Source organism: Liolophura sinensis, chromosome 8, assembly GCF_032854445.1.
Source record: "Liolophura sinensis isolate JHLJ2023 chromosome 8, CUHK_Ljap_v2, whole genome shotgun sequence".
In the NCBI taxonomy this organism is placed as follows: domain Eukaryota; kingdom Metazoa; phylum Mollusca; class Polyplacophora; order Chitonida; family Chitonidae; genus Liolophura; species Liolophura sinensis.
In genome coordinates, this window is record NC_088302.1 from 5,544,359 (window position 1) to 5,832,716 (window position 288,358).

General features: G+C 39.5%; 7 protein-coding genes across 11 annotated transcripts; 5 read left to right on the forward strand and 2 right to left on the reverse strand.

The window, feature by feature from the left end:
- The first annotated feature begins 18,905 nt into the window (after nucleotides 1-18,905).
- On the forward strand, nucleotides 18,906-57,377 carry LOC135472458 (gamma-aminobutyric acid type B receptor subunit 2-like). Its single transcript, XM_064751975.1, has 16 exons — nucleotides 18,906-19,046; nucleotides 27,585-27,722; nucleotides 33,431-33,601; nucleotides 35,051-35,152; nucleotides 36,218-36,283; nucleotides 37,602-37,796; nucleotides 38,645-38,878; nucleotides 40,723-40,786; nucleotides 47,676-47,765; nucleotides 48,359-48,515; nucleotides 49,377-49,509; nucleotides 51,396-51,503; nucleotides 52,274-52,396; nucleotides 54,438-54,577; nucleotides 55,111-55,303; nucleotides 57,166-57,377. The coding sequence occupies exons 1-16, from the start codon at nucleotides 18,906-18,908 to the stop codon at nucleotides 57,286-57,288; spliced, it is 2,178 nt and encodes a 725-aa protein (XP_064608045.1). The 3' UTR covers nucleotides 57,289-57,377.
- A 5,739-nt stretch (nucleotides 57,378-63,116) lies between these two features.
- Nucleotides 63,117-69,943, reverse strand: LOC135473021 (uncharacterized). Its single transcript, XM_064752791.1, has 6 exons — nucleotides 69,819-69,943; nucleotides 67,915-68,029; nucleotides 66,319-66,407; nucleotides 65,832-65,948; nucleotides 64,675-64,731; nucleotides 63,117-63,757 (listed from the first exon to the last, which is right to left on the reverse strand). The coding sequence occupies exons 1-6, from the start codon at nucleotides 69,888-69,890 to the stop codon at nucleotides 63,656-63,658; spliced, it is 552 nt and encodes a 183-aa protein (XP_064608861.1). The 5' UTR covers nucleotides 69,891-69,943; the 3' UTR covers nucleotides 63,117-63,655.
- A 15,163-nt stretch (nucleotides 69,944-85,106) lies between these two features.
- On the forward strand, nucleotides 85,107-116,967 carry LOC135472772 (sodium- and chloride-dependent taurine transporter-like). Its single transcript, XM_064752440.1, is given in 16 exon segments — nucleotides 85,107-85,489; nucleotides 89,780-90,165; nucleotides 99,053-99,184; nucleotides 99,607-99,940; nucleotides 101,414-101,546; nucleotides 102,696-102,830; nucleotides 105,840-105,854; nucleotides 105,856-105,944; nucleotides 110,574-110,698; nucleotides 111,980-112,092; nucleotides 113,516-113,653; nucleotides 114,315-114,414; nucleotides 114,866-114,886; nucleotides 114,889-114,965; nucleotides 115,933-116,112; nucleotides 116,532-116,967. Coding segments are annotated over 15 exon segments (1,926 nt in total). The 5' UTR covers nucleotides 85,107-85,489; nucleotides 89,780-90,002; the 3' UTR covers nucleotides 116,703-116,967.
- Nucleotides 116,968-134,740: 17,773 nt separating this feature from the next.
- Nucleotides 134,741-142,359, forward strand: LOC135472827 (AN1-type zinc finger protein 2A-like). 2 transcript variants are annotated; one of them, XM_064752520.1, is made up of 11 exons: nucleotides 134,741-134,804; nucleotides 135,190-135,232; nucleotides 135,957-136,008; nucleotides 136,496-136,627; nucleotides 137,385-137,429; nucleotides 137,829-137,944; nucleotides 138,220-138,363; nucleotides 138,499-138,568; nucleotides 138,879-138,964; nucleotides 139,603-139,690; nucleotides 139,922-142,359. In XM_064752520.1, exons 1-11 carry the CDS (start codon nucleotides 134,750-134,752, stop codon nucleotides 139,940-139,942), a joined length of 852 nt encoding a protein of 283 aa, XP_064608590.1. In that variant the 5' UTR covers nucleotides 134,741-134,749; the 3' UTR covers nucleotides 139,943-142,359. The 2 variants fall into 2 exon arrangements, with proteins under 2 accessions (XP_064608590.1, XP_064608589.1); XM_064752519.1 differs by having other exon boundaries at nucleotides 140,010-142,359.
- A 2,484-nt stretch (nucleotides 142,360-144,843) lies between these two features.
- LOC135472171 (TBC1 domain family member 1-like) lies at nucleotides 144,844-194,857 on the reverse strand. Of its 3 annotated transcripts, XR_010444509.1 has the most exons (19): nucleotides 193,926-194,857; nucleotides 176,860-177,591; nucleotides 173,468-173,560; nucleotides 172,237-172,357; nucleotides 170,915-171,006; nucleotides 169,832-169,960; nucleotides 168,207-168,311; nucleotides 165,215-165,265; nucleotides 163,952-164,041; nucleotides 162,119-162,384; nucleotides 161,296-161,468; nucleotides 160,551-160,685; nucleotides 154,279-154,611; nucleotides 152,634-152,785; nucleotides 151,906-151,998; nucleotides 150,148-150,307; nucleotides 149,542-149,711; nucleotides 147,233-148,971; nucleotides 144,844-147,058 (listed from the first exon to the last, which is right to left on the reverse strand). XR_010444509.1 is itself a non-coding variant. In XM_064751544.1 (18 exons), exons 1-18 carry the CDS (start codon nucleotides 194,541-194,543, stop codon nucleotides 148,444-148,446), a joined length of 4,041 nt encoding a protein of 1,346 aa, XP_064607614.1. In that variant the 5' UTR covers nucleotides 194,544-194,857; the 3' UTR covers nucleotides 144,844-148,443. The 3 variants fall into 3 exon arrangements, 2 of the variants coding, with proteins under 2 accessions (XP_064607614.1, XP_064607616.1); XM_064751544.1 differs by having other exon boundaries at nucleotides 144,844-148,971; XM_064751546.1 differs by lacking the exon at nucleotides 165,215-165,265 and having other exon boundaries at nucleotides 144,844-148,971.
- A 65-nt stretch (nucleotides 194,858-194,922) lies between these two features.
- LOC135472263 (ubiquitin carboxyl-terminal hydrolase-like) lies at nucleotides 194,923-225,068 on the forward strand. 2 transcript variants are annotated; one of them, XM_064751678.1, is made up of 9 exons: nucleotides 194,923-194,973; nucleotides 195,082-195,093; nucleotides 196,362-196,490; nucleotides 198,248-198,383; nucleotides 203,491-203,573; nucleotides 205,080-205,127; nucleotides 205,650-205,725; nucleotides 207,160-207,218; nucleotides 224,408-225,068. In XM_064751678.1, exons 1-9 carry the CDS (start codon nucleotides 194,923-194,925, stop codon nucleotides 224,492-224,494), a joined length of 681 nt encoding a protein of 226 aa, XP_064607748.1. In that variant the 3' UTR covers nucleotides 224,495-225,068. The 2 variants fall into 2 exon arrangements, with proteins under 2 accessions (XP_064607748.1, XP_064607747.1); XM_064751677.1 differs by lacking the exons at nucleotides 194,923-194,973; nucleotides 195,082-195,093 and adding an exon at nucleotides 195,141-195,235.
- Nucleotides 225,069-266,523: 41,455 nt separating this feature from the next.
- Nucleotides 266,524-273,654, forward strand: LOC135472461 (Krueppel-like factor luna). The gene is made up of 5 exons (XM_064751977.1): nucleotides 266,524-266,765; nucleotides 268,791-269,078; nucleotides 269,110-269,950; nucleotides 271,144-271,203; nucleotides 272,072-273,654. Exons 1-5 carry the CDS (start codon nucleotides 266,685-266,687, stop codon nucleotides 272,260-272,262), a joined length of 1,461 nt encoding a protein of 486 aa, XP_064608047.1. The 5' UTR covers nucleotides 266,524-266,684; the 3' UTR covers nucleotides 272,263-273,654.
- Nucleotides 273,655-288,358: the final 14,704 nt, after the last annotated feature.

The following is a 288,358-nucleotide window of genomic DNA, read 5'->3' on the forward strand; positions in this document are numbered from 1 at the left end:
AGCTGTATGTTTGTTAATTTGCTTATAATATCTATTGACCATGACTGTTTTTGGCATTACGTGTGAGGAGATTTTCCTCTGTTTTTTGTTTAACAGCGTTTTAAACACTACTTCTAAGTTTGTTTAAAATATTGGGCTTCATTTAGTTAAAGACCAAACTGAAGAGAAACATACAAAATGCATATAACAAGTATAAAGACTTTTATGTTTTACATTTTTGTAACTTTTTATTATTATAAGTACAGCGACTGGAAGAATCTTGGAGCATCTGTAAGCAGCTAGGAGTAGTCGATCACGCGCTGGCTTTAGACATGTCAGAACTCAACAATTTCTCGGAGTTAAGCATTTTGTCCGTTTCATACAATTCTAAATATTCATTTGCATCCAAATCCATCGACTTTGCACCATCAGAGTTCAAAGGTCATACTGCTCACAGCGCATATGACGCTCACTGCGCTCACTTTTCTTGACCTTTCCTTACTTCACACTAGGCAAGCTTGACCTTTGTAGCCTGTGCGAGGGACATAGACCAGTTTAACGTCAGCCTCATCACTGGTGTTCTTGCGCGGAACAATTTATTCGGCATTTAGCAATACAATTTTTCCAAACGTTGTTCAAGATTTCTGTACAAAAGTACCTGCTACGGTAAGGCGGAAAATCGGTACGATAAGAAAATGCAAATTTCAAAATCCCAGCAGAATTTTGTAAAGTTCCATATCAGAAGTATAAAACTTGCTCGAAACACCCGTAAGAGCTATATGGCCATAAAAGAGATGGTCGTTTAGTAATAACCCGCCCAAAATGCCCTCCCGATCAAAGACGCCAATTTTTCGTTCAAAAGAGGCACTGTGTTTTTAATTTATATTATGAAGCTCAACGGTAACCAGACAAATATCTTTACTGAAACTTTTATGCATGTATTTTCATGTGCTGTCAAAGTTTTGTTTTGTTAACGTTTGTCTTCATATGTAAAACATAAAGTTTATAATGTGATCAGTTTTGTCATATTTTGGCAAGTTTAAATCCATATATCTGCTATAATCACTCAAACATCCTTCATAGTACAGTGGGCTAACGAAGTCATTGTGGAAAACAGATTGCGCGTTGAAGAAGAGATCGAATGTTTGTGGTGTTTCTAATGCGAAAAAGTGTGACTGAAGCAGGATACCATTTTTTGGATTTTATGACCTGTACATCGCTTCACTGCATGCATGGAGCTTTATAAGTAGTATGCCATATAACAGGGAAAAAAGCGTAAAACAGAAATTGAAAAAGAAGTAGCCATAGGGTGTGTCAGTGGCTGTCACTCACAGCTATAGTCAGTTTCGTTACTTGATGTGCACAGTTTCTTGCACTTGCAATTCCCCGCCTTACCATACCAGGTCCTTTGCTGTTTGTGGCAGTGATGTAGAGTGAACGTAGAGAGCAACGAATGCGCCGTTAAGGAGTATGTTAAAAAATACAGTGACCCGTGTGAGTGAGCAACGCGAACTTGGGTTGTTGTAGAGTCACCCGAATTACAAAAATTTCGAATTTATAAAAGGTGATCAATTGATCCGCCATCTTCTCGGTAGATGGCCCGCAAACGTTTTTTCCATGAACTGACTGAGTCCCGAATCTCCTAAAGAGTTTTTTTCCCAGCAGTCCTTGATGCGTGCTTTTAGTTCATCCTCAGTGAATTTTTCAGTGTGACCCTCATAACACCTGACAGGTGATGCAGTGTGGATCACCGGAACGTGCGTTTTTAAGGCTATGTTTTCATTTTAACCCTGTGTACAGACTACTATGACCTTGAAAATTGGTTTGAACGAAGGATAATGGAGCAATGCAGCATCAAAGTACTTCCCCTTTTTTTATGCCCACCCGATATATATTTTATAAATGCATAATATTATAATATAACTTGTGGGTATTTAGTTTACGAACAGGTGAGTAGGACTATTCACTGCTCGACTTTTACAAAATTGAATGGCTGTATTAAAAAAAACAACGATTTGAACTCCACATAAGAGGTATTGTTTTAATCAAGACTTAAACAAAGATTGCGATGGATCCGTCCGTTTCAGATCGATTGGTATAACTTCCACTATTTAACTGTGTTTAATGCATAGCATATTACGTCATATTAAAACTACACATAAATGTTGTAAAATGCGCCCTAGACTCTTATTAGCTAAGAACCGATGGGTCATTATTTTAATGCTAATTAAACCCTTGTGTTTCTAGAGTATGACGTCATTTATTTTCATGGATTGCTAAAGTTGTCGTGTGATCAGCAGGGTATATGTTTACAAGTTTAATAGCTCTACATCAGATTGACTTACGAGTGCATTCATGGAGAATATAACATTGCTAGCTACATTATATAATACTCCACTACTGTAATAAGGAAAAACTGCTATGACTGCTACAGACATTATTCAATAATTATGTAGCTTACTTTCTTGGATTTGAAATTTTCATATATACCTTTATTAATGTCCTATATTTTGGCATTTGGGGGAGTAAAAGTCATTTAAGCCCTCACAAAATGATTAGAAAATGTTGCACTTCAACATTATCTTATGGTAAATTACTACATTTAGGAGTTATATTCAGCTCTACATAAACACAATGCAACCGCCTGGGTATTTCGTACACATCCACTTCCCATAAACACAACACGCACCAGCACTTCACATAAACACAACACGCACCAGCACTTCACATATACACAACACAGTCACTTGGGTAATTCGTGCACCAGCACTTCACATAAACACAACACAGTCACCTGGGTGGTTCGTGCACCAGCACTTCACATAAACACAACACAGTCACTTGGGTAATTCGTGCACCAGCACTTCACATAAACACAACACAGTCACTTGGGTAATTCGTGCACCAGCACTTCACATAAACACAACACAGTCACTTGGGTAATTCGTGCACCAGCACTTCACATAAACACAACACTGTCACTTGGGTAATTCGTGCACCAGCACTTCACATAAACACAACACAGTCACTTGGGTAATTCGTGTACCAGCACTTCACTAAAACACAACATAGTCACTTGGGTAATTCGTGCACTAGCACTTCACATAAACACAACACAGTCACTTGGGTGGTTCGTGTACCAGCACTTCACATAAACACAACACGCACCAGCACTTCACATAAACACAACACGCACCAGCACTTCACATATACACAACACAGTCACTTGGGTAATTCGTGCACCAGCACTTCACATAAACACAACACAGTCACTTGGGTAATTCGTGCACCAGCACTTCACATAAACACAACACAGTCACTTGGGTAATTCGTGCACCAGCACTTCACATAAACACAACACAGTCACTTGGGTAATTCGTGCACCAGCACTTCACATAAACACAACACAGTCACTTGGGTAATTCGTGCACCAGCACTTCACATAAACACAACACTGTCACTTGGGTAATTCGTGCACCAGCACTTCACATAAACACAACACAGTCACTTGGGTAATTCGTGTACCAGCACTTCACTAAAACACAACATAGTCACTTGGGTAATTCGTGCACCAGCACTTCACATAAACACAACACAGTCACTTGGGTGGTTCGTGCACCAGCACTTCACATAAACACAACACAGTCACTTGGGTAATTCGTGCACCAGCACTTCACATAAACACAACACAGTCACTTGGGTAATTCGTGCACCAGCACTTCACATAAACACAACACAGTCACTTGGGTGGTTCGTGCACCAGCACTTCACATAAACACAACACAGTCACTTGGGTAATTCGTGCACCAGCACTTCACATAAACACAACACAGTCACTTGGGTAATTCGTGCACCAGCACTTCACATAAACACAACACAGTCACTTGGGTAATTCGTGCACCAGCACTTCACATAAACACAACACTGTCACTTGGGTAATTCGTGCACCAGCACTTCACATAAACACAACACAGTCACTTGGGTAATTCGTGCACCAGCACTTCACATAAACACAACACAGTCACTTGGGTAATTCGTGCACCAGCACTTCACATAAACACAACACGCACCAGCACTTCACATATACACAACACAGTCACTTAGGTAATTCGTGCACCAGCACTTCACATAAACACAACACGCACCAGCACTTCACATAAACACAACACAGTCACTTGGGTAATTCGCGCACCAGCACTTCACATAAACACAACACTGTCACTTGGGTAATTCGTGCACCAGCACTTCACATAAACACAACACAGTCAATTGGGTAATTCGCGCACCAGCACTTCACATAAACACAACACAGTCACTTGGGTAATTCGTGCACCAGCACTTCACATAAACACAACACAGTCACTTGGGTAATTCGTGCACCGGCACTTCACATAAACACAACACAGTCACTTGAGTAATTCGCGCACCAGCACATCACATAACACAACACAGTCACTTGGGTAATTCGTGAACCAGCACTTCACATAAATACAACACAGTCACTTGGGTAATTCGTGCACTAGCACTTCACATAAACACAACACAGTCACTTGGGTGGTTCGTGCACCAGCACTTCACATAAACACAACACAGTCACTTGGGTAATTCGTGCACCACCACTTCACATAAACACAACACAGTCACTTGGGTAATTCGCGCACCAGCACTTCACGTAAACAGAATTCCTAGGATTAAGTGAGGAAGTTGATAGAGAAGACCTCGTAGAAGATGATATCGCGGACGATGGATAAATGGCTAACGAGAAATAAGTGAAGTAAATATAGAAGAAACTGTTGTTGATTAACTATAAGCCCTAGAAGATTCTGTGACGACCAGTGACATTTCTGTAGTACCGCGAAATGGCAGAAAGCATTGCGATAGACCGAGGGCAATCCTGGTGAAATTTGTCTCGCGCTGAGCAAAAGCCAAAGTAATAAAGAAGCGTAAGTTACTTAGAGGCTCTCCCAACAAAAGTTATCAGTCTGTATATGTGAACGATGATTTGACACCTCTTCGTTTTAAACTTCTATATGCGGCCAAAAACTATGTAAATGTGGAAAGGGTAAGATCATTCAGTGAGAAAATTTTCTGCAATCTGAAATCAAAGGAAAGAATATTTGATCAATTATGATCAATTATTGATCACATGTTCAGTTTACAATCTATTATGGATGTAACTAAAGTACAAAAGAAAAAGTTCTTTTGCGCTTTTATCGATCTGAGCAAAGCTTTCGACACAATCCAAAGGTAATCATTATGGGCCAAATTTTTGCAACATGGCATTAATGCCAAGATCTTTAAAGCTATACAAAATCTGTATGTGGGCATTATATCTTATGTTAGAGTGGACAACTGCCTGTATGCAATGTTGGCATGCAAAATAGGTGTCCGTCATGGGGAAAATCTGCCACTCTGTTACTTTTTCTATTTACTTAAATGACCTAGACCATTGTATGGAATCAAACTTTAGGACAGGTGTAGAGATAGAGTTTGAAAAAGACGAACTATACATGTAATTGAACTTTTTTTTTATCCTTTATATGCTGACGCTACTGTGTTACTAACTTGTACCCCCGAAGAACTACAAACGTCATTGGATATTTATCAGCAGTTTTGCACTAAATGAAAACTTGTGATAAACAAGGACAAAACAAAAGTTGTAGCGTTTGGAAGTAAAAAGAATAACAAATATAAATTTAGGATTGATAATGAATACATTGAAATAGAGGATCATTTTAAATACTTGGGTCTTTATTTCAGCTTTAATAGTCATTTTAACTACTGTACTGTACTGCCTACTTAAGGACCAAAGAAACCTAGATTTAACAATGGATTATGTTATTGAACTGTTTGATCAGAGGGTGATGTCTGTATTATTATATGGATGCAAGGTTTGACGAGATGGTCATATAAAATGTATTGCTGCGGCTGAACTTAAGTTCTTAAAACAGCTGGTTAACTTACGTAAGTCTACGGCAAGCTATATGGTATATGGAGAGTTGGGAAGATATCCAGTGGACATTCCTGTATAAGAAAACGAATTATAAGTTTATATGTTTCTGTGGCAAGTTAAAACCTGGAAAACCAACCAAATTTCCGTTCTTGCCTGTAAAAACACTTAATACAAAACGACGATAAATATATATGGACGAAAAAAGTCAAATCCTTTTTAGTGAACTTAAATAATATATTATTATTATTAAAAATATATGGAATAATCGGTTCTTACCGAATAATACATGGTGTGATGTCTGTTAAACGAGGTTTCCAGAACCAGTTCCTCCAAACGTGGCGAGCAGATATAGGAAGTTAGGGTAAGCAGCGTTTTTGCCTTGAGAAATATCTGCAAGTCCTGTCCGATTACCTAATGAAGAAACTTTTACGTTTTCGAACCTCAAACCATTGCTTGACAGCATAAATTGGATGGCGGATTAATTTGCCTCTGGAACAACGTATATGGGACAAATGTAATAACTCTATCGGGCATGAATCACATTATATTTTGGATTGCCCATTCTACAACAACCAGCGTTCCAACAAAATACCAAACTATTGTTTTAGGAAATAAGTTTTCCTTTCGTGTACAGAAATTATTTACAAACAGGAGTGTCAGTGTCATTAGCCGACTCAGTCAGTTTTGTAGGTGAAATAGTATTTTGATGCATATGCTGTTATGTATTGTTATGTATTGATTAACTACTCACCGTACTCTGTGTACTGTTTATATATTATATCTCTATGCCCAGGGAAGGGCATCGAATCGGGTTCCAAAAAACTCAATGCTGCATGGTTAGTTCGTACCCCAGCACTTTACATAAACACAACACAGCCCACCGGCTCAGTTGGTAGAGCGTCTGTTTCGGGGGCGGTAGATCCAGGCTCAATACTGGGTCGAGTCATACCTAAGACCTTCGACTGGTTGACCCGTATCACTATCATGGATCGGGCAGAGCGGCTTACTTACCTTCAGTAAAGCAACACTAGATAAAAGAGTGGTGAAAATCCGTCCTGGAACAAGGAGGCACAATACACGCACTCCTTCGTCGTCATATGACTGAAAAATATGACCTTAAACTTGGGTATATCGTGCACCATCACTTCACATATATACAATTCTGCGGCTTGAACAGTTTGCATTCATTTCAAGAACTCTTTGTTTGTGTCTAGAAATTGAAGGTTTTTGCTTGTATGTACCTTCTCAAATACAAAAATTGCTGTTTGTGAGGAAAGGTTGAGAAACCTGATCGAATTTTCCAAATGTAAGCTGACGCAATAAATGGGATACTGGGATTCAGCTGACGTTCACGACACGACATCCAGCTCAATGGGCTGACTCAGATAAATATGCAGAATCCGTAACCCTTGGTAACTGCTGATGTTCTTCCGATTGATGGGGCATCGTATTTCACGGATAGGGGTCAGATAAAGGAAATTGTTTCTTTCATGGAGTAGGCTTGTAATAGCACACAAATACTGAAATCGGATGTTACTAATCATCTTATCAGTATACCGACTTGGCTGAAAAGGTGTTTTAGTTATTTATTTGATTCTCGCCTTTCTCTAAAATTTGTTCACTATACGGCTCATTGAATGAAAACATTCGTGTCTGAATATAAGACCCAGATGTGTATTTAGCAATTTCACAACTGTGTTTATGGCTTGGTGATTCGTCTGTCAGAAAACAAAATACTTGGAAGAAAATAGTGGCGCCGATACTTGTCTGTAACAGAATACACAAATGTTTATTAACTGTGTCTGTGGGACATTTTCAAATAACACGAATATTCACAAAGATAGAAAAGTGAATGGTAAATAGAAATGAAAATTTGTCCGACGTAAACAATAAAGAAGGTATCTAAAAAGACGTAATCTTCGCTGATAGCTTCTCTTGGCTGACCGATATTAATATGCTACTTCCGGTCGAACGTCAGACCTGTTTTTGATAAACGACAAGCTCCATAAACTTGGAAACATGGAGGCGATGCTGACACATGGATGGCAAAAGCTTTGACTCGATATATGATACAGACAGGTAAATACAATCACGATTTGCGCATGCCTGTTTTAAAAACGGAGCTCACCAATGATAAGTGGCCCTGCACGCGGTTCTATTGAACGACAGCCTGTCGCGTGGCTCTATATTGACTTGCTGTTGTGACTGGCGTAGCAAATTACATCAGGTAGAGGTAGTAGTTTCGTTGGCGACACACGGCACATACTGCGTGCATATACTGCGGCTGGGCAGGCCGTCTCTGCTGGCTCTTGTACTGAACCGAACTTCATCCCTATAGATGCCGAGTTAGAAAGGCTGGCCGACCTGGACAGTAATGTAGCAAAATCATACCTTGCAGATTTCCTGGCACTGGAAATAATGTACTCCTGATGAATCCCACGATAATTCGATCTGACTGAAAAGATGATGTAGTTTCACGGTTAGAATAGTTACAGCAGATAGTTTTAGCGATAGGAGATAAGCTTTTGGTTTGAAAGAAAAAGCGTTGAGATCAACAGCAGCAAGAAAGACGTCCAGAGATTATTTTTGCGGATACAAATGTTCTTCGTGATACGACCGATGAATGAGAATACACAAAATGTTCAAACTTCTTCCCATTTTCGCTGCGGCATCCGTTTTTAATGGCGTAACTGTTAGTGGGAAAGAGAAATTGTACATAGGAGGACTTTTTCCGCTGACGAATGGGTGGTTCGAGTCGCTGGGGAACCAGTGCTTACAGTCGGCCCTTTTTGCTGTGGAACATGTCAATAATAACACAGACATCCTTCCGGATTACGAAATTGTTCCGGTTTTTAATGATACCATGGTGAGTACGGACACTATTATCTTACTGCCTCCAGTGATATTTATTTAATTCTTGCAAGATTTTTTTGGTCTGATTTTATTGCGTTCTTTAGCTAACCCTTTGTTTCTTGTTCCGCAAAACCAGTATTATTTCTTCTTTTTTATTTGCTTTGTATTTTACGCCGTAGACTACAATATTTCACTTATACGATAGCGGCCAAACATATGGTGGGAGGATCAGCCAATCTACACTAAGTTAATTTTCTTGAACAAGAAACCGGTGTCAAGGTTATTCCAACAAACGCCTTCCCTCTTAGTTTCCGAAGATTTACAATGAGTATAATTCTCTTGTAAATAAATGGGGACAGAGCGTCCAGAATAGCTGGTGATCTGCTTTATGGTTGCGTCTAATTCATCTTAACCCGGGGCTAGGGACTTTATCAACACATCATGTTGTATTGGGTCGCCACGTTGGATAGATGAACAGTTGCAATCAAAGCTCAACTGAGATACATATTTTGTTATGGACAACTTATATTCTAGCTTGATACACAATTTGAATACTGACTCACTCAATCGCTTAGAACATACCCTGCGTCTTTCTAACATCATTGAAAACTGTTGAATGCTTCTCTGTGCATGATTCCGTCCTATTTTTCTTACTTCACATACTTCATTAGCTTTGGTGGTTTGTGCGTTATGTAGTTTTGGGAATTGACCTTGCGATTATTGACCTGTAACGTCCTTATTGGTTGACGACTGGTATACGAATGTTTGTTTCGACGCACAGATTGGTTAGATAATAGCATTTTACACGCCGCCTAGCACCATTGCCTAGCAGAATTAGGTAAACATGCAGTGATGTTACCTGCAATTTATTATACGTCATTAGTCTGGAATAGCTGAAATCCTATGTTCTCATCACATTTAACATATAAAATTACATTAAAACAATGTAAAAGAACCAGTTCTAGGTGTTGGTTAGTAGAATTTCATCATAGAGAGAAAACCCAGAGCAACGACGACAGTCTGATAAGTTCACCTTTGGAGAAAGAGTAATATATTTCAGTGCTTGGATGAAATATTGTACATATATTTCCCTTTCCGATAAGTTTGGTAGAAAATGAGTTACGTTGCTGGTACAGGGAGCTGTCAAATCGTGTAACTCTAGTCCTACGGAAAATACGTATGGTATTTGAAAAATGAAAGTCACCATGCATGCAGATTTACATTTAGTGGCAAAAATCCTGGTCATTCGGATGTGTCTCCTCAAGCGAGCACGGTATAATGGAAGGATTTGTTGCACGAATGTTTGGCAGTGAGCTTCCCATGTGAGCCAGTTCTTGGTCTGTTCTACGGTCTGTAGGGTACGGTCAGTAAAGCAATGCATTTGCAACTTAAATCCAGTGAAGGCAGCAAATTTATTTAATATATGTCAATGAAGGAACTGAGAAACGTAAACCGGAGAAAAAGGTATATTTCTCCGACCTTAGTTGAAACAATTCGAAAGCTGATTACAAATCTCCGATACACATTTAATCAGGGTTAATTAAAAATCATTTCATCCGAAACAACGATAAATAATCGAACAAAAAAAATTTCTTAAAGATTAACATTTATCCACGTTTTATGCTTCTAACTGTCTAATGTACAGCTTTAATCTTGGTTTTCTTTTCTTGTTCTGCCTGATGCGAATGCGCGTAGCTCTTCCATGAGTTTGCTGCATCATTTGTACGTTTATGTGTTTCCAGCTGCGTGTACTAAACACGTTTGCATTGCTATTGTTTCAGCTCCCGCATAATATGAGCAGTCTTTTTTTTACATTTCATTCGTAACCAAACTCGATAGTATTACTGTCATATGACAGCGATGAAAGGATTAATCAAGAATGCTTCACCTGGATGACGTCGATGAACTTTTTTGCGAAGAAACTGAGTCTGGGAAAAAACACACCACACAATCAATCAGTATTTTTACTTGGATAGCTAATATACCGAAGGGTTATGTAATATGATGCGTACATACCTCGCCTCGACTTTTGTTACATTCAACGTGTTGCGTGATGATTCATGCAAAGTCACGAGTCACTGCGTAAACTAGTATGTCAAAGATGTACCATCAAACGCCTCCACTCTCAGTTATAAGTTTCTTAATTTTACAACGAATGCAGTTCTGCTGTAAGTAAATATGGGTGGAGTGTCCAGCATCTTCTTCATATAATTGTGTCCAATTCTGCTTAACCCGGGGCAAGTGGACCCTATTCAAGATATATGAACAGTAGCAATCAAAGCACAACTCCTATACATATTTCGAATACCGACAACAGCATGGAACACAGTGTGAAGACTGATTTAATTTATTCACCTAGAACATTCCTTGTGTTTTCCCGTCAGAATTGAAAACTGTTGGCTGCTTTTCTTTGCATGAATCCGTCCAGATTTCTTACTGTATACATTTTCTTGGTTAATCTTGGTGGTTTGTGTTGACCGTTGTTTTTAGATAGAACTGGCTATTATTAACCAGGAACGTCCATTTTGGTTGACGGTTGGTTTACGAATGTCTAGTAGGGCGCCTAGATTTGGAAACATCACAACATAAAGCCACAGTCGAGCAGAAAAAAGCTGGATTTGAAATCGTGACCTAAGTTCATAACGTGGGAAATGGTCCAACCTGAGATAGTCCCTGGAGGGTTGCTTCATTTTTCTATTCTATAAACAAAATTCCCCTGTGTGCTATTTTCACAATGCTTTGTAAGAGCTGGTAACGGGGCTTGGGACTAGCCAGACACTTCGGATTTAGGTTTTGTATCGTACATCAAAGAAAACGATACAATCATGATGATTAGGTAATGTATATTTGATGTTAAGGCCGCTGATGACGTTAACCGCGTTAATCGAAACACGAGTTTCGTGTCGAATGCAGTGTTACGGTTTATCTGGAAAATATAGACCGAGTCTGAATTTCATGGCTGACTAGCTTCCTTACTAATCCACTCAGTGACACTCGCTTTAATATTTAAAGGTTCTGATTACGAACGAATGTGTCCGAAGTTGACTGATTCCTCAGACAAAAGTTAACGATCTACAACATCTAAAACTGTTGATCTGCCGTCATTTTTAGGACTTCCGCATTTTAACCAATTCGTTGGACAATGTCTCTATATGGGCTCTCCTAAGCCACGAATAACATGTTAGTGAATGAGCCATAATATTTGTTGTGTAATGGACTCCTTTCTTTTAGTCCATAATTTTAAATCTGTTGTAGCCACGTATCACTGGCTAAAAGTGGGGAACTCCCTATTGGTGATTACAGTAGTACACGCACACAGCGGTCAAAACACTTATTATGTGGATATCATGTTCCACGGGCTATAATAACACCAGGCCTCGACTGTTACTCTGGTACAAGTCGTTAGATTTACAATGTACATGTAGTAAAGGCCAATAGTGTAAATACTCTACATCATGATCTGTTAAGGCTATATAAAAACTAGATTCTAAGATATATATTCTAAGATGTTACCACATCTCTCTGATTTTACTGCATACGACGAATCAGTCGCTTAAAGCTTTGTGTTCACAGCAGCCGATCGGAGACAGGCTATTGACGTCGAGAGTTCGAATCCAGCTCTCATGTGTCTGATTATTCAAATAAATAAATAAATAAAGTAATAAACTAACAAAAAATAGGTAAATGAATAAATAAATAAATACAATGTGATCTACGTTATACCTAGCTTAGGGTTAGAGGCTTTCGCGCAATGAATTTTTCAACAATCGACATGGAACGACGCAACATGTTTGGATGCGGTTGAAGAAGGTCTTGAATATCTGGAGCCTGTCTTTTCTTGGCTCATCATTGATTATTTGTATGAGCCTTTACGCTATAGATACGAATGTTGAACTTATCGCCAGGTACTTGTACTTGCCTTAAAGTTACAGCTCATCTAGATGGATCGAGATTCGGACAATCGAATCTATGCGTCGACGTTCGTATGCCAGTCGTCAACCAATAAGAACATTCCTGATCAATCAGCGCAAGGCCAATTCCCAAAACGACGTATTACACAAACCATCAAACTAGTTAGAACTAATAAAGCATACAAAGTAGGAAATTAGGCCGGAATCACGCAAAGAGAAGCGGTCAACAGTTTTCAGTGATGTTTGAGTGAGTGAGTGCTTGGGGTTTAACGTCGTACTCAACAATTTTTCAGTCATATGACGACGAAGGAATCATTAAGGTGCATGTTGCAGGACGGATTTCCACCGCTCTTTTATTTAGTGCTGCTTCACTGAGACGACTTACCGAAGGAAAGTAAGCCGCCCCGCCGAGTATACCAGTATAATGTCAACCAGTCGTTGCGCTATCCCCTTCATGCTGAACGCCAAGCGAGTAAGTTACAATTTCCTCTTTTAAAGTCTTAGGTGTGACTCGATCAAGGATTGATCCTGGATCTACCCGAAGCGGACGCTCTACCAACTGTGCTATCCGGGCCGGTTACAGGGATGTTTGAAAGGCACAGTGTGTGTTCTAGGCGAATGAGTGAAATCAGAATTGAAAACGTGTACTATGCTATTGTATAAGTTGTGGATAATAAAATATATATCTCATTTGCGCTTGGATTGCAACTGTTCATACATTCAACGTGGCGACCCCAATTCAACACGATGAATGAATGAATAATTATGGCTTTACGCCACATCGGCAATTTTTCAGCCATATCGTGGCGACAACACGATGAACATACATACAACCGCTATAGCCCCATGTTAAGTCTGCAAGAGAGGAAACCGTTTTGGTGTTTGTACAAATATAAGTCCAGAAAAGATGTACCATCTGGAGAGTCTGTGGATTCCTTTACATCCAGGGAAAGTTGGTAAATATCTTTGACGGCCTTTGCTGTATATTAATTGTTTAAAGCTATCAGATCATCAATATACCGGTTAGTGAATGAGAAAGATCGGGCCTGGTGAGGATTACTCCTTAATAGTTTCTGCACACAGTCGTATTCATATGAGAACAGGTATAGATCCACCAAAAGGGGGCACAATTTGTACCCATCGGAATACATATATACTGTTGATACTTTCTATAAAAGACGTACAGCATACATGGTTTCCCCGAAATTCACTTAGATGTTGTTAATGAGAAATTCTAGAAACTAGAACATGGAAACATCCCATAAATGGTAACATTTGTATGTAGCTGAAGCGGCGATCGGTTTTATTAAACACCGATACAATTAGTGATGAAAATCTATGTATTAAAGCCGCGTGAGGAATTGTAGCACAGAGAGTAGAGAAATCCCATAATGATATGTCCTTGTACGGGACATGTATCTGAGCGTCTTGTTCTTCAGGGACACCTTTAGAGTTTTTAAGTATCCACATACAGTTGACACCTGGATTTCTTGCCTTTATACTACAGCACTTATTCCAAACTGAGCTTTGTATAGGGATTTTTGGAATCCACTAAAGTTGTGGTATGTCGATGTGAAGGGAAGGTACGGGTATACGCCTCTGTTTAAGAAAGGGCTGGTGTGTTTTAAATAGATCCTCCAGAGGATAGGTCATTATGGAATACGTTCATGTTGCCGCACTTGTTGTGATATTAGGCTCATCCACAAGATCCTAACAGCGATAATTCTTGCACACATATAGTATAATAGTTGATCTGTTGAACAGTGAGCAATTAACTCATGACTGAGTGAGAACTTTTTTATGGCTTGCAAAAGCTCTAAACGTAGAACGGATAGATCGGCGGATAGACATACTTCATCAGGTTTGTGTGACCTATGGGCAAAAACATCACACCGACGACATCACTGCTTTTGATTTAAAATATACAAACTGTGTCGGGTGCTATTTCTTTTAAGCTTTTTTTTTAGCTTTTTAAAACTTTTCGTAAGAAAGAAAACGGCTTTAACATCGTCAGTTTCTACAAAATCCAAACATTTGTATGTGGCTTTTTGGTTTTTTATACAAACTAGAAATCAGCTGTTATTAGCTATAACTTATCATTCATTAAATCCATAAAAGATTTAACCGGCCATAGAAATCTAACTAAATCATTCAATCAGTCTATCAATTAATCTGAAAATTACGTTCAGTTCTCTGGAAATTTTTGTGTCACTCTAATTCTTGAATTTTTTCTGCGAAACTCTAGTGAAACTATTTGAACCAACGACACGTGGCTGGTGCACAGGATGTTTTTACCTTGGTCAACCGAACAGTTAAAGACCTGAGCAAGGGTATCTGTAACGCTCTGAGCAAGAGCATTCGTAATATTATGGACCTGTAATGTCTTGAGAAAGTGTGCTTGTAACATCTTGAGAAAAAGAGCTTGTAATGACTTCCACAAGAAGGTTTGGAACCTCTTGGGGTTAGCCTCAGCCACACGGCTTACAATGTCTTCTGCAAAAAGGCAACCATCGGCTTGTAAAGCACTGTGTCAGAGAATTGTTAACGCTCTGGAGTCTTAATCCCAGTTAAGGAGGTAATCCTAACGCTTTGAGAAACAGAGCTTGAACTACTTCGCCAACAGAACTCATAAAGACTTGGTCCAGAGGACTAAAGCAGCTGCAGGAAACTTCGGGCATGTTAACGTCAGTGAAATACGTCTTGCGGCGCTATCTAGTTCGTGGGAAATCTACAGCAAATCTACAGGCCGTTAACGATTCGTGAAATGAGCGTGCATTAAACCGAAAATTCATTCACGTTATCGGCCGAAATGACTCGTGTAATATCTAATACACATCGTATGAAATAACACACTAATGTCCATTGATGTGCATGCAAAGGAGGTTGATGAGATGTGGTGGGTGTATTTACGGTATTCGCTATGTTCCATCAGTGGCCGGCAGAAGTATTGTCATTCAAGGTGGGCTGATTGTTTGTTCTGCTCTTTTCACCTTTCTGTCGCTACTGTAAATATTTCCCCTATAGTCTCCTACTGTAAATATTTCCCCTATATTCCCCTACTGTAAATATTTCCCCTATATTCCCCTACTGTAAATATTTCCCCTATAATCCTATGCAAACGTAAATCATGCTTAGTAGTACACATATTTGTCACTGTCGGAAAGTAATAAAACTGCATTTATCTGGAACAGTAGCACATCTATTAACATCTCGTCTTTCTAAGGTTAACTAGCGGAGTAATACTGAAATACTGAGTACAAGCTTGGGAAGCCGAAGGGTTAAAGTTTGTCGTTAGCTCTTGTATATCACGCTAATCTACCCAAACAATTACAAATATTCCTCATTAAGATATTAATCATCATCCGGGAGATCAAAAGATATTCCTCAATATTATTTCTATATACAGGAACAATTGTGGCCATCTTGTTTTCGCTTCAGGCTGAGTGTTAAACTCTCATCGGTTTTCTGTGTTGATATGAATAACGCTGTTGTTATCTTTGCTGTATGGCCTGTTCCGAAACTGAGGCAACATCTCGAGAAAATCTACGGCCAATGAAATTACCGTGTTTTAACCGGTATTGATTTACTGATCTGCCCAGGTTTTCAGAAAATTTCCACTCATGATAAACAATGGTAAAGAAAGAAAAATGCTTGTTCAACGACTAATTAAAACCATGGCAATGTGCCTGAATTTAACGTCCTATAAAAACTCACCTAGCCATACGTCACTTAACATATAGCTGGCTGCTATGCGGGAATGTCTTTGTGTCTCCTTTTGATATCGTTACAAAGTAAGATATAACTGATTATGGTATTTCCATATTATGACATCTTATGTAATTGACATGAAGCGAAGAGCCACCTTTGAGCCTGCATCCAGCTTGTCACCTCTACAGCTCATAACCACTGGGGCTCCTTTTTGTCAACAGAGGGCGGTGACATGGCCCATGCGGCCTACATCGTAGGAGTAAGACTTATGGGCAATGTGCCTACGACCTACACGTACGTTATAACTTTGCATCCCTCTAATAAGTGAGCGTGGTTGATTAACGCGCTAGCGCAGCGTGATGACCCAGGAGCCTCTCACCAATGCGATCGCCGTGAGTTCCCTCCCACCATAATGCTGGTCGTCGTCGTATAAGTGAAATATTCGGCGTAAAAAAAACAATCAAACAAATAAATAAATCTAATAAGTGACCATCTAACTAGAGATTACATTCACCATGTGTTCAACCAACACAGAACAAAACCGCCATCCCTCATCTTAATGCCGGTACTTAAGTACATTACATAATTTGAGGTAAGTTAAATTTTGAGTGGTGCATGGAAAATAAGGTTGATAAACTAAAATTTACAGTTGTTAGCGTAATCAAGATCCTGGCACTGCCCTGTATACAAGTTGATCGTCCAACTCTATTCTGTAGTAATGAATGTATGGTAAAAAGAATGCAAAACAAACCCGAATATTCAGTATAATGGGTCAGTATTAATGTCTCTAGCAAATAACTCATCCGCACGAAGAGAAAAAAAGTTAAAACCTTAAGTGCGTTTGCGCAGACCGGAACTTTCATTCTACTGTCGTATAAAGATTCCTCGGTGTGAAACACGCGGAATTGATTCAGCACAAACAGGGTTTACCTCGGGATGTGACTCTAATCACAAAGTGCTCTCTTCTCTGATGTTACAATTATACCCGCGACGTACTCATTTGCCCTAAGGAGAAAGAAAAATGCGAACAATGGAAGGACTGAGCAAAAAGCAAGTTAAGAGTGAACCACTTCGGGAGTTACTCAAAAGACACAAGGAAATTTCCCCGTAGGTACTGATCTTACTGACTAGAGTAACGGCATTCTTTATCGATCCTCATACAGCGGCAAAATGGAAGTTTCTGTAAAATACTTTTCTGTTTATCAGTCATATTTCTGAGATTCGAATAGTCAGGGAATATTACGTATTTCGGGCAACATAACCATAACAATTAAAGCATTTACTGAGAAATACGCCGTCAGGAATGAAATCACATTCTACTGATAAATACGCTTTTCAGTCATAATTCCATCTTTACGGCTATACGTGTTAATGGCACTCCCTGATACCTTAGTGATAGGCCCAATCACGCAATAAAGTGTTTCCATTGTATTCGTGGATGAGAGTAATACTGTCTTATTGACCGAATTCATTGCCAATAAAGACAAAAAACAATAAACACTCACTGAAACACATATAAGCTTAAAAAGAGAGGCAATTGTTCGGAGTGTAAATTCTTTGTGCCTTGAATTTCTTTTTCAGTGAATATGCGTCATTACACGCTTAGCTTGTACGTTTAAGTCAGATTTGTTAAATTTCACACAGCACGTAAAGTGGATGGTTATACTGGAATTGAAATGTTCAACTTAGTCGATGATTCGCTCAGACTCTGGTTGTAGTAAGGAAAAGGTTATATCAATGTTAATACAAGCCTCAAACTGCAACTATAACACAAACAAGTTTTGTGTTTTTGTCACAAACGTGATAATGAAGATGACAGAATTGCTTCAAATTCATTCAAACTTAACAGTAAAAAATTGCCAAAAAACCTTTGAATTTAATATATTTGACATGCAACAGGCTTGATTAAAGGACTCCTTAATTCATCATGTAATATTTACTGATGTTGACATTTCCATTTGGAAGTCGGTCTGAAGAGGTCTTTGGTTGTTTGAGTAGGGCCATTATAGCTATGAAAAATCATGTTGTGTAGGCTCTTCTGTTGAACGCAAACTGACACATGTGAAATGGGGTTATATCTCACTGCCAACCGGTCAGGATGCCGAAGTGCCACAGGTACATGTGGCTAGCCGAGGGTGGCGTTATCTGTTATTTACAAGATCAAAGCAAGAGGGCTGTTGAGGCGAGGAAATGATAATCAAGTGGTGTTGATGGATTGATGTCCTGTCGACAGCTTAAGGGCGACATAAATGCTCACAGAAATTTATAACTGTAATTGCACTAAGCAGACAAACAGGGAAACTAATGCTGACACGGACGAAACAGATGGACAGACAGTTGAACAGATATATGGACAGGCAGATGGACAGAAAAGATGGACAGGCAGATGGATAGATGGATGAGTGGGGAGATAGATCGGCAATATCACATAGACATGCAGATGGGCAGGCAAATGAACAAGCACGTGAACTAACAGTTGGACAGGCAGATGGATAGGAAAGATGGACAGGCAGATGGACAGAGAGGCAGGTCGACCTGAACACATGGACATGCTGATGAAAATGCGGATGGGCATGCAGATGGACAGGCAAATGATGAAAAATATGGAGAGACAGGACAGATGGTTGGACAGACAGGTAGAGGTACAGGTCGACAAGAACACATCGATGTCGATCTCAAACCCTTTTGATGATTATTATAGATTCTCTTTGGTGCTGGATTATGTTTGAGGTAGCTGGTCTTATTTCGGACGACAGGTGGCAACAAACCTAAACGGTCATAGCCATTCCTTTGTGACGTGCGTGTTAACTCCAAATATCAAGGTTTAATCTGAAAGTCTTACGAGGCCAGGAGATACCGCTTATTGAAAAACACAGAGATACGATGTCACGTGACCTACACTCAGTCAATCTATATGACGAAATGATCAAAACAGAAATCACGTGACGTCACAACGAAAATAGGTATCTTCCAGGGTTCGTACCTGTTAGTGTGAGCTGTGGTCAGCGTTGTGCTATCAACAACAATCGTATATATTTACAAATCAACATAAAAGGAATAAAACCAACTTGTAACCGACATATCGAATTGTACTATGCAGTCCAATAATCGGTTGGTATTATTTGTCAGTCATCTGTATCTGCTTAACTCACTTAACAGCAGGGATAATACTTCAACGGATAAACAGTTAGACACCACATATGTATGTACACGATTAATTTTTATTATGGCACTTAACACTCACAATGCTGAGTGGCTAACCGCCAATATTCGTGGTGATATAAGCTGACAATCTGTCACACTTCACGAAGGTTTGGTCACTAATATAATGGCAGTGTCGCTGTGAAGAGGCTCAGTGCTTGTCGCACGTAGATTTTATAAATTATATCCTCATAAACATTATAGACAACCAATCTTGAACCTTCGTGCCAACGAGCTATTTTCTGTTTTGCATTTTGCAGATAGCTTTGCTGTGACGTTTATAATGCCGGTTTACTGGACACATTTGTGTTCCCGAGTGTTTTGGATGACTGGAGTAATAAATAAAAGTAATAATAATTTTGGAGTAATAAAGCCAGTCTGTTTACTCTAATTAGGTAATTAGTCATGATTGTCTGGACACACCTGCATGTGCTTTATGAGTACATATACATATGTATAGAGGTTTGCCAAGATGGACTGCCTTGGAATTATGTGTAGGCCTACGGTAATGACGTTAATTTTCGCACCTGAGTTACTGTCGTTTACTTTCGCACGATTCAAATTTGCGGCAATATGACAGAAGAGAGTTGTTAGACCCCAGTCCCCAACCACCTCCACTCTCACCCCCATCCGCCCGGTTCATTACCCTGCGTGGCACTTAGCAGCTCGGGTTGCTAATCCCCGTCAAGTGGGGTCAAGTCACTGACAGTGAGCTGTGCAGATCTACCGACCAGTCCATGTATATCTCTAAATATACGAATGAATAAAGTCGAAGAAAGCGCCAAGACAGGCGATGTCTATTACAAACTTTTAAATTCTAAACACTGTCTCAAAGCATGACCACGCCAAAACAAGGACTGTACATGCACACTGTACACTGCAGACGAACCGATTATTCGGGTTAGACCTACGTGGATGTCACCTCACATCATTATCTGATGAACCCTCATTATGCCAGAAATATGTGCAGAAATGTATTTCAGCTAAAAACGAATTTCATTGAGAAATATCTGTCATCAGTTTCCGTTGTCCATGTAATTCCAATTTAGTATGTCAGTCTTCACGCGCGTTTTGTCTCTCTACCATGGGGACTGTCTTCCCATTGCAGAAGAGTTCCTTGTCCCGCGTTTTTATATTGGGAACCGCCCATTAAACACTGAAAACATAGTCCACACGAGTTTTTCGAAAACTGCCACGATTTACTTTTACCCGTTTTTGGCAGCACAGTGTGCTAATCCGGGGACAGGATATGTTTGAGTTGTCATCACATTAGGAGTTCGCACAACTTCGTCACTCACTTTATATCAAAATAAAATGCATGTTTTATGATTTCCTGTATACACTTTTGCCCAGACGAGATTTACCTGTCGCCAGCGACAGATAGGATTATTGTCTGGTCTTTCGCTTCGTGATCGATGGGCAGACATGTGGAAATTTCGAGCCCTATGAATGAAAGTGGCTTGTATCTGCATACAGATAAAACCGATTTGTATTACTAAAATTTCACCCCAGGGAATTCTATTAAGTACGAAGTAAATTAAGCATTTATTTTTACGAAATATGGGCGGAAGTTGACAGTCTTTCAAAATTACGCCGGAATGAAGAAGAAATGTTTAGCTGCAGCGGTACATACGTACGTGTGTAGGTGTCGCTTTAATCGCAGTTTGACATCTTCATCTCGTCTGCTGGTAGGCCCAGTTTGCAAGTATTGATTCACGCAATGCTAAATTCTGCTACGGATTTGTATACGGAGAACCCTGCAGTTTAAAAACGGATATTTTAATAGCGGGTATATATAAATAAAAATGGCGCCGATTTACAATTTTTTGCCCAGTCTGATCGCATAAGAATTCCATAGATGATGGGCGAATATGGCAGATCTGCCCACATTTTTACCACTTGGGTCCCATATGGGGCTGATCTGGGCAAACCCATGCCCAAATTCCCGCACTAATCCCATATATATGGGATCCATCTATGCGGGAAGTTACATACTCAATGAATATTTTTTTATTTCAGCGTAAGTGATTTAGTCTATGAAGGAACTTTAAAACTTCGTTAAGACGTCGCGCTCAGATGTTTTTTTAATAATCCAAATTTTGGGCGACCATGTCACTTTAGTCTTCACAGAGTTTTCTCCTAATTTCCTATTTATCACTAAATAACAATAAAAGAACAATCAACATGTTGCGAAGTGCATGCACTAAAATCATTATGATTAAGACTGAGGAAAACATGAACTGTTGTTGGTAGGGGCATAGACTAACTGCTCAGTGAAGCATGAGTTTGTTTATTGCATTCTTGAACTAAGAGTATAATCCCTTGACCATCCCTGATGCTCTCCCGCGGCGCCCAGTCAGTAAGAGCTACAATCAACGCAATGAATCCTGGGATACACTTTCCAAGTCACTGGGCGAAACTTCCATGTTATATACACGTTCGGTAATTTCCGGTGGTATTCGTGATGATTAAGGATATGCCGTTTTAGTCAGTTGTGGTATTGTTCGTATAATGTACCTTATGTAGCATTCCTTCTTATAAGTTCCAGCAGAAAATGAGAGAAGTCTAATCATCAAAATCCGACATTTATATACAGCACTTAAATTTTCCGAATTGAAGATGCGCTCAGGTTAGGTGGTTACATCATTGAAAACTGTTGACTTCTGCTCTCATACATGTTTTCAGCTTTATTTAGTAATTATGTCTTATTTCTTACATTTCGTCGCGCTCAGATGTTTTTTTTAATAATCCAAATTAATAAACCCTTTAGTGGTGTTCTGACTTGGGACACTCTTTGGTGATGTACTGTCTTGGAACACCCTTTTGTGATGCCCTGACTTAGGAGACCCTTTAGTGGTGTACTGACTTTGAACACCATTTTTTGATGCTCTTAGGACACCCTTTTGTGGTGTTCGGACTTGAGACACCCTGTGGTGGTGTACGAGTGATGTACAAATGTCGGACTTGACGCTTAGGTTCACTTTTTAAAACTTTTACGTGCAAATTTATCAATGTTTATAGGAATAAAAAAGTTTGACTGTTTTTTTTTATAACAAAACTAGAAGCACTGATTGTCACAAGAAGCATTTAATTTATGACGCAAGCTAACCCTCATTACAGTTCACGCTTTGGAGTGATGTTTTATGTAATATAGTCATTGATCAAACTATCCTACGTAATGATGGAACTAGGGCACTAGTATTAAATAACCCCTTCTAGGATGTATAGAACAGTATGAAACATAATATTCGCATTAGCAATCAACCAATTTTCTACCAAAAGAACTTCTGAGTAAAACGGACCAACAGAGATATATTGATGCTCTGTGACTGGGCAGGAACTGACTGGTGTTTCTGCAGTACAAGTCAACATGAAGTCTAGTGAATGTTGATCACAAACATTGGATACATCACAATCACAAACTGATTGGCCAGATCATGTCTGGGCTCTCAAGTGACATATTCCAGGCCCCCAGGAGCCACTCGAGGTTTAAACAGTGGGAAGCTACATTTAGTTTTTCAGGCTGCCGAGGAATGTTTGCACGGGAGGAAGAGGATAAATGATTTTATTGCATGAGTACACTCAGTCAAACTTTCATCTTAATTTCTCGATTATTATTGCTTATGAATTGCTAGAGTATCTCATTGTACAAATAAAACGCTAAATTGCAATAATTATAAGGACTACTGTTATGTTCTTTGTTCATGGGAGATGTTTATTCATACAAAGACTGCTAAATATAAGCGTCATGTCGGACATTCGTATACCATTCGTAGTCAGTAAAGGGCGTTCCAAGTCGATAATCGCAAGATCCATTTCCAAAACAACGTTTGACACTAGCTTCCAAAGACAAAACGTATGTAAGAAATTATACAGAATGGAAAATAAAGCCGGTAACACACAAGAGAGAAGCGGTCATCAGTTTTCAATGATGCCGGGCAGACAGTTGATATTCCACGCATGAATTCCATATCAAAGTTGAAATTCGTAGTCCATAAATGAGTTCCAGGTCAGATAACAATTAAACAAATATCTGAGTAGCGCTTTGATTGCAACTGTTCATAAGGGCATCAAGCAGAAGATGTAATGAGCATGGCTGCCATTAACTTACTCACCCAGACAATATGATTTTATGTTTTAGGCGATGAGAATGTTGACCCGTTCAAATAGTTATTTTTTGTGATGATCATTATAAGTATAATTTCTCGATGGGCAATATTAAAGTTGATTTGTTTGTGGCGTATGGAAGCGAATCTTTGCGCCAGAATAGACATGCGTATACCATCCGTCACCCAATATAAATGTTCCAGGTCAATAATTGCGAGGCCAATTCCAAAAACAGCTTGTAACACAAACTACCAAAGTACGAAGAAAGTATATAAAGAACTATAATAGAACGGAATCAACAGTTTTCACTGATGTTAGAAAGACGTAAAGTATGTTCTAGACGACCGAGTGAAATTCGTATTCAAATCGTGTACTATGCTAGTATATAAGCTGCCGATAATAAGATATGTATCTCAGCTGCGCTTTCATTGCGACTGTTCGTATATCCAACGTGGCGGTCTGATGCCACACGATGAATATACAGCCCCTAGCCCTGGGTTACGCAGAATTAGACACGGAATTTGCTCTTCTGCCGTTTCTGGTTCACTGTGTGAACCTCAGTCTGTTGTTCGTCCCTGTGTTGTACAGTTTCTGGTTCACCGTGTGATCTTCAGTCTGTTGTTCGTCCCTGTGTTGTACAGTTTCTGGTTCACCGTGTGATCTTCAGTCTGATGTTCGTCCCTGTGTTGTACAGTTTCGGGTTCACTGTGCGATCATCTGCCTATGGTTCATCCCTGTGTTGCTCAGTTTCTGGCTCACCGTGTGATCTTCAGTCTATGGCTCATCCCTGTGTTGTACAGTTTCTGGTTCACCGTGTGACCTTCAGTCTATGGTTCATCCCTGTGTTGTACAGTTTCTGGTTCACCGTGCGATCATCAGTACATGGTTCATCCCTGTGTTGTACAGTTTCTGGTTCACCGTGTGATCTTCAGTCTGATGTTCGTCCCTTTGTTGTACAGTTTCTGGTTTACTGTGCGATCATCTGCCTATGGTTCATCCCTGTGTTGCTCAGTTTCTGGTTCACCGTGTGATCTTCAGTCTATGGCTCATCCCTGTGTTGTACAGTTTCTGGTTCACCGTGTGACCTTCAGTCTATGGTTCATCCCTGTGTTGTACAGTTTCTGGTTCACCGTGCGATCATCAGTACATGGTTCATCCCTGTGTTGTACAGTTTCTGGGTCACCGTGTGATCATCAGTCTATGGTTCATCCCTGTGTTGTACAGTTTCTGGGTCACCGTGTGATCTTCAGTCCATGGTTCATCCCTGTGTTGTACAGTTTCTGGTTCACCGTGTGATCTTCAGTCTGATGTTCGTCCCTGTGTTGCTCAGTTTCTGGCTCACCGTGTGATCTTCAGTCCATGGTTCATCCCTGTGTTGTACAGTTTCTGGCTCACCGTGTGATCTTCAGTCTATGGTTTATCCCTGTGTTGCTCAGTTTCTGGTTCACCGTGTGATCTTCAGTCTCTTTTTCACCCCTGTGTTGTACAGTTTCTGTTTCACCGTGTGATCTTCAGTCCATGGTTCACCCCTGTGTTGTACAGTTTCTGGCTCACCGTGTGATCTTCAGTCTATGGTTCATCCCTGTGTTGTACAGTTTCTGGGTCACCGTGTGATCTTCAGTAGATGGTTCATCCCTGTGTTGTATAGTTTCTGGTTCACCGTGTGACCTTCAGTCTATGGTTCATCCCTGTGTTGTACAGTTTCTGGTTCACTGTGTGATCTTCAGTATATGGTTCACCCCTGTGTTGTACAGTTTCTGGTTCACCGTGTGATCTTCAGTCCATGGTTCACCCCTGTGTTGTACAGTTTCTGGCTCACCGTGTGACCTTCAGTCTATGGTTCATCCCTGTGTTGTACAGTTTCTGGGTCACCGTGTGATGTTCAGTATATGGTTCATCCCTGTGTTGTACAGTTTCTGGTTCACCGTGTGATCATCAGTCTATGGTTCACCCCTGTGTTGTACAGTTTCGGGTTCACCGTGTGATCTTTGACCTATGGTCCATATCTCTCTTGTTCAGTTTCTGGTTCACCGTGCGATCATCAGTATATGGTTCACCCCTGTGTTGTACAGTTTCTGGTTCACCAAGTGATCTTCAGTCCATGGTTCACCCCTGTGTTGTACAGTTTCTGGGTCACCGTGTGATCTTCAGTCTATGGTTTATCCCTGTGTTGTACAGTTTCTGGGTCACCGTGTGATGTTCAGTATATGGTTCACCCCTGTGTTGTACAGTTTCTGGTTCACCGTGTGATCATCAGTCTATGGTTCACCCCTGTGTTGTACAGTTTCTGGTTCACCGTGTGATCTTTGACCTATGGTCCATACCTGTCTTGTTCAGTTTCTGGTTCACCGTGCGATCATCAGTCCATGGTTCATCCCTGTGTTGTACAGTTTCTGGCTCACCGTGTGATCTTCAGTCCATGGTTCATCCCTGTGTTGTACAGTTTCTGGGTCATCGTGTGATCATCAGTCCATGGTTCATCCCTGTGTTGCTCAGTTTCTGGCTTACCGTGTGATTTTCAGTCCATGGTTCATCCCTGTGTTGTACAGTTTCGGGTTCACCGTGTGATCTTCAGTCCATAGTTCATTCCTCAGTTCATTCCTCAGTTTCTGTGTGACCGTGTGATCTTCAGTCTCTTTTTCATCCCTGTGTTGTACAGTTTCTGGTTCACCGTGTGGTCTTCAGTCTATGGTTCATCCCTGTGTTGTACAGTTTCTGGTTCACCGTGTGATCATCAGTCCATGGTTCATCCGTATGTTGCTCAGTTTCTGGCTCACCGTGTGATCTTCAGTCCATGGTTCATCCCTGTGTTGTACAGTTTCTGGTTCACCGTGTGATCAGTCGGGCTGTTCATCCCTCTGCTGTGCGGGCTTTGGCTCACTGTGTAATCTTCAGCCTATTGTACATGCGTGGAGATTGTTGGTATTAAAATGGATTAATGGTGGAGTTGATGGTTTATATTACGGGTCTATTGATTCAGTGACAGAGCGTTAGTGTGGTTGATTCATTTCATGATATTTTATTACACATAGCGTGATATCATGCCCACTGCAGTTAATAGGCAGTTGTAGTAATTTTAAACTGAGGGCACAAGGGCACATGGCCCTCTCACCAAAGCGATCATGGCTTCTTCTCTGGTTGTACTTGTGAAGCGTCTTCCAGCAACATACAGATGGTTGCTATATTTCCCTAAGTTATTCCTGGTTCCACCCCCCCACCATATGGCTGACCGTCGTCGTACAAATGAAATATCCCCGAGTATACGTCATAAATCGCCAATCAAATAAATAAATAAGCTCAAGCTCAAGTTCGACGTTAAACCCCAAGCATACATACGTACACAGTTACATACTTACATACATATATTCCTTGATATGATATATCAAACTAAAAATCACATCCCGGCGCATACGAGACGAACCCTTTAACCACTGAGCCACCATAGATGACCATCTCGATCTGAAACCTCCGAGCAAGACGAAGTGCGTATATACTGAGACACTGAGCTATTTGAGCCTCTCACAAATGCGGTCATTGTGAGTTCAAGTTCAGCTGACTTCCTCTTTGGCCATACCTGGGAATATCTGTCAGCAATCTCCGGATGGTCGTGGTTTCCCCCCGGCTCTGTTGCATTGTATAAGTGAAACATTCTTGAGTAGGAGGTAAAACGCCAATCAAATAAATAGATAAATATTTAACCGAGAGCAGCCGAGGTGTGTCTTGACCGTGATGATTAACAAGAACTAAAAGTTACATCGAGTTGAAAATAATAATGTCCTTTGGCATAAAAAACGAGAAATTCCTTGTGATCAGATCTGTTTTTCCAATTAGGCTTACTTTGCATTAACATTTCTGCCATTGCTGTTTTACAGGGTACATCTGGGCTGGCCCTGAAGACGGTGTTTGAATACCTGTATGGTAATCCCACCATCATAGCACTGGTCGGTGCACTTTTCTCTGGTCCCAGTGTCTCTGTGGCCGAGGTAGCCGGCTACTGGCATCTCATACAGGTACGTTACCATCATAGCACTGGTCGGTGCACTTTTCTCTAGTCCCAGTGTCTCTGTGGCCGAGGTGGCCGGGTACTGGCATCTTATACAGGTGCGTTACCATCATAGCACTGGTCGGTGCATTTTTCTCTGGTCCCAGTGTCTCTGTGGCCGAGGTAGCCGGCTGCTGGCATCTCATTCAGGTACGTTACCATCATAGCACTGGTCGGTGCACTTTTCTCTGGTCCCAGTGTCTCTGTGGCCGAGGTGGCCGGGTACTGGCATCTTATACAGGTGCGTTACCATCATAGCACTGGTCGGTGCACTTTTCTCTGGTCCCAGTGTCTCTGTGGCCGAGGTAGCCGGCTGCTGGCATCTCATTCAGGTACGTTACCATCATAGCACTCGCCGGTTCACTCTTATCTGGTTAGTGACTTTAAACTGCAAATTGCTGCCCAACTCGTAATGTGTACTTACCTGGGAGGCTGTAGTTGTAATAGTTCGCTTGCCACATGAAAATCCAAATTTGCGGAGATTTCTTTCAAATTTTCTCAATTTAAGGTCAATCGTATGGTTATGTATCGACTCTAAAAACTAAAGTGCCTAAAATGTCAAAACATTTTGGTGCGCATACTAATCAGGTATTTCTCTGCTGACCAAGTCTTTTAGCAGGGTCAAAATTTACAGTCCAAACAGCAGAACAGATCGAGTACATGCATTTTGCGTGAAACTATGTTTAAACACAACAAAATCATTTGTGCGTTGTTTATGAGCCATTCGATTGATTTTTATATGTTTTCTCTCTTTTTTAACATAATGACCAAAGTTACTGCACCTGACTAATTTTATTAAAGCTTTAAATAAAAACTATTATATAGACGTCCCAGTTACAACTGCACAACATAGTCCACATCAAAGACATTTTTCTCCTGCAACACCCTCCGCCCACATCGGGTCTTACGGTTATACTTAATCAGGAGTTGACAACTTAAGAAAATGTTGTCCAGTATATTTGCGATATGTCAGTCAGCAGGATTTTCGATTTCCAGTTGACGTTCAGTGGCATGACTCCAAAATAAAAGCGACACGTCTTGTGTGTTGAATTAGAGATACCGGAGTTAATGAAATTACTCCATACGACCTCTATTTCCTGACAAACATATCCAATTTTGCAATATCAAGACTATCATTGGTAATGGTAAGTCGTAATTTCTGGTGGATAATGACCAGAAACATCCGAAGACGTCAGAAACCTAAGGACAAACACACCAGGCTTGCCATGCTGTGTTTTTTCCTTCGCCAAAATTGATTTCAAATGCTGGTCCGCGTTTCATGGATGGGTGATGGGTGACCTTGACTTCTACATCAAGTGCTAAGTGTTCTAACAATGCTTGCGGTTTGATATGGTTGAAATAATGGTACTGGTAATTAAATCTAAATCATTTGTTTATTACTTCTATTAATTTGATGTCACAGCCGTTCTCAAGCCACTCATATTCGTGTGCCAGCTGCCGTGTGGGGATGTAGATATGTCGAGTTGTGAAGAAACGGAATATCTCGTTTGGATTTGCTGTCCCGTAGTTGAAGGAAATGGTACCGTGTAGGCTGTTATATTATACATGCTTAGCTATAGGCAAATCAGTTTGGGGTGTGCCATATCTTAGTTGGGATTTTATATCAGCGCCCTGGTCAGTCATGGCAAGTACTGTAAGAACGGTCGATAAAATCTCTTCTTGAGGACAACTTTGGTGTAAGATTCTAGGAAATGTTTTCTTATTCTAAATAATGTTTTCAACGGCCTTAGAAATAGGAGAGGGACTTTGATAACGTGTGACGTAATTGACAGCAGGATATGCCTTCCTTTTCTGTGACCTTCGACTTGCGGGATTTCTACAAGTAATTTGTGCTTCAGTCCGGCGGAGTCAACAGATGCAAATATATCTTGTTCTAATCCCTTCTTGAAAGTGCACCAACTGTATTGTTTCTTTTGTCCACGATACAGACAGGAACTTCTGAAAACACAAAATGATATACTGGTACTTCCTTTTCACATCCTTCTGACTCATCTATCGAGACGTATAATCTTTCTGACTCATCTACCGAGACGTATGATCTTTCTGACTCATTTACCGAGATGTATGATCTTTCTGAGTCATCTACCGAGATGCATGATCTTTCTGAGTCATCTACCAAAATGTATCATTTGTCTGACCCATCCACCGAGACGTATAATTTTTCTGACTCATTTACCAAGCTGCTTCATCTAGCGAGATGCATGATCTTTCTGATTCATCTACCAAAATGTATCATCTTTCTGACTCATCCACCGGGATGCATCATCTTTCCCTGTTTTACAGAGCTACGTGTACCATGTAAGCACGACCACTGAAACTAGGCTTCCTCGTCTATGACATCACCACCGCTAAAAGCCTGGACAGAAATCCTTAATGCATAATAAAAGCATATTACCTTCAATGCTGGTCCTTCTAATTTCACCATGTGTCTCTCATGCTGATCATCACATGGAGGCTTAAGAGCATCTCGAGTGGTGAACAGTAAAGTCTACATGTTCTAAAGTACTATCCATTGTTAAATGTTTCCTCTATACCACTGCCGGCATCTCATCGAACGCTCTCTGTGGATAGCTTGTAAAAGAGCGGTAATCTATGTAAGCATGTGGTTCATTTGCGGCGGGAGGAGTGGTTTGCTTGAGATTTCAGATCTTCAACAATCCTGTAAACATGACAGGTACGGAATTTTCTCCAGGCAGTTTGAGATGTCGGCGTGTATGGATCAGCAATTTCATTCACAACAGTTTAATAAAAAATACAAGTGTTTCTAAATCTAGATGGAAATTGTTATAAAGAATGAACGATTTAAGAGCTATGGATTATCCAACGGCCATCTTGGATCAGGGCAAACTGTTGTAACACACTTGTATCATATGTAAACAACCATCTTGGAGGAAAATTGCTCCTCACTTACGTGTAGTTCATTTAAGCGTCCTTTTAAGTTCCGTGCGGTCTGTATACTCTCCTGATAACTGAAGCATCTTGCTCTTGGCACAGTTTTCTCGCGCTGATGCATCCGGTCATACCGAATGCGTCTATCCAGCTCCTACTACATCTAATTACACAGTGTATTGTATTGGGGGCTGGTTAGATAGCATTTGGAACATTAACAAAAGTGCTACTACAATGAACCCGGTGAAGTTTTGTAGCATTGGTGCCCTGGATGTGCCTGGACACTCTTTTTTTTGCCATGTAAACTGTAGTAAAATATCTCGTCTAAGGAACTGTATGCATCGTTAGCTTCACCTTTTAGAAAAGTATCTGGTTGACAGGAATAAATGAAATCGATCTACTTAGTCACGTTCATCACCTAAAAGTGACCTTTTCAGCCAAAAATGCTGACCATTTTAAAAACTGAGGTAGCTAACGTTTTTTTTTTCCGTACAAGAAACCCTTAAAATCACCCATACAAAGGTTTATTGAACGATGGTTCTGAATATTGACATAATCTGCTGAACTACATCCCATGCAGGTACGCTTAAATCATTAAGGTGATATTATACAGTCATATTTAGCTATTACTGACATTATTAGTTTATTAATAACATTAACATTATTAAACACACATTCAGTGTTTAGTTACTTTTGCAACAAGATGTCCGGAATTATCACGATTTGTTACTCAGTCTCCCTACAGGGATTCGTCTAAATAACGTCTTAGGTTACTAATGTAACTATATCCTGAACTACCACGACTTGCTACTGAACATTCATGCATGTACATCCCTATAACTAATATTTTTGGTTTCTAATGTATTTACACTAAAAAAATGATCTGTTATTTTTAACAGAAAGTTTGTTACCTGAGTGCTGCTAGAATGTATTGTTATTATAACGCAATATTCTGTCATATTCAACATAATATCATCTTCGTCTAATAGAATCTCTATGTTAAATTAATAGAATGTGTGTCTAATATATAACCGAATAATCTGCTGCAATAACAGAATAGTGAGAGAGAGGATAGCTTAAATTTATCTTGCTTAAACATGAAATCGGTGTATGGTTTTGTAAATGTCTTTTTGGTTGTGGAATATTAAACAATTTAAATAATTAAAACGATCATGTTTTGTAAATAAATTAACAATACGATTTCTTCGAGTGATATCGTCTTATCTAATCAGTTTTAACCACTCTCCTATTGTTATGTTGATAAATCCATGTAAATAGTACGCCGAAGCAAAGGCTGAAAATCCTTCAAGCGTATCCACTTGGCACCATGCCAGGGAGGCTGCTCCTCACTGGCCTATAATTGGTTTTAATCTGCGATTTCCAGGCATTGTTTCCTGGACGATATCCATGACTAGTTAACACTAAGTGATCTCATGACAGACTGTAATGTGCAGACGATGATGGACGAAAGTACGGCACGAAACCGCCGGAAAAACAATCTGACGTATACAATGTTGACTTTTTATTAAAGCCAAACCGTTGTGGAGTGTGCCTTGTGTATCTTACCGACGCGATGTTGAGCACCGACAGTGATGTTCCGGCGAACCGTCATTTGAAAGCGTATTAAATTAGTTCATAATTCTGAACATAGCGAATTATGGAAATTCATTACTTATAATGCTAGTTCATTATAATAATTTGACACATCACTGTCTATAAGTGCATTTTAAAACACATATGTGTGAACACCCTTGAGGTATTCCCGCCACTTAAGTGTAAAAAGCCCCCTCTTCTGTATAAGTAGATGGTTACGCCGATGTCAGAGTCTACCCGCCGTGAACTCGGTGGAATTAAGTCTGTCACGTATGGCATCACTGGGCATGCGCAGTTGTATTCTCTAGCCACACTGAAGGGATGGGGATATAATTGATGGAACTTGACATATATACGAACGGTTTATATGATTATTAGTTTTTCTGCTCGCATGTGTTTTTACGCATGGATACCATGTTATTGATATTATTGATTTGTATCACTACAAGAGTCCTATCGGGTTACCGCACTCTCTAAGCCCGTCGCACCAGATGGCACTGGGAATTACCCTATTTCCTCTAAAATTTGGGACACCTGGTCTGCTCATTGTGGCCAATATATATGTGATTCTAGCACGAATATTGAGTTTCTTTTTTGTCACATGGTTAGACCATTTTATGAACAAAATACTAATATCTTTACTTTTCCAAAAGGCTGTTAAAGAAATGTAATATTCTACTGTCAACACTACACATATCTGTCCCAAATTTGAGAAGAATTAGGGTACGCGTGACTCACTAGAATGTCCTATTCTCTACTAGTATTTACCTAAAACATGGTCCTACTTCATGGTAGCATGCAATAATTATATCAGTAGCCTCTGTGTTTGCTTCCTTTAGTCACGAATTCCTATAAATCTGGACAATAACTGAATTTTCGTGAATTGGAGGACTAGTTCAGGGTAGGAAAGATGTAGTGATATTTATTCCGATAATTACGATAAATGAAACTTACATATTTTGATAAACTTAGTATGTTTATAAGTTGACTGTTTCTCGGTCGTTCTGTGGGAATAAAGTTCAAGTATTATTGGCGTGTTCTATCCTAAAATAGTAATAGCATTTGAAATTTGCCTGCTTCATACATCAGAGGTAAATTATTTGACGAGACATATTTGATAAACATTATTTACTGATGTTATGATTACTATAACTGTGTAACGCTGGATTTCAGATCGCCTATGGCTCCACGACACCGACTTTATCCAACAGGAAAAAGTTCCCTTACTTTTTCCGCACGATTTCTTCGGCGAACGACTTCATCCCAGCTCAGATTGAAGTTTTGAAGAAATTTGGTTGGCAAAGAGTCGCGACCCTAAACGAGAACAGCGAACCTTTCGCTAGTGTAAGTTCTGTGGTAGACAAATATCTAATGTTTCTTTTTCCATGTGCAGCCGCGTATATCTAACAAAACATATTTCACAATTTGCCTGTTGCCGTGAGAGGCAGGCGAGAATGATATGTCATTCCACAGAAAATAGTTCCGCCAGAAAACAGTCCCATTATGGCTTTATAGTGGATTCCACTATTACTTTACACTAGATCGAATGATACATCTACGTTATCATTTCGACGTGCGGTGTCATTTTATTCAAAATAACTGAAATCCTTTCCGTTGTAATGGTTTAAACAGATTCCTATTAGGAGGCACTGGTATTAGCCCATCTTTGCTAACACGGTTAACGATTACTGTTAAGACACCAGCTCGATTCTGCTGTCAGGACAACTGGATCGTGAGTTCGAATCCACCGGGGTTTGTTAAGTAACCGGGCGTTTTCATGTGCACTGTGTTTCAGTATTCTTGAGTCAAATAGAAACAAACCGAGACACGCCATCATGGAACAAACAGTGTACCAGGCATTGGGACATGGTTGTGAAGCAAAGTTCTCAAAGCCTCTTTGCACTATATCGGATAACGATGCCTCGCATACATGTAAGTGTCAAGACACTTACATGTATGAGATGGTTGCTTGGTAATAACCAACTAAAAAGGCATTAAGGACCAAATGTAATAGTTTTTGGTTGAAATAAGACGCTGTCATTTTAATTTGCGATGAAAAACGATGAATGGCAGACGATCCAGAGAAATGTTTTGTACTGAGAGTTTCACCTATATATTTCTGTGTTTTGTTAAAGTTTCGTTTTTGGTTTGTGTTTGTCGTCTTTATATTAAACATAGGTTTCTAATGTGAAAAATGTGATTTTTGGAAAATTTAAAATACGCAGAATTGTGAAGGCGTCCATCATAGTGTGGTGAGTTGATGAAGTCACTGTGGAGAATATATATCTCGTGGAGTCAGATTTAAATTTCCTAGACATTCTTATTTTTTACTAGAAGCTAAATTTAACTTTAGTATAAATATAGGCCTATGTATACGTAACATGCGACAATCTAAATCAAAACTGTATCTTGATAAAGAGAATGTCTTGTTGTCTATCTGTAATATGCAATGTGCTATACGTAACGGAATTATACGTCTACATCGCTGACACGGACATTAATCCGTGCATGTTTTTAGCTTTAAGTCTCACGCCATATGACAGAGAAAAGGAGTAAAAAAGACACTGAAAACGGAAGTGGCCTTACCAGGGTTGTCAGCTGCTGTAAGTCATGGCTATAGTCAGTTTCGTTTCTCGAGATGCACAGTTCCTTGCGACGGTCTCTCTAATCAAACATCAGGTAAACAATAAACCGACATCAGCTCCGTGGATCATCTGCTGTCTGTCTGAGGATTATCTGCTGTGTAACTGAGGATTACCTGTTGTCTGACTGAGGATTATCTGTGTTTTACAGGTGACAAACAAACTAATATCAACATTAGAGTTCTCCAACCTGACAGTTTTGGCTTCGGAAAGTTTTAATTCTGATCCAGCCGAAGTTATCATTAAACTGAAGGTAAATAATAGAATGGTCACCTTATGTACAACACACGGTCCCCTGGTCACCTTGTGTACAACACATTGTCCCCAGGTTTCTTGGTGTACAACACGGTCCCCTGGTCACCTAGTGTACAACACACAGTCCCCTGGTTGCCTAGTGTACAACACACAGTCCCCTGGTTACCTAGTGTACAACACACAGTCCCCTGGTTCCCTAGTGTACAATACCCTGCCCGCTGGTCACCTGGTGTACAACACACTGCCCCCTGGTAACCTGGTGTACAACACACTGCCCCTTGGTCACCTAGTGTACAACACACTGTCCCCTGGTCACCAAGTGTACAACATACAGTCCCCGGGTCACCTAGTGTACCACACACTGCCCCCTGATCACCTAGTGTACAACATATTGTCCCCTGTTCACCTAGTGTATAACACACTGCCCCCTGATCACCTAGTGTACAACACTCAGTCCCTCGGTTGCCTAGTGTACAACACATAGTTTCCTGATCACCTTGTGTACAACACACTGTCCCCTGGTCACCTTGATCACTGTCCCATTCTTGTCTTGTGTACTTGTGGCTCAGTTGGTTAGCGCGCTAGCGCAGCGTAATGACCCGGGAGCCTCTCACCACTGCGGTCGCTGTGAGTTCAAGTCCACCTCACGCTGATTTCCTCTCCAGCCGTACGTGGGCTTTTCGACCGGCAACCTGAGGATGGTCGTAGGTTTCCTCTGTTGGGTACAACACGTAGTCGCCCGGTCACCTTGTGTACAGCACCAAGTTGTCTGGTCACCTTGTGCACAACACACAGTCCCCTGGTCACATTGTGCACAACACATAGTCGTACATTCAGAAACTCAAACTTTAAGCAGTTCCTTTTTTGTAACAAATATAAGACATCATATATTTATATTATTGTCGTTGCAATATATTCAACAGTGATAGAATTTTATGTATGCTATGTTTGTAACATATTGGTTATTACTCACCAAATTGTAATGTGTCAGCAGATAAAATGTCTGATAAATACGTCAATATTATTCTTGTGATTTCACATAAATTAAACATCTTCCTTTCAGAAAAAGGATGCCAGGATTATTATTGGCAATTTTTTTGAGAGTCAGGCTAAGAAAGTATTCTGTGAGGTAAGATGTTACATGTGTAGTGTTTGTGGAGATGGCTCCAAGGTTTTACATGTATAGTGTTCGTGGAGATAGGTCCAAGATTTACATCTCTAGTGTTTGTGGAGATAGGTCCAAGATCTACATCTGTACTGTTTGTGAGGAGGGTTCTAAGAATTGACATCTGTGCTATTTGTTGGGATGGTTCCAAGATTTACATCTGTAGTGTTTGTGGTGATTGCTCCAAAATTTTCGTCTGTAATGTTTGTGGAGATGACTCCAAGCTTTATATCTGTATTATTTGTGGGGAGGGTTCTAAACATTTACATCTCCGCTATTTGTTGGGATGTTTCCAAGATTTACATCTGTTGAGTTTGTGAAGATGGCACTAAGATTTACATCTGTTGTGTTTGTGGAAATAGCTTCAAGATTTACATGTGTGATGTTTGTAGAGATGGCTCCAAGATTTACATGTGTGGTGTTTGTGGAGATGGCTCCAAGATTTACATCTGTTGTGTTTGTGGAGATAGGTCCAAGATCTACATCTGTGGTGTTTATGGAGATGGCTCCAAGATTTACATTTGTGGTGTTTGTGGTGGTTGCTCCAAGATTTACATGTCTAGTGTTTGTGGAGATGGCTCCAAGATTTACATGTGAGGTGTTTGTGGAAATGGCATTAGATTTACATCTGTTGTGTTTGTGCACATGGCTCCAAGATTTACATGTGTGGTGTTTGTGGACATGGCTCCTAGGGTTACATCTGTTGTGTTTGTGGAGATAGCTCCAAGATTTACAACTGTAGTGTTTGTGGAGATGGCTCCAAGATTTACATGTGTAGTGTTTGTGGAGATGGCATTAGATTTACATATGTGGGGTTTGTGGGGATGGCTCCAAGATTTACATCTATGGCGCTTACAGAGAACTGGATCCAAGATTTACATGTGTGGTGTTTGTGGAGATGGTTCGAAAGTTCACATTTGTGGTTCTTTTGTGTTCGATGATGTTATGACCTGAAGATTAAGGTGAAAGAAAAAACATAACTGAGACGTAGCAAATCTTTAATCGTATCTCCAGAGCTGTGTAATGTGTATTTTATTACTACAGCTTAATGTTCGTTTGATATAGTGTTATGCGTCTTCATGAAAGTGAGATATTATAAAATGGACTATTCTTTTCAAACTGCACTTGAGCTCTAATCTGCTTTTTCAGTCCAAAGGTGTGTCCTTGTCACTATTTTTCGTTATCAAAATGTGACCGTTGCAACTCAAGTTGCCATATTGTTTTTTTAATTCCTTTGTCTAGTCCAGTGCTACCTTGATTAACTTCACCCTTTCTGTGACAGGCTTATAAAGTGGGCTTATACGGACCGGATTACGTGTGGATCATCAATGGTTACTACACGCCAGGATGGTGGTACAACCCCTCCACGCCCGTGGGCTGTACCCGATCCGAGATGCTACTCGCCACCGAGGGCTACCTCACCGTCGTCTGGTCAATGATGAATCAAGATGACAGCCAGATCACCGTGTCCGGGATGGTCAGTTGAATTCTCTGGACAGTTCTTCACGACTTATGTAAAGTCTTTCTGCTCTTTTTCTGAGTTTATCTTAGACTGGTGTCTTGCGTTGTGATTGAGAATGCTTTTCTTACATAGTAAAACCAGGGGAAAGCATCGTTAGCTTCCTGACAAGTATAAGACCCCAATAGAAAATTGTCCAACAGACACTGGGGACAGAACAGACCTATGTTTCTTAGTTCCAGGTCAGATTGTGCTATCATTATAGGTTTGTGCTCTTTTGGCGGCCATCACTGAGAGATTTTTACGGGTGTTTTGTTAGTTTACTTGTGTCTGTCATTCTCTTAAAACATACCGGTAGATCTCTCTTTTGTTTGTAGCCCTCGAATTTGTATATACGCAAAACTTTTTTATGATATAGAACGAGACCGCAATACGATTATTAAAAAATAGACCGTTCACTTCATTGGACAAGTTGTCGGCTCCAAAACTGAGCCGTCAAATATAGAATAGTGTGATTCAAATGTCCAAGCACTGCATATACATGACGCGACTGTTCACCAAGATTCTTAGGGTGAAGAAGATGGCCACATAAAAACCTTCTGGTCGCCGTCCTGACGAAGAAGAGTCTGTGAGGTGATCAGTGCCTCTGGCAGGTGTATATTGTATGCTGACAATGACATAGGAGGACTGAAATAATGATGTAGGCAAAAATAATCATAGGGACCACTAGTTAAGAAAACAAACATTTTAACAAACTTAAAGACAAACGAAAACAAGGTCACCAAGACATGGGTACCTTCGCAGAGAAGGGTAAAAGTTAGGAGGTTTAGTTTACACAATGCTTGTCGACGTTCGCCTCTTTCCAGACTCCCGTAGAGTACAGGGACATTGTCACCCATTATTTCGGGAGGAACATCTGGGTCCCGGGTCATCAGATACCCGCCACCAACGCTTACGACGCAGTCTGGACCGTGGCTCTGGGGCTTGATGCTCTGGTGCAACACCACCCCGAGCTCAATCTGACCCTATACAAGTACGACAAGAACATCAGTGACCTACTTTTTCAGGAGATAGAAAACGTCCAGTTTGCTGGAATGTCGGTAAGTTCATACACGAGATATAAAACGTCTAGTTTGCTGGGATTTTGAAAAGTGTATACACAAGGTAGAAAACGTCCAGTTTGCGGGAATGTTAGTCCATACACGAGACCCAAAACGTTCAGTTTGCGGGAATGTCGGTAAGTGTGTACACAAGGTAGAAAACGTCCAATTTCCTGGAATGCCCGTAAGTCCATACACGAGACCCAAAACATCCTGTTTGCGGGAATGTCGCTAAGCTCATGCACAAGACAGAAAACGTCGAATTTGCTGAAATGTCGGTAAGTGTGTACATGAGATAAAAACTTCCAGTTTGCTGAAATGTCGGTAAGTCCAAACACGAGGTATAAAACGGACAAAGTCTGTACATGAGATAGACAACGTCCAGTTTGTTGGAATGTCGGTAAGTTCTTACACAAGGTATCAAACGTCAAATTTGCTGGAATATCGGTAAGATCATGCCCGAGATAAACAACGTCCAGTTTGCTGGAATGTCGGTAAGTCCAAACACGAGACACAGAATGTCCAGTTTGCTGAAATGTCGGTAAGTGTGTACACGAGATAAAAACTTTTAGTTTGCTGCAATGTCGGCAAGTCCATACACGAAACACATAACGTCCACTTTGCTGGCACGTAAGTAAGCCCATATACGAGATTTAAAACGGGCAGTGTGCTGAAATGTCGGTAAGTCCATACGTGAGATAGACAACGTCCAGTTTGTTGGAATGTCGGTAAATGTGTACACGAGATAAAAACTTTCAGTTTGCTGGAATGTCGGTAAGTCCATACACGAGACACTTTGCTGGCACGTAAGTAAGCCCATATACTAGGTATAATACGGGCAGTGTCCTGGTATGTCGGTGATAATACAAATACAAATTGCTTTATTCCGTCAGAGATCGCTATCGTATTTATCCCCGACGGTGGTTGTCTGTAGCCTAATCATAAGACCGAAATGAAGTTTAATGGAAAGAGAGATCCGTCATTAAATAATGAATGTCTACCACATACCAAGGGGTAATCAGTTGCAAAAAAAAATTTTCAAGTTCAGGATAGACTTGTCTGAGGTGGAATGAATAGTGCTGGTTAATCAGGGCATGTTAGGGGAGTTACTAGTAAATCACATCTCAACATGTAGTTTGTTTTATCTGTTATTTGCCCGGCAACAGTTCTCTATAAACTATAAATGACGTGTTGTATGAACACTAGCTGTACTACAGTAGATATGGACGCATTTAACCGGAACAGGCCAAAAGCTTGCAATTAGATTTCATATGTAAGAAAAGTGATTATAAATGGCATGAACTCGATCTTCAACAGGTTTAGGACGAATAACATAATGTAACGCCAAGGCAGTTGAAGGAGTTACCAAAATAGAAATATAGGCAATTCTTCTCTTCATTTGACAAAGCTTCCGTCTATTTCAGTATTTAAAACCTATCAACTCTACTTGCAGTTTATATATTCCTTTAAGAAAGACAAACGCATATGAGATATGATATCACAGAATGAAATCAGATATTGAGGGAAAATACACATTCATCTTAAACTGTGAAAAAGTGTAAATCTCGTTTTTTACATCAAATTTTTCAGTCACTTGGTAATAACCACTTTCGTGCTGAATGGCATCAGTTATAACTTTTGGTATTTGACAAATTTATTGACCATACAGTGTAATCCCGGTTCACATAAAACATCAAAATAGGGCACAAAAGATCAAAACAGTGTTCGCAAGGAGTTGCAAGTTGCAAGGATATGCAAATTAAGTGCGAGCTATTCGGGCGTCACCTAGCTGTTGTTATATATGCTGTGGAAAGGCTCACGATGCTGTAAAACTCTGTTTTCAGGGGCCAGTGTCCTACACTAAGACAGGTGACCGAACAGGCACTCTACTGGTGGAGATATTTCACAGTAAGAAACATTTTTCTGAACATATACAGTACATTTTTCGGAGAGCTTACAGTACATATTTACAGTAGATATGTCTTAATATTTTAATATTGACGTATTTAAGAAATGACCCGCGCTTAAGTGTATACAAAATCAGGTGATCGGGTGGAATTCACTATCACAGGCGTTGATGAATGAAGTCCCGAGTTCGAGTCCAGCTCTGTTGTGCCTGGATTTAACCTCATGTTAAGAAATGCCTAAGGTATGCTCTTTTTTAACATTTTGGGCATTGCAAGCAATTCCTGTGAGATAATCAAGGTTAGGAAGAGAGCGAGGGTGGGGAGTCTTAGATACCAAAGGATACTTTTACACATAAACAAATCTATATTTGCTTTTCTGATCTTCTACTTTTTGTGACTATAAATTCTTTTTCCAAAGTTCGTGTATACGACCCATAGTTCTGACAGAAATTGACATGCTGTGTTGTATTACGTAATACATTGATTTACAAGATGACTGTAATAATTTCATTTACTCCATGCTCAAAAGGTTTCCTCTTATACGATATATGGTAAGATTTAATAGCTCGGAGATAATTACCTAAAGACGCAATATAAAACGATTACAAAATATTCCATTAAACCAAGCAAAAGCTACACAAATTTGACAGGAAATAGCCAGAACGGATTGCTGAACATTGCACACTTAACGACCCTTCAAAGACTAGAAATAACTTTGACGTAAATGACATGCCGATGTTGCATCCGTGAAGGATGTATGAGAACTTGATTTCCGTTGTGCGCGCGGAAGAAGGTGATACGTGTTACTAAGCTCATTGCCCGCAGTCTTCACCAAACTAGAGACATCCTGGTGGCCTGATGGCCTGAAATTCTTAGGTGGATCGTTCTTCACTAAGGGGCATGTGCCCCTTAATAATCCATTTTGTGATAGACGTTAAATTACACACTTCCGTCAACATTACATACACCAAGGTTATCCAAGCGTTCTGCACGTTAGCTCCTCGGGAGCAGCACGTTAGCTCCTCGGGGGCCGGATATAGGAGACCGCTCGGGGTGACTGCTTTAAGGGAAAATGTTCAGAGGATTATCGGAAAAATAACAAAGATAACATTACCATTAAGTCGTCCTATTTTACTAAAAGTGATTGGTCTCTTGTTTTTAGGTATACCGGTAATGAATGTGTCGATATGAAGTTGACATTTCTTGAGTTGCGTGTCACCAATGAGTTAGCGTGTCGATGTCTCGTTTGATCCCTCGTTCTATTATTAAACATTAACACTGGGTTTAAAGGCCCCCTTTAACAGCTCTACTAACTCATTCGTGTTACATTTGATAGATTTCTTCGAAAAGTATTTTCAGCAAGGTATGCTTCATACTCCGTGGTATGAACAGTTCTGTGACACACTCTTGTTCGTTTTAAAATGAGCATGTAGGCCACCATCGCCAGGAAAGCAGCAGCGTCACCAAACAACACCGTTCAGCCATCGCCAGCAAAGCAGCAGCGTCACCAAACAACAGTATTCAGCCATCGACAATGAACAATATTATTCACCATTTAAATTCCCTATTTGTGAACCCATTTTGTTGATCTTTATAGATATGACGCATTATAAAGAATGTAGTTTAGTGCACGTTTTTGGCTGTTATAACATAATGCCGATTTTCAGAAAGTAAATTTCAACAGAATGTTATTTATTTATTAATGTTTAGGGATTTTTCGCAGAACTCAATCAGATTTCATTTTTATGACGAGTTTTTGAGTAGATGAAACTGAACTGTTCCATTTGAATACTATCATTGCATTCTAACATACACGTATTCTGAGCAGGTACAGAATAAAGGTAACGTATTTATTTCTTTGATTCTTGTTTAACACCCTACCTACGAAATTTTCACTTGTGCAATGGCGGTCAGTTTTATGGGTCAAAGGTAATTTATCATTCAGGACAAATCCGCATTGACTATCTATAACAGAAGGTCCATGTCCACTGCGGCTATTACGTTTTGAGATTGACCCATCTATCATTACAGGTGTATTGTCCACCGGCCAGATATATGACGTTATTCATTATTTTTTCAACCTAATTGCCGTCAGCCATACAGGTATAAAGACCAAGGTCAAAGTCCTGTTGTGTGCCAGGTTTACTTAAAGCATTTTACTGATCTTCGAATCGGATGTGATTTGTGGAAATGGTGTGAACTTGAACGTGAACTGTAGAGAATTATCGAAAGTGAAAATGGCGAGCTATTGACGAGGTGTCATTTATGAAAAGAAATGATTTATTAACTACCATACTTGATGACTATGGCCTTGACCGCCATTGGCGTTCTGTCAAAAGGTGCACTCGCCCGAAGTCACCTGTCACTAAATGATATAATGTGTCGGAATCTCTTTTGATCTGCCAGTCGATTGGCATGGCCTTGCTTTTGACTTCTCGCGAGATAACTCTGAAGTGAATTTCACGCTCCCCACCTCCTCTCTTCAACAACAAAGTGTTAGTGAGGTTGTTTATCTGTTTTTACCTCAATGGAATGTGTATAGAACCTGTTTGGATTATGAGGAGAATTTGGCCCAGGGCATCTACTTCAAACTGTCTGTAGCTTGACATATAACACAGCTCATTGTTGTGATGCGTTTTGAATAAAGTTTGCCCTTTTACTCATAAAGAAGCACTAGCAAATGTTTGATGTTAAAGACTTCAGCATGCAGACTGAAATCAGAGCGACGACAACTGATGGTAAATGACCAAGCGTTAACTGTAAATGAATAAACTTAAGTAGCAGCAACATATACCAATGAGGCATCACGCCTGGTTTTCTTCTACATGATAATTAGTTGAGGCAGCACTGTAAATATATCAGCATTGAGTTCGGCCCGCTGCAACGAGACACAGTCGTGATGTGACCAAAACTGTTGAAAGTGACGCTAAATTCCAAATGATCTAGCCTAGCAAGCATATTTATCAAACGTTAGTTGAAACAATTACTAAAGTAACCCAGTGTAAGGAATATCTCCTTGAGATATTTTCCTCAAAGGAAATGGACATAAACTTTGAAAAAATAACACAAACAGTAAGTCTAATGAGAATTTACAATCAAATCAATAATGTAATATTTTCTGGTTTTACCAAATGACTCAGATCTTCGTTTAACCCACCATTTCGTTTATCTACTTATTTTTTCATTGGATTTTAACGCTATTGTAGGACTATACAGGAAGTTGATTTACCTACGCCAGCTATGACAGATGGACTCTCTCTGGCTTAGTGAGGAGAGCGTTACTCTCGCCGCAGCAGATTCGCTCCAGACCGGCTCATGCACCCGTAGTTGCATAACTCTCGCTCTCTCGCGTGCAGCTATGTGTCAGAATATTTCTCATGTACCTGCTTTATGGTGAAGGAAACTGAGCGGACACCGGAGAAACTGAATTCCGTCCTCTTGACGAACCAGCTTTAGATAGTCACATAGTTTCCATCGCCAAGCCCCAAGGGACGATTTCGTAAATGAGTTCATTTACTTGTTTACTGTTTTAAGCAGACATCGTACGGAAAATCCACGCCACCGTTGCCATATACCTGTGGTACATTTTACCCCACCCAACAGGTGTTTGATTCGAACACTCAACCTCATTAGTCGTATAGCTTTTCTAGTTGATAAGGTGACTAAGCCGTTGTATTCAGAACACCAATGCCTGACATTAACAAAAGTATTTAGTCGGCTACTTTGACTACATTTAAAAATGAGCAGTCGACGGCACTCTTGTGGTAGTTGTGCGGTCGATCGCCGTCTACTGTAACGTTGGGCGAAGACATTAGTATGGCATGCATATATGCCACATGCATTTATCAAAGTTCGCCATGTAGTAGTTTACCTAAAATCGACGGTTCCCTCTACCCATAAAGCTGCCCGAAGTGAACTGAAATAAGAGAAATATTCTAAAGTGTAGTACCAATGGATAAATCAATGAATGAATGAATGAACAAAGCAATTAATCAACCAATCAGTCATACTGATACCGAGCAAATCAAATTACCGGTTAACGTGTTTAGCACGTTGATCAGAGTACAGAAGATGATATGCATATTTACCCTGTGTTCTTATGATAATAATCTACGTATTACCAAATAATGCATGAATGAATTAGATGTTAAATATTTGAATTATTTGCAATGAAATTTGTCGTTGTCTGCTTTTTGGTTCTGATGTTAAGGGTTATGTTATTTCGTTGTACATGTCAGTTAATAGTCAAAGCGTGCATATATCGGGTGGGCATAAAAAATAGGCCGTACTGTGATGCTGCAATACAGTGGTTTAATTAAACAGAGAAAAGAATAGTGAATTTAAAATACCTTGCAGTGTAACATGGGTCATTCATGATGTCCTTTTCCCTCTATCAGTGTTGTTAATCACTTTTCTTATGAGCTTTCTCATCTACACAAAGCCCTCGTCTGATGTACTTGACCATTTACCTATAGAGTCTCCTGCATCCATCCCCACACGCATCCACAGTGATTAGACGCTCCGTTAATCATCTGAGTTCATACCGTCTTTGTTACAAACTTTTCATCAGACGGCTTTGTTGCTTTGATCCTTTTATGTGTTCAATGGTAATTATAAATATACTGTGCAAAGAACTGTGGTGTGCGGAAGTACGAGATGGGCATTGAACGTCGCCGGGGAAGGGTATACGGGGAGTGACGAGGATATAGACATAGGCATAACAGAGTCTTTGAAGGTTTGCCCAATTAGTGTGTGGTTGTTTTGGTTAGCCTGAAGAGTGCCATTCTGAACCAGAAGAACTGTCATTTCCACAATACGCAATCTTTTGTAGAGTTTTCACAATCTGTGTCCTTATTATGAAGATATATTTTTGGTATACCCAGACTACATACTGGATGAAATCTCTTTCCCTATAGAACCTCGTATGGCATTGAACTGATTTCAATTAACTGACTCAAACGGACTGCGGGTTAAATCAGTCATTTCTAGCGAACTGAATAAAAAGACCTGGTACGGTTAGGCGGGGAATCGGCCCCAGTGCAAGAAACTGTGCACCCCAAGAAGCGAAACGTATGACCTTTTATGACCTAAGCAATGTATAAGTCAGAAAATCGAAAAATGATAGACTGCTCCAATCACACTGAAATATCTTTTTTTTTTGCATCAGATATGGTAGAGAGGGGAATATCACTGCACCACAAGCGTAACTTTCTGAAAAATTATTGAAAACGCAGTTATGCACCAATCATTTAAATACATATTTAACAAATGTTCAGCTTTATACTTCCGCTACGTAGAGCATGTTCATATTAATGATGGTTAGAGGACCACATGTGCTTTCAACCCGGATTCACGTATGATTTCGCTATAGTTGCCACACGTTATGTGATACCATATCCTATCTTATCAATTCTAATTCATGATAACACTTATTTAATGCAAGACAGCCTGTATCTTTACTCCCAAAAAAGAATGTTGCCAAAAAAAGAAAAGATTTGAATTCTTCCCCGAGATGCAACATGTCCTCCACATTGACTTCGTTAGTTCACTGTACTTTTAATGATGCCTTACATACTATGGACGAAATACCAATTTTAAAATTGCCAATACATGAAAAAACTGTTCACGTTTATGTTTTATATATTAAGACCAACGTTAACCAGAACGAAACTTTGACAGCACGTAGAAATACACACATAAAAGTTTCAGTAAAGATATTCTTCTGGTTTACGTTGATCTTCATATTGTAAATTAAAGACACAGTGACTCGTTTGAACGAAAAATTGGCGTTTTTGATCGAGAGTGAATTTTTGGCAGGTTATTACTATATTGTTACTACTACTCTATTTCTTATAGAGAGTGGCCTACATTCACCTGTGTGTAAAATCAGTCATACACGCTACCAAAATTGTCTTTAGTGAGTGTCACGTATTAACCCTAGCTCTACATATTGATACGTTGGGCGTCCATCTTATTACCAACAAAATGCAGTTAGAATAATTTTTCTAATTCATAATATTAAAGTCCATAGGTTTAGTTTCGACACCAAGAACTCGTTGCATGGGATGACGTCATAATTATTCATAAACAATTTGCATGTTGGACAATGTACATAGAAGAGTGATTTTATTTTTCAATACCTGCACCAACAAGCAGCAAACTCCATGCAATAACACAGCTTAGTCTATTGTCTCTGCGGATAACTAGATCGCTTTAATTCCCTAATATCCATATCTAAAACTATACAGCCGTAAGACCATGTGCTACAAGAGATAAAGTAAAATTCATTTATTAAGGTTACATTACATTAAAACATGCGAACGATTTCAAATAGGACAGTGTCAGAAACAGGGTTTACAGTAAAGTGAACAGCAGTTCAGGTAACTGGTGTCACCTCCTTCAAAATATGTAGAACTCCGCCCAATATCCACCACGCCCCTGTTTTTTTTTTAAACAATTATGACGTCACCCAAGGCATGCTGGTTCTTGCCGTCGAAAACGAGCTTACGGACTTCAACATTATAAATTAGAAAAAAAAAGTGTTCTAACTTCCTTTTCTTAGCAAGAATGTGAACGTCAAACATATCAATGTGTAAAGCTTGTGTTGTTACGTGTCACTGACTGAAGGCAAGTTTGGTAGCTGGTATGTGAGATTTCACACACAGCTGAATAGAGCCGACTCTCTAAAAGAAACAGACTATAAGCAACCATGTCTTTTATAGCCATAAAACTTTTATGGGTGATTCGATCAAACTTTATATGTCTGATTTGGAAATATACAGAGCTGTGCTGGAATTTTAAAATTTGCACTTTCTTATCGCACTTATCTGGGGCCGATTCTCCGTCTTATCGCAGCAGTTCCTTTTAAAGTTTAGAACATTGAATTTCAGACGGCACAGAGAGAACAATAGGTCTCTACAGTAATGCTCTGTCCTCCCTCGAGATCTTGGAGAAGAATGAAGACATCTGGTGGAGACAAGGTAAGCCCTACAGAAACAAGCCTCATGTATAGACGAAATCGATGTTCAGTGATGGGGGCCTGCGTGGCCGAGGTGATAAGCGGGCCAGCGCGGCGCAATGACTCAGGAGCCTCTCACCAATGCGGTCGCTATGAGTTCAAGTCCAGTTCATGCTAGCTTTCTTTACTACTGTACATGGGAAACTTCCAGCAATCTGTGGATGGTCGGGCGTTTCCCATGGGCTTTGGTGAGTTTCCTCCCACCGTAAGGCTGGCCGCCGTCGTATAAGTGAAATACTCTTAAGTACGGCGTAAAACACCAATCAAATCAAATCAAATCAAATCTAATCGATGATCAGTGCGTTATTAGTTCGAAACCAGTTTCCGCTTATTCGATTGTGGTTTTGTTCTAAAAGACTTGTCCGGTATCTGTAGATTTCCATCAAACTCTTTCTCGTTGCCTTTCTTTTCCCCTACAAAATAAATTTAATAAAATGAAAATAAGACAATGGGAAACACAAGCATATAAATATGAAATAGCCGTCTTTCAGATTTTCCCCAAACCTGCTGACTTTGTGTTTTATGAATCATTACGCTTTCACATTCTCCCGACAGGTGGAGTTCCGCCTTTGGACGCCGACAACACCCAGGTCGTGGAGAAGCTAATCGAAGTGTCACGTGTCATGTTTTACATCTACTCCGTCCTGGCTGTTTTCGGCATGATCCTGGCATTGGGCTTCCTCTCGTTTAACATTTATTTCCGGCACAGAAGGTATGTGTTTCCGGTGTGTAAGGCGTGCTTTATCACTTTTCTACATGGCGCTCTCTCACGAGCTGCCCTGAATAAATTCAACACACAACCGCGGGGCTTCGCAGGGACACCAACCTGCTGAGACGTCCTGAACTATTTATGTGTCTTTAGGCGACACATAAAACTCGCTAACATATATCATCGTTTACACATTTTTCTGATTCTGTACGGTTGTTCGTGTGACCAGGTTCAATAAATCGAGTTAATGTTATCCAATTGGGACGACAGGCAGGGGGTTCCTCGTGAGTTCTATACATTTTTTAAATGAAGTGAGCATGGGTAAACCCGTCCTTTGATCATGGCAGTTGTTTTGAAGATTAACGCAGGATAGTGTCGTTCAACGGTATCATATCATCTTTCCATATGTCCTTTGCTTCATCGTATTACCGCACAAATCCATCAAATTGCTTTCATCCTGTTATCACACCAGTCCATCACATCATTGCCTCGTGCTACCATCACACTGATCCATCAATTCATTGCTTCATCGTACCATCGCGTTGCTCCACGGTACCATCGCACTGCTCCACCACATCATTGCTTCATCGTACCATCGCACTGCTCCACCACATCATTGTTTCGTCGTACCATCGCACTGCTCCACCACATCATTGTTTCATCGTACCATCGCACTTCTCCACCACATCATTGTTTCATCGTACCATCGCACCGCTCCACCACATCATGCGATTCCAGCGCATCATCGCTTCATATCATTGTAGCGTATCATTGCATGTTATATGTTATTATGACACCTCCCTGTCGGACCATGACGATGACAAAGTGAGGAGATATGTTACTTTATGCACCGTTTGATTTCAGGGTGATCAAGATGTCCAGTCCTAATCTGAACAACCTGATCATCTGCGGCTGTATCGGGGCTTATACTATCGTCATCATGAAGGGGGCCGACATCTGGCTGGTCGGCTATACTGGATTCAAGACTCTCTGTCAGGTGAGAAACTGACTGATAACATGAACACATGGATTACTTGAGTAACTGATTGATATCGACCGTAAAGGGTCTGCAAACACACATACCTCATAAGCCGACCCTGTGAGCTACGTCGAACTCCACTGTGAAATTGTCCTCATGAGTCCTATAGACTTTTGGGAAAAATTCCCACAGATTATCACTAAGAAGATTATTACCAAGTATTAAATACATATTTAAAACGAGAATTACATCTTTCTACAAAGCTGATTTGAGTGTGCGTTATTAGTGTGAGTTTTAAGTCTGCATTTTTTAATTTCTGGATTTTTAAAAAAATTTCATTATGACTTCATTATGACTTCATTCTGTAAATAACAGCATTTATTCACAGCAAAGTGCAGAGGTGTTTGCTTTTCAGTCGCTAGGAATCACAAGTTGCGGGTTCAAACCCGGCTGGGGACAGATAATTTCTAGATTCAACAGGCCTTTTGTGGCAATGAACGGTCCAAGATATGGTCTGTCGTTTGTTCACCTTATACCAGTATGGTATGCATAGATGTGCGTTACACGTGGAAAAGTTTGTCAGTAACTAATCAAGAGTCTGTGCTTTACCCCCAAAAACTTCGATTTCCTCCGCGCATCGTATAAGTGAAAAATTCTTGACTATGACCTTATGCAACAATTAAATAAATACATCAATGAATTAACATCAAGTTACTGAAGTGCAGTGCATTTATTTACTTCTTGCGTCGATGTTACAACCCGCAGTTAGAAATGCTTCTCATATACCACTGTGGTTCATGGATGGAAAAAAACTGCGCTCTCACAGGAAACATCCGTATCTAGCCATCTAACTTCTAGAATCTTATAGGAAACAGTGAAAGAAGCTTTCCAGCGCGCCAGTGATGAAACTGAAACATTGCCTGATACATTATTATACACTTAAGTGATAGACTATTAAAGATGGCTATAGTGCGTTCGTGCTATAGTCAGCTGCACACAAAATTACCGGAAAGACAAGAGCCACGTTTGGAGATCAGATATCACATAACCTTAGCAAACGAGGCTAACCAGCAAAGGATAAAGCCTCACATATTCATACATAATGCAGTAAATCGCTCACGAAAAATAATGTTGTACGTCATGCAGGTTTCTTTGTGAGGACATTGTGACCATGAATACTTCTCCACTGGGTACTTGTTTGTACTCTTGCAACCCAAAACTTAAATATCGAACCAATCTACTTGGCACCCTAGTTTTCAATAAACATGATACAAGTCATAATTCCTTTTGATTCTTGACGAACACCAATACTATAAGGCCTGCTACTGCACGTGATTGTATGCAAGACGTGAGGACGCAAAAGTGTATTGTAATCGATACATTTCTAAGGACATTTCTAAAGAAACTGTAGGGCGACATCTGTTAATCAGCCAGATTCCCTTTCTTATAGTATAACAGAGGATATGTTCCTAAACCTACACAGAGAACACAAAGACGTTATATGTGGTCCCATAGGATAGAGAGATACTTATTCTTGGAAGTTTCGGATATTATGTTCAGAAAAGAAGATTATATATTTGCTGTCGTTCCTGGTTTTATGTACATATTAATTTGATGTAATGCCTGGTCATGGACAGCTTTTCAGTCTGAATCCAAATCAAATGAGTTCAGCACTTTTCTCGCTCTGAACATAAATATGACTGAATTTTAACCATATGAGTAATAAGAACATACAACACACAGTGGGATAAGACACAGTTATTACATGAACAGACTAATAGTCACTCGATCGGTATTTCGGTACTATTGTGTACAAGCCCTACACAAAATGCAGACTTGGAGCACGCCCCCGATGTCTGGAATATGTTAGAACTATTGGCGATCCGCCCTTTGTTGTTTTTCAGGCTATTACCTGGATTTTGTCGCTGTGCTTTACAATGGCTTTTGGTGCCATGTTTGCTAAGACGTGGAGAGTCTATACAATTTTCACAAACAAGACATTGAAAAGAAAGGTAAATTGCTTCGATTTTTTACACTGCTTTGTTTAGACACCGTTACACAATCAATAGAAATCCTTACTCAATCACTAGAAATCCTGAGATATATGAAAGAGATATATGAAAATTATGTTTCTCTCTGAAAAGCATAAGACACTGTGAGGGAATCATAATACTTGGTGAAACTCACCTATGCCACTATAGCTATAATCTTATGTGGAAGTCTTCAGATCCTATCAAAACTGTGACACTATTGATTTTTCCCCCTTTTCTATGTAAATCATGAATCTCTGTGAAAATTGTGACATGATCTGGAATTAGTGACAGTCTGCCGCAAGCATATTCTATTCACAAATCTGTAATCACTATGGCAACCTGGAAATCAAAGCATTCTTTGTAAAACGTCTAAATGGAAGCATAATATGGAAATAGCAAAAGTCTGCAGAAATAATGTTAGTATAAGGATATGCCTCCTTTGAGAATCACAGAATAGACGAAATTGTGGTGCTGTACATTTATTTACGTTCTGAGGAAGTCATACAACGATGAATCAGACATCTTTGGAACTAGTAAATACTTTAAAAGTAATTAGACACCTTTAAAATCATGAAACGCCTTGACATGCAATCATGAGTTACCTGGAAAATCATCAGACACTTTGAAATCATTTGATTTTAATGAAAATGTTGATTTCTGTGTAGAAATGAGGATACTTTGCAGAAATTCTGACATCCTGTCAAGATAGGAATATGCTATACTGTAAGCTATTGACGTGGTGGTTTCAGGCTATCAAGGACAGGAGTCTGTTCGGAATGGTGGCTGTGTTCCTTGGACTAGACCTCGTGACTCTTCTCACGCAGCAACTCATCGATCCCATTTATCTGAAGAAAGTGGAAATGCCAGAATACGTGAGTATACAACGCTAGTGAGACCTGAAAATGGACGTATAAAGCGTAAATATGTAATGTTGGACGTCAGAAGAAAAGCTCTTAATCACAAAGGATGTCTGGACGTTGAGTGGAACTCTTCCCTTAGGAGCTTCCAAGCAGGATTAGCATTACGATTATTTTCATTTGATGGTCAAAGAATAGTTTGACAAGATCTTTTGCGCAAAGTCAACTCTGCAGGCTTCTGCGGTGTGACAGCACTAGGTCTGTTGGTCTTTGGATACAGACAAAGTCCGACAATAATCGATGTCGATACACGCTTTTTGTTAAATCATGAAAGCCATCGCGTACATTCCGGGAAACTGTTCTCACATGTAAGGTGTGTACAGAAATCCGCCGTGTTTAAAACAGAACAACCCAGATGTATGACCCGATATATACATCGTTATGAGATTGGGACGTTCACCTTTAATCGGTTTATTCATTCAGATTTATTAAGTTATCTGCCTCAAGGCTAATTTAACTCTCTAAACCTGAAGCAATTAACCTCTGTCTCAATCTGTTACATTTGAAAAGACTAGCTGTTAATCATATTAAATGCATGCGTTGCCACATATATCGCTTTCTGTAGAAGCCCACCAGTAGGTGAAGTGTATGATGATGATTCGTCCGATGTTGACCCTCCGTCCGTCCGTCCGTATCCTTTTACATGCTATAATATACAATATATTAATATATTAATATTATAATTACAATATATAGAGTTGTTTTACATGTGCACTTTTAATTTGTGGGTTATACATAAATACATAGGTGACGAATGTCGAATGTTTCCGTTGTTACCTTGGTAACTAGGTTCCCAATATTTATATCCAGTATCTACTGTAAATAGAATACATTTGTTCCGGCGTGTATTGGACAACTCTACTGTTTCTGCTGTAACGCTTTCTAAAATGTCAAATATGAAACATTGGATTACCTGCATATGTTTGAGTCATATAATTGTTCAGAAAGGTCTTATATGACCCATATTTATCACATTAAAGGGTTTTATGACGCAACGGCTTTCCATGACTCATATTAAAAACCAGATAAAGGTCATTTAGTGACGTATCTTCAGATGAAGGGAGTTTCCTGACCCATATAACTGTCAGCATAAATTGTCGTTGGTTGGCGATTTGCCATAGATAATTTATAAGAACATAGTGTTCCTTTCATTTCTTGTACTTTAAGAAAAAAAATTTGTCAATTTTTCATATATGCCATAACGCTGTAGGTTATAAAATAATTTACATCGATCAATCCATGCCATTCCCTATCATTTTTGGTGACTTTATGTAAATTTCCTGTACACAGGAAACGCAAAATCTTGCCGACCAGTTAACAGTAACTGTCCCGTGTAGTTCGAACTCTTGAGATATTTTTGTCATTTCTTGCGGCCTTGTTTGTGAGTGGGTGAGTGAGTGCTTGGGGTTTAATGTTGTATTTAGCAATTTTTCAGTCATAGGACGACGAAGGAGTGTATGTAATGTGTCTCCTTGTTCCAGGGGGGATTTCCACCATTCTTTCATCTAGTGCTGCGCTTCACTTAGACGATTTACCGAAGGCATGTAAGCCGCCCCGCCCGAGCCACTACACTGATACGGGTCAACCAGTCGTTACACTATTCTTTTAATGCTGAAAACCAAGAGAGGAAGTTAAAACTTCCTCCGTTAACGTCTTAGGGCCTGGTGTTTTTGTGATACCCGGCTATACCTTGATGAAGCCATGGAATAATTCTTTGTGCGTTCAAACAGTAATATATCTCTTCAGCATTTTTCGGCCAGAAGCTGTTATTAATATACATGGAATAGAATAATACTGACTGTTTGGCAGCTAAGGGCATTCTATATTATAATATATCTGTATCATTAACTTCTTTTTTCGGTTGAAAAATGCTGTTATGCTCGTCTGAAGTAAAGCTTGGGCAAGGAATTGTATATGGAAACTGTTCCTTGTTATGAAAAATAAAACATTGTCCTGATGGGGAAAGCTCAGGCCAAACCTTCTATTTTTATTCCAGACGTCAGATGATGAGAAGATTGTCATTCAGCCATTATTATACGATTGCGTATCCAACAAAACCTTATACTGGACCGTGGCCACTTATGCATGGAAAGGAACTCTCCTGATATTCGGCATATTCCTAACGTGGCAAACAAAGTCAGTCCACTTGTGAAATACTTCGTATTTCGTTTCATTCCTCTTGCTGAAAATGCGATATTATTATATTTCACTGAGAAGAAAATGTATCGTACATGTAAATACACAATATCGCATAAAGCTATGATAGGTTTAAGTTTTCCCAAAACAGTTGTGAATATTTTGAAATGCTTTGCTGTTAACGTAAGGGCGAGTGTAACTTGGGCCAATATTAGTCCTTTTTCATGATGGTGTAATTCTGTTCAAACTATCGGTAGCTAGCTTACTTTTTACAAGATATTGTCTAGTTTAAATTTGTCATTTCTTCACTTTGTGGCACCGGCGTACACGTATCTCTATATGTGATGTCAAGATGTTTCCACACTGACAATATATGCTTATAGGTTATTTTTTTTATTTATATATACATTTTGCCGTAGCTTAACGTCATACTCATTTATAAGATGACGGTAAGTTTATTGGGAGGACGAATATTGCGTGAACTAAGTGTATCTGTGTCTGTAAAGTAGTAATTTTGTGTTTCCATGTTTTAGAGGCGTCCGCTTATCCGGCCTGAACGACAGCAGGTATATTGGTATCTGTATCTATAACGTGGTGATATTTAGCGCTGTCGGCGCGGCTCTGAATGAGATGCTCAGCCAGGAGGCGACGAATCGGTACGCCATTATCGGGGCCTTCCTCCTCTTCTGTACAACGTTGACGCTGTGTGTCGTATTTCTACCAAAGGTACCTGGAAAAGCTGGGTTTCTGTTCATGTTAAACACTGACCCTTTGTGTCATATCGCCATACTCCTTACAGCGCAGGTACTACTCCCTACGCTCGAGAGAGTGAGGCATGCGCTGTCAGGTGCATGTCATGCCCTCTGACATACACCATTATACCCGATCCCATACCTATTTCCCAATCTAGTACGTGCGGAAGGATGTAGAAATCAGTCATGGTTTGTTTCGTGCCACTTTGACAAGTAGTGAGGTTTTACTTTGACCCCATTGTCTTTCTCGATGACAAGCATCAATCTGAATCCCGCTCTCTTATCAAAGAGCGATATGAGCAATTAAACGGTTCTACCTCATTTCATTTTTTCCCCCACTGAATTCAGCAGAAATAATGGCTTTTGCATAATTTTGTTAAAAGCTTTCTGGTAAATATTATACCAATCACCTAAAGGAATAATTACCCTATCTCTGTCTCTTCTTTAATCTATACAGAAATTATGACAGCAGACGTCTAATTATACAGCTTCAGAGTAGGCTATGGAATCGGTGAAAAGGAAACTTGTTAGCAAGACTTCAATGGATTCGCAGTTCTTCTGCACTCATCATCTGTTCATTGTCAAGCCTCCTTTTGGAGTTGCCCTTCAGCAATTTTCTTTTGCATAGATGTGGCCATTATTTAGCACACATGCGCTAAGCTAAAACGACAGGGCGTAGCAGTCGTAATTTCGCCTTTAACCATGCAGTGCGTAGCAGTGTTCAATAGCAAAGATAGGCTTCTCAGTCCAGTCTGCAAACATTCCAGGCTAAAATCTGTAGATAGGAATTTTCTACTGGGAATTTAAATCCAAACAAAGTATTGGGATTTTTGTGTTTTTAATCCAGGCAAGTCATGGACAACAGCAGTTGTAATTTTAATTGTTTAATTTCCAAGTGATATCCGTTGTGGGAAAGGTAGTTCGCTCATTAAGTAAATATACTGGTCCCATGAGCTTGAAACTTGGATGGCACATTTACTCAGCCTTTAATCGGTATAGCAGGGGAAAAAGCTTCGTCTTGGGATGAGCCATTCTGCCAACTTTTAACCCGATCCTTATAGCTGGGAGGGAAATTTTCACGACACAGAAACTAACAGTACTGCTTCGGTGGTCTAATGGCTAGAGCGTCCGCCTCGGGATCAAACCCGGGTCGGGTCATACGAAAGAATTTAAAAATGGTACTTGTTGGTGCCTCGCTTGGCGCTCAGCACTGAGAGGTTAGAGCAAGGTTGGTTGGCTCGATGCCAGTGTAATGTGACTGAGTGAGATTTCGTGCTGGTGTCTGGGGCATGATACTTCAGTGGTTTCAGCACTTTGGCATGAACTCACACTGCCACAAGGAGACACAACATATGTACACACACCTAATGACTCCTCGGTGTTAAGTGCGCCGTTAAACCCCAAGCATTCATTCATTCATTCATTCAGAAACTAAAAAAAAGAGAGTTAACTAGTTCGGATTGGTATATCGGGACAATTCTTAATCTAAGACCGGCCCGGATAGCACAGTTGGTAGAGCGTCCGCTTCGGGACCGGTAGATCCAGGATCGAGTCACACCTAAGACTTTAAAAGAGGAAGTTGTAACTTCCTCGCTTGGCGTTCAGCATAACGTGCTCATTTAACGTTTTTTCTTCTGTTTAGTTGTTTTCCTCCATAACCTCAGGTGAGACAAGACCACGATGTTTATTTACTTTTTGGTTTTGGTTCAGTGATTTTTCTCCATAACATACCTCATGATGTTTATTTACGTTTGCTTTGATTCAGCTATTTTCCTCTATAACTCCAGGCATGACAAGCTCCCCATGAAGTTCATATACTCTGTTGTTTTGGTACAGGTGATCTCGCTGTATCGCGGGGAATCCGGTGCGGAAACTCGGTCACAGGGAACTCACGGTTCTTTGACAATCCGATCAAATCAGGTGGCACCAGTGTCCACTATAGGCGGAGGTCCAGCATGAGGGTAAGTACAGACCAGGAGGTGACCAAGGGATGTTATCATCCAAACTCAGCTCAACGTCAATCTCCAGGCAGACATGCGAAAGGCTTGTTGGGGAAAGCATGCAGCGTACTCATGCGCAAGCCCGACCATTTTCCCTAGGACTGATAGTTTTGACTGCAGGAGTCACGGAGCAAGGACGCAATTGCCACATGGGCGTGACTCACTGTAAATGGATACCATGCTCTATTGTACAAGGCTTGTTACACGGACTAATTACTGTACAGGTGCAACGTACTGGAACACAAGGGATTGTTGGGTGATGTCTCTTTGTCTTTCAGGTGAAATTGAAAAAAGACATGATAGTCAGGCCACTTGACTGAATCGTTGTCTCCCATCTAATGAAAGCCGTTCAAAGAAAATGAGTATCTTTTAATGAACAAAAGAAACTCCAGGTGGCAGTGGGGGGGAGGGGGGGCTACCATTAATATCACTGCTTCCACCCAACGTTCTCTAGGACTGAGCGTCTGCTGGCTTTCATCCATATACGACACTGGTTGTCAAAAACCCAGAGCAACACGTAGGCCTATGCAGTCACGTTGGTTGCCTTTCACTACTCCATGCATCACAGAATACTCACATGGTACAGTGGTCATTTTTTATGCCGAGTTATAGTCGGTAAGCCAAGTTAAAGGTTTAGAGTGGTCGTAAACAATATTGTCAGTCATGTTGTTTAAGGATTAGTTAAACTATTTATTTAAAAAAAAATCCATTCCAGTATCTGTTGGTATTGGATGGTAGCTCAAAAAATTTGCTCTAATTGATCTATCCGATCAGTCTTTCAACAATCATCACATACTGCTATGTACATGACGTAAAATGTAGCTGACATTACGTACAAGATACGCTGGTTAAATGACGTAAAATGCGCACGACAAAAGGTACAAGACGCGCTATGTACATGACGTACAAGACGCGTCATGTACATGACGTAAAATTCACATGACATAACGTACAGGACGCGCTATGCACGTGACGTAAAATGTACATGACATAACGTAAAAGACATGCCATGCACATGACATACAATCTACCTGCATAACGTACATGGCATTATGTACATGATGTGTAACGTACGTGACGTAAAACTTGCTTGGTCAGTAGTTTAAGTAACTATGAAATGTATGGGACATATAACATACGTGGCAGACAATTTACATGACTTATTACGTACATGACACAAAATGTACATGACGTATAAGGTAAGTGACAGACAATTTATATGACGTATTAGGTACATGATACAAAATGTACATCACATATAACGTACGTGACAGACAGTTTACATGACGTATCAGGTGCATGACACAAAATCTACATGACGTATAACGTACGTGACAGACAGTTTACATGACATATCAGGTGCATGACACAAAATGTACATGACGTATAACGTACGTGACAGACAGTTTACATGACGTATCAGGTGCATGACACAAAATCTACATGACGTATAACGTACGTGACAGACAGTTTACATGACATATCAGGTGCATGACACAAAATGTACATGACGTATAACGTATTTGACAGACAATTTACATGACGTATTAGGTGCATGACACATAATGTACATGACGCACAACTTTCATGACGTATTAGCTAGGCCTATAATGTGACATTATTACGTCACATATGACACGTTTTTTCACCTTTACAAACATAAACTAAATCATAAAAGTTTTCTGAGAGCTCTTGCTGGCCGAGTGGCCTATACTAAATTATTCCACTACCAATTATTCCCTGTGTCAGCGAGGTGGTGTGTTCGAATCCAGCCCTCGCAGGCCAGGCTTTCGCCTTTTGCGCGGAGATTTGTTAGGTTGGGCTACCTAGCTGATGCCTTCCTTTACCCCTCGCTTTGGTCGACTTTTTCCTCTCATAAACTTGATCACCGCCATGTGAGTGAAATATTTAGTTCTCTCACCTAGGTAAATAAACGTTACTATAACATTTAAGTCATGCGTAGTTCATTTAGGGTCGATTAGTGTGCACCAGTGACATTTCGCCGTTGACCAGTAATAAAGGTAGGGGTGAGCGATTTTATGTCCCGAAAGTCACTAGGTACAAGAACCTGACATAGAACATGCCTCAGTACACCATGCCAAACATCAAGCCAGTAAATAAATAAGTCGAAGAAACTAATTTGGTGACCAAAAGTTGCAGCTGAACCTTAGCGTTAAGATGCTTTACTGGTATATTTAATGATAATCACAGAAAACTCATTTTGCTGGCTGCCAGTATATGTGATCAAATTGTATACTCGTTTTTAATGCTGTTTCTTTTTAGTACCCTAGTGTGAAATTGTCTATTGTTCGAGTTCTACATAACTGCATTATCTGTCTAATTGTGGTAAATACTGTTAAATCACGATGCTCAACAGTTAGCGTCTTCTGAGCGTACAACTGTGTCTACTGCTGTCTAATTTGTTCCACACCAGGTATGATTTTGTTATGTAATTGTTATTTATAACCACGTGTTCGTGCTTCATTTTAGTTCAGCAGGCATTTCATTAGCTATGACGTAATGCAATCTTGCCTGTTATGATTTCATGTCAATTGATTCTTAAGTTAAATGAAGAGTGTTTTTCCGCCACTGATGATGTTTACAAAACAATCTATTGATTCAATTAATGGAAGATGTTGGTTGGTTCGCTGGGACAAACTGCCAAGAGCGATGATGTCGCATGCTAGAGACCAGCTTCCGCTGTGTTAGCTACGGATTTATGTCAGGGTTCCCGTCAGGTATCTGACAAAGGGCGGTGGTTTTCTATAGGAAAATATTCTTCAGGAAGTCGGCAAACCCCAACAAATAAAATAAATCGGTTGTATAGTATATTTGAAAGAAACAAACTTGCTTGCACGCTACCTCTATCTATAAATAAATGAAATAAATATTTGAATTTTCACCAACTGATAACATTTTGAATGCACCATTTTCATTTCACAGCCATTTTTTGGGGTGAAAGCGTTCTCGGTGTTTGATATTAGGGGTAGATACTTATAGAAACCATGCAAAGTGTAACGACAGTAATAATCTCCAAATCTCATGCACGTCAGTTTCCAGAGACTGGGACTAGGTCGTCATCTTAATCGGATTTTCAGATTGATATATGTGTGAAATATGTAAGGGATAAAATATGTGATGTATGGGAAATATAGGGTCATCTTCAAGAGGCCGGCTTCACACGGAACGTGTTCAACCAGGAGTAGTTTGACACCGAATACTCAACACTGTATCAGTTCAATCACACAAATAGATTCAAACCGAATACTCAGCACTGGATTCATCCATGAATATAGATACACACTGAATACTCCACACGTAGTTCAATCACGAATGAATTCACATGGAATAGTCAACCATGAATAGATTCACTCCGAATACTCAACACGGGGTTCAACCAAGAATGGTTTCACACCGAATACTCAACACTGGGTTCAACCATGAATGGATTTACTCCTAATACCCAACAAGGGGTTCAACCACTAATGGGTTCACACTGAATATTCAACACGGGGTTAAGGTGTCTGTATATTGTCACTGGGTAGTTTTTCATGCCCGATATCTTAAGTGTGATACTAAATGTTTCAGCTAAGACTTTAGTCAGGAAGTTTCCCAGGTATCTAGCTGGCAGAAGTCGTTGACATGTCGTGTATTTTACGTATAATCAAGACTGTGGAAGATATATGTCCACCTTCACCGGATTTAATGGAAACCACAGATTCTCCGGTTGGTACATCTTATCTGGACCTGTATTTGTATCAAAACGGTTTATGGTGTCGCAGGCATACGAGTGATAGTTTCAATTTTGACATGGACAGCAGGATTCCGAAGGGCCATGCATACGGCGTGTACATATCACCTTCTAGCATTTGTTAAATCCTGTGTGTTGTGTGAGGATTGCATTCAACATCAAAAGTTATGACTGAAGAACTAGTGTGCGAAGGTTATTGCATCAAATGCCTTCACTCCAACTTTCTCAAGATTTACAGTGAGTCTACTTCTCTTGAAAATAAATATGGTCTGAGCGTCCAAAATATCTGGTACTCTGCTTCATAACTGTGTCTAATTCCTTTTGGCTAAAGGGTCGGAATATTCATCGTATTGAATTAGATCACCACGTTGGGTAGTGGAACCGTTGCAATCAAAGCGTAACCGGGATACATGTTTTACTGTCGACAACTAGTAAAATAGCATGGTACACGATTTGAATACCGATTTCACTCATTCGCCTTGAACATTCCTTGCGTTGTTCCAACATCATTAAAAACTATTGGCTACGTCTCACTGCATGATTCCATCCTAATTTCGTACTTTATATACCTTCTTAGTTCTTTGGTGCTTTGTGTTAAACGTCATTTTGGGAATTGACGTTGCAATTATTGACCTGGAACTTCCAGTTTGAATGACGGCTGGTATATGAATGTCTGTTTCGACCCATACATACTCCAGGCATTCCAATTTCCCCCACCCATACATCATACCGTAGTCATACGAGTGAGAAAAGTAAGGCACTCAGCACAAGCCATACAAATCATATGTGATAAATCACAGAGGCAGCACTGTTAATATGACGGCTGAAGACACTTCCCGCGCCGCATCTTTTACTGCCTTTACTTTTTGTCTATAAATACCACAAGATCAGTGGTAGGTTTGTTTGCATGATTTGGGTTTAAGTTCATTTTCAATAGTATTCCGGTCATATCACGACTACCTGTTGGTAGAATGCCGGACAATATACCAGCATGTATATAGTGCTGCTTCACTGGAACACCACGCGGAAGATACTAAACACGACGTCCCGCCCCATTATACTGGTACACCGAGCGGGCCATGCAGACCAGTTTACCCATGCGCTTTAAAGTTTCAAGATGGACTCAAGTGGAGATTGAGCCAGGTCTGAATCTGTCCACAAATCAATGACTTGCTCGTTAATTCATGAGAACTACATTGTGCACATCTCACTATTAGTTCATGCATGACCCTAGAACCACGTGCGAGTTATCTTGGACACATTTAGCTTTTTTCACAACTATAAACAACTAAGACTACTTAAGGTCTGATTGATGTTTAACGACCTACGATCATCCGCAGGTTGATGTCAGACCTTTCCACTGCACGGCCTAAGAGAAAGCCGTCAACATCCCAAAAATATCCATTCCATTCATTTATCCACAACAGCTTTTGTAAGCGTTCGAGGGGATTTTACAGATAAATAACAAGGCGATATGCAACTGTGCAATACTGTTGTATAAAATATGATAATTTTAATTACAAAATCTGAGAGGAAAAATTTTATACATATTTCACGGTAAAAAACATACGTAATATACTTCAAAACACTTGCATTTTAACATAATCATGCTGAAATATTTGTGCTCATAATATGAACTTGACAATTAGACTAAGGATGTTATTAAAATGTAGGCACACTGTACCGGTTTATTCCCTGTGAAATGACGTAAGCCTACCATATGTACACCATGCAATTATTTCTTTATTTCACTGTTGTTTTACTCAAGCATATTTCAATTATGCAACGGCGGCCAGCATTACGGTGGAAAGAAACCAGGCAGATCCCACGGCAAACCCACCACCATCTGCATGCTGCTGGCAAACCTTCATACTGCAGTTGTATAACTTCCTCCAGGATTGTTAGGATACTGAAGACAAATTATCTCGACAAGAATCTGCACAATCTTCTAGGACATATCAAATACAAGTCGTCAATGGCTGCAGTAACTCTATACCTCTACCGACATGTTGATAATTAAGGATTTGTAAGACTTAAGGGGACATCAATCAAGTAGTGACCCGTTGTAATTTTCCCATGTTTGTCTCCTTTGTTCCCTTTCTTTCAGAAATCAAAAAACTTTCTGGTGCTGCTTAGAAACAAACAAACATGCAACGATCAAATCACTAATAGCATCTCCAATTGGGAAGAATATTTTGTGTGAAAAGAAAATACTGCATACAAACAAAAGCATAACATAACGCTTCAGAAAAGATGGCTGATTTCTAATGCACGTGCTACAATATAATGTGAAATGAGTTTTAATAAATGTTTGCCCAGAATCAAATAAGTTTGTTTGAATTAATCTCAGGTTCCATACCACATGAATGTCATAGATCTATATACAATGTAGAAAACCTGATAATGTAATATGAAACTCTCTTATGATAAATTTCTGTAAATTTACATCTACTAAAAATGATAGGCTTACTTTATGCGTATATGTAGCTACAATGTATGTATATGTAGAGATGACTGATTACACCTGGTAGAATTAAGCCTGTAGCTGATATCCAGGTGTGTGAACATTACAGATCTATATGTAGCCATTCCTCCTCTCGCCAGCAAATTTCAACTCCTTGTCCATGCTCTCGTTCATCTCCTGATACCTGGCCCACAGCACGAAGGCAAACACCGTCTGGAAGGGAAATCGCAGTTCATGTTTATACCTCAAGTTACGGCTGGACAATTGTATTTATTTATTAATCTGATTGGTGTTTTACCCCATACTCAGGAGCATTTCTCTTATATGACTGTAGTCAGCATTATGATGGGAGTAGTCCGCAAGCATCGTGTTCATATTTTATACTGACCATTAAAGCTGATAAGTTCTGGACCACAACATACGGTTACATGTATTCACTGATCACGACTAAGTCACCCTTTCTGTCCAATTTCTAGAGTTATCTTCATCTTGGAGCAAGTGCATGCTGAAAGCTTAATGTTGCACTTAACAATTTTTCAGTCATATGATGATGAAGGAGTACGTGTAGAGTGCCCCCTTGTTGCAGGACGGATTTCCACCACTCTTTCATCCGGTGCTGCTTCACTGAACGCCAAGCAAGGAAGCTATAAGGTCTTTTAAGGTCAGGTGTGACCTGACCCTGGAATTACCCTTGACCTAGCGCCCCCGAAGCAGCTGCTCTACCAACTGATCTATCAGAGCCAGTTGATCTATCAGTGCAAGAGGTTTTCGAAGACTGACTGGAACGTAGGAGGATACCTTACTGTGAAAATGTTTAAGCACCAATTACATTGGTTCATCAGGTTAAGAATCTTTTTAGGTTAATGTTCAGAGTATTTTATTCTGGTGAATTTTTGCAATACTTTTTCAGGTGAATTTTTGCAGTATTGTTTCAGGTGAATTTTTTGGTCTAACAAAGTTATCACAATGGATGTGAATCTGTGCTCAACCATTCCACAGAATACGATAATTTCAATTACACAATATGATAATTTCAAATTACACAATATGACAGAATGTTATACCATGATAAGTATGAAAACAATTTATATCATTTATGCAAAACCTGTTGGTATACAAAGCCAACTTACATTTGCCAGTGTCCTCACCAGCCAGTATAACCAAATGAACACAACAAAAGCAAGTCGCTGCAAAACAAAACAGGGGAAAATATACACCTTAAGAGCAATGAAACACATCTTCTTTCTTCTTTTTCTTCATTTTTATAGTTTATTTATTAATTATCATTAGACCTATTACTAGTTATTTTTCATTGCCTTGCGATATACAAGTGACATGGTCGCACAAAATTCTGATTGCGATGTCTTGCAGAAGTTTTAAAGTTCGTTAATAACCTATATCAGTCACATTGAAACAAAAACTATTCACTGAATATGTGGCTCGTACGAGCCAAGAGAAATCCTGTCGTTATTCAAAGTCAGCACACAGATGGCGGGCCAGTTTGCCTCATTAACATTAAACCAGAAGGGCCTGAAGCACACGCGCAGCGTTCGGAAAGTTCCCATCAAAACAAACATGTCAAGTAAGGTACGTGTTGGTGACAGAAACAGTGACAGCGTGATCTTGCTATCTTTCCCACTCAATCGATGTTGCTCCATCTAAGTATTATCCGAAGATACACGTATTGTACCATAACTGGCATGCAATAAAAAGAGGAAGCCTGGCTAAAAATGCTACTTATAATAGAGTTTTAAGGCCCAACGTGGTTGTCCATAAAGTAAGCTGCAGGTAAGTGGCAAGTTCAACACCTTTTCTTGAATTCTGATCATATCTAAGACCAGACAAGACCCTCTGTGAAAGACCAGCTAACTTTAGGCAGAGTATTTCAATAAGCGACGATTGAGGGGTACGCAGATTTGCACAATACTTAATCCATATAAAATTTCATTTAGTTCGCTTGTGTCATAAAAGACTTAATATATTTATTAATACTCTTTCCCATACTCTTTTATTCATCTCCCAGATGTAAACTCCATGACTTGACAGGCATCGTTTATATAATTAAGACACTTCAGATGCAGTTCATACAACAAACTTATTCTTATTTAAACAAGTTAATGAGTCCTCTGGGATAGGAAATTTTGTGTGTGACTTTAAGAGAGAAAAGGTAGCATTTACCCCCATTAATCTCAAAATTCATGCAGTAATATTGAAGACAAGGACAGGCTTTTGAATTTAGATAATGAAACAAATCATGATATGAACATTACAGAACAGGTGTACTTACGAAGGTGTTCACCCCATAGAAGGCAAATTCGTACAAGGAACAGGCGAGTTCACACAAGACATAGAGGATAAAATAGATCAGATAAAACTGGGACCAGGAGATTGTCATGATGAAGTGCTGAAATGTACAGTCAAAAATAAATTACACTTCATGGCAATAAAATACAAACAATTTTTACTTTTTTTTTTACTTACTTATTTATTTCTCATTTAATCGGGGTTTAACCTCGTACTCAAAAATATTTCACTGACATGATGACAGCCAGCATTATGGTTGGAGGAAACCAGGGAGTGCCCGGGGGAAACCAGGGGAAACCCACCATTGGAATTTAATCTCTACATTGTAAAACCCATAGAATCAATTCTTCGGGAAATAAAATTTCAAGAAATAAACTACCCTTCCTACCCAATATTCACAAATTGAACTTGCTACCCAAAAAACAACTTTTTAATTTTGGCCTTATTCATGAGATGCCGATGTGACTTACCCTTCTGGTTGTCAGGTAGAGCAAAAAGATGCTGAAGAGGAAGACAATGGTGTGGGTGATGACCATCAGTATGTCCGTAACCACAAACCCTGCAGAAATAAACAGGATATCACTGTACCTTCAACACAATTACCACCCAGGTCACAAGAAGACATGTGGGTCATTTTAGTGTATACAGTATCTGAAGTAATAAATTAATTTCAAGAAATTCCTAAACTTTTTAAATAAAAAGAGTTTCTAAAGATGTTTTATTTATATTACATTAATTCTGACATAAAAGGTTACAGGTATTTTACATACTGATCTGGAAAATATCAACAGGAACAGGAGAATATAGCTTGTTTATTGCTTGTCAAATCTGAAAAATAGACTTTACACTTTGGTAAATATTCTAAAATTTCATCCTTGTAAAAACTTTGCCTTGTTCTGAGAGGTCTAATTGATCAGAAAGGTGTTTTGACAGAGGTTTGTTTAGAAGGTAGGGGATATTCTAATTGAAAAGTATAGCTTTAAAAATGCACTTTTTAGAGTGCACCTAAGTCATTTAGAGTACATAGTCATATGCCACGAAGGCAGCATTCAACAAATTACCTTCAGCAGCATTCAGACATTGAAATGACAAACATGTGGGTGATAAAAATTTGAAATCTCAAGGATCTGCAGCCAATAAATCTTTTATCCTTATTGTAAAGCAATAAGCACATGTACACCATAAAGAGTCTGATATGTACATTTTTTAGCGCTTAAATTACTACATAACAAATAATGCTTGTCATTATGAAATTGATTATAGCTAATATAATGCTTTAGCCATCAGGCAGGCTATTGGACTTAAATGATAAGCTTTACATTGTCGTCAACCTTAACATAAAGCAATGCCCAATGGTTGCCCACAGAATAGATCATGCAAATTAATATTTGAGCTTTATAACAAGTTAACCAACACATTGATGCCATAAGTTCTAACTACTAACCGCATGCACTCCAATTAATTTCTAATGCTCCTATGCTTAGATGACATAAATATAATAATGCTTATCATTTAAGAGGCAACGCATAACTTTAAGGACAACACCAGAATGAAATTCTGCTATAACATCGTGCAAACTACAAAAAAAAAAATAACTCATTTGGCACCATGTACTTTTACTTTATGTACAAAGCCTGTGTACATCAGCTGAAAAACATATTGATGTCATCTAACAAAATATTTATTTATTTATTTATTTACTTACTAGATTGATGTTTTATGCCACACTCAAGAATATCGCACTTGTACAACAGTGGACAAACTTATGCTGTTAGGGAACCGGGCAGAGTCTGGGGGAAACCCAGGAGGTTGCTGACAGACCTTCCCACGTATGGAAGCAAACATTAACAATATATTTCCATCAGGCTATTCAATATATTTACATCTTCAAGCCTACATCTCACAATGATTTGTTCCCCTATCATTTATTTATTTACTTGATTGGTGTTTTAGGCCTTACTCAAGAACATTTCACTTACACCACAGTGGCCAACATTATATAAAGAGAAGAAACTGGGCAGAGCCTCCCCTCATCTAAATATTTTATACCCATATTTTATTCTTACCATCCCAGCCATGCGACCTCCAGTGTGACTGAAAGCCCTGGCTGATCTCAAAGTTCGGATCAAATATGGCTGCCACATCGATCAGTCTCAACACCAGGGCAAAGAATGATGTAAACTGAAAATTCAAATACACGAAAATTGAGAGTTACAGTAATGACAGTTGTACCTATGAATACCATAAGTAAATTATTTACTTACTGTTCAAACATGACAACAGTTCCATGTGAATGAAACCTTATATAATATATAATGTAATAGTGTGACAACAGTGTTTCAACCTGAACATCAGTTCAGATTTTATTACTTATTTCTTTTGCGGTCTCCGTGGCTCAGTTGGTTAGCGCAGCGTAATGACCCAGGAGTCTCTCACCAATGCGGTCGCTGTGAGTTCAAGTCCAGCTCATGCTGGCTTCCTCTCCGGCCGTACGTGGGAAGGTCTGCCAGCAACCTGTGGATGGCCGTGGGTTTTCCCCGGGCTCTGCCCGGTTTCCTCCCACCATAATGCTGGCCGCCGTCGTATAAGTGAAATATTCTTGAGTACGGTGTAAAACACCAATCAAATAAATAATAAATAAAATAACATTTCTTTTTATGACTTTAGACCACATAATCTTAATGTGGCTTACAAGTCCTAAGTCTTAGTCTTAACACTCACTGCCAAAATGCTTCAGCTTAGGGAAACACTTCATGTCCTCCAGAATAAGTCACTTTCTATCGGATTTAAACTGTTACAAGACAACAGGACTTTACATCTAACCCTACCTGCAAAACAACTGATCATGATGCAAATGGAGTTATTTTCTAGTTGCACAATGTAATGAAGAATGTTATGGTGACTGACTGCTTCAAATGTTTTGGATCAACGGTAAGTCACATTTACCACATCTTCACACATCTTAAATCTTCCCTAGCATGCCTAGTGTAAATCGATGTCAACTGAGTGGTCCCCATAATCCACTAATCTGTTCTGAGTCTCGCTGAACCAAAAACAATCCGTGACAGCCACGCAGATTCTCAAAATAAATACATTTTCAGACACTACACTCACTGCGGTTGCCCTCTCATTCTGATAGTCGTACCGGAACATGGAAGTCATGTGATCGTTGTGAGCGCAGAAAAAAATAAGGTCTGTAAAGGGAGGAAACCTTTCCTTCTACGCATAAATACCTATGGCAATCATTATAGTAACACTAGGCAAGTCTAGTCATCCATTTGGCTGGTTCACCTCCACTGTCACCTCCACATCAGATGGCGCTAATCGCCACAGCATCATTCGTTCTCGTAAGTGATCAAAATGGTGACAGGCCACAGTTGGTGTACTTGTCTGAAAATGTATTTATTTTGTGAATTTGTGTGGTTGTCATAGATCGTTTTTGGTTCGACGAGACTCAGAACAGATTGGTTTATTATGAAGACCCCTCGGTTGACATCGATTTATGCTAGGGAAGATTTAATGCGCGTGTGAAGATGCGGTAAATGTGGCTTACCGTCGATCCAACACATTAGAAGCAGTTATTCCCCATAACTCTCCCAACACTTCGTGTTGATCGATACAGAGAGTTACATTCCGGAACTAAGTTATTTTCCTGTCCGATACACACAAATCCTGTCAACTTTGCTACTCGTATCTTTAATACACCTGTAACACCCATAATACGAACACTTCCGGTGTGTATAGGCAAACGGTCCAGGTGCTAGTACCCGACACTGCAGGTTTTCGATTGGGTAAATTTAATCACAGAATTAATAACCCTGGTACTGTCAAAGTGAGGTAAAGGTGTTGTTGTTGTTACTCGCTCCCTGTTTCTTTTGTGTTTGGGTTTAAGCATTCCAAGGTGTTTGTGAAGTCAAATCTATCAATTGTACCCACGTGTGATGTAAGAAATTACACGTATCAAACTCACCGTGACAAAAATGTATCCCACAAACGACGCCGTTTGAAGAGGCCAGCAGAAAAAACGATTGAAAATCGCCATTTTGTCCTCTTCTTAACTGCGCCTCGACTCCAATTTACCTGTTATTACGGGGAGTGGATATTGACACGCCGTGACCCAATTAAATTGCTAACCACTTTATGAAATTGAAGGTTGTAAAGTTTTAAATAAATAACAAGTTAAGCCTCACATTGCGTTGCAATTACAGAAAATTTTGTTCTTTACATAAGAGCTGGTCATCAGAAGTTATCATTCTGACAACTTACAGACTTCTCCCTGTTTTACCTGTGTCATTGCTCAGGTATGTGCAGGTGTACACGAAAAACTCAGTCAAGGGGAGATAACCACTGTCAAACACGTGGAGCCCATGTTAAGGGGCGAGTCATCTCACTTTATACGGCCGAGAAAATTTTAGTTGTTAAACTGGAAATATAGGCCTACAGGTATTGTTCAACTTTTTAGTCTTTAATAAACTATGATAAACAATTAAACAGTTTTCATTACAGCCGAGATTATTTTAGTTGTTAGACTGGAAACATAGGCCTACAGGTATTCCTTAACTTTCTAGCCTGTCTAGCCTGAACTATGATAAACAATTAAACAAGTTTCATTAGGGGCTTACCGGAACAGTCGACTTGGAACAATCATTTAAGGGGTATTTTCGGCTTTCCGCAATTCTTTAGTCTATTCCCTCAGCTGCCTCTGTGGCCAATATTTTGAAACATTCTGGGAAGACTATACGAAGTGTAAAGAGATAATTTGCAGTTTTATGAAGTTTCCATTTTCCGTGGCACAAAGAAATCATTTTGAAGCTATACTCATAAGAATTGCATAAATTCTACTGAAAGAAGTGCTTTAGAGGTTGAAAAGGTTGAAGATTTACAGTATTATGGATCTGATACAGCATATACAGGAAATGTAGACAATACAGAGTGGCTGGTACTGGCGTATAACCCAAATGGCTGGGCTCAGCTTCCCTGAACTTGTGTTTATTACCGACTTAGTTTCATACTTGAGGTCTGCTTTGTGGAATGATTTCTTTTGATTTCAGGACCACAGAGGATGTCTTCAGACTGTAGGCTTCATGTGTCCTATATGTGTCAACAGTCCTTTAAAACAGTACATAAACATGTGAAAGTAAAAACTAATGTGTGCCCCAAATGAAAGGAAACAGAGAAATGTGCCTACGAATACTTTAAATTATCTTTTTTTTTTTCTTGGAAGAAATTCCACAAAGACAATTATTTTTCGAGGTGGGTGTTTGGGACATATTTTTGAAAGGTTTTAACCATTATTTTGAGCTCCAAAAATCCATAAATCATTAGAATGATCCCTCGCCAGTTAATTAGAGATGATTTTATAGACTATTTTCTAAATGTATCGTAGACATATAGGGAAACTTGTTTTCAAGAAAGTGATTTGAATTCACTTCACTTACAGATAAGGATCGAAAATGTCACCATATTTTGTTCATTGTTCATTGTTCAGCATTCATTGTTCCGGTCAGAAACGGACCAACCATTGAAGCAGTCCCAAATCTGAATTACAAAATATACATGTACAATGTATACAATTTATTTACTCCAGCCATGTGCATTTATTTATGTGCATGTGTTTATTTAGGGTTCGGCATATTCCGAATTCGATAGGAACTATCCACGAAAACTGTTAATTCGACAGTAAAACATTCCATATGCAACGATATGTGCTTTTTACGAGTAATTCATTTCAGCTTCATAATATTTGGAAAATCTCGCCAGAAACGCAAATCTCGCGAGGTGTGGAATGCGTTTCTAACAGTTGAATGACAGCGAGTCTGTTGGTTAAAGGACAGCCAATCAAACGTCTGGATTTGAGCGTTTGAAATGACAGAATTACAAAAGGTGGCATGGGGCGATAAGATTACCACTGGGAAAAGATGCGTATTTGCAAACGTTCCTTTCATTGAGTGCAGAAATCTTTCACATGCATTATATGCCGTGTTCATATAATTCAGGAGGCCTCCGTGGCCAAGTCGTTAGCGGGCTAGTGCAGCACAATGACCCAAGAGCCTCTTACCAGTGTGGCCGTTGTGAATTCAAGCGATCCTTGCTTCCTCTCTGGTCGTAAATTGGAATCTGTCAGCAATCTGTGAATGGATGTCCGTGGGTTTCCCCCGACTCTATCCGATTTACTTCCACCATAATGTTGGCAGCTGTCGTGTTGGTGAAATATTCTTGAGTGCTGCGTAAAAACACCAATTAAATAAATAAGTAAATGAATAAACAAATCATATCTTTTAGGACGTAATTTTATGTTAAGACTGACGTTGGAATAATAGATACTGTGGCCAGCAATTAACCGGGTATGCCACACCCTGTAACCTACTTTCTCTACGCCAGACCCGCATACCTTATGTTGCTCAGTGGTAGTCTGTAAGGCTAGGGCATCTGCCTAATGAGAGTACTGGTAATCCAGATCACGCATGGCTTCTGTCACATGTTAATTCTACTTGAAGCTACCTTCGCTCTGATATGATTTTGAAGTCATGTACTGTAGTAACTTATAGACAAGTAAGACCAGTCAAATGTCAACAATGATACCGCGCTGTGCTAACAATTCCAAAAGCATACAATAATATTTTCAATCCGAACTTTCACATGATTGATGTTTATGTCATGGTATCAGTCTGCTGTTTTCGGGGAACAAGCTATGGAAGAATCAGCCACTGCTGAAAGCCATATGGAAAATTTCGCTGAAGCGCAAAACTCGACCTGTATTGAAACTCAACAAACACATTTTTACTGATTTTAATTATATAAGCCATGCAACAGATTAATAAAGAATTGTCGTACAGTAGATTGCGTGTGAACCGCACATTCAGTATTTCGGCTATGCATAAACTACCTCTATTAATGATACCAGCTAATTTGCCTCGAAGAGTTACCGTGATTGTCGTATTTGAAAGGCATTTGTGTTTAGACGAATATTTATTTTCCGCGATAGGTGTCGGTGATCTAAAGATTAGACCGTCCACATGGCAGTCAGGAGACCCGGAATCAAACCCAGGTCAGGTTATACCGAAAAACTTTAAAAAAAATGGTACTTGTTGCTAACTCACTCACTCATTATATTGTGACTTGGTGGTGTGTCATGCATGCTGTCATCAGCATGGTGCTTCTGTGGCGACATGGATTCGCCAAGCCACAAGAAGTCTCACACACCTAATGGGTCCTCGGCGTCATATGACTGAACAATTGTTAAATACGACGTTAAACACCAAGCATTCATACATATATTTCCCACAACTACAAACATGTAAACAGACGTCCAACCAACAATACCACCAAGTTTTGCTGGATCCATCCCGCACGTGTAGAAATGGTTTGGTTTCCAGATTTTTCAAAATTTTATCAAAATGAAGGGAATTTTTATAACAAACTTAGTTCATCCGTACCAAATTTCGGGTTCTTATTTTATTAGATTTATTTATAGATATGTACCATCAGCACGAGCCAAACGTTCATTTTTAACCAATCAGTTGGCTTGGTTTTTCGAAATGCTGACGCGGTCATGTCAACCGGTCACCAAAGAGTGAGATATGAAGCTGATATCTCACTACAAATCTCTCCGAAATGATCTATGATTAACGACATCTGCTATCTGATTCATTCTGCGTTGTCTTATCGAGATCTAGCTCTTCTAGCTCAGACACCTTTTGTTTTAAGTTTTACTTTCTCACTTGCTACATGGGGTATCAATGAGAAATGTCAGTATGCTTCCCTTATTGCCCCTATGGCAAAAGCATATACTACTGGTCAGTAAGTAATGTCCACCTATATGCACAGAGTACCGTTCACCTCTTATTTCTCTCAACAAGCAAGGTATCACGTATGTCTTTTTCGCATACTAGATACTAGTATGGCGCTAGTGCATGCATTTACATCCGACTCAAATGCACATACCCTGACTATTCATCACCCAGCAGCATTCTAACAATTGACGTAATTTTGGAATTCACTCTGAATAGCTAAAGATTCATGATTAGCTGGTACAAACAGCCCGCTCTCTGTTTGCCTGTGGGACCTGTAAGTGACCATAAAAGTTTGACAACGCTTGTATGACCGTTTGCGCAGTGCGCTTCACTTCCACTTGTATGGTGTGCATGGTGTCAGCAACTAGCCAAACGTCGGGGTTTTCCGTGGTCTCTCCGGTTTCGTTCACCTATAAAACTGATAAGTCTTACTGAAAAATCCTTGAGAATGGCGTTAAACAATCCAATCAAACAGCCAGCCAGTCCTGCATCGTAACCAGGTGCCCTACATTTCCCCTGACCAAAAAATTCGCTCAGGGCATGTCACAGTCAAGTACAAAAACACATTTCTCTAAACCTTTGGACCTTGTGAGAGCAAAGGCCTTGTGAACAGCACAAGCTGTTATTGTTCTTTTATAGAAAGTGCTTCTATATACACGCACGACGATGCTTATCTCTTACGTTCAGAACTTTGCTGCTTCGTATCAGAACGCGTAATTACTTTCAGCTACTCGTTGAAAGAAAATGCGTTTTCATATGGAATTAACTAAATATATATCTTGCCATCAACTTATTTTCACTAATTTGACTAAATTGGGCTCCATTTTTTTATTCATGCTTAACGTCGTACACAAGACGTTTTCCATTATATAACGGCTGTCAGATTTATCCTTGGAGGAATCGGAGTGTCTGGAATAAACCACCGCCCTGCACCATGTGTACCCAACAAACATCCTGACTGAAGGGCGCAACCGAACGATACCGAGACCTGGATTCGAACATATGACCTCCGTAGCCAAATGTTAATCGCGGATATGCAGTTTCCAGCTATCATATGCAGACACTTCCTCAAGCACCGGCAGAGGGATTCTCTCACAAATAAAAACTATGACACCAACTGAATCACGAATTTTTGGTATTGGGAGAATCAGGACTGATTAATCATATATTGTCACTTCGTGACTACATGCCAACCAGGAAAAAAAGCATCACGATGACGTATGCCCCGTTTAATTTATTAACATTGAAAAGATCGACCTTTAAACTGAGCCTCGGCTTTTTGACAGTGGACGTCGCGGTTTGATTCTGCTGAGTTTTGCTACGTGTTCACGGCACATATGCAATGATGGTTCAGTTTCTAGATTAGAGAACCACCATTTTCCCTTCTCCACCATTTCCCAACAGACAGTCACCTTGGCATACATAGGTACTTCAAAATACATACTGCCACCCGTAAGCCAGTTGGTGTGTTTGTTTCATCTTGGTTCTTAATTCTTCGGTTGTTATCGTACCAAGATAAACGTACACGTAACTTGCAAACATGCATGCACTGGACGCAAAACACGACGTAGAGTTTCTTTAACAATGACCTCTTAACATTCAAATGTTGGAATGAATAGGTGAATTGAGTTTTGCATTGACCTTTAACCTACAAAAACTGGACGCTGAAAGCTAAGGTATTGTGAAAGTGTGCATGTAATTATACGTTAGGCAATACAAGTAACTAGGCCTAGGGCAATATCGCTGTGCAAACTTGACCACCTTTGTTATTAGCAGGCAATAGTGCGCCTAATCCGGCACAATCATGAAAAAGGATATATATTTGTGTCTGTTTGTGCGATTTTTTTGTGTGTAAACAATTTTCTTGGCAACCTTTGTTCTCCCTTTGTCTAGGTAATGCTCTGACATTTACAAACCCTCGTTCCATACATATTTCCCCTCTGGGTAGAATCGACGCAAGTGTTTGTCTATCACGAACACCTGTAACAATATAGAAATAAGGTTTACACCATCTCAAGAACCTTCCCCACGCCATTGTGGAAAGAGTGGAGACATGGGTAAGGCCTGGCCAAATGGTTGGGTTCAGGGCACTGCAACCTGAACTGTTATGAACGAGCACCACATGAAGAGCTAAGGGAGCTGTTCAGCGGACAGAGCAACGCTGGGATATGCTGCTGTATAGGCCGGGACGTGTTTTGTTCAGGTCTTGTTTCGCAGACAAGAAGCAGGCTACAACCTTTACCGCAGAGTTCTGCGATGCACACGCATATATTACCATGATTTTTTTTATTGTGAACCTGTTCCGGCCAAGTAAAAGATAGATATAGTAGCTTTCTTGTACTACATGCTTCTGTACAGGCCATTAAGTCATGGTCAGGATTCTCCACTCCTCCACCATTTAAGCCCAGACGGACCTGAGTGTAGTCTCTAACAGTACATTGGACTGATGGGTGATGTGTATGGGATAGTAACACACAGAACTGATGAGTGGCGTGTATGGGATAGTAACACATAGAACTGATGGGTGGCGTGTATGGGGTAGTAACACATAGAACTGATGGGTGGTGTGTATGGGATAGTAACACAGACCTGATGGGTGGTGTGTATGGGAAAGTAACACACAAAACTGATCGGTGGCATGTATGTGATAGTAACACATAGAACTGATGGGTGGCGTGTATGGGAAAGTAACACACAGAACTGATCGGTGGCATGTATGTGATAATAACATATAGAACTGATGGGTGATGTGTATGGAATGGTTACACACAGAACTGATGGGTGGCATGTATGGGATAGTAACACAGAACTGATGGGTGGTGTGTATAGGATAGTAACACAGAACTGATGGGTGGCGTGTATGGGATAGTAACACAGACCTGAAGGGTGTTGTGTATGGGGTAGCAACACATAGAACTGATCGGTGTTGTGTATGGGGTAGTAACACATAGAACTAATGGGTGGCGTGTATGGGATAGTAACACATAGAACTGATGGGTGGCATGTATGCGATAGTAACACATAGAACTGATGGGTGGCGTGTATGGGATAGTTACACATAGAACTGATGAGTGGCGTGTATGGGACAGTAACACATAGAACTGATGGGTGGTGTGTATGGGATAGTAACACATAGAACTGATGAGTGGAGTGTATGGGGTAGTAACACATAGAACTGATGGGTGGCATGTATGTGATAGTAACACACAGAACTGATCGGTGGCATGTATGTGATAGTAACACATAGAACTGATGGGTGGTGTGTATGGGATGGTTACACACAGAACTGATGGGTGGCATGTATGGGATAGTAACACAGAACTGATGGGTGGTGTGTATGGGATAGTAATACAGAACTGATGGGTGGCATGTATGGGATAGTAACACAGACCTGAAGGGTGTTGTGTATGGGGTAGCAACACATAGACCTGATCGGTGTTGTGTATGGGGTAGTAACACATAGAACTGATGGGTGGCGTGTATGGGATAGTTACACATAGAACTGATGAGTGGCGTGTATGGGATAGTAACACATAGAACTGATGGGTGGTGTGTATGGGATAGTAACACACAGAACTGATGAGTGGCGTGTATGGGATAGTAACACATAGAACTGAGGGGTGGTGTGTATGGGATAGTAACACATAGAACTGATGAGTGGCGTGTATGGGGTAGTAACACATAGAACTGATGAGTGGAGTGAGTGAGTGAGTGAGTGAGTGAAAGTTTTAACGTCGCTTTCAACAATATTTCAGTTTTATCGCGACAATAAAACGTCAAGTAGTCGATCTACTACGGATAATTCATTTACTATTCAGTCAAAAAGGACACCAGAAGTCACATAACAAACACAGACAGTAGTTTAAAATTACAGCTTTCCTGCCATACCAATGGCAGAGAGAAAGTTAAAAATAGTATCACTTTCTACAGAATTGAAAAGTTCTGAAAGAGAGCTCACGTGATAAAAGGAATCTCGTACAGGAGCAAAGTCGCCACAGTCAAGCAATATGTGCTTGACTGTGAACCGTTCATCACAAGCAAAGCAATAAGGAGCATCTTCTCCTTTTAACAAATACCCATGCGTAGCACGTGTGTGACCGATACGACACCTCCTCAAAATGCAAGAGCGGGGACGATGCCGTGAAAGGGAAGGCGCTGGACCAACAAACTGACGAATATCATGCAGTTTGTTGGTTGTCTGGTCATCCCATTGAGCCTGAAACAAGCGCTTGATATAAGAGCAAATAAGTGAACGCAAGTCCGAATATGGAACGTCAGTTTGGGTAGTAACGGAATGCAAAGCCGCCTTCGCGGCTTCATCTGCAGCAGTATTCCCAGGGATACCCATATGCCCGGCACCCAACAAAAGACATCGATAAAATCTTCATTAAGTCGTTTAAACATCTCCCTGATAGACACAGAACTGATGGGTGTTATGTATGTGATAGTAACACATAGAACTGATGGGTGATATGTATGGGATAGCTACACACAGACCTGATGGGTGCCGTGAATGGGGGAAGTAATGCATAGAACTGATGGGTGGCGTGTATGGGAAAGTAAGACACAAGACTGATTGGTGGCATGTATGGGATAGTAACACATAGAACTGATGAGTGGCGTGTATGGGATAGTTACACACAGAACTGATGGGTGTTATGTATTGGATAGTTACACACAAACCTGATGGGTGCCGTGAATGGGGTAGTAACGCATAGAACTGATGGGTGGCGTGTATGGGAAAGTAAGACACAGAACTGATTGGTGGCGTGTATGCGATAGTAACACAGAACTGATGGGTGTTGTGTATGGGATAGTAACACAGACCTGAAGGGTGGCATGTATGGGATAGTAACACAGAACTGATGGGTGGCGTGTATGGGATAGTTACACACAGACCTGATGGGTGGCAGGTATGGGATAGTTACACACAGAACTGATGAGTGGCGTGTATGGGATAGTTACACACAGACCTGATGGGTGTTGTGTATGGGATAGTAACACAGAACTGATGGGTGACGTGGATGGGATAGTAACACAGAACTGATGAGTGGCGTGTATGGGATAGTTACACACAGACCTGATGGGTGGTGTGTATGGGATAGTTACACACAGACCTGATGGGTGGCAGGTATGGGATAGTTACACACAGAACTGATGAGTGGCGTGTATGGGAGAGTTACACACAGACCTGATGGGTGTTGTGTATGGGATAGTAACACAGACCTGATGGGTGGTGTGTATGGGATAGTAACACAGACCTGAGGGGTGTTGTGTATGTGATAGTAACACAGAACTCATGGGTGGTGTGTATGGGATAGTTACACAGACCTGATGGGTGGTGTGTATGGGATAGTAACACAGAACTGATGGGTGGCGTGTATGGGATAGTAACACAGACCTGATGGGTGTTGTGTATGGGATAGTAACACATAGAAATAATCATGGTGTGATGTATAACAGTAAGATATGGAAACTATGGATGCTGCTTAACAGCAATATATTGAACTGAAGGTGTCTGTCAATAGTATATATAATTGAAGGTGTCTAACTGTAGCATATTTAACTGAATGTGTCTAACTGTAAAATATTGAAACTGAAACAGTCTAACAGTAAATCTGTAACCGAAGGTGTCTAACTGTAACATATTCAATTGTAGGTATCTGACAGTAACATACTGAACTGAAGGTATCTGACAGTAACATACTGAACTGATGGTTGGTGTCTATAACTGTACTTACGTATGGAAAGGATGGTACCTATCACTTGTGTATAAGGCGGTGTAAAACTTAAGTTAAATAGAAAACACTTACAACCACAATATGCTGGTTGAAGACCACGTGTAATGCTAACGTCTCGGATGTAGGCCTATCTGTTGCCAGGTGTTCACTCATCGTATTTGCACACACGTACATTGACGGTACCTCCTCCGGCTAACTCATCCCTCGTGGTTAAAACGACACCATCTCAGTTCCAGACAAGTGCTATGAAGCATCATCTGTGGTTACATCGATAAGGAGTAGTAGGATGGATACAAAATGGCGTGTCAGAAGTCGAATATACGAATATTAAGTGTGCATAACTCGTGGTATGTGGGAAGCCAAGTGCACGTATAGCCAGTAAGGCTGTAAAATTGCAGTGTGTCGGAAGTCGAGTTCACAAGTAGTGAGTAAGTGTGCATTAATCGAGGTGTGCCGGATGTTGAGTTCACGAGTAGTGAGTACGTGAGCATTAACGTGGTGTGTCGGAAGTCGAGTTCACGAGTAGCGAGTAGGTGTGCATAACTCGTGGTGTGTCGGAAGTCGACTTCACGAGTAGTGAGTAAGTGTGCATAACTCGTGGTGTGTCAGAAGCCGAATATACGAATATTAAGTGTGCATAACTCGTGGTGTGTGGAAAGCCAAGTGCACGTGTCGAAAGCTGAGTTCAGAAGTAGTGAGTAAGTGTATTTAACTCGTGGCCTGTCGGAAATCGAGTTCACGAGTAGTGAGAAGGTGTACATAACTCGTAGTGTGTCGAAAGCTGAGTTTACGAGTAGAGAGTAGATGTGTATAAATCGTTTTGTGTCGGAAGCCGAGTTCATGAATAGTGAGTAAGTGTGCAGTAAGCACTTTGCAGTGTCGGAAGCACTTTGGCTCGCCCTGCCACAATAAGACACATATAGTTGTCATGACACACATAGAGTCATGACTCCTGCAGTTGTCATTTATCATATGACCACTATAGGAGTCATTAAATGTGCGTACATATAATGTGTATTCCTACGCACGACCGTAGAGTATGTACTTATATATTACCGAGTATGTTTTTTTTATACTTTCAACCAAAAGAATATGTATGTATATATGTATGCATGTATGCTTGGGGTTTAACGTTGTTGTTTTCTGTTGCATGCATGCCACCGTTCCTGTCACACACTACCACATATCTAATATACATTTATATTTTATGACATGTTTCACCAAAATAAAAATATCAAAGCGCTATTTAGTAAAAAAGAATGTATTTATGTAAGTTATAATGACGCTATATAGACTTTATTCAGCTGAGTTCCGTAAGATCCTCACTGGCTCTGCAGTGACTGCATGGCCCTCGCTTCTTCGGCACAGTTTTTCGGAAGTTTGTGAGGTACAGGGAGCCTAATATCGTCTACTCAAATTCCATCCACCTATTGAGCCTAAAGGTAACATGCACTCTTAATTGAATATATAAACAGCAATAAACACCACTGACATATAAACAAAACCAGCCCTTGTTGTTTGCATGCAAATTCAGAGCAGACATTTTGGATTGTCTTTTCAGACGCATGGGCGTATAACTTGATGCGCCATGATATGATCCACCATACATGGCGACAATCCTGACGCCTGGCGTCGTTCATCTCATGTTTTGATAGCGCCGCCACGCATTTGGGCATTTCATGCAGATATAAATCTTTAATATAAATTAAAATGAAGATGTTTCCATCTAAAAACGTTATTTCTACAGCATGCAGTCATACATCTCACGGGTATACAGGACAGGGCATCGTGACATAGCTTTGTCTGTGAATCATCATATGTCACAAGGATATAGACAAAACCGGCAATGGCTTAATGGGATAATTGTGTTATGTGGTATGTATCGGGACCTTGTTAGTCTGGGTTAAACACGAACTAGTGTTTGACTGCACACGGAACTGCCAGACACGAATACCATTTGAATAAACACTACAATTAACAAAAGCGAACGACAAACTAGTCAAAGCTAAGCAATAACAGCATCAATGTGACATATATTTTGATCCCCCATGAGTGAGCTATAGAGGCCAATTAGTGCCAAACATAAAAATATTTTCTAAATGTAAATCTCGAGATATTTTAATCACTAACACAAAATGACTTCCGTATCTAACGCTGCCTGACTTATGTATTGCACAAGCAGATATAGGATAGAAATTCACCTTGGTTTCTTAACTCTGCTACCGTCATTCACGGGGCGATGGTAAATGGCCCAATGAGACGAAACGATACCTAATGCATACAAAGGACACACCTTTCCACTAGACCATATTTCTTATATCTAAAGAAATATATTTGTGAAAGATCAGCAATATATTTCCCATCCTATATAATCATGAGACTTTACTCAAATTATTGCACTGTTATAGCTTATATCGGTGTTGCTAAAGTCAGCATCAAAGCTCCGCCTAATGATTGCACGTGACTCGCCATTTCAGTACAGGGTAATATATCTGTATGGCGTTCACGTTAGTCACTTTGCTGCTCCCCTAAGTAAGTCGGTGCTATTTACAATGAACAATATAGTGCATATTTCTCCTGATTTTTCAGGGTGTTGTCCAGGAACCTATTTACATAAATACCCGAAAAAAATGAATCTGTTAACACAACGCCTTTTGTCCGAGTGATGCTGGAAAGTATTCTATTATTTTAACATAATCCTGTGTCTTATTTAACACAAGATTTTGTTATCCTGTTGATAATTATGTAGTTGTTTTATATATTTATATATATTATATAACAACTGTTATAGATTTAGTCAGGATAAGCTATCAATATCATTATAACCCCGTTTTACTAGGAAGTTGTAAAACACTATTTGCGTATATAAAGTCACCATAACACAGGAGCAAGGAAATTAACTCACATTACATAGGCCTACTCGGGAAGTTCCGATGATATTAGACACCTAATAAGCGGTGTATACGCTGACATGTGTCAGGAAATTAACTTAAATCACACAATCAGGAAATTCTGGTAATATTAGACACCAAATACTAGTAAGCCGTGCTTACTCTGACATGGGTTGTGTTCATACGAACGGAATGGAATAACGGATTATACTGTATATGGTAATATGAACGTAATCCGATTTATGCTTACATATATTCGTATAAAATTTAAAATCATATATATGCTTCATCAATAATTGTCCCAGGGATCACTAAGCAATCTTAGACTTAAGGCAAAATTTCACATCGCTTTAAAATTCTTATTATTTCTGATGTAATAAGGTCGAATTATTGCTTGACAACGTAAACACTGGCTAAGTTTTTGTAAAATAAGGGAAAGGAACATTCCAAATTTAGTGATTATATTCAGTGAATTAGTGATAAAGATCGCTTCGTGATCCCGGGGCCAGGAAAGTAAGGGTATTTCCACACATCATTTCCAGTAAGCACGCCTTTAGACTTATGTGCTATATCTTAAATCTGTTAAATGCGCCTAAGTAATTGCCTCGTCTAGCGCTGTAAATCCCCGCGTATCTTGTTAACACTGGAGATATAGGAGTATGTAGGTTAACATATAGGGTGACATGTGTTGTATCAGAAAACAAACTCTGTTCGTGCCAATCTCTGTTCTAACAGTGACTCCGTCTTGACTACCCCATGCGCAAATATCAATCTGACCCAGAAGACGGTGTAAGTGACAAGGATATGTTTACTGTACGATACAGGGCGCTGTCACCTTCATGGTAAACAGTTAAACCCTAACTGACTCTTTATCGGAGGTAGTCACCATTGTCGCGACATAACTATATCAGTCATTTACTGGACGACTCTGGTTAGAGGCTGTTATCATTACAGAAAGCCTTATAAAGAGGCCAGACTTATACTTAGAGAACTTTTCTTTCAAGGTAAGTTGTAGGCCTATATATAATTTGTTCAACAAAGGCAGGTAATTTTGATCTTCTTTTTATCCTTATGTTTAAATGAGGTTTAATGATTATTTTTTTAAGCGCTTTTGTATATGACATCAGTCGACAGCGGTTTAAAAGGTTTTTATTGAGAGCCCACTAGCATTTGGCCACTGAGGTCACAGGTTCCAGCAGCTGCTGTATAGCGAGATGGGTGGTGGGGGGAGACAGGCATTAAGACAATCTTCCGCCTACAAGCTTTGCGCAATGATTCCTTACTGCAGAACAATATATCAACCATAACTGGACGTTCTCTGCTGTCCTGCGTTTGACATCAGTCTGAAGCTACTAATAAATAAAGTACGAGCTGCTGCTAATAAATGAAGTACGAGCTAGGCATGACTGCGGTTGTATATAAATTGAACATTCTTGACAAAGCACACGGCTATATATTTCAGTCAAATCAATCACCGCTATACCTCTCGCTATTCATGGGGCTAGTTTGGTGACAGCATTGGTGACAGCATTGATGACAGCATTCGATGATGCTCGCGGTGCCGTTTCTCACTTTACATGAAGCTCATCTTGGTGACGGCATTGATGACAGCATTCGATGATGCTCGCGGTGCCGTTTCTCGCTTTATATGAAGCTCATCTTGGGGGAGTGATTGAGCTTATGTAAACACTTGGCTGGCTCCTATCCACGAAGCTCAAGAGTACTGAGTTCAAGCCTGGCCTCGGGCACAGAATTTGTAGATTCCCTGGCTCTCACTGTTCATAGGGGCTTTGGTAACAATAAGATAAAAACCACACTCCTGCATGGAGCCGTTTGTATAGTCTAACTCTCATGGAAAACCAGTTATCTTGTTTGTCAGTGATGGCGGTTTACTCCCGGCACTCCAATTTCGTGAACCCACTAAACTGACCGCTCCTTCGTATAAGTGAAAATGTTTTGAATATATATGGAGTTAAATAATAATCAAATAAATAAATAAATATACAGTGCGATACGTTTTCATATTTTTCATATGCGGGCGTGTATCTATTCGTAGGTCCAGTCTCATATAAACGTATAGGCATCATTGCACATGCATCCAAAGGCGAGTTAATCTTGTAAACAGATCTAGAATCTTTCAAGGCCTTCCGTTGGCAGAACTGTAGCCTTTTAATTAATCAATCGTTATAAAGCTCATCTGTGGTTATAGTTCAGAAACCTATTTGTTTTGTAAACAAACCCAAATATTTACTTTTATGCTTTTATAGTTACTTGGTATACTTAAGATTTGCTTGACAGAATGCATAAAGTTTGTAGGCCCATTAGCATGATTTCCCATTTTACAAGAGAGAGATAGTGCTATCACTAAACATGTCACTTCTCCCAATACCGGTGCCATGCATAAATCACGCTGAACCTGGATATTACAGAGCTGTGCCCGCTCCCGTCCTCCTTCCAGATTTGTGTCCCCTGGCTTGTAAAAGCTAGGGAAGACTGAGAAAATAAACATCTGACAGATAAGAAACAGCAGGATATACACGTGGAGTCGTATCGTATATAGGCCTACTGTGTAGTTATTGGGTTTGTTTTGTTCATGTAGACCTATAACATCCTTGAGGTTTTTTGTTACTGGTTTAGACTGGATGAAGTGCCAGGTTCATACTGTGACCAAACAGGAACTGACGAAAATGGTTGAAGAACGTTCACGAAGAATCAAAACAATACACCATATTTTCGGTTCACACAACTGTGACTTTTCCTTGTCCTTAAAAGGCATGGAACACGGCGCTCAGTAGTTTATTTATCTTTAAACCTTGAGTCGTTAGAGTCAAAAAGAGTCATTATAAATATACGATGTAACGCTGTTAAAAATAGGCCTATGTTAAAATATACGCTGTTCGTTTGTTTTTCTCTTCTTTAATTTCAGATCATAACATTAAGCACTGGCGCGCTGCAACGAGGATTACTCGCCGCAACTGTCGTCTGCTGAACCACACGATAATACCATGTTGGTGTTCATTTAATTTGGAAAGTAGTGTAATCGTCAGTGGAATCTGTTCATAACTTAAAGTTTCTGCATGTGGGGTGGGCTGTAAAATAGAAATTCCTGATCCTGTTACAAACTGCTTGTATTGCACGACCCCTTTCAAGGATTATACATAAGCCTAACCCTAAATTAGGGACCACACAAATTTAACCAAAACGCCCAGATTTCAGGTAAGAACAAAAATGCAATCATGAAAGTTGGAAGTTTATTTATTCATATATTTGCGTCCAAAGAAATGTCAAATTATTCGATTCCTGTGGTAATTCAGAAATGCACAAAGCTGCAGCGCAACAACAGTGTTCCTGGTGCAACAACAACAACATATATTTTGCCCTCTTTTTGCGTCACAATAACAATAACAGTGGGTGTGTGCTTACAAGCATGCGGATAATTAAGCTAGTAATGTTGCGTTGTGTTACATTTGCATGCCAACAGGCCCTACAAGTTATGTGAATGCCTTCGCCCTTGTCATATTCACTGGTAGTGCAGTTAAATTAAACGCCGATTGTGGCGATATTTGACCATCTGTAAGCTGACTGCCGTCAACTAACAGATCGCCAAATATCAACAGAATGGACGTTTGATTTAATTGAACTACGGAACCATATAATCGTAATTTCTAATTGTTTTGAGTATTCACCAATTATGTGATACATTCATTCATTCGTACAGGATATAGCAATAAGCATTTAAAGCCCTTTATATATAAGTGGTGCACGTAGGTCCACAAGTATAAATACAAGTAATGTTAATTTATTTATATATTTATTTGTTTGATTGGTGTTTTACGCCTTACTCATGAATATTTCACTTATCGGACGGCGGCCAGCATAATGGTGGGAGGAAACCGGGTAGAGCCCGGGGGAAACCACGAACATTCGCTGGTTGCTGGAAGACCTTCCCACGTACGACCGATACTAATAATGTGATAAGAAAGAAAAGCTAAATAGTAAAGCTAACAGCTATCCACAATATACACGAAGCGCTAGTCCTGTAGTTTATTTTTAAATCCGGGAAGATATGTAATAGTTGATTTTTAAGGTACCGTTATATTGCGGAAGTTTGTGTCAACCTGGAGGACCCGACGTAACAAAATTAATTTGGTGGTGTTCTCATGAAATATACGAATCGTTACTGAATTTCTGAATCACTGTGTACAGTTATAATCTTTCCTCAAGTTGCTCCAGGATGATAGACAAACGGCGCCGTGGTCACGTGTCTCTATCGACCATATATAGACAAATAACCTACCTATGACCAGCAAGCCATGCGGCCATATAGTGAGTCAGTCACACGTGTATTGAGAAGAAGGTGTAATACGCGAAGTAAAAGACATTTTAATTGCGAACTAGAGGAGGATATATTAATATCCAGTATTCCGGTAAGTGATAAGGGCGTTGCCCCGCTGCACAAGGAAGGTAGGTAGAAATATCTATACATGTCATATGATCTGCTTGCTAATGCCTTCGTCATTTTCTATAGTTACATGAGGCATGTGTTCTGTTTTCTATAAACGGTGATAGTCGTTAAGTTGAATTCCTTTAGTTTCTTCTCTCCTAAAGTTACGGTTTGCACGTATCAAAATATTTTATATGCACCATTTATTGGCTTGTGTCACATTGAATAAAGGTATTTTTCCAGAATTAGTTTTATTTGTGAATACATTTTTACAGTATAGACAGGAGGACAAATCTATTCTTTTTGTCTGGACCATACATGTAAACGGAGGGCAGAGTGCCTAGGACGGTGGTAGCGTACCAGGTGTATGCATGACTTGACGATATCCAATTTCGCAGTTGACACGTGTCTAAGCGGCATACCCTCACAATGTAGGCCACAAACTAGTACAACGATTAAAAAGTCGATTGTTTTTTAGACATCGAACGTTATTATTGAATGCATGACTGTTCAAAAACAGTTGTAACATATATGCACACCTTGGTTCGCCTGTTATTATTGACCAGTTTTTAATACGCGAAACGAATATGCAGAGGATGCGGGTCAATATACCCAATGACACAACACACTTTCTGCAACGTACTGATGTATTGAGCATGACTTGCAGATTCCTATATATACAATGAGGTACATCTCGTCAATGTGGTAGCTGCGAGTTAAGTTTGTTTGCTTCCTTTCCGGTCGTGCGTATATATCTCCATACAATTATAGTCTAGAGCGGTCATAGTTTAGACAGGTTTCAGTGTCTCCGTCCAGTCCATTCAGTCTTACGTTTCTGTATATCTCCAGCATGATATCGTGAAGAAATCGTGCAAGACATTGGTTTTTCGTCGGAGTGCGCTTGCTGGTGCCGCTGCACTTCTCTATATTTAGTCGAAGTTTGCTTTCCACAGAATAATTTTGCACGCCTATAATATTCAGACTGCTTTGAAATTTTAATATATGCCTAAGCTTGCTTAGGATTACTACTCATACCCCCCCCCCCCTCCCCCCACCGCAGATGGTGTTTCCAGGCAGCTATACTTTGTAAATTCGTTTATAATTTGCTTTCGGCGTATGTTCTTCTTTGATCATTCTTGATTGGCTTTATGTACATAAAATTGCATGTATATGGTATGTCATTTCCTGTAGGCAGGAACATCGTCGCTGAAACATAGATGCAGTTTGTCACCATTAGCTAGTATCTATTTACGTGAAGTGATGAATTTCGGAGAAATAAGAAGTCATTTCGCATTCAAGGGGAGAAAATAACCCGAAACCAGTAGTCTGTTAAGTGTTTGAAATAAATCTAAATCTGCACAGTATAGTTGTATATCCCACATAATTCTTATAAAAAAAAATAAAAAAAACACACACAAAGGAATATCACGTGTAATAATAATGACGTGACTTAACATATATCCCAGCCAGTGTGTGCATCGAATGACATGAACTATGATTAACAATAACAACATAGACATTTACCTTGTAGCTGACAGGATGCTAACAGTTTTCACGTCAAAGCGAAGGATCAGAATAATACACATGTAATTTCGGCGTAACCTTGTATAAATGCAAGGGTTAGAGTTTAAAGGTTATGTATATGTCACCACCAATCCACTAACTGAGAAGACATTTATATACACAGTAATTTGATAATCAATTTCTGCTATTAAATAATGGTTAAAAACTAGATAATGTCATTTCATATTATATTGTCAGAGCCGGTATAAATCCCTCTTCTCTCCACCCGACCAAGCCCACCTCCTCAGCCAGATAAAATTGATTCAGCATCTAAGCCCTTAATCTCGGTACAAGTTTGGAAAATTTGAGCTTTAGCACTAATGTTTATTTTTAATAGTTCATTTTAATGCCCTGCTAAAAAAAAAAACAAAAAAAAAAAAAAAACAAAAACAAAAAACATTCCACTGATATGCTGTCGATCGGTTTAATTAATGAAAGAAACAGGAATGCCCGGAATAAATTACCGGCCTCTGGCATGTAACCAACGAACATCGACACAAGTGACACATTTATCGCCAGCAAATATAAATGCACTCGTTTGTAAAGAGATTGAGAAGGGCTGCTTGTTGATGTAAACTGTGCTACTAAATGCCACATAAGGCTGTATTTGTCATGTATTTTAGTAAGATGGCATTTTGCCTCAAGATATAATAACTAACTAAAACCTTAAATGATCCGTCTCTAATCATGTCTTCATCATGATTCGGCGACAAATGTTATATTTTCTTTTTCAGATAATGTGCATTGCGTGTGGTATGTGAACGGGTCACATTTTTGCCTAAATTTCGGTTTCCTTGTCTCAGTTTCCTCTCTTATTTTGTCAGCCACTAAGCTGCTGCTAAGAAAATCAATGCTATAACATGCCGTGTAGCGTGTACGGTATCGAAGTGTAATGGCTATTTTTATCCCGAACGCTTCAAGCAAGAACCCCCCATTTGTAAGCCTCTGCATATTCAACAAAACCCTATCGATGGCGACCACTCACTCAGCCGCTGCCCTCAGTTAGCCTCTTGGAGCCAATCCAACCAGGCACCGCTCTGCATCCATCTCGCGGCGCAAACAAAGGATTTCATTTCCCGGATTTCACTGCCAGCTATACAGACGTCTTTCTTCGGCGGTCAGTATTCTCCCTGTACATCAGTCGCAGTGGCCTGATCGTGTTTTACTGTCAGCCAGTTCTGTCCATATCATTGCTTCTGTACACATGGTTTGGTCAGATCTGGTCTCGCCAGTTAGTGCAGATATATTTTAGGTGAGAATACAATGAAGTTCGCGGAAAGCTATTGCTAGCTGACGTCGGTGTGCCTCTTTATGATATAGGGTACTAGCTGTGAAAACCTATGACAACGACTCAGTAAAGATGCAACGAGGCGTAATGTTTGTATAGACAAAATATCAAATGCATGTTGTTAAGGAGTCATGCTTCTGAGAACGCTTATACACATCCGGGATTGATCACACTTTATTTTTTTTTTTTTTTTTTGTCTTTCTGCTTACAGAACCCTCAGAGTCGGACCGACAGGCCTCATAGCCGTCTCAGAATTTTGTGAGGGGTATTTTTGGCGGTGTCCACAAAGACTACAGCGTTGTCCCGACCACAATCAAGCGGTCGGAACCCGTTCCAAACTTATTTAGTTCCTCTTTTAGTAGCAGAACGGAGCGATTAAAAACAAATCGTTTTCGTTCAGCGACGAAAAATCGTTGGCAACTACCGTTGTTAAAATGGAAACACAGATGGAGAAGAATATGGGAAGCGGGCAACCCAAAATGGAACAACGCCAGACTTGGGCCCGCAAAATCGACTTTCTACTTGCCTGCGTCGGCTTCTCCGTGGGGCTGGGCAACGTCTGGAGATTCCCTTATCTCTGTTATAAAAATGGAGGAGGTAAGTTTCATTTTCCATTCATTCTGTTTTTTCTTTTCTTTTTTTCATTTATCAGGTCATTACAACCTTTTCTAGTAGACATTTGGCATTCGTTTCATTTGCGTATCGGAATACCTATTGACAAAATGTCATGGTGGCTTTCGGACTGTGATAGATATTAAATATTTTGTTGAATTTGGTTAGTACAATTTATATTCGCTCTTTCTGTTGTATATATCGTATGACATCTTTATATGATAGGAAAGTAAGCAAATTTTCACCAGTCATGCAGAATATTCAGAATAGCTGGCTCCACGAAGGCAGCATTAGTCTCTTACAAACAATCAATGTATAGTTTGTCTCAGTGGAAATTTTCCATGGGATTGGACATGCATGGACCGATCAGTGGCTGGCCTTGTGCGCATGCGCATAGGAACTTGGGTCACGGAATAATTTTACCTCTTATGTTAATCCTATGCCATTTGAGCTTCAAAAATGTCACCACACACTAAAAGGATCATTTTCTGGGTTAGCGGGAAAATCTCGCCGTAGAGCGAAATTGGAAATAAATAGGCGGTAATGGGGACGACGTTGCACTTTTGCCAAGCCCAGTAACAGTGGCTGAATCTGCTATCGATCTCAGTGATGATCGGTGTAATACCGACAGGGAAGTTCTTCATTCTGAATCACGGAATTATGCTCATCGTATTATCCAGACAAGAAAAGCTAATTTAAACACTGCGCTTGACAGAAAATTATTTTAATAACGACTAACTTATAGGCCAATCATTTTAAAATCCCAACACGTTCGACACAAATGTCCGCACCACCAGTTTCACAGGGTTATTGTACGTTCAGATGACATGGTCCGATTGATGTGAAGTATATATACATGGATGCAGCGATCTGGAGACAATCAGTGAGCATTTGTATAAGATTATACTGAGATCTAAGGCTCCTTCTTCTGTAGAGAAGGAACTTCTTTCTGTGGATGTGAAAACAGAAAGAACTACCTTCATTGGTTTTAGACATGATTGCTGTGAGTCACGATACTTCTAAATGTAAAAAAAAAAAGTCTGTATGATACACAGCTGGTATAGGTAGTGCGAAAAGACTTTTGATGAATGTAACTACAGCGCTGACTTTTTACAATTTCGGTTTGGCTGAGATCCCTCTTACTGAGAAACCATACAAGCTATGAATAAGTACGCCTTAGAATGGCCTGTCCAACTGATTTCCCAGACACTGCAAACTGGTTTTGACAGATCTCGTTTAGACAGAGATATATGGACTGGATCATTTTCCGGCATGTGGGCAGCTCCGAAAACATCAGCATTTGACATCTGGACAAAATTTTATACGGCTGCAACCTTTCTTTGTGGATCCTCTTTATAATGGATTGTCCGTGATAACTGTGGTGATTGTGTATTATAATCAGTATTAGCAGAGGCCTATGTCATTACTGAAAGACTTGGAATATGGTAAATCCTCACATACTCATTTCCCAAATGGCAAATGTTGGCTGATGATGGTGATGTGTACACGAATAGTTGATTTACACATCGACTGTAGGCCTATATAACATCGATACCGAAGGACAAGGAATATGTTAATGACTGGACAGAAAAAACAACCTGGAAATCATTCAGTGGCTACCGCAGAATTTACAACAGCCGCCAATTCATTTACCTTATTTTTATTTGGGAATAATATTCCCGCCACTGAAAATTACGTTTCCTCAAACTAAGCACAGTTCTTTTGATTTATTTATTTATTTGATTGGTGTTTTACGACGTACTCAAGAATATTTCACTTATACGACGGCGGCCAGCATTATTTTGGGTGGAAACCGGGCAGAGCCCGGGGAAACCCACGACCATCTGCAGGTTGCTGGAAGACCTTCCCACTTACGGCCGGAGAGCAGTTCTTTTGAGGCTATGTCAGAGAAAACTTAATAGATTGTGGTCATGCGTCTCATCTATTTGACAACTGTCACAGAAGCCCATAGAATGGAGAATTTACTAGAATGAAGACATGGATTTTAATTTACCTTCTATGCAGACGCATTATGAAAAACACAGGATAACTCAGTGGCCTGTTTGATATTAATCTCTTGTGCTAGTTGTGGTATACAGCACTACATTTCTATTTGCGTATAAAATTGACCGTAAGAAGTAAAATGATTTTGTGCACAGGATAATATGATGTCCTTGTCAACTAATCGAGCCAGAACTACGTCCTGTATAAACCCTGTAGTAAAGTCCCGCAACTTCTCTATTTCCTGTCCTTTGTTACCTAATACGGATACGTTAAGCGCGATAATACTACAAGTTCGCAGAAAACTCACGGTGCGAATATTTGTAGTTATTTGCCCTGTATCATGTACATGAGGAGATAATACACACGAAAACGGCACACCAGGTGATTGTAACCAAAACAGCGACCACAGTGCAATATACTAATAATATTACGTAGTTCTTGTAGTTTACATGTTCACCAATGTGACTACATTAAGTGGTATTTGCCAAAGTTCGGTTTTATGCCAACTGTTCATGGAATGATGACATTCTTTGAAATTAATACCTCTCTTGGCATTTTACTGATACTGAAATACATGTACATATAGAGAAATAGGCAAATTGCTTACATGATATAAAGTGTTCATTTTGACATAAAATTTCAGAGGAGAAGGCTTATATGTACAAGTAGTCGCCAAGCAACATAGAATAAATGCATGTTGTGTACACATATGTGGTAGAAGATATCATTCGTCCGGGAACTGTGACCTGTTCGGAGAGATTTCATATCTCGCACTGAAAAACAAAAAAAGAAAAAAGTGCGCATCGACAGCGTGGCGTGGTATTCTTGTCAGACACAACTGGTGAAATATAGCCACCTGTCATTTGCATACTTCGGTCAGGGAATTGCTGTGCATTTTCAGCACGACATGTATTGTCGAACAGTTTTATGCTCAAGGGACAATCAGTCAGATAATTTCGAGGTAGCCTGTAAGCCTGAAAAGCCCAGTGGTTGTTAGTAGGTCAAATGTATATATGTATGCATACATATTTAACTATGGTTTTGGTCGTTATAGTATAGTATTAGTATTTGTAGCATCCAAAACAGGGCTTCCTGGTCACGGATCATTTCTGGTATTAATGTGGTGGATATTTGAGACCGTCACACACTGTGTCATCAATATGATATATGGCAAGACGTTATTTTCAGAGCTGTCTTCTGTAATGGGCAAGAGAAATAAAGTTCATAGGTCACGACGGTCCACTCTCTAGAGTGTGACAAGAAAAAATACAACCTGGGTTATTTCAGTGGATGAATGTATACCTAAAGAGACACACCTATTTTGGTCTGATGTGCTTAATGATTTTATAAATCAAGTTTACTTTGATCTGCTTTGATTATCTCGGGTATGTAACGTCACAAAAATGAAAGGGTATACATAAAATTTTATGCAGGATTTATTATCGGTGCATATATATACATATTTTGTCTAGTGTTCTATTTTCTTTTAAAATTTTAGCTACGACGCGACATGGTGTTCTTGTCGTTATTGTTTTTTATTTGAGATTGCGTTCTTGGTCGTGGTGTGCATATTTTAAAACGGCGTGTCATCACATACAATCATTCTGATCATAGTTATTTAGTATCACCACATGAAATCGGTGTTTTTTTTTCTGTCAAGGTTTGCAGTGGCCTTGCAATCTTTAACACCTTATGTGAACGCTCGTGTTGTAGAAATGGGCGTAGACTTTTCAATAGACTTACTTAACTGGGTAAACCAGCCAGCGTCAAATATTATTTCCGAATTTTGTTCCGACACTCTCGCTGTATATGGCTCATCGTGTGATGATTTGATTTCATGAAAGTTTGCTTATATATTATATTGTCGCATACTTTCCACTCTTTTCATAAATAAGACGTCACAAAATGGCACCATGTTTAAACAGCATAAGAATATGTGAGTAAATCAAATATATTATTATAATGGGGCACAATTCTGTGCGCTTCCAGAAATCGATTCCGTCTGCGTGAAGTGAATGGCGTCTGATGAAGATTAAGTTGAACTAGTATTGCTGATAACAGGCTGGGATGGATTGGGAGAAGACGCAGATTCTATATTAGAAACGTGAATTACAGTCCATTCACTGATCAGCCTTGGAAATACTGGAGTGAGCGAAGCACATAAACAGTTCAAAAACATGTAGGTAGAGGAAGCTTTCCTGCAATTAGTTTCGTTTGTCTCTAAGGTGTTTGTGTCACAGGCTGTAATTGTGCGGGGTGTTTGTTTTTTTCGCTTTGATGCATTAACTAGGATGCCCCCTCCAGACATGTGTGTCACAATGTTATACACATGGCCCCTTGACACTCGAGGGGAAGGGTTGATGTGCTATAGGTTGCCAGCACACGTGGTTGATCGGTGTCGATGCCGCCATGTACTCGGTGACATTGGTGACAAAATGAGCGTGTCACTTTGAATGTAAAGCGGGCGGAACTCCGGTAATTTCCTATGTTTTGGCGCCACGTGCTCATGTGTTTGTATTGTGATGTATTTAAATTATGGTGAGTGCCTGCCTTCATGGGCAGGATGTCTTGAATATCGTAATGTGTCGTAATACCTGATTGTGCAATACAACTTTACTCATTTGCAGAAAAAAACACGCTCATCAAACAACACCAGCTCAATGGCTCAAACCACAAATGCAATGAAAACAAATAATTAATAGGCAGACTATTTTGACACATCATTTTTTTTATGCAATATAGTGGTGGAAGAGCCAAGTAATCCGAGTGATTTGCAAATGTCGTAACTGTAGTTCTGATAACGCCAACCTGTATGTATATTTGGTTTGCGATTCTTCATACAGTATAAAGCCGGGGGACACACAAGACGGATTTTTTCTCTCGTACAGGCGTATTGTGTGAATTTCTAAAAACCCGCGTGCTGCGTCCGCCCCGACTCTCTCTTGTGTCATACAACATAACACAATGCCACGATCAACGGAAAATCCGCCTAGGATGTCTGCAACTATGCTGTGAATATTGTCAGAGTATTTCGTGGGCGATTAAGTTCGTCCCATATAAGCGAAAAAATCCGCCTAGCCTGTCTCCAGCTTTAAAGAGCTCATGACATATTACATTTACCTATCCATTGAACTTAAAGTATTTGTTTTATTTTGGCAAGGCGAAAATTTTGCCGACATTGCCGGTCGATAATGAATTATCAGTAGTGGAGCGAATTACATTGTCATTAATAAAGATGTTGCCTTGGGTACCTTGCTTAATCAAGATAACAGGTATTAGACCATCCTTAATTGACCGAAAATTTTGCAGAGCAGGTCGTTCATTCGTAGATTGACGACTCATTTCCCCTGAAGCTATCGTAAATTACCTACCCGTGGTACGGCTGTTACTGATAATGGCTGCATCCTACCGGATAAGGATTGATTGGTTTTGACAAGATTGATGGGCACCATTGATTTGTCCGACAAGGGTGACGTCGACATCGTGAGCAATTTCCTATTCCGTGCATTCAGAAGTACGATAACTGATCTGTCCAAACTGTGTATAGTATAAAGCATAGCTCCGTTAATCGGTCTAAAATCGTAACTGCATCATGCAATGTGGCGTTATCACCGTTCAAAACCGACCTCAGTCTACACATTGAGAGAGATCAAGACGTGAATCCATCGTATTGTTAATGGTGCTAAATTGAAGGAGGATGCATAACATGGTGTGTACATAATATACAAACCATACGATATAAACGAGATTATGTCTTAGGCTGTTAAAATAGTTTGTCTTTCACATGCATGAAAAATGGGCTGATCGATACATGATGAAAAATCGGTCCGGACACGTGCGTTTTAGTTCTTGATTTTCCTCTACATGACCTGTATAGGCTTTGTGTAGACTTTCTAATATCATAATAGTTTGGAGTGGATTGCAAGTTGGGTCTCTTGGTATATATGTAGGGTTTAAAGAAGCTGACGTGTTTTGAGGTCATAAACCATTTCCAAACATTAATACTGGTACTCTTTGTGTATGACTATACAACGCTGGTATTCACAGGCCGTGTCTTTACCCTACAGGCTGAACAGAGAGAAGTATCTCAGTCACAATTCAGGTCGTCAATCAGTAAAATAATCTCCAAAGTCAGATTCCCAGAGATCAGTTTCATGTCTCCTCCTACTCACCTGTAGACCAGAGAACTCACGTGTGTATACGGACTATTGTGGCGTCAATGGAGCTATGATGCCTAAAGATACTGTTTCCAGATTATTGCCCCCATGCAAATGATCCATTATATAAAGGACAGTAGGACAGTTATCTTATATCAGTTTTGGGATTGCGGTCTTTCAAAAGGTTTTGAAATACTGGAGTCTGTGACCAGGCCTACACATGATCAGACATGTCGAAGAAATTCCGGATACATTAGAAGCAGCTCCCGTTATGTTGTCTGGCCCACATGTCGTCAACGACAGTTGTCTCATAACAGCTGCATAATGTCATGCAAATAAACACGCTTGCTCAGCAACTGTGTAAATATATGCTTGGGGTACATCTGACGTTCGTCGAATCCATGGCTGTTTTCAATTTGGGGAGAGGGGGATAAAAGGGGGTAAAAAGGGATTGGGAAGGTGATTTCTAACCAGCTTTGATGCTTCACAGCTTTAACCGTATTACGGTAACCTTTTAACGGTATATGGGCAACGATTAGTAAAACAATACGCATTGACGTCATCCACTGTAGGCACCATGTGTTTAATTATACATCTGTTCATCTGTGGGCTGCTGTTCTACAAACACCCTGGGGGTATGCAACCTCTGGGCTCGTATAGCAGAGAAGTTGCTTAAAGTGTTTGGTGATGAAGAAAGTTCTATACTGCTCTATATATACAGGATCATTAGACAACGGGTAGTCTTGAAGCAGTGTCTCTGAAGTCCATGGATCGTGCTACCACTGCCACATATACCCGAAGCCCTTTAAGCACCTGTGTTGTTTACCTGCGTAAACTATAGCCTTAGCTAAGAACAGAGCAAGGTTTGATTTTAACATCCAAAATCATCTGCAAGACCCAACCTTGAAATGTAGACACATTCTAGCTGCCGCAATTACATCTTCAGCGCTATTCTCGTGTTACGTGTTAGTGGCAATCAATGCAAATTTGTTAGCTTTTTAGGTTCGTTATTTGCACTGGAATTACACGCAATCTTTTGGGGTTGAGTTGTGTCTGTGTGATTAGTACTACACCAGACAAACGGGTGATACTTGTAAAAAACTTAGGCTGAACGGTTTATTCGTAACGTTCTTCGAAGAATTTTTTTGAATTTTGCAGGGATTAAATGTTAAGCAGAGAACATAGCCTACATAAAGGTTGAGACTATATATGTATACATGTATTCATGCCCAGAACAGGTCCACTTTGAGTCGATTTAAATGTTAGATGTCAAACAGATAAAAGAAACTTACACAAAATACAAAACTTATTTAGTTTACAGTTGGTAGCGGTTCGTGCCCTTGAAATGCATGGAAAAAATATGGTGCAGGTTCAAACCTGGCCTTGGGCAGACGATTTGTAGATTCCCCTGCTCTTGCTAGGTATAGCGCCTTGGTGACAATAAACGCTCGTGTGACCGCGTGCACAGGCAGTTGCCTTCCAGCAATACCTGTACGTCATATGTGGGAAAGTTTGCCATTAGTTTGCCAAAGGTTCGTGGTTTACGCCAGGCGCTTGGGATTCTTCCACCCTTAAAACCGACCGCCATCGTAAGTGAAAATGTCTCGAGTACGCACAGCGTTAAGCAACGGTCAAGTAAATAAGTAATTAATTATTCCAGGGTACGTCGCATGTCCTGTCTCATGCCTCATGGATCACACTATTACATTTAATTCGGGGCCTCCGTGGCCGAGGTGGCTAGTACGCCAGCACGGCGCATTGATTCAGGAGCCTCTCACCAGCGCGGACGGTGTGAATTCCAGCTCATGCTAGCTTCTTCTCCAGCCGTATACGTGAAAAGGTCTGCCAGTAACCTACACGTAGATGGTCGTGTGTTTCCCCCGGGTTCTTGCCGGTTCCACTCACCATAATGCTGGCCGCTGTCGTAAAAGTGAAATATTCTTGAGTACTGCATAAAGCACCAAACAAATAAATTAATAAATTACATTTAATTCTATTGCATGTTGATCAATTGTAATTGTAAGAATTGTAAGCGAACAAAATGTTAAGGATTTCTGTGATGTGTCTGTGCTGATTCTGCCATGTGCGCCGAATCGTTACTCGGTTTCTTAAAGAAAGCCGACTAAATCAAATTGAACCTGAAGATTTCATTTTTCATTGGCGTAGAGAGTTTTGCTTTCTACCATTACGATCTGAGTGAGTGAGTGAGTGCTTGGGGTTTAAAGTCGTACTCAACAATTTTTCAGTCATATGACGACGAAGGAATCATTAGGGTGCATGCACGTGTAATGTGCCTCCTTGTTGCAGGACGGATTTCCACCGCTCTTTTATTTAGTGCTGCATCACTGAGACGACTTACCGAAGGCAAGTAAGCCGCGCCGCCCGAGCCATTATACTGATACCAGTCGTTGCACTATCCCCTTCATGCTGAACGCCAAGCGAGGAAGTTACAACTTCCTCTTTTAAAGTCTTAGGTGTGACTCGACCAAGGATTGATCCGGGATCTACCGGTCCTGAAGCGGACGCTCTACCAACTGTGCTATCCGGGCCGGTCCATTTCGATCTGAACCTGTCACATGCGCTGATGCTTTTCCTCCTACTTTCTGTTTTTTTTTCATGTAAGATCGACTGCGCTGTATCGGATTTAAAGTGTTTTTGCTGTTTTTTTTCCCTTCCTTTCTGTTTTTTATTGTGTCTCTCCTTTTTGACAGGTGCCTTCTTGATACCTTACTTCGTTTCCGTTCTGCTGGGCGGAGTTCCGGTGTTTTTCCTGGAGGTGGCGTTAGGGCAGTTCATGTCGGAAGGCGGCATATCTTCCTGGAAAATCTGCCCACTGTTCCAGGGTATTATAGAAGGTCAAGACTGTCAAAATGTTTCTAGGGCCCGATCTAGGTTAAAGTTTGGGCACCCATACAATGCAAGACAAGATTGTTACATGTATAAGACACAATAAGAAAATAAACCAATTCTTTTGAATATATTAAAGATTTGTTGTTATCATGACTTATTTGGGCGCGCGTTCTAGAGACACCCAAAACTTAATATGGGGTTTAAAATCGATCTAGTTCAGACCCTTTTTCCTCTCAATGTTAACCTGGACTTTTTATAATATTTGGTAAAACTGGATTAAAATTAGAAGCGATGGATTAGTGTTTCCTTAATAAAGCGTTTGATTGTTTAAAGTATTTAACGGCATTGCTAACCACCCATGTTGGTTATGCCCGTTCAATTATTGTGTGTTCATTTTGCCTTTTTTTTTTTACAGGAATTGGCTATGCTAGCGCAGTCATTGTCTTTCTACTCAACTGTGAATACAACATCATCTTGACTTGGGCATTCTACTATTTGTTTTCCTCATTTACGAGCGTGTTGCCCTGGTCTCATTGCGATAATGAGTGGAATTCAGAGAATTGTACGACGCACCACAGATCCATCCAGACCAGCAACGCATCCGCAATCCTCTCCATGGGTTCGAACGGTTCTTCACTGTACCAGGTGGCACCCCTCGGAGACAACTCCACCTCCGTAGGACTCATCATGCAGAACATCTCGAGTAACGCTAGCAGGCCAGCCATGGACCCTGTTACAGAATTTTGGGAGTAAGTGTCCATCGACTGTTTCTGTCCTTTCTATATTTTGCTATGTTTACCTCTGATTCTTTCTGTCAATTAAATAATCAAGAAAGAAGTTCCAGTTTACTTTAATCAGATAGGGTTGATTGACAACTTTTCCTGCACATTCGGAGCACAAGCCATAAATCTTTATATCTTAATTAATTTGCATCGAACACCTAACTAAAGAAAAGTTCATATAATATATACCTATAGTTTTTATCTCTATAAATGCTGAAGTAAGTTTAGCACGGTAAGCCGACGATGAAATGGTGTACAGAAGGAGCCCTGAGAAATATAAGATTGAAGAAGAGAAGCAGAATACCGTACACTCGATATATGGATGTCTGAAAACACGATACCCAAGATGAATGTTCGAGAGGATTTGGAACTCTGAATAATATAGGCCTGCTGATGTCTACCTTTGTTTGGAGCGGAATGCCTTCTTCCATGGAATGAGACGAAGTTAGAATAACTGTGTGTCTGCTAAAGAAATTCAAATTGGGTCTGCTGGTTTGCGGTGGAGAGTGTATATGAGTGTATATGTATATGAGTCTAAACAGGGGTTATGAGAAGGCTGGTACCAAGGCATCATGCTTAGGTTTGGAGATACACAATGAGGTTTGCTTGGTATATCATTGACAAGGTACGCAAGGAAAGAAAGTTTTATATTAGATTAGTTGACTATTCTCTTTTTTCTTTTTCTTTAAATGAAACCCAATGTGATTTTTATATTCTCTTACTTGGGCCCAGACGTGCCGCCCATCCCATCCCGACGCCCGGGAAGTTGAGCCGAGATGGTAACTATGTTGGTGATAAATGTTTCCCACTGGGAGCAGGGGGAATGTATGTTTATGTTCAAGTGTCATTTACAAAGTATAAAGCTATTACATGCTCGCACACACGCACACTGAGACATGGATCTAAAATTATTCGGCTCCGGGTGACATGTTGTTTCAGGGAGAACACAGAATAATTCTAATCTATGAGAAGTGCTGACGTGTAGACTCGGAGGACCAAGGGAACCGAAAACTATTACACGCTCTTCTCACATAGCCATTTTTCTCTCTTCCTTAAGTACATGCCATCATCACACACCACATCTCTCCATCCAAATTCTGTAATATTTCTTTATCTCTAGCTAAAGTACATCGGCTCATTGCATGCTGAGCTCTAACTGTTGTTTGCATCATTTTCCGTTGACGTTTATCATTGGTTGGCTATATTTTAAAGTTTTTGATACCACAGTTTTTAACACTCTTTTTGAAGTGGGGGTTGGCATTAGGCCTTTCCTTCTCGCTGATTATAGCCATGGTTCTCCGAGTTCCGTTTTATGCTATTGAAGTAGTTTCCTAGGTAGGTTTAAACCCTCCATCACCCCCATCATCCAGTGGTCGCGTCCAGTCGGATGACGAACCCTGCTCTTGTACAGTGTCACTCTAGTGCAGAATTTTACTGCAGGCTCAAAGTCCTGCAGCTATCCTCCGGTGTGGGAATCCCCGGTGCCGTCAAGTGGGACCTGGCCCTCTGCTTGTTACTCGCTTGGATCGTCGTATACTTCTGCATATGGAAGGGCATTAAAACATCCGGCAAGGTGAAACATGCCTCTCGGGGCATCCGGGGAGTCCATGGCTCTCCGGTTTAGCTGCTGAGTTTATAATTTATTCAGTTTCTAGTACACAAGAAAGAAAACTAAAAGAAAAAAAGAACAGATTAGAGTCAATCCGGCCTTAAGACACCAAGAAAGTTGCACATGTTTGGAAAGTTTTTGTTAGAATTAAGTACTGTCTCTGTATCCTTCATGACAACTGTATGTAACTAATTTTGTAATTCAAAACGTTCAAAGTGCCACACATGGAAGACTTCGCGCATGCTCAGTGACATTTATCACTGGCTTTAGACCGTCATCTGTAACATGATATAGTTACATTCAAAGGCTTATTGGGATTTACAATACGTATTAGAGTGATCATCTTCAAATCTTAACCCGTTCCCTTTTCAGTGAGCATTTATCCTTTAAATACTCGTCTCAACATTGTCATTAATGTGTCTTAATTTTTCAGTGGTGTGAATAGATATTATCTGCCCACGTATATTCCCCGCCTCCCTCCGACTTGACCTCATTAACAGCCCCTTGTGTAATCCTCTTTGGATCCTGACAGTATGAGACAACCAAACCGACCGCAGTTCAAAACTGAGTGTTTCGATCATTCTGACATTCAACTATCCAATTATTGTCTCTGTTACAAAATGACTTTGTAATCTGCCACACGATTGGTTGTTCAGTGCTGTTAGCCATTATTATGTGCAGGGGTGTCCCAATGTGGTCAATTCCCAAGGATGTAGGGAAGTTTCCCTCGTGGTTGGGGCAAACCACTGTTAAGAATTGTTTTGGGGGTAAATCTCCGAGGTCTTGCATTGTGCCACTTTGAATACATTGCAGCTTTCGACGCCGATTTGGACTATTTATTAACTTTCAGTGACCTCTAACTGTAGTTATATTAATAATAACCAAACTGTATACATGTTTTACTTCCATAGAATGTAACTGTTTAAATGTTACTGTTAATCAACTATTGTACTAATATTGAGATTAATGTATATTAAAGCAAAAAACTAAACAACGTCAAAAGAAAAATGATACTAAGTAAAAAGAAAAAAAAAACAAGAAAACAGAATGTATATTCTGTTGCGCCATAGCAACCCTGGTGACATCCGGTGTTTTTTTTTCTTTTCTCTCTAGGTCATGTATTTCACGGCCACTTCACCTTACATTTTGATGTTTGTGTTGATGGTGCGCGGAGTGACTCTCGATGGCGCCATGGACGGTGTGAAGTATTACCTGTTTCCGGACTGGGAACGCCTAAAGGACGCTCAGGTGAGATATTGTATGCTCAAAAGTGGATGAATTGAATAAACCAATTATATTGTTACAAGGGTGAACAACCTCGTAACCATACCATTACCAGTAGATTATTAAGAAGGAGTAATTGAACACAGCCGTAAATCTCGAAATTTTTAAGAACATGTCCTAAAATATTGGTATAATTTCTGTCTTGGCGGAAGTATAATAAGAATGCGTGTGTAGTAAAATCATTAAATCCTTTGTATTATGACTGGCGGAGAAGCAGATAAGATATTCTGGAAATAGATGTTCAGGAAATTCTCTGATGCTTTTTTTTTCTTTTGTGTTCTAATGCATTTTGCATGAACAACCAAGATAAAACAGAAATAATAATTTGGACACAACAATAACACTAGTGGTTCAGGATTTGGTTTTGATTTTATTTATTGATTGGTATTTTACGCCCTACTCAAGTATATTTCACTTATACGACAGCGGCCAGCATTATGGTGGGAGGAAACCGGGCAGAACCCACTTCCCACGTATGGCCAGAGTGGAAGCCAGCGTGAGCTGGATTTGAACTCACAGCGACCGCATTGGTGAGAGGCTCCTGGGTCATTACGCTGCGCTAGCGTAATATGACCCTATATAATTGGTTATTTTGCCGAGTTTCGTGTCCATTGAAAATTAATTGAACTAAGAACGGAATTGAGACGATCTCACCCTCTGACTCTGGCGCAGGCTGCCATATTGGTTTATTAATGACAAAGAGCGCAAATTCCAATACATAACAGAAAGAGCAGAAAGAATCTTCAATCTCTTGTCCTACAGCTTGGAATGATTTAAGACAAGAGATTGTGGGGCTTGCTAAAGACCAGAGGGATATAGGACAGGGCACTGTGGGGTTTACTACAGGCCAGAAGGATATATTTATTTTATTAGATTGGTGTCTTACTCCGTACTCAAGAATATTGCACTTATATGACGGCCGCCAGCATTATGGTGGGAGGAACCCAGGCAGAGCCTGGGGGAAACCCACGACCATCTGAAGGTTGCTGGAACACCTTCCCACATACTGCCGGAGAGGAAGCCAGCATGAGCTGGACTCACAGCGACTGCCTTGGTGAGAGGCTCCTGGGTCATTACGCTGCCATGGCGCGCTAACCAACTGAGCCACAGAGGCCCCAGAGCGATATAGGACAGGAGATTGCGCTGCTTGGTACAGACCAGAGGGATATAGGACAGAATATTGTGGGGTTTACCACAGGCCAGAGGGATATAGGACAGGACATTGTGGGGTTTACCACAGGCCAGATGGATATAGGACAGGACATTGTGGGGTTTACCGCAGACCAGAGGGATATAGGACAGAATATTGTGGGGTTTACCACAGGCCAGAGGGATATAGGACAGGACATTGTGGGGTTTACCACAGGCCAGAGGGATATAGGACAGGACATTGTGGGGTTTACCGCAGGCCAGAGGGATATAGGACAGGACATTGTGGGGTATGCCCCAGACCAGAGGGATATAGGACAGGACAAAGTGGGTTGACTACAGGGCAGAGTGATGTAGGCCAGGATATTGTGGGGTTGACTACAGGCCAGAGTGATATAGGACAGGACGTAGTGGGGTTAACTACAGGCCTGGGGGATATAAGACATTGTTGGTTTTTACTACAGGCCAGGACATTATGGGGTTTACCGCAGGCCAGAGGGTTATAGGACAGGACACAGTGGGGTTTACCGCAGGCCAGAGGGATATAGGACAGACATTGTGGGCTTTACTACAGACCAAAGGGATATAGAAGAGGACATCGTTGGGTTTACGACAGGCCAGAGGGTTATAGGACAGGACATTGCGGGGTTTACTGCAGACCAGAGGGATATAGGACAGGACATTGTGGGGTTTACTACAGTCCAGAGGGATATAGGACAGGACATTGTGGGCTTTACTACAGACCAAAGGGATATAGAAGAGGACATCGTTGGGTTTACGACAGGCCAGAGGGTTATAGGACAGGACATTGCGGGGTTTACTGCAGACCAGTGGGAAATAATACAGGACATAGTGGGGTTTACTACAGTCCAGAGGGATATAGGACAGGACATTGTGGGGCTGAAGACAGGCCAGAGATATATAGGATAGGACGTAGTGGGGTTAACTACAGGCCTGGGGGATATAAGACATTGTTGGTTTTTACTACAGGCCAGGACATTGTGGGGTTTGCTGCAGGTCAAATGGGCATAGCAAAGGACATGGTGGAGTTTTGCAACAGGATTTCTACAAATGTATTCATGCCCACTTGTGTTTGTTGCCGTAGTTATCATTGTAGAACACGATCATATCAGGTTTCTATTTACACAATGTCGACACAAGGATACAAAGCCATGGAATATGAAAGTTACTTCGTTTTCACCCCAGTAGAAAAATTTGATTACCATTGTTTGAGGCAAGCATTTAAATGAAGTTTTGTGCTTAGTAAAAACACATACCAGGTATGTACGGAGCTGACCATCGATCATATATTTTCGATGACAATACATATGATTTAACTTTAAGTGTGTAACTGAAACGTTGTACACGAGTTTCGAAAGGTCCGAAAGTTTAATCCTGGGTTACAACTTGACATCTAATTTCACACTACACTGCTAAAGTCAGGGTGTTGGTGCTTTAGGTTACTTCACATTCTCTGTGACCATTAAGGTACGTGAGGATCGAATCCCACTTCTGTATACATGATAGATAGTCAGGTACGTATAACAGTCCAGGCCATCTGGCGATTTCTGTGGAACCAGATCACTGAATATAACAGAAAAGGCGAAATATTTTTGTCAGTAATCTACGGAAGTAACACCGAAAAAAAACATTAATTTGATGCAATTTCAAGAAGCTAGTTAATGGCGAAATACTGATTACCACTGATTAACTACTGATTCTCGGAGTTACTTTCCTACCCTTCCTCAAATACTAGTCGCTGGATGTCCTGAAACAGTGTGCTGAGTTCGTATGAGATTAGTTATTACACTGAATTTGTTACAGGTGTGGGTAGATGCCCGGTACCCAGATCTTCTTCTCTTACTCCATCAGCTTGGGCACTCTGACGGCTCTGGGCAGCTACAACAAGTTCCACCACAATTCTTACAGGTAAATCGTCTAGAGAAGAGAAAATATGAGTGTAAGTACGTCACTTGTAGAGTAGCTGTGATATATCACAGTATTCGCCAGGTGCAACTCGTGATAAAGTTATCTTTTTATCAGCAGTGACCATGGCCTATGAGCCATCGGGAACTCAATTTTGGAGATGAAACACGCCATCGACAGATGTTTATAGACATGAACTTAATGAAAAAGGCATAAGATCTCTACAAGGAGCTGATTTCTTGTTTAGACGATTGACGCAGGATAAAGCCCTGCAATGATTTAATATGGTTTCCTTAATGTAACATTATTCAAAGAAAACTTTACCGTCTGGTGAAAAAACTGAGAGAGATCAATAAGAGGCTTTTGAAAAGTTATTCAGGTAAAGTCAGGCTTAGTATAAGTACGTGTAAAAATTCAGTGAGCAGCGGTTGGATGAATATGAACCCATGTTGTATGAACATATAACAGCGAAATTATACATGCAAATATCATGCTGGCTTCCTCTTCGGCCGTACGTGGGAAGGTCTTCCAGCTACCTGCGGATGGTCGTGGGTTCCTCCGGGCTCTGCCGGTTTCCTCCCATCATAATGCTGGCCGCCGTCGTATAAGTAAAATATTCTTGAGTACGGCGTAAAACACCAATCAAATAAATAAATAAATAAATACATGTAAATATCGGTGAATACTACTATATTAAGCTTTTCTACATGGTCGTGGGTTCAGACACATATCTGACTACAAATGGTGTGGGTTTAGACAAATCTGATCACAAATGGCCTGGGTTCAGAGAAATCTAACTGGACCCACAGCAGTCTTGGAGATCATAATGCTTGACTGAAGCCCACATTTGCGCACGTCTGCTGCTTGTAAGTCGTTCTGTGAGAACACTTGTAAACGGACGTGACGTTAGATGAGAGTTTCAGTGTACACAAACGGGGTTCGTGATCAGTAAAAAATCCACAGGACCGTCTGAGGGGGTAGGCAACAAGTAAATAAACTTATCTCTATTGAAGAGGAAAGGTCTAATGTGTGCAGATGACTGGGTCACACAACGCTCCCTGATTTCAGATCTGCGGATATTTTGGCCTACACGTGGGGCGAGTGTTGGGGTTTAGCGTCAAAACGAGTGACCCCTGGCCAGAGCATTATAGAAACTCTAAGGGATGGAATGCCATTTCTCAATACTACCACACAACGTTTAATGGTTGCAGCCAGCCGGCTTTGACCTTCCATCCAAATTCTGTGTCATTCGGGCTTTCGCGAGATGTTGGCTTTTAGGAAAGCTGTAAATAAGGTTCTAGGTGGGTACCCATTACAAATGTCTGCCACATGTCAGCACATTCCCTCGTTCCCCCAGAGCTCTTGGGCTTGGTAAACAAACGATGTGTTGTGTGTGAGCGAGATAGTTCTGTTTTCGGCATAAGATAACCCGACCAAACTCCCAGTAGGCCTAAAGGTTTACTTCATGTACCGCTGTATAGCTAGATATATAGTAAATGACCGTTTTCTGAAAAATGTTTATCCATTTGTTGCACGGTCAGATAAATGAATATTAAAAATGCTTTGTTCAGTGTGGATAGTAGTATAATGAAACGTGCTCTATGAGGGGCCTTAGTGTTCTACTATTTTCGTTTTATTATTATAACGTTTATAACTTACATCTGAATTGAAGAAGTATGAAGTACAATTGTTTGATCATAATTACCCATTCCCGTGTATGATTCGACTAACTTCATGTCGTTGGTTGAGATTACTCATCAGCACGTGCCTTCAAAGTTCTTCACAGGTCTCATGACATACGCTTTCAACTCCACATGACACACTATTTCACCCCTGCACGACAGAAGCGCTCACCTGCAAATGACATAAGCTTTGAATTCCACATAACATAAGCTTTGAATTCCACGACAAAAGCTTTGAATTCCACATGACATAAACTTTGAATTCCACGACGTAAGCTTCGAATTCCACATGACATAAGCTTCGAATTCCACATGACATAAGCTTCGAATTCCACATGACATAAGCTTCGAATTCCACATGACATAAGCTTTGAATTACACATGACATAAGCTTTGAATTACACATGACATAAGCTTCGAATTCCGCATAGTATAAGCTTTCACTTTTACATGATATAAGCTTTCACCTCCACATGGCATAAACTTTCAAATCCTCATGGCATAGGCTTTCACCTTCACATGACATTTCACCTCCACGTGGCATAAGCTGTTATCCCTAAATAGTATGGCTTACATTTCTTTCGGTTCACCTTAAAATGTCCTTATTGTCCACATAAAAGCTTTTTCAAGACTTTTTGGCGAAGTAATTTTTCTTCTCTGGTTAGTCGAATGATGGAAGTTAAAAAGAAAGACAATGGCGATTACAAATTAATCAGTTTAACAATTCTGGCATTATTACATCAAGGATAGGCCCTTGCTCTGTCTTCCGTTTTTTTTCTTTGACGTGCGCACTTATTATAAGCTGAATAATTTGTGCTTTTTTTCGGTACAAAGCCAGAAATCCTCGAAATCTGATATCGATGTCACTTTATTAATATTATATCCTAGTTTACAGTGGACGGCTTCACATCACATTGCCATACCAAAAGTACAAGTCTCCCGTTACTCGAATGCTTGTAAAGTAGGTGACATCGAACTAAACAAACATGCCTCCTTTCCAGTTTAGCTGTAGATACACCCGTTTTAGCCTCTTAGGTGAAAAACCACATGGTGTTTTCTATACAACTGATTTTCCCCCGCACAAGACAAGTAGGCCTGGTGCGTTCCTACCCAGATCGCGATGGGGAGAAGTCAGCAGTGCCGTCACTATGTCAAGTGATCGGATATGAAGTAGGTTTTACTGCCTCCTTACGAGCGGACGACTTCCGTAAGGAAATTGATACGACAAATTAAACCTTTGTTCTGTTATTTATGGGAGTTGTTTATACCAGATATCCCAGGGAAAAGTTCATGTCTACTTTATAATGGAAGCCGTTAAATTATATGTTTTGCTTAACCGAATACTTCATTACTCTTTCGTGTGACCCGCCCACCACTCTGAAATAGCCAATGCAGTCCTAAAAAGCATCGTAAACATGACCTGACCTGGAGTTTTATGGATATTTTACTACCACTTTGGGATCCAAGCGTCTGAGGTGATACATAATCACTGCACTGATTTCCCTGTTGCAAGTTAGTTGGCTGAAAACTACCCAATTTCCTGTTCGTGTGTTAGGTTTCCATACCGTATATAGATCTTGTGAGCCAACTAGGGTTGATGATTGCCGTCATTGGAAATCTGCTGGCGTACAGATAACCGCGATACTGCTGGCTATAAAGGTGCCCTATCTGTATACATATACATTCAACAATATTTACGCAGAGGTGCCATACATAAGTCGGCGTAGACATATCGGGGCTATCGAGTATTCCCGCAGCTATGTTATAGATGATATTGTGTTTTTGCTGCCCGGTGTCCGTCATACAGCGTGACATTGACCTTGACCAAACGATTGAACTAATTGGCCAAATGTGTCCTGAAACTTCCAAACATAGGCCTTGAAAATCGGTAAACTTTTGAGGTTTGTTCGTCCGACTGCGCTTGTTCGTCCATGTGTTGTTTGTCCTGACATTATTGCAAGCACTAACCTTTTTCATGCAATATCTCCAGAACTACTTGCCGAATTAGAGGTTTTAAGAACTGATTAACATTACAGGTATTCCGCACGTTTGTCCATTCGTTATTATTTGGACAGCAGGAAATAACCTTGGGATATATCCAAAAGTGCTGGACTGATTTTTATCAAATTTGAAGCTAACAGTGATAGAGACCTTGAGCAATAGTCAACCCGACAGATCTCCTGACTTAAAGACGCAGAAGTAGCGAGACCTGGATTTGAAACAGTGGCCTCGTAGGTTAAAGGCCTGACAGTGACAGCGCGTGACCTGAAGGTATGAATAGAGTAGGCTGTATTTGCGAATAGGTGTGACTGGTATGAATATAGACCAGGCTACGTTCACATAAAGATGGAAATAGTGTACGTATATAGATCAAGCTATGTTTATATATAAAGTGGGAATGGTGTACACATAGAGATAAGATTATATTTATGTCTAGTGAAAAGGAGGCGGAACGTCCATTCAGATATTTTTTCGCCACTATTGAACTAACGAACAAAATAGCACCAAAAATTACCCTGTTGACCACCACTGCCTTTTTGAAGAAAAACGGTTCCCCATAGATGACGTCGTTTTCCATTGATCATCAGAACATAATCGTTTAGTTTCAGCAGGCTATAGGAAAATCAGTATTTCAACAGCAGTGCAAAGATGAAGTATATGTTACAGCCGTTTGGAAAGGATCGATACAACGTTGGCAATAAACATGCTAAGGGCAATTTTTTGACGGATTTGGGTGGATCTCTTGAGTAAAGTGTTTTGAGCTTTTTCTCTGTTATTTCACAGTGCTTGCAGTGGTTTTTACCAACGAACTTTTAGTTTTCAGTACGTGCTCTTATTTAATATTTCTTTCTCAAATATCACATCATACATAGTATTTGGCATGTTGTCAACACCGTGTAAGCTCTCAGTCAGCCAGTCAGTCAGTTAATCCCTGTTCTGTTTGTTTTAGGGATTGCGCCTTGTTCGCGGTGACTAACTCTTTCACAAGCTTACTCGCCGGTTTTGTTATCTTCTCCGTGCTGGGTTTCATGGCACACAAGCAGGGAGTATCGGTGGCAGACGTTGCCGAATCCGGTGAGTGTGTACACAGCGACACAGAAGCCTTCCTGACCTTCACACAACTAGTCTAGTTATGTTCGAAAGAATGTACATTATCTGTGGTCGTCTATATCTACAGCGAAAACTTATATATGCAGAAGATTTGTACAAGTTAATGTATACATCAGAGTAAAACCATGATCTTAATTTCAGCAAAAAGTAATTATTGCATAAAGTATGTAAAAAAAACTACAAATATACGTAATAAATAAAAGTATATTGGTGGACATGTTAAGGAGTTTGGCTTCTCGCAATTTGAAGTTAATTCGTGTTCTCCAGGAATGAAAAATGATTCGTAAAGAAATCATTGTAGAAGATGGATTGTTATGAATATGTACAGATGGCAGATGTTTTCAGCGCGTTTTGTCCTCTTTCCAGAGACTAGGCATCCATTGACATGACATCATGTATAATTGATCAAACCGTCTGGTATCGTTAACATGAAAACAACCTTCTTCATGGTAGAGTCCCTGGCTGAATTATTTTTTTTAGTGTCAGAATTCTTTTTGTCTTTATTAATCTATTTGTAGTTCGAAATAATCAGCGAATGGCTAGGGCATAACGTCATAGATCATTGACATGATTAAAACGTGCATATGGAACGACATAATGTAAATGTTTTGATGCGGTGAGCCGAATGGGAGGTATCTGGAGCTGTGTCTAGTTATTCTGAGACATGAACAGACAGCCGGGTCAATCCGGGGACGTTAAGTGAGACGGTGGTTTGGACAGAAAGCCCCCGGGCACTTGGTCTATGCGGGCTCTTAAGGCTTCTAACTTGGTTCCACGGACGGAATTATCGATTTCTTTGCAGACCGCGGCCGTTGCGAAGTTGTCAGCGAAACTGTCTGCACCTCATATCTTACACAGTCCGACCTGCATCCTTTCCTCACACGCCACACAGAAAATGCCTTGTTTTTAACTTCAAGGCTACGATCCCTGATGATTTACTGATTAAAAATGGAGTGCCATAAAATAGACCGCTGTTCATTACTGATAACAGGCCAGTTACAATGCTGGGGCCTAGACGTAGGATAAGTTACATTTCGCTAGCACTTTATTGCAACCAGTGCTGCGAGATCCCAGTTGCCATGGAAACTCTAGAAAATCAATAATTTTCCAGAAGCCGTGCTATTGTTATGACTTTCACGATTGTGCGATTCCTTGTAAAGCTTATCATAGATGTATTATATGGAAGAAAGAAGTAAGACTCTGTGGTTTTCTATATTCTCTACAATTTTTTCCACCTGTAAACAGGTCCTGGATTAGCATTCATTGCGTACCCCGAGGCCCTCGCCCAGATGCCCATTGCCCCACTCTGGTCAATTATGTTCTTCATGATGTTGATCCTGCTTGGGCTAGACAGTCAGGTAAGATGAACGTTGTCATGGAAACGGATTACTGGAAATGGAAGTAGGCAAAAATAAATATAACCCACTGATTAATTGTATAGGCAGAATCAATGAACACCCCATCGTCGTGTGCCGATTCCTCACGTACCCACTTGTGTTCGCTGGCTCCCGACATTCATGCAGAGTGAAACCTAAGATAAACGTGTGGTCGGGCAGATTTTATTTATTTATTTATTTATTTGATTGGTGTTTTACGCCGTACTCAAGAATATTTCACTTATATGACGGCGGTGGGTGGAAACCGGGCACAGCCCGGGGGAAACCCACGACCATCCGCAGGTTGCTGGAAGACCTTCCCACTTATGGCCGGAGAGGAAGCCAGCAAAAGCTGGACTTGAACTCACAGCGACCGCATTGGTGAGAGGCTCCTGGGTCATTACGCTGCGCTAGCGCGCTAACCGACTGAGCCACGGAGGCCCCCGGGCAGATTTTAAAGTTCGAAGATAAAAGGGAGCCACATTGACCTGAATAGAAAATGCTTAGTAATGACGTATTAGTTGCATAGATAAAACATATTATTGTGGGACGCGTCATTATTATTTTAAGTAATCAGCAGACAGTTGCAATTTTAGAAGGTGTAACGGATCTCTGATGTTAAGATTATCATTTCTTAGTACGAAAAAACTTTCATTAAATACACATTTTCATACATCTGTACACTACATGATAAGTTTCAAATCATGACTAACATTACACTAAAAGGTATGTCCTGTCAACTTGCGCACATAGTTTTATGTTTTAATAAATAACAAAATATCGATTTAAAAATATAATTATTAATGAAACAGCAAACTAGAAAACTTATCCCATAAAGTAATTCTTTCTGCTTATTATGGCTTCCTTCTACATTTTCACTTATTTTAACGTGTTTGAAATGTCTGACGTAGGCTTGCCCAGTTGTATTATGGGCTACCTTAATTCCTTGCCGATCTGTTTGATAGGCTAGGGGCCTCCGTGGCTCAGTTGGTTAGCGCGCTAGCCCAGCGTAATGACCCAGGAGCCTCTCACCAATGCGGTCGTTGTGAGTTCAAGTCCAGCTCATGCTGACTTCCTCTCCGGCCGTACGTGGGAAGGCCTGCCAGCAACCTGCGGATGGTCGTGGGTTTCCTCCGGGCTATGCCCGGTTTCCACCCACCATAATGCTGGCCGCCGTCGTATAAATATTCTTGAGTACGGCGTAAAACACCAATCAAATAAATAAATAAATAAATTGATTCCTTGCCGAGTTTTCTGATGGGATAGCTTTATTTCTTTTCCGCTTTTCTGATAGGCTAGCTTTATTCCTTGTCGAGCTGACTGATAGGCTGGCTTCATTCCTCGTCGAATTGTCTGAGCTTTATTTCTTGTCGGTGATATTAACGCACTGTGTTTGCTCTTCCAGTTTGTCGGGGTTGAAGGCTTCATCACTGCAGTGGAGGACATTTTCCCTCACCTTTTACGTCGAAGTCCGCACAAAGAGTTGTTCATCGCTGCCGTTTGTTTGGTCTGTTTTCTGATCGGCCTCTCCATGGTGACGGAGGTAAGAGTCACCCTCAGCAACAACAGTAAAATCGGCAGCTGTCGTATAGAAACAAAGAGACATTAAAATATGGTGGGCAGCTTTCCACAAACTCCCTCTGCCATATATATATATATTTTTTTTTTGGTTTTTGATGAGGTTATTTGGAAAGGCTTCATCACGGATTTAATTTCTTTTGGAAAGACGTTTTCGGAAAGACCTGTCCGCAGATGTGTGTGTGGGACAATGTAGTGAGCCCCAAAACACTCAAGTTCCTTGTAAAACAAAGAAAAAAATTCATCAATCATTACATAGACCAACGGCTGTTTTTGTGAAATTAAATTGGTTCAAACCAATATGTCCATCATCTTCACTTACGTGGCGCATTTGAGGTGAACGATCGTTGACGTCTCACTGTGTGTAAGTCCATTATATTGTGGATATTGTCCTAAAACTGTTATAGGTTATAAAGGTTGTTTGCGAGGAGTTTTTGCAAGGTTTGTGTAAAAGTATAGATCAGTGGGCCATTTAGACCTATTCTGGCCTTTGTCGAACTTGTTTCAGTCTGTTGACGCCTACCAAACCAAAAAAATTTTTTATAAGCAGAAAAATAAGGAATAAAAGGTTTTTTTCTGTTTTTTTTTTATCTGGATATTGCAGCTTGATGATATTTGTCTTGCAGGGCGGCATGTATGTGTTCCAGTTGTTTGACTACTACTCCGCCAGTCGTATTGTCCTGGTCGTAGCGTTCTTTGAATGCATCGTCGTGGGATATATTTATGGTAGGACATATCACATCTGAAAATGAACAGATATTTTGTCTGCAGTAATCTGTTCAAAATACGCCAAAGTGTCTGCCGTTAGACTGACATCAGTCTAAAAATTCCTGCCGAACCGCAAGGATTTGCAGTGAAGGATTTTAAAAACACAAGAGTGAATTTGGTAGACGTTCTCTTTAAGAGAAATCAGTATGTTGAATGTTAATTTGATACCATTGTCTTTGAATTCCTCAAACTGATACGAATTACAATTGTACGCTGACATGTGAGATGAACTAGTATAACAGCAAACGACTGGCTCAATTTGAATTCTCAGTTATTGAACTCTCAGGGTTTTTTTCTGTTTAATAAGTAGGACGTAGTTCATGGCCCTCGGCGAACTTTGTAATTCAGTAAGATGAGTTGGAAGTTATCCAGAGTGTTGTTACTCATCGTTGACATATATTTGTTTCAGGTGTGAATCGCTTCTGTGACAATCTGAGTTTATGTATGGCTTCCGTCTTGGCCCCGTGGTCAAAGCTTTCTGGCTGTTTTGTGCTCCCCTCTTCACGATTGTGAGTGTCACCTCGCCATGTTCCACTTCTTCCCTTGGCATTTTGAATTTTTTTTATTTCATGTGGTATTATACGATACTCAGTAATATTTATTGGCCACATCTAAAGTAGTGCAAAGTGGATTCGAATACTGACTTCAATGCTCAATGAATTGCTGTTAGCAAATGTTCGCCTTTTTAAACAGAACGAGCAGGAGCTGCCATACAATTCCAGAAGTTAAGGAGGATGATTATTCGAAATGCTTCCTGATTGCTCAGGTTTGGGCCATAAAAAAAGAATATGTTATCAATGAAGAAATCATCTGTGGTATATAATCAATCAATGATTGAGGAGGTTTGTGCTATACCGCGGGCTGTGACAATGAGGTCGACATGACCTTATGTCAGGAGCCTGATTAGGTACATCCCAAAGCCTTGAGGCATATATTTTTTGAGATCTGCATAAAACATCAGGCCCCCAAAATTTTGACTTTAGTCTATCATTAAATTTGGCCGTCTCTGTTATTTTAGCTGAAATTTGTTTTAACAGTAACTTAACCATAATTACGTTGTCAAGCAAGGCTTTGATCATGTTACATAAGAAATGGGAATTTTAGGAGTGATTATTTAATAAATCCACTGTACTAGAGTATTGGCCTTTCATGAGGGATGGGCTTAGGGGTGGTGGAATAAAATTGCTGGTCCTTTCTTTGGTTTGCAAAGTTTGGGTTATCTTTTTAATCCAGCATCCAAAAGTGTTTTTTGAAAAAAAAAACAAAAAACACGAACGATCATGCCCTGACTGAAGCAAACGAGTTCAAGCTTCGTAATCATGCTGTTTTTGTTATTGATGCTCTGATAAGGGTCGCATTCTAGGTGTGGTAGACATGAAGCTAGGTGTTCTCAAATGGACAGGCATTCTGGAACAGTCCCCACAGACCAGGAAAAAGACAGTCCGAGTCACTTAGCTGTGTGTTTACTCTCCTTAGGTGATATTCACGATGGGTGCAGTGAGCTATTCTGAGCTGGTGTACGACAGAAAGACGGTCAAGTACGAATATCCTTCCTGGGCTATCGGACTGGGTTGGATGATGGCCTGCTCTTCTATCGTCTTCATTCCAGGAGTCATGATCTTCAAAATAGTGACTAGCAAAGGAACGTTCACAGAGGTAAACTAGATCAAGTCATGGATCAACTGGCTCATATTATATTCCTTCATAATACCATTCAACTACAAAGTCAAGAACTTCTGTAAGTAGGTATGTGTGCCTGCCTTTAGATTTTCACCTCAATGGTTCATTCATTCGACATCACTCTTTCCCGGTGGTTTACTGGAGACCGAAGGAGTGCGATGTCTAGTATTAGTAACATTGTGTATGCAAATTAGGCTTTGATGACGAGCTTGCATAATTCCATTAACCGTGAAATGATTATTATACAAAATAGAAGCATGGCGCTTAAACTTTAAATTTTTATGAGGTAGTCCTGTTGTAGAAATCAGTAAGCAAATCTCATTTTCTAATTTCACTACCGTATTTCGTATGTGACGAACTGAAATTTTTGATTGTAATTTCTGTCTGTTTTTTAGAGAATCCGAACGCTCCTCAAACCTGACTTCACCGAAGTACAACAACGCAGGGAGAAAGGCCTGCCAGACGACGACCCAATGGATGACAACAAGAAAGCCTTGGTGGAGATGGAACCCTTGGACCTGCCTCTACCACAAAAGCCCGGCGGTGACATGGCCCTTTTGACTTAAGACCAGGCCGTCATACTTGTGGACTCTTTGCTGGCACGGTACACCACACAGAAAGAGGGTTTCTTTGAGGGTGCGATCTGATCAGAGACTGCATTTAAACATTTTTCTACATTTCCGTGTGTTAGCTATTTCCTGGCACCATGACTGTCCCATTGCGTCGATCTCTAGATAATACAAGTCACACAATAATCCTGACCCCTCTACATTTTGATCTATATCATCTCTTCGTCATCAGCGGGTGTATGTTTAAGCATCAGTTGGTTTTATATGTATGTATATATATATATATATATATATATATATATATATATATATATATATATATATATATATATCAGTGCATAACTACACATCCTATGTTGGTAGATGGACAAAGCTACTTATGTTTCTGTTTTGTTTTTTTTTTCTCATTTTTACTAGTCTATTTCAAGTGTTAATCAGATTAAGCTACGCTATCGCGTTTTTTATGTTTTTATTTTATTTTTCAGACTGATGTAAGCAAAGGTTGTGTACGTTAAAATGACGAATCTGTGTTGAAGATGTGAATTAGCTTTTTCATGGAATAAATTTACCATGTTTTGTTCTGGGCTTGAAATTCTTGACACGTTCACGTCCCACAGTAACAGTCTGATGTGTAGACCTGAATTGTAGACATTCCAGTAAGTTGTAAACATCGAACCTGCAACCAGCTATGAGTGTTCATCGTAGAAAGGGCCTAGTAGTACTACAGAATAGATACTGTTTTAGAACCTCATGAGAACACGTATCCACCGATAAAGACGTCGTAGGTATCCCATTGTTGTAAGCTCACAGATACCAAATCAGGTTAGTGTTGGTATTGGGAGTTTTCCTTAAACATAAGAAGTGTACGAGATAAATGTCACCGCTTTTGAGAAGACAGATTTCTTTCACATATCAAGTTGCCCTAACTCTACACGGCAGCAGACAAGGCCCAGGTGACATAATCGAACGTCATCCCAAGCAACGGAAAGAATCCCCATTGGTCAAGCCCTGCACCATTCATTGTTCAAAGGTTGTAAATATTCCATAGTCGTCGATCCTTGTGGAACTATTTTCATAGAAGTTTAGATAGTATAGTGTAAGATAGTATATGTGAGGTCTCGCCGAATTTCCAGATTTGCATAAAATATGACATGAAACTCTCGTGTTTTTACAGCGGCTGTGGTACACCTGGTTGATTGGAGTTGTTGGAATCTTTCTTTGTTGGACAGCACAGTGATCATAACGTCCTAGAGTTGTTCTGTATCAGCGTTTGGGTTTCCTGCTATACGCTGTGAGCGTACCGTAACGAATATAGGAGTACCAAAGATACACGTATAGTATTAGGTATGTTTGTGGACACTACGAGATCTCTTTGAGATATTGTATGTATGTCGAATGTTTTATCGAATGAAAAACGATGCCAAATTCATATATTAATTAAAACTCATACGTTAATATATTTAATTTTTTGCCACGCGGAGGAACTAAAAGCCTGTGCCAAACTTAGTGCCATCCTGATCTGATAAGCTTCATTTCATTAAAAATATAAGCAGTATGTATAGTAGAAAATGTTTCTGCTTTGGACTGAACTTTTTTTAAACGTTACTGCTAATACAGCACAATTTCTACTTGATGACAAAACTACAAACAAAACATTAGTACGTGTTCAATTACATGTCCATTACTTTTTTGGTGTGTTAAAATTAGGGCTGTATAGCACAGACATTGGACTATATTTGTATAATTAGTAACTGATGGACTTTTCAAGGCTATACAATGAGCTTAACTTCAAAATAATAATTAGTGCTATAAGTAACTGTGTCTTTATGTTTCACTATCGTCTTTTTATACCAAAAAGTAAACGTTGGTTATTATATCCAGTGCTAATTGAGTCTTGGCGTGGGGTTTTTACCTAAGTACATGTTGGGTTGCGTGTGTCTGAATGCATCACTACATAGTACTTGTGTTGTGACAATAAACGTTCAGTTTGTACGACGTACCAGTCTAGTGTGTTTTTCCTATTCTCTTTAGACTATCTCGTATCTTGTTTATGTGACTGTGTTGTTTAATGTTCCAAGGATGGAATGTAAGACTACAGCACGGAGAGTAAAATCAGGGTGGCGACGACAAGGTGATAGTTGGCAAATGGTCAAAGGTAAATCGGTGAAAAACAGCCTCTTCAATTTATAATTGTCTCAGAGTTCTGTTCTAACTGTTCGTGTAAATAGGAGCAAATTATACACACCCTAGCATCATAGCAGAATTAGGAGAAAGAAAATATGCAGTGACTTTAATTGCAATATATTAGACGTCACTGCTCTAGAATTACTAAGAATGCTGTATTGTAATCACATTTAATATTTTAAAAAAAAAAACAATGAAAAGGGGTCAAGCGTCATACATTGTCCATAAGCCGAATCTCAGTTTATGCAGAAATACAATATAAGACTACAGCACGTAAAGTAAAACCAGAGCAGGGACGACAAGGTGATCTGTGGCAAATGGTCACATTTAACCGGTGAAATATGACCACTTCTCAATTTACCTCAGTTAAGCCTTTATTCTCGACAAAATACTGATATACACTTTGAATACGGTTAATAGGCTGTATAAATATACTAATCCAAGAAAACGATGTCTGCAAGGGACGAAGTTTTCCCCAGGGTTCACCAAAATTATCCGTTGAAAGACAGAAAAAGCAGTCATTGTTTTAGGATGTAATGGAACAAAAACCCATGTGAGTAAACGTCCGAACGACTCGACCTTCTAGAAAAGGACATCTCAATAATACAATCAGTGATGCGTGGGCTTTATTTGGACCAGTGTATCATCTTTATTGAAACGTGTTCAGTGAAAGAAATACTACAAGATTTATTCATTTATTTATTTGATTGCTGTTTTACGCCGAACTCAAGAATATTTCTCTTATACGACAGCGGCCAGCATTATGGTGGGAGGAAACCGGGCAGAGCCCGGGGGAAACGAATTACTTACCTTCTGTTTTCTATGTTGCCAACTACTGTCCTAGATTTTCTTGGAACATTGACTCACAAGAGATGATGGAACTAATGTCGAACCTGACACTTAGATTATGTCCTTTGGGATGTGTTACATAACTAAGCACTGTTGTATATTTCCTTGGAAAATTGGCTCAGAAGAGACGTGGGAACTAAATCGAACTTAACGCTTAGATTATGTCCTATGGGATGTGTTACATAACTAAGCACTGTTGTATATTTCCTTGGAACATCGACTCACAAGAGACGATGGAACTAGGTCGAACTTAACGCTTACATTATGTCCTATGGGATGTTTTACATCACTAATCACTGTCCTATATTTCCTTGGAACATCGACTTACAAGAGATGTTGGAACTAGTATCTCTTTAGTAAAATCGAACTTGACGCTTTGATTATGTGCTGCGGAATGTGTTACATGACCTACCACTGTTCGTATATTTTCCTTGGAATATCGACTCACAAGAGATGGAATTAATGTCGAACTTGACGCTTTGATTATGTCTTATGTGATGTGTTATGACTAAGCACTGTCCTATATTTCCTTGGAACATCGACTCATCAGAGATTTTCTGTCTTGTGAAATATTTTACTTAACCAATACCCTGTCCTGTATTTCCTTGAAACATTGCCTAAAAATATTTTCTGCCTTATAAAATGTGTTGTGTGTATACTATCTTATATTTAAATGGAACATTGACTTAAAATGGGTCCTATGCCTTCTGAAACATTTTACATGACCAATTACTGTCTTATATATTTCTTTTGACCTTTGAATCAAAAGATTCATTGGAACGTTCCTTAAGTAACTTACGTAGGCCTTACATAGAAACTAAAAGCCTAAATCTTACACACGTATTTTACAATCCAGAATTGATCGATATACAATTGTTGCATGCTCAATGCAAACAGGAGTGGAACATCATCTGTCATTTCAAGACTGGTGATGTACATCAGCTGTCATTAGTTGGCAAGTAATGATACATGATCTACTGTGAAGATACAGATCTGCCCGGAAGCTCTGTTGAGTTTCCTATTCACAATATTGACGTTCCTTTGACGTTGCTTGCCCTCAACCCTATCCAGAATTTGGTTTGACTTTTTTTATGTACATATATGATGACGCGAGTGTGCAGCTATGAAAGTGACACTGACATTTCTATTTCCGATACGCTGTTAGGTGGAGATAAGAGCATGTACTGGTACTCAAAAAAATACTATAAAATAGATATTCGAGATGTAACAGAAAAATGCATGGGAGATCAACATTTATATACTCACAATCCCTGGTTGGAACTCATCTTGTTTGCATGCTACATCATAATTTGTTTTCGGTCCATTATAAGGTACAGAACACGCCACACCCTGTCCAACAATCACAAGACAAGAAACTTACGGTGGTAAAGATGATATAATACCGACGTTTATATCGTCCAGAAAATTTAAGACACTTTATAATTTAGCATCGACGGGTAACGAAGAGTATAGCGTATTTAGCTTTCATCAACATATTCACCAAAAACAGCTGAACTATAAATAAACTGACGGCCAAAAGAAACTCCGTGAGTTAAATTTAGCCAGCCTTTTCAGCAAATCAATACCAAACTATTGTAGGAAAACATTGTACGATGCATATTCCCATGTGCGGCAAGTGTCATATACGCCCACACGATTTTGTTTTGAGACAACGATGAAAGCTGAATAATCACGTGACCCATGGATGGCCGTATCCATGGGAGCCACCCATGCCCACATTGCAAGGACCTTCGACTGCTCTCTTGTAACTGTGTCAAACTTGATGCAACGTTATAGGCAGACAGGGTACACATCGGACAGGCCAAGACCAGACAGGCTTAGGGTAACTACGACTAGAGAAGACAGGTACCTGCGCACCTTACACCCTGAGGAACCGCTTTCTGACAGTGATGTCATCGTCATTCAATGCCTTAGGTCACCGGGTCAGTCGGCAGACCCTGTCCGGGAGACTCATGGCTCACGGAATTAGGGCAGTTGTTGACAGCCGAACAGTCGTCGCCAGAGGTTTCGATGGGCTCGAATTGTGCGCCGTTGGCAGTGACATGATTGGCAACGTGTTATTTTCACGGATGCCTGTTCCGAGCTGATTATAGACAGCGAGTTTACCGTCGAAGAGGCGAAGGAACGGCTGCATCATGCGTCCAGGAGGTGGTACCGTTTGGTGGCGGCAGCGTGATGGTGTTGGGGTGGGATTTGTGGAGAGGACGGGCTCCACTGGTCATCATCTACGGGAACCTAACAGCTCAAAGTCACGTGAATGAAATTCTACGTCCTGTAGTCCTGCCATTCCTTCAACAGCAGTCACGTGGTGTCCTGTAACAGCAAGACAACGTCAGACCCCATACAGGTCGAGTTGTGCAGAACTTTCTGGACGCCAACGACGTCAACGTCTTGCCCTGGCCTGCATGTTCCCCATATATGTCTCCCATAGAACACCTTTGAGATATCATGGGTCGTCGAGTAAGACAATGGCCACACCTTGCAGCCAACGGACAAAAGAAGTGGCATTCGCTTTCCAAGATGAATGGCAACGAATCCCACGTCATCTCATCAGACGACTGACTTTTTCTATGCGTCGGAGAGTTTTTATATGCATGGAATCAAGGGGTGGCCACACGCGATATTGATTGATTTTGATATTGACTGATTTTAAAAATAATCAACTTTTGGTATACTCTGCCAGTTGTTAACCAAGATGGAATGGCTATTTTTCTTCTCCTGCTCTGTTTGTTCACTTGCAAAATGATTTGAGGGCTGCCTTGCCCGTTCTTACTCAAGACTTTCAATATCTAAGGTCATTGGCCTATTCAATATGTTGAACTTCAGTCATCCTTTTTTTTTTTTTGCTTTGGGCATATAAATTGATTTGAACTCTTTGTAAAGTTTCTGTTGGCGGTCAGTTTACTACCCTGATGAAAAGGTTTCTAAATATTAAAGATTACATTTATTATTTATATAAAGGTGAAATGTCAGGATCTCCTTCACTGATAAAAGTGCTACCACACTGGCTAGAGTTAGATATTACTTTTATTATTATACACCTCAACGCCATGACGTCACAAAGAAGCATTTTGTTTTATGACGTTCCAATCCGAGATTAGCTGAATGACGTCATAATACAAGTTCAGTCAGCTTTAAAGTGCCACTGTGGTCAGAATACAAATTGTGTAGAAATATTACAATGCTATGAAAGAAATCCTACGGAGTAAGCCTAACACTATGTTTCAATAGGATTTTGATGAATAACACTATTTAACCCATATTACTAATGATTCCTTGAAAAACAAAATCTTCGGCTGTGTCCGTAAAGTTTTCCTGATGTGACGTGATAATATTCCCTGTATGACGTCGAATCAGGTGGATGTGACGTTGAGTAAGACATTTATGCTGAGATGACGACCAGAGCGTTTGAAAGGGCAGCGTCATGTGTGTCAGCGATTGATGATGTCATGTGTTCGTGGGTGACGTCACACCTGGCAAAGTTTCCGTATAATTTGACGAAACGTACACTATCGGTTTTAATTCACTGCAATATCGGTTTTAATTCACTGCACTATTTTCACAATTTAGGAAAGCAATTCAGACTATCCTAGTCTTTGTCAATTCACCTTGTTTTTAAGACACGGATGATTAGACACCACAGTAGCTCTTTACATTTCTTACGTAACGCAACAAGAAACAAAGTTATACAAGATATCACGTGTGACATCACGCTATATAAAACATTGCTGAAACTTGTTCAAATGAACAAAATACACGATATCGTCAAAATATAAATAATAAATAGAATATTTCCCAGTGAAAGTGAATATCATAAATATTTTTCGAGTGAGAGATGAAAATAATAAGCCACGAGACGTGAAGCTACATTCATGTTTCGGAATTATTTAAAAAACATGTAGAGAGACATAGGATTACATAAGCTTAACCTTAGTTCTTGATGGTGAAAAAAGGTCTCCTCATCGTTTGGAGAAAATAGAAAAACATGATGAATGCATCCTGCTAAGTTTCATAACAAACAATATTTTCCCCTCTCTTATGGAAGCCGGTTAAGCCCTTCATTGTACCATCGTACTATCGTTCCATCACCCGTCGATGACACGAAGCGGTGGCACGGTGATGCAAAGCGATGACACGGTGATGAAACGATGGTACGCAGCCTCGAAGCGATGACAAGATAGCACGAAGTGATGGCACGATGGCACGAAGTGATGAAACGATGGTACGCATCCTCGAAGCGATGACAAGAGAACGAAGTGATGGCGCGATGGCACGAAGTGATGACACAATGCTAGCGTCGCTTGCATCATCGTGCCATCGCTTCGAGCCTTCGCCGGGCAATGCAACGATGATACGATGGTACAATGATGCCCTTTTCCGGCTTCCATGCCCTCTCGATTGAATATAGCTATGATTCTCGCATGCAAAATACAGCAAACCGTTGACTGGTTATCCAATGTAACCCGATGCATTATTGCAGCCTTCACAGCATATACTGATGATCAATATTAACGTTGCTTGTAATATTTGACAACACATTATAACGAGCGGGTACACGTGGTAATCTATGCATGTTTACGTCCTGTTGGCTTGGTTTTAGAGTAACTGAATACCTTCAACTTAAAATCACCGGCTATGTGTATGTTGTTGACAATGGGTATACAGAGATGTGGGCTGCAGATCTGAAATGTGTGCAACAGAATGCAACAAAAATCGACCCTGACAACTCAGATCTATGAATGATACGAGGTGTCGGGTAGCGTGTGGTGTGCGACATGTAGTGACTGTTAGCCTAACTAGACTGTACAGATGTTGTTGTACAGATGGTGTGTAATATGCATGGATGTTTGGAATGAATATATTTATTTATTTATTTATTTATTTACTTGATTGTCGCCGTACTGCATAATATTTGACTGCAGCCACCAATATGTTGGAAGGAAACCGTGCAGATCCCTAGGGAAGCCCGTGACCATTTGCGGGTTGGAATGAATTGAAGTTGCTACATTTTCACTGAGATTCAAGGAAATGAAATACTTCTGTGGCTTGTATATCATAATAATATAATAATGAATACTCATGCAACCTCATTGGTGAAGTTCTATACTTGTTCTATAAATGTCCATTTACTATTACACAACCTCACTAATAAAACCCTATGTTTATCTGTCAGTCAGTCACCCTACAGTCCGTCCGACAGAAATGAAAAACAATCTCATTGGTAATGTTCTAAAGAACCCTAACTGCCCGTCAACGGGTTTGAAATTGCCAACTCATTGGTAAATTTAAATGAGAACCTAATTATCCGTCCAGCAGAAATTAAACAGAACCTCAGTGGTTGAGCGTTGTGAGAACTAAGTCCAACTGCCATCTACGGGTTTGAACGTACAATCACTTTGTACACGTAGAAACTTCCTGCAAATTGGTCAACAGGATGTCCGCTACACACTGATAACAAATGTTTACTTTTTCTCTGATATCTTGATGTTACAATTGCTTCCACAAGAAAGTAACGACAGGTAACGTTGTCAGGGAAAGGTGTGAGTGGACATAGGGCGTGGGAGATCCATCTATATACAGGGAGGTTACACGAATAACAATTACCAGATCAAAGTTTATCCGAAGGCAAAACTAATATCCCTTTGCCGTGTGTTTATCTCATGCCTGGATGATCATATGACTCATATTAATACCTGATTGTTCTCTCTACAGTATTCAAAACCATTTCCCTTGCATGGCCAATGAAAGTGAAGTACATTTACTGCTAAATGGCAGCTTAGTCCATTCTTCATAACCAACTTGTCCACATATTTAACACTGTACCATAAATAACCGCATTGCCCATGCTGTTTGTACCATACATAACCGCCTTGCCCGTATTTCCTGTATCATACATACCCTTCTTTCCAATACTTCCCGTACCATACATAACCGCCATGCCCATACATCCTGTGCCATACACTGCCGCCTTGCCCATACTTCCTGTATCATACATAACCGTCTTTCCCATACTTCCCGAACCATACTTAACCACCTTGCCCATACTTCCAGTACCATGCATTGCTGCTTTTCCCATACGTCCTGTACCATACATAGCCGCATTGTCCACGCTCTTTGTACCACATATAGCCGCCTTGCCCATAGATTCTGTAGCATATATAGCCGTCTTGCCCATACTTCTTGTATCATACATAGCCTCCTTGTACATACTTTTAGCACCATACACAGCCGTCTTGCCCACACTTCTGGTACCATATATAACCGTCTTACCCATACTTTCTGTACCATATATAGCCGTCTTGCCCATACTTGTCATACACAGCCACCTTGCCCATTCTTCCTGTACCATACATAGCCGCCTTGCCTGTACTTCCTGTACCATACATTACCACCTTGCCCATATTTCCTGTATCATACACAGCCACCTTGCCCATACTTCCTGTATCATACACAGCCGCCTTGCCCATACTTCCTGTATCATACACAGCCACCTTGCCCATACTTCCTGTACCATACATAACCACCTTGCCCATACTTTCAGTGCCATACATAACCATCTTGCCCATACTTCCAGAATCATACATAACCGACAGTACTTACAGTACTATACATTGTCGCCTTGTTCACATTTTCAGCGCCACACATATCTGCATGCATGACTTGTCCATACTTCCAGTATCATACACAGTCACCTTCCTCTACCATACATAACCATCTTGCTCATACGTCCAGTATCATACACAGTCACCTTCCTCTATCATACATAACCATCTTGCTCATACGTCCTGTACCATACACAGTCACCTTCCTCTATCATACATAACCATCTTGCTCATACGTCCTGTACCATACACAGTCACCTTCCTCTATCATACATAACCATCTTGCTCATACGTCCTGTACCATACACAGTCACCTTCCTCTATCATACATAACCATCTTGCTCATACGTCCTGTACCATACACAGTCACCTTCCTCTATCATACATAACCATCTTGCTCATACGTCCTGTATCATACATAACCATCTTGCCCATACTTCCTCCAACATACATTACCACCTTGCCTATACTTTGTGTACCATACATAACCATCTTGCCCATACTTCCTGTATCATATCCGCCTTGCCCATACTTTCAGTACCATACATAGCCGCCTTGCCTGTACTTCATGTACTATACATAAACACCTTGCCCATACTTCCTGTACCATACATAGCCTCCGTGTCCATACTTCCTGTACCATACATAGCCTCCGTGTCCATACTTCCTGTACCATACATAGCCTCCGTGTCCATACTTCCTGTACCATACATAGCCTCCGTGTCCATACTTCCTGTACCATACATAGCCTCCGTGTCCATACTTCCTGTGCCATACATTGCCTCCGTGTCCATACTTCCTGTACCATACATAGCCTCCGTGTCCATACTTCCTGTACCATACATAGCCTCCGTGTCCATACTTCCTGTGCCATACATAACCATCTTGCCCATACTTTCAGTGCCATACATAACCATCTTGCCCATACTTCCAGAATCATACATAACCGACAGTACTTACAGTACTATACATATCCGCCTTTCCCATACTATCTGTACTATACACAACCATCTTGCCAATACTTCCAGTGGTATACATAGCCGCGTTGTCCATACTTCCAGTACCATACATAACCATCTTGCCCACACTTCCTGTACCATACATAGCCGCCTTACCCATACATTTTGTACCAGACGTAACCGTCTTACCCATACTCCCTGTACCATATATAACCATCTTGGCCATACTTCCAGTGGCATGCATGACTGCTCTTCGAGCACTTTCAGTACCATACAAACTGCCTTGTCCAAACTTCCGGTACCATATATAGCCACCTTGACCCTACTTCCAGTATCACACACATAACCGCCTCGCCCATACTTCCTGCACCATACGTAACCGCCTTACCCATGCTTCCAGTACAATACAAAGCAGCCTCACTCATACTTCCTGTACCATGCACAGACGCCTTGCTTAAAGTAATCATACACAGCCGGTTTGCCCATTCTTCCTGTACCATATATAACCACCTTGCCCATACTTTCAGTGCCATACACAGTCACCTTGCCCATCCTTCCTGTACCATATATAACCACCTTGCCCATACTTTCAGTGCCATACACAGTCACCTTACCCATTCTTCCTGTACCATACATAACCACCTCGCTCAAGCTTCCAGTACCATACATTACCGCCTTGTTCATACATACAGTATCATACATAACCACCCGTCCATACTCCCTGTACCATACAAAACCGTTTTATTCATACTTCCAGTACTATACCTAGTATCATACACAGTCACATTGCCCATACATCCAGTACTATACACAGTCACCTTGCCCATACTTCCTGTATCATACACAGTCACATTGCCCATACATCCAGTACTATACACATCCACCTTGCCCATACTTCCTGTATCATACACAGTCACATTGCCCATACATCCAGTACTATACACAGTCACCTTGCCCATACTTAGTGTATCATGCACAGTCACATTGCCCATACATCCAGTACTATACACATCCACCTTGCCCATACTTAGTGTATCATGCACAGTCACATTGCCCATACATCCAGTACTATACACAGCCACCTTGCCCATACTTCCAGTACCATACACAGTCACATTGCCCATACATCCAGTACTATACACATCCACCTTGCCCATACTTCCTGTATCATACACAGTCACATTGCCCATACATCCAGTACTATACACAGCCACCTTGCCCATACTTCCTGTATCATACATAACCATCTTGCCCATACTTCCTGTATCATACACAGTCACATTGCCCATACATCCAGTACTATACACAGCCATCTTGCCCATACTTCCAGTACCATACACAGTCACATTGCCCATACATCCAGTACTATACACAGCCATCTTGCCCATACTTCCTGTATCATACATAACCATCTTGCCCATACTTCCTGTATCATACATAATCGTCTTGACAATACTGTCCATTAATAGTTGATGTTAAGATAATCGGGAATAACCTAGTAATATTTACAAGATACGGTAAATAAAGGAATCGGGCGTTTGAACATCGATGACAGCCCTTATCTGTAGTAGGCTTACGTGCTTTCTGCTAATGACTAGATGACGAAGTTCGTTTAAAACAGAATACACTAGCAGTGTTATCTCTGATGCTATACGTCCGTTTAGCTACAAGAATAAATATGGTTATTACCTGTGGACTGGGTGGCTGAATCCTTATTGATTGACTGTTGACTGTCTGCTTTCTGTGTGTGGGTGTGTGTGTGTGTGGGGGGGGGGGGGTAGGGTGGGGGGGGGGGGGGTTACAGCCGTTTTAACACTGTGCCTTTCATACATCCTGTTTCATTATTGGCTATGACCCAAGATATATGCTTACAACACGCGAACTGGTTAAAGCTATAGACTATACACAGAGATACTGAAGCTATGAACTGAATTAAAATGCATGGACTGATTTACTGATTGCTTAACTGACTGGTTGATTGGTTGAATACATTAGTGAACCTATGACTGGTTGCATGATTGGTCCACTGTTTTCTTTATAAAGCGGTTTGTGAATAGTTGGATATGAGGACTTGCATAAGCCTACATAGCCCTTCATTGTACATACGTACGTACGTGTATGTATGTACGTACGTACCCACCTACCTACCTACCTACCTACATACATACATACATACATACATACATAGCTGACCAGATGTCGCAGTATAAGGGTTCGCGTGAGATATGCACTTTTACCCAAAGCTTCGTGTCAGCTGTTGTATATGTCAGGCAATACTGGTAATGACGCCAGTCCAACTTTTAAATAATCTTAAATAATCCTCATGATAAAAGCTATACACCTATAAACACTTAAATTTCCCTTTGATAGTTGTGTTTCTTGATTCTTAGCTACCCACCTGAGTAAGGAAATACGGTGGACGAACGAAAGGCCCGCCGGAAAAAAAAAACCGCCGGACAAAAGCCCCACAGGACAAAAGACTCGCGGACAAAAGCCCCTCCGGGCAAATGCCTCGCCGAACAAAAGCTTTTCGATCAGTATTAAGTGTATATGGTGAATGACATACGCTGATTTCGGATTTCCGAATATAGTATATAATATATAAATTATATTTTACAGAATATAATTATGATATAATGGTTCTGATTTAACGTTAATATCACTGATTTCGTTTCATCTATTGCTTCTTTTACCGCTAAATATCAGAATGCCCAAGGGTACATGGAGGATGTTGTCGTATTTCATGTAACATACATCTTTGCTGGCCTTTGTCAACACATGTATAGGCAATATGAGAGTAGGATTATCAAACATTCTGTTCAACCTGATATATTTGCTTATCCACGGAAATGAAAACAAAAGCTTAATGATAACTATGATTTAATATACATTTATGTAGTAATTCCAATGATTAATGCCTTTTCTGCTCTGCACCATTTTGTCATAACAAACATTCATATCCAAAATGAAAAGCATTTGAAGTTAATTTTGAAGAGGCGTTTCATTTGGGAATCAACTGACAGCACCTGTCTGAAACACGATATGGGCCTACGTGTCTGCGAGTCGGTTGGCATTTTCTAATAACAGTCGGAAAACATTTATGCTCCGTTCGTTATGACAATAGCAATTTGAAGAGCCATGGTGGAAATAGTACAGGTACATGTAATTGCATGTTCAAACATCTATCTGCAGCTGCTCTGTACAAGCATCCGTATATGTTTGCTGTACTGTTGTTACAAGGACAAGCACGTGTATGTGTCACGGGGGACTACTCTTGCAGCATTTGTTCATAGTTCTGTTGTAAGAAAGCTTGCTCGGGCGTTCTCCCCTTTTCGTCCTGTTCGTTCTTGCTTAAAGCCGGGGACACACTAGACGGATTTTTTTCGCTCATACAGAGTATGAGTAAGTGAAATATGGTGTGCATATCTACATGTACATGTGATGTGCGGAGAAACTGCTTGTAGACCCCTTACCAATACATTATTTTGAGCAAGGACCACAAGTAAGAATATGTTTTACCGTACCAATGTTCTTAGTGAACATTTCATCACTTCAAATGAATGTACCAAAACCACAGGAGTCGACATAGATGTAAGACTTTTCTTTGTTGAGCATACACGATTTGTAACAGATGTTTTATATACATAACACATGTATTAGAATATATAAATATATTGTGGTTGTTAGTTGGATATACATACAGATTATTATTATTATTAGAGACTGTATGATCCGCGACGATGCATCAGTTGGAGTAGTCTGAAGTATGTCTGTCGTATCAGCCGAGCACGACGAGTTCATTTCAGAGGATACATATACGAACTGCATGGAAATACAGAAGATGCCTCTGTCACGTGGGTAATCTGTCTGAGGTGTATCTAGGATATATAAATTTTAATGTCAGGAGTAGTAAGTTTGTCTAAGTCCTGAACAGATTTATTAAGTATTAAATTCCCTGCCAATGGCTGATATAGGAAGGATGGAAGATCTGGTCAGCTACCTTTGCTAGGCCAGCCAGAATTACAGACCTGTCAGTGATGGAGGATAGAAGATCTGGTCAGCTACTTTTGCTAAGCCAGCCAGACTTACAGACCTGTCAGTGATGGAGGATAGAAGATCTGGTCAGCCACCTTTGCTAGGCCAGCTAGACTTACAGGCCTGTCAGTGATGGAGGATAGAAGATCTGGTCAGCTACTTTTGCTAGGCCAGCCAGACTTACAAACCTGTCAGTGGTGGAGGATAGAAGATCTGGTCAGATACTTTTGCTAGGCCAGCCAGACTTACAGGCCTGTCAGTGATGGAGGATAGAAGATCTGGTCAGCTACTTTTGCTAGGCCAGCCAGACTTACAAACCTGTCAGTGGTGGAGGATAGAAGATCTGGTCAGCTACGTTTGCTACTCCAGCCAGGCTTACAGACCTGTCAGTGATGGAGGATAGAAGATCTGGTCAGCCACCTTTGCTAGGCCAGCTAGACTTACAGGCCTGTCAGTGATGGAGGATAGAAGATCTGGTCAGCTACCTTTGCTAGGCCAGCTAGACTTACAGGCCTGTCAGTGATGGAGGATAGAAGATCTGGTCAGCTACCTTTGCTAGGCCAGCTAGACTTACAGGCCTGTCAGTGATGGAGGATAGAAGATCTGGTCAGCTACCTTTGCTAGGCCAGCTAGACTTACAGGCCTGTTAGTGATGGAGGATAGAAGATCTGGTCAGCTACCTTTGCTAGGCCAGCCAGACTTACAGGCCTGTTAGTGATGGAGGATAGAAGATCTGGTCAGCTACCTTTGCTACTCCAGCCAGGCTTACAGACCTGTCAGTGATGGAGGATAGAAGATCTGGTCAGCTACCTTTGCTAGGCCAGCCAGACTTACAGGCCTGTCAGTGATGGAGGATAGAAGATCTGGTCAGCTACCTTTGCTAGGCCAGCTAGACTTACAGGCCTGTTAGTGATGGAGGATAGAAGATCTGGTCAGCTACCTTTGCTAGGCCAGCTAGACTTACAGGCCTGTCAGTGATGGAGGATAGAAGACCTGGTCAGCCACCTTTGCTACTCCAGCCAGACTTACAGACCTGTCAGTGATGGAGGATAGAAGATCTGGTCAGCTACCTTTGCTAGGCCAGCCAGACTTACAGGCCTGTCAGTGATGGAGGATAGAAGATCTGGTCAGCTACCTTTGCTAGGCCAGCTAGACTTACAGGCCTGTTAGTGATGGAGGATAGAAGATCTGGTCAGCTACCTTTGCTAGGCCAGCCAGACTTACAGACCTGTCAGTGATGGAGGATAGAAGATCTGGTCAGATACCTTTGCTAGGCCAGCCAGACTTACAGGCCTGTCACTGATGGAGGGTAGAAGATCTGGTCAGCTACCTTTGCTACTCCAGCCAAACTTACAGGCCTGTCAGTGATCCCATATAAATCTGACCATCTGGGCTCCATATACAAATACCCATCTGGGACCCATATACAAATACCGATATCTGAATGCCCATGTGGGCCCCATATGATAATACACAATTATGCCTAATAATGCTCCCCAGCTTATATGCAAGGTTTCCTAAAGGGTCCCATATTCAGCATGTATTAGCAGTGAGCAGTTTATGGGCTCCATATATGTCCCGTATGGGACCGATATGGTATTCCCATATACTGCCCAGATGGGGCCCACATGCAGATATTCATGGGCTCATCTGGGCAGGCCGACACCCGTTGTCATGTGGAAATCATATGGGCTCTATGCCGAAATGCTATCTGGGGCAACTCAAATATTCCAGAGCATGGAGTTTTTAACAATTAATCAATCAATACATTTATTTACCAATAAATTTAACAATACAATTTAAATATTATTTACCTGGCCATTACTTAACTTTTAGAATTGTATTCCAATTACCCAAAACTTTCAAAACTCTTATTTAAAAAACTGTTTTATTTAAATTAACAAATTTATACAATTACTTTATTTCTGTACCGAGCATGGATGGGGGAAGAATATGTTAGACTTTTAATACTACTGTTCTTTTTTTATTATTATTAGGCCTATTTATTTTACAAATGTTCATCTGTTTAAAGTGATTTTATCGTTTCTCTCCAAACAGTGTTTTGTCATACCTGTATGTAACATTTATTTATATTTCTCTCTATAACTGTCATCAGTTTATTGTTTTATTCTGACTTGAACAACATTTATTCATTTCTACAATGGTGAAGATTCAATCCTGTGAGAGGGGCCTCCGTGGCTCAGTCGGTTAGCGCGCTAGCGCAGCGTAATGACCCAGGAGTCTCTCGCCAATGCGGTCGCTGTGAGTTCAAGTCCAGCTCATGCTGGTGTCCTCTCCGGCCGTAAGTGGGAAGGTCTGCCAGCAACCTGCGGATGGTCGTGGGTTTCCCCCGGGCTGTGCCCGGTTTCCACCCACCATAATGCTGGCCGCTGTCGTATAAGTGAAATATTCTTGAGTACGGCGTAAAACACCAATCAAAAAAAAAAAAAAAATCAATCCTGTGAGAGGGAATGTGTACATTTCCCCGCTCTCACTGTTTGTGAGGCCTTGATGACATTAAGCGGCCAAAAGGCGACGCTCGTGTGGACGCATGCGCAGTCTAATATTCGTCGACGATCACGTGTATGCAGGTTCTCTTTCACTAATCAAAGTGACCGTACGTGACTCCGTGGTATATACGTGAAAATTCTTGTTTATGGTGTTATACAGCAATCATGCAATCCACCAGGATAATAAATTTATGTTCTTGATGGCCTTTATATCCGCCGTATAAAGTAGCTTACTATATGCAAGGCCACCATAGCTGCCACAATACTTATACCCGCCAATGTTGAGACCAGTTGATTTTTTTAATTTCTACATTTTAAAGAAAATGGAATATGTATGTATTTAACGCTTTGTGTTTTCGTATTTGAGAATATTTGAAAAGTGTCATAAAACGTCTGCAAAGAATCGACCCAAAGGCCTATAGACAGGAATGAAATTCATACTTGAGGTCGCGGAATATATGAAGGTATGTCATTTCACGTCCGCCCGCTTGTAACTTAATTCATTTCGATTAACTAGTAAAAAAAATTTCATCATTGACATGTGTAAGCCTATTGCTATCGCTACTCTCCAGAATTTTCTAGAAAGTTCACATGAGGCCAATCAGAAATTTTCTGAGTAATGAACTTACACAGTTTCTAAGCTTCTCGCTCGCTTATTTATGCGTGTGTTTTATTGGTGATTTGAATTCAGTTCACTACAAGTTAAGCTGGACCTCGAATTAAGACACACAAATCTCAGAACGAACAAACTGTCAATGTGGCAAGGGGTTCCCTTCCAAATTTGTCCCAGTTTTCAAAACGAGGCGCTGACGTCATCTGGTTTATAAATAGCCGCTACCGATTTCCCCATTAGTCACTTACACTTAGCAAGTCAGCAGAAGAAGATGGAGTTTCCCGATCTTGGAAAACACTGCTCAGAGTCGAGATGTAAACAGCTAGGTAATTGACTTTGTATACGTATTATAAGTCTGATTACAATCGATTTAGCTGTAAGAAACATGTAGATTAACTTCTGTTTTATCTGGAAGTATTTCCCCAGAGATTCTGGCGTAACAAAAGCTTACAACAACAACAACAACTCTGACATTGCATGACTTAGCTTTTATGCTGTTTACATCCTATATGAAATTAGTTTCCTATTCGATTTATCATTATAAAAAACCTGAAATGATATTTTCCTGTTGATATTCTTTTAGACCTTGGGTTACATTTTTCTTTGAGACACATTTTTCCAATACCGAAAGCTATACAAGGCAATATTGGTTAACATTGTTAGTCATATATACATGTACATATGTCACTTGGACACATTTTTATTTTACAGATTTCCTTCCCATGAAATGTAATGCCTGTGCCAAAATATTTTGGTGAGTATATAAACATGTCGATGTATATAAACAATCAAATGTCTAGTTCTTGAGACTGAGTAATATATAAACACTTGTATGTTTACACATCAGTGGAAATATTTCTGGATGATTTCAATGCCAGAACTCAGTTATATTTTAAAACAACAGGTATCAGGAGGACATGCGACATTTCAAAATGGATTCAACAGAGGCGCTCCGTTCCGTTTGAGCAGTTAATGTGATCACTAGGCCTATAAATAATTAGTTTCATTAGTGAGGTAGTAAATTAAGACTAGATGGTATTAAAAATTCCATCTCAAAATGACATAGAAATGAGCTGATGAGGTTTAATTGTCATTAGTGGGAAAGAGGTGGGAGTTTAAAATCCGCACCTTGCCTTTTGGACAGGCAGGTCTGAACTTTATGTTACGATGAATGTCAGAATTTTTAAAACAGAACATCGAATTCATCGAGATGGACTATTGCCATACACGACTCCTGATTTGCTTATAGAGGTGGGTAAAAGCTATTCAATATGCAGCCAGTTTCATTTCGGTAGTATTCCATTTAATGTTTCAAGATGTGTTTTATTTATATTTTATATTATATTTTTATTTATTATTCCTGTTTTTTCATAACATGTGTATGTGGTGTAGATGTCAAATTATTTATGGATTGTTGATAATGAAAATGCTGTGATGTTTCTTGCCCTTGTTAATTTTATATGATCATCTATTATCAGTGGAGACCATATACAGTACAACTCACACAACTGCACAGAATCCTACAAAAAGGTCAGTATCCTTCTCCGCGGTGAGATCAGGATTGACTTATGTTACATTCCTAAAGTTGTTGTAGAAATTTGATGAAATCGATTAAAATTAAATACTGATTATTTATGGTTGATATTTGCCTAGTCATCCCATCTTAAAACCCTATAGATTTTGCCAGTAGAGTACATAGATTCGCCTGCATGTGCATTTAATTCAAGGTGGAAATTTCCAATATAGATATAGTTGATAACTATATTTCTTGTCACGTGCTTACATTTATCACCTGCTTTCTTGTTGGTACATGTTTGTTAAGTGTTTAATGTTGAATCAGCACAGTTTGTAGTTGTTGCTTTTCATCCAAAGAAAATGCTCTTTTGGCAAATGATCAATGAATGACTATTCAAATGTAAGTGGATCAAAAAACAGGAGGTATACATTTTTACATGCATATAATCATGGATACTCCTGTAACTTTTCTTTAAAGCTATATGCTGTTGACATATTGTAGGATAACCAGGTGCCTGTGTGTCCGTTATGTAACACCCCTATACCTGTGAAGGCTGGTGAACTGCCGGATGTGAGGGTGGGGCAGCATATTGACAGTGACTGTCAATCTGACCCTGCCAAGGAACGTAGAAAGGTAAGATTTGACTAAGTGTGAGTATAGCAACATGTATCTTTCATGTCACTGTGAATGAAAATGACTTCTGCTGGTTACATCTATTATATGTTCATATTATAAGCAGCAATCTCGTCATACTTTATTGGATCACCTGTTTGATTTTCCATTAAAACAGCTTCATGGCGCAGTTGCCAGACAGCCAATCAAATGGCTGAAATGCCTGGGAAAGGGAAAATCTGTATACAAAATATTATTGGATGGTTTACATAGTGTGATCTATTTAAAGCTCAAGTGAAATGACTGACTCGGTGTGAGAGCTGGACAAGAGAAATGTGAAGTAGATCAATAAAGAAATTTCAGTATTTAAATAGTGAACTGACTCTAAGGTTTTTGTAAAGCTGGTAAGTTGAATACAGTGGTCAGGCAATGTGTAGTCGCAATTTGCTTTAGAAGTTTCAAGTAGGCTTGTAATGGAGAATCAAGCTTCATTTATTGCTGAGAGATGGAGTGAAGTGTGATCAGATAGGCTGCGGATATTATGAGCCTACAGCTATTAGTCCAGTTCGTTTAGTCCAGCAGATACACATGTTAAACAGGAAAGATCTAATATTTTCTCATTACCACCTTGAGTCATGCAATATGGTAGATTCTGCTTGATAGATTCTGTGAAGGTATAGAGATTTAGAATTAAATACAATATGATCTAATAACTCTGATTCCCAAGCGTGCTATTTTTCTCAATAATTGTGTATTATTGTGAAACATTGTGTTTCAGATTTATACAAACAAGTGCTCGCACAAAGGATGTAAACAAAAAGAGGTAACTAGGAATACTAGAAATACATATATATAATTTTTTGTGTACTTTTGACACTTTTTTTATGAATAATACTTGAGTACATGTTTTATTAAGCTGGAATAAAATGAATGCAAATATGAATGAACACTTGTGTGGTACTGGACCTGCATTTCTCAGGATTGCTAATTCCTTGACCAATCCTCACTGTTTGGTGTCCAGGAAACCACTATAATTGAGGCAGATTCAGTGTCCTACATCTGGTTGTGAAAGTACATTTATCAATATTCACATGTACATGTATGGTCATATTTGATTTACATATTATGAATGTTGAAATTCTATTTTGTTTTTTCCTTTTTTCCTTAATATGGACACATCTGCTTTTATTGCTTTAATATTACTTCCATGTATATTTTTCAGTTAGTTCCAGTGCATTGTGATAAATGCCGGAAGAATTTCTGTTTAAAACATCGTCATGAGTTAGATCACAATTGTCAAGGTTTTGAGGACTCTGGAAGAGGCATGACATCTGCAGGGTGCGTATGTGGCTGTCTACTAATGTTACCTTTATAGATAAATCCACTTGTTAAAGATCTCTTTTTTGAGAAAAAAATTAATGCAAATTGGAACTAGCTGCGATATCTAGCAAAATGCTGACTGTAAATGGTTTTGTGTCACCTATCAACTGCTCCCTTGTTAAGGCCAAGACAGCAACTTCTGTAGAGTTGTGGTGTCTAAAAAATAAAAACATTGTGATATAATACAAATAGATGTACAAGTCTTTAAACATGTTTTTTTTTATCTTTTGCAGAGCTGCAGCCTTGTTCCGCTCCCTGACTAACAAAAACAAGCCCAGTGGAAGTGGAGGTGGTAGTGGAAGCAGTACCAGTGCCAAACGGTCTGACACCAGACCTCAGTCTTCTCTCTTGTCATCAATTGGTGGAGATCTCAATAGGTGAGTGCCAGACTCTCTGTCCTAGCGGCCACACAGCCCACATCCTATCGAGGCCTATGGCTTGCACTTAGGATGTACTTAAGACTCATATGGGTGAAAACTGACTTAACTCCCTTTGCCTTGTGTCTCCTGCAGATCCCGTCAGCAGAGACAAGCCAGTTCCCGGCCAGCCTCTCACACAGCTCAGACTCTGCAGAACGGAATGGTAGGTACACATCTGAGATCTTCTCAGAGTAAATGGTGTTGATACCCAATATCTTCTAATTTTTGGGACACCTGGTCTTCTCATTTTAGTCAATATATATGTAATTGTAGCAGAGATATTTTTCTTGTTGAAAAAAGCATTGGTATTTCCATAAAGATCGTGTGTATATGTATAACATATTATGTATGATATATTGAATTCTCACAGAATAATGCTTTGTGATGCTATATTTGGTAGTGACCAATCAAAACTGTAAATTATACAATTTTGTGAGCCTGCCACTAGTTGCTTACCATTTTGTTATTTTCAGTCTGAAGACGAGGCCATGGCGAGAGCTCTACAGTTGTCCATGGCTGATTCCTCACGACCAGCTCAACCCTCTCAGCCCAGCAGACCGTATGTACACTCCCGGGCTCATGTACTGCATATGTACTTTAGCAGTTGAGAATAAGAAATAAAATGTGTCAAAATACAAATTACCAAGATGATTTAGGTTACTTTGATTTTCTTTACACATAAAATTTATCACTATTGCACAAGGGAAATATTTTTGAGTATGATGTCAAAGACCAGTGAAACAAAAGTATATACAGTAAACTCTCTGCAAACTGACCGAACTCGGGACCGAACAAAAATGTAAGTTTAGACCAGATGTTGGTGTAATAAAGATGAGCAAGTAGTTTACAACAACATGTGTATTGTACATACACATATGTTTAATTAAACTTGGTGCACAGTAATGCATAGCAACAAACTATATAAAGAAGTTGGTTTACTGAAGGCAATTAACATTACTGTCAAATTGAGCAGAAAACAGACCACGGAATGTTGTCGGTATTGAGAAGATGTCGGCTAACTAAGGTGTCGGTGTTGAGTCCACTGTGATTGGTTACTTGTGCATTCTGAATTGTACACGTACTTAGGATGAGGTTTATTGACTTGGATTTTGTGAAGCAGAGTTGAGTGTGTAGATCTCTTAATTGGAGAGAATTTAGTACTCATTGCTAACGGATCATATATCTTTGTGTTGACAGATTATCTCTCCAGGAGCAGGAAGATTTACAGTTAGCTCAGGCTCTGGCTGCCAGCGAGCAGGAGGCCAGGAATGTGAGGGCGAGGAGGGTGAGTAACATCTCCAGTAGTCGTCGTTTCTTTCACATTTGTCCACAGAAAATTTTACTTTTACTTTCATTTACACAGTTTTACCCTTATAGACAAATTAACTTCAACTCACTGGAGAACATCTGTTTTCTTTATTAAAAGTGGTAATGCTATCATATTCGTACCAATCTACCTGTGAGCACCTGTTCTTATGTCATTTTTTTTCTTCTCAATTTATTCCCTTTACGATAGGCTATAAAAGGTTCTGCATGAAGATAGAAAAGCGGTGCACTCCATGTCAGAGGTGTTCTAACAGACCCCTTCACTATTTCTGTTGTAGCAACAAGCTCAACAGGACAAATCCTCCTGCCACGTGTCCTAGGAGAGTTTTCACCTACACTCCTATATTTACAATCACAAGAGCTTTGTTATTCTTAACTTCTTACACACCTTGTTATTAAACGATTTATGATGTTTATCCTGTTATTTAATTGTGAACAGTTATGTGTATTTTAATGATAAAATTTACTGTGTGTATATGGTGGAAGTGGCAATGTTATCCTCATCAGTATTGCTGGTTGGAGTTATTGAATGTTTTCAGGGGTTTTTGCATTGCTCTGAAACAAGAATTTTAAGTCTGACATGAAGAATATTAATTAAATATGTTATGTATGTGTACATTCCTAAGATCCACAGAGGGCCTTAGTTGCCGTGGGGTAACCCCCCCATGGGGGCGCCAGTGCAGTGACTCAGGAGCCTCTCACCAATGCGGTTGCTGTGAGTTCAAGTTCAGCTCATGCTGCCTTCCTCCCCGAACATATGTGGGCATGTCTGCAAGCAACCTGCAGAGGGGTGTGGGTTTCCCGCAAGCTCTGCCCGTTTTCCTCCCACCATAATTATGTCCGTCGCCATATAAGTGAAAAACTCTTGAGTGCGACGTAAAACTCCAATCGAATAAATAAATAAATATGATCTACAGTTGTAACCCAGTTTTATTTGGGTGTTGCTACCTAAATAAGTATGATTATGTTTGTCGGGGATAGTCCTCATGTGATTTGTCAACACCCTCGTTTTTGGAGGAATAAACAGAATGCTAGAACAGATGTTATGCAAGAATTTTTTTCTCGTGAGCATACTTTGTGATCAGTTCACTTCACAGTAATATTGCGCCCAACTTGTCAGATCAACAACTCTTGGAACACTGATGTGCCTTTTAATTATTTACATGGACGTCTATCTGTCCAGGTCTACTTGCCGCACAACTGTGTCATTTATCAGGGAACACATTGTCATGAACATAGAAAGGGCAGCGCACACAAGTTTTACAGCTGGCTGTAAAGGATCTGAAGTGACAGACAGCAGAGTTTAGTGGAGGCTATATTATTTGTTATTTCTGACACTTCTTAACTTTTTTGTTATACTGTTGTCACGGTGTTGGTGTTTGTCATATACAAACCGAATTTGTCATGTACATGTACAGTATGTCCTTTGTCAGGCTTTCACAAACAGTCCTTGGGTTTTACTCGCATCTAACCACTCTTGGTACCATAAAGCATAGGCAGATAAAGAAAATTATATTGGTGGCTACTGTGCATATTGTCAGCTGTCCAGCCATTATGGTCAGTATATACAAGGTACATCTTTGCTGTAGAATTTCTCAAGTAGTTTCACAGCAAAATTACACACACTAGGTAGATATTGTTTGAACAATCTCCAGGTGAATGTATACATTTAGTGTTATACATATACTTCATCCCCCAAAGTTTCTTGTCAAAATTACTTGCTAAGCTGTCTGCGTAATCATGTGTGTGTGTGCAGCAGTCTTGTGCGAGTCTTTCCTGTATGGGCTCAGTGTGACAGAGGACTTTACAAGTACTCCGACTAGGCATGTGAGGATTTGTGATTTGTCAGATAAATCAACAGGAAAACCGTCCTTCCCATTCCGAATCTGGTCCTGCTCCCATTTAAAATGCGGAGACTGTGAGGAGCATGAATTAGCACTGTGTAGGCCTACATATTTGTGACATTCTGGCCGAGCCTATGAGCTTTCAGAAAATTACTTGGCTGAAATAGTGTAATGTATGCTTGTAACCTTTTAATATGGAATTTATAGGTCATTTCTATTTTATCTGGAAATGCTGCTAAGGGAAATGAAACCTAGGTGATCTATAATCAGATTTTGCTTGTGGGTTAGGGAGCAAGATGTTCTTATGTGCTAGTAATGTCAGTGTGAGTTCAAGCTTCATTTCTTCACATGAACTACAACAGATTCTTGGATGTGCTTAAGTAATATCATCATCATGTGCTATGTTCATTTTATTTCGTTCTACTTACATGCGTTTATATTTTTGACCCCACTACAAGGGTCTCGTGTAGAACCAGTAATGAGGTGGTTTGGATATACATGTCATAAAGTGTTCAGTCTTTGTGAGCAATTTTTAATGCGGCAAATTGATGGTACGTATAGTCTACATGAGATCTGTTTCCTAAGTTCACTGCTTTTTGATCGGCTCTAAAACTGCCAAGCTGATGAATCAGTACAACAATGGAGCAAGTTAAGCAGTTGCTACTGTACAGATGACAGATGTGACCAAATGAAGAATTTGTGATGTTTTATTCTTTTTACATGTGATGATGTCAACAATACATATATTACTATATTATTTATGCTATTCTGTAGAATAAATGATGCCAGAAACATTTTTGTCATTGTTTTATTTATTATGTGATTATAATAAAATATACGGAGATTAAGAGGTTAATAATAAACATGCTGGTCATATATGCCTCCACACTGGGTGGGGCCATGGCAGAGTAATAGAGATGTTTTGAGGTTCAATTCCGGCCGTGGACCTAATTTGGGAATTCCCTCATTCTCCCAGTTCACAAAGCCTTGGGGACAGTAAGCAGCCTAAGATACTTGTGTGACCATATTTGGTTTAAGTTTTTGTGTGTTGCTAGTTGAAAAATTCTTCAAGAACTTCACAAAGACTGATGGTTCACAGCCAGGCTCTCTGCTTTCCTCCACCCAAAAAAGTGACCAGCATCGTAGAAGTTAAAAATTCCTCATTATGGCATTGAACAAGCCAATACTCTAGTCCATTTGATTTTAGGTCCTAGATTTCCAACATTGGCATAATGTTTTTAAGAGTGAACAGAAAGGGTCCTATTTGTAGCTTTCATGTTACAATGTACAATATTCTGCCAATAACCCTGAGGAGTAGATCACTGGTCTATAAGGCTTGCCTGCCCTGGCGAAGAGGAGCCTGATGAGTACTTAGCCTGCAATGGTTTGATATAAGGTACCCCAATTCTTCAACCTTTTCAACTACCTCTGAAACATTCCAAAAGAACGGTGTAGAGGAATAATTTGCACAGTTTTATGAAGCTTGCATCTTTAGTGACACAAACTTACCATTTCCTGTGTCATTTCCACAAATTTATGCATAAATTCCAACGAAAAAAGTGCTTCAGCAGTTGGAAAGGTGGAAGATTTACAGTAGATAACGAATGAATTTTAAACACCTGTGATCAGGTCTTAAAGCACAAGGAACACCATTGTATTCAACTATTAAACAATATGTTTTTATTCATGGAAAAAATCACCTCTTTGATCTAAGACAAACAAGGGGAGAAATCTCCACTCCATAAAATAATACCCACAAATACATATAAGATTGTACTAAGCACTCTGAGGGGTTAGACAAATTCAACATTAAACACTGGTTGTAGTTTGTTCACTTCTACATGTAGCTGAGTGCAGTAAAATTGTCGACCACATGAAATACTCCACCAGAGACTGTCCTGGGTGAAAATCCAGGGACAACTGTGGCGACAGCAAATGTTCATATCACATACAGGGCCTGTTAACAACTGAATGTCAAATTTCAATTACTACTTGTGGTTATCTATAAAGGTGAGAAGAAAAACCAATGACTGACATTATTGACAGTGTATACCACATCCCAGGATTATACGGTTTACAACGTACTTGAATGAGAAGATAGATTTAACAAAAGACTGTTCCAATAGCACTACTTAAACCATATACAAATAAATATTGATGGTGGTGTTACAGAGTAAAAAGGACCTCTAAGATGAGTTTGTGACCAGTTTTCATGCCATTGTGTTCATATGTAAAAACACTAACTGTGTTTTTTTGACTAAAGTAATGTATTGACTTGAAGCATATCTTTGGCCGATTCATTGTATAGGAGCACTTGTTTACACGAGTATTCACAGAACCATCAGTGGAAGGTATCTAGGAGGGGGTATGGACATTTTCCCTCCCGGACATATTCCCCCCAAAACCCCCCTCACCCCCAGACATTTTCCCCTCTGGACATTTTCCCTCCCTATATATCTACATATATGTATGATAAGTGGGAAATATAAATATGATCTTTTAAATGAGGTGTCTTGTAACGAATAGCCCAGGGGGTCAAAATAAACAATTTTTTTTTTACATATTCACAAAATTCAGGTATTTGTCTTCATGGGGTGAAGATTTTAAGGCCTCTGTAACCTATCAGGGGTCAAAACAGTCCTTTTTTTATTTTTTGTATATTCACAAAATTCAGATAGCTGTCTTCATATGGTGAAGATGTTATGTTGATAATCAAAGTGGAACATCCCATAATAATGCTGGGTGTCATCACATGAAAGGGAGATACGCACGTGTATGGTATATAAAATCATTCAATGAAACTGTATAGTGAAGAAAAAAGTGAAACAGTATTCTGATAAAAGTTTAATGAATAGACCTGGCAGACGGACAGTGGAGGAAACACTAAGAGCAGTGGGCCATTGCATCAGACTGTAACACATGAACTATGTACTATAATGTATTTCACTGAGAAACAATACTTGTTCTCAGTCTGTTGTTCCAAATAATAAAACATCTGTTTATCATGAATAAGCTTTCTGTTTATTTTGTCTACTGTCCTTCTCCCATGTAAGACCTAGTTTGTATCGATTGATTGTATTACAAAGTGTTGATTTAATTGAATTGAACGCCACACAAGTTTTTGCCAAAACTTTCCAGTTTATGAATGTTTTAATGATTAACATCCACTCTTGACTATGGGTAGATGGACCACAGAAGATTCTATTCACACACAGGGAGGGGAAAATGTCTAGGGGGGGAAACTTTTGGGGGGGGGACGTCCGGGGGGGGGGATGTCCTACATTCATCTAGGAGAGGCTGGTTTAAAATGGCTTAATGTCACTTGTAAAAGAAGAAAATGAGATCAAACAAATACAAAAAAATAATAATCAGCACACATGTAAATGCCATACATAACCAAGCATTGTTCCTTAAAATTCTTTAATCCATGACTACAAAAATTAAAAATAAAAAGAATGCATTTAAATGTGATCCGTGTGACCGAAATCTATATGGCAAGCCTATTGCCCACATTTGCATAGCTACACACACCACATTTCCGTGAACCATTCACTATAAATACAATAGCTCAAATAAAAATACTGAAAAACATTCATAGATTACAACAGAAAACCTCTGTGTACAAAACTTCGTTGCAAGAATGATGATGAGAAGAGGTGTTATGGGACGATGGCTATTCCTCAAACTCTTACTGGTGTAGATACTCCTACCACTGCATGTCGTAAGCAAAGTCCAGACATGAAAATGTTGATTAAAACAAATAATGAGAGAATGGTTTATTTTTACCCATCCTAACTATCTGCCTGAAATGGCAGCGCTGGTCCAGCACATGTAATTCTAAATATCACGTTTTATTTTAGGTAACCCACAAAGAATATCTTAAGCGTAATGTGTGTGATGACAAGAATGACAGATGACCTATTTTTACAATATTTAAACTCGCAAAAAAGTCAATATGTTAACAACACTGACAAATCTACAATTTCCTGGTCATAACAATACTAATACATAACTGTGCCAAACATGTCCTACACAGCACTGTGAAATAACTTATCAAGTCGACTGAACTGAGTCTGAACTTATGCTGGACAGATATTTAGACCAACGAATGAACAGTCCAGTCTAGTCCAGTTCTCTGAAACGGACCTCTGAAATATCTCCCTGTACCATATCCACAATTCTGTCAATAAACCTAATACGTTTTTGTAAATTAATTTCTGGATGAATCAACACTGAATCAACATCAAATTGGGAGATCTCACAAAGGCTTACTTCCTAGTAGAGTTATGGTTAGGGGGTGTGACACACTCCATCTCACTATCCACACACTAAATCTCCAATTTGTCATCACCGAATTACCTCCCTTGAGGTCACTCTCCTGCTTAAGGGTGTGTTTACAGGAGTAAAGTGTGTTGTGTACGGACCTCCCAGAAAATTGTTTTTGGCAAGTTTCTGAGTTAAAGTGACATATGATAGTTGAAGACCTAGCTGTAAGAGAGGTTTTAATTTTGAAAACCTAAAAATTCTGGTTAAAATACAATTGACACCTTCGGCGATTTTGTGAAATATATATACTTAAGTTGAAAAATATGGACTGCACTTACGATATCTTGACATTTCTATGACTCTCAAAGTCTGATATCACGTGCATTTACATTCTATTGCCTAAAAAATATCTGTTACCTTCATGACATCACCTACATACTGCATGCTTTCCCACTTCTCGTAGTTTTACACCTCAAAAACTAATCTTTCACGGTTGTTATCGTGGTACAAGTGAGGTAATTCAGAGCATGGAGGTATATATAGATATATATATATATACCTCCATGTTCAGAGCAGGCCTATTGTCAATGCACATCCCTGTAGACAGGCAATCATCTTTAACGCAATGGTGGTAATGCAGTACTGTCAGCCCCAAATTAAGCAAACAATGTAACATGGAGAGTAAATGCCCAGAGGTCAATCTAGTACTTATGAAAAAATAATTATAGCTAATTTACAGGATTCACAGAATTTAAAAGTTAAGACAGCAGTTTTGCTGAACTACATTTCTAGGATGTTTGGCCTATTATTTGGATATAAATGGCTTTTGCAGTTAAACTATGGTTACTGTTTGACTAGAGAAAAATGAGGTACATTGTATATATATATATATATGGATAGTGTATTCTGTGTGGGAATATCAAAGAGAGCAAAAACTCTCAGTACTGGTACAATATCTGATGAAATAACGAAATGAAATCTAATATGTTGATCATTATGTGCTGGAATCTTTGAGTAAAGGTATCAAGCTTGTTAACTCAAGATTATATGATATCAACATTACCTTCTAATTATGGCCAAAAATGTGTATGGAAAGTGGATGCATTAAAGTTAACTTCTTAGCTAAAAACTCTGAGGCTAAATGTGACAAGTACCAGGTTGTTATCAGTACACACAGCTTAACCCCATGTAGCACTGCACACAATAACCACAATGACCTGATATTCTCAGTTCTGGCTTCAATGGCTATCTGTTCACACGGCTTAGCTCTTATGTACATGTAGCATTGCATACAACCACCACAGGAACTGATATTCTCAGCTCTGGCTTCCATGGAGGTCCATTCACACAGTTTAACCCCCTGTAGCACTGCACACAATAACCACAATGACCTGATGTTCTCAGTTCTGGCTGCCATGGAAGTCCATTCATACAGTTTAACCCCATGTAGCACTGCACACAATAACCACAATGACCTGATGTTCTCAGTTCTGGCTGCCATGGAGGTCTGTTCACACAGTTTAACCCCATGTAGCACTGCACACAATAACCACAATGACCTGATGTTCTCAGTTCTGGCTGCCATCACAGTCAAAACTGCAAATGTAACATGTTCACTTTGTGAAACAGAAACCTGGTCACTGTTTCCCAAGTTCAAAAAAATAACCTCTCTGATTCTGAGATCTTCATACTTATCTTTTATGGAAGCTGAAGCTGTGAAACAATAAAAGACACATATAATCTTCTGTGTAGTTATTTGTTTGATTGGTGCATGTTTTACGCCATACTCAAGAGTATTTCACTTATATGACAGCCTCCAGCATTGTGGAGGGAGGAAACCGGCCATAGCCCATCCGGTGTTGTCTTGCCAAATTGTCTGCACCATATAACTCAAATGCAATAATGAAGATTAACCTGACCAAATCACTGACAACGAGTGAAAGATGTTAAAGTCCAACTATCAAAACTCCACCTTGTCATCATTAAACGATAATCATATCTGTTTCATGAATACCAGCATAAATAAGATAATGTAAACAGAAGTCTAAATGAGTATTCAATGAGTTGTGTCTTAAGAAGTATCTAGGAACACCTGGTCTGAAATGTTGCCGTCATATCCCTCAAAACTAGGGGGAAATGCCTACAGCCTATTCTCAGTATCACGGAAAGTAGGCAGTATCACTATCTGGAAATAAACCTTGTCTTGTGCTGTAAGTTTAATAGCCCATTAACTGGGTAATGAAAATGGACCATCCACTTGTAATGACAGCTATTAGCATGGAAGCACTGAGGGCACCTACTATATTAATGTACATGGAAAGGACAAATTGTGTGAAGGAATATCTGCTATTGAAACAGCCAGTACTCACAAGTCCAAGACCAAGACAAAATAACCATGCTTCATGTAGGTATTTCACACCGGAACTGTAGGGCTTGGGTTATCCATACAATAATACTGTATAAAACAGACATAAAATTCTACAGCCTACCTAGCACCATAAACCTACATGTACTGAGCAGTGCTTTGTGTGGCCAGCTAGACTGGAGTAGCAATAATGTACATTCGTTAGACATCAAATCTATCACAATTATGGGGCGGGTTTTATTTAACTGACTGGTGAGATGACCTTGGACTACTATGTGGCGAACTCCTTGATGAGTCTTTTCTCGGTGACCGCGCAGCCACAGGTGATCTGTGACTGGCTGACTTGCTGTGGGTGTGGCTAGAGGGTGAGTTATGGACAGGGGAGGTGGGCCAAGTGTCAGATATTGGGGGCAACATAAGGTTGGCCTGAGCTATGACGTCCTCTGGAATGAGATGGCGTAGCTTAGTGACAGCGTTGAGAAGGGCTGCCCGCTCTATCTCCAGCGTGCGGATGTGGGACTTAAACTTGGCTTCGTTGGTCTGACAGTTATGGACGACAATCTCCAGGCTGTGGTTCTGACTGTTAGCGTGCTGGAGCTTCTCCAGTAACTCCATGTTTTGTCGCTTCAGGTTACGGTTAGCCTGTTCCAGCTTGTGAATCATGTCATTCTCACCTTTCTGTGGAGATGACAGCATCTCTTCTTGAAGAACATGATACTCCACCTCATAGGCCTGCAGCTGTTTGGATATGTCCAGGTCAAATACCTGAAACAAAATGTATCCATGATCACTGACAATTGCCTAACGTGGGCAACATATGTGGATATAAGGCTTCTCTTGACACTTAGCCTTGGCAGCGTAGTGTTCTATAAACGGACAATATTTGCTGGTGCTACAGACCACATTAAAGCTACATGAAAGTGTTTAGGCTTATATAGTTGAGGTTTAAAGCTGCACTCATGAATATTTTCTTTATACAACAGTGGACATGGGAGGGAGACATTGGCCTACCTAAAGTAAACCACTTACCTTGGCAATTAACTTGCTGACTTTCTCAACATTGAATTTCTCACAGAATTTAGCCTGCACAAGAAGCTTAATATGCATGGGATAACTTTGGTAGTCCACTGATTTCCAGAAGACTCTGTTTAAGATTACCAACACAGCCAGACAGCCTTACAAGCGCTGTCAATCACTTAATGTCAACACCCTCAGAACAACGCAATTAAAGTATACAAGAGAAAAGAATGAAACCTACGAATTTTGATTCTGGGTAAGAAACCAAAATTTGAGCTATTCAAGCCTTCAAAGGCTGCATTGTGCGTCCTGACTTGCCTGATTGATGACCCGCTCCATCTGAATGATACCCATCTCTGGCAGAGTCGTCTTGAGAAACTCTACAATTGTCTCAAATGAATCACACTGTTTGATGAGTTCTTTGTGGTTCCCCAGCAGAACCATGGCCACTTTAAATATCACATCAATACCCTGGATAAAAATCAGATCTGTCAACAGAAACATGAAAACAACTGAACAACAAGAATTCATCTTGACATATTTGAAAGATTGGACTTCTGACGTTCTATGGCATTCTCTCTTCAGTTACCTCCCTTGGTACACAAGGCATTGGGATGATATTGGTTATACAGGCAAGTACCGGTATTGAGTTTTAAGTAATGAGCTTACCACAAAGCATAGGTCAAACTGGCATCAATTGTGCTGAACGCTTTTGATGAAAGAGGAGAAATATTAAGTTTTTAATTGTACAAGTGCCCTTGATGCACATTTTAATATTAAATCGCCTACAACAGTACAAATGTTAAACATTTTGATATAGAATCCAAACCGTCTTTGGATTACATTCATTTCAAAAACAAAATTTTTATGCTCAGACTTCTACACACCAGAGAATAGCATACAATGTTCACTTTCTATACACACCAAAGACTCTGGCCACAAATCCCAGGGGGAACTGTGAGGCAAACAGCGTGAGGAACCAGGGAGCTGCGTAGAGCGTTGGCACGATCTCATTAGCCTCAAAATGGTCGTACAGGTCCTTCTCATTGTCATGGATTAATCGGGTCAGCTGGTATAGCTTTATCTGAGAAAGAAATCAACAGATGCTATAAAATATTTAATAAAATGATACAGTAATTCTTGAAATCATTCAACTGGATGGTGACATGGTGATTCACATGCAGTACGGCCCATGGTCAGCGTACGATACGCCAACCATGCACTTCATACTTTCATCCTTCGGCCATTGTATGCGGACCCTCAGTCGACCATCAGTGGACCCTCTGCCCATGATCATCAAATGTTTTAACACTAAATGCAGACTGATAACCTCATGTCTGTTATAAACACTGTGATGGCTCACGGCATATTTACTTGCACACAAATTCGCACAGAGTTTTAATAGCTTATTGTTTGGGATTTCAACTGTTTTGGTCCGCCTCCCATACACACCATTCTCTTCATTACAGGGTATACAAGTCTGTACCGGGTGTCTCACACTGCTTTCTCTAAAGTCCGCTGCACTGTACGCGACGGCTCTATTCAACCCTGGCGGTGTTTCAGCATTTGGAAACGGACTGTAGTTCTTTGGGTTATCAGTAAATTAATCAGTTTCATGTTTGATACAAAATTATGCAGGAATATGTGACTTTACTGAGTGATGTTAGCCTGCATGCTTATATACGCTTTAAAAACCTCTACTGAAAATGTATATGTAATGAGTCATATAAGTACACAAGGCCTACAATTTATAAAATTCGAACCGCTGACATAAATAAAGTTCAGCATGTAAGACATGTGATATAGGACTCAGGCCTATATAGAAAATATGCACCCTAAATCTTGCATAAAATCAAGCTATAAAATGTATTACATATTTTGAAAATACTCCTCTACCTCTCCTTGTACAAATTATGAAAATACACTAAAGAAAGTAAAAATCAAAACTGGAGATTTCTGGTACTGGTGAAAAGAAATCTATTCGCGCAATTACAATCTAATTTTTGCTGTTACTTTAGATTAGTCCAAATAATTACGTTTCACAAAATGTCAGCCTCGTCTATCCACAGGTTGTGTTCAAAATCGATAATAAAGTTCTAAAAAGTTATGGAGAAAGCCGCACGAATAATACAAGGCCTACAGTGTAGATCTGATGTCGCTACATCAAACTCCAGCAAGTGAATGAATGTCATAAAACGATACACTGACCATGACGCCAGCATGGACGGACTGTCAGCGGACCATGGGCCAACTCTATGCCAATGGTAGGCGGAGGATAACCGCGTGTTTGATCAGGGTCCGGCCAGGGTCGGTGTATAGTGGGCGTATAATACACGGTTTATCCAACAACAATAGACGTAGGACTGATAGTTAGGATCCGGCTGTTCTGTAGTTTAAATATCAATCTACACCCAAGTCAATGGTAATACTTCAAGTGTGAATTATTACTCATTTAGTTGTTTAATTGATGTTCCCTTCTACATCCAATAATACATCTCATGAGACAGTGACTAGTCATATCACACCTTGCCACATTCACTTACCCGACAAACCTGCTGATCTCGGCTAGATTTGAACACGAAACCCCACTTTCCACAAGTTAGCATTCACTCTATATCAACCAAGACACTGATACGTATATTTGGCCCTTGCAAACTACTCTGATGCAGAGATATTTCTTACCTGGAGAGCCATCATATCAGGTCTATACTGCTTCCTCAAGCCCAGTTCAAACATTAAGTACTTCATCGTCTCAAAAGCCACAGTCTCCTCCATCTGAAAACATGCAGGAGAAAGTAGTGAACTATTTTTCTGCCCCTTAGGTGCTGCACAAATGTATTGCATCAGTGAATATATGGACTTGTGACTTGTGAAATTGTGAGGGCCACATATACATCAGCATCATTATGCATGTAAATGTACACAGTGTATGTATGCTTGGGGTTTAACACTGTACTTAACCATTTTTCCGATGAAAAAATGTCATTATTCAGCGAAGACAAACAATGGCTGTTTCAACATCTCAAAAGCCTATACTAGTTATACTGTGTAGTAAATACATAATAAAGAAAGTAAACAGAAAATAATGTGACCTAAGTTTGGTATTAAATTGGTTCTTTCCTTTTTCTAATATTCACATATTATTTAATGTCACTTCACTTCCAAGAAGCATATTGTCTGCAAAAAAAAAAAAAAAAATCACTGAGATAAACAACAGATTTACTCTGGTGTGGGCAATATTATACTGTGGCTTGTTGACAGATGAACACCTTTAACTTCCACTACCTGTTTATCAGCTGTGCATTTTCCAGTATACTTCCACAAGCACCTAATTATACATGCGCGAGTTATAGCACATCAGATGTAAGATCACATATACTTATGTACAAATAAAGACCACATGTACTTACATGCATGAGGAGGACACCAGCCACAAAGCTAAGGCCTTGACAGTAGCCAACCTCCTTGTCCAGCAAACTGTAGGCCTTGAGGAGGTTGAACAGAGCGAGCTGTCCCGGGCCTAGCTGAGGGGAGAAGTAAGGGTGGCCAGGGAAGGTGCGACCTGGCAGAATAAAACAAATCATGTAGGTACAAAATAAAATGAAACAATACACGCATGTGCTTACACTGTACGTTGTATTTACATACAGGAAGGCTTTGAGCCTGTGAGTGTCATGCTAACAAATGCACTTGCTGGATGTTGATGTACAGATTGAAGTCCAAATGTGTGGATACACCCATGTCTACACATATGAACATTTATTTATTTGATTGATGCTTAATACCATACTCAAGAATTTACCACTTACAAACTGGCAGTCAGTTTTATGGGTGCCGGAGACAAGAGGAGCCTGGGGAAACCACGGACCTATAGCACATTACTGAAGAACTTTCCCACGTCAAATACTTAAATGCACATCACATTGGTGGAAGACATATGGTCTTAAACAAACGTTAGACAGTGCAAATGAGCACACAAAATGCGTTGACCACTTGCTGTCCAGACCAGACCAACCTACGTCTATCGGCCTGTACCGACCCAGGTCTATAGGCCTGTACCTACACAGGTCTATCAGCCTGTACTTACCCAGGTCTATAGGCCTGTACCTACACAGGTCTATCGGCCTGTACCGACCCAGGTCTATTGGCCTGTACCTACCCAGGTCTACAGGCCTGTACCTACCTACGTCTACAGGCCTGTACCTACCTACGTCTACAGGCCTGCACCTACCCAGGTCTATAGGCCTGTACCTACCCAGGTCTATAGGCCTGTACCTACCCAGGTCTATCAGTCTGTACTTACCCAGGTCTATCAGCCTGTACCTACCCAGGTCTATAGGCCTGTACCTACCCAGGTCCATAGGCCTGTCTACAGGCCTGTACCTACCTACGTCTACAGGCCTGCACCTACCCAGGTCTATAGGCCTGTACCTACCCAGGTCTATAGGCCTGTACCTACCCAGGTCTATCAGTCTGTACTTACCCAGGTCTATCAGCCTGTACTTACCCAGGTCTATAGGCCTGTACCTACCCAGGTCCATAGGCCTGTCTATAGGCCTGTACCTACCTACGTCTACAGGCCTGCACCTACCCAGGTCTATAGGCCTGTACCTACCCAGGTCTATAGGCCTGTACCTACCCAGGTCTATCAGTCTGTACTTACCCAGGTCTATCAGCCTGTACCTACCTACGTCTATAGGCCTGTACCTACCCAGGTCCATAGGCCTGTACCTACCTACGTCTATAGGCCTGTACCTACCTACGTCTATAGGCCTGTACCTACCTACGTCTATAGGCCTGTACCTACCCAGGTCTATCGGCCTGTACCAACCCAGGTCTACAGGCCTGTACCTACCTACCCAGGTCTACAGGCCTGTACCTACCTACCCAGGTCTATCGGCCTGTACCTACCCAGGTCTATCGGCCTGCACCTATCCAGTTCTATAGGCCTGTACCTACCCAGGTCTATCGGCCTGTACCTACCCAGGTCTATCGTCCTGCACCTACCCAGGTCTATAGGGCTGTACCTACCCATGTCTATCAGCCTTTACCTACCCAGGTCTATGAGGATGGCGTGCTGGTGTGTGGTCAGCTGTTTGAGCAGGTCCTCATAGCCCACACCCTGGTTACGAGTAGGGTTCAGGGCAGCCAGTGAGGGGTTGTTATGCTGATGCTGCTCCACCAAGTACTGCCACACCTCCCCGCGCTTTGTGCGAGGCACCCCAATCTTGACAGAGTTCAGCAGGACGGTGGCCTCGGAGGGTCGGGAGGACGGGTCAGGACAGTTGAGGATCTCGTCCCATACCCTCAGCACCTCCGCTAGATTCCCCGGTGTGATCTCTGTGTAGTCTAACTTCAACCGCTTAATCTGCATCTCATCCTGACGAGCTGAAACAGGTGGGAAGATTGCTGAAGTTCATGCTGCATCATCTTGGCACAGCATGTTCAAGGAAATAAAGACCACCAATTTATGGACAAGCATTTAATGTTTTACTATTCCTAACTATGCCACCATTACAATAGTAAAAGTAGAGTAAATCTATGTATCTACAAATCCAGAGCCAATCAGTTCTCCCTGTTCAGGCAATCAGTCTGTGGCAACAAAGAACATCTAGTATGCTAAGATATTACTTTTCTCTCTATAGAGTACTTTCATGTCTCAATCCATGTGGCTTTCACATGCTACTATAAGTAACAAAAAAAAATCAAAAAACAAGAACACTTCAACTTAATGTTAATAACTAGGGTAAAGGCAAGTACAAAAACATGGAGAAATGTTGGATTTTCAAAATGATACTGACAAAGAGTTATTTTAACAACCAATTATTTTGATCTATGTTCTATACAATAACAAGAAACCATTTCATATCTAAAGACATATCAAACAATATATTCGAAAACTACTAAAGTGTACACTACACAAAATCACTATCTACATCTATGTTAATACAAATAAAAAAAACACACACACCAGAAAAAAATGCAAATAATAAAATAAGTCACACAACCAGATGCTAAGAAGTGCAAAATCAAGAAATACTAATGGTCTATGAAAACGGCTAGCTATCCTAATGAAGGCGTGAAAAAAGAAGACCTGAGAGTGTCAGAGATAGAGATGACTGTAGCTCACCTCTGAACATTACCACAGAGCGAGAGCCATACAATATAAAGTATCCTGTCAGCATGGTAGGTTAAACAAGGGAGAGAACCATGGGTCAGCTTCATATGTTTGTCATACATTATAGACACTAATAACAACAAATCATATTTGAGTTCAGAAAAAATCATGAGAGTCTCAGAATTATGCAAATATGGATAACATATAGTTTATAAATGATATAAATCTTAAAAATTAATCACAATGTCCATGTTATCCCAAACTCCAAAAATCTAATGGTTCTCGCGAGATTTCCAAAGAACTCGAATATCATTTATGCTGCACTGACCACTATTAAAATCACTCTCTGCTGAGAGATACAATCCACTGCAGAGTATCATTACAATGTGTAGTTAAAGCTGGATACATTTACTATATATCTATTATTTTAATACTTAAGTACAATTTGGAACAAAATAAAAGAACAAAACTGGAAATTGCCCGTCTTGAATTGACGTCACATGTACATTTACTTGGAAAAATCTGATTCTTAAAGGAAACGTTAGAGGTAGTTATCTTTCCATTTATGTTCAGGAGAATATCATGACTGTTGTTGTTTTCTTTTTGGCAAAGCAAAAATTTATTGTTTTCCTCAAGATAATTTCAAACCATTCAGATCATTCTAAAAAGACTATAATAAAATGCTTGGTGTCATTGATTACTAAATCATAACTGATGCACTGTTTGTTTTTTCTTCACACTGTTGAGCTGTTCATACTTATTAAAAGAAAAGACAGACTTGATCAAATGTACATGTACATAGGCATTACTATAGTATCTCACGTTAACATAAAAAAAGTGTACCATTTTAGTTTCTGTGATGTAACATAACTGAGATATCAAACTTCAAACTAAGCTAAAACTAGCACACTGAGAAAATCACAAGTGACACAATATTAATGTTACCAATCATAACCAATCAGCCCTGAGTTATTTCTATGACCCAACAACTGTTTTCACTGACATTATGAAAACCCAGTTTATGTGTAGCTATATGTACGTAACAGTACCGCCCCTCCCCGCCCAAAAGCATACTGAATGTGTGATTTCACGTACTCAGGGCGAACCCTGCTTCTTCCCTGGGCGTTCTCTTCACATTCTCCTCACTCGCTCCGTGCGTACAGCTACCCAAGTGTGGCGGCCTGTCGGTCAGCCTGAACACACTGACGCATTACTGCCAATGTAATATATATCCGCCAGTGACTCAGCTGTTTTCACCTTTTGTGTTGTGGCGATACAGATGATGTCGACAAATTCAGTCGGGGAAAACTTGTGAAAGTATAATACGCTCATGAAGGATCATGGGATATGTTGTTTATTAATAATATTGTAAAAACTGACCTACAAACCTGAAGAAGGTGAAAATGTATTCAGAAGTGAACGATTCACCACGAGAGAAAGTCGTAGTCTATCTCTGCCGTATCCTTTTGTTTTGGCTACATTAAAAAAGTCAAGATTTCTGTTCAACCAAAACTTTGATTTTATCCATTTGCTTTTGTTTCACAACAGCATTACATTTCTTGTAGTCAGTCGCAAACAGTGAAGACTAAGCTCAAAACAAGGCTACAGCTGGTGAATTGTGACTGATCATGGCTCTCAAGACACGCGTACATGTCTATGTCAACATATATATATGTATGCATACAACTGGTCAAAAATAATTGGTCAGACATAAATCTCTAGCATTATTTTTTTTTGGTTAAAAAAACAGGTAGACAACTGTTTATGTTCCATTTACAAAAGAGGAGGCCTATAGTGGAGTACTGACATCCACTTCAGAGAGAATTCGGACGGATTTAGGCTCAAGGTGGATATTTTTGGTAGTTAAATAGAGGCACCATGCAGCTAATCTGGGATAGTTCTTCTTTTCCCCGGGGCATAGAAGCAGAAAATAGGAGGCATTTTACTGCATTTGCATACAAAAACAGGTCTACTACATCATTAACTGTGGGGTAAGAGGCACCCCGTAAACAAACAAAATATTTGAAATGAGTAGCCTACGTCATTAAAATTTATGTGACGAAATGCGAATGGTGACTACACAGGAGATTTTGCCAAAAGTATCTGGTATTCCCTCTTTAGAATTGTTTATTAAAATTAACAGTTTTCACCGTGTTTTGACAGGAAGACATCTGAGATACCATGCTGGAAGCTTCGAAGGGGACAAGCGGACTTAATATGCGAGCTTCATTTATTACATTTATGAAGCTAAAATGTGCAAAATAAACCTGAGTTTCATTTTCTGCCTAGTTTTTTCCTTCAAATTGTACCATTGTGCACGCAAACCACACTTCATGTTGATGTTACACGATTTAACCTGCACTCAGTGCGGTGGCGAATTCTTGAAAGTTAATTTGCAAATCCTGCTGCTTGGTAAGTCTTAGGATGGAATGGAAATGCGCTCCATGCATGAGGCATTATTGTTTTCAGGACCCAAATCCTTTAATTAAGCCAAAATACATGACAGTGTAACAGGAAGGATGCCTTCTGAGTGCAGCATATATGAACACACTACCTGCCACACACCTGCATTTTTTCACGTAGACAGGGTGTACCATTTCATCAGTGCTGGCCCCCAACATATAAGTGAAGTCTTCTTGTGTACGACATAAAAAATTAATCACATAAATAAAAACACATTTCACTACTCTACCATTCCCAGGTTATATTACTGCTTACCGATTCACCTTGTGCATTTTCTCTGCTATATGTCAATAACAACCCACTTATCCTACCATTCCCAGGTTATATTACCACTGCTTACCAATTCACCTTGTGCATTTTCTCTGCTATATGTCAATAACAACCCACTTATCCTACCATTCCCAGGTTATATTACCACTGCTTACCAATTCACCTTGTGCATTTTCTCTGCTATATGTCAATAACAACCCACTTATCCTACCATTCCCAGGTTATATTACCACTGCTTACCGATTCACCTTGTGCATTTTCTCTGCTATATGTCAATAACAACCCACTTATCCTACCATTCCCAGGTTATATTACCACTGCTTACCGATTCACCTTGTGCATTTTCACTGCTATATGTTAATAACAACCCACTTATCCTACCATTCCCAGGTTATATTACCACTGCTTACCGATTCACCTTGTGCATTTTCACTGCTATATGTTAATAACAACCCACTTATCTTACCATTCCCAGGTTATATTACCACTGCTTACCGATTAACCTTGTGCATTTTCACTGCTACATATCAATAACAACCCACTTACTGGCATAAATTCTTCCAGGTCATCTGACTTGTAACATATCACACCGTACACTTACCCGACATTCACATACTTTCATGTACTCTTAGAGAATCAACCATATCTATAAAACGTACTAAAATGAAAGGTAGGTATTTATTTACGTTTACGCCTGCTTAAATGTGCATCAATGAGTGTGAGACGATTTTGATTTCATGCACTTTTTTTTTGTGAGACGATTTTGATTTCATGAACTCATTTTGTTAGAAGCAAGTGTCACCACGGAGTGAACGAGCTTTGGTTACCAGATTATGGATTGACTGAGAATATTCTGTCAGATTTCAACACCAACATAAAAGGTAAATCCATCTCACACGTGAAACAGGCTTACTCCACGGGGTGGGGGCAGTTAATCTATTAGCCTACATAACCTGCTCTAAACGTCAAAAACATTATGATTTAACAGTGATAACAGTCGAGGGATTATTTACCAAATTTGTAATAGGATTAAGGATCAATTGACAATATTCTGCCAAGCCTTAACACCGAATATGAATTCATCACATCTCACAGATGACCTTTTCTTACTCCACAGGCTGGATGGCCGGGTTTCATAAAATCAGAAAAATGAAATTGAATTTAGGCCTATTTGATTTCCAGGCCTACAGTATGGGAAAGTAATTGTTGACCTATACATGCGTGGTGCATTGATATAACAGCCAATTGTGAAGATTTCATCATTTTATGATTTATTTCACTCCGAATGTTGTTAAACAAAAAATGCATTTGGTGAAAGAAACCGTACAGGGCAGACAGTATGAGCCAGCCTATACCATTCTGTGCACCGCCTCTAAGGCGTGAATGTAGGTCTAGAATATATAACTGGCACATCTGACAAATTCTATACTGGGGTACTTCATCGCTTTAGACTGAACAGACAAGTGTCGTTTAGCGCTTTATATTCAAACGAATGTAGGCCTACTGCCGGCCGTCAAGTTGATTCCTTTACCTAATCATAGGTTTAGCATTCGATCATCGGGCAAACGAGGACAAACACCTTGGCAGGAAAAGTAAGACAAACTGCATCTGCATTTCACCATGCAGGCTGAACTATGTTCATTGAAAGCTCAGAGGGCTTTCACGTTACTTACTCTGGGCTTACTCTGCACATTCTCTGGGAGTACTCAATGCCTAGTCTTCACGTACTAACTTTGCTTTTGGGCGAGGGCAGTACTGTAAGGTATATGTCATGCCATGGGGTGTTTCCGGCTTGTCTAACAAGGCTTATCCCATGGGCTAATAAGAATTCCAAACTAAAAGTTCATAAATAGATCTACTAAGAAAATCAGATAAAAAAAAAAATGGCTGTGGCCCTTTAGGTCTGCTAACACACCTCTTCTGAAATAACTGGGTTAATATTATTACTTACTTCTTATTTAATCCTAGACTCCAAAATAAGTGATTAAAACCGGCTTACCTACACACACATGTATTAACCATGGTTTATGTGGAATTGGCAAGAAACAAGTCCAGTGCTACATCATATTTATCATATCAATACTAGGAACACAACAGTTCCTTATCTCCAAACAGTGTTCTACACAACACACGTAAGTTCCAGCCCAGAAGTCCGCCCACTGAAGAAAAGCACATAGACCATCACCACCCAAACAAATCATCACATCAGAGCCAATGTGCCAACAAGAGTTTCATGCAGCTGTTAAATATGAAGTACAGAGTACAATCTGCTTTACAACTTCTGCCTTTTATAACATCTTGAACAAGAATAAATTGCATTTCAAACACATGCAGAATTGATGGTATTCTTGAACATTTAATCTTGTGGGTATAGAACAACTTCAGATCCCATGCCCAATACATCAATAAAGCTGTGTATATACACTGATAATAATCAATGTACCATAGTTCCAGGTGAACATATTAATGGGCTTACCTCTCAAATTCTGGTTTTCCTTTTCCATGCGAATCAGCAGTAGTGTTTCTAAAATGGCTTTTTTCCACATACAGCGGATGGTTTGTGGGGAGAGTTTGCGAGGTTCTGATGGGTTCTCTGGATCCACATCTATGTCTGTACTCGGCGAAGACAATGAGGCAAATTACAAGACATGACTCAAATAAATCACGGTAAGCATAGACTCGTTAACTACAGTATTTTCACATCAACAGCGCAAGAAGCTTACATTTTCAATGCATCTGTGTATATATGAAAAATCCATCCAGAACAAAAATGAAACTTAAAGTCAAATTAATTCTAATGTTTCAAAACATGATGACTACGTTGGTAACAGTGACAAATTGAAAGAGTACACTATGCAAGCCAATTTCAAGAACTGGTAAATGCTAGCACGTTTGCTTTTCTTAAAGCAACACCTCTCCACCTTAAAGATTAGATGAAACTTGTGCTGGTCAATACTTTTAAGACACTGTCTGTTACACAAGATTAGGAGCTGCTTAAAAATTTGTAAAAACCATATTTTTGTATGATACAAAGAAGAATTGGGAGCTATCCAAAAGGTGCAAAATGTAATGCATTGTAATAGGTTGGGCTTTTAAAGGCTTGGTGTATACAAGGTTTTCTTGGATTTGTCCTTCAACAGCAGTGATTTAGTCTGGCATCTCCGCAAAGCCATCTAGACTGATGAGTCATGATAACAAATGACATCATGAATCTATCATACCTAATGACAGAGTGTCTGGGGCATGAACAGGGGAGACAACTCTGTTAAATATGGCCTGTCTCCAGGATCCCCTCCTGCCTCCTGGTGTAAGATGTACTGTGGATACATCATCGCCTGATGACTGGTTCCTGACTGATGCTGATTTACACCCTCCACTGCCAGCTATCATAAACCTGCTCGGGGAGAAGCCAATAAAACTGATACACAAGAACAACACATGGACCAAAAAGCATACACCACTGAGTCACATCTCAGCTTTGATCTACACATACCTCTAGTCACAAATTTATTTAAAATTTTACATTTAAACTTTTTATACTTAGAATTTCACATGTAATATTTAACTGCCTTGTATGTTTTTGTCTATATTACATATATACCTTTTACCCCTACCCTTCGTGAAATCCACACGTATGAAGACACACACACATAGATATGAACACTATGCTTACAATCGAACAGTTACATGTACTGCACACGTAGCCATTAAGGGCATAACAGTTCAAAGGTTGTCAGCTATCATCACTGTTCCCTTCTACCCTTCTACAGACACAGAATTTAACATTTTAAGACCATGCAGTCTACATGTATGAGGGAGCTTTGCACTAAATCATTCAATACCCTGTTTTGACTAACGGTTATTAACACAGTTGTGTGGAGACCACAGATACAGAGGAACAAACATCCTCCATGTCTTGATCACTAGAGGTGCTGTAATACCAGAATTTAACCTACAGGTACTCCATAGCCCTCATATCAGCAGGGTAAACTCACATGACATATACATATAGTCTGGCTACAGGACTTCAGGGGGTAAACTTACATATGCCTCATGGGACTTGTACTGCTGGAGGTGCTAGCTCGCCTGGTGTCATCTCCCCTGCTCTCCAGTGGTAACTTCTCAGCTGGGAGTGAGTGCTTCCTCAGAGTTCTACCTGTCTTAGGGAGAGAACCAACGGTGGAGCTCCGTGCCCTCTGAACTGGCTTGGGGGAGTGAGTAGGGCTGGGAAAACCGAACTGCTCCTTAGCGTCCTTGTTGACTGGGGAGGGGATCGGGGACTCCTCTGGGGTGCTGTGGTTGGAGGAGTCCTGTCAATCAGCAACACATCATAATATATAAAATTCAAATGGGATGCAACATCATTGAAAGAAACTTTGGCATTCCAGGGGGAAATATGAGTAAATTCTTAACTTTCATATATTCTTATATACATGTAGTAAAAATTTTTTTAATCAATAGACTCCATAAAAAGCACATTAAAATCTGGCGCCAGAGAAAACAGATTTAATGTTAAATCTATGTTGTATGACCTAATTGTAGCAAAGTTACAAGCAAATCAATGTTATTCATTTCATCCTTGCAGGTAATTAACTGTTGTAGTTCATCTAGATGTATTTACTTAAAGAAAAAAGTAATATATATATATATATATATATATATATATATATATATATATGCATATATATATGCATATATATATGTATAACTGATGCACATATAATACAAGCTTCATCTCTGTATGTATTTCTTAACAAAATTATTGTATAAATAAATACAGATGCTTCATTATCATCTTTTTTAAATCCCACTATACATGTATATGAATTAAAATTTTTATGAAAATGGTATTAATAAAGGCACTTAGAAGACAATCAGAATAGAAACAATTCAACAACATGGCACAGCCTTACCCAAAATTCCAAGAGGCAAACTTTTAAATGATTCACAACTGTTATTCAACTTGTGGGCATGCACATGTCATCAGTGCATCAATTTTGTCACATAGTTTTCTCTTGGAAAACAATGACAGTCTTCAAAATTCTGAGCACAGCTCATCACAGGAGCAGTTGATGAATGTACAATAATGTCTTAACCTCTCTGCAGCAGTCTAACAGATCAGCTCATCTCTTTGTCAAACAGTCTGGTGACAATAGATGACAGCCAGTATACAGCCAGTTCCGAGATCAATACTCAGTAACATGTGGCTCTACTGGCTAACAGACCTGACAACAACCTCGGCTGACTGGTCAAGATCTCCATCAGCTCAAGGACAATTTACAACCTAAGTCATACACATGTACAATCACAGTCATCTATGACAAGCTACCTTTTTGAAACAAGTAGAGCACTTAAGGAAAACTTTTTCTATCACTATATTTTTGTCCTAAATATGTGGCATGCTCAACAGCAGGACTCCACCATTGTTAATACGCCCCCATTCAGAAAACTACAAGTGATCTCTCACAATGACTAAATGTATGTCAGAGCACCCACTGTGTTTAAAATTGTGGTAAAGTTAACAAGTTATCCTTCACAGTGACTACATGAATGTGGCATTATGTGTGTATAATTCTGGGATCTGAGATACATGAATGTGACATTATGTGTGTATAATTCTGGGATCTGAGATTATGTGTGTATAAATTCTGGGAGAGATACAGGTTATCTCTCACAGTGACTACAGTGACTGGGATCTGAGATTCCAGGTGTATAATTCTGGGAGAGATACAAGGTATCTCTCACAATGACTAAATGATTTAATTCTGGTTCAGCAGTTGTGAATGTTTGCAGTCAATGTGAGAAAGTATATTACTGAAAAGGTATCTCTCATAAATGTTGGAGACTGGATCAAATATTTTTAGCTAATTATCTTACCCGTGAAAGGCCAACACTCCCCTCACTGTCCAGGGTAGAACTTCGATTACGGAATGTTTCCTTTGACTCATCGCGCGAGTTTTTTCTGCCCTAGAAAGCCAAATATAAGCCCATCAAATGGTTAAACTCTTGGAATAAATACCTCTTAATATTCACAAAAAATATCACAATGCATCTAACACGTCTCTAATAATATGTGTGACTTTTATGAAAATATAGTCTGTATATATTTTTCAGTTTTGTTTTTGGGTGTAAAAGTCATAAACAACCATACATGACATTGTAATCAATCCTTTTTTGAGAACATCAGTAAAGCAGAGCAATGCAGTGAGCTCATGTATTTGTTTATTACTCCAATAATGTTACATCATGTCTATTCATCAACTCACGCCACAAGAAATCATAGAAAGTGGTATATATATATATATATATATATATATATATATATACATATATATATCTGTGTGTGTGTGTGTGTGTATCCATGAGTCTACTAAATGTGATAACCACAGATGAGAATATTCTGTAATGCATTTCCATCAGACATAAAATGAACTATCATGTCATGTAGCATATGAAGTAACATTAAACATCTTAGTTTGCAGAGGCGGTTGTTTTGTGTCATGGAAATGGGCCTTGTAGCACAGCTAGTTAGTTTCTGTTCATAAACTGTGATAAGAACTTAAAGTTTATGAAAGATTAATGAATGGCATTTAAAACAATTAAGACAAATTCATCAAGTTCACATTTTATAAGAAGAAAATGACGTCACACTGGGAATAGTAAAGTAAGACATGCACTGCGAAAGTATTTTAAAATATAATGATGCACAATACTCACTTAAACAATGAACTCTTACTCTTTTGCCTCCCCTAGAATCTTTCGAAAATTTTGCATAAAATTTCTAATGTAGAAAACAAAGCTACTGATAAACCAGAACTTGTTACATAATAAATTTAAATTTACTAAAAATATTCTTACATCATCAACTACATGTATAGTGCTTTAAACAATGAACTCCATTTTGTTCTGAATTTAACAAACTTAACAGACATGTGTAGAAGGTTTTATGAAACAGAAGTAAACAACCATGCATATTCCACAAAAATGTTGAAGCATACTTTAATTCCATAAAGAAAAATGGAACTTAATATCTGAGAATGACTGGGGAAAAAAAAAAAAAACCAACAACTTAAAATGGACAAAAATGCTCACAGACGCAACATTAAAACTCTACTGTTTTACAACATTAAATCTACTGACTTTCTTGGATTTTATCTTCTCTTTCTTAAACTTTGGGTTCATCAAGCTTCCCTGGAAATGTAAAGTTTGACTAACCTAAATAGATACAGACAGATGCGTTTTTGCAAAAAAGTAAGTAAAAAACATAGTAACTAGATGAAAGTTTGTTTCCACCTCAGTCCTGTTTGACACTATAACCAGATAACCAATCATAACAAAATGTGAACTTGGCAACAGACAAAAACCTACAATGGAACACAACAAGCGATTTGTCCAACAACAAGTAGAAAAAATGGCCAGAATGAAAACAGTAAAAGTAAAGTAAAATCAACTGCAAGAGTATTATTGCACGCGTCTAGAATGAAGTGTTTAGATGCACTTATTCAAATAACATGACACAGCTGTAAAGAGCGTACATTCCAATCCACAACTAGTATTGTTGTCAGACACATTGATCATTTTTTGGCTGGACTAAAAAATCACAGGTTAGTGGCTTATTAACATGATAAAAGTCCTTAAAAAACACACAGATGTACTCTTGTTCAGCAATACTTCACAATAAGAAGGTAGAAAATCAGCTTCAATGTCATACATGTATGTACACGTAGCTGTTGGCTACACAGGCCAGCAGGAGGCCTCTTGCGTGCAGCTGAGATAATGTTTTCCACATAAAACGGTGACCTTCAACTGTAAATGGTACATGACATTTTCATTAAGCAGATAAAGCATGTGTGTCATCACAGAAATTAAAGTGACTCATGAGATTTGTCAGTTCACAAGATTCAGGAAAAACAGATACTTTCCCCTGATATAACATCATGCCAAGATGATTTCACACAAATGTGCATGAATAATCTCAGTATAAAAAAAAATGCCTGTCTGGAGCTAGGTCTTAGCTCCCAGCTAACTCACATGACTGATGAGTTGATGAGTGTGGTACAGTGTAATATATACACAGCATTAGTATTCACTGATGAGTTGATGAGTATGGTACCGTGTAATGCATACACAGCATTAGTATTCACTGATGAGTTGATGAGTATGGTACCGTGTAATGCATACACAGCATTAGCATCCACTGATGAGTTGAAGAGTGTGGTAGAGAGTAATGTATACACAGCATTAGTATTCACTGATGAGTTGATGAGTATGGTACTGTATAACGTATACACAGCATTAGCACCCACTGATGAGTTGATGAGTATGGTAGAGAGTAATGTATACACAGCATTAGTATTCACTGATGAGTTGATGAGTATGGTACCGTGTAATGTGTACACAGCATTAGTATCCACTGATGACTTCTGATGAATATGGTATTAATAAAGGCACTTAGAAGACAATCAGAACAGAAACAATTCAACAACATGGCACAGCCTTACCCAAAATTCAGTATAAAAAAAAATGCCTGTCTGGAGCTAGGTGTTAGCTCCCAGCTAACTCACATGACTGATGAGTTGATGAGTGTGGTACCGTGTAATGTATACACAGCATTAGTATTCACTGATGAGTTGATGAGTATGGTACTGTGTAATGCATACACAGCATTAGTATTCACTGATGAGTTGATGAGTATGGTACCGTGTAATGCATACACAGCATTAGTATTCACTGATGAGTTGATGAGTATGGTACCGTGTAATGCATACACAGCATAAGTATTCACTGATGAGTTGATGAGTATGGTACTGTGTAATGCATACACAGCATTAGCATCCACTGATGAGTTGAAGAGTGTGGTAGAGAGTAATGTATACACAGCATTAGTATTCACTGATGAGTTGATGAGTATGGTACTGTGTAACGTATACACAGCATTAGCACCCACTGATGAGTTGATGAGTATGGTAGAGAGTAATGTATACACAGCATTAGTATTCACTGATGAGTTGATGAGTATGGTACTGTGTAACGTATACACAGCATTAGCACCAACTGATGAGTTGAAGAGTGTGGTAGAGAGTAATGTATGCACTGCACTAGTATCCAAAGATGAGTCGATGAGTATGGTACCGTGTAATGTGTACACAGCATTAGTATCCACTGATGACTTCTGATGAATATGGTACAATACATCATGCATCTTGTGTGTTCATATTCACTGTGGAATGTGGTACAGTACATAACACATACAGTACAAGGTGTTAGTATCCGCTGATGAGTTGAGTATGGTACAGTGTGTAGCATATATGGTACAGGGTGTAAGTATCCACAGAAGAGTTAAGTATGGTAAAGTACATAGCACATACGTTACAAGCTGTTAGTATCCGCTGATGAGTTGAGTATGGTACAGTACATAACACATACGGTACAAACAGTTGGTATCCGCTAATGAGTTGAGTATGGTACAGTACATAGCATATATGGAACAAGGTATTAGTATCTGCTGATGAGTTGAGTAGGATACAATACATAACACATATGGTACAAGGTGTTAGTATCCACTGATGAGTTGAGTAGGATGCAGTACACAACATATATACAGTGCAAGGTTTTATAATCTGCTGACAAGTTGAATAGGGTACATTATGTAACATGTACAAGTTTTAGCATCCGTTCTTGAATGTGATACAGTATGTGATATATACAAGGTGTTAGTATCCACTGATGAGTTGAGTACGGCACAGAATATAACGTGTAAAGTATCTGTGTCCGCTGATGAGTTGAGTACAATACAGTATGTAACATGTATAAGGTGTTAGTATTCGCTGATGAGTTGAGTACGGCACAGTATATAACATGTATAAGGTATTTGTGTCCACTGATGAGTTGAGTACGATACAGTATGTAACATGTATAAGGTGTTGGTATCCGCTGATGAGTTGAGCACAGTACACTATGTAACACATAGAAGATGTTAGTATCCACTTATGAGTTCAGTACGATACAATATGTAACATGTGTAAGGTGTTAGTATCTGCTGATGAGTTGAGTACGATACAGTATGTAACATGTATAAGGTGCTAGTATGCATACTAAGCCCACCACCTTCACCTCAAACATAATGACCTACCCGACTGAGAAGGTTTTCAAAGGAGCTTGTTAAACTCTTTTTAGCCTTGTTTCTGAAACTGTCAAACTTAGACTTGCTGGACAACTTTATATCCATAATGTTGAACTGAAAGGAAACAAAATCACAACAATGAACACACAGAAATCACAACATCCAGTGAAGAAAATTGTCTACTCTTTAAATTATAAAGATTTAAGAGTGAAAATAAATGGGAGTTATAATGCTGAGGTTGCTGTTTCCATTGTTTAACAATGAAATAATGGAAATAATTGTGAAAAGCAGGCCCTTCAATAAAATGACATCATGCTCTCTGCTACAAGATGTACACAGCGATCTCAGTCTTACAACTTCCAGAAGAAAATTACGACCATACAGACAATCATACCATATAACCATACAAAATAATAAGTGCATTTTAAAACAAAGTGAAATTCAGTCTGCAGTATCAAGGATATGATTCAAAATGAGAAATAACACAATAAGAAACGCAGACATAAACATATGACCTTCATTATATAGTCGACATATACTCAAAGTTACAACACTTCAATGCTTCGTAAGTTCTTAGTTTCGGCTGATCAAACTAGTGCTATCAAAGAAATATACGAAATGTGCATATTCACAATAGAGGAAAATCACGTGCATACTATGGCTTCATTCCACAGCAACACCAAAAATAGTCTTTGTGACTGGAGTGAGAGTTCTCATGGCATGGTAAACAAAACACAAGTGTGGATATGTACAAGTGTATGCACTAAAATATAGGGAACATGTAATGTTTTCTTCTTAGAAGCTGGGATTGAGTTTTGAAGACAACAACACATACTGAACTTACACGTGTAAACATGTGAATGAGATTACATTTAAAAGCCTCAAAAATTAGGTACTGAGAACCAACCTTGCTCAACAATGCATCAGAAGTTGTGAACCCAGGAAAGGAATAAAACAGCACATGTGCATGTACATAGTGAAGAAATCTCCATGGCTGGATTGTCCATGTAAGGTGCAATGGACAAGACAACAAGCTGTGCATACACTTCAACACAACAATGCCATTAAAACTGCACAGATACAAACTTGGGCAAAGTTCAGGATCATGGTAGACAGAGGCAACACTAAAGCGTGAACATACATGCTAAGACCAGCACTAAAGATGAGTACATATACTCTGTGAGTTTAAAGAGGGTGTAGAGGTCAGACTCAAAATGGGTGGGGCAGGATAAGGGGGACTACTTCAGCATGAATTGTGAGCACAGCCAGCTGCCTGTTTTGAATTGTTAGAAGCTTGGGTGAGCAGAAATTCAAATATGGTTAACAATAGTGTACATGTTAACATAAAGAAACACTTCACACCCATATAGGGCGCACTGGAATTGGCTCAAGTCCAGTGGAACTGTCAGGTTGATCAAGTCAATCACGTTTGGCAGGTTTTATTGAATAATCAGTCAGTAATATGTTTTAGAGTGTGGCAAACTGAAGTAAGGCAGCTTTGGTTTCATGGTCAACACTGCAGTAGAACAGCATTAATACACATATGATTTGCCAAGTACATCTGTCTGGAGAAGGTTTTATGCTTCCAACAAGCAGATACATGTGTGCTACAGCTATGCTCTCCTTGTCCTCACCTCATGTCTCCACGGGTAGCGGTTACTGTCCGAAATATGGGTGTGCTCCTTCTGTTTCAGCTCACACAACTTCCTCAGCTGGATCATGAGAACTTCGACCATATCACTGAATGTCTGAGGGTTTTCTAACTGTAACAAGTCATAAAGGTACAGCAGAATGATGACAAAGCCAACATGTTAAACACAGACTTGTTAATGCACACAGATTCAAATTCACAATTTCTGTGACATCCTGCCAAAAGTCAATCAGGTGAGTAAAACCATCCTGCTGAAAGCAAAGATTTGACAAACAGAAGGGCTTATACAGCTGCATGTCAGAACTAAAACGGTTAAGAGAATCACAACTTGTAGGCATCAAATAAAACACAAATACTAACATTTTTGTACAACTTGAATGTAAATTGAAGAAACAACATTATAGATGCATGATACAGTTATCTTGTACTATGGTGCAGAAAAGAATATTTGCCGCAAAAAAAAAAATAATCATAAATAAACCCTTTGGGCAAAATGGTAAGACCCATACTGGGCGTATCAATCATGTAAGGGAAAATCACGTTTTACAGTGTGATTTACAGGTTGTCCGATAGAATCGTGTTCATGAGTCAGTACTATCACTTTGAATAAAGTTAACATTGAGAAGAGGGATTTCCACTGCATGAACTATATCCCACATGTTGTCTGTGTTGCATAATTCTGGACCAAGCTTACTTCACCAATTCACCAAAATGATCTTGGTTCAGATTTATATAACACTGAGAGTATGGGTTTTACCACTTTCGCCAAATGGTCATTTTAACAATGTCAGGCACCCATTTTCATACTCAAAAGGGACATCTCCACAGGGCTCTCGTTTAAACATAAGGTTGCTATTTCAGAAAAAAAATTTATTTTTAGTCACAGTAAAACATGTTACGTGTATATTACATTAGAATCGTCAGAGGCGCAATGCAAGGAATGATGATTGCTGTAAAGTCAATTGGTCAGCTATCAATGTGCTAGATGGCCAGTTAGAGGTTCCAGACTCTGAGGTCACTTTTTCAAAACACAGAAAGACCTCAGCCAACACTATTATAACAATACCTTGTATTTGGCCATGATTTCTGTTGTGTCTTTCTCTGGTAACTGTTGTATTCTCTTTATGACCAGCTCATAGGCATTTTGTGGAGAGAGTCCTATACAGAGAAACACAAAGCAACAATTTATGTAGATTCAATGTGACCAACACATTTTATAACTGGAACACTAGGAAAGTCATATTGATTCAGTAATCACAAGTATGTATGTATGCTTGAGGTTTAACGTTTTGTGTGACAAGGTAATGTAAGCTTTTGTGTGACAAGGTAGTGTAATGTAAGCCTTTGTGTGACATGGTAATAGAAGCTTTTGTGAAACAAGGTAATATCAACTTTTGTGTGACAAGGTAATGTAACCTGTAAGACATGGTAATGTAAGCTTTTATGTGACAAGGTAATGTGAGCTTTTGTGTGAAAGGGTAATCAGAGCTTTTGTATGACAAGGTAATGTAACCTGTGAGACCTGTAAGCTTGTGTGTGACAGGGTTATGTAAGTTTTTGCGTGACAAGGTAATGTGAGCTTTTGTGTGAAAGGGTTATGTAAGCTTTTGTGCGACAAGGTAATGTAAGCCTTTGTGTGACAAGGAAATGTGAGCTGTGAGACAGGGTAATGTAAGCTTGTGAGTGACAAGGTAATGTAAGTTTTTATGTGATAACGTAGTGTAATCTTTTGTGTGACAAGGTAATGTTAGCTTTTGTGTGACAAAGAAATGTAAGCTTTTGTGTGACGAGGATATGTGGGCTGTAAGACATGGTAATGTAAGCTTCTGTGTGATGGGTAATGCAAGTTTTTGTGTGACAAGGTAATGTGAGCTGTAAGATATGGTAATGTAAGCTTCTGTGTGGTGGGGTAATGTAAGTTTTTGTGTGACAAGGTAATGATAGCTTTAGTGACAAGGAAATGTGAGCTGTAAAGCATGGTAATGTAAGATTCTGTGTGACATGGTAATGTAAGCTTTTGTGTGACAAGGTAATGTAGGCTTTTGTGTGACATGGTAAGGTAAGCTTTCCTTCAGATTAACTAAATGATAATATTAATAATAGCTTTTCAACAACAGCTAAACTGGCGTAAATTGTTTCCCTTTTCTTCAGACAAGAGAGAAATAGTGTATGTGTCTATTTCAGTCAATGAAACATATACCCACACATTTATACTACAAATAGGCATGCTGTATTAAATTTGGAAACTGGTGCTCAGCACAAAAAAAAGCAAATCCAATAACAGTGAAAATGCTACTTTTTTTTTTATTTTTGAACAAATGCTCCAGTTATCCCTGTCAGATATCCCTACATTTAATAGGCCTGGGAGGCTGCCACTGTTTGGTTTACCTTCTATCTCCAGGCACAGTTTGTGGAGCTGATGTAAGGGGCACATGGTACAGATTTGTAGCTTGTTGTGTTCATAGGCTGAAGTAAAGGCCACACGGAGGGCAGTCATTACATCGTCCACCTGGAGAGGAGAGGAGAGAGATAACCTTCACACTACCAGTACTAAACTGTAGTATAAACACCCACAAACACCTAATATCCCTAATACACACTGTAATACAGGTAGTCTCCAAGAAGCAGCAGCCAACATGAAAACATCACACACAAAACTTTGGCGAAATCACTTTTCCTCACAAAACCATTTTGTAGGAACCATACTTTTTGTACATGCACATGTACATAGGAAATATTTCCTCCGTTGGCCAAACATGGCTTAACACAGGGGGGATACATGTACATGTAAGGTGAAAATATCTTTCACAAAATATGAATTAAAGCTTTCAGAAAGACTCTGAATTAAATCAAAGCCTGTTGTACTACAGCTCAAGTACATATATGATTTTGCACTAGCAGCTGCCTTTACACATGCATGCATGTTGTGAAATAAAACTTCCAATACATGCTATCCGCGTAATATGTTTTCATATGCCAACTTTGCTGTAACTTACACTGCTATAGATTACATGTTTGCATGTTGTAGCCTCATTAAAATTATTCTTTGCTCACAAGCCCAAGAACAGCCTGATTTATCTGCCTGAAGTCAAGGGAAATTACCTGCACCTCAACCCCAAACAAAAATCACAGAATGTGAGAACCACCTTTAATCAATTTATTTATTTGATTGGTGTTTTACGCCGTATCATACTCAAGAACCATCTTTAATCGTGTCTTGTACACATACATACCATTTTAAGTAAATATCTTTTACAAGGACATTTTATACCAAGTGCTGACATTAACAGACACACATATACATGTAGACATATGAGTGTCCTTTAGACCCTATAAGCGTAGGTACGCTTTCAAGGTTTAACTCTTTCTGAGATCATTTTATAACAGAGGTTTATCATTCAATTCAGATGTGCAATACATATCCTCGTTAAACACAGTCATGTCTGGTGCAGCGTACATGTAGGAATCTGGATTCGCATTCTAAACCCTAGCCTGTGGTCAGGGAGTGAATGGTGCATGCTGTGCAGCAACCAGACCACCTCCACATGAGCACCCGGCGAATTAAACATGCATGAGCTAATATTAGTCAATGCGGTTTATTTCGAGCCTATGAGTTTACCAGATCTTTGGAATGGCACTTGAGGAGGTGGCAGACAAACACATGGTGAGCCTCCCTGGTGATAAACCCAAACACATCCTTCTTCTTACTGCCCTGCAAAAATAACAAATGCACACACTAGACTAGCATCAGTCTCTCTTAATCATTCAATTAGATGTAGTTAAATCACAATTAACAAATACCAGTTGAACACATATAGACCTGTTTACACAAAAAAATCTGAAAACAGAAAGATGTTGACTTTATCTTACCAGAATAAAACAAAAATGTTGTTTACTTTACCCATGAATATAGCAATTCAAGTTGTATTTTAAAAACTGCCACTAGATTCCACTGCACAAATGAGGCAATGAGTACCTAGCATGGAGTAGATGTGTACTAATGAGTATGTAGCATAGAGTAGATGTGTACTAATGAGTATGTAGCGTAGAGTAGATGTGTACTAATGAGTACGTAGCATGGAGTAGATGTGTACTAATGAGTATGTCGCGTAGAGTAGATGTGTACTAATGAGTATGTAGTGTAGAGTAGATGTGTACTTATACATGTAAAGTCACAAAATCTAAAAATAGCAACTATAATACTGTCTACATGCATCAATAGGATAAAAATTTGGACATGTGATCATGTGACAACACTTTTTATATATACACGTACAGTATGTAATGGTTGGAGGGTTTTTATATGTGGGCCACACCAGGATTTGAACTCGGCAGCTTACATGTATGTCCAGCACTCTACCACCTGAACTAAAGAGAAATTCCCACTAACTACCATTAGCATAAGCACCGTAAAGCTGCTCCAGTTATACACTCGTTCTCACTTCAATCCCTTCTCTCTCCTAAGACACGTTCACAGGCCCAGAGCCCCATGCTTCTTAGAATCTGTTTGGTCACAGCACCAGTGTAATGGTTGAAAGACCTTACTAGGTGGGTCACGCTAAGATTTGAACTCGGGTCTCAGCAACCAAGTCCAGTCCAGTGCTCAAGTCCAGTGCTCTACCAAATGAGCTCACGCACATAACGTATATAGAATACCAGTACATGTAAGCTGAACTCAGAACTGCTGCTGAGACATGTACTGACCAGGGTATGTGTATAATATTTACAGTACGTAATATACAAATGTGAAATAGACAAAAGGATACATATATATACATACAGCGCATACTTAGCTGTGTTGGTTACATATATGCACACCTGAAGAAAAAACCTCTGTAACTTGTTTGTAATCATCTCTATTTCATGGATTTACACATACATGTAAAACTATTTTACAGAGTAAATGAAGCCAGATTAACACTGAAGAGGTACATGTATATCCTCTTTAGCGTCAGAAGCGATACTTTCCTGTACAAAATGTTTTCTTGGAACAGGATGCTGGGCATGCGCACAGTGTAAGTCTGCTAACCCTTTGTTCAACACTATTTACACACATTGGGGCACATCCTCAGGAGACAGCTGTCTATTTATTCAGTGAGTGTAAATACATTCAGGTATTTTACTGTCAGATGTAGGTAGCACTATCAGTGACAAGTACAGTACATAGAAAGTAAATAATATATTTTAAATGAACTGCTATATGTACATGTACCTTCACAACCTGTAAGAAGAGGTACAAAAATGTACACTGCCCTGTTACGTGTAGGCACATAAACAACCTGGTTTTGTAACTTTCAGAGCTATTGGTATACTGTATATGTACATTTACTTATGTTATATATGAATGCATTGATACATGCAGCAAACACCTGTTCCTGTACACATTCACAGAAAGTTTCACACAGGTACAATGTCTTTTAGGACAATGTTTGTGAGAGCGAGGTCACTGAGTCTGCTCAAAGTGAGAAACGGGTACTTGTACATGTCAGGTCTTGAAATGTTTTCACCCGGGAGCCATTGGCCCCTAGACATAAAAGTTCTAGGGGCCAAATAATTTTTTCTGAGGCCATCTATACGCAGAGATTTATTTTCAGCAATCGAGGAAAATGTTATGGTCCTTGTAGATTTCTGTTATGTAGTGAACATGTTTTGCACTGCCTTTGTTGCAGTAGTGCTTTGTGAGCAATTCACAACCAAAGTTTAATCCATTTATTTATTTATTTGATTGGTGTTTTATGCCGTACTCAAGAATATTTCACTTATTCGACGGCGGCCAGCATTATGGTGGGTGGAAACAGGGCAGCGCCCGCGGGAAGCCCACTGCCATCCCCAGGTTGCGAGCAAACCTTCCCACGTACGGCTGGAGAGGAATCCCTCATGAGCTGAACTCACAGCGACTGCACTGGTGAGAGGCTCTTGGGTCATTACGTTGCGCTAGCATGCTAACCAACTGACCCACAGAGGCCCAATCAAGGTTTGAAACTTGTAATTCACAGAGATTTTCATTGTCAGTAAACGGCCTGTTATTCTTGGCAACAAAGAAAGCAGTTCGGAATTGCTTTTCCACCATGGATATTTCTGCACTGTTCATTTTTTGTAGGCCTTGTAAAACTGGTGTATCTGAAGACTTTCCTGCTTTTTCAGCCTTGGAAGCTAACAAAGAGGCTCTGTGCGTTTCTGATGCCTCATGATCTAACTTTATACTGTTCATTCCAGCCGCAAAGCCAGAATTTTTTTTCGAGTCAAATATTTTGCGTAAATCACATGTCATGAGATCTGTGTTGTGGTCAAACTTCATCCATGGCCTATTAACGGTCCATGCTTGGTGAAAAGTTCTTTTCGTGATTTTGTTCTGGGTCCCATCCTTGGAAATGTCGGTGACTGAAGGTCGTTTAGGGCCCCGGCAAGGTGGAGATTGCGGGGAGAAGGAGAAGGATAGGTCGGCCCTTGCCCTTGGAGTTGGAGGCAGCGTTGTTGTTGCACCACTAGAGGTACCGGGTGTAGGATCAGCATAATCGTTTTCAATTTTGAAATCCAGCAGAAAACCTTTTGTTTTCCTCTTTTGCGCCCACTGTGGCAAAGTTGATGATTAGCAACAAATATGCTATACCTGTCAAAACAAAATTTACAGAATGCCGCCACATGGCCTAGCGAAAAGTGCCACCAGAACGAGGCATTACTGTAGAAACAAACAGAATGGTCTACAAGCGCATGTGCAGAAAGCCTCCTCTGCTGTATATGGGATATTTCATGTAAGTAGTGTGCATACGCTGTGACCAACACAAGACCGCATAATGGGAGATTGGAATCTGCAATTTTCATTATCAGAGTGTCATAGCGATCCACCACAAAATTTTCAATTGCCAAAACACTGTTGTACTCGCAAGTGGCGAATTAGTGCCCAGTAATTTCAAGCCCTGCATGTACATATGTGCATACACAAAATTAACATTAGAATTTCATTCACCATGATTAAAGAGACAATGCTTTTTAACAAAGCCCTGAGTTTACCTGAGAGACTGATGGGATGTCCTTGAACTTGCGCTCCAGCATGGATGACTTCAGGTCAGGGCTGATCAGCGTGATCTCGTTTTGACCCAGCCTGAATAGCATCGTCCTGTTCCTGTCTGCCTTGCTGTACACTGGCAACTGGACGTGAGTTCCATTTCCTTGCGTGGGGAGGTTGCTGACATCCGTACAGGGCTGAGAGAGGCGTGGGGTGGAGGACGGCCCGTCTATGCTATCCTGACTCGGGCAGGACGCAGAGGCATCATTGCTGTGAACACTGCCTGAACCGTCCAAAATCTCTGTGGAACTCCCTCCAATCTGACCACTGCCCAGTATGTCATCTGCACTGCTGTCCACACTCCCGTCCCCATAACCAAGCTTCTCGTGTTGTCTGCCCAAGTCATTTTCTGTCACTGTCACACTGCCTTCTAAGTTCGCAGGCAGACTTTTAACGCTTGCACCACTGGCATGCCGATTACGTTTCTCTGCTTCTTCAACCACTGTATTGTTCTGTAAGTCAGGTTCTTTGGATTCAAACTTTTCGGCTAGGTCATCAACGTAATGCGACGTTATTTTTTCACCATGGACAATGACACGTCCTATATAGAGCACCTCATAGAAGGCCTTGGCAGTACATTGGTCCTCCGCCATATCATCCCAGAGCGTACCAATCCCTGGCCTCTTACTGCTCGCCTCCTGCGTGGCATCACGGATAGCCTGGAAAAGGTCGGGCACCTGGAGAACAACAGACAAGTAGAATTATGCCAGAGTCAAGTCAAGTCAAGAAAAAACGAGGGCAAAATCATAGCCGATGCAGCAAATACATGAAAATGCCAGAGTTGAACAGATGTACAGTGCATGAATGGTCAAAAACATCATCTTCCACTCTCCTGTATGAAGGGCCCAAAACGGCTGCAATAAACACAATAATAGCCTATGATTCAACAGATGGTATCACAATAAAGTATACAAGATATAGTGGTACGCATACTTTTATCATACTTTCGGCAGACTGGAGGTTGACTATCTTTTGCTTAGACCTTGCTTTTGGCGAGGACTGTCTGCATGTAGTATTTGTATAAACACGTAATATACATATAGATGTGAAACTATCATTGTGTTATTAAAGAAGCATCTTGTCATCACACACACACAATCAAGCATCAACAATGCATGTAGATCCACTGCTATGTCAACACTCTCTGAACCAATGCAGAAGTTTTCATATATGAAATTTCTCAAAGTCTATAGATGTACATGTACGTTTAATTCACGGTCTGATTCGGGTTTTATTGTCAAGAGAAACAGATTACCTTTGTGTATTAAACAATTTGACAAACATACAAGTAATCTGGTAATAGTACTTGCACACAAACAGTTAACATGCACATGCACTGTACAGTGTACAAAGCCAGGACAGCACATGCACTGTACAGTATACACAGTCATGACCACACATGTACAGTACACACAGTCATGATCGCACATGTACAGTACACACAGTCATGATCGTACATGTACAGTACACACAGTCAAGACTGCACATGCACCGTAAAGTATACACAGTCATGACCGCACATGCACTGTACAGTGCACACAGTCATGACCGCACATGCGCTGTATAGTACACAGTCATGACCGCACATGCAATGTACTGTATAAACAGTCATGACTGCACATGCACCGTACAATGTACACTGTCATGACTGCAGTACCGCAGTACAGTACGTGTACAGTACACACAGTCATGAGTGCACATGCATTGTACAGTATACACAGCCATGACTGTACATGAACTGTACAGTACACACAGTCATGACCGTACACCAGGACTAAGCCATGTACATGTTCCACTCAATCAGGAATGTTCATTTTTAAAACTTAAATGTATTCATTAACACTTACATGTTAATCTATAGCAGAGTGTCCAAAAATATACATGTACATGTATTAAGTTAAAATGTGGTATATACATTAGTATATATAAATGATTTTTTTGCACAGTGAAGGTTGAATATCATAAATATTTTTTGAGTGAAAACTGAAAGTGATAACTCATGAGACCCATGGTTATAATCTCCACTTAATTCTCCAGAAAAATATTTATGATATCTAACCTTCATTGTGCAATATTTTATTTATTCTGACGTAGGAGTGTTAAAGTTGACTGAACTGAGCTCGGTTTAACATGTCATCAAAACACAAAATGTTTCCTTTTTGACTTCAGGGCATCTGAGTGTGTAATAACAGAAGTGATATCTAATTGTGATGAGATATCCCCTTTATCAGTGAGAGAAATCCTGACAATTCACCTTTATATAATTAATAAATAAAACTATTATGGTTTATATAATAATCCTCTTAATACACTTGATAGTAAGAGCACACCTGTACATAATAGGGTATGTACAGTATGAACTATTCTAGGATGAGGATGAGAAGCACTTTCGGCAAAACTTATTTTATGAATATCAAAATACATGCATATCAAGTATACACTGTACACATTGAGACTGCCATGCAGCATCCGGATGATTGGGCTGATCTATTTCACAGGGTAATAACATTTCTGTTAATGGAGTTTTATAAGTTATTAAAACCATATATAGAACTGGTATAGTTGGGCTTTTAAGTCAGCACACAGACAGTGTTAAATTAAACTACATATTCAGGTGAAGTAATTCTCAAACAGTACAGAGGCTTTGTTTATATGACCCGCTAGGTCAATTTGACCCCCTCAGTGGCCATTAAGGTTAGTTTCTACCTGCCCCCACCTGCATATCAATGAGATCATCTTGAGGTTCATACTGAGGTGGAGGTTGAAAGTAAACTGAAACTGACCAGCCAGCCATGAAAGCCAAGTGCATGTAACTGTACTTTCAACACTAAAATAGCAATCATGCTGGTGTTTCTCGGCTAGAAACCTCTCCAGGCTACATGTATTTAACACATTAAAGAAGGAAAAAATGCAAACACAGCACACAGTATAGTATTGTCTTCCGATCTAAATTGATCAAAGGTAATTTTACTGACCATTTCCGAAGATAGGACACGCAAAGGGCGGAAACAAACACGAGTGACTTAAGTGATCTTCGTGCAATCAAGCAATATAAAAACAAGGTTTTAGTACTGAGCAAGCATACGTGTGATGAGGAAAAGAATATAAAATCTAAATATCACATTTACTTGTGTGATTCTCACATACATGTATCAAGGCACCTGTAGCTTTGTACAGCTTGGTGATATTAGAACAGCTCAAGCCACACAAGATACATGTAAACGAAATTACCTGTACCTCAGCTGGCCTACTGATTGAACACACACTGCCTACACATACATAACAAGTACCCATGTATATGTACATTACCGTTAATGTCATAATAGTTACATAACAGTCTGATGATGTCATGTCTAAACATGAGTGTGCCTATATGTATATAAAGGTGATGTCACTTAACCGCAAATTTCTGTTTCAATACATTATGTCTTGACAATCATGCCCACTGAGAAATGATAATTTGCTTAATTTATTTAGATGTGTTTAACATCATACTCAAGACTTTTCCACGGTCAGCTGGCAGATGGCAGTCAGTTTTATGGGTGAGGGAAACTGCAGTGCCACAGGTAAACTATCACCATTTGGCCATTTGGTAAAGAACTTTCAGAATACATGTAGTCTTCATACACATAAACTTTGAACTGCCTAAACATTCACATAGACAAGTTATTATCAACAAGGACCCACAAACATTGAATGTGAGATCAGACAAATTTACAAATTCCCTGCTCAAGGCCGGATTTGAACCTGCATCTAGTGATCGAAGTTAAGCACTTTACAACCACTCTGCCGTTGTCTGCTGCCTGAAAAATTTAGGAGAATCAACAACCATAATATGTGACTGTTTGAAATTAAACAAAATCCTTAAATGTAATACAATGTATGTAAATATGTCTTCTTTTCCAATTTGTGAAATACAGCATATACATACACAAGTACAATATTAAACTCACATGATTATTTCAATCAAAACATGTACATGTAGTACGTATGTTTCAAAATTTATGTGAATATGTTTCTTGTTACTTTCACATATTCCTGTACACCATGTCATCATATGCACACACATTGATTCTGTATAAAATACATGACATTTCATAGGTTTCGCTTTATACCTGTTTATACAAAAGTACACTGAAGACAATTTCGTCTGTCATCAAACACACTGACAAATGACCAGAAGCTTTGAAATACCTTGTCATCAAAGAAGTGGACTTTTCTTGGAGTTCTCCTGTGAGCAGTAACATGTGTCCTGCCCCTGGCTGTGGGGCTGTCAACGGACAAACCACCTGGGGGCATCCTGATCCCAAACAGCAACTTAATTCCACACCACACGTGGTAAAAATTCAGTGAGAACAGTTTATCTTGCCAGATGGATACACATACTGTACGTGTACAACTAAAGATGTTTGTGCTAATTTGCCACAAGATGCACGTGAAATGGTTTAGTAACTACATATACACATACATGTGCAGACTCCAGAACAAAATTTCTCAAATGCTAATTATTACATGTACAAGTACATGCTATCATAAGCAATGCACAATCAGGTATGCATATTCCAGTATTTCCAACCTCTAACCAGATGAATGAGAGCTGTACACTGTAGGACTTCCAGACGAAGAGAACTTCAAAAACCCTGGTCACCACATGTAAACGTAGATATGTGAAAGCTGAAGACAAGCAACCTGAATAGTGACTTCAGTACTCTGAACAGCGAGCGATTTCCTTCCCATGGCCAATCAGAGTGCTAAGTTTATTAATAGCTGTGATATACGAACTGATCAGCGATATGAATACATAAGTCCACTGTGCCAAATGACAGTCTGCTTGAGTGTCATCAGCGAGTTCACCAATAAGGCCAGCATGTTCACTATCAGTATCATAAACAAGGGGGAGGGGCCTAGGCAGTTATTAGACCTTGTCAATGCATGCACAGGTAAACTGATAAGAATGGTCATAAACTAAGGTGAAAGTACAGTTGTATGTATGTATTTATCCTTAGGGTATTACGTCGTACTGAAATTTTTTGCACTCAAAGTGAAAGTACAAGGCAGCCAGTAAGATCGTATTATAACACATGTACTTGTATTACATATACATGTCATTCAATATGGCCAAGTCTTTATGAATAGAATACTGTAAATAAATAAAATTAAATTTATAACATTAAGCAGCACATGACACCAGAGAATGACACATGACCTTCAGCCAAGGATCCTCCAGTGAATTTCAGGACATCTAACTTGTACATGAGTATAGTCATATCATACATCCCATCTAATGTGTGGCTCAAATGACAAGTACAAGTACCTACATGTATAATATCTTGGGAAGTCACGTGGATCGGTATACATGTGTTGTCTCCATCCTCGGTCCACTCCCCTTTCTGATTTACACATGTAATATCGGTACAAAAGTCTTCTAACTACAGACACACCCACAAATACTAAAGAACACTTACGTTCTCCCATGAAGCTTGTGTCTGCACATCACAGGCTCTCCCTAATACATGTATATCCATCTCTCAATCTTCCTCAATAACCCTAGATGTTGGCAGATCTAAATATCAGACAGCCTCTTTAGTTTACCGACACTACATATGTATCCAATAGACCTACAATGCAGCCATCTCCGACCACTAAGTTCAGTATGGCCATTCACAAAAATGTTCTGCTTTACGTTCCTTGGATGATAGCATTAGGAAGTCATTACATGCTTACTCACACCTGTACCTCACAACCAATATAAATTGCTTGCTCAACTGCACTGTGTGATCAAAACCATCTTAACCATGTCTTCTTACCCACAAGTTAAGGTTTAAGTGACTGATATAAATATACATGTATCCATGCTTTGTAAATCTCCAACCTTTTCAAACACTAAAGCACTTCTTTCATTGGGTTTTACCCATACAGTCATTGTTAAAATGATACCAAACACGATTTGTTTGTGTCATTAAAGACGCAAACTTAAAACAAAATGTACAAATTATTTCTCTACATCCTACAGTTCTACCAGAATGTTTCAAAAATATTGGTTGATGACACAGTTGAAAAGGTTGAAGAATTAGGGTATATTTGCATGTAATTAAACACCTGTACATACATGTGGGCCAATGTTTTCACATGTTCAGCAATATTATGCATCCATTGCAACGAAGTGTTAATAAGTTCTTCCTTGGATTGGAAATTTTCGATTGTCTGCCTTGAAACTGGAAACAGAGAATTACTAAGACTGGCCTCACTGACCTGGAATCTATTCACTGGCTAAAATAAAGGTATGCTTCCTGTGCTCATTTATCAGTACAGGATATTGTCCCACATGACACGATACCAGGAAGTATGTAGATATGACTTTAAAACACAATGACATAATATTTACATTTTGCCATAGACTTTTATATCAATAGGTATCTCTGTAAAGCGTATTGAAAGTGCACGTAATGGCAAACACAATCTGTATTATTATACGGCTTGTACATGGAGACATATTTCATTACACAAGAATTTATGACGTTTCAGCAAATGGGATTTCAGCACCAATGCAGTACACAAAAGACATAACACGTTAACATAACAACAGTAAGGTGTTTCACCTTGAGGTCAGTACTTAAAAATGCGACTTTTCTGGTAAGAAATTAAACTTCATAAAAAACTCTTTCAGTGGCCTTTTTAAGGTGGATGAATTGATCCGAATCAAGCAAAATGTGTCCCTTGAAAAACGCCTAACAGTAATTTCTTAAGGGTTGTACAGTTTTTTTTTCTATTCACTATAAGATGATCGAAATAATGACAATGTCTTGTTACATCCCAAACACTCATTCATTCCCATACAGGCTGAAATCAATGAGCAGGGGCCTGGCTATAAGCAATATCTATCAAGAGCTGCTGCTGCTGCTGTTGCTGCATTCACCATGATGAACCAAGAAGATTTAAAGTATAATCTCCATGGAAACAAAACCGTGTTTATTGTTCTTTCCTTATGTTCTCAGGAGAGACTGCTGCATGATATGGCTCAGTCATTTTGCAACATTTGTCAGCTCAGTATCACAGGTGTCAAAGGTCATGACCCAGAGTGTCAACCCATTACTGAAGTGCACCTTCATCAATGGGCCACACATCATGGTGTATGTGCATGTCACTAATCATGAGATACTACACTTCATAGATACAAGTACTTACAACTCAAAGCCTTAGCAGGGTTTTAATTTAGAAAAGGAGAAGGAGGTCAAAGTTCAAACGTAGGCGGCTGAATTGAAAGTAACTATGTCACAATTTCTATTGATTTGAACTGTAAGAATATTCAAAGTAGGCGGCTACAGGGATGGCAGTAGACAGCTGTCTGCAGTCTGCTACTTGCCCTTTATGAACACCCTGCTTAACATGTGGTAATAATTTGTCATACAAAGCTATTAAAATGTACAATTGAATCATTAAAAGCATGATATAAAGGTAAAAGCATGTATACATGTACTTCTACCTGAGCTCAAAGAAAATACAATGTACATGTACAAAGGAACAATTACATACCTGTAAGGTGTATTGAATTTATTTTTTTATTTTTTATACACGTAGTTTTAAGCTGGTGAAAGAGCTGATTTTTCAGCATCATGTACAAGTATTCACATTATTACAATAGTTACAATGTTATTTATTTCTTTGATTGGTGTTTTACACTGTACTCAAAAGTATTTTTCTTATGCATTATGGAGGGAGGAAACTGGGCACAGCCCAGAGAAACCCATAACCATCTGCAGTTTAATGCAAGACCTTCTCATGCAATATCTGAATACAATTTTATTTACAGTTGGTCCCCGTCAAAATGCTATGCTTTTCTTGTCCTAAATACTTATTTCCAGTCTTGGACTTGAAGACATAAAATGGACATACATTTGCATGTAGATGTACACTTCTATAATACCTCATAACATGGACATGCTCGTGGACATCCATTATGACTTGAATGAGCGAGCAGTATACGTCAGTGCAGTGCGCTTGTGCACTCTCAACAAATGACAGGACAGCATGATGTTAATGTACAGTTTTTTAACAACTCATTCAATAAGAATCACAAAAAGTCAGGTGCCATCATGTTACTATTTTAGACTTATAAATCCCTAAGCAGAGAGAGGTGTTAATCTGCCCACACACATGTTGCCATTCATTTACATGTGCAGCACAGTGAGATACATGTATATGTCGTCAGGAGGTGGTGGAAGGCTGTACATCATAAAGTAACACAATTCATAATTTAATCTTCACCTAATATTAGCTCTTGTACACGAGGAAAACTTTACAAGAAGTGAATATGACAATCTTAATCCCATCAACAACTAAATGCATTTGCATTTTTACATTTATATGAATGGAGGTCGGAATAACGTCAGAAATGTGGTTGTACAGGTACACATATATGCAGTAGGCATGACAAGATCACAGGTTTAAATTAGGTACATGACTGTTTTTAGGATTGCATGTATAATCTTTGCTTCAAAAAATGAAATCACTGATCATAATGGTTGAAAGAGTTCTGGTATTGTCCTGTTTTTAAACTTTCACAATTTTCGAGACATTTTTCAAAACAACGGATTATTCTGAAGTCAAATTAAATATGTGGTCAAATCTAGGAGGAGGAGTGGAGGAGCGCCAGGACTTGATTATATCTGCTGTAAAACAGTAGGGATGCTGAAAACCACTTTGTCACTTGATTTCCTTACCTGGAACAATGTGCATACAAACCGTGACTTTGCCGCGAGGTACCTGCATGTATCTGCGTGAATGGAAAAGTCGTGAACGAGTCTCTGCAGTTAAAGTAGTACATAGCTAGTCTACTTCACCTTGGTCGACGCTTCAATGGTGTGCGACCGATCTGTCGTAAATCCACAACCGCTGAGGAAAGTTAGGTGTAGGGTCAGTGTTTTATATGTGTATGTACAGGATTTAATACAAAAATATACATTTGTATATGCACATAATGACTACATCAAACAGATCGTCAAACTTATTTCCCCCCCCCCCCCTGGTGAACGCAAAAGCCAAATTTGTACAGACAAAAGAGTTAGTGTTGATGTAATTTGAGATAATTCTGATTAATTGACATACATGTTTTAATGTCCTTCAGCAAAAAATGATACAATTAACCAAAAGGGAAACAGCACACCAATGAAGCCAGGTAAATGATCGCATGTCCGTTGTAGTTGTAATGCAAACTCCTGCCAGGTGCCTGTTAACAGCTGACCCATATTGGGCAGAGATTTGTATGATTAGATATACATCTACATTGTATATACAGACACTGCATACACAGTATGCAATGTGCATGTCAGAGTTCACACAAACTTCTTCAAGTTAAATATCATTAAAAACATAATCATCAAACATATATAATCCAACTGAACATGTCCCCCAAAGGAGGTCTTTCTCTTTAAAGTTTTCACTGTGCACTTGAAATTTTGTACTTATTCTCTAAATGTTACCTTCTTCAGAATCACTCTCTGTTTAAAAACAACTACCCTACTGACCTATCCCTTTTTTCCAGTTTCGGTCAGCTTATGCTCAACAAAGAAATTTTTTAAGGATGTTCTTATTGGTATGAAGAGTTTCACATATACATAGCAAAGTTTGCGTATATTATTAGCTGCATATGAACATGTATAAATTGTACAGCTCGTTTAAATAACATATATCTGTATACAGGTTTTGTGGGTTGGTTCACAGTTAAGATTGAAGCGAAGCTTTGATTAACAACAACCTACATGTCATTTAAAAATGTAGTTACCTGTTCTCTGAAATGATGCAAGAGCGAAAAATTCAATGTAGGAACTAAAAATGGTGTTAATGTACCTGTTCTCTGAAATGATGTAAGAGCGAAAAAGTTGATGAAGGAACTAAAACTGATAATACACTGTACCTGTTCTCCGAATGATGCGAGTGGAAAAGTCAATGTTGGAACGTACGTTCTTCACCGTCGTATATGCAAATGTATGTAGTAAGAAAAGGTAACGTACAATTTCACAGTACATACGTGCATATGCTATATATCAGGGGGCACACAATTACGAACTCAATATGACCATGTAGTGTGCTTTAAGTGGATAATGATATGAGCTGTCACAAGTTTCAAATTCCTATTGTAAACTGTTACTGGATATTTATGTATATGACTTGAACAAAATGGTCTGGACAAACAGAAAGAAGAAAAAGACCAATATTTACATATCCATCCTTTTAAAATGTCTAAAAATTGAAACAGTGAGGGTTGTGGGGGCTGACTTCATTATTTAGGATATGTAAAAGGTAAACGCTGTATAAAAGGTTTCAACTATTAAAGATTAGCATTTTTCATGCAACCCATTTTGCTTGATTTTGAAAGATTCATCCACCTTACAGAGCTTTCTTTAGGTTTTATTGTGAATTTTGACAAAACTTAAAACCTTAAGCACTGGTATTGTAAGGTTTTTATTTGCTTCTGAAAGTGCTTTTTTACATACCAAGCTTTAGGTGAAATACAGTATTTGATACTGTTCTTCGTCCCATTTTCTCACCTTCCTGTACACCATGTATGTCCTTATCAATAACTTAAATACTAGCAGCAGGATAAATGACATACAGGTTTTCATTATTTCAATATTTGCTCGTTAATAATAATTTACGACACTTCATATTAGACAAGCTGTTCTGGTAGCCAGCACTGAGCCATCGTGGGCAATTCATGTCCATAGAGAGACCCTCTACCCAATCTGCCTTGGGAAATCGAGCACAATGCAACATGTTTCTGCTGACCTGAGTTGAAACAATCTTATAGCGCCATGCATGTTTAAGCAACCATTTGCTGTTAAATTATTAAAGAAAGATTGTCTTATTTGAGTTGCCATGACAACACCGCTGAGCTGATCTGGTAACAAATGTGAGAAGATTAATCCCGTAGCAATCATTATTTTCTAATGACTAGCGCAATCTGGGGGCTTATACAGGCATATTGTCTTCATGGTTGATCTCCAGGAGCATAACTTGATAGCCATTTAGTGACGCTGACATTCTGATGGCTGAATCTGCACTGGTTCCATGCAGTCTATCCATCACAGCACTAGTTACCCTGGACAGCCAAGGCTTTCCATGCAGTCTGCAGTACTTAGATATGTCTAGATGGAGGTATCTACAATATGTATGGACATGATTGATGCATGTATACATATAAATTGTACCATCAGCTCTGTCCTTACATATATATCTTGATCTGCTCTAAAACATATCAAACTGGGCTGTTCGCCTGAAAATTGGTGTCATTTTCATCATTATTTAAGTCATTTTATAACATGCACATTGTACATCCCCATTAGCATGATGTGAATGTAGTTTCATGCAGGACCAGAACCACATTACACTTCAATCTAGTTTCATGAGAATCACAACAAATTAATGCTCAAGGGTTCTGTTTAATACGTCTACAGTATAAAAAAAGCTATCTTCAGATCACTTCCGACACTCAAGATGGGCTTTCAACACCAGTCTTGGAATTTATACTGGTGCTAATAAGGCAGTGCCAAATTACCTCCCTTGACAAACTCTCCCATTCAAGAGGTGCGTTAAGACAGCTTTTAATTTTGTAAACCTGCTTGTCCAGGATAAACATTATGCATTTTTCAAATCCATTTGAGGTAATTCAAAAACCCTAACTGGATACAACAGACAGCTCTGGGTGAAATCTGTTCAATGCTATGTTTGAGCTAGACAGATAACAAGGTACAATATAAGAAGAAACGAGCATGCATGTACGAAGAGCTTATCAATTATATCTGTACCTTTACATTGTATTGCAATTTATAATTCTTTTGGAAAGGGAATTTATAAATTCCTCAAAGCTGTCTCTAAGCAGTCAAAAATGTTTGTGTGTGGCCATTTCAGCAGCCTTCGTTGAAGACCACTTGCGCTCCACCAGTATTGTGCATACATGAATCTGATCATCACATCCTAAAAAGTTTTTTAGTAACTTGCCAAAGGTCAGTGGTTTACCCCAGGCACTCCAATTTCCCCCACCCATCTGCCCATAGAAACTAAGTCATCTTGTAAGGAAAAACTTTTTGAGTATGGCGTAAACACCAATCCAGGAAATCAACACAATTCTCTTAGAACACATAGGTATCTAGAGTCATTTCAGTTCTGGAAAACATTTGGGCTCCCAAACTGTTCGCTGCCAAAATAAAAATTGCTGAGTTACAACTGACAAGTAAATACAAAAATATGATGGTTTACCAATAAAAAGTTAAGTTTTCATACAAACTTTTTTCATTCACAGACTTAAACGCTCTCAGAAAGCATCATTTTGAGTTGCATTATTTAAATTTCTTTATGCACAGTCACAATGTCACCATTAAAGTTTGGGATCAGAGCCTTTAATGTTTTTCTAGATACATGTACATGTAAGACCCTGATATATACAATATCTACGCACGTATGTGGATTTGCTACAATCAACACTAAAGCTTAACAAAAAGTGGTAGGTGCACACTATATGTACTGTAATTCTTCAACCTTTTCACAAGTTTGCAAGATGTTTATTTAGGGCATTCTTTTTGTCAAGCCGTGAAACTGGCCAACCCAACCAATGTAGTTTTGTATCTAAAATCAAATTTAAAGGGTGCACAGATCACTCTATTTACTTACTTTTTCATATAGGGAAAGATTCAGCTAATAGGGTACACACACATCACATAAGGATTCATATTTTTCATTTAATTCTTTATTGCTGTAGTTATGATACGGTATTTGTACTTCTGTAGTCATGATAAACCTGTGACTTACAAACCATACTGGTGGAAGACATATGGTTTTCAACAAACACAAGACTGTTGACTGCCTATTATAACAAAGTCCATTGACATTGAACATTGAACATTGACACTAAAGTAACTACCCACAGCCAGATTTGAACCCACACCTTGTGTACCTTGCGGTTAGATCTCATGCATCTTTAATACTGATATTCCTAATACTGATGATACTAATACTTATGATTATGTGGCAACATTGATGTAATCAGCTCATATTGCATGAGGACCAATCACGAAGCAATAACAGCAAAAAACATCACACATTGGGTGGGCTAGGCTGAGGACACAACTGTTTGTGCATATAAACAAATTCAAGTGTCCATGGCCTCATTGTAAAGCTGAACCATACAACGTTGGTGAGGATCAAATAGATAGTTACACATGACTGCATTCCAAACCTTTAATCCTTATAATGAGAGTGAGTTCATACAGATACGTAAGCGTGTAGATCATGAATGTGAACTGCATTTTAATAAGTATCTATTACATGTGCATAATTTGAGCATATGATCACATGGAAGTCTTGTGAATGAAGTCCTGGGGAGTGAGTGGATACAAAGACAGCCATAATCCTCTGGCAGATGGAGCTCTGCATGCAGTCTCACAGATACCCTTGCGTATCCCCCCCGCCAACCCCCCCCCCCCACCCGCCTCAAAACACATGCTCTTCAGGTGCTCTCTAATCAGTTCGTGGTGGATTTACGTCAGAGATCACACTGTACACTAAAACTAGGCCAAATCCCTGATCATCACACTATCTAACTTTGAAGCTATCTATATTTAACTTCAGACTTTCCCTTTAAGCTTGTCATCATGCAAACCATTCATCATGTGAGAGCATGATAACTCATAACTCATGTGATTGACTCCGGTGATTTCATCGACTATAAAAAACTGTACGTGTGCACTTACGCCTGGTTGTAATACACCAGCAGTAAATGGTATTTACATGTTTCAAAATTAACTAATGGATTCTTAGTGTAAAGTAGAAGCTGTTCCAACTTCAAAGACCTCACAAAATCATGACGGTCACAATAAAAAGTACATCAGTGAGGTGTACATGTACATTATTGTGAATGAGCGGGAAACTAAATAGCTGAAGTACTGAAATAAGAACTTATTGACATAAAGTATTAGAATACACATGTTTGCTCATGTGTATCACAATTAACACACTACACTACAAGTTCACACGCTACATGTACACTGATTTTGAGTTTGAATACGTGTTAAAAATTTTGAAGTCAATTCTACATATAGCAGTTGTATTTGTCAAATGATGAGAAAGGTAGATGCAAGGTGGATGAAGATTGTGCAAACCATTAGAGTTTATCAGGAATGATTAGAAACCAAACACAGTCAGACAGTGTTCTACATGTACAACTGCGTGTTCATTTCGCAGATTGAAAACAGGTATTACAAGCTTGGTCTGAAGAGCTAAGTTAGTTTATTTATATGTAACCATTTATTCATTTGATTGTTGCTTATCTCCCATAAATGAAGAATTTTTAACATAAACTTATTGTAACTTATATGATAGTGGCAAGTTTTGAAGTTGGAGGAAACTTGTGTGTCAGGGATTTCAAACCACGAGCCTTTTTGTCAAACTGCTGATGAACTTTCCTACATATACATGTATACACATTACATATACATGTATACACATCTCTAACAAATGTTAAACTGTACAAAAGGCCACGTGAGTGCCATCAACTGCTTACTGTCACAAGGCCCCATCAACAGTGAGAAGAGAAAAATCCTACAAAGTACCTTTCCAAGGCCAGGTTTGAGCCCTCACCTTGTGTGTCCTAACAAAGGCAACGCAAGCACCTTAACCACTCAACCATGGCCAGCTGCTTAGTTTAACGGCTCAGAATAATGCTGTCTCACCAAGTGACGTCAAAAGCTGATAAGCTTCAGCATACCTGAATGGACTTTGCAGCCATCAAAATACATTCAGAAAAGACAAACAATGTTAAAAATATATTTTCATTTTAAGAATAATTATTTTTTGCACTTGTACATTGAGAACATATCAAATATCAACATATCAAACATATCTCTGGAATAAACCTTTCACCTTTCAGCACTCCTATTCACAATATAGCACAAAAATACTGTAAATGACCTAAAAAATCAACCCAAATTAGAGCTGTTTACACATGTATCTAGAGGATACTTTTTGTACTCAACCCGAAGGTTTGATGTCACTGTCTTCAGTGAACACAAGTCTGAGATGGGTGTCGGTCACTAAGATCAGCCGCCAAGACAGAGCTGACATGTTGAGAATGGCTTCACAAAATCTGCACCCCATTTATGACAACTGAATGAGTACCTCAGTTACATGTATCTGTACCATTTTGTCTCTCGCAAAGCATCATCTGACATATTTTTTGTAGTTGATGACATCTGTTTGCCCTTGTTCTGAGAGTGACCTTTGTTTGTGAAGTACAACAACAATCAATGCACATAGGCACCTGTGTTATGTACAACAAACCTTTATCAAGTAAACAACAGTTACTTATATGTATGTAATATACAATCTGAATATGTAACGTTTACAGGGTACACTAGTATCCAAATAACAATATGAAGTTGTTCAATATTTACAAAAATTTCTGACATCCTGCTGAAAGTTACTTGTTCAAGTACATATGAATTTCAGGAACACCCAATCCTAACTTTTAAATGCTAGTTATGTGTTGGCATGAAGAAAAATTAAAACCTGTTATTTCTTCAAAATAAGTATTTATTTATTTGATGTTTTACACCGTACTCGTGAACATTTCACTCATATATGGCATTATGGTGGGAGGAAATCAGGCAGTGTCCAGGGGAAAGCCACGGCCATCCTCAGATAGAAGGCCAGCGTGAGCTGGACTTGAACTCACAGCAACTGCATTTGGAAATATCTAGCGTATATAGTAAAATATCTAGGATTTTGGGAATGGAACAATTAGACATATCATTAGAATCTTGTGCAAAATAACTATGAATCTAAAATATATTTGGATTATGCATGCATGCTATACTTGCCTGCCTGATTGATGTGTTACACCATAGTCAAGAATATTTCACTCATATGGCATTATGGTGGGAGGAAATCGGGCTGTGCCCAGGGGAAAGCCTCAACCATCTGCACACAGAAAGCCAGCGCGAGCTGGACTTGAACTCACAGCGACGGCATTGGTGAGGGGCTCATAAGTCATTGCGCACTTAGGTTCCTCTTTTTCAAACTAAGTTGCTTCATTAATTGTATAATTTACAAGTACTACATTTCAAGCTGCAAACTGGATGATATCAGAAATATATAGATAATGTTGGCACAACTTTCTAGGGCTTTTGGGCAGTTGTAATGACTACATGTAGGTTGATGCTTTTGTTAGTCAATAAGCCCCTTTTCAGATGTTCATTCTGAAAAGCTGGTTCCTCAAAGAATCAATGCCACACTACCATGTGACAGTAGCCGGAGCTCAAATCTCTTACATTTCCTCAGCAATCCATGGCCAAGCATTTTTCTTGGACCATTATTGGCTCCTGTTCGAATTTATAAGGACCATTTCTTGTCAACTGGATGTATACAGCAAAATTTTAAACATGCAGCCAAGTCCACATACTCTATAAAGTGTTGTGCGCATTCGTGAGTGTGGTGCAGAACGGACTATAGGAAAACATCTAACGTTAGGTCAAATGCACCAATTAGACACATCATTAGAACACGTCTAATTCATTGGGCTAGCACAGTTAGCTCCTTCTCAATCCACTTATCAACACCTCCATCAGGAAATCGATCTCCAAAGTTTGTCTTCATGGTCATATCACCAATACTCAGGAATATTAAACATCTTGTGTTTAACTATGAATCTAAACTACATCTGGATTATGCATGCATGCTATATTTGCCTGCATAGTAGTTGTGGAGTGGGGCAATTCTCATTTTAATATGGCAACTCACAATTTTGTTGCTCAAAATGAGTTACCCCACAACACAATTACATGTATGGTAGCACTATGTGATTAGTATATTGGCTGTTTAAAGTATGGATTGGTGCTTGTATATGAAAATTAAAAATTGAGTTCATTCAGAGCTACATACATGTTTGTTAATGGTGAAGTTTCTGATCAGCTAATCAAATAATATAGCAGCTCAATTTGCATCACATATTATAACTTCTTACCATATCTTCTTCTTCAGCAATAAAAACATGGCACTGAAAATTATTGTGCAACTGTTGCCGAGTCAAGTAACCAAAGCAGCTACGATCACTAAACATCCGGGCAAATCGGGAAAGGCTGTGAAGTCTGTGGTCAAACACAATTTCAGGTTGTGTTGTGTTTTTTGTGATTCCACGTAGAGTGGTTTTAGTCACTTCGAGATTAACTTCTTGAAATTGTTTTCTTCTCTTCACCTCTGCCATTACCCAAGGCATGACAGTTTGTGTGTATCTTCTGTCCAGCTCAGCATAACCCATGTAAATCACAGAATATAATTTGCCTCCATCATTTTTTTCCTCGCCGTGGGAATTGTCCTCTTCCATTTCTGATATAATATTCAGGTGTCCTCCTCCATTATGACCGAGATTTGCATCCAGCTTCATCTTGTCGTGATCTATCAGTGACATTTCTGCAGTGACAGTCTTTAAGGGGTTGGTTGCTAATCTCTCCCGGCTGTCATATGATTCACACTCCGGCGGGCTGCTGAGACTGCTCAGCGTGTCAGTGGTCGACCCAGACATGAACACGCCGCTGTCTTCAGCACGATCAATGCTGCTCAGGTTTTGACACAAATCTTCCATCCTCTGTCACATCAACTAACCAATGTCCTAAAACATCTGTACATCTCCCATGTCATATGTTACTGTCTTTTATAAAAGAGTGCATCACGCAATCGTAGACTAATTTCAGGTTGGCCGCCACTGAGGTTCATGACGTCATAGCAAACATTTCACATTTCTGGGACCTTGGAAGAATATGTTCGCGCTAAACCAAACACGAAATGCGCTCCTAGCAAAACTCACAGGTAAAAGAAGTCTTGTTTTGTGACACTTTGCAAGTCTGCCGTTTTATAGTGCTGCAAACGGGCTCTTTGAATAAATTATGACAGCCAATGTGAAGTAATTCCATCGCCGGAAATACATCTTTTCCATTGCATTCTGGGAAAAGCAAACCGCATCAATGGAGAAAATGTCAGAACAGCGCTGGTTGCCTCTAGAATCAAATCCCGACGTATGTTGCTTTTTCTGACATCTCTCCTTTTGTCAATAATTGCTACTACTTTTCGGAAATAGACTGGCCATAGTGTTTTTTTCTTACATATTGTACTTCTCTTTCCAGGTGCTGAACAAGGTTGGTGATGCTTGAAATCGCTGAGTTAACATGGAATCAGGGACGACAACTTTGTCCGTCTAGTCACATGGCGCCAGTGTCAGCTTGAAGCAAACTTCATCTACACAAGTTCAATTACTGCCCTCTTTGTCTTTACAGAATTGTAATCTTCTATAAAAAGCAACGGTTATATGCAAAACAACACAACTAATTAAACAAATTCCTTTTTGTTTTCTTATTTGCTATCGGCAATGTTTTCTTACCTCTTGTTAATTATTATTGTGTTTTTTTTTTTTAAGAATTCTTTCTGCTTTCTTCTTTTCTTTAATATTGCATGCCTGTATTGAAAGTATGGGGTGCCATTGTACTATTAATTTTGTTTGTTTAAAGCTTTGAAATATTCTCAAAGCCTCGAAATTCATTTTTAAAGGTTTGAAAACAGTGAGCCTTAACTGTACCTAAAGGCTTAATGTTTAAAATGATGGAACATATTTGAAATCATTTTTAAAGTTTTAAAATAATTTTCAAAGCTTCAAAAATCATTTTCAAAGCCTTAAATATCATTTGCATGTTGTACACAAACTAAATCAACCAACTCGCCACTAGCACACCTGTAGCATGCCAAAGGCATTCCACTGCTATTTTACAGACACACCACTTGTAACAGACCTGTAGCATTCTACTGTTATTCTACAGACACACCACTTGTAACAGGCCTGTAGCATCCCACTGCCATTCTACGGACCCACCACTTGTAACACATGACCTATATTTTCCACACTTGTAGCAGGCCAGGAGGCCCTGCGTGGCGGGAGGGATAGTACACGAGCAGGGCACAATGACGCATTATTAATCCCCCACAAATGTGGTCGCTGTCCAGCTCTTGCTGGCTTCCTCTCCAGCCATATGTAGGAAGGTCTGTCGGCAACCTGTGGATGGTTGTGGGTTTTCCCCGGACTCTTCTCGATTTCCTCCCATCATAATTTTGGCTAGTCAAATAAACAAATGAAAAATGCTGCTGGGTTGCATGTGTTCCATCAGTGGTCTTCCCAGCAATGTGTACAGTTTTCAGCTAAGCCTGGAGACTACTGTTTCTCCACACCCATAAACATGACAGCCATCTTAATGTAACAGGTGCAAGTCTTAAGTATGCCATAACCAATCAAATAAATTAATTAGATTAAAGTAAAAATACAAAAATTTGAGATAAGCTTTTCTAACTGTACATGCTTGTTTTATTTTGAGGTATACAGGTATCAGACTTTGAAGATGTTTGTATCTGTTGACAGTATGCCTATGGACTTGGAATGCCCCAGAGCTGGGAGTTTGTAGACATCTACGGCTTGGATCCTGACCTACTTGGCATGGTGCCACAACCTGTCAAAGCTGTTGTTCTCCTTTATCCAATCAATGAAAAGGTGCTTAATTTTATCTTCCTCACACCTAAGCTTAAAGGCAAGCCCAAATTCTTGTATAGTAAGGGGATGTATCTCTGGATACTTACCGGTGTATTATTGTGTGTAACACCCTGAAGACACATCTCTGTGCCTTGACCCAACGCTTTTACTGTTAGCCACACAGACACCGGAGGGTTAATTCAGATCTAACATATTTTTTCACTCCAAGTCCTTAATATTTTGGATCCATCTCAAATTGTAACACATAGAGATCTTGATACATATCCTATCCCAGCTCAACCTGAAGTTTCATACACTGTCCACCTTCATTGCGGATCAAAACCAAAGACCTTGGTACCCGTGATACGTTTTGCTATTTTGCTTGGCGCTCTGTACTGTATTTAAAGAGGTTAGAACAAGGAAACAGGACTAGTAGGCCAGATGTCAGTATAACATGACTGGGTGTGGTGTCATGTCAGGTGTGTTCTGCAGGATACTTCAGTGGCAGCAGTGCCCTGCCGTAAGATGACTTAGTATATGCACATACACAGAATAACTCCTTGTCATATTTCAAATTTCAAAAAAATAATTCAAAGTACGACATAAAAACCCAAGAATACACATAATAATATCATTATGAAATTATGACCCAGAATGCACCTTTTCAGGTAGAAGAGGGAATACTCTGATGGCATCACCACATTAAAATTTACTGCTGACATACATATTGGAATTCATGTCTCTGTACTGTGGGCAGTCACTATAGTATGCTTCCAGCATGAAGATTTCCGAGTGGGATTTGTGGCAATTAGAGGCAAAAGAAATTTTGGACATCTCTGTGGCTGATAATGAAAACTGGAGCCATGGAGATTTGCAGGGTCTAGGCCTTACTAGGACAGGATGAGCAGGAGAGGGAGAAGTCTGTGCTTTAGTTATATGGCTGTGTGGATTTGTGCTGAAGTGGGAACTGGACTGTAGTGTTCAGACAATTATCTGCCATACTATACATGTTAGGATGTAAATGATCTGTACCCTTGACTGTGGGTCAGGTGTTTCAGGTACCTTGCAGAGGCTGCTGGATCGCTTAAATGATACTTCAGTCCCAAGATATACCAGGCAGAAATATTAAAATGATATGAAGGATACCTTATGGAACACAGCTAACACCACTGTTCAAAAAGATTTATAATGAATAACACTGATTAACTTCCATAAGTTAAAAGTCTTCAAAAACTAAATTTTCTGTCTGTTGTGCTGCAATGATAACATGCGCATTTGAAATTATGAAGTCATTTGTGGCCATTCATCAGCAGTGGGTGCTGCCAAATGCTCTTGCACATCGCCACACCAGGCAAAATTGGAAATGCGAGAAAACTTTTATATTATCCTCTAAAACTAACAGCAGTATAAATACAATACAACTTTTTTACAGTTAAGGAAATCAGTTCAGACTATCTCTAAACCTGCTTTTAAGACATACAGGTCTTGACAGTGGAGTATCTCTTTAAGTCTTGTCTGCCCATTAACCTGACACCCATCATAGGAAGGAAAATTCTTGAGTATGGTGTTAACCTCCAGTGAGAAAAATATAAATGAATAAAAATTTATATTTATATTTTCTTTTTATAATTCCAAAAAGCTAAAATTGAAAAACAGAGTGTTTATGATATCTTTCAGCCTTGTTTCTGGATATTTGTTTGTTCACGGATCAGTCTGTTTATATCCAAATTCCAAATTATAAAATTTCATTTTTAGCCTGATATAATATGTTTTTACAGTCAGAATCACAGCCAATAGGCTCGGTCAAGCCAAACGAGAAGATCTACCATATCAAACAGACGATTGGCAATGCCTGTGGGACAATAGCTATGGTGCATACACTAGCCAATAATGCTGACCAGATACAGTTTGAAGGTATGTCCCATAATCCAGATTTACACACAGGAAGGAATATATATTAAGTAAAATAAAATTTCCCTAAAAATAACTAATGTTCCTTCCATTCTCATGTATCATTCCATTTTGGTTTCATGACTAATCTCCTATACAACATGACTGTGTGATAGTTCTGACTCGACAAAGTCACATCTCCAAGTTTTTATTCATGAAACAAGGTGAAAATTACCCACCATTCAACAATAAATGCCTGCAACCAGGATATAACCCAAACCGTCATAAATTTTGTGCTAAAGTAAAGCCATATGGTTAAGGCATGAGTCACTTGAGTCATTTTTACTGTCAAGCTGAAGCATTTTAATAAGATGTTTTGAAAACTTGTTTCTGGTCACACTCTCAGCTTCTGTCACTCACAACATGACAGGGAGCATCTGTTTGCAGTACCAGTCCAGAAATTTGCACACCAAATGATACAGTTAAGTGGACTAGCGTGTTGATTTCACATTGAGACTTTGCTTCTGTCACTCACAACACGACAGGGAGCATCTATTTGCAGTACCAGTCCAGAAATTCACACGCCAAATGATAGTTAAGTGGACTAGCGTGTTGATTTCACATTGAGACTCTGCTTCTGTCACTCACAACATGACGGGGAGCATCTATTTGCAGTACCAGTCCAGAAATTCACACGCCAAATGATACAGTTAAGTGGACTAGCCCGAAGATTTCCCATTGAGACTTTGCTTCTGTCACTCACAACATGACAGGGAGCATCTATCTGCAGTACCAGTCCAGAAATTTGCACACCAAATGATACAGTTAAGTGGACTAGCCCGAAGATTTCCCATTGAGACTTTGCTTCTGTCACTCACAACACGACAGGGAGCATCTATTTGCAGTACCAGTCCAGAAATTCACACGCCAAATGATACAGTTAAGTGGACTAGCCCGAAGATTTCCCATTGAGACTTTGCTTCTGTCACTCACAACACGACAGGGAGCATCTGTTGGCAGTACCAATCCAGAAATTCACACACCAAATGATACAGTTAAGTGGACTAGCCGGATGATTTCACATTGAGACTTTGCTTCTGTCACTCACAACATGACAGGGAGCATCTATTTGCAGTACCAGTCCAGAAATTCGCACACCAAATGATACAGTTAAGTGGACTAGCCCGAAGATTTCACATTGAGACTGTGCTTCTGTCACTCACAACATGACGGGGAGCATCTGTTTGCAGTACCAGTCCAGAAATTCACACACCAAATGATACAGTTAAGTGGACTAGCCCGAAGATTTCCCATTGAGACTGTGCTTCTGTCACTCACAACATGACAGGGAGCATCTATTTGCAGTACCAGTCCAGAAATTCGCACACCAAATGATACAGTTAAGTGGACTAGCCGGGTGATTTCACATTGAGACTGTGCTTCTGTCACTCACAACACGACAGGGAGCATCTATTTGCAGTACCAGTCCAGAAATTCACACACCAAATGATACAGTTAAGTGGACTAGCCCGAAGATTTCCCATTGAGACTGTGCTTCTGTCACTCACAACATGACGAGGAGCATCTGTTTGCAGTACCAATCCAGAAATTCGCACACCAAATGATACAGTTAAGTGGACTAGCCGGGTGATTTCCCATTGAGACTCTGCTTCTGTCACTCATAACACAACAGGGAGCATCTGTTGGCAGTACCAGTCCAGAAATTCGCACACCAAATGATACAGTTAAGTGGACTAGCCTGAAGGTTTCACATTGAGACTTTGCTTCTGTCACTCATAACACAACAGGGAGCATCTGTTTGCAGTACCAGTCCAGAAATTCGCACACCAAATGATACAGTTAAGTGGACTAGCCCGAAGATTTCACATTGAGACTTTGCTTCTGTCACTCACAACATGACGGGGAGCATCTGTTGGCAGTACCAGTCCAGAAATTTGCACACCAAATGATACAGTTAAGTGGACTAGCCCGAAGATTTCACATTGAGACTTTGCTTCTGTCACTCACAACACGACAGGGAGCATCTATTTGCAGTACCAGTCCAGAAATTTGCACACCAAATGATACAGTTAAGTGGACTAGCATGTTGATTTCACATTGAGACTTTGCTTCTGTCACTCACAACACGACAGGGAGCATCTATTTGCAGTACCAGTCCAGAAATTCACACACCAAATGATACAGTTAAGTGGACTAGCCCAATGATTTCACATTGAGACTTTGCTTCTGTCACTCACAACACGACAGGGAGCATCTATTTGCAGTACCAGTCCAGAAATTTGCACACCAAATGATACAGTTAAGTGGACTAGCCGGATGATTTCACATTGAGACTCTGCTTCTGTCACTCACAACATGACGGGGAGCATCTGTTTGCAGTACCAATCCAGAAATTCGCACACCAAATGATACAGTTAAGTGGACTAGCCGGATGATTTCACATTGAGACTCTGCTTCTGTCACTCACAACATGACGGGGGGCATCTGTTTGCAGTACCAATCCAGAAATTCGCACACCAAATGATACAGTTAAGTGGACTAGCCCGAAGATTTCCCATTGAGACTTTGCTTCTGTCACTCACAACATGACAGGGGGCATCTGTTTGCAGTACCAATCCAAATATTCACACACCAAATGATACAGTTAAGTGGACTAGCCGGATGATTTCACATTGAGACTTTGCTTCTGTCACTCACAACACGACGGGGAGCATCTGTTGGCAGTACCAATCCAGAAATTCGCACACCAAATGATACAGTTAAGTGGACTAGCCCGAAGATTTCACATTGAGACTTTGCTTCTGTCACTCACAACACGACAGAGAGCATCTGTTTGCAGTACCAGTCCAGAAATTCACACGCCAAATGATACAGTTAAGTGGACTAGCCCGAAGGTTTCACATTGAGACTTTGCTTCTGTCACTCACAACACGACGGGGAGCATCTGTTTGCAGTACCAGTCCAGAAATTTGCACACCAAATGATACAGTTAAGTGGACTAGCCCGAAGATTTCACATTGAGACTCTGCTTCTGTCACTCACAACATGACGGGGAGCATCTGTTGGCAGTACCAATCCAGAAATTCACACACCAAATGATACAGTTAAGTGGATTAGCGTGTTGATTTCACATTGAGACTTTGCTTCTGTCACTCACAACACGACAGGGAGCATCTATTTGCAGTACCAGTCCAGAAATTCACACACCAAATGATACAGTTAAGTGGACTAGCCCAATGATTTCACATTGAGACTTTGCTTCTGTCACTCACAACACGACGGGGAGCATCTGTTTGCAGTACCATTCCTGAAATTCGCACACCAAATAATACAGTTAAGTGGACTAGCCCGAAGATTTCACATTGAGACTTTGCTTCTGTCACTCACAACACGACAGGGAGCATCTATTTGCAGTACCAGTCCAGAAATTCGCACACCAAATGATACAGTTAAGTGGACTAGCGTGTTGATTTCACATTGAGACTTTGCTTCTGTCACTCACAACACGACAGGGAGCATCTATTTGCAGTACCAGTCCAGAAATTCGCACACCAAATGATACAGTTAAGTGGACTAGCCAGATGATTTCACATTGAGACTTTGCTTCTGTCACTCACAACACGACGGGGAGCATCTATTTGCAGTACCAGTCCAGAAATTCGCACACCAAATGATACAGTTAAGTGGACTAGCCGGATGATTTCACATTGAGACTTTGCTTCTGTCACTCACAACACGACAGGGAGCATCTATTTGCAGTACCAATCCAGAAATTCGCACACCAAATGATACAGTTAAATGGACTAGCCGGATGATTTCACATTGAGACTCTGCTTCTGTCACTCGCAACATGACGGGGAGCATCTGTTGGCAGTACCAATCCAGAAATTCACACGCCAAATGATACAGTTAAGTGGACTAGCCCGAAGATTTCCCATTGAGACTTTGCTTCTGTCACTCACAACATGACAGGGAGCATCTGTTGGCAGTACCAATCCAGAAATTCACACACCAAATGATACAGTTAAGTGGACTAGCCAGATGATTTCACATTGAGACTCTGCTTGCTGTCACTCACAACATGACAGGGAGCATCTATTTGCAGTACCAGTCCTGAAATTCGCTCACCAAATGATACAGTTAAGTGCTCTAGCCCGAAGGTTTCACATTGAGACTCTGCTTCTGTCACTCAAAACACGACGGGGAGCATCTGTTTGCAGTACCATTCCTGAAATTCGCACACCAAATGATACAGTTAAGTGGACTAGCCCGAAGGTTTCACATTGAGACTCTGCTTCTGTCACTTACAACACGACGGGGAACATCTGTTTGCAGTACCAGTCCAGAAATTCGCACATCAAATGATACAGTTAAGTGGACTAGCCCAATGATTTCACATTGAGACTTTGCTTCTGTCACTCACAACACGACAGGGAGCATCTATTTGCAGTACCATTCCAGAAATTCACGCACCAAATGATACAGTTAAGTGGACTAGCTCAATGATTTCACATTGAGACTTTGCTGTAAGACTGTTTAATCTGAAAAGCTTTAACCTTACCTTTCCTGAGCAGATATATTTACAATTTAAAAAATAGAAATTGAATGTTGACATGCTTAAATTTATGCTCATGGAAAATGACAGAAAGGTATCCATGTTCGCATGTAGTTTGCAATGAGGTAAAAGCTTCCCAAAATTATGGTCTTTCTGGCTATATTTTGGGCAAATACAGTTGTTGATGAGAGGTAGGTATTTTTGCCATCTATAAAAACATGAAGATATGACTCGGTGGCAAGTAAGAACTATGAAACGCATCCTATTACATACATGTAGGACTAATAAATGAACTGCTTTGTAATACGGGTATTCCAAGCAATAATGTTCAGGTGATTTTCAATCTATTTGTACATACACTTGAATATTTTGCCTTCAAGTATTGATTTTAACATTTAAATTGTATGTAATATTTCTTCGATTAATAACTGTCACAATGTTTTGTGCCATTAGAGTTATCTCCCTTGGCCCAGATCGTGTTTGGATCTGTCTGTCCTACAAGTAGAGTATGTGTACATTATATGCTATGTCTTACTGTCTATTTCCTTGTTGTAGATGGAAAACCCTTCCAGAAGTTTTTGGAAGCTACTCTTGAACTTTCTCCTGCAGAGAGAGCCACCTATTTAGAAGGAGACAAGGTGGGTTAGATCATGTAGACAGCAGTAGTGGTTGTCATTTGACAAAATAGAGTGGTAGTGTGAAATTTCAGTAGTCAATTTTTATGCAGCTTTAATTCAACTGCATAACACTAAAAGAAAAGGTAAAAAAATGTCTTGGCCTTTACCTGTTTCATTGGCATTAATATGTCATCCATTTACATTGTCGGATTGGCTAGAAGGCAACACTCAAGACCATTGACTATTAATTCAATGGAGTGTGGTATTCAGAAGCCCAGACCTTATACATAAACCTAGCAGTTAGGACTTAGCAGGAATTGCAATGAATTTTCAGGGACTTCCACAGGTGTTACCAAATTTGCTTGTTTTCACTACAAAATGAATAGACATAAACTCCACCAGTATGTACTGTTGTTTGATTGATGAACCCCCCCCCGCCCACCAACAAAATGGTAACCTTTGGAACTTATAGGATAAGTGTCCAGATTTAGCTTGTGGTCCTGATTATAAAAATTATGATCTGTTTAAATACTGTATTGGCGAGAGGGCTTCTGAGAAAGGTAATAATGACTTTAAATCCACCAAAACAATAGATTTACTGGCCTCTCTGAGCTCCAGCTGGCCCTATCAGATCTGTGTCAGTTTTGACATGGATTCTAACTACACAGAAACAAATATACAGCTGAATCAATCTGAACCTGTAATGGCCGAGGCTGAAGTTCCAATTTATGACACTGGAATCCTCAGCCAGAGTTTTCAGACATCAAATTTGATCTTTGTCAAGGCATTTCCAACAGCACAGGTAATACAGACTGGTAAACTATAGCTTACAGTGTATATAGATTTGCTGTCTATCAGTCTTAAGTTCATTTAAGCTTGAGGTGTTATTTGACTGCCACCCCATAGTAGTCAAATCTTCAGGTCCAGCTAGCTGTATTCCTCTCGTAACTTTCAGATGAAAAATGGCAAAAGCAGATGTGGCTTTCTCTTGCAGGTACAAAATCCATCTATCTTGTCATGGAAATCCACTTCTTCCTGGGGATCAAAATATCTGAAAACCTGGAAAATAAAACAACTCCAAGGTTGTTCGACAACCAGTTCGTACAACTGTACGCAGATTAACAGACTGTTTCGGAAGAAATTTGATATGCTTGTTGTCACTCTCGTAGACTTTATAACACTGAACTCTGTGGCTAAGCTCTGACAGCTCGTATCGGTTGGACTGATATGACATAATTAGGTAGAGACTGCCGGGTGTTGGCGGGAAAAATGCATAAAACCAGCCTCATTATCTAGTCATTTTCAGTGTCCTATTACTGTGATTAATGTACCCTTTTTTAATAATATTTTAAACTCAATTTAACAATATATACAGGTGTAGCTAATTATGAATAAATGATTAACCTGGCCACTAATCCTGTAAGGGTGGTTTACGTATCATGTCTGTTTTTGGCTTTGTTTTTATCATATTGAAAGTTGATGTCTTATTTTGTATCTCTGTTTGATATGGCTCTCTTGCCTTCCCAGGGAATGGGATCTGCTCACGAAGATATTGCTCAGGAAGGCCAGACACAGGTAAAGGAGAATTAGTGTACATCACATTGTATCATGTAGACAGATTGAAGTCTTTTTAACTTTCTGTCAAAGGCAGGTAAGATTAAACAATGCATAACGCTAAAACTTGCCAAGTCTTGGTGATTTGTGGTTTCCTTCAGCTGATATCTGACAACTGTTTTATGAGTTCCTCATTATGAGGTTTGAAAACAGTTCATTGAATAAATAGATAACACTAAATTTGGTTGGATGCATTTTCATCATGATATATTATTGATGTTTGCTGAGTTCAGTCCAGCTTATGCTGGCTTCCTCTCCAGCCATACAGGTCTGCCTGCAACTGCAATGGCTGTGCCAGGTACCCTCCCACCACAAAGCTGGTTGCTGTCGTACAAATGAAATATTCTTGAGTATGGTGTAAAACACCAATCAAATCAATAAATAAATAATATTATTGACGTTGCAAGTGTTTAGTTCAATATCAAATGTGCATTACTGACTAGTGAATAAAACTATACATATTAATAACCCTTTTCATGGTAGGCACCCTCAAGAGATGAGAAAGTATCAACCCATTTTGTGGCATTGATTGATAAAGATGGAGAGCTGTATGAACTGGGTAAGCTGTGAGAATCTCATCTGTGTGTGTATATTCATCCCGTATGATCTTCGTCCTTTATGATCTAGGCACATGTAAGCTGTGAGAATCTCATCTGTGTGTATCCGTCCTGTGTGATCTAGGCACATGTAAGCTGAGAGAATCTCATCTGTGTGTATTCAGCCTGTATGATCTAGGCACATGTAAGCTGTGAGAATGTCATCTGTGTGTATCCATCCTGTATGATCTAGGCACATGTAAGCTGAGAGAATCTCATCTGTGTGTATTCAGCCTGTATGATCTAGGCACATGTAAGCTGTGAGAATCTCATCTGTGTGTATTCGTCCTGTGTGATCTAGGCACATGTAAGCTGTAAGAATCTCATCTGTGTGTATTTGTCCTTTATGATCTAGGCACATGTAAGCTGAGAGAATCTCATCTGTGTGTATTCATCCTGTTTGATCTAGGTACATTTAATCTGTGAAAATCTCATCTGTGTGTATTCATCCTGTATGATCTAGGCACATGTAAGCTGTGCAGATCTCATCTGTGTGTATTCATCCTGTATGATCTAGGCACATGTAAGCTGTGAGAATGTCATCTATGTGTATTCATCCTGTATGATCTAGGCACATGTAAGCTGAGAGAATCTCATCTGTGTGTATTCATCCTGTATGATCTAGGCACATGTAAGCTGAGAGAATCTCATCTGTGTGTATTCATCAGGCACATGTAAGCTGTGGGAATGTCATCTGTGTGTATTCATCCTGTATGATCTAGGCACATGTAAGCTGTGAGAATGTCATCTGTGTGTATTCATCCTGTATGATCTAGGAACATGTATGCTGTGAGAATGTCATCTGTGTGTATTCATCCTGTATGATCTAGGCACATGTAAGCTGTGAGAATCTCATCTGTGTGTATTCATCCTGTATGATCTAGGCACATGTAAGCTGAGAGAATCTCATCTGTGTGTATTCATCAGGCACATGTAAGCTGTGAGAATGTCATCTGTGTGTATTCATCCTGTATGATCTAGGCACATGTATGCTGTGAGAATGTCATCTGTGTGTATTCATCCTGTATGATCTAGGCACATGTATGCTGTGAGAATGTCATCTGTGTGTATTCATCCTGTATGATCTAGGCACATGTAAGCTGTGAGAATGTCATCTGTGTGTATTCATCCTGTATGATCTAGGCACATGTAATCTGTGAAAATCTCATCTGTGTGTATTCATCCTGTATGATCTAGGCACATGTATGCTGTGAGAATCTCATCTGTGTGTATTCATCCTGTATCATTTAGGCACATGTATGCTGTAAGAATCTCATCTGTATGTATCCATCCTGTGTGATCTAGGCACATGTAAGCTGAGAGAGTCTCATCAGAGTGTTTATTTGTTTTAATATGTATGAACTATTTAAGCTGAGAGAGTGTGTTTTCATTTGTAGATGGGCGAAAAGATGGGCCTGTGCTTCATGGGAAAACCACCCCAGATACATTACTTCAGGTAAGAATGACACACACCAATAGTTTCTACAAGAATGAGAATGTTTTTGAGTATAGTGTAATATTACACCAAAGATTAGCTCTGAGATGTTCTCTTTACCATCCCAGCAGTTGGATTCACGTATGTCAGGTCAGCTGTGTATGTGGTAATAGCAGTGATCAGGTATCAAGTGTTTTTAGCTTACTGGATGAAGTCCACACATGTATAGGTAATGGTACAAGATATCTGGTTTGATTAGGCTTTTCAGTTATGCACAGAATTTGCTTTGTTAGAGATGAGTGGGAGTAGTGTAAACAAAGGTTATATGTGGTGCAGGTGGGCTTTTCAAGGTTGACTAATGTAAACCGGATAGCAGTCGGAAGTTGTTTTTGGAAAGTTCGTCAAGTGCAGTATAGATTTGTGAGATAGAGTAATCTCCCTTGGTTTGTGGTTGATTGGGTTGGTGCAGTTAGCAGGACATCAGAAGAGTACACAATTCAGCTGGGAAATCAATGAAGTAGCCATGTCATGTCTGAGTTTTGTTTTGCTATTATGCCCTCAGAGAACCTGGTAAGGAGTTTTCTGATTGGCTCTGTGGCCATTGTATAATCGACAAATACAGAAAAGCCTTTAGTGTATGTAACACCTCTGGTTGTTTGTTTTGCTTCATCCATCAGGCAATATTAGAGCAGAATATATGAAGACGTGAGAAATTTCTCAGAGAAGCGGAGCCTTGATAATTTCATTACTGAAATGTGGAGTTCAAATCTCCGGCACTCCACTTTTTTTAAAATTTGATAATCTTTTTTTTTTACATATTTATTTATTTATATGGTTCAGGTTGTGTATTTTGTGGCATGTTACTTAATGCACACATAGTACTATGTCCACGTGCCATGGCAGCATAATGTATGGTTATGGTACTGGTTGCCATAGATGTTACTTTGTGCAACGGGGACCCTGGACTAAAACGCAGCTACATCTTGTATATATATTTGATAAACATCTTGACAGAAAAAGTTTGAGCTTTTTTGTTTTTCTTTTTTCTTTTTGATGGCTGAACGCCATATTCACCACAAGATAATATTGTCCTAACCCCACCCTGAATACTAACATAATCCTCCTCATTTTCAACACATCTTTGTGTACATGTGATAGAACTGTTTAAAAATGCTACATAAGAATTGCATATTAAGGGCCTCAGTGGCTGAGGGGATTAGCAGGCCAGCATGGTGCATTGACTGAGAAACCTCAGCATAAAACACCAATCAAATAAATCAAATAAATATAATATTAATGGTTTTAGCTAATACACTTGACAACTAGGCCAAGATGATTAAATCACGCACTGTGCTAATGTGTCAATATGAGTCAATTTGATTATTTTAATGTACACAACAAATGGCACATGGAACAATCTATGTGAAACCAAACTAAGCAACATGATGTCATGTCATTTGTCTTAAGGTTTTCTTGGTTTTCTTTATTTTTGGAAATGTTGGGTGTTGGAAGGGGGTATTTAGCTCATCTGGATTCCAGGATGTTTTTGTTTTTTTTCACCCATCAACACCTGTGTTGAATTCTTCACCTGTAATTATGATAGAGCGGGGTAAATAGAGCAGCTTTCAAGCCTCTGTCTACCTGTTCTTAAATGGTCACACACAGGCTACTGAGACATTTGTCTCAGATGTTAATATTCAAAACCATATCATATTTCCATGATAAACATCGTTGCATTGTAATAGATGTACAGCGTACACTGCCTGTTATCCACAGTACAGGTAGAGAACGGCCCTTGCCAAGAGAGTTACCTGTAACCGGTGTGACTAGGCTAAATTTAGGGACTTGATCAGTTTTCCTATGAACTCACAATGACACATTCAAATCTTGATGTTTAAAAGCAGACAAAAGTTTACTTGTTCAAAATTCTAATGCCAGGGTGTTTATGATGCTTTTGACTTGGGCCATTGTCATCCAGGTAGATGCTTAACAGGCCAGGTATTGTTATATCAGGTAACAGACCTGGTGTAGCCTGGCCTTATGTTCAGTACACCTGGACAGGTGGCGTTGTCCTAACATTTCTGATTAAAGACTAAAATACAGACCTGGTGTAGCCTGGCCTTAGGTTCAGTACAGCTGGCCAGGTGGCCTTGTCCTAATACTTCCGATTAGCTACAAAAATACAGAGACTTAACACTAATCTGCTTACCTGTGAAGTAGACCAACTGCCAGAATAAAGCAACATTTGTATTAGGGTTATATGTGTAATGTATTTTGGATTATGAAGCCTGTCAGTTGTCACAGAATGAGAAAGTTATTTGTGCTAATAAATACATGTCTATAGTATTAACCTTTTTGAAAGCTTGGTGAAGCTTGCTCCTTTTTTTATTTATTTGTTACGTGTTTGATGCCATACTTATGAATGACTAATGCAGGGGCAGTTTTATGGGTGGAGAGAAATGAAGTGCCAAGATTTCCCTTTGTGTCTTACAGTTATATGAACCATTCACATGTATGTAACTGGAAAACAAGGCCTAAGCCACACAAATGGCCACATAAGTATTCGGCTGCTTATAAATTGTCCCAAGGTCTCTCAAGCAAGGACAGAGGGGAAATCTACAAATTCTCTGTTCAGGACAAGTTTTGAACCCCCACATACTATGTCCAGGACTAGAAAGACAAGACAAACCAAGCAGGAGAAGGAGGTAACTTTGAAACATTTTGGCGGACATAAATTGACATTTTCTAAACACGAAATATTCACAACTGACAGAAATTTACTGTTAATATCATACAGATATACTTTTTGTGTTTTTTTTTAACTTGATGAATCCAGTGTCAGGCAGCCAAGAAGCCCAGGGGAAACCCACAACCATCCACAGGCTGCTGGCAGACCTTCCCACATAGTAAGCCTGAATACATGTGAGAATTTTTGTGATTATTATTCTGCCAGCCTGTAAGTACGAGTCATCAGTGGAAGTGTAAACCTTGAAGTGTAAACCTTGAAGTGTAAACCTTGAGGTGTAAACCTTGAAGTGAAATAAGGAGCGCTGATGACGGGGTGGTGTGTGGGCTGACAATTGACTATGAAGATAAACCTTATTGCTTGTTAAGTACACAAGGTGGATGTAATTAAGAGAAAATCATACTTAACTCTGCACTATTTGTGACACCCTGTAATTCAGTAGCACATCAGAATTTTCCTCACACAATAATAACATAACACCTCATACATTTCTCCAGATGCATGAAAAGGTGAAGAGAGATGCAATTTATCTGTTGTATACAATGATTTTACTATCTGGGAGTGTTATTTGCCAATTATGTACATGTACATATTGTGAAAGCTGCTTTCAAAGACAGTCTTATACCATTTTAATCTGTTTGAACATGATGGCTTTTTTTTTATGGGTGGGCTATTTTATAATCCAGTTTGAAATCAGCTTTGCAGTTTACGCATTTTATAGTCTTCCTTAAGAATGTAAAATGATTTAAAGTGTGGTTTAATGTTAAAGTTACATTATCTTAAAAAAGCTTATATTACATTTGAAGAGAATGGCGGTTAAACTGTAATGTCACTAACATGACAGGTGGGGCATGTTCAGTTTTATATTTGAATTTCTTCAATTAATTTCTGATTGGATTTCTGTACTTTTTGCTGGACAGTTTTTTACACCTACATGTACATGTAACCAGCTACTGCTACTTCTTTCATATATCGACCGCATTGTGTTTTCACTTTGCTCTTGCTACGATATGGCTGAAATATTGCCGATGTGGCGTTAAACCATAACCATTTATTCATTCATTCTTTCATTTATCCTCCATTCTTCATAGGTCCGTTTTCCAGCTCGTCTGCTTGACCCTAGAACTCTAGCATGATTTGAACTCCTACTGATTTTTACTTGGATGTCAAATATACACCAAAACCATCATAGTTATTTTTTTCCAGGGTCCGCCCACCAACACCTTAGAACCACCTCCACTCGCAGCACTCTTCCTTCAGCCCCACACCCCCCAACCACCCTTCACATTGGGTTGATATTAGAATTTGTTGCATACTATAAATCATGCATTTGTCACATGGCTTATCATTGTGCGCTTTTCTCAGAGTCCTTATATGATTTTGAAAACACATCATTTTAGTAGATACAGTTTATCACCTCATCAATCGGGGCGCACAAAATGTAGGTGTACAGTGTATGTCACATTTGTTGAACATGACATAAAAATGAAAAGATTTGTATTCTTTTTGATGTTCAATGTTAAGAAACCTAGTTCTGAGTGAAATGAAGAACACTATTTTATCCTTCATTTGGTTCTTATGTTTATTAAAATACATTACAGACATTAAGGGAATACGGACAAGATGCTACTTTATTGTCATGTGATGTTTATTGATATGTTTAGAACCACTTTTCCTTATCAAATATTAGTAATAAACAGATGAAACAGTCAGTAAAATTACTATCAGATATTCAAGTTGTAGGTTGCAGTATTACCTTTACATGCATATGTAACAGTGGGAATTGAGTGTGCGAGTTCAGTATTCATGATCTGTACATGGTTAAACATATTCTTGTTAACTGTGTAGTATTTACTCAGTTTTACACATTTAACTCAATATTTTTGAATAGGCTGTATAGCACTAATCGAATGAAACAGCTTTAATAATTCCATAGTATACTCGCATATTACAACTGTTTGACAGCTAGTGTACATGTAGCTGACGTATATTTAAAGATTAGTGAATCCTGGACCATGGGATATAGATCCTTTTCATTATTCCAAGATGGTTTTTAAGTTTTACTAAAGTTTTCATATTTTAACATCTGTGTTTTTAGGTGGTAATATTAAAACATTTATTTTTTATTTGGATGTTGCTGTTGTCACATTAAGAACCAAATTGAATCATAGTTTCATAATTGTTAGTCTGGCAATGGTATGGCTGAAATATTTCTGAAAAGGCATTGTAAATCTGTCACCATTCCTTAATTCATTCATACATGTAACATGTGGTTTGTATATTTGTTTTGATATTGCTCTGTTTAGGGTAACTGAGCCACTATACATCTACACGTCTTTATTTTTTCTGAATTCTTGAGAGTGTGCATGAAAATATACATACAATATTGAAAGTATTGCAAGATAAAGCCGGAAAGTGTCCGGATTTTGCGAAAATGGTGAAAATTTAATCATATTTTTCTATACATGTGAAAGGTGTAAGAATTACACATTGTTTTTGCAAAAAGTGTACGGAGTACATATTGTTTTTGTGAAAGGTGTTAGGTTTACATATTGTCCTGTCAAAAGTGTAAGGATTACATGTTGTTCTTGCAAGGTGTAAGGATTACATATTGTTCTTTCAAAGTGTAAGGATTACATAAATTGTTCATTCTGAAAGTGCAAAGATTACATATTATTCTCGCTAAAGGTTTAAAAATAACATTGTTTTTTCAAAAGTGTGAGGATAACCATTTGTTCATTTGGAAGACTTAAGGATAACTGTATTTTCTCTTGAGGAAGGATTACATATTGTTCTTAATAATGAAAGGCGGAAGGATAATAATGTTAAATACTTATTCAGTATGTGTATGAGTAAACGCATTCATTGGTGTGACGAGAGGTGAAAGGAAAATAATAATATACCCTGTAAAGCTGGGATATCCACTATAGTTGTACTTTAATATAAAATGTGTATAAACATACTGTTGGTAATCATAATTGCATTATTTGGGTTAAAGACTTATGGATAACATCATGTGAAAATGTTGATCATGACCATATTGTTACCATGAAGGAAGGATATACTGCTCTTTATGTAGAGTATAAAGGATAAGCGTATTGTTTTCTTATTGTGACCATCTCTCGATCAATGGAAACCAAATATTACCCTACGAGGTGTGATAAAATAATACGTATAATATGATACATACTTCTCACTTTAACTTTTCAGATAAATATCATAAATAAAACCAGCGAAAGCAATCAAACTGCTCTAACTTCATGTTTACAAGCACTTTATTACTGGCATATGAAGTTAATTACATCAATAATGTTGGTATATATATCTTGACACGCAGTATTTGTATGATGTTTATAAACGAGTGGGAGAAAAATCCTTTACCAGCATTAAAGTTGCGGGTAAAGTGTGGTTTAACAAGAGGAGAGGTTGGGACAATGGTCATTATGTCACCCCAAATCTTGCTTTTACTCTAAGATTTTTAACAGATACAATGGCAGTGAATTTTATGGGTGGAGAAAAGTGGAGTGTACTGTGGATAATAGTGGATAATAAAAAGGTTCCCTGCCCAAGGACAAGATTGAATCCACCCCTGGAATGCCAGTAGTAATTACTTACCTTAAACCAGCTTTGTCTCACCTTCTAAGCCTATAGCCTTTAAATGCAAACTTTTGGTCAGAAAGTTTGTGCAGGTAAATGTATGAAATACACTATATAATTGAGAACTGCCTTGTGTTGTTTTAACAAGGCAGTTAAAACAACACAGCTTTTACAGGAACAACATCTGCCAGTAACCTGCGGAAGGTGGTCGGTCTCCCCCAGGCTCTGCCCAGTTCACTCCCACCATAATCGTCATTGCTGGTGATCCTTCATGGTAACAATATTGTCATGATCAACTGCTATGGGTCCAAAAAATTAGAAGAATTAAATATATCAGTTTTTCATGTCAACAGTGTATTTGAAGAACTGCTTCACTTACAGAGTTTGAAACGGGGCTTCTGTGGCTAAGTGGTTAGCGTGCCAGCGCAGTTCATACCACCAATGCTGTGTGAGTTCAAGCCCAGTGTATGCTGGCTTTCTCTCTGGCTTGGGAGGGTGTGGGAGGGTCTTCCAGCAAATTTCGGATGATTGTGGGTTTCCCCCGGGCTCCACTCGGTTTCCTCACACCATAATGCTGGAATTCTTATAAGTGAAATATTCTTTTGAGTATAGCATGAAACACAAATCATCACTAGCCCTCAAAAATTTTGGAACTTCAGTTAACATACCATAATAATGTAGTGATATCCTAGTGGTGCCACCACATGTACCATAAAAAGGTGTTTTCCTTCTAACCTTGCTTGTTGGTAAATACAGTTTTACATGAACTCATTCACGAGACACCCCTGATAGCACCTTGTGAATTAAATACTTTACTGTTAACACTCCAGGTTGAAACTGTAGATTAACTATGAATGTTCACAGAAATTGGCAGTGACATTTTGTTTTGTCCTTTGTGGTGGGATCTTCTTGTGTACCCTAATTCTTCCAATATTTCGGACACCTGATCCACCCATTTTAGCTAATATACATGTAATTTTAACAGATAAAAAGTTTCTTTTGTCTCCCATGGCTAGACCATCTTGTGACAAACATAAGGCTTTTTACTTTTTCAAAACACTAGAAGATGAATGTAATATTTTGCTTTCAGCAGGACTAATATCTGTCCCAATTATTAGATAAAATAGAGTATCACAGATAAAATTTTCTCATAAACCAGAGACAAGCCACATGGTCAAGTTAATATGAAGTTTCCTTAAACGGTAATCAACACCAGGCCTGCTAAACTGATAGATGTTGTGTTTAATTACCTCATCTCATCATTTTATGAGGACCAAAATATAGATATGCATTACCATTTTACAGTGATAACTGCAAATCAACATATATAGCAAAAGTTACATGAAACAAGTTTCAGTTGAAAGCCGGGTGCTGAAGCTTTCTAAAATGTATTATACTTTATTTTTTCAATAAGATTTCACTGAAGAAAATGTAAGACAAACTGACAATACTAAGCAAATGGATGTTGTGAATCGAGGCAGCCATCTTGAGAATTTTATCCAATCAAAGTGTTGATATCAGATTGCGCGACCTAAGCTGTGATGTAGCCTTTTTCCTGTTCAGTCCATGAAGTGAATGATGACGACATACAACTACTACATAAGACATTTTGAGGCAGTTTACATCAATTAAGTTACATGTAGCCCAAGGACCATTTCTCACAGACTCTTGCACAGTGGTACATGTATACTAACCACAACAGATCTGAAACATGTTTATTAATGAGCCGTGTAATATTGAACGAATACACAAATTAATATCAGTGCACTTGTTTTTGTTCATTTTAGTAATTAGTAAACAGCTTCCAAGTAACAAATCTCATAGTCATTGGAAAATGGGGATGCTGAAGGTATACAGTTTACAGCCTAGCCTATTACACAGAAAATAAGGAGTGTGAAGAAACGTAACGTCGCACTGCTCTTGGTAATGGAGACGTGCTGAAGAGACTAAGCCTATTCGTCTACCAGAAATTCAACACATATCAAACACCTTATAACGTCTTTTTTCAGTGTCCTTTTGTAACAATGGCCTCTCATCCTCCCATGATTTTAAAAACCAACCTGCCAGGCCCTGTGCTTCATACTGATCATAACGATATGTTGTCAGTACCCCTCGACTCTTTTTTAATTTGGCAGGTCGGCCCCAGAAATAAACCACCACATAGTGAAATTCAACTTTTCGACCTAAATTCATACTTGGCAATTGGTGCTGGCCACCCACAAACAAGGAGGCAGTAGCTATGACATTGTGTTCTGCACAGTTCTTACCTAGACAGGTACCTTTCTATGATGTACTGTATATCCTAGTTTAAAGTAAGGTACGAATATTCTTGAGTAAGGCGTAAAACACCAGTCAAAAAAAAAAAAAAAAGTAAGTTACGAATGTGCGTGTTTTGTTCCAGCACAGTTGAATGGAGAACAGAATCTTTTTCCTTTAGCTCGATAAAGAATAGGATGCATTATACGTATTTCATTATAGTTTTACGAGACTTTTATCACCATAATTTTGTCTACCATAATTTTTACTAGCCAAAGTGGACTAGTGGTTTCAAAATCATACTAGCTTGACGGCTATTTTCACTCGCCTCAGGCCAGGGGACATATACTAATTTTGAGCCCTGGCCATGATGCTGGCCGCCATCGTATCAGTGAAACATTCTTGAGTGTGGCATAAAACACCAGTCAAATCAATAAATAAAATAAATACAGTGATGACATTTCATGTTGCACGATCTATATTCCCCATAATTTATGTAAGCACATATAAGTAAGCAAAATATATAGGTCAACGTTAGACAACGTGGACCAGTATACATGTATTTTGCCTACTTACTGACTATATATTTTGCTCACTGTATTTATTTTATTTATTTATTCTGTTATTCTATTTATTTTATTTACCTGTTCTAGTGAATTACAGCGTAATTCACTCAGCAAATCACTTGACTCGTCGCACAGCAAGTCATGTACGTGCACCAAATCACACAGCATGCCTCATACATGATCACACAGCATGTCACATACATTATCACACAGCATGCCACATTCGTTATCACATAGCATGTCATATACCTTATCACATAGCATTGGAGACCTTTAGTTAGAAGTTACTAGTTCACCTTGTAACTACATGTACATGTAACTTTTAGTTTCAAACTACATGTAGAATTAGTTTACCTATTCTAGTTTGAAGTTACAAATTATAACTTGTAAGTTGAACTTCTGACTTTTAAGTAAAGATCTCCATTATCATACACCGTGCGATGTAGCTTATCAGGTAACATTATCACACAGCATGTCACGAAGCTTATCACACAGCATGTTATCTGTTAATGTATTTACAACATGTCTAGTCTGAGGTGAGTAGAACCCTCTATGGGCAAGGTACTAATGGGACATTTGACGAGTGTGCTTGTTGGCTGCTTGTGTACATTGTACATACACTAACATTTTATCTTCTTAACAAACACTGTATATTTAGCCCATCATTGCAGGATGTGGTTTGAGGTCTGAATTGCTGCCAGTGACTGCAGGAACTTCCAAATTGGCCACAAAGCTATTGATGGAATTTGACTTGTAGCTAAAATTAAATTGGCAAGGAGAGGGTTAAGATTGGGGGGAGCGCGGCACAGAGGATTAGACAATTGGAAGAGAATCCATACATGGGGACCCTAAGCTCAACACCCTCATTTGACCATTCTCTCTGGAGCCTATGAAGGCTATTGGGTACAAGGTCGTTAATCATGCCTTCTACCAATCGGCAGCCAGAGATGGCCATTACTGTGAGTCTGTAAATGCAGAGGGCAGTGCGTCTACCCTGTCCCATGACTCACTCGGCTGTGAGGAATCTAACTCAATAACAGATTATTTTAAAAATCCTCGCGCCATCACTCATCATTAAGTGACACTGACCTTTTGTTGTACTCAATGATGCTTAGTTTTATACAGCTTGTTAATGAAGGTCCATCTTTCATTTTTTTGGCAGGGGAACTGTACCCGTTGAACCCTATACAATGTAAACCAGGTATTGCTGTATACAGGAAACTCTCCGTATATGTTGATTCTACAGATGCCATATCCTTACATACAGAGATAACGGAATTTTTTTCATTGTATCCAGGATATATTTATAGGCCTGTACATTTATTTTTGTTGCATGTGTTAGTGCATGTATTCTCTATCATTTGATTATCTTTATTATTTTTTATCTTTTATTTGGTTTAATTAATGATGATTTTGATGGAACAGTTGAACATGCAGTATTTTCATCTGAATTTTCATCCACATCTACCCTAATTCGTCAGCCTTTTCGCATATGAAAGAGCAACTTACAGTGCAGTTTATTTACACCTTTGATTTGATTTTGGAGACAAAACGACATTTTTAGGGTTAGCCAATTTCAGGGCTTCACAAAAAGTATAGTTTTATCAGTCTACACAGAATAATGCCTTCATGATATGCTTGAATAAACACCTTGCAAACATGTGAAAAGGTTGAAGAATTACCCTACGTGTCATGTACTTCATGTAAGAAGATTCAATGAATGAATGTGTTACTTATCCTCTTTGTGAGCTGCTAATGAAGTTATTGTTGCTGGTTCTATATTTAAATTATGACATTTTCACAAACATTTTCATGAGTCTGAAGAAGAAGAAAACATTCAAGCTAGTATTAGTTATGAAAACATGTGATACTAAATCATAGGCTATGTGATGACCGGAGTCTTCAGAATTTGATGATGATGGCTTGTCTAGATTTGATGGAAATTGCAGAACAGATGGCCAAATTAGGCGACATTTATGATTGGCAGGTTAATTGACTTTCTCCAATTACAAGCATCTTGATATTACACAATTACATCAACATCCATCATGGATTGCTCATGCTGGTTTTATAAGGTTGTTTTATGACCTACATATATGTATGTATTGTTTACAGCATTACTGTTGTATAGTAGGTGTTATGTGGCCATTCATACTGACAGTTTTCCCTCACATCTATTTCCATTCCTCTTGTGATTAGTGTCAGCATACTCCCTGGCAACAGTGGTATATGAGCGGCAGACATTGATGTTGTAAAGCAATGATGATGGCTGTTGAGAATTGACTGTTTGACATGCTAGCTTGAGAGTGTGACATTATAGCTGACATGTTTATAGTTTTACATATACATATACCCATAAGGTACTTTTGTGTACCTGAGCTTTGTTGTTCAACTGAAGCATACCTCACACCACTGACATGCTTCCATGTTAAAATCTCAGCTAAACATAATTGGGATTTTGTGTTCTGTGTTGTAAGCATCAGGTATGTTGTATGTCAGTGTTTATTAGAAATGTGTGTGACCCTCGCCGTGTACACTTTGTAGCTAGCTCATGAAGTTGCCACGATATGGCTGTGGCGGAAAATATTGCCGATGTGGCATTAAACAATAATCATTCATTCATTAAAGGTTACAAGTGTGTCTCCTCACAACCTAGCAGCCTCTGTCAAATCCAACTCTCACTGCTATGGCGATAGTTTATGTGAAAGGGCTGTGTCCCATACATGTATCTCTGCCAGGAAGGGCCAGGTGTGTCATGATGAGGACAGACCTTGTTCTTTCAGATGGTTAAAGCACTGGCTTGCTGCAACTATACGACCCTTGACCAGTGAGATCATGTGTTTGGGTCCAGCTCTTGCTGTTTTGGCTGTAGCTTCAAGTCCGGAGGTTTGTTAGGTACCAGACGATGGTGGGGTAGAGGCTAGTTGTTTTAGGCGATATCACGGAGTTGTTTGTCAAATGGATAATAGTTGGCCATGCATAATAAGTGAAATGTAGATCAAAATGTTTACTTTGACGAAAATAAACCTGCCTGCATGGATACTGGCACACTTTGAAAACTGATAATCAACCACTGGAACTGAAAGCTGTTGATTATTAAAGGAAACAGGTTTATCACTCGTCAGACCACAAGAGGATTTTGCCTTGTCTTAAATAACACTCACAAATGTTGTTACATGTTTGCTTCAGTATAGTTTTTATCTGAATTATATAAAAAAAATTTATTTATTTATTTATTTATTTGATAGGGTTTTTTTTTTTTTTGCCATACTCTAGAATATTTCACTTATACAATGGTGGGAACAAACTGGGCAAAGCCCAGGGGAAACACACGGCCATCTGCACTTAAGGCCGGAGAGGAAGCCAGCATTAGCTGGACTTGAACCCACAGTGACCGTATTGGTGAGAGGCTTGTGGGTGGTTGTGCCCCGCTGGTGTGCTAACCCCCTCGGCCACGGAGGCCTCCATATAAAGATGTCATCCACTTGTGTGTCAGGTGTTGTCAAGGTGTGTTGGTATAGTTCCACAAGTGAAATGTCCACACATTTTTTTCATTCTGGAAGACATTCTGTACATATAGCAGACATTCGGTACATATAGCAGACATGTAATAAGCATATCTTTCTCACATGTCAGTATAATGATTTTCATTTATTTGATTGTTGTTGTGCATCCTAAGCTCACTCCAGATTCCTTTTTATTTATTGCGACAGTATATTGTTTCTTTATCAAACTGTTTTCAGGTATAAATACATACTTGTTTGCCTGCATGTTTAATTTGTGGCTTTCATGTTTAATATAGAATAATTTTTTGCCTGTACTGAGTGATCTGAATTCTTTTAGGTGTGAAAACATAAACAGGTTATTGTGACATGTTGTGCGCACTAGGGTATTTTATTACTTCCAAATTATCAACATTATATCATTTGGTTTGATGCTGTCTGCTTGTTAATGTATTTAATACTGTTGTGGTTCATGCGATTAGAGCACCTGTAACCCAAGTACAGAGGCGGTTTCTGTTAGGATACTGATTATGATCCATTAATATCTGTCTTCTGGATTGTCTAACTTAGCATTTTTTGTGTTATATATTTGTGGTAAAAGTCAATGTTCTCATACCGAGACTACACCCCCGAAAAAAAAGGTAGTTGACAATTTAGGAAATCTTGTTGTACAGTGACTCTTTAAGTTATCCAGCAGTTTGGTGTACATTTAGGCTTATGTCAGTACTCCTCTTACACACATGCACCATGTTATGATGCAAGACCACAGAGGAAATCAACAGTTCAGCAGTTTGCCTTATTTTAGTCCTGAGATACATAAGTAGCCTAGGGTTTGTGTGGCATGAGGATCTCATTTCTGGTAGACTGTTGAAGAGTACAAAGTATCCCTACAGTAACAAGGCCTGACCCGATTCCCTTGAGTGGGTTGTGTACTGCGATCAGCTGAGTCTATAGGAATCTCCCCAGCATTCTGACTGGACTGTATTGACTGATTAATAGTGGTAATGTGGTAAGTCAAGCAAACAGTGCACTGAGTGACCTCGGCAGTCATCATTATCCTGCCTGCCTATTATGTAATATTAGTGCAGCTGAACCCAGCTGAGGCCAGTAAGCAGGACAGTGGGAGAAGGTGTAAAGCAATTAGTGTGGGAGGTCTTAATCATGTTATACAGGCCTTATAGGTCTCTCATCCAGCCTGTAAAACCAGGATATGGTTGCCCTTGTGGGACACTATGGCTGACTGGCCAGTTTGAACTCAATACTTCACCCTGATTCTGTAATATGCTGGATGATAGAGAGGTCACAATTACACTGGAGTCAACCAAGGACACTAACTCCAGGAATCCCCCTCAGAACAGTCATTCATCGTCAGTTAGGCTTTATTTCTCCCCTTGTCAGATTAATCCTGTACAATCTATTAAATCTGGTTGACAGCAGTGAATTATCCTCAACAGAGGTTATCCTATCTTATTCCCATGCTGGGTTTGTTGGGTTCTTTTATCCCGTTTTCATGATAGGAATATTTTGAGGGCAGAAATTATGGGTCAGTGAGTGTAGATCGAGTCTAAGACTCTCCTTAAGACTGTTGCTTCCACCTGTCCGCTGCCTGTCAGTGGAGACCCTAGCTTCTGTGTGGCCTCCAAACATGGAGAATTAACTGCACTGCTGCTCAGCATACACAGTACCCTATTATTATGTTCAAGGACATTTGTGTGCCTGCATGCTATCCAGCCATCCATATGATATACATGTATATTTATGTACATCATGGGGAGAAAATTTCTTGTACAATATTCATCATAATTTGTTTTGTACAAAGAAGGTTTGATTTTTAACAGTCAGAGAAATCATCTCCAAATATTTGCCAATTAAAACTTCTGATAAACACCAGCATTTGTATGCACATGTAATAACGAGTTGTTTAATTCATGGAGAGAGAGAGAGAAATGGTTGATACTCACTCTATCTTTATTGCAGGTTTATGTCAGACTGTTTTTTTCTGGTCTGCAGGTGGGCTTGTTTTGTCTGGTATATCAGCTTAGTTGATTGGTATATTGGTCTGGCATGTCAGGTTGTTTGAGTGGTATGTTGGCTTCTTTTTCTGGCATATCAGGTTGGTTGTCTGGTATACCTGGTGGTTGGCGTTATATGTTGACTTGTTTTTCTTGCATATCAGATTGGTTGGCTGGTAATTGACTTACTGGTCAAGTACCTGTATATTAGTTTGGTAGGTTTGTATGCTGACTTTTTGGTCTGGTATATTACTTTTGTAGGTGGTACATATATGTTGGTGATTTGGTTGAGTATGTTACTTTTGATGTGTAGGTATGTTGGCTTTTAGTTTCTGTGTCTGGTATAATACAGTTGTCTGGCTGTGGTCTTAGGTTCTGTCTGGTATATAAAGCTGTCTGACTGGTGTGCTGGGTTTCTGTGTTTGGTATATAAAGTTGTCTGGCTGCTGTGTTAGGTTCTGTGTCTGGTATATACAGTTGTCTGGCTGCTGTGTTAGGTTCTGTATCTGGTATATACAGTTGTCTGGCTGCTGTGTTAGGTTCTGTATCTGGTATATAAAGTTATCTGGCTGCTGTGTTAGGCTCAGCATCTGGTATAAAGTCGTCTGGCTGCTCTGTTAGGTTCTGTATCTGGTAAATAAAGTTGTCTGGCTGCTGTGTTAGGTTCTGTATCTGGTATATAAGGTTGTCTGGCTGCTGTATTAGGCTCTGTATCTGGTATATAAAGTCGCCTGGCTGCTGTGTTAGGTTCTATATCTGGTATATAAAGTCGTCTGGCTGCTGTGTTAGGTTCTGTATTTGATACATAAAGTTGTTTGACTGTTGTGTTAATTTGTAGTATATAAAGTTGTTTAGTTGCTGTGTTAGGTTCTGTGTCTGGTATATAAAGTTATCTGGCTACTGTGTTAGGTTCTGTATCTGGTATATAAAATTGTCAGGCTGCTGTGTTAGGCTCTGTATCTGGTATATAAAGTCGTCTGGTTGCTGTGTTAGCTTCTGTGTCTGGTATATAAAGTTGTCTGGCTGCTGTGTTAGTTTCTGTGTCTGGTATATAAAGTTATCTGTCTGGTGTAGTAAGTTCTCTACCTTACACTCTGTCTTGAGGAAGACAAGGTCATTTAGGTTAAATTTTAGAATAGGCTTGCAAGCATGATATCTCCAAAATGGTTTATGCCAAATTCACCAACCCTACACCATACTTTATCGACCTTGACCTTATTCTTTAAGCTGATTGGGGTCCTTGAAGATAAATTTTATGAAAGGCTGTCTGTAGAACCGTTTAGCCCAAGTTCACCAAACTTACACCACTCATACATCTTGTCATGAGGATTTTCAGCGACCTTGACCATTTTCTTCAAGGTCATAATGGTCCTTTAAGTTAAATTTTTTATAAGAGGCTGCAATGGCAGTCTGAAATAAACAAAAAAGTTGTTATCCTTAAAAGCTATTCTCCTGCTTCATGTTTCACAACTTTCTAAATCCCACGCAAAGAAGATCTACACATTATTGCAAACCACAGTTAAGTTGGTTCTTTTCTTTACATTGTACATGTGCTCAAAGCTGAGGGATTTTAAGTGCATTGCACAGTGTTATTTGGTACTTTTTTGGTACATACCAGGTAGTTCGTCTGGTATTCTCTCTGACTCAGGTCTAAAATTAGGTGTACAATTTTGCCAGTCGCCTTGTTAATGAGTTAAAAAACTACATTTATAGTACATTTCCTGTCATAGTCAGGCAGTAATTATTGTGACTTGTATGTCAGATTTTGTAGAATCCTCCTGTTCAGGTCATTTCAGGTCAGCAGCTATACATCAGAACTAACAAGCTGGGTTATTCCGGTGTTGTTATAATCTGGTATCACGTATAGTTTTGCCACATATGTACATAAATCAAATTTCTGATATTTTAAGTTTACATGAACTAGGATAAGGAAGTACATCTATAGATGTGTGTGTGTGCTGGTGTGTGTACATTTATGTGCAAACAGAACTTGAGGTGTTGCCTCAACTGGGATATTTTTGTATAACAAACAGTTACGTACACCTAGTGTGGTAAATTCCCGTAGGATTCAGTCCAAGCATCATTTAGAATATAAAATAATTATGATATTGACAGTCTTAAATTCCTTGTAAGTGTCCAGGAGATTCTCTGTATAATTGTTTGGAAAGTTATAAATTGATTTACTATGAATATAATTCTGCTTTTAATAAATATGGATAGAGTCTTACATGAGAAAGTTTGTCAGTAACTTGCCAGAGGTTGGTGGTTTACTTCTATCCATAAAACAGACCACCGTTGTTTAAGTGATAACATTCAGAGTAAGGTGTTAAGCAGTAATCAGATAAATAAACCAAAACAAATGGTCTCCAGCAAATGGTCATGGGTTTCTTCTGGGCTCTGACCAGTTTCCTACCATTATGATGCTTGCTGGCATGGTATAAGTGAAATATTTTTGAGTGCTGCGTAAAACACCAATCAAATAAATAACGAAACAAATGTATGTTTATAAGTCTTGTTGTTTCATTATCAGGATGCAGTGGCGGTTGTGAAGCAGTTTATGGCGCGGGACCCAGATGAACTGAACTTTACCCTCATGGCCTTGGTCAGGAAGGGCTAGTTTCGGCAGAGGGGAGGTCACTTGCTTAAAACCATTCCTTTACCAGACCAGATGGGGCATGACACTTCCTCACTGATGGGCATTTCCCTGAGCTAATTCTACAGCGCCACCTGTGACATCAACAAGGGACACAACTCTTGTGCATCTGCATTTTTTCAGTGGAAAGTAAATGCGTCCAATTTATCAATGGTGCTGACTGTGCTTCTGTGATTAGCTGTTGTCAAAGCTTTCAGTATTTGATGTAAGTTCTAACTAAATTAGGCCCATGCAAAAAGGGTGTGTGTCTGATTTCTTAGAAATAAGTATTAGCCAGGGTGTAAGAAAGATTTGAGTTGAAAAAAAATGTAACCCTTACGAAATCAAACAATACAGAAGTGGTCATCATTTGTTTTCTGACTTTGTATTTCGAGAAGATTTTAAGGAAAATAATTGTTTGATAAAATTAAACATTATTGTTTAACATGGAACATTTAATGACTATAATCGGTTTTAATTAAAGGGAATTCTTAAAACTGTTTTTTTATTGTTTCTAGGGTTGTTTGGTCAAATCTAGTTAATTCCAATTTTATCAAATTTTTGTAAGAATTTCTAATTGATTTGTGCACCTTTAGGCTGTTGAAGGCATTTTGTGTTTAGTTTTATGGTTTTATACTTAACCCAGTGAATTTCCTAATTATAATATTTGACCAAAGCTAAATCCATTGCATTGTTCCCTGTAAGGAAGTAGAAGTTACATGTACTTATATCTGTATATATGGTTTACACAAATGTTGGTATGACGTGTTGAAGTTTCTGTTTGTACTGGTTCTTCTGCAATTGTCAAAGATTCCCCTTGAGCTTAGCTAGGATTGCACTGCACATTGACAGCAGTTTCCATCATGCTTGACTATTGCACAGGGGAGAAATAACCAGTGATGTGGCGTTGCAGCTTAATAATTGCCAGGACTGAATGAATGGTATAAGATCTCCAAGAAATGGTGACTGATTCTGATATCCCATTGGTCAGAGCTGTTCATAGTATTGACTGCCAATCATTTGTTTATATGGGCCATATCTCGATAACCTGGGAAGGTCTTGGGTTTCTCATTGGTTCTACCATATTTCCTCCCACGGTAATGCTGGGAGCATAAAGGTGAAATATTTTTCAGTATGGCATAAAACGCCAATGAAATTAAATAAATATTGCTGTGAGACCTGATTCGTCGGGCAGTTAAGTAAATGACCCAAATCTACCATTAACTAGATTGTATCTAGTGTTCAGATGTTTACATCTTTCTGATCATGTTAGCTGAAATTGTAAATGGTGTAAGGTAAAGCCTCCCCCCACCCCCCAACACATGCAGACCATTTTCTCTTATACAGCATTGTACTGTAACAAAAAAGTCACAGCAATCTGGCAGCATTCTCCGACAATACTCAGATCAATTGTGAGGAATTGATACCACAGAATGCATTAGATCCACTGATCACCTTGATGTAAAAGGAAAATCTGTAAATACTAATTCTTTTTGACTTGTTTGTTTTAATAGTCATAGCAGATATATGGCCTACTGTGTCTTAAATTGATGACCGTCAGAAACTGCAACAAGACAGGGTTTGTTATGTTTTAGTGACTTGAGCTTTTTGCCATTGTGAAGAGTTTTCTGCCAGCAATTACTGTGGACACTCCAGTTACTTTGAGGTGTAAACCTAGCCAGTGTCATTATAGGGGGGAAATTCTACAGCAGAATGTTAAACATCAGTCAAATAAATAAGTAAATAAATACAGGAAGATGACAATAGTCAGAATATTCTAATTTAAGATTTCTGGTCAATTCTGTGTCATAAGATTTACGAAATTGTCGAGATCTAGTTCGTGGACAATTTGGAACTTCAAGCAAATAGTTTGACCCAAGTTTTGATATTTGGCCTCTTCTTATGAAGCCAAACTTGACCTGTCCTGAAAGTATGCTGCTTTGTCTCATTTTTTGTATTTGTTAATATGCAACATTTTGTCTGAAATTGACTCAAATGAGGTGTAGTGATAGGTTTGGATAAATGAAATTAGGAATTGTTTTGATAGGCTAGGGAAACAAAGCCTTGATATGTCATAAGTTGTTTTTACAGAACTGTTTGCTCGTGCTATTGATGCTTGTCACAAACTTCAACTGCCTGAAAGGTCCACAGATCCACGATTCGTATAAAATTGTATGCTTTACAATGTGATGCCACTGCATGCAATTGTTCCTATCGGGCTATTGCTCTGTGCTTGTCATTCATGTAGGAGATCGTGAATATGTATATGTGGGTGTGTCTCTACATATCAGCCACTGTATGTTATATGCTGTATGTTATGTGTATTGTCTTCAGCACCAAATAAAAGTTATTGTGCCATGGTAAACACTCTTCCCAGCATCCGCCAGGTGTTGTCTTAAATATGCCCATGTAATAAACAAATGTAAAACATCACAACCGATTGTGTACGTAGTTATACAAGGTCAAACCTACGCATTGTGACCTTAAATTTTGTGTCAAAACATGCTAATTAGTGCATTTTACATCGGAGTCAAACCACATCACAGATAGGGTGTACGACCTTAAACCCCAAGCACTCACTCACAGATAGCGTTACACATCCTTTTGATTCAACGATACCTATTATCACTATTTCCAACCTTCCGGAATAATTGTGATTTTAAATGATTGTTTTCAATTCGAAAGTGATTTCTTTTCTTTTCATTGGTGGGATTCTTTTCCGTTGATTGACGTCCGTCAACCTATCCCAGGTAAGACGGTTGACGTTCAGAAAACGTGAAGTGGCCCACAAGTCTGGTGCGGATTGGTTGTTTGCTCACACTTGACTGAAGTGTGGTGGTTTCCTGTCAGACAGTCGGGCATAAAGCACCGGTTTTCCGCCAAAGTACGCAATATGCATCGGTGACACTGTGAACAGTTGTTTATGTATTTAGTCTGGCTGGGGTAATTGCTGTTCGAAACGGCTTCTCATGTTTTGCAAACCGGTCTCTCTCCCCCCCCCCCCAACCATAAACCGTCGTTGAGTGAAATATTCTTGAACTTGGAACAGCTTTAAACACAAATCAACCATTTTAATCAACAAAATCTTTATGTCCATTAAACTTACATTTAACACAGCCTTGTGTCATGGCACATAAACCAGTTCCTGTACCCTTACTGTGTTAAACAACATACGTGCTGGCTGGCTCTAACTATCTTCTAAATAGCCCTTGACTAATGCGATTTCGTGTTCGAATCCAGCTCATCCTGCTCAGGTTGCGATTTTTACACCAAGCTCTCCGATTTCCTCCACCGTAAGCTTGACCGCCGTCATAAAAGTGGAAAATTCTTGCGCACGACGCATGAAATAAATAAATAGCGAACATTGCCTGTTTGGGATTGCCAGCGCGGCGCAATGACCCAGGAGCCTCTCACCAATGCGGTCGGTGTGAGCTCAAGTCAAGCTCATGCTGGTTTCCTCTCCGGCCGTACGTGGGAAGGTCTGCCACCAAACTGCGGATGGCCGTGGGTTTCCTCCGGGCTCTGCGTGATTCCCTTCCACCGTAATGCTGGCCGCCGTCGTATAAATGATATAGTTTTGAATATGGCGTCAAACACCAGTCAAATAAATAAATGGAATTAAGAAAGACTCTGAATACATTTGGTGCCCAATGAAACAGCCGTTTCGGAAAAATGTAAATTGTCTGCCACAAACAAAACCCAGGAATTCCCATGAGCTTAATTTGCAAACAACAAAAATAGGTCGTCTTTAATGAAGCACATCTCGGGTCGTAAGTGGGAAGGTCTTGCAGCAACCTGTGGATGGTCATGGGTTTCCCTCGGACTCTGCTCGGTTTACTCCCACCATAATGCCGGTTGCCGTCGTACAAGTGTATTCTTGAGTACGGCGCAAAACACCAAGCAAATAAGTAAATTAATTAATGAAGTACACATGATACGCTGGAATCACATTTAGGAGAGGGGTGGAGGGGGGGATGTGCACGATTTCCTGCGCTAAAGGGTCTTATTTTTTCCCACTCAAATTAAACTAGGCAACTCCTTTTATCTCTCATTTTACCTGTCAGTGGTATGAGGGCCAAAGGAAAAAAAAAGGTACAGCATGTTGACAACAGTCAAAGTGGTCCAGTCCAAATATATTATAGTGAAGAAATATTACATGCCAAAATGCATAACCTTCTATACCAGCCTGGGAATTTTCTAATAATATATATAGTTTTAGATGGACTCTAAATAATGACAGCTAACGCGGCTATGTCCTGAATTTAGCCAGCACGGTCGAGAAATAGGTGATAATGGTTTAGAATCGTGCTGATGGCGTGACCAACGTATGGGGAGTTCCGACATGTGAAGGAGACTGGCGTTCAGAAAAACCATTTGTCCACGATAAACAGGTTTTCTGTCGTGTTCGCGACACCTAGCGAAGGCATATTCGGACTGATTGATGGGCATATTTCGACTCAAAACCGGTTTTTGCTCGGCTAATGCTCCGCACAATGGCGCCCGGACAGTTTCTAGCCATGAAATTAAATAGTTTTTCATCGGTCATTAGAAGGTAAACAATAATGGAAATTAGGTGAGTTGATTTCTAATTTATCCCTTTTTTCCCCACAGAGGTACAAATGAGCGAACAGCGGATGTATATATTAGCCTATTCATTAAGCAGACAATACATTACATTGTTTCTCAACAATGATTGACAGGCCGCCCACGCTTGTGGTTCTCGAAACTTGGTGAAAACAATCCGACTTTTTAGCTGCTAATTGCATTTAATTTTTACCTGTACATATCTGAGTGACGCTCTACATGGAGGTTCCTCCTCCCGCCTCCTCTTTATAATCAATAACAAAAGTGGAAAGTTACATAACCGGAAAATCTAAGACCACTACACTCATAAATTTACAAGTTTTAAACTGCAGTTTGAGTGCGCTGATGTTTTCTGCCCTTTATATGGTAAGTGCCTTAATGCTATATGCACTCGAGGTCCTAGGACAGTGTCAAAGAAAAACTGTAGTTTTCTGCGTATTTATTTTTTAAAAAAATCGATAATATATACTTCTGAACACTTGTCTTCGACAGCTATGACACAATGAGCCTCGAAAATTTGTCAGTTCAAAGATTTTTCACATTTTTACTATATTCTAAAAAGTTTAAGTTTAATGTGACAAAAATGCATCATTTCAAAATATACTATAATTGCTGAAACTAGTAAAAGTAAAAAGGAAGTAAATGTTAAGAGAGAGGTCATTAAAAAGTGTCAGAGAAAATATAGCTTGGTTTATTTATTAAGAATATTTCAAAATGAGTTATAAGCATTTAAAATATTGCACTGTACGGTGGCATCTTTTGTAGCATATAAACTCTCGCGTGAGCCCAAGTGACGTGACATGAAAGAAAAGAGAAACTGTGCCTTCCAGGACAGCTTGTTCCACGGACATCAATGGTAAATGGTATATGCCGGCAGAACATTATGGGCATGGAATGAGGAGATTAAGAACGTACAGTTCTAAAAACAAGTCATGCGATGCGACAGAGGATCACACCGGAGTTCTTTATCTTTACAGGATACCGTGTAGAATCCTATATTTAAAGTGTTTATAACTCTTCAGAACAACAAAAAGCTATTTTGTTGTACATGTTTTGATGGTTGTTCATTTGAACTTCATTTATTTATTTACTATTCATTTAAGTGTCAGTGTCTTCTCGGTTGCATTCTTTTTTATGCATTTCTAAACGATTTTTGGAAAAATTTTCTCCGTGTGATGGCACAAGTCGTCCCTATGAATATTAGCACATGCATATGACTAGTGGGGCTTTTGCAGTTTTTCGTGAAAAGGAAATAGAGGTTTACAAGTGAATGTCAGAAATTGTGTAAGAACGTTAGCGAGTAATACAGAGACGCAATCGCTGTATAGCGTTGTGTACGCTGGACCTGAAGTAACTGTACCTGTAAGCTGTTAATCGAGCACTGCAATTCTTCCTAGTTTTAGAGCACATGTAAGCAGTGCTGAAAATTTAGAATTACATCCATCTCCCAGTGTTTTGCGAAAACGTCAAAATTTCATGCATGTACTACAATGTAAGAAAAGAGAAATTATTTATTCCTGTTACAATTTTACAAGTGTATTCGCTAAAACAAGCAGACCAGATGTCCAAAAAATAGAAGTAATAGGATAGTGATAAAGAAAGTTCCTCTGTCCTGAAATGATGATCTACATGGACATGATGCGTGTATACTATCGAATCGAGGTGGGATCCTAGGATCGAAGTTCTTTGCGTTTCTGGTTTAAGGAATACCCAAGAGCTGGAGAGTGCTTCCAGCAGCGGTTTTACCTCAATCCCTAAATCCCTGTTGACGCAAAACATGCCGTAACGTCTCTTCATCCACCAGTCTGTTTAGGGTAACAGGTGCGCGCTGTGTTTCTCTAACGGATCTACGTCGGATTAGAAGAGTTGAAGGATTAAGGCAGGATGATCAGTGAGTTACACCGTGTTAGCAAGCCTTGGGGCTTGCAGGCAAATGGGGTTCTGGTAGTCTAGACGTCTGCATATCTGACCAAATGGCCGTACATGTTCATATCAAGCTTGACAATGCAGTACAGTATCCTTTCTAGGTCTTTATGAATTTTCCAGACGAACATTTACATTTTAATCAGTTTAGTGTTCCTTGAAGACCACGTGCCTTCCACCAATATCACGTGCATATTACACGTAGGAAAGTTCGTCAGTAAAGAATAAAGGTCGCCGGGATCTCAGGTTTCCTCAACCCATAAAACTCACAACCGTCATGTGAGTGAACCATTTTTGATTATGGCGTTAGAAAGCAATGAAATGAACCATCATATAAACAGTTAAAAAATTTGTGTGAGTATTAAAGCGAACAGATTTCCTAAATGAGGACATAATTTAGTTCCGATAACAGGGAGTCAAGCTCTCATAGGACATGTAACCCTTACGGTAAACCACACGCAGAATGAGCAACGCCAGCTGATGTGGGTAGTCGATGGGCGGCTCGTGTCTTCCTGTGTTCAAATACACCCTCGGCTCAGATATAAATACACACTATAGTGTAGTGCTGTTATATCTATAAATATCGATACAATTAAACCGCTTTAATAAGGCGGTAGATTGGAGGTTTCCTGTACATATAGCCCTACACAGGTGATATTTCTCCCACCTGACGGTACTGTTATATTCATTCGCACCTGTGTTCAATTTTATTTCTAGAAGCCATAATAACTGGAAAAAATGACATCGACCACCGTAAAGCTCACGTTACATACAATTATCGGCAGATGTCCAGAAATGCTGAAGGAATTATTTGACAAGACTGTTTATCTAGATTCAACGTTGAGCGTTAAAGTTTGCAAAAGAATAAAAGTCTCCAGCGATTAGTGTGCATATGTTATTACCTTTATCCTTATGGATCCTCTGAAGTAGTGTGCACCCAATATAACAGTGTACATGGGAAGCCTGAGTGTCTGCTGTGACGGACACCTTTGGCACAATCAGTCAGACTATAGTTCGTAAATGAATTCATTTCGTATTAATACACTCCCTGATTTTCTTCTTCCATGCATAAGCCTGACCACCAGTATGGACTATTTTTCAGAATTAGCAGTGAGTTCAAGTTCAGCTCATGCTGGCCTCCTCTCCGGCCGTACGTGGGAAGGCCTGTTAACAACCCGCGGATGGTTCTGGGTTTTCCCCCTTGGCTCCGGTTTCCTCTCGCTTCAGTGTTGGCCACCGTCATAAGTGAAATGTTCTTCAGTATGGCGTAAAACACCAGTCAAATAAATAGCTAACTATAGTACATACAAAAGAGTAATAGCTGGTCACACATAACCGGTGAATACACATGGATGTCGCTTTGCCACAAATGACTATATGGAGGGCGTATATTCGTCACTGTTACACGTCAAAAAGTTAAAAGTTACACTTTTAAAAGTACATTTGACGTACAGCGTTATTGGTGTACAGCCTGAATCAGCTATGCATATTGCCAAACTATATGCTACAGGAATATATATCAAAAAGTCTTTTAGAAAACAACAGCGTTTGTTAAGAATATGTTTGTATATACAGTCATGTACTGAACCAAACAGTACATCTGAACTTGAAATTATGTTTACTTTATCCAGAGATAAACGCTATCACAATCCAGAAAAGGCACTTCTGGTCAAAAGCCTGCACCACTGCATGTACCACGTGGGGCGATGTTCCTATATGGCATTGTGTGTCACGTTTTAACGCTGTAGGAATCATGTGCAGACTTAAATGATCATTATTTGTGGGGTTGAACGTGTGACAGTATGTGTTGCATACACGGCGAGTAATCAGTCATGCATGTTGCTTCTCTGCCTTGTTCTCTTCGGAACCGTTACACAGTTTTAATATTAAAAAAATATTGTTTTTATAATTATTGATGTAAATCCGAAATATCAAGTCTTCTTACACTTTACGAGTTGAGATCGCTGTGTACAAAGATATATTATTGCAGACTGAACTGATTTCCTCACTAATATTTATTTATTTATTTATTCGGGTGGTGTTTTACGCCCTGCTGAAGAATATTTCACTTACAAGACGGCGGCCAGCATTACGTTGGGAGGAAACCGGGAAGAGCCCGGGGGAAACCCACGGCCATCCGCAGGTTGGCGCAGACCTTCCCACGTGCGGCCGGAGAGGAAGCCAGCATGAGCTGGACTTGAACTCACAGCGACCGGATTGGTGAGAGGCTCCTGGGTCATAACGCTGCGCTAGCGCGCTAACCAGCTGAGCCACGGAGTCCCCCCTCCTCGCTAATAAACCATTTTGACGTTTGACCTAAAAGCTACAACTGAGGACGAACTCTGGATCGCTGCTTGTAGAGGTTATGTAATCAGAGCTGAACCAACCCCTTCTTTTCTGTTGTTGACGTGATTGAATGGTAGGATCATTTTTTTAACTTTAGTCAGATGTGCAATCATATATATATTCATTTATATATTTATTTGAAAGGCGTGGTACTCAAGAATATTTCGCTTATACGAAGGCGGCCTGCATTATGGGAAGAATCTGTCATATTTGTACATATAGTCACTAACATTACATTCAAGCTAGTCATGCCTTTATAAGGTAACATTGCAAAATATGAAACCTTTAACTTCCTTATTCACAGCTTGTTTACGGCAGAGCAGTTTTAACTACCGGTGCATGTATTATAGGCCTAGAAGGGCATGAGTACCTGCTGCTCACGAAAATCTACTTGTTATTGTGAAAAATTTGGATTTATGTTGCAACTGGTCAAAAAATAGGTCAACTGCCTTACATCCTCGAGCGTGAAGTAAACATCTGAAGTAACCAACCGCCTTTCGAGAAAGGACTATACAGTCAAAATACTACTCATTTAGGGGATTTTTCCCCTATGATTATATTCATGAGCATATTTTGTTTTACAATACAACTGATCCAATTCGACATTAACCATGCATTTGAGTTCATTTCACTTTAAACCAATGTATTAAGTGTTAAACTGTGATTTGACTCTCTGGTATATGACTTAGACCATGGGTTGATTCATTCAATAGCGATATGCAAAGACGCAATTATATGGGGAATCCCCTCGCACTGCTGTTGTATAGAACGGATTAAAGCACAAAAGAGGCGTATGCTGTTGCAGTCACGTGCAAGGTGTCTAAGCTACGCCGCCTGTGCTTATCTACACGATTTCTGCATTAACATTATCTGGGGTTTCTCAGTCATCGAACAATTTATAAAAGCCATATTTACCTGACCAGTTGTCATGGCATGGCTATATCATCCGATATCCCGCGAAAATTGAGTAACATTTTAATGAAAAACGTTCATAGGAGGAGCCATTTATAGACATACTTAAGCGTAGCGGTATCTGTTTGCGACAACAGCTGAATACATACAACAAGGCAGGTTTTGGGCCTCCGTGGCCCAGGTTTTTAACACACCAGGGCAGCGCATTGACAACGGAGTCTTTCACCAGTGCGATCAATGTGAGTTCAAGCTGGCTTCCTCTCCGTTCGTTTCCCCCGGGCTCTACCGGGTCTCCTCCCATCATAATGCTGGCCACCGTCGTATAAGTGAAATATTCTTCAGCAGGGCGTAAAACACCAAACAAACAAATAAATAAATAATAAGATTCTAGACCGGAAAATACCGACAGTGTGTATATACTTAAAGGTTTGATATCTTTTGACACCTAAAAGCTCCACGTCAAAGTGACTATACGTGACTGTACACTGGTATACAAAACAGGATCTGGTGCGACGTTAGACCCCCAAACTCTCACTCACTAAACAGCATCTTTGATTAAATGTTAGGGCATGCGTTAAAAACAACAAGAGGCGAACATTTTTTTCAAGATTCCTTGCGTTCAGCTTTATACAGGTTACCTAAATGGAACTTCTAACTGTCAGGAATTTTGCCAAAGATATAAAGCAGTTCTGTTTCAAAAAGGTCGAACGGGACGAATTTGCAAGAAAACTCTAACTTAGGGACTGTCCTTTAGCTTTGATATTTACGCACTCAAAATCTGAAACATTTCAGATAACAAATGATAGTTTTATTAAAGGTTGAATGCAGAAAACTCATTTGCAACAGCGATACTTGAGTAACACACCTTCTACCTGAGTATGATTACCTGAGAATTGCGTATGTTTAACTTTTGTGAATTATCGCAATTGTACGATCAATAGGAAGTGCTACCACTCCAAAGTATATAGAGCGAGTGTGAAAATGCCGATTAATATCAGATATATAGACGTCAATAATGCTGAAAAAGTTATAAAAGTTATATAAATGTGTCTGCGGGACTCGAGCACGCCGCTTTCGCAGAGTCGATGTGTTTTCCGTGTCACCTCACGATGTCTCCGTATACTTGAGAACAGACAATACTACCAACACGCACCACCGACAGTAGACAACACCCACAAATGTCATTTGGTCCAGAGGCAGGCCTACGACCTGGGTGGGTGGGCTGTAATAAAAATGATTATGTCATAAATTATGATATCAATGATGAAACTGTCGTGCAACTGTCTGAAACTAGAGATATGTTTGTTCAATATTTATAATGTAAATATCCTGTCAAATCTTTGACGTTTGGTGGCGTGTCACCAAGAAAATGGTTTGCTGTTGAAAGCAGTATATACCACTGCACAGCTAATGCTTCTATGGTAAAGCACCCAAGATTAAAATGCATGAAAGCAGGGCTGACAATCTGCTGTAAGCAATTTGTTCTTGACATCTATACCATATGTGATATGAATGGGTGGTGTTTTCACTTGGTGTACTTATAATAGTACATCGTCTATGTCTGTTATGCTGTTTGTATATATTCGACTGAATAATTAGCACAGTTGCTTTTAGCATTTTAAGTACACAAGAAAACTGAATGCTGTATTCTACATCACACGTATGCCAACTGGATGCCGTATTCTACATCACACATGTATGTTAACTGAATGCTGTATTCTACATCACACGTATGCCAACTGGATGCCGTATTCTACATCACACATGTACGTTAACTGGATGCTGTATTCGACATAATACATGTATGTTAACTGGATGCTGTATTCGACATCGCACAGACATGTTAACTGGATACCGTATTCGACATTGAACATGTATGTTAACTGGATGCTGTATTCAACATCGGACAGATATATGAAGTGGGTGCTGTACCGCTTGTTCCCAAGACGAGCGTTAACTACCGATACCTGTGGTTACTGTTCCACTCTTGACACTACCTTTAATTATAGATGTCCTTCTTTGACACTACTGGTATATATTTGCTGTTTATCATAACCGACATCTTACGTTTACCAGCTGCATTATACCAGTAATAACTAGATATAATATACTATCAGGAGAAACATCGGTGTATTGTGTCATTTGCACGACGTCCGCAGATCAATGGGCTGACGTTACAGCTGGACTGTACGAGCCATATGTCACAATCTACGTATACCGCCCGTCAGCCAACATGGGCTAATTTCCAAACCACCAAAGAACTATAAAAGTATACAAAGTTAGAATATACAATCATGTACGATGAAATCATGGAAACAGAAGCAATCAACAGTTTTCAATAATAATGACAAGACGCAAGGAATGTTTTCGGCGAATGGATTAGATCAGTCGCCTACCAAAATCGTTTAACATGATAGTTTATAAGTTTCGGTAATCAAAATGTGTATCTCAGTTGCGCTTTGATTGTTTCTGTTTATCCAGTTGGCATATCCATAGTGGCCATCATAGTCAACGACACACAGATTGACACACAGCCCCTGGTCCCGGGCTAATTCAGAACCCACATTCTCTACATGCTGGGTTTGATTTACATGAGTGAACAGAAATTTTCCAGAAGTCAAATTAGCGGAATTTAACAGTCACCATTAAATGACGATGTAAACATTGGCACGAACAGAGTAACTGAAACCAATTTGTGGACACTGTGCCTAGCTTTCGTGATAAGCCGAGGTAACGCGAACCGTGTGCTCTTTTGGCAGCCATCTCGGCTAGGATTTCCATGCGATTTGTGATAGTAATACCTTTCAAGTCCAGAAAACGAAGAGACATTTTTCTTTTGTGTAGCCAGCCACAAATTCATAAAACCGTGGTCGTACATGTAATGCTGTACAAAGACCGATAACAGAAAAATAGTGTCCATTGGATAAAACGTCTGGGCTTTAGGATCTCATCGATCAAATATGCAGGATCGTCCGATTGAAGTTTGAAATTTATAGATGATTTGACATGACTCTTCAGGTGAACTCTTCGTCTGGGAAAGAAAATGATTTGGGGATGGGATGGGAGGTTGGGGGTAGGGGGGGTGGGTGGGGGGTGGTACTTGGGCGACAGGTTAGCCTGCTAGAACAGTGTTTTAGGAGCCTGTTGTTTGTTGTGAATTCTAGTCCAGCTCAAACTGACCTCCTTTCCGGTCGAACTTGCGAAGGTGTACCAGCAGCTTGCGGATGGTCGTGGGTATTCCCCAGGCCCTGCGAGGTTTCCTCCTACCACAGCGCTGGCCGCAGTCATATAAGTGAATTATTCTTGAGTACGCCCTAAATATACGCCCTAAATAAGTAAAGCTTAGGTTTCTTCAAAACCCGGATGAAGATTAAATGTTAAAAGACCAAACTTATTAAGTTATTAAGTAAGCCGATTATAAGTCATAACCACACGGATCGGTTAATATTAACAGAAATATGCCTATATAGAAAACATAGGCCTAGGCTTATAACCAGGGTACTTCATTCAATTTGTTAAGAAAACGCCTAGGTTTTAAGAAATAATATGATATACTATAGCTAGAAAGTAGTCGTGAAAATTTAGCTACTATTAAGAGTACTACGTGGTTTAATTTGTTATAAATGTTAGATATTCGTGTAAAGAAATAAAGCAGGATAGCATGAACAGGATAGACATGGTAACAAACGAATTCCCGGGTTAACAAACAACATGCCGTGAAGAGAACTGCAGAGAATAAACTGAAGATACTTCCTCGTGAAATTTCGCAACCTTTCAGTTTTTAACGGATGTGTGATTTGTTTACATCACGTGTTCGTGGTGATGTAGCCCTTTTTCACAATACCGAGGTTTATATTACCCCGCTGTGATACGGCACGAAATTTTCACATCGATGTTAACAGGCATTGCACTCGTTACGTTATCGACACCTCGATATGAATGGAAGCGGATACAGTCTACGTGAGAGTTGGAAATTGCATGTAACATCGATCTTATAACGGATTTCTAGAGATCATAATTGATCCATTCTTCCTATTAATCGAATGCTCATCCTGTATGTTGCTTTTATCCTGTACAAATCTGATTGGTGTAATCGCCGTTTTGTATACATATTACCAGTTCCTGCTTAAGCACCCGCACAATTATATTGGGCATATAACCTGGAGCATTTTCCGTTGAATGATATTAAAGTTCATTTACATTCTTGTCTTTTAATTGTTTTCTACACGTGATAAGAACACTTCTTTTAGAGTAATTCTAGAGCAGTGATGTCTAACAAATTACAATTACTATCGCTGCTTTTTTTTTACACCTTATTCTGGTGTAACCAGAGTTACCGGGAGATGTGTAAGTTGCTACTTTTAAAGCATTTACATGAACTTTCAGAATAAAACCCTATAATTTCACCGGTTACCTGTGACATTTGTTGTTATCACACTGTCATGGCTGTTTCCTCTCTCTCCGTGATGTAGTCCTTTATATTACCAAGAACAATTAAGGAAGTTTTGATCTCTGTAGTTACCCACCCTTCTTGCGCATTTAATTCATTCTGACCCATTTTTCTTTCTTATAAGTGGTATCACAGTTAGTAAGGGTATTAGTATTATTTTATTATTATAGCTCATAGTAATAGCGGTGCTGTTAATATTGTTATTACAGCTGCATATATATGTGTGCGTGTGTACCATAGTAATGGAATCGATGATTGTGGCAATGGTGCTGATGATGATAATAATAGAATTATTCTTGTATTTCTTTGGTAGTCATCATTCAACATCTTTAAATACTATCAACATTAGTATAATGATCATTAATCTTACCGTTGTGGTTATTTTCACAATGATTGACAGCAGATCCAGAGAATACTATTTGAATGCTCTTGTGTTTGTTTGTTATTTCGCCTTGCTTACGGTGGCCTATTGTATCAAATAAGACTTAAAAAAAGTTTTGTTTTTTATGAGAAGTAATAGCTACATTCGCTGGTGCCTAAAGCGGTTAATTGCAATCGTCGTCACGCTATATATCGAATAGCCGACACTTTAAAAGTATTTCATTATATTATGGTTTCAAATCATCAGATTAGGAAGTTATATCACATAGAAGCCACTAAACACTAAACTGAACAGAAAGAGTACTTGCGCATTCGCGTTGAAGCGACTATCTTCTTTTTCGAAGTGAGGTTTCACAATCCGTATACGTACAGTACTAAATGGTCTCCAGAACGTATGAAACAAAGCTTCCTTATAACCTTTTCTTTACATATTTTCATAAATCACATCCCTCAATGTTGTTTTAACCTGTGTAATTTATTATCCGAAAAAAATTATAAGAAGATGAAGTAATGGCCTGTCCGAGTTTAAAGAAAGAGACATCCAGGTTTTCCCCAAAATCGACAGAATGCAGTCATCGAACTTGTATGTTGACAAGCAAGGAGTTTGGGGTTAATTCTCGGATGGATCACGTAAACTATGCCCGATTAACTTTATCCGTCAAATAATCGGTAAGTTTACACACGGTATGTACAAAATTATGCCTAATAATCCGAAATAATAAGATTAAAAATTGTGAAAAAGGAATAAAGAATGAAATAAATCGTGATTATACTTGGAAAAGTTTGAAGTCAATGTAAGGTTGAGGATATAAGCTTACTACGCTATATGTAGTTCATATGTACCGTACTGGTCCGGTACTGTACCGGCCCGGTACCGTACCGTACCATCAAATAATTATGTTTAATAAAAATTTTGATAACGAAACGATTAGAAGGTCTTGTATTGTTTTTTCTAGCCTTTTCTAGAACTTATGTGTTTCATCTAAAGTTAATATGTAAGAAACCGATCGGAATGTTTCAGACGGTGTATACATATTCAGGTTAGAAATGCGCACAGTTGTTAATGCAGATTTAATTAAATGACTAAGGTAACTAAAAATACCCGGCTGTATTTGTGAGGGAGATATTCAGCTAAGTTTATTTTAAGGATGTACAACAAGGATGTAACACGTCTCCGTAAAATGAACAAAATTCCCCTTTTGTTTTGAAAACAAAAAAAAAGGCTGAGCTGAAACGATCCACTTATATATACACTTCAACATAACTTAATCGAGTTTTATATTTCTAAAAGAGAGATTAATTAATGAAATTTTGCTTAAAATCAAAATTTTGTTTCCGAGAAGTTTACACCAACTGGAAATTTTTCCGGAATCGTCGACTCCTCTGTTAAGCAGGACATACTTGAGCATATGGATATGCCAAATCGAAACGAAAGATTATCTCCAAAAACATATATTTTTGATGGGTTTTGTTTGACTTGACAATGAAACTATTCGATTGACACAGAAACCAGCAATGTGCAGTGAGTGACACTCCGAGATCGTTGTCGCCTACTCATTAGTATGCATGCAATGTCACGGAATTCACCGAAGCCACCGGATATCCATTTGGGTGGTATGATTAACACTCAGTAAAGGGTACGTGAACTTTATCTGGTATTGCCGTTAATGGCGGATTGTGTTATAACATAAATTCTCTAACCACAGTTTGGGCGGAGTTTTTAGATGAGGGAAATCCGGGATAGTGATAGTGGTAGGAGGTACCTTGAGGAGGAGATTAAGGTCTTCCTCAGAGTTAAATCCGTGTCCTGGTCCGTTGATGGCATATTTCGCCCTTTTATTTCACGCCTGTAAAAGACATTTTTCTATAGAAAGAAAGTTGCGCAAGTACTGTTTGTATAAAATGTTCTGGTCTTCATTAACTGATCAAATTTGAGGAGTTTAACAAAGAGAGGGAAATACAGTTAATGTAAACGGCGGTTACCTTCTTCATCCAAACTATTACCGTCTCCATTTGGATTATACATCTTTTTCACCCAACACACTGTGACAAATACATGTACATGCATTGTGACAAATGCATGTACGTAAATGAATTAATTAATTCTCCCTTTTTGCTTTCCGGTTGTATGCTTTCTGGAGCATTTTTCGTTTGTTTGTTTAATATATACGATGGACTCAGAAAGGTTCACTTTTGATGGTCAGGACCAAATATCATTGTGACGTTACAGACTGAATCTAGATGACAAATCATTTATAATCGTTAAACACAACACATGGCTTTCATTCAAATGTTCTGTGGTTAACAGTGTGCTTCAAGGCTACACATGAGTTATAACAGTGTCTTGTCCAGTTTTGCAACCGCCATTAAACGGGTACTAGACTTATACATAAATATTAATTCTCCAGCCTTGCCAAGAAAGAACTGTGTTGTGTCTATATGCCCTGGAAAAAAATATATTAAGAAGTACATTTTGAGCAATTTTGTAAATAAATATAACAATGGCCAAATGTTTAAAAAATAATGAAAGCACTGGTGGTAAATGCTTGAAGGAGACAAATCCGTCAGTGCTTTTGACAGTCTCTATTCTTTATGTCGGCTATAAGCCGTTAGACATGTAAGTTAATTATATAGAGAGCGAAAGAAAGATGTTAACGGCAGCCACGCGACAGTCAGTTGTTGTTAATGATGATGGCTGGTTGGGACATCGTGGCGGTATTGAGAAGGTGTAAGTGATGTGAACGGGTCTGCTTACCAAGATCACCCAGAGCGAGCCATGTATTATAGGCCCTTCACGCCAAACTAACCAGTTTACAACTCTGTTTGATTAGTAGTTTGGAGAAAAAAAACTGACCGGGCACGCGGAAAAAAGCAGAGGGGACATGGCCAGACGTTGTAATTAGTAAGAGAAATAATAGAAATAGGAACCTGCAGCAATGCTTCTTTGTTTATGACAATTTTTTTTTTTTAGTGTATGCGTGTGTCTACATATATCAAATATCTACCACCCGCCGTGCGCAAGTGATATGTACATACGCTAACGCGTGCTCATAGGCCAGCCCTATGTTATAACATACGGCGATATCCTATATACAAGCTAAACGACGCCATACTCTTCCCTCGGAGAGTCTATATTAAACAAAAAGGTAATTAATTTTAGGCTGTCACATGACTAGATTTCGCTAACTTAGGTATAGGCCTACTAAATATATATGCACATATTTTTAGAACACTATATGGTTTCCGGAAATAGATCTCTACAGATCATGACTCTGAGAACGTGACGCCCCATGGGCTATGTAATCCTATGTATATGGCGTAGTATGAGCTTTTCCTCATCATTTTGTGTCTGCCTGGCACATGCACAGGGTGGTTAAAGGCCATCAATCCCTGCGACTGTCAAACCCTTGACTAATGAGGTCGCGTGTTCGAATCCCGCTCTAACTAGCTCGGCTGCGGCATTAAGTCAGGATTTTTGTACATATACCTCACAAAGGGCAGTTATTTATTCCGGAGGTATTAAACGGATGTCAACATTGCCGATTTATAGGAGCTAACTGTAAATGATATTTTACGCAAATAGACATACCTGTTCATTGAAGAGGCTATACCGGTGATTTTTGGCAAAACATGGATCAGCGCAAGTTCAGTAAAATCTTTGCTTTTATATTAGAATAGCTCAAATAAATAAATTAACATTCCCATAATATCAGCCTCGTCTCGTTAAAAAATCAGCATTAAAGTTCCTATAAAATTTATAAAACGTGTCGCATTATGAATTTTTCCAACTTTACTTTAACACTAAAAATAGTCTGATATTTAATGAAAGGTAAGAATTTGAAATATTACATATAAAATATTACAAATATTTTCATGAGCGAATACAGATTTTTGGGCTCTTTATCTCCCGTATAGTGTCTTTAACAGAGAAATGAATAAAAATAGTCAACATGTATATTACGAAAAGGTGTTAATATAAGCACAACCTGTTCTATTCGCAATAAATGTATTGTTTAAACCAATAAATATAGTCGCAAGCTGCGAAAGCGTTGACCTCGTGAGGTCGAAACCATAGTCGGGACACACAGCTCACCCAGCAGAGCTGCACAGAAAATCCCGGACAGCTGCCGTCGTGCGCATAGATGTAGATATGTGTTCCCTTCACTCAGTCGAGACTTTCCAAACACGCAGGAATTTAAAAAGCGGATGTTAATGACTAAAACATGTCAGTCGGTTGATCTGATGGTATTATAACACTTTATGTAATGCTGTCTGATTATGAGGAATGTTTGAAGCGATGACTAACCTGCATAGAGAAAATATTATTCTCATTGTAAAACATTTTGACAAAGTTTACTAAAATAACTTGCCACGCTGTCGCTGTTGTCTTGCAGCATGGCTTATATTTATCGAGCAGAGTGTTGCATTGCGGGCGCCATTTTGCTTTTAAATACTTCATCCAGAGAACTTCTGACACCCCCGCTTTACGTTCCCCTCTCTATATGTGTATGTTATCACCTTCCTGCACTTTAATCAATCGAAGCGATACCCTAGCATTTCTATGGTGCACAAAACTAATACCGGTGATTCCGGTAATTAATAGTCCATAAATACGGGAAATAAAAAAGAAAGTTGGACATAAAATGAAGAATGCCTTTAGTAATTTAGAAAAAATTGTTGTCTTTTTATACTCTATTTAATAATAAAAACCATTGAGTCCCCGAGAATGTATGTAGGCTGAATTAACACAGGTTTGAAGCATGTGACATGCATTATTTCCAACCTTACAATTGTAATAAATCTTCTCTGAACTAAGACAACGAAGGCTGTTAACAATTAACACAATTTCTGTATTCATCAAAGCATTGACTACAAGGCGCACGTTTGAGTAATGAGCTATTCTGTGATGTCACTATTTAGCGTGTCTTCTTGCCAGTATGTTTTGTTCATGTAACACAATATGTTCGTTGGTCGTGCATATGGGAAGCATTTACGGGGTTGCAAATCTGCTCATTGTATGTATTGAAGGCAAGAGAACATTAAAACGATGGGCGTGAAAGATCATTAAAAAACTGTGCTAAATAATAGTTCGATTTTTTTTAACACAGTGAAATGGTCTGTTGTGAACCAGAGGGTATTAGTGACGTCACTGGTGTAATTTTATCTTGAAACAGCTCATTTCAAGGTCTGTTTAGCGAATGTATTGTGTATATTCATAAATATATACGTATATGCATTTTTAATGGTATGTAGCAGCACAGTGTATATGTGGCGTGAAACCTTATATGACGTCACTGTTATAAGAAAAAACCACTGTACAATTCAAACTTTCGAATGCGTTTTACTAGATTGAAAAAATTCTAAAAAAAAGAAATCGAACTACTTTTATGGACAGTGTTTAATAATTTTCATCCGACAAATTCGCGTTCGTGTTTTCTTTTCTTTTAATGAAATATGTGGTTGTACGTTTGAAGGTCTGGTTTTCTCCCACCATCGTCGACCACCGTCGTATAAGTGAAATATTCTAGAGTACTGCGTAAAACATCTATCAAATAAGTAATGAAATAATGAAATATGTAATTCGTAAGTATTTTAGCAACTGCCAATATGGATGTTACAGCAGATGGTAAAAAAATACTATGCGAAAGAAAGAAAACAATAAAAATACAAAATTAGCGGCAAGTAAGTGTCGTTGTCTCAATGAACAAGTATATGCATGCAATAAAACCTCCTCATACATAAGCCTACGCCTAGCAGAGCATTTGTCAACATCAGTACAAAGAAAATTCCATTTATACAACTCACACAAACGGGTTGACAGTAATATTTTTAGTACACTTGCAAGCGGCTGATATACATGACACCGGTACGTGATACTGAACATTGCATACGGTATCCGTACCTGAGAGATCTGACACCATTGTGTACCTTAACGATTTACCTTTAACGATTTGCTATCTGATACGAGCTTCGTCACATCAATTTTAGTACAGCTAACATCTGTCTGCCTTATGCAGTGCAGAACACTTTAATTTTAAATGTCGCAATAGACCAAAATACCTCACCGTTGAACAGGGCGAGAGGTTTGTGTACACAAACTGTCTGGATAACCCAGATTCGACTTACAATGCTTGTCCTCAAATCTATTGCCCAGAAGCCGTGGTTTTAATAAGGCTAAATATACAATCTAACTTATCAGTACTCACAAGCTATATAGGCACATGTATAAACATGTTCTACCCATTCACAAACCTGTAAAGTTAGTAGACTGTTTTCACCAATAAGGTTCGGGTTGTCAGGTACAGTCATGTGCGTGTGTGTGTGTGTTTGTGTGTGTGGAAGCTGATTATTCTCAGTAACTCTCACCTGTTATAGTGGCTTTATTTACCTGTTATCTTCTTTCGGATAACCAACTGACAATTTTAGGTGTAAATTGTGCACAGTTATTATCGTGATCGGGAAGTGAAACAATGTATGAGATTAAGGATTCTCTAACAAAAGTATACCCGCTGATTGTCTCAGATAACGGTGCTTTTCTTTCAGATTACGCGACAACATATACGATATAGATACTTCAAAAAGAATGACGAATGAAGTACTTAATGCACACAAGTTCAAAGAACATCATGCGCAAATGAAGAAAAACAAAAAAAAAGAAACAGAAAAAAAGGGAACTGAGGTGCTGTCAAATGATACAACCTGGACAATAAAACCCTGGCGTAGCTACTGAGTTTTCCAGGAAGCGTGGACGTGAGACACCTGGTAATTCAGGTACTGCAAAAAACCACTTTGATATCTGTAATGTGACGTTTCACATGGATATAGTTTTAAAAGGCTGAACACTAAACAGATTAACTGAAGTGTTGATTACCTTATTGACGAATTGCCTGACTTATTAATTGAATGTGGAATTGGTTGTTTGGGTGATCGATTAATTAAATGAATAGTCTAGGGTCGAAAAACATAAATTAAACTCCTACGAAGAAAATGTACACACGGCGTCCAGTAGAAAGGTCAGGGGCGAATTTAAACTGTGAATTTCAACGGCTGTTGTAGGCCTAACAATGGGAAGAGGTAAGGTTTCGTAAGAAATTTGACTTCAGTAGAAACGAAGTAAACAACGAAGCCTTTGTAAATGTGATCCCATTGTTTATAATCCTTAATATGTGAGGCGGTTTAGTGGGCGGAAAACTTCTAAGAGAATGAAACAAATAAAGGCATTTACGAACGTGAAACCACAAAGCTGTGCCTGGATGGCAAAATAGCACTCATTTAATGGCTTCATAAAAGAGCTATGCGAATCCCTTGAATATATCGATTTGTATTTTAGTGCGCTTCAGCTTTTACCTTACATGCAGGCACAAAAGAGACTTTAGTTTTGTCAGGGTATTAAATCAAGTCCGAATTTCAGTCGTCAAGTGTGGGACAGCTAACACATATTATGTCGATAACATCACAGTATTAAATTGTCTAAAATGTTATAACGGGTCAACAAAAGATAAAACCTCAACGAAAATTTTTGTTGTTATAACTGTTACTTTAAAAGTCATAGGTTTATATTTTCATTCGAGATATCAAACCCATAGGTTTCCGTACATAATCATTCATTCATTCATCCAATGTCATGAATTCATGACGCCTGTAAACTGACAGTTTGACTACGGCGGCTTTATTCCAGAAACAACGGTGTTGAAATTTTGAATTAAAGACCAGCAGGGAGTATCTGGTCGGCAGATGTAGGACAGCGGCAATTTGAAAGAGCAATCTGTTGGTAGCTAAGGAAATGCAAACTGCGATATTTGTCTTTCGAGGTCATAGAATTTCCGGTCATTAAAGACGAGTTCAGCTCAGCCTCGGTCTGGTGCATTAGCGCGCGCTTGCTGATCACGTGAGTACCATGCGGCGACAAGACTGGAAGGACTTCTACGGAACTTGTGTACACATACCTAAATCAAACAGACACGAAGGTTTTCGCTCTGCCTCTCATTTATCACCTGAGGTGGAATTTAACCCTCAGTCATGCTTTTGAATAATATCGCGCGGATTGCGAGAGGCCAGGTAGATAAAAAGACAAAATGTGAGGTGACAAACAGATTTGTAAGAAAGGCGTGTGCTGTGGTAGCAATATAAACATTATTAAACACGAAGTTCTGTACTTAAACTATTGTGCAATTGTTATAATATCCCATTTCGTGACGTAAATGGGTCAACAAACGTCTCACACTAGGGTGACAGTATTTATCGGTATATCTAAGCCGATAACTATCTATAGCCGATATCTAAGATTTCCTTAAAGTGAGGATTAATCAGTTTCAGCAGCGTATATAGGTTCATCATCGTGTCAATGGGCGGTCTTCATTACACGAATGAAGCCATATTATCGGTCTGCCTTATTAAAATATAATATCTAGAACAAATTTAATTATGTTGTCAAAGTGATGGCACGAAACGATAGTATGGCGATACGATATGCGATAGCACGAAGCGATGGGATGGTGTTACGATATGCGATGGCATTAAGGGATGGCACGATGGTTCGAAGTGATGGTCATCATGTCGTATCTTCGTCTCATCGCTTATGTAATTGTGCAATCACTTCGTGTCATCGTCTTATCGTCTTGCGATAAGGCAATACAACTGTCGTAGGATGATTGCCTTAATGTTACCCTGCTTTCATAGAAAGTTGAAATACTTGACATGCCATAGTTTAGGTTACTGTTTAGTTTTGCCATGCAGCAACTTTACAAATGAGTGTGGATCAAATAATTACTATACGAAGTGGAGGAATGGTAACTGGACCTTGTGGCAGATACATATTATTTTCTACTGGCACTGTATATCATATACGTAGACAGTCAAAACATAGAATACCATAAAGGAGACCAGCTTCAGCTGTACAAGATAACATGTAAGAAAATACACTGTGGAGCCTGAAGTCTGACCAAGTTGTGCCCAAGCAGGACCATAACTCAGGCACAGTAGACGTTTGTGGTTGATATAGTAGAAGAATAATTCGGCAGATATCCGTGAAGCACGCTGTAGCTCACCTACCACACGCCAAACATATTCTCTATGTACTGAATACTACAAGAGCGCAGAAATGACTGCATATTTAAAAATAGCCTAGTTCACGTGGTTTAGTGTAAGATCCTATATGCTCTCCCCAGAATTAGTGTTATGGAAAATTGGCTATTGGCTACAAAAAAAAAATGGTAAAATATTCTTAAAATTTCACATTTTAAATGTTACATTTATTATTGACTGAATTATACATAATATACGGTCATTTATATTAATAACACGCATATGAAGAAGGACGAATGTATTTTTGACAGTGTACAAGTTTAGGGGCTAGAGGGTGTATAAGCATCAATGTTCATAATATCAGCATAAGGCTTTTTTGAACAGTTGCAATCAAATCGCGACTGAGATGCCTATATTTGTATTTGATCGGGAACTTATTTATAGGCTATATGATCGGATATGATGCATAGGATATAGAGTGTCTTCCCTGTATCACTGAAAACTGACAACCGCTTCATTCGTTCATGTTACCGGGCTTATTTACTATGTATATAACTATTTTTTATATATTTCTTTGAAACCTGGTAGTTTCTGGAAAAAGAAACGCAGGTATCGAGTTAGGACGTCCGTTTATAATATAGGGGTTGTCTACGGTTAGGTTTTAAAGATACATGTCTATGAATATGTATGTATGTATCCTTGAGCTTAAACTTCGCACTGTGTCTATCAATATGTGTGTATGTATGCATGCTTGGGGTTTTACGTCGCATCATGTCTATCAATGTGTATGTATGTATCCTTGGGGTTTTACGTCGCACTATGTCTATCAGTATGTATATATGTATGTTTACATGCTTGGGATTTTACGTCGCGCCATGTCTCTCAGTATGTATGTATGTATGTTTGTTCGTGCGTGTGTGTGTATGTATCGATGCATTCATGCACGCGTGCTTGAGGTTTTACGTCGCACAATGCCTATCAATATGTATGTATGCTTGAGTTTACGTCGAACCATGTCTATCAATAAATACGATAGAAATATACTGATTGGATTAATATGACGTGTAGAAATATACGGTTTTTAATGATATGTAAAGAAACAGTGTGTTCATATAACTGGATGAAATATAACGCAGCCTACTATTTTTTGCATAATATGGCGCTATAGAGACGTTGTACATATGAAAGACTATATATACACAGTACACAAAGAGGTCAGCCGAGTACTGGGGCTTCGCAATCAAATAACTTCTAGCTTACTGAAAATAGGATTATAGATTTCTTATCGTTTTGACCGTTATACATCCGTGTACAGACATTTCTGATAAACGAAATTATCCGACACCAAAAGTGTGTTTGCATTCCTTATTGGAAAGTAATATAGGTATAGCTATAAGTTAACATTGCTAAAGACGTCAACGTACACAGAAAAGAAGGGCAAATCAATCCCTTCCCCCCAAAATGGCACAAAACTAAAATTAGTATAGTGGAGAGAAAAAGATTGCTAAACATATCAGTTACTTTCATTTTCAAATAGGAATTTCCTTTTCGATGGCTTGATATTAGAAATCTCGTGCATGTAGGTTGTTTTTTTTTCTTGTTTTTTTACATTCATGTGTCAATTACGTAAAATTTATTTGGGTTCAAATGCATACGACAACAAAGGTAATTTAACCGTTTGTGTAATGAGATCCTTAATTGCTACACTGACACAGCTTTTTGACTACAGGGTAATAACCGACAGAAATTCACCCGCCTAGTCTTTATCCAGCGTTTAGAAATGTCATCAGTTTGTGAAGACTGGGTGACCTCACGACCTTACACGCAGATATATTCCATTCAGATGATCTTTCATTCATCCTGGCGAAGGAGGAGAACAATGCCTGTACCCAGAGAACATGTCTATTAGCCAGTGACACCAACCATTACCATTGTCAACTAAGATAGTTCATGATGGCTTCAACAAAGGGCAAAGGCCAGTGCCCAATCTATAAACAGCTATGTCATGCTTATAAACACTTTTGTGCCTCTCATTCTTTTTCAGTGGATTCCATTCTTGAACAAGCGCACGAATTCAATGCCGGGATGTATTCAGTGCGGTAAATTTACCCCGATATTATTTTTAAAAATTTTCTTTAGACTTTTGTATGGAGTAAACTGGTTTTATCCCAAAAAAAGAATTTATCAGCGATTGAAATTGTTGAGGTTTACGGGTGCATCGACATTAGTCTTATAGTAATATATTCCTATAGCCGATCTGTAGAACTTTTCATGACATTAGATCGTTCCCGTGGACTGGAATGTCTGATGGAGCAATTTATCAAGTCTATGCTGTTGCTATGGGTTATAGAAGATCGTCCCATAATGCATGTGGACAGAAGCTTCTTGCAGCATGTATCTTCAGTATGTTGGTATTTTCTTGATTTATAATGTTATTTACGATGTCTGTCAAAAACTGCCCTAACATTAACAAATAAACAACACAGTGCACTTTTGCCCCCTGTGCACTAAATTGCCTTTTGGGTATACTGACAACCTTCTTTGGATGCGATAGTGTATTAAATATGGCAAACGTTTATTTAAATCCTACTAAACCGCACATCAGTATATTCAACATGAACCAGCAAAGACTTATATAAGGAAAAAAATATTCTTTTTTCATTATTGAACATTTAGTGATACACACATTTGTAAAATGTTCATGGTTTAATCAGGATTGCATACCAAGCAAACGTGCACAAATTGACAATAGCTTTATGTAAAAGAAAACAAAAGCAAGGTAATTCTAAATACTTTGAGACAGTACTAAACCACCTCTGTCAACTATACTAAGCCTACAACATACTCTGATTGCTCATTTGTCACCAAGGTTAAACAATAGTTTCTGGACAATACTGAGTTCATCGACAAATTCCACCATCTCTACATGAACCTGTGATTTCTTACTTGATATACGATTTTTGTTTAAATTGATCGTGCGGTTATTGACATGTAGCGTCAGTTATGATGAGCGGCAGGAACATGAATGTCTGTTTCGGTGTCGTGGTCGGTGGGACCTCAAAGCGTCATACACAGAACTTCACTGAGCCTAACATGGTTATACAGACAACTTCATACTGTGGGCTACAAGAGAAAGATGCAGAACGCTTCGTGCTGTGTAACACAAGTGGGCTTTCACAGAACACTTCATACAGGTGGAGCACAAGAGGAATATGAAGAGAATTTCATACTAAGGAGCACAAGAGAGAGGTGCAGAACACTTCATACTGTGAAACACAGAAGGGATATGCAGAGCACTTCATACTGTGAAACACAAGAGGGCTATGCAGATCACTTTATACTGTGGAACACAATGGGGCTATGCAGAGCACTTCATACTGTGGAACACAAAAGGGCTATGCAGAGCACTTCATACTGTGAAACTGGAGTTTATGCAGAGCACTTCATACTGTAAAGCAGCGGAGGGCTATGCAGAGCACTTCATACTGTGAGACACAAAAGGGTAATGCACAGCACCTCATACTGTGAGACACAAGAGGGTAATGCACAGCACTTCATACTGTGAAACACAAGAGGGTAGTACACAGCACTTCATACTGTGAAACACAAGAAGGTAGTGCACAGCACTTCATACCGTGAAACACAAGAGGGTAGTGCACAGCACTTCATACTGTGTAACACAAGAGGGTAGTGCACAGCACTTCATACTGTGGAACACAAGAAGGTAATGCACAGCACTTCATACCGTGAGACACAAGAGAGTAGTGCACAGCACTTCATACTGTGAAACACAAGAGGGTAGTGCACAGCACTTCATACCGTGAAACACAAGAGGGTAGTGCACAGCACTTCATACTGTGAGACACAAGAGGGTAGTGCACAGCACTTTCTACCGTGGAACACAAGAGGGTAGTGCACAGCACTTCATACTGTGAAACACAAGAGGGTAGTGCACAGCACTTCATACTGTGAGACACAAGAGGGTAGTGCACAGCACTTCATACTGTGAAACACAAAAGGGTAATGCACAGCACTTCATACTGTTGAACACAAGAGGGTAGTGCACAGCACTTCATACTGTGAGACACAAGAGGGTAGTGCACAGCACTTCATACTGTGAAACACAAGAGGGTAATACACAGCACTTCATACTGTGGAACACAAGAGGGTAATGCACAGCACTTCATACTGTGAAACACAAGAGGGTAATACACAGCACTTCATACTGTGGAACACAAGAGGGTAATGCACAGCACTTCATACTGTGAGACACAAGAGGGTAATGCAGAGTACTTCATACTGTGAAACACAAGAGGGTAATGCAGAGTACTTCATACTGTGAGACACAAGAGGGTAATGCACAGCAGTTCATACTGTGAGACACAATAGAGTGGTGCACCGCACTTCATATTGTGAGACAAGAGGGTAATGCAGAGTACTTCATACTGTGAGACACAAGAGGGTAATGCAGAGTACCTCATACTGTGAAACACAAGAGGGTAGTGCACAGCACTTCATACTGTGAGACACAAGAGGGTAGTGCACAGCACTTCATACTGTGAGACACAAGAGGGTAATGCAGAGTACTTCATACTGTGAGACACAAGAGTGTAGCGCAGAGTACCTCATACTGTTAGACACAAGAGGGTAATGCACAGCACCTTACACCGTGAGACACAATAGGGTTATACAGAGAACTTCATTCTATGGAATCACAAACCGATCCAGAATGGACAACTTTCTGATGACATCTGATGACAAATGTGCTCTTAGTTATAACACATATTCTCCAGACTCTTTAAAGATTCGTATTCTAATACATCAAACAATCGCTTCCTAAGCGTTGTAGTAAATAGCTGACGACAGTACAACAAATACCCTTTTCACTTTAAGACATGTTCAAAATTTCAGTTTGGCTTTATTGGGAAAGAGAAAATATACTCTTTCAGAAAGAAATCTTGTGCGCTGTGCTGAGGAATAGCAAAACCCCAGTTTTCAATGAATTATTTTGGGAAGTTTTGTGAGTATAGCCTGAGATGGTAGGACACAGCCTGTATGCGCCTGTGGAGTATTACACGGTAACATCTATGCGTCTCACGCGACACGCTCGTGTATTGTAGCTTGTGTACATACATGGATATTTACGTTGTCTCAATGTGCTCCGCGAATATCGAGATATAGGGTCAAATCTAATTTATGATTGTAAGCAGTCAATACTGCATCTTGTTATCTTACTATTAGGGAAACAGACGGAGGCACATCATCTCAGAGCGTGTGGTATTTTAACCACAATACTTCATCAGACAATGGCCTCAGTATTGACTCTGTTACAGGTGCTCAGGCAATTTATGAATAGCTTTATACACTAACATTCATACCTTGCAGTTATATTGTTGGGTTAGATAAATTGAGCTGAATAAATTTCCATGCATGCGTATCATTTTGTTTTATTTCAATGCGGTGAGAACTCGTTACGCTGGCGGGTTGCAGTAACCTGTGCGCCTGTGTGTTTTGACAGATCAGTGTACATTGTTGGACGTCGGAGCATTTGGGGAGAATGACAAACACCATTGCACAGCAACGGGGCGGATCTGTCTGATATCATGTTATACCTTATCCAGCTTTCCTATAAACGACTCTCTTTAATTATTCAAGTGAAGACTGATACTAAACCAACCGTCGAGGTTTAGACGTGATCGACGTTTTGATTTAACTACTAGAAAGGTAACATGCTCAGGGCAAGGTTAAACAAAAATAGCCTTGAACTAAAATAGAACAAGACTGTTACATCCTACATAGAGAAATATAGAGAAATGGTCAGAAGGAATATTCGATATTACAGGAGCAAAATCTAGATGAAATTTCAACGTCGAAGTCAGAAAATACACCATGCAGGTAAAATGTAAAATGGATGTGTCTCAAGTCCTAATTTATTTATTTATTTGATTGATGTTTTACGCCGTACTCAAGAATATTTCATTTATCCAATGGCATCCAGCATTATGGTAGGAGGAAGCCGGGCAGAGCTCGGAAGAAACCCAGACCTTCCCACCTACATAAGTCAGAAAATACACTCTGCAGGTCAAATGTGAAATGAATGTATCTCAATTACGTATTGATGTGAAAGTATACAAGCTCGATAAATAGACATCCTCCCCAACGCTGAGTTGTATTAGACAAAACTATGAGGCAGAGATTTCATATGTACCAATAAGAGTTGTTGATATACCCCGGGGAATGGGGGTTGTTGGAAAGAAAATTTACGTTTTATTCTGGAGGTATATAAACAGCCAACCGATGACTGAGGTTAACACCCATTACTATATATATTTTATAAACCAGAAATCAATTTATAGCCTCCCAATAAAATCCGGATATCTGTGTAGTTATCACATGTTTTATGATTGAAAAGAAACATAGCAGATGCGATATAGATTGCCTGGATTGCGTGAGAATTCAAGTAAGAAAGGAAAACTCGCTTAACTAAACTGTTCAGCTATGGTTTTATTTGTGCAGAAAACAAAACATAGACCACAGTGTTTATGAACAGGTGTGCATACTAAGCAAATGTTGTGAAATATAACAATGTTGCTTGACAAGGCTACACGTACGCGTGACATTCCCAGCAAATAATGGCCTGTGCTTATCTCGGTTAAATGCTTCAAGTACATTTGACAGTGCGTGCTTTGTTAAGGAATCTGTATCGTCTAATATGCATATGTTAATATATCTTTTAACATATATACAATCAAAAAGAAGGAATACAAGTTCTAATTCTATCGTAGTCTGGAAGAATATACCTAAGAGTGTCTTATATTATACCACATTAAAGATATTCCCCAGGAAAGCTGCAGTTAGTGTGTTTCTTGCGCAGGTACAAAATTGACTTTCAAAAGGCCGGATATTTATCACTTTAGTGTAACGATTGCCGAATCATAATGACATCGCTGCTCTTTCTCCAAGAAGTAGTCTTTTGTATGCCATGAGTCATTTTATGGTTCTAATTTCCTATTTTGTTCAAAAATGTCAAATGTCGCGATCCGTCAGAGAACAATGAGAGAGTGAGATTAATAGAGAAAAAGCCGATGGGTGCGAGAAAACCCACGTGACAGGAATATATATATAGTCTCGTACTTTTAGTTGCTATCAGACAGTTGTCGCCTGCTTGTAGTGTAAAGACGACCATTGCTTTACGTTGTTGAACAGGTCATGATATTTTGTGTTTTATGGTTTTATACTGCATTGAACAATACAATGAAAACATTTGCTATTATTGCCAAAATACTTCACAGCAGTTTAGTAGCAGTAAAGCAGTGTGCGTATATTTTTTGTTGATTGTCAGTGCATTTGAAGCTCTCTTTGATGGAAATGTCCGTAGGTCGTCAGCTCCTGTGACACTTTCACCATAAGGCACATATCTTTATTTTCACTGTTGTAGCAAGACGAAAAATATGATCTGGTAAAACAGGGTAATCTATGCAAACAGACAAGGGGTAAGTGTACAAGGCTTGGTTTAGGACACAAGTGTGGGCGCCCTTACAATCTAAGCGTCAAGCCCGACATTCGTATACAGGCTACTTCTCGTAGACCGTGAAAACAATAAGAGACAATATAAGATAATACTGTTACATCAATATCCCCATAAAACCGCTCCAGAACAATTCTACACACAAACACAATTTTTTGGGTATATTAATGATTTGTTATTATCTTAAATTTGGTGCCCATAATGGATATTGCCCAAACCCTTTATATGTAGTTCAAAATCGGCCTATAGAACACCCCATGTCGTATGTTTTGTAACATTAACTGCGTCTTCCAATGGCGACAGAGCTGTATAAACTTTGTTTGCGTCTGGAATGATCCTTTTCCAACCTGAAGAATGTTAATTTACAAAGATCATATTTCAACCCGAAAACTGTTGACAAGGACAGGATCACAAAGATCATGTTCCAACCCGAAAAAGATTCACAAGGGCCCTATTCCAAGCCGAGGAAGGTTTACAACGATCATATCCCAAGCCGGAAAGGGTCGCAAAGATCCTATTCCAATCTAAAGAGGCCTTACAAGATTCATATTCTAACCCCAAGAAGATTCACAAGGATCGTATTCAAACCTGAAGAAAGTTCATTCGTATCCAATTCCAACCAGAAGAAGGTTCACAAGGATCCTATCCAGCTCGAAGAATATTCACCAGGATCCTATTCCAGCCCAAAAAGATTCACAACAATGCTATTTCAGCCCAAAAAGATTTACAACAATGCTATTCCAGCCCAAAAAGGTTTACAAGGATGCTGTTTCAGCCCGAACATTGGTATACACATGTTAAATCTCCACGTGGTGTGGCTTTATTTATTTGACAAGACAAGAGTGTGTTTTTTGTCATGTGGTGCATGTGACCGATAGCAAAACATGGGCAATCTTTAACACATCCACCATGAAGGGAAGGAGAAGTGAAGCATCAGAAGAATACCTTGTCGGGAACGCTGATGTTTTAGAGGTTGGTGTGTCATCAGTGCTTAGATTGTGTGGTGAGCGCGTATTTTACAGGTCGACAAATGCGTATGCTTGTAATGAATCTATTGAGCCATGAACAAGGAATCTGTTCCCTAATCCTTGCAGCGTTGCATGAGTGATACTGACAGTGCATTTTGCCTCCCGTTGCGTAAGTTGTCGCACGGGGTATTATATAAATGATGGCTATATCTTTCCCAGGCTTCCGGGTTTGAGGACACGTGCTGACACGCGACAGGCTTCTTACACGACCATATTACGTTCATTTACGTTCACAGTGAACGTAACAACATGCTATACAGGCCACGAGGCGGTAAACTGCGGTAAATTGCGCTTATGTCAAACGATGTGAGAGGTAAACAAGGAAGACGAAGCATACACAGACGCCATGCAATCTTCCGGTCTTAGAGTATCTGGACGTCTGTAGCCTGATGTTCCTCGACGATAAACTAGGTTATCAGGGCTGTCAGTCATTACCATGACGTCACAATGGTGTATAACACATACGTGCAGAGTGTCGTCATTGGTAACACACGACTGAGCATAGTGAATGGTCCTTCTCAGCCCTAGGGCTGTGGTTGAGAACGCTCCAGAAGTCTCTGGATGTGTCTAAGTGCTGGCCTACACAGTATCAACTGTATCGTTTCATTGCTAGCCCACGGCAAGTAGAATAAAATGTTTCGCTAATCGACAGTTTGCGTCACACCTATCATTGCAGTACCCCTATACATGTTACAAACAACAATTGCTCTATTTCTGTGAGGCTCACCACAAACAGAAAATATGCATTAATACAAAGAAATATCCAGTATTAAGTAGTTTTCTTTTCATTGTCATGCATCAGGTGACGTTGTTTACTGGGCATTATTTGACAGAAGAAAATATTATTAAAACGACCTATCGTGCATAGAGGCTGCTCACCGCATGGTTACGCTTACTGCAAGAACGATTTTTTCAAAAAGAATACACCAATTTTGGGGTTTTCGTCAATGGTATAAAGCTGAAATGAAACTTCTTTCACAGTTCGATTGCGTCAGAAGAAATATATTAGACAATATTAGCTAGACTTATATCATGTTACAGCATCATAAAGCATTATACGAATTCTTACAGGCACAGGCCTTTACGTCACACATACCTATTAGCCTAGTCGGACTTTGTACTTCGCTGTCTACACAGATTAACATATTAGCGTAAATTAAACAAAAATAGAATTCAAAAGGATACACATGCAAAGGGAATTGTTGTAGGGAACAAACCCAAACCCTGGAAATCTCAACCTGAACCGGAAGTGCAATGTATTGGGGACGAGTGTCAAAAAAGGGAGCTTTTTATAACAACATTGGTGCAACATACCAGTCCCGGTATCCTGTTAGTGTAACTCCTAACATGTAAATGACAACACAATTCTGGAGAACCGAGTCAGAGGAGCGAGTCTATTCATAATGAAGGGTATACCAAAAACATACAAATCAGAATAGTAATAGATCTTCAGTGTACCAAAAACAGTATTTACATCCATACTTGTTTACTGGTTTCCATTTGTGTATTTATTTATTTATTTATTTGTTTATTTTCTGATTGTTTAACGCCATGCTCAGGAATAATACTTGTAATACGATGGCTTTCAGAATTGTGGATGAAGGAAATCGAAGTGCCCGGAGTCAATCTAGCTGTGAACCATTTTGGTAAAAGACAAGCGGTCTTCAATAGATGTTAGACTGGGCCGACTGGCCGCATCTTATCACCATGGCATTACGCACAGTGAGAGCGGTGAAATCTAAATATTCCTTGTCTACAGCCGAGTTTCTGTACAATTTTGGGTTGTGTAGTTTGCACTATAAAGTAAGCAAAGAAGCAGAAAAGTATATTTGATTCATTTCAGCAACACCTATATGTTATCGTCAGAATTTACTATCGCATCTATGATTTGGTCAATCAGTAGCTCAATCAAGTTGGTCAAATGAGTTACTAAAGATCGATATCGAGATATCATTACACAGTGTCTTAATTATATGCAGCCATTGTTATTGACAGAATAAGTAATTTTGCACAAAAAAATTGACTGATTAATATAATATAATGGACATAATGTCGACTGTATACTTTACTTATTTATTTCTTTGGTGTTTAAAGCCATACTCAAGAACTTTTCGCCTGGAGGATGGTGTAGATTTTTCGACTGGAAGAAATTCCATTAATGATCAAGGAATACCACTGGCGCTTGGCAAGGTACTGAAAACTTTCTCGCTTGTGACGTACACACATGCAGGTCATATTGGTGTAAGGCATGTGGTCAGCGAAGGACGACCGTCGTTGACGGTTACTTATTGTCACCAAAGCTCCACGAACAGTGAGAGAAGAGAATTCTTCAAATTTCCTGACGAAGGTCGGGACTGAACCCTCATCCCATGACGTTTAATCATTCGGCCACGACCCGCTTTACATCAGATAGTTAGCAACACAGAGTTTCTGCTTATCATTGCAAATGGAGAACGAAAGATGATATACGATGGTTACAAATAATTTGATGGACTGATTGATTGATTGACTGATATTTTAATGGTGTTAATTTAACGACGCACATAAGGAGTTGCATGTATCCATAATGACTCATATAGTGTTAGTGTATTGCCTCACCAACTTCTAAATGTCACCGAATGCACTTAAATGCGCTTTGTATGCATCTATATGAAAGGTAGGGTATAACACGTTTCAGTATTAAACAGTACAAGATTATATATAAATTAATATAAGAGTGTATGATGAGGTGAAAAGTGTGTGGGGGTGGGGGGGAGGGGGGTACATGTCGTGATTGTCAAGGACTGTGTGATTATGGCGTCCGTCCTATGGCGAATAATCGGAAACCACTGGCGCCTGACAGGCCGGCCTGCGCTCAAGTCTGTCTGAATGGGTACTCTTAACACGACCTGTAATCAGCATTACAGCATGGTATTGAAAGTTCTTACCTGTTAAATGTATATATACAAAAACAAATAAAAGTGTTCAGAGGAGCTTCGGGTGAATCTTTAGAAATAAGATCAATTTGTCATTTATTATACAAGCTTCAGCCCTGCGCCACTCCGGGCCGGCCTATGTATATACCTGTACGTAGGCCAGTTCATCCGGGAAAGAAGCAATCTTCCGCTGGCCGGCTCCATGTCTTGAGTATGTGCAGGAGGTCATTTTATTCAGGGCTGTACACCCTCATGCACTGAATCACGGCCGCGATGAGCAAACATGATATGGGGTCATCAAGTGCAGAGTCGGATACGCGTGTACTGGCAGAGATTTATCCTGAATCAGCAGTTTCGGTTGCTTTTTTTCTCGGTCAGCTGATATCACCACCCTGAAAAAGTACCACGATGCTTAATGGTCACGTGTTCAATTGTAAGCTTGATTTACACTCCCCACCCCGGATATGCCCTAGAATAAAGGGTGTTTTTTTGTGTCAATTACTTTTGCCCCGTTATAGCGGAATATCTAATGCTGTCTATAAGTGTGAACTCATGAGGATAAAGCTGACACATCAGCGTTGATGGAATTTTGTATATCTATGCAAAACAAGGTGTGCATCATAGGAAGAAATAAGAAAGAATTAAAAGGTGTTTTTTGGACCACTATCTATATATGGATAATTTTCTAAACATTTTATCGCTGGTTGATATTGTTATTATATGATAAACCGTTATCATGATCGACATAGCCGATATAGGCATGGTGCCTTTATTTGCCAGTCACTAAGCTAATATGTTGCACAATACCAGATCATATCGTTATCAACCAGCACGTAAAAGCAATTACATGTAGTATCACATTACTGTGAGTGAAATGGCTAAGTAATTTGCTGAACCACACTGCACAGATTAAAAAAAAAGATGGTTCTTTTATATTTGTTTTTCAAGATTCAACTAAAGATTGCATGTTTGTTTGTATTGACTTTCGTGGTTAGACAACGTAATTACTCCCTGTCGAAGTAGAATTCCAAGTAGTTCCTACAGGTGACCAAAAACGTCACACCAACATGGGACTTTTATATTTTCACTGGGTTAAAAAAATTTAAAAAAAAAGAATTAAAAGAATAGAAGAATATAAGAAAGGAAAATGACCGGAACATTTTATTTACAAAGACAGTGGTGATGTTTATGGTGGAGGAAATAGAACGGTCAGCGAGGACCTTAAATGTGATAAATACACCCGTGTGCAATTCGTGTCCACGGTAATCATACCATGTTTACAAACTTGTGGAAGAGTACGGCTTACTAAGTAATCAACAACTTTCTATTTAACAGCTGTCTGTAAAGTCATACTTTCTTTATTTTCGATATAGGCCTAGTTTCTAAAATATATTTTTATCCAAACATGCATTGTTATAACAAAGGTATAAACTTTAATTTAGTTGATATAACAATCTTTTATATAACACCAACACTGTATCTTATATTTTTTTGATACCACATGACTAAGTATCCCAGTTTTAACGGTCATCACTTCATGGGGTAGAAATGTAGTTTGGGGTCACTGAGTACAGATTGCGAACTGCATGGACAGAGGCGGGTGAATGAATCCATGAACTACTTGGTTATGTCTTTGAGAGCTAATATGCCAACTATGTAATGTTTGTGGGCAAAGTTGAATCCCGGCTCGCTCTTCGCTGGTAGGTCACGATATAGGCCTGTGAAACCCCCGCGAATTGGCCTCTTTCCTCGCTTGGCTGAATACCAGTCCGTCGAGGTATGCGGGCAGTGCTGTTAGACCCAATCAGCTGATCGTGGAAATAAGTGTACAGTGCCCGTCACGCTTTACGACTCGTCGTCACTCCGTCACTGCATTTCACAAGGCGCAAATCCCCGAGGGTGAGCAAGTGCGATACACAAGGGCTGGAAAAACAAGCTGCGCCATGTGAACCTGATATAGTGAGGAAATTGTCGGTGAGTCAGCTCACTAAAATCAATATTGACCGGACTCAGGGCACCCCGCTCTTAACATCTCTATAATATAGCCTTCTGACGGCGTCGCAATTAGATGTGGCCATGTAAATACACGTGTTACATCTTTATCATTGAGGTTCACCTAATAACGATCGTTGTTTACGATTGTACAACGAGGATCAAGTACCGTTTTCTTGGATATACCTGTCGGTGGTCAGCGAGATCGAGTGTAACGCTGTGCCGGTGACAGCGCCGCGCAAAAAGCAGTGCAGACAAGAGACACGTCTCCTAATCCGCAGTCAAAGACAACGGTTGTTTACTCGCGTGATACCACGGTGGCGAGCTGCACACAGTTTCTGATGTGGGCGTTTTCCCTGACGGTGTCTGCTGCGGCACAGGCACGGGCTCAAACAGCCTGTTCCCGAATATGGTCAGGTCACAGCCCTCGACAGCAGCGAGGGCGTTCGACTGGAGCGATCAAAACAAGGAGATCGTCTGAATGAAAACATTCATGAACAGTTCTATAACGTAAGGATCTAAAAATAAACGTTCAAGTTCTCTACGTAGGCATAGTGTATTATTAATGAAATCCCCACCAACGGCCGCTCATCGATGCATCTTCTTGTGATTTGGAGAGGAGAGGAGTGGGGGGGGGGGGGGGGTGTGCATACAAAGACAGACTAGTTAATGACTTAAGCATCTGTCCGAAGGTCTGACAGTAACCTGCAGATGGTTTTCCCCCATGCTCTACCCCGTTTCTTCCCATCTCAATGCTGTCCGCCGTTGAATAAGTGAAATATTCGGCGAGGACGTTGTAAAACACCGATCAAATAAATAAATAAATAAATTAACATCTGCCCATAACCCCGCCGTATTAGTAAACTGCATAGATGGCTATTATACATATATAGTGTGTGTACAGGTATTATTACATTTCGAGTATATCGACATGATATGATTGAAATATTGCCCAAGTGGCATTCATTTATAGAGTGGAAGTTGACCTATTTTATCAAAAACTATTGACACTATTACCTGGACGAATTGCGCTCAGAACATGATCTGTTGATGATCTGAATCTATAGTAGATCCTGTTCAAAATTTGATAAGAAAGACACCAAAATCTCGATTTATGGCCAGGTGGTAGCATCAAATATACGAATTAAATAGGACATACTTTGCCTGAGGTCATAGGCATTTACCAAGCTCTACATCATGCATAGGGTCATATCGAGGCCGTGATTTTAAGGGTAGGATTCCAGAGCATATACATTCAGGCTAATTACCAGTAAAAAGTGTAATTGACGGAAGAGGTCACATTACTTGTCAAGTAAATAATCAGACTACAGGACAGAGTCAGAACATGTATATACGCATATCGGGGATGTTTAAGCTCACATATGTCGTGTACTGCAGGGTGATGATCTGTACATGGCTGGTCGTCTGCTGTCTGTTTTAGTAAGTGATATGGGCATGTCCGTACCGTGGGCATGAGGTATTAACTCGACCCTAAGGCAATTATATCTGCACTCTACATACTCTGATGGGTCTATTATACATGATCAATGTAATAGGGTCATGTCGCCATTACACAGCACTGTCACGCCGAAGAAGGGATCTCAGCAGATGTTATCACAACATATGTGAGCATAATTATCTTTGATATGTGATTTATAACTATGGCTCGTGGTGTTAGAAAGATATAAGCTGTCAGATATTTTAAGTTAAACATTAAAGACAGTTTGTATTTTTGAAGTGCTGTTATTATAGCTTACTGCACCACATCTCTATCCCCTCCAGACGCCGCTTAGTTGACGTGCCGTATATATAAAAACAAGCGAAATAAAATTTGTACGTTAATGAATGCACTCCTTGAGCTGTGATATACAGTGTTGCATGTAAGTTATACAGTGTCTTTACGTTACTGTGAGTCCGTAGGTCCATGCCTCCAAAAGTTTTGTGATGTGAAGTGAACTAAGTCATATGCACTAAGCGATGTCATGATAAAAGAAGGATATAATTTGAAGCCATTCATGTTTGTGGGTCTTAATACAAAGTCACAATCTACTATATATATTGAAAGATTAATTATTTTTTACATCAAGAAATTTAAGTGACAAGTTTGGGATGTTCGTTTTTACGAGGTTTTATTATTTGTATCATATATTCGTCAGTGACAATTTAGCTTTCTTTTGTCTAGAATAAGCCACTAGATTTTTAATTAAAAAATGAACTGGGACGTGCACAGAAACGTGTTTATGCTTTACATCGTGCACTCTATCATCATGCAGCGTCTATAAAATGGATTTAGAACCTTTCGGATCCCTTCTTGATACACAGGCCAAATACACGCACCCCCACCTGTGTCCCAGACTATATCATCTCTGCAAATATGTTATTTACAAATCTATGATTATTACAGTACTTGATATGTGACAATTTGGTAGGTGATATGACTGATCACAATTAGTACCTACCACGACTGCCGCACACCTGTGGCGCGGGGACTGTATTTTTAATTTCTGGTAGAGACCTATCGTAATGGGATTCGTGCCTCCAGGCGATAGTGACCAGTAGAAAACAGCACGAGCGGCTGCTGGTCAATTTTTAAGTGGACACACAGATATTAATAGCACAGAGAAAAGGCTTAGCTTCACGCACGCAGTCGTTCACTCGTGCATTTTCTGCACATATAGGCTACACATACAGGCTGTTTTGGAAAGTATACGAATACTTGGGGGGCGTGGGGTTAAGGAGGTGGGAGGGAGGAGGGGATGGGGCGCGAATACCGACCTATTGTCCACTTATAATCTGTGTAACTGTATACTTGGGGGATGGAATAATCACACTTGGGATAATTAATGACATTATTATTTAACCTCACATGGCCTTCCATAATTACACCTATTATAGTGGCATTAGAATACATGCCGCGCAATAGTTTTATATATATTAGATTATAAACTGAAACACTGGGATTCGCAAAATTATACACGATGATCTGCACACATACATGTACTCTTGACTCAGTTCAAAATGTTAATGTGAGGTATATTAAAAAGATGTATATCACATACGACATCGACATTTCTTTCAGAATAGCCAATACAATAGTTATCACCATCGAATGTGTTTTCATATTTTTATAATTATGCATGTAAGTCCGCTAGATATGAGCCGGGTAAAGTATATAGATGCATGCACAAACAGTGAAATAATGTATTCATGATATATACACACGACAATATGTATTCACGAATCAAGACGTTAACAAAAAATGAGACGATTCGCATCAGAAATACAATGTATAATGTAGGAAAAGAAAAAAAATGCAAAATAATTAGGCCTACACGATTTTGACATTTTTTGGATGGCCTGTTCATAGATAACTTGACCAAGGGGAAGGCATTTGTGTATATACTGGTGAAAACGGTTTTAGAATTTGTTTGTTCACAGTGCCTTAAATATTAGCCCAAGTGATGTCTCAATTTAAAAATTTGAATGCGCTGCATTTACAGGGATTATACATACTTAGTAAAGAATAAAAGCATGGGACAGGGACGATTGCACGCGCCATGCTTTCACGCATGCGGATCGTGCATTTAAAACTCAGCGAAATGTTTTTATCAGAGGTGTTAGTTTTAGTAAGTTTTAATATATCAAAGAAGACCTACAAATACAAGGAAATAGACTCAGCGTGCTCTTTCGAGTTCAAGCATGGGTTTATTTATATAGTTTGATTAACAAATCATCAAACAATAGGCCTATAGTGCGTGCATCATTTAGATGTTAAGACCGGCTCTGTTTACGATGGACTCTCTAACAGGTCGTGCTGATCGTATAATGTTTTGCAGCGAAAGATGACCATTTAATGGGTTGGCGTTAAAAACCTGATCGGTGATCAGATACGAAGAGTTGACACCTGTTCACTTAGTGGTCAGATCTCGCCAGCAATGATCAACCTTTGACACATTACTAAAAAAAAAAAAACCAAAAAAAAAAAAAAAAAAAAAAACACAGAAAAAAAAAAGAGAAAAAAAAAACAAACGAAAGCCTGAAGTCATCCTATTAGGAGAAAATGTGCAAAACGTGACGTGATTGCTTCGTTAATCAGCATGTGATAGTAACAATACATGTTGCGACCTAAACGTGTCAAAACTCCCCAGCATTATCCTTAGCATGTATGCTTATATGTTGCTGAAGGCAGATAGTATATTCACAGTACGAAGGTGTTGAACTGTAGTTAATAAAGAAAATTACTCTATACTTGTCCCCAATTTGAATTTGTAAAATTTAGCATAGGTACTCATATACGTATATGTATATATGCATACTACATTGAGCAAAGGGATTAGAATGTATGGAAAATAAATATATCTTAGGCAAAACACTCAGTTCGGAAGGTATTTTTTATAGTTTTGTTTTATATGTGTGTTTTTTCCGGGTAAATTTAGCTCACAATAACAATCGCGCAATGTTGTTGGCTCTTGCTAACAGCTACGTTAGCACTGAATGCACTAGAACACGGAGCTCTTATCTGATGACGTCTATGCTCATGTGACGCGCTCTTGTAAACAAACTGACTGGCTGACGTCACAGCTCTATTGACTACGTACTGCTATAGTTGTTTTTCTACATATACCTAGAACCTTCGAGAATATGTAAGTTTTCTTTGCCCCTTTCGATGTTTGTGAGACCACAGGCTAACACAATCACCTGGGTGACCATTAGACTTTGTATCATCGATTTCACAGGCATGAAATCACGGTAAATGCCGAATTATTGCGAAAATCGAACGGCGAAGCCTGTCGGAGGTAAGTAGGCCAGTTCATGACAGCCATCACTCAGCTCGCCATATAAGGAGTGAGGCGGAGTAGTGGGTGGAGCAGACGAATCGACCTTTGTACCCGGCCTGTATATACACGCGACCGTTCGTCGACTCATTCATAAGTGAGCAAACACCGAGGTGTACACATCGTACAGGAGATCCACTGCGATTTTACCACTGACGGTTTGCGTGTCCACTCATCCCAGGTTACTGACATATATTGGAGTTCTACTGGAATGGCTGAGACATCTTGTTTGTCCTCAATTGGTGGGCAAGTGTTTGATGATCAAATTGTACCTGATCAAGACGACTGTTTTTTTGGTGCCAACCTCGGAAAATTTACCACATATTTCATCTTGGCAAGTAAGTATGACTTGCTTATGATGTTATATTTCAGTTGAGAATTTTATTTATTCATATTTATATATTTATCAATTTTATCTTCGTCGTGGCGTGTAATTCAAATCGTCAGTACTGGTTTGCTGGAGAGTGCGTAGTAAATACACTTGGTCGTAGCATGTGTGTGTAGGCCTACGCTAGTCCGATGTCGGCGCAATTCACCCACTGAGGCCAGTTGTTTGCCTCTACAGCCTACATGTTATTAGTAGGACGGCCTGACAGGGGCCGTTGACTGGTAACCGCGTGCATATTGATTCAGTGAGAACAGCGCCATCTGCCGGCAACCTCGTGAAAAATTTGCTCAGAGATTGACTGTTTCATAACCAGTACGGGTAGCGTGGTATATGTAGATACGTACTTCTAGTAAATACGGACAACGGCTATAAAGAGTGTATGGGGATAGAAATAAACAGCGATACACTGTCGAACTATTGTTATGACAGGAAGACTTGAGCTGGTTGTGTGTAGGTCCTGGGCCAGGTGCCCACATGTGGGCGTGTGAGAAAGCTGCTTGTTGAATGAATGAGCGGGCCGTGAGTGTACCGATTGACCCCAGCTGAAGCGTTTGGTAGGATAGCGACTGTGTGGGCGTAAGGGGCTGCTAGTGTCCAAAGTGCGATTTGCTTAACTCAGTAATCTCTCTCCGATTTTCAGCAAAAGGTAATTTTTCGGAAGATAGAGCTAATCGGGCAAGAATCAGCGAAGCTAACCTCGGCAATAACAGTGGTATACGGGTTAACTAGTGGAGATGCCGGTGGCCGCTGAAATACTGCGTATATGTATCAGTGATGAGTCATTGTTAGTTAGAGCTACGTCTTCACACCGTAACTGTGTCTGATGAGTATTTTGTATGATGGTTCTAGGGCCGCCCGGACAGCTCATGCTAACCTCATGTTTATTGGAATAATGTCAACGTGTACTTGAGATACTCACACAGTGAAGGCCTGTAGATATACTCTTATTCCGAGCTAGTAGCCAACACGTGTGCCATTTTCTCGTTATATTTGGAAACCAGACTTGTCAGAGGCTGATGATGTCTGGCTGACTCGTCTCTGACGAATTGGACGAATCCATCATCACTCTTGTTACTCTTGATAAGCATATACTATTAAATAACGACACAGCACTTCTAATATTAGATATGGTTGATACTGTAATTTCCAGTTAGATTTAGGTTTCGTGAATGTTATGTATAAACTAACTGGCGAAATTTCCCATGTTGTTACTTAAGTATTCCCACGATGGTATACACTGCAGACTTGGCAGCCGTCACGCATGCTGTTCCGCACGCCATATCGTTAGAGCACTAAGGAAACACTCCAGCTTTTAAGTAGTTCGTATTGGCTGTACCCCTTCATTTTATTGACATCTTAGCAAATAATTGGCTAGATATTCAGTTTTATTCCGTTCACAGCCCTCTTGTTTTAGCCAAGGAGGCAATTTGGCGAAACTTACTCTGGGAAAACCTCGCCTTTCCCGCGTACAATCTGTTAAATAAAAGTTTCACTTAACACCATAGCTACTCATTGCTTTTCAAGGGCTACCGCTGTAGAATTCGATGACTTTTTGTCTTACCAGGTTTGTGATATATTAGATGAGATTTCACCTCAATTACTAATGATATTTCATCTGGGAGCACATACGTGACCACGCGAGTCTTGTGCCCAGAACAAGCACAGGTCTGCTAATCGGTTTCGAAAGAGTGTTAACGAAGAGAGTAGTTTTAGTCAGGGATCTGTGGTCTGTGTTTGCTGTGAAGCCGACGGCCTGTTGAATGGCAGTGTGTATGTTTGCACTGCACCGCTTGTGTGGGGACAGCTTAATGAGTCCTCCGACGCAGCCTCTGTGGATTTGCCACATACAACCTTTAAGGATCTGAAAGCTTTGAAGTGTTTCTTTGCTCACAACGGCTCAAACAAATTACCGTTCTGGTGCTCACCAGAGAAAACCCGACAAAGACTCTATTCTTTTGTTTTTACTGTTTTTCAGGTAAGGACGGAGTTAGATAAATACTTGCCGGCACACGAGCTCGCCACGCCAACAGACCAGAAACGGCGAAGAACAAGCGCTTCCGCAGTTGATGACTTCTTGTTTGACTTCAAGGGTAACGAGAGAGACGGCCCCTCTGCCAGCAAGCGACGAGCTTTAGATATAAGCCATCTCAGATCCGGCATTTTCAACGCCAAACGATCTTCCAATATGCATCTCTCAGAACTTAACGGAAAATGTTGCGCCTTCGGAAAGGAGAGAAGCTGCACTTGTGGAAGAATTCCTTCGCGCAGAAGCCGCTGATGTACGAGATGGCCAGCAGGGACAAATCAAGGCTACGAGCGCAGAATGGATCAAGACAGAACCACAGGACAATGAAAACTTCGACTTAACAGCCACATTCTTTGTTGATGACATTGTTGACAACATCGTTCCCCAGTCCGAGATGGAACTGCAGGAGCAGAGTCGGAAGGTGTCAGATTCTATTTGGGAGGACTTGCGCGCTTCCATCAACATGGTTGAGTTTTGCGGAGCTCAGGAAGAAAGTAGTGTGTGCCATAGGGTGAAGATTGAACCTACGGAAGCTGAGCACAAACCGTCTTGTCAGTTCGAAAATCTCAAGTCAATTTCAAAGTACAATTTGCAGGCTGTGAAAAGCGAAAATTCTGGTTTATTAAATGGCTCCAAATTAACGGACAGGCCAAAAAGTCTTGGAGTCCAACAACTTCAGCATGAGCATTTATCTCAACAGGGTGCAGCTTCAGCTAGCACTGCCATGTCTACCCTCCAGTATATCCAAAACTTCCACAAGTCAGCAGTTCAGTATGGCCCCCATACACCCCCTCACATGGTGCCCATCTTGCTTCCTCCCACACCCCCTAGCTCACAACCTGCGAGTCCTAGCCAGGATGCCATCAGGAAAACGCCACCACCCCCATACCCAGGTCTAGCCCGCCAACTGGCAGCTTCCTCCGTGAACTGTATCCCTGTCACCAGCATTGCCTCCCTCAGCATGGGAATGCCTGTAAACTCTTTGGGCATGACCGCTACCAAAAACTCTAAAACTCCAAACACACATCCAGGATGTTCCACCATAAAGTACAACCGAAAAAACAACCCTGAGTTGGAAAAGAGGAGAGTTCATTTCTGTGATTTCCCAGGTGAGTTCGACAACAATCTGCCTTCATGTATATATATAATATATCTGTAAAACGTGTTTATAACTGGCGAAGAGTGAAGGTCTCGGATATACTATGATTCTCCGGGATTTGCTAGTGGAAGTTGTAATGAATGTAATGACATACTAGTTTATTCATAACGGTTCCGGAAACTGATTCCCAATTAACTAGTGGATTTTATGTGGTTTGCACCCTGTAGCCTCGTGGGGTTGTAAGAGCGCTTGAGATAAAAGTATTGCTGAATTGGTCAATTCAGTTCATAAAATGTATGTCGTAATTTCTGTATTATCGCTCAATGTCACGAGACTTCACGTCCTCAATGATTCAGAATAAGTTCTGTGATATCCGCATTGTTATCGCTATAGTGTAAGTGGCAGTACCACTTGTACATTCTTTACATTTGCAGTCAAGTAAATAGAGACCATTGTATTCAAGACCGGCTTTAATACAATCAATTATGTCAATAACCGGGGTTAACAGACTGTCGGATAAACACCCGAACTGAAGTCGGTCACTGACCGCCTTTCTATCCTTCAGTGGAGCTGTTTACTGCTCAGCCCAAAAGCATATATTCATGTGGAAAAGGACCCTGTGTAGATCTCTAGCCCTGCTGGCTGTGCGTCAGCAAGACACTCGTGAGCCGTCATCCGAAAGGTGCTTGGATCTAACTGATAATTTCGCCTCCGTATTATGAGCGGTAAACAGGCTAATATAACGACCAGCTCGCGTCCTGTAGCTGATCGGCTCTCACACTACGTCATAGTCTTCATTCGATCGCCTTCGGCAGGGACAGAGATTCCAGCCTTGGCTGCTAGAGGCTGGAGTTGTAAACATCACCTCAGGTTGTTTTTCCAAGGTGAGAATACGTTAAAGAATTGACCTTGACGTCTATTGCATCAGCGACTAATAATAGATCAGATGTGTTTACCAGGCCTGTGTTATGTTGACGTGTACGGACAATACTCAAGCTCGGTCTACACAGTAGTGCTGTGGCGAATCGCTTTGATAACGGCCACATTGGCAAGGAATTGCCGTGTTTTGTCAATCAGAGGCATCTAAAAGGAATGGCTTCTCGTGACATTGAGCGTTGTGTTGGGAATTGTCGGTGTCGTTTATAGTTTTGCTGGCACAATCCGAGCGGTGATTAACTGTATGTTTTTTTGTCCTGTTTCCAGGTTGCAGAAAGGCGTATACCAAAAGTTCCCATTTGAAGGCTCATCAAAGAATACACACAGGTAAGGCCCTTGAATAAGACCGGTTAGATTAGTGCCAGTGGCATTGGTTTGGGGACACGGGATCAGGACAGTGTCAGCTTATGGTGACCTGTCGTTTGAAACCAATCCCAGCTAATATCTAGAAGTTGGATCTATTTGTTGATGGCGATATCCTCATGAGGCCATGTCTGATAAATCTGTTGCACAGAGGACAGCATTCCTGAAATAACCCAATCTCCAAAGGCCTGTGTTTAACTACACTAATTGCTGACAATTAACCCTGAGTTGGATTGAGAGGAGTGCGGACATCGGAATGAAAATGCCTTGCGCTGTTGACACTCGAATAGAGCTCTTCCATGCGGTGACTGGGCCGATCAGGTCTTCTGTTTGTATACTGACGGCTAAACAGCCCGTCTTAAAAGTGTTCGCCAAACAACTAACTTTACACGGCCAATAAATACGCGCGATCGCTGCCTGTGTAGACTATAGAAGCCTGAAGAAATAAGGCGAGAAAATAAAATATTGGCAGAATCATGGTGTCACGTGACCTGTCCATCATACCCGGCTACCAGAACCTTTTACTACTTGGTGTGTCCATTGTATGCGATAGTGATGTACATATATATCTATATATGCAATGACAAACGGTCGGCGTGTTTCACAAGATATATATATATCTCCAGGGTGTGAATTCCGATTAAGTGAAAAAGTATCTCCACAGTTCTGTGGAGATATTTTTTTCTTGTCTTTGAAAGAAGAACTCAACCTGTGAAACCTGTTGTTTGATAATGGCAGCTGTCTTTAATTCTGATGTAATATGTTGTTTATGATATGCTTTATGTCAAGACAAAACATTAACCATTTGTTTGTTTTTTACCTTTGTTTTCAGGTGAGAAGCCATATAAGTGTCACTTTCCAACCTGTCAATGGCGGTTTGCCCGATCAGACGAACTCACCAGACATATACGGAAGCACACAGGTGCCAAACCTTTCAAGTGTAAGGTCTGCGAAAGATGCTTTGCTCGCTCCGATCATTTGGCTCTTCACATGAAGAGGCATGAACCTAAAGGCAATAGATAGGCTCCCCCTGTAGACGTCTCTGTTGGAGTAATTCGGCAGTCCCGGGAGCTGGCAGTCCCAGTCAGTGCTGGTCGGACGCCGGCAATGCTGTCGTGGTGGACGCCATGGACCCACCGCCAGGCTATCCCGCACAGTCAAGGTTGGGCCTGGTCTCGCGGAAACCGCGCGTACCGCAAGGGTACCAGAAGAGACTTTTCCTAAACTGCAAATAGTCCTGCATTCAGGGAACAGGAAGCAAAACTGATTTGATGGATTCGGACAGATGAGGTGGATGATTCCCGAGCCGTCCGTTACATCAGGATCAGGACATTAGGCAATTTGCCAACCAACGGGTGTGCACTTGTCTGCACCGTTGCATACTATTTCAGACATGTCGCCGTACCTAGCCGTCGGAAGCACTGTGTAATAGTCATTCCAAACTGCTCATTTCATAGGTGTTTTTGTTTGACAGTTATGGTATAAAGACAATGGCTAAATCGAACACCTGTGTTAATTTATTGTAATGCTAAGTATAGAGAAGTCGTGAGGGTAATATTAAATGGCTTGTCCTCGTGACTGAAAACGTACTTAACGGTCAGCTATTACACGTGTGGGCTGCCTATAGAGATCCCTGTCTCTAGCTGGACGATTAAATAACGACATTGTCTTAATATCTTCAACAGACCTCCAAAGCAAAGCTTAGTGTTTGTCGATTTCAAACAGTCATTGTGTTTAATAACGTGTTGTTTTTCATTCTTAATTAAGTGATACTTGTTTGACTTAAGGATATGGTCATGCTCGATAAGAAACAAGACACATGTTGAATTCCCATAGATAACGCCGTGTTATCTCCCTTCAAATCGTGATACTGCCGAATCTGATACGTGGTCCGAGTGGTCAACATTATTGGTGCTGAATTCCTGTTTTGTTATTTGTTGGGAATGTAGTGCTTACATGTTGGGAAAGTAGTGCTTACCTGTTGTAATTGTATGGCAGCCTATGTGCTATTTTTGCTGGTCCGGCTATGTGATATTGTCTTGTCGATATAAAAATCAATTTTATATAGATGTTCTCACCAGACGTATAGGAGACCAACGGGGAATGCACTCATTTTGTCAACTGCCATTTTGCAGTATATTTTCCACTTTTTGAACATGAAATAATTTATGCTCCGTTTTATATCTTGTTTGAGATTCTGCTGAACGTTGATGGTGTACACACTTGGTGTAGATGATAACATTCGCTACATATGGTGCTCATGTATAGTGTTGTTTTTGACGAGACTTAAGCAGCGGGGATATTCTCACCAAGAGTTATTACATGTGGTAATATTATAGATACATTGTTATGAAAGACAAATGTTTCATTTGTATGAAAATAAAACATGAAAAAATGCAATGGATGCGAAACACAGTTATATGTCTTGGCTGTTTTCATTCCATTATTTCTTTCTTTTATTTATTTATTGCTGTTAAATTACCGCTGTAATCAAGAATTGTTCATTTAGATAAGACTTTTGATTAAAGGAGCACGTGGCCTCATTGGCTATAAAGGCCGACATACAAAACTAAGTTATTTCTGCGTGTATACGTACGGGATTGTCAAAAAAAGATCACCGGTTTCCATAACTCCACTGACACATTCAACAGCTGGGCCAGCTTTATTAAACCTCTTTTGCGCTTCACGATTTGAAAAGGGTATACCACTGGGAAAACCACACTTATGCATGATTATGATCACAGCTGAGGAAATACAGGTTAGTACACAGGATAAGCCTTTGATCAATACAGAAGCTGTTGTATTGTCCTATATCAAAGTGCAGGGCCTCCGTGGCTCAGTTGGTTAGCGCGCTAGCGCAGCATAATGAAACCAGGAGACTCTCGCCAATGCGGTCGGTATGAGTTCAAGTCCACTCATGCTGGCTTCCTCTCCGGCCGTAAGTGGGAGCTCTTCATCAAGCTGCGGATGGTCGTGGGTTTCTCGCGTGCTCTGCTTGGTTTCCTCCCACCATAATGAAATATTCTTGAGTACGGTGTAAAACACCAATCAAATAAACAAACATATGAAAGTGATGTACGCGCCAACCGTGTGCTGTGGCGTTTGAGGTCATACATTTAGAGTATTCAAGCTAACGGAAATTGTAATTGTCAGTACAATGGGGAGTGATGCCTGTCGGCAACCTCCTTATAAGGCTGTAGTAGGTTGATAAAATCCCACGTCCACGAAGACCATAATAGTGTAAGGGGTGTAAACAAGTGACACTCACAAAGGCCTGATGTTTACGTTTTGCCAAAGTCATTCCGTGACTCTGTATTGTGGCGTATACATATCTCGCCTTGTAGCATTTGTCAGATCTTGCGTAAATTCTGATGACTTTAATCTGCGTCACAAGGCTCTTTAGTATTTAAACTAGTTTGTCAAGGATACTCCATCAAACGCCTTCATTCTAAGTTTCTCAAATTTTACAATGTGTACACGCTCTCGTTGGCAGGTATGGACAGAGCGTTCAGAATCTCTGGCGATCTACATAGTGATCAACCACCAAGACGCCGCTGTTATCCTTATGTACAGATCTATCGCGTACAAGATATTTAACAACATAGATGGCGCTGGTTATCGAGTGTAACCGTCTATCTTATAGATGGCGCCTCTTGTAGCATGAGATCCTAACAAATCAACCGGAAAGTCGTAATCGTCCGTTACTTTTGAATCATAATCTGATCGGTTAAGGTCGGTAACGCTCGTCATTATCAAACTGTATCTAATACCGCTTAACCTGGGGCTAGGGGCCGTAAAGGCAGCCATGCTCATTACGTCTGCATGATGCCTTTATGAACAGTTGCAATCAAAGCGCGACTGAGATGCCTTGTTTAATTGTTATTTGAATTTGAACTTTGATATGGAATTCAGGCCTGGAATATCCACTGTCTGCCCTGCATCATTGAAAACTGATGGCCGCTTCTCTCTTGTGTGTTACCGGCTTTATTTCCTATTTGTATAATTTCCTACATACATTTGTCTTTGGGAACTAGTGTTAAACGTTGTTTTGAAAATGGATCTTGCGATTATCGACTCGCCTTTTACCCACTACAAATGGTATGCGAATGTCGGACATGACGCTTATATCTGAAAGAAGCGAGTTGAGCAATCAAAGCTATTTTGCCGCTAAACTTACCACATGTGAATGTAAGGCGTTAACACGCAAACATAAAATTATATATGACATGACGGCCATCTTGCATTTTGGACAAAACCTTTAAAAATCTTCTTCTCCGTCCACCATAATGCTGACCGCCGTCGTATAAGTCAAATATTCTTGAGTACGGCGTAAAACATCAATCAAATAAATAAATGAATAAATAAATGAATAAATAAACATGATCGTCGACTGTAAGCCATACAACCACTCTAAAGAATACATTGCGCATGACCCAGTTAAGTCACATGTTTGTAGCGTTATATTGCTAGATGCCAAGTTTTAAACATTTCATACCAGTTCTGTATCCTAAAGCACTGAAACCATTAAAGAAAATGGCCAATATTAATATTACGTTAACTTTTTCTAAACCAAATTTCCTGCGGAAAAGCACTGAAGACATATTTCGTTACACCTATAATCACTTATAATAACTGCATAAACAGATCGAGAGAAGTGGCAGAGAACAAGTTTGGTACCTGTGATGTCATTCGGCTGAGACCGAATATAGCATTATTGATAATTTTTTGCGTGGGAGTATTGCATCACATATGTACACCTGCACTTAAATCAGGTGCAACTTGTATTTTACCAAACGCAAGTCTTTAACTTATGGAAATATTTTATGTCATGCATGTCGTATAGATTAGGAAATGTGTCTTGCCTGTCAAAGTGAACACTTAGTGTACATTTTGTAATGTTATCGTCCAGAATGACAAAGCAGAAGCACAAACTCATAGCAAGCCGGACCCTCACACGGTAATGGAACATTATCCTTCTTTTGTCAAGGAGATGCGGTTGTGGACTTTGCCCGAGATGGTCACATACCTAACACGTCGGAGGACACGTGCCTCATAGCACTGCTGGGAAGCTTTAATAAGCGGCCCGTTTAAAACATTTTGTATCGGTATTAAGTAGATTCTTCATAAACAGAGCAACTGAAGTGTCGGAATAGCTTTATTCAAATCTGGATGTGTGTTTTTTTAGGATTTTTTCAATATATACCGCTGCATACCAATATGTTTTTTTGTCAGCCGACCAGGAAAGATTTAAGATAGCCTGCATGCACCATTGTTGTCCAAAGCGACATGTAATACATTTGCTTAGAGTGGGGAGGGAGGAACTTAAAACACAGGCTCATTATACAACTACAAGCCCAGCCTATAATGCAGATAATTATCAATGTATACTAAAATTAGATATATACACAGATGGTAAACGGAAAGTTTGAAATCTATAAAAAAAATCGATGATCACAATGATAGATTCAAAGCCTTTATACATATATATTCTGTATACTTATATAGATATGTAATGCTTTGAATCTGTATTTCTTATCATGACGGTTTGTATGAAAGTGAGCCTGTTTTAGACTGTTTTCATTGTAGTTGTAAAGTATTGATCGATATCCGCTCTCCCTGACCTTAACACGGGGTCCGTGCGCCACATGTGACATCCGTACTACGTCACTGTTTTAAGCTGCATGTGAAGCCCGGCTTTCTGTGTTATACATGCTACTAGCGTGGAAACAGATCGATTTTGTGTGTGGTAAACAGGTCGTCAAGTCAGATCCTTCCTCCATCACTTGTTTTAACGACAACAACACGAGTGCTCAAGTACAGTGCGTCAATGCCAAATCAAAACAACTTTTTTTCATGTTTTTGTCAGTTAAAGAAAATATTTCCCCCCAAAATATACATTAAATACAAACACGCCAAATAAAACGAAGTAGTGATATCAAAGAACGAAGGCCTAAATTGCAATACACAAAAGACTAGGCCATTTAGTCATACACCATAAATAAAAATTTTGGAACAATAACCGTGTCAGGTGGACATTTAATCACCTTAGAACCTACTTTACGATGTAAACACAAATTCTCAAAATGATTTACCCAGGAAGTTTGGATCTGACGTAACCTTTTAGAATATTCTATATCGTATAGAATACCCTATTAACAAATTTGTTTAAGTTTGATTAGCTCTCACTGGTTTTCATGGTTACACAACTTCTTCTAGGAATGTCCAGCACACACGGCTGTCAGGTCCAACGAAGAACTTATCTCCGGTTGCCATGGAAACGTGTTATTCGCTCCAACTGGTATATTTTGCTTTTTATACCAAAGTTTATAGCATTAAACTTTAAGTGACGTAATGCTGTTTGTAAACAACAAAGATAACAGGATTTAGAGCGTCTTATATTAATACCACACGAACCGTTACATCTTCTCTTTACTGTATTGATATGTGGGGTAATTTTACAGATTTACGTTGTTACTCTAGACCTGATCCGTCGCAAATTGCACAGTATGGCCCTCGGAAATTCTCCATCATTAAATAAGGACTCGCAATCTTGACAGTCTGTAACCTAATACCTGTCGTCCCTAAAATCTTCATAACAACATCGGTGTGTTGACTTAACAGCCGACGTGTCAGATGAACAATTCAGACCGTTAAAAGACAGAAAAAATCAGCCTGTTCATGACATTTATGTCACATTTTATGCCTTTTATAAAATGTCAGATATATTTTGTTCATTCATCAACTGGAGGTTAGAACAACTCCACACTGTCCATACATGTTGTGTTGTTCCAGTTGTTACATTCATGTATATATACATGTTATACGATTTAACATTAACTATGCTACATGTATACTCTTACATTCTCAGGTCAGTAGGAAACCTTTCCCTTGGCGAAAATCCACGGATAGTTTCCAGCCATACCTCAGCAGGTTTTACATATTTCTATCGGCACCTTTGCCTTCATAAGACTCTGCTTTGTATAAGAACTTGAAAGAATCAACAGTACAAAACTCATACATATTGTTTTATTTGACGTATACCCACAAGGCGCATTATGGTACTTCTGTCCGTCAACAATGTTTCTCCATGGCTTTTCAAATCACCGAATGTTTTTGTTACTAAGACTTTTAGTTTCCTGAGGCGAAAATACTGAGGTTTCATTACCAAAGTTCATTACCAATAAATAATAATAAAACCGACTATGCACTTTCAGATCGATTTACAGGCGAAAAACATGAAGTGTTCAATAACTGAATAAAAAGGAACAGAACATTTTCAAGGAATGTCCTATTATACGTGCTTTTTCACCTGAGAAAGAAGTCGCAATATTATGTACTCTTAAACGTGCTCATATGAATTCGATGTTAACCACATCACAGTCAACACACATGGTGTTCTTGATGGTATTATATTTTATGTAATACCAATATTATGTACTCTTAAACGTGCTCATATGAATTCGATGTTAACCACATCACAGTCAACACACATGGTGTTCTTGATGGTAATCAGGTAATCTCAACTCTAACCCTAAATCGTAGATTACCACTGCAATTTTGTCTATATACTAAACACTCGCCTAACAGTACTAGTGCTGGCTTTATAGTAGTTTTACCACGTGTATCTGCATGGCCAATAATATCGCTGTACTCTTTAGTTTGTGGCACATTGTGATCGGCCGTACCAGTCTCATTTTCATGGTAAAGTCTATGTTTCTCCATTACTGTCTGTGTGACATCGTGGTACAGCATTCTAGGATGTAGCTCTACTTTCTTTTTACCCAGTCAGTTCACATTTACCACGATCAAGGTTTGTATCTGCACTACATTCCATGCATAACATGTAAGGCACTGGCAATGCATTGGGAATGTTTTTGTTCCAGATCAGTTTTACCTAGACTAGATACAAGTGTGTCTTCGAATATTGAATATCAGTGTTTTGCCACTCTATATTTTGGCACACAATCGAGTTGGCGTTACAAGAATGTACAGGCTTAAACACACAAGGGTATCTTGTGCGAAACGTTTCTGAATTAGTTAAAATTATGGGGGGAAGTCGCGAGAGAAGACTTTAACATGCACTCTGCTACAGCGTGCATACAAGCACTTAGAACATGCTCAAGTCGCTCTGCATCCTCTCAAATTGCCCTGGTGCTGCTCACAAATAAGCTATTGTGGCCAAGAGTTATTATGGACGAGTCAGGCGAGATTAACGGAGATTAACCTTAACTCCAAGTCAACGGCGGACGGGCTTTCTGTCGTGGGTCGTGCCAGGTTCTGTCCCTCTCCACGCGTAAGAAGGACCGCCAAGGCTACATGACGATACTCTTAGCTTCTTAGCCCGGATGACGTAGTAACCATAGGCTACACAAGTGTTTATTACCCATTCTGATATCCCCCTCACTCAAATGTGAACGGGTAATCTTAGAGGTGTAGTGTTAAAATCGACTGTGCAACGGTCATGTGAGCTAGTCTGTATTTTCAGCTTGCAACGAAACTGTTGTTTCAGTCTAACAAAGAAAACACCTCAGAAATCCTCCCAAATTCTCCCAGTATTAGGAGACCAGCCATTCTTCTCCTGTTTTCTTTGGGCTCAAAAACGGAAGTCCTTGGCTTATTGGCCACAGATGTGTAAACTGATACGTCGTCCCGCGTAGACCGGACTTCATTCACTTGGATACTTCCTACTCTCTATCTCACAGCACAGCCATACGTCCACAGCCTGTGTGTGACAATCGGTGATTACGTGATATCTTATTTACACTCTTGTTTGCCTAGAGCAGTACATTTTTCATTGATACAAACCTTTAACCGTGATATTTCAGTGGTTTTTGTACTCCCCGAGGGCACCCTCCTAAGAGTGATTGATGAATGATTTGATTGATTGTTTAATTTGTTCTGGTTATTTCGGTCGTATGGCATAGGTACCTCCCAAGGACCGGTTTCAATGATGCTGTTGTAATAATGCTGCATCGCTAAAGCATCCACGGAAGATACCAGACTGGTGTCAAGGATAACGTAACACCAGATATGACACCAGAAAAAGTTACAGCGAGACTACCAGTCCTTGTATATTTTGTCTGCCAGCAAATTACTACTGTACTGTCTTAGATATGCATATCTTTCGAAAGTTAACTTTTGGTCTCTGGCATTATACTGTGCTGCCCAATCGTTAAACACAGAGATTAAAATACATCGAAATATAGAAGACTTTCAACAGCTCAGCCACGCAGGACGCCACGTGTGATACGAGTTTGTTGTGATTTGTAGCGAGATTACTCTAATATTCGAAGCGAGCATTCTTAACGTATCGTGGTAGAATTTATATTCAACGTTAAATCTCTTTGATAAGAGCAGCAACAACAGAACGAAAGACACAGGAATAATATGGGTGTTAATATATTCAATGGCTAGATATGTATGACAAACTTTATTTTAATAGACTGCTTTGGTCACAGTTGAGGTCTATACAACACTGCATTTCTCAAGCAGGGCGCTTAATTTCCTAACATGGAATCGTACACATTCATACCAGAAGTTAAAAGCTAAGAAATCAAAATACCAACAATATAACTCTTATGTTCTGTATATATTCTGTTACGGTTCCAAAACTGGTAAAGTGTGAAAATTTTGGCATCACTGCAATAATTTATACCAAAGAGCCTTGGTACCTCTCTCTATGCCTCAAAATAGCAAAACAAACTATATACATATGCTTAGGTGACGAAAAAACTTTGGATACTTTTACCGATTGTTGAAGTTTATGTTTCAGACCAATTTGGTGCCATAAGCAAAGAATTTTAGGTTATTTTATCTTAGTTAAACATGTTAAAAAAGTCAAAACTTACACTAAGTTAATTTTCTTTAAAAAGGAAACCGGGCTAGAGATGTCATACGAATCTGGAGGCGATTTTTTTTTTATTATAACATCTATATACCGATACGTGCAAATACGGACTTAATAACGTAACTTATTGTTGCATCAGTTTCAGGGTGAATTCATCTAAAAATCCAGTTATATCTCAAAAGTCTGCAAGAATAATCGCTGGTTGTATAGAAATCGGAGTTAGCACATGTACAACTGGTCGAGCGAGAGGAAAGCCAGTTTTATTGTTCGGATGGAAGTCGTAACATCCGGTGTGGGTGTCAGTTGGTACATACACTGTTTTCCCATCCATTCCAGATTGACTACAACACAGCGCCTGCTGGATGTGGTTTTCTCCAGCAATTCTTTATAATAATAACAGCCATTCTTTAGGACAGTTTCCGTGAAGGGCTATTGTGTTTTGTGACCGTGCATGGTTCGCTTTTGCACTCATTGCCCTAGCTTCCTTAACAACGCCGGGCGGTCTACGGTGGTACCGTCATGCAGCCACGGTCTCGAGTCTGCGCCATGGCAAACCGCGGAGATTCCGAGCTCAGATCAGGTCCCAGGAATGCCGGCTATTGTTTTTACGCTCTCAAAACAACATCTGTAGAGAAAACTGTCAGGGGCGCCATTTGGATTTTTAAAGCCAATTAAGATCTTCAAGGTCAGTGTTTCTTTTGGTGGCTTCTTCTCTCGAGTTCTTGGATGATAACTCGCCTGTATAAATGCACCGAGATGACAATCAGAACGTATTCCGGAATTAATTCAGTCGCATTACAATGAAATTTTTGCAAGAGTTAGGATAAGTGAAGATAGATTGTTCTCAAGATATAACGTGTACAAGCCCCTCAACAAAAGTTTTGGTGCGTTTTCTCTCTAGGTATCCACAAGATTAGTATATACTTGCTGTAAAAGCATTTTAAATCTATGTAATTTATTTTTTTACACATATAATTTGCTCCGTGTAATCAAAGTGAAAGCCAAAAACATGCATTTGTGAGTGTTTCTATGTTTTACCATATATGTATACCAGTCCTTGATCCATGTAATGAATTAAAATCATTGCGGCAGTATGTAGAGGTTGCACTATCATGGTAATGTTTCCTGGTTAACATAATGCTTCATCATGCATGCTTGGACGCAACAGGATGCCGAAACATAGCTAACATAATGAAGTGTGCGTGGAGTGGATTTGAAAAGCTCACGATTTGTAGACATGTGTACTTATAGGTTGCCGGATGCACTGAACACCATTGAAGTCTGTGAAATGTCCTGTTTGTTTATACTAGCTAGCTGATAAGAAAATGGGGCATTTGGCATTGTAATCAAACGTCATACAAACAAAGCTTTTAGGTTTCGCTTACTTTTCAGGGAGCAGGAGGCGAGAGGAACAGGGGTGGGGGTGGGGTGAGTTTAGTGTTCCTACAACTTTTTGTCGTTCTGAAGCAAATAGTTAAGTTACCAAACTATACTTTTATCATTAGATTATCGGCGTACTAAATAATGGTAGGAAATATTTGTCGATGTAAAAAGGAATGGTGCTTTGGTGGTATATATATATATATATATATATATATATATATATATATATATATATATATATATATATATATATATATATATATATATATATATATATATATATATATATATAATTACACAAGTCAAAACGATGTGTTGTTTTTGATGTCAGTCGAAACTACTGGAAGGCTTCCAGATAACTGACTCAAGTGTGATATACAACGTATTAAAGTAGAAATGTAATAACTTATAATTAAAGTAGAAATGTAATAACTTATAATAATGAGGCTCATACTTAACTCCAAACTGAAGGAAAGAATGTGAGAATGGTTGAATATATAGTGTAAGTAAGCAGCTGAAATTTAGAGTGGACTAAATACAACGTTGACTAGAGAGTGAAAACACGAAAATTCGGGTTAAATGCATGTATCCATGACAGTATACATCCGCGAAGTAACGTTGCAACGGCATGTTCGGGCCCCCTCTTGCTGACCCGGTATAACTACATCATCAGTTGTCTTGTGAAAACATAACATTGGAAAAGCATAAATTCAAAAATAACGACAAATTCATTTCCTGGAATTAGTTCTTTGCGGATTTTCTTGTTTTGATTTTGAAAAGATTCTTGTGAATAAGTAAGAGAACAGGAATATCACTGATCGATGATTGCTGCTGATACTGGACCATAGATAAGAGCAGACAGCCAGCCCGTCAGCAATAGTAAACACGGTTTTTACACACGTTTAAATAACATAATATCTGGGTTAATTATGCATGTAATGGATCATGACCACTGATCCAGCATAACCAATCGAATCAGCTGTTGCGTTGTTATGAGGTTGTTGACTGACCCGTACAAGCATTTCAGATTTTTCCGTGTCCGCTTTATATGCGCTATTATGATTATATTTCGCATTACCGTAAACAGGAAAGACCAGGACAAATTGAATGTATGCTTCTTTCTGAAATATTCGAGATAAAGTTCTGGCTTGTTAACCTGAAATACACATGTAAACCTAATCCCGGCCCGCCCGTTATTCAAGTCCGGGATTTTATGACCACCTCATGTAAAGTCCATGTTCAAATATTATGCTTTCATGGCCGGGAATAAGAAATTACCACCACATCAGGCATATACCAAACACTCTTCTTTGCTCATCATTAATCTCGTTTTAAAAGTGTTAAAAACGTTTGTACATTTTCAGTTAGAAAAAATACCAAGGCGAAGGTTCAAATCCAGGCTTATCTCATTCGCCATAGTCCCTTGCATACTCTTGGTACTCAAGAGACAATTGTTGGGTTGAGGCAGACTAATGAATGCCCTCTTAGATTATGTTCAGAGTTTAATGCGTTGCTGAGTTGAGAAACAGCCAATCATGAAAAAAAAAATTTAAAAATCTCTCAAGTTGGTGAAGTGGAAACAATAACAGTTTGGATTTTGCCGTTCAAACAGAATTACCGGTAGGGTCAATAAAACAGACAGGTGTTTTTAACAATGCAAAGTTGAACAAATAACACAGGTGTAAATCCTGACTCATTTTCAAAAAACCAACATGTGAGCTTTAAGCCACACTTAATGATTATTGTACATAAAAACGGCTCCTGTTCGAAAACATGTGGGGTTTTCGGTAGAGAAATGGGGCTAATTGTCCACTGCTGACAGTTAGTTAGGAGTGAGGTTTTCACGAAGGACGCGAATTCGTTCTGAAGAGCTACAAGAGGACCCAAGCAAGATTTGCTTGTTATTGCTGAAGAGCCTTGTAAACGTAATAAACATCGAAAAATAGTTTAAATAATACGGCTTCCGTGAATAATTGTGTCAGAGATATTGAACTTTACGCAGATGGGAAAACAGTAAAATCGGGTGAGTTCTGGGAAATGACACGACACAATATGGCGGAGACAGATCGGAGTGACATATGAGCAGTATCTGGCTAGTCTATTTTAATTTAACGCTCTCCGAGACATGCGTCTACTGGCTACGTATTCGCCTCTAAAAATAGCCCTGCTGAATTTTCATCTCACCGAAGGATTGCAGAATGTAACGTATACACGCAAAAAGCAAACACAACTGACGTAAGCAGCGTGTGCGCAAAGTGTACCTCTGAAGACAATGACGGACGTGGGTAGCCAGCAACCCCGCCCAGTTCGACTAAACAAATCATGAGGGCGTGGGGTTTTTAATGATAGGAGTTGTCCTTTACAGAAAGTAACACTTGTTTTGTTAGTTCCGTATGAAAATCCGTCGCCAGTTGCATCCGTCATTTTATGCCGACAGGGACAGTGAAAGCGAGGACGTAATTAAGAGCTGTCTCTAATTCCTTGAAATATATGGAGAATGCCAGCTGGCTGCATGCTCTAGTGTATTTGAAGAAGTAAAGCTCACAAGAATTGCTGTTTACAGTTTACTGCTATACGAGCCGTAGTTTCTTCTAAGCCGTCATGATCTCGAGCCGGAAGAAACCGAGAAGAGGGTCAATGGGTGCAAAAATAAATTAGCTAGCTACAAAACAAGGCTTCCTTAATGTTACAAAAACTTGGAACCGAAGACGTTTGGGATATATATATATATATATATATATATATATATATATATATATATATATATATATATATATATATATATATATATATATATATATCCAATAACAATCCAACAGTCGCAGATGAAACAAAGTTTAGTTTATAGTACCGAGATGACATTCTTGTTACGAAATCCAGTGACTGAATTATTGATTGACTGATGGATTGGTGAATTGATTATCGTTTAGCACCAAGAGTTGGTACCACTTAAGAATTTTCCAGCTAACCCACACGGGCCAGGATAAACCGACCTTTGGCAAATTACTGACAATCTGTATTACATACAGTTCTAGAATTATAGTACATATACTACTGTCACAGTGCACATAATAATCTGTTCAGGCTTAAATGGCTCGTGACACCTATAACAGTCTCCCGTGAGTAAGTGTTCAGGCTGTTAAGTTGCTCTGGACACCTACACTAGTTTCCCGTGAGCAGTTGTTCAGGCTGTTAGGTGGCTCTGAACACCAACTCCAGTTTACCGTGAGCATATGTTGGAGCTGTTAAGTGGCTCCGAACACACCAACTCCAGTTTCCCGTGAGCAGTTGATCAGGCTGGTAAGTTGCCCAGCACACCTATATTAGGTTCCTGTGAGTAAGCGTTTAGACTGTTAAGTGGCTATGAACACCTACACTGAGCAGGTATACAGGAAGGGGTTGTCCTTAAGTTTATTAAAGTAGAGTCTATCTTACTATCAGTGTCATCTTAAAAATCGAATCTTGTGGAAAAACACGATAAACATTTGTAGCTATGATATGAAAGGCATTCTTGCATGCATTATTAATCTTTATAGTGCACCTGGTTGAGGTTTTTTGCAAATAGCCTTAAGTAATGAACCTGTTGAACTTTACTAAAACTGACAGTCGTGCAGAAACAGTAACAAACAAACAAACAAAACAACCACATAAGTAGAATTTGAAAAGTACGCTCTATTTATATACATTGGAAAAAAAATTAATAAAATTCCTTCTTAACTTTCTACATTCTGTTATATTCCAACTTCATGTTATTTTCAAGGAATAGTCAAGTATATATATATATATACTTGACTATTCCTATATATATATATATATATATATATATATATATATATATATATATATATATATATATATATATATATATATGTATATATATATATATATATGTGTGTGTGTGTGTATTTGTATAAAGCTAGTGAATTGTACGCTGAACGAAAACTCGGGTGACTAATATAACATCGTACTTGTATTTAAACCATTAACGCGTTTCGAGACTTCAAAAATGGTACAGTTAACATGTATATATATATGTATTATCCTCCGAAAATAATTTAAAAAAGGGTAATATTGAGAATTTAATCATAATATTTTGGGTACATGCCCAAATATGTTTGCTGACTTTAAAATGTCCTAAGAATCAGTGTTGATTTGTTGTTGATGGACCGTGCTTCTGTTGCGCAGAGTAGGCCTATCTCCAGTTTTTCCTATAAAACATTTTTGACATCCATTACAGACTAGGATGTAAATCAAATTCTTGGAGTTACTATTCATACCTGTATGTATGAACGGAAATTTAGACTCAGTTATCCCATGATATTTACACGTTCTCAGTAGATTGGTTGATTGGCTGAGTAGGTAAACATTGTTTTGTCAGGTAAAACGGGCGCCAGAGACCCTGGAAATTTAGTACAGAATATACCGCTACGTTTCGCACTCATTTTGTACGCAGAACACGCATGGTTTCTCGATATACGGCCGGTAGGCATAAGTCCGGGCAAAAAGGGTTTCACCTTGAAAACGCCAGCTGTGGCGTGGTATGTTCCGGTACACTGAAGGAATGTACGCGAACTCTAGACGGCCAAAGCTGAGGTGAAAGTTGGTTTTGGCCAAGGTTTAGTTATGTTTTATCCCCTGTGAGCAGAGAGAGACGGGGATTGAGCTGGGAATCCAGAGGTTGCTCATTCGGCCTAACTTAGATTACAGCCTAATCACTCCTTCATAAATACAACAATGGAATATCATTAAACCGGCTGCTGCTTCAGACATCTGACATATTTCATAGATAATACCCTGTACCTTGTGCCCTCAGTTTTACCTCTACCAGTGATAAAGTCTGAAGGTTTTCCCACACACGGCCCCACACAAATAAACACTTAACTTGAAAGTTATTTTCAACAAATACAAGATGATTGTCAAATGCTACCAAATGTTGTTAAGTTCGTGTTAATATATGTCGTACTGGATATATAACACGCGGTCAAACTCTTGCTTATGTATAGAGCAATAAGGTTCTTCAGATATTGCAGTGTTCATTCCTCAAGGAACATATATGAATACATGAGTTAACACACGTCAGTGGACAAAGCGCAAAACAGACGGATATAATATACAATATACATGTTATCATCAGCATAAAATTATTGCATCAAATCAGTACGATTAAGCTCCGAGTCCATTTCGATGAGGACATATGAAAATTGAATATTATACAGTTAGACCTGACAGGCCTTAATAATACCCCATCTCATGCTGATGTTCACAGCGTTTATGTGTAAATTTATCGCTGGCATCCATTCACCTCTCCCATTGAACTAACTGAAATTAAAATATATATCTACTGAAAACAATAGAAAAAAAAATTTTCCATCTCTTTTTCTCTAGTCCCTAGTATGAAAATATATTGTAAAAATGAATACAAGGATATGAGTAATAAAGGCCATGCAGGTACTGTGACTCAGGGTATACGTGTACTTTTAGGCCCTTGTGGCGAAGTAGATGTCTTACAGACACTGTTGTGTACATTCCCTGGCTGTTTGGGTGGCACTCGTCTAACATTTGTTCTAGGTTTCATTCTTGAACTGACCAGGTGACCCTCGTGGAGGAATGATAACGCTGCCATTCCCAGCCTCTGTTGTCTCCGGTTAGTTTTAATTTACACTTGGTCTCCACTCCAAGTGGCCAGATTAGCGTCTTGCCATTCAATCGTGTTGTCTTCACGATCACGGGGTTTAGCGAAATGTGACATGAGACTTCAACGAAGAGAGAGACAAAGCATCAGCCCAACGGTTACCGGTTACTCGGGAGATAAAGCAGGCCAGATGTGAGTACCCGGATGTTGGAAGTACATGGGAATATATGTGCATATAGTTTACAGTTGCAGTCGGA

Excerpts from the sequence above, each read along its gene's own strand:
- LOC135472461 (XM_064751977.1), top strand. The coding sequence starts at position 266,685 with ATGATCAAATTGTACCTGATCAAGACGACTGTTTTTTTGGTGCCAACC. Across the intron at positions 269,079-269,109 it reads CTTGTGGAAGAATTCCTTCG|CAGGGACAAATCAAGGCTAC; the intron begins CGCAGAAGCCGC and ends CGAGATGGCCAG. Across the intron at positions 269,951-271,143 it reads TCATTTCTGTGATTTCCCAG|GTTGCAGAAAGGCGTATACC; the intron begins GTGAGTTCGACA and ends TCCTGTTTCCAG.
- LOC135472171 (XM_064751544.1), bottom strand. The coding sequence starts at position 194,543 with ATGGAAGATTTGTGTCAAAACCTGAGCAGCATTGATCGTGCTGAAGAC. Across the intron at positions 171,007-172,236 it reads ACTGTGCCTGGAGATAGAAG|GACTCTCTCCACAAAATGCC; the intron begins GTAAACCAAACA and ends TTCTCTGTATAG. Across the intron at positions 150,308-151,905 it reads CTGATATGATGGCTCTCCAG|ATAAAGCTATACCAGCTGAC; the intron begins GTAAGAAATATC and ends TTTCTTTCTCAG.
- LOC135472458 (XM_064751975.1), top strand. The coding sequence starts at position 18,906 with ATGGACAGGCAGATGGACAGAGAGGCAGGTCGACCTGAACACATGGAC. Across the intron at positions 47,766-48,358 it reads AGACATCTGGTGGAGACAAG|GTGGAGTTCCGCCTTTGGAC; the intron begins GTAAGCCCTACA and ends TTCTCCCGACAG. Across the intron at positions 51,504-52,273 it reads ACAAGACATTGAAAAGAAAG|GCTATCAAGGACAGGAGTCT; the intron begins GTAAATTGCTTC and ends TGGTGGTTTCAG.
- LOC135472827 (XM_064752519.1), top strand. The coding sequence starts at position 134,750 with ATGGAGTTTCCCGATCTTGGAAAACACTGCTCAGAGTCGAGATGTAAA. Across the intron at positions 134,805-135,189 it reads GTCGAGATGTAAACAGCTAG|ATTTCCTTCCCATGAAATGT; the intron begins GTAATTGACTTT and ends TTTATTTTACAG. Across the intron at positions 137,945-138,219 it reads AGAGGCATGACATCTGCAGG|AGCTGCAGCCTTGTTCCGCT; the intron begins GTGCGTATGTGG and ends TATCTTTTGCAG.
- LOC135472263 (XM_064751678.1), top strand. The coding sequence starts at position 194,923 with ATGGAGAAAATGTCAGAACAGCGCTGGTTGCCTCTAGAATCAAATCCC. Across the intron at positions 196,491-198,247 it reads TTTATCCAATCAATGAAAAG|TCAGAATCACAGCCAATAGG; the intron begins GTGCTTAATTTT and ends ATGTTTTTACAG. Across the intron at positions 205,128-205,649 it reads CTCAGGAAGGCCAGACACAG|GCACCCTCAAGAGATGAGAA; the intron begins GTAAAGGAGAAT and ends TTTTCATGGTAG.
- LOC135473021 (XM_064752791.1), bottom strand. The coding sequence starts at position 69,890 with ATGGCGATTTTCAATCGTTTTTTCTGCTGGCCTCTTCAAACGGCGTCG. Across the intron at positions 65,949-66,318 it reads TCTACCTGACAACCAGAAGG|CACTTCATCATGACAATCTC; the intron begins GTAAGTCACATC and ends TGTACATTTCAG. Across the intron at positions 63,758-64,674 it reads TGGTGAGGACACTGGCAAAT|ACGGTGTTTGCCTTCGTGCT; the intron begins GTAAGTTGGCTT and ends TTTCCCTTCCAG.